Source organism: Sturnira hondurensis, unplaced genomic scaffold (genome assembly GCF_014824575.4).
Source record: "Sturnira hondurensis isolate 20B ecotype Veracruz unplaced genomic scaffold, ASM1482457v3 Scaffold0007865, whole genome shotgun sequence".
Taxonomy (NCBI): Eukaryota; Metazoa; Chordata; class Mammalia; order Chiroptera; family Phyllostomidae; genus Sturnira; species Sturnira hondurensis.
The window spans coordinates 5,761,286-6,037,075 of NW_028080496.1; the positions used below are offsets into that span (position 1 = coordinate 5,761,286).

Genomic DNA, 275,790 nt, shown 5'->3' on the forward strand with positions numbered 1-275,790 from the left:
TCCACGCAGCCCCAGGACAGCCAGCACAGCCATGCCTGTAACTTGACGCTGGGGGCCTGGTAGAAGGAAGCAAGCAACGTAGCTTTTGCTGTTAGGGTCTTCGGGTCGGGGGAGGCGGGGGTATTACATCATGATTTCAAGAGAACACTCAGTTTCTTCCCTAAAGTCTATTACTGAAAGGTAAGAACTCTCAATGACAAAAACACACAAATGTCCTTCAGGCGGCCAGTTTCTTAACTCTCAAGCAGGAAGACATCCCTTGATCAAAGAATGAGGTGGGGTGGGAGAAGGGAAGGAAAGGGACCCCTCCCCCAATCGTGATTTCTTTGGGGCCTTCAAGGCACTTTGACAGACACTGAGGAGTAAGCAGCCGGGGCCACTGTTCCTTCACCGTAGTGATCAGATAGTTGAAACCGTTGGGATAGTACGTTCACCCTTATCACACACACAGACACACACACACACAATAAATAAAACGAATCTACGCTAACAATTTTAAACCAGACCTCTTTCAAATAAACTGAAAGATAAATATCTCCATCTGCAAGACCAGCTTGCAATTCATCAACAAGCACCAAGTTACGGGGTTTTTTTTGTTGTTTTTAAAAAGTATGGTCAAAGACCTAGCTCCTAAGGGGCGAAAGCAGGAATCAAAGGCCACATTTAAAGCAGAGAATTTCCCAGTCTCGCCCCCTGGGAGCCATTAGTGGGGCAGGTGTGTGGGGCCCCGGAAGGAAACGTCACCCAGGAACCGTCCCGCACCTGCCAGCCGGTAACAAGCGGAAGAGAGACACGGATGCCAATGCAGAAGGAAAACAAGGAGAAGGAAAAGGAACATAACACACAGGTGGCATAAAACACAGGTGAGGCATCATCAAGCGTCCGAATATAAGAACCAACAGACCTTTAAATTTAAAAAAAATTTTTTTAAGAAATTAAAATTTTTGCCAAGGCCCCGTGACACAGAATGAGAACCTTCGCAAGCCACACCTGGACCTGCTCTTCTCTCTGTACTGGTGCAAACCGCCACGCAGATGCTGACACCTTCGCTGATCCTCCTCCTCCTCGGCCAGCTGTCCTAGTGCAGGGTGGGGACGAAGCTCCCTGCAGGGGGAGCACGCGGTCCCTACTGGTGGATCGTCGAGGGGACCGCTGTCTCCCACAGGGAGGGTCAGGCAGGAACAAGCCCCCACGAGGTCTCAGGAACACTGCCAGGAGGCCGTGGCCATTTCTGAATGGTCAGTGACAACCAGAAAGTGTCACGCAGCAAGGGCGACGGGGAGGAGGCCTCTGTACTTCATCTGCGCCGGGAATATGTGGCAAACGCCTTGGAAAGCCAATGTAGAATTTCTTCCAGAACTGGCTAATGAAATCGCTAGAGGCTGTGACCGAAACACCCAAACCAAGGTGGTGCAGATCTCGTGGTTCTGAAACACGCCAGGTCTACTCTCACTGGTTTTCCTAAATGTTTGTCATCCCTTCTGAAATGAAATGAGAAACACAGGTCCACGGGGGTGAGAGGTGGGCGGGGGACGACACCGCCTCGCAGGCCTAGCAGGTGAGAGGCCGGGCAGCTCCGAGCCACCTGCGAAGAGTGTCTGGGACAGAAGGTGCCCAGTTCTGCCGTACCCCCGTGTCTGCACAGACGGCTACCATCTCTGCACCTACAGAAAGTCCACACTGTCCACTGTCCGATTTTCAGTTGTGTTCCCCAAAATGAAAGGAAGCCGGCACGCACACCTCAGCTGGAAACATTCTTTCAGCTTTTAGGAATTCCTGACAATTCCTGACATGTCCCAAACCAGCGCCTGGACTTCTGGGGACACTATTCTCAGTGTAACGTCCTCAGGAAGGCCGGTCCCAACCCAAGAGTCGTGGGCAGTGAGCTGGGTGGGTAAGTCTGAGGCCACCTGACACACCCTGACGCTTGTGACCACTAGTTCCTCAAGTCCACGGCCTGGGGCAGCGCACAGCAGTAGACGCTTACAGAGCATGGTGTCGACAGGTGAGAGTGGGCACGCAGGGACACAGGAGGGCGTGGGGCTGGAGACACTGCCGGTGGAGGAGTGGGGTCAGCAGAAGATCTCTTCACCCTCTGTGGGCACCTCTGATGCAGGGCCATCTAGAAATGGGGAAACCAAGAAGAGAAAAGAAAGTCAGGGGAAAAAATGGACCCCCTCTTTCTGTCCCCAAACACAAGTCTTCCGAGATGCAGACAGATGATGGGGGCCTGTGGGCTGCCAACCGCCCGCCCGTGGGTTCCCTAACTGGTTCCGTAAGCGAGGTCCGGCGATGCCTGTCACTCCCCACTGCTCCCTTTAACTCTGAAGAAGCGCTGGATTCCTATTGGTAAACAGGCCAGCCAACAAACTCCTCTCTGACCTCACGTGGAGGGAGTGCGCAATCATTCTGGGGGGGTGAGCCTGGGGATGCCCAGCTGAGCGGTCAGGCACAAGCTCTGGGAGGGCAGGCACATCAGCCACTCTGAGCTTCAGGCTCCAGGCCCAGGTTGGAGTCGGCCCCGCCCGCTCCCCACAGCCCCTTGGAGGAGTCCATGGGACCTCGGAATGCTCGCCGAGTGCGAGTCTCCATCATCAATCACCGCACCAGGTGGATACAGGAGGGGAGGGACTGAAAGTGCTCCCTTTAGGAGGGTCTGCCTTCCTTAATCAGACAGTAAACGCCTGAAAACGAAGCCTGCCCTCTACTCAGAGTAGGCTCCAAGACACTCGCGGAATTCGTGCCTCCCTCCTTCGAGGACAAAGCAAGTGGGTTTGGTGACAAGTAAGGCAGTTGGGCCTTTACACACCTGAACAGCCCTGTCATCAACCTGTCCCACGCCCAGAACGTCCACCCCGCTGCTCAGAATCCAGGACAAGACGGCCACAGGGAGACCGGCGTGCGACTCACCACGGGGCTGCGCGCGGTCCCCCTTGCTCTTCTTCTTCTTGTCCTTCTTGTCCTTCGTCTTTGGTAACCCGAACAGGCGCGTGGTGGAGGAGGAGGTGGGGGCCGGGGTCTGGCTCGGACCCTCCGGGGCCCTGCTGGTCTGGCTGGTGGACGTCAGTATGTGAAAAGGCCCCTTATCTTTCTGTGTCCGAGAAATGCTGTTCCTTTTGGGGGACACTGAGAGATCGGAGTCCAGGGAGCCCGACTTGGCTATCAAAGGTGCGGATGGCAAGGGGGCCTCCTCGGGATCGGGGAGGAAGGACGGGATCTTCAGCAGCTTGGTGTGTCGATGTGAAACCTGCACAGTGCAGAGAAGGCGTTACCGAGAGGGAGGCTGCGGCGCCCGGGGCCCACAGGCGGGTGCTGGCCCAGAGCAGCGGGTGGGTCAGCGCGGTCCGACCCACCTCCCTGATTCCACAGTCCTCAATATAAAAAGACGCAGAACTCCTTTCCTGCCCGCCCCCAAGTAGTATCTATGAAAATGTTAAAAATGCCACCTTGGACACCATTACTATTTTTTACTACACGCACTTACCATCAGCATCATACAGAATTAATAGGACCTTGGATGAGGCAGCTTGAAAAAGAACTCCCACTCCCTGAAGAAACAGGGGAGGTGCTGACCTGAAAACTTACTTCCACAGGGATGTAACCAAGTGAGAGAGAGACAAGCAGCCTACTGCGCACTCTCTCTGGCCTGTGGAGGCCCCGCTGACATGACCGGGGGCGGGTGGAGCCCGTCCTTTGCCGTGAGGAGCAGAGCAGAGGCACTAACCGCTCCCACCATTCAGGTGACAGAGGACCTCTGCAGACGGCAAAACTGCGCCTCCTACAGGACCTGAGTTTAATTTTCTTCCACGGTCCAAGGTCAATCGACCAACCAAAGGCAACATGACGTGAGTACCTAGACAGGAGACCGGTGCGCTCAGGCTTTTCACCTGCCAGGAGTGTCCGTGGCCCAGAACCGCCACCGAGGCTCAGGCAAAGAACAGCGGGAGCCAGTGACTGAGCAAGGAAAAGCCTCCTTCCCATGGGCGTGGCGGCCAAGGGGAAAGGAAGTCCTCACCCGCACGCCCAAGCAGGGGTCTCCCTCCGGGGGTGGGCTCCTCCCCGTAACTGACGCCCCCCTGAACCCACCGCCTGTCCTTCCCGTGACCCATGACCCATCAGAGCCACTCACTGCCCCGCCTGGTGCTCACAGGCCCTGTGTGGCCCCTAGTCCCTGCTGTGCACCCCCTGCCCCACCCCATCCTCTGCAGGTCCCTTCAGGGGGTGAAAATTCTGATTTCTTACGTGGCACAGAGCAGAGGGATGGCCCTGAAATTGTCTCAGACACGCTGTGGAAGTGCCTGTCGGCTCCAAGTCTCTGACAACTTCCTGACCAAATCCCTAGCATCTCCACTCTCCTCATCAGCCTCTCGGAGGTGAAAAAACGAGAAAAAGACCCACTTCCTCATCTGCCCCTTTTAGTGTGAAAGATATTCTACAGAAACAGCCTTCATATCTTGGCTTCCTTCCTTCCGATGCTCAGCACACAGAGGGCTCCTCACTGTATCTGAACAGGCACCGCAACCCCCTTTTACTCGTGGCTCTCTTACCTGACAGGCTTCGCGGTCCACCTGCCTCTGGCTGAGCCGCTCCGTGTCCCGCTTCAGCTGCTCCTGCTCCCTCTCGAGCTGTTTCTGGGCCGAGCGCAGCCTCTCCAGGTCACACTGGTAGGCGCCTTTCTTCTGCTGGATCTCCTCCCGGTCCCTCTCCAGGTCCTGCTGCACCCGCTGCACCTCCTCCTCCCGCTGGGCCAGCCGGGCCTCGCGCTCCTGCAGCGCCCGCTCCCGGGCCTCCCACTCCCGCTCCCGCTTGCGCTTCTCCTCCAGGTGCTGCGCCTGCTGCTTCTGCAGGTTGGCCAGGTCCTGGCGCTGCTTCTCCAGGCTGCGCTGCTTCTCCTGCTCAATGAGCGAGCTGGGGCGGGACAAAGTCCGGGTGAGCGCCCTCTCCGCCAGCAGCAGCTTCTGATCCTCGATGTAGCTGTCCTGTTGCAACACCACCCCCTGGGGGAGACAGCGGGAGGAGACAGATAGACGGATGCCCCTCTGGCCAGGAGGACAGCAAGCTTCCTGCTTCCTGTCCCCCTGACCCAGTCCCTGGGGGCACTAGTCACTAGGCAGAGTACACTGTGCTCTCATTTGAGGCTGGTCTGGGAAAAGCACTCCAGGAGAACTGTGGGCAGTTGGTCATCACACAGGGATGGCCAAAGGGGCAGGAGCTCTGCGTCCCATCAGACTTGGTCGCGTGCTCTCTGCAGGCACCAGCACTGGTGTGGAGTGTGTTTTGCAGGTCGGGGCACACAGGATGGGGTTAGTTAGATCTTAAAGAACGAAAGCAAGCAGAATTGGAAGAGGTTCCCAGGAGGTGTAAGGAATCACTGTTTCGAAAGGGCCCTGCCATTCGAACGGCCCAGAGAGAAATGGGACAGGGAAACTCATACCCTACTGAAGCCTCTCTGGAGTGACGTGGTGGCCCGTCCTGCTGGGGCCTCCTGGGGCAGGGCTGCTACAGAACTGCCACCCACCCGCTGTCCGCCAGCTGCGGTCTGCGAGGGCAGACGGCACCCCGATCGCTGCGTCCTGGGACCCCCTCCTCCTCTCGAGAGCCACTGTCCTCTAGACCGAGGGCCCCAGACACGCCTACGCAGCCTACAAACTCAAAATCCAATGTACCCTCTTTACCGTCTCTGGGAAGAAAGACATGAAGCGGGGAGAGGGAAAGGCACGCACCTGCAGGGTGCTGAGCAGCTCGTGGAGACGGAGGATGCTCTGGACCAGCTGCTGTGGAGGGAACACAGGGACGCATCTGGTCAGGGCTGAGCCGCCTACCCGCCACCCATCACCCATCCGTCAGCTGACCAGGTAACCCCCCCCCACGCACAGCAAGGAGCTTGCCCTGGAACAGAGTACTTTCAAAATGAAAGCACCAAGAGGAAAAGCAGGTCCAGTTAGACAAGAAAACAAAACAAGACCGAACCAACGACTGCGTGTGACGGAGGGACATCGGCACACAGCACTGTAAAGAGAGCTCCAGTCATTTAAAGGGACGGGCACAAAAACGACGTGCACACCCATCGAACAGAACAGAAAGCCCCGAAGCAAATGTAAGAAGGAGCGTTTGTAAATCAACGGGGAATGGTCAATAGATTTTTCTGAGAAAAGTGGCTGAATCACTGTAAAAAACTAAGTGTGAATCCTGCTCACAAAAGAAAAACATTCCAATACATTAAAATGCCAAGTATTAAAAAAGGAACCATACAAGAGCTATCAGAAAATAGGAGAATGTCTTCCTGACCCTGCAACAGGAAACGCAATGGAAGAAACCACACACAGACACAAAAATCTCCAACTTTCACTACGTGAAACAGTCGATTAAAAGGCAAAAGGGACAAACTGACCAGAAAGTCAAACAAAAACTACTTGATTTAAAGAAGCTTTCACAGATCAATAAAAAACGGATACTCTCCTAGGAAGAAAGGCCAGGAATGCAAACCAGCAGTTTGCAGAAGAACTACAAAGAGTCCACTGTACAACGTATGACACATGACTCAGCTTTGCTGGAAATCACATCGATGCCCCATAAAGAGACACCACGTGAACACCGCCAACCAACAGAATGTCAATGGGGCCATGAAAAGCCCTGATGCCAGTGAAGAAAGGCGAGGAGGAGCCCGGGCCCCAGCGGCGGAGCTGCGCTCCGTGAAGCCTCCTTTCCAGGGAGCAGCGCGCACGCAGAGGGGAGGACGCCGGGACAAGGCGCTCCCGGCTGCGTCACGCAGAAAGCAGAGCGGCAGAGGCAGAATCAATCACCCCTGGAGAGGTTACCTAAGTTCCAGGGCACAACCTGACAGCACGCCTCCGCGACTGAGCGTGTCCGAATACATGTGCTCGGGGGAGACGCTTCTCGTGTGCGTCAGAAACAAGCTTCAGGACAGGATGCTCCGAGGAGCAGTGAGTAGTGATACAAGCCGTGTGACACTATTTCTATACCAGTCACACGCACACACACTCAGACACATCAATGAGTGTTACGCGGAAGAAAAGGCTGGAAAGAGAAGCACTGAACGTTTAACCCCAGCTATTTCTCAGTGGTGAGATTCTGTTTCCCTGTTTTATTTTGTGTGCACTGTTGGGCAGTTTTCAAATTTTCTGCCATGATGAATACGTTATTCCTTTTACAGTACTTCAGACACACAGAAAGTCCTTCTCAGGCTTCAGCATACCCGAGTATACTTCTAACCCCTCATTTAAGGTTACTGTTTTGGTTTTTTTTAAACATTCTTGTTACCTCTCTCTTTTTTTTTTTAAGATTTTTTATTTATTTATTTTTAGAGGGGAAGGAGAGAGGGAGAGAAACATCAATGTACGGTTGCCTTTTGTGCATCCCCTGCTGGTAGTTAGCCTGCAAGGAACCGGTTTGCAACCCAGACATGTGCCCTGACTGGGAATCGAACTGCGATCGTCTGGTTCGCAGGCCCGCGCTCAATCCACTGAGCTACGCCAGCCAGGGCTTAAGGTTACTGTTGATCGCAGAGAGGGGGGGTGGCACAGAACAGCTGATGCTGGTTGGGCATCTGCAGCGTGTAGCCCAGGCTGAAATGCCAGGCAACACTGGTCTTGTTCTGTCTCTTACCTGCCCCTTCTCACTAAATGCAGGAGCAGAAGCCGCCCAATGGAAAAGGCAACCAAGAGCTAACTTTCAGACAACCAAGAGCAACAGGCTGTGCGGGAGCAGGGTGGTCCCACCGAAGGGCAGACACAGAAGAGCTTTCCATCAGGGTGCCACAGGGGGTGGGCTTCCACGCCAACAAAGAGACAACAACATCCCTCTGTGCTTTAGAAGAAAAAGGGAACGGTCCCATTAACTTAGAATTTGAAAACAAGGCTTCTCAGGAACTTAGGGTCTAGGTAGAGAACAAGAAGAAACACAAAGAAGGCCCTCCGAAAGGCACGCCCCGCGAAGGTCACTATTGTGTGTGGAGTTGTATGTCAGGCACGCTGACCTACAGAACTGACGTACAGAAACGCACGTACAGAGAAGACGGGGTTCGGAGGGCACGGCGGCCTCGGGGACTCTTCCTGAGAGGGAACCGGGGAGGGGCAGCCAGGGAGAGGGGTGCAGGTACCCTGCAGGGCCGGCAGGCCTCAGCTGGAGGTGGGAAAGATGCAAACCAGAGTCCGATCCCTAATGAGCAGACACCGAGGCCACGTTTAGGGTGACACACGTGTTATGTATAAAGCAGGGCTCAAGGAAGGAAGCTCCCCGCGAGGCCCTGGAGGATAAGAAATGACCGCGCAGAGCTGCCCACAGATTAATCCTCCACATTCCAGATGAGTGGTTCTTGTGGCCCAGGCTTGTGTCGCAGGAAAGGAGGCTTCCCCGCCGGAGGACAGAGAAGCGAGAGTCCTCTCCCGAGCAGAGAAGCAGCGGCCGTGGCAGCAGGCAGCGCTGCGGCGTGGCGCCAAGGCAACACACCCCCCGGGCTGGGGGAAAGCAGGACAGGACACCGCACGGTGAAGCGCGCAGAGCACGGCCAGGAGTTGGCCGGTTTACACCAGCAAAACCAAAATGAGCATTCCTAACCTAGCAATTACAATACAGTCATACTCTTAAATAGCGCATAACGTCCTTACCTCATTGTTTCTTTTAAGTATAAATGCCAGGTTAGCATTTCCACCCTGTAAGACAAAAAAAAAAAAAACATGCATTTTAGAAACAGGAAGATCCTGGGGCAGGAACCGGATGTCAGGTGTGTCCAGCGTGGCCCACATCCATCCTCTTCTACCACAGCCTCCCGCTGCAGGGGGTGAGGGTCTGACGCCGAGCTGGTCCTCACGCCCTGTAAAGAGTCCAGGGTGGCTGGGGCATCTAAACAAACCTCATGAGGAAACCAGTCCCTGCCAGGGCCCTGCTCAGGCGAGGGATGTGCACGTGAAGCTCTACGCCAGAGGGGCCCAGGAGCCAGCAATACGGGGACTCCTAACTGTACTGGGTTTAAAAATGCACTTTCTTTCCTCTTAAAATAAAGTAGGAAATAAACACAGCAAGTCAAGCAAGCAAAACAAGATCAGAGTGGATGAATTTCACAGACTGCGAATTCAGTGGGAAATGCTAAGAAGGTCTTAGTGTATTTTAGAGGCCAAAAAATACCTTTTTCAGACCACTGTCCGATTCTGTTCTCCTAAGATCTTGGCCATCATCTCCCTCTTCCTTATCTCCTCCTAAACAAAGAAGTAAGTTTGTTTTTAAAGGCTGTAAAACAGATTAGCCAAGAAAAGAATACAAGACATACAGCTTACAGATGTGATATTTCTGAATCCTACAAAAGCCAAAGAATGGGAAGCCACTGGGTGGCAGGTGAGTGGTTATTAATTTTTATTCATGAGGAACAACTAGAAGCAACGAGACAAGTATTACTGCTCCTCTGACTGCAGCTCAGCCGAGACCCCAAGAGCATCTTTATCACTCAAAACGAGCGTGGCGCTGACAGAGGTTCTTGAGCGTTTTAGCGGCTAGATACTTAGGAGGGTCTCAGGAAAACATTTATCGACAGATGAGATGGAGCCACTCCAGTGCAGACCATTTTTACTTCTGTGGAGGCGTCGAGGGTTGATTGTAAAAGGACTTCAAAGTCACTCACCTTTTGAAGCGTTCATCTGATGGCTGTCAAAGCCGCCAAAGGTCTCCGCTCTCCGGGGCAAGGACACGGGGCCCACTGTGCCTTCCTGCCCAGCGGGGCTGCCGACGGCCTGCGTGAGCGGGCCTCCCAGGCCCCCGCTCACCAGGTTCTGAAGGATCTCCACTGAGGAAAGAAAACACGAAGCTCTACTCATTAAAAAACCCAGATCTCTCAAAGTTAAATTGTGGGGAAAAGAATGGGATGGGGAGAGCTATAAATTAAATTCCAGCTATCAAAAAACAGGAGCAAGACTGAGCTAGAGTGCCTATGAAGAGGTACTTGGCCACAAAAACGCGAAGAAACGGTACGTGCTTTCTGTAAAAGTCTCAATGTGTGTTCTTTTCTGGAGGGAGGGAGGGAGCTTTGATGGGGGCGGGACATGTGGAAGCGTCAGGGCGTCTGGCCACATGTTATTTCCTGACCTGGGTAATGGCGACAAGATACTACCTGAGAACTCACAAAACTGGTGTTTGTTTTCTGTGCTTGTGCTTCGTTTTACAGTAAAAAGTACTATTCGTGTGTACGCCACATTGGGAAGGGGTGCAGAAGGGGCAACACCGAACAGAAATTACCCTCATTTATTGCACTTTTCATTAAAGGTCCTCCTTTGAGAGCCTCTTCTGTGTTGGCGCGGAAGAGGATCCTAGAGCTCTGAGTTGGGGAGCATTCCTCCGGCAAAGGGGTACTGCACTCGGCCATGTCCCGGAAGATCATCTCCTTTTCTTCCAGTAAGAGTAGGATCTGCTGGTCCTTTTGCTGCAGTTGTTCTGCAGGGTGGATAGAGAAAAGGTCTGGTGATTTGACGGCTATGACCCATGCGCCACCTTGTGGTAATTTGTGGGACAGCACAGAGGATACACGTAGGTTTTTTTCCCTTTATTTTTCATTGTGAAGGCTGTATGAAGTTTTCATTCTGCAATTTCTACCTGGTAGACTATCCTGGGCCTTTCTAGGCAAGCATCAGAATTTCTGACACCACACACTACACTTCTGTTTCCACTCCCCTGCTTCCTGCTAGTTTCTCAACCCCCACGTCTCTGGCTTCTGCCCATCACCACACCCCCTCCTCCCAAGGCCACCCTTCCTCACGGAACCTAAGGAGGTCTTTCGTGGCACCCTTTCCAGCAGGGATGACTCCCCCTCCTCTTTAACCTGGTTCCCTGCCTCCTTTGAGGACATCGTTGGTCCCCTTCCTAAAATCCTCTCTCAGCACAGAACTCTCATCTGCAACGGAACCTCTGGGGTCCCCCTGGCTCCATCTGGGCTGCTGTTTGTCCCCGACACACGTTCCTCTTGGGGATCTCACCCCCTCCCACAGCTTCCATTACTTCACGGGTGCTGACAGCCCACAGAAAGCATCCCAAATCCTACCCTCCTTCTTGGGCATCAGATCCATGTGCCCCACTGTCAAGCAGCGACAGCCACTCAGAAGCCGTGTTCTCAGCACGTCAGACACCTTGTCACTCTCGCCCTCCCACCACCTCCCTGCAGCCTGGGACCTCTTCCTCAGTCCACGCATCTGCGCCCTCTCGCTTACTCGAGCTGGAGTCCTGCGAGGGGGTTCACCTGCTCACTCTCCTGGCCGCCACATGGGTCCTTACCTCTTACTCAGGTCCACCCCCTCCAGCCCATCTCTCACTGGGCCTTTCCCAAGTCTCCCCATCCATCTTTCTATTCCCAGACTCCCTCAAGCAATGGGCTTCAACACTAATTTAAAAATTTAAGTTTAAATTTTGCTAAAAACAGCAAATCATTCCTTGTTGCCTTTCAAGACCTGCTGCCTGAATTTCCCATCCCTTAGCCATGACCCCCACTGACAGTCCTACCCCATCATTCCCTGGAGGGTGTGGGAAGGCCTTTTCCACAGCCGTCTGGCCTGGCCATGCATTTGGTGGCCTGTCACTCACGTGTGCCTCCCTGGTGAGAATGTGGCCTTCCCAACGCAGAAGATTTCTGTGTTTTAGGAATCTTTGCATCCCTACCACCTAGCAGTGTGCCTGGCCAGGTGCTTCTTTCATGTTAAAAGCAGTTTATCCCTGTCGTCCTCACCATGAGCCAACGCATCTGATGTAACTCTGGCTCAGGTTTCAGGCTGGCCATCTCTCCCGGCTCCCACCCCACCCCAAAACAGAACATGATCACTTTGTCCAGCTATCCACATAAAGTCAGTCCTTGGGTGCGTACACTGATTCGACGCCATCCAAAGCACAGTGCTTACTTCAGGACATTAAATAAGCCCCGGCAAATAGATGAGCACCAGCCTCTGCTGTTCAGAGACGGAGCAAAATGCTGGCCCAGCCACCAGCGGTTGGACGGGCCCTGGCCTGCTCGGCCTTTTTGGGCCTCAGCTTCCTCGGCTGCACAACGGGCACGAGAATCCAGGCCTTGCAGGATGCTGACAAGACCACACAAAACAGTGGGGGCTTGCTAAGCAGTGGTCAAGCATCACCACTGGGCACACTCTCCCCAGACCCCCTCCTGACTTACTTGTGAGCGTCCCACACTGTCAACTAGGGTAACTAACACAAACGCAGATGAACTGGAACATTCTTCTCCTCAAGTACCCTCCCTTCCTGTTTTTTGTCTTAGATGTGACATGATTTATGCAAATTCTTCTGCAACAAGGGGTCCGAGAACACTGATACTGAGAAAAGAGAATCAATGTTCCCTCGATCTAGGGTTCAACACATTCTTATAGCTGTCTGGTACCAGGACCGCGTCGGCTCAGACTGGGCTCTTTGTTAAAAGCCCTCCACAGCAGACCGTCCACGGATAAGGGTCTCAGACCCCTTCTAATGGCTTTACCTTTTAATTCCCGGGCTTTGGTGTCCAACATTTTCTTTTCTTCCTCATTCTCACTAGGGATTCCTTCATCTTCATCTCTGTTCCTAAAACAACCAAAATAAAACAGAACGAAACATTCCTAAGACATCCCTGACTCTGGAGGCTGCCGAGTGGACTCCGAAGTCATAGGGGCACGCGGGGGCCGGGCCGTGGGGAGCTTACAGGGTGTTCATCGTGTCCTGGATGATCTGAATCCAGCTGTTCCGCTCCTCTTTGGAGCTGGCGTGGACCTCCACCATCTCCGGGTCTTTCATGCCCATGCTGATCAGGAACAAGCCTTTCTCCTCACGGGCGACTTCCCTCACGATCAGCTTCTTTAAAGAAATCACTGTGGACTTCTGGTCCTGGAAAAGGGCAGAGGGCAGAAGTGAGACACACACACGGCCTCCTCACGCGTGAGGACAACCTCAGCCCCGGGGGACGCCAGACGCCTCCTAAAGGCGTGTGTTCTGAGCAAACGGAGGCTGAAGTAAGATAATGAGAGCTGGCTCACGATTTCACTTACACACGTTATCGAACAGAAAAAGAGTTCCGTAAAGGAAATGACAGTTTATGGCCACAAAGGGTCTAGTCATGTTTTCTACACGATGAACCCTTGCACATTCTCCCTTGCACGTTATCACAGAATCTGGGGGGCAACATTAGCCATTAGCATGATTTATGGAGCATAATGCCCCAGTGGTCACATGCCCAAGACTCTCAAAGGGATTGTAAGGAAACAGAAAATAATTTTGTGGGGGGCCAGGGGCAGACAGAAAATTTTAAGAGTGTACAAAAAATTATTCACAGGAATTTATCTAAACCAGGTAATTTTGAGTGGGCGGGAGACCAAAAATACAGTGTTTCATCATTTATGCTCAATAGTTACCTCTACCTGTCCTGAATACTATTCTTTTTTTTTTATAAAGATTTTTTTTAATCTATCACATTTTTTAAAAAGTGTATTTCTTTATCTTTAGAAGGGAAGGGAAGGGAAGGAGAGAGGGAGAGAAATATCAATGTACGGTTGCTTCTCGCGCGTCCCTTGCTGGGAACTGGCCCCTGCTGGGAACCGGCCTGCAACCCAGGCATGTGTCCTGACTGGGAATCGAACCGCGATCTTTTGGTTCGCAGGCCCGTGCTCAATCCACTGAGCTACACCAGCCAGGGCCTGAATACTATTCTTAATAACAATCAGAGGAGACTTCTAACAGTTGCACTTACCAATGACGCGAAGACGTACTTCTGGTCTTTTTCTTGAAGGAAAACCAGGATGTCAGTCAGCAGAACTGCTTGAACCTCTGTTGTGTCAGGGAAGAGAGAACAGTGACTAGTTAGCCGTTTGGTAGCCCCAGGGCACTTGGACTAGTAATTCAGAGCAGAACGGGTCAGAGACGACCCCCCTCCGAGGCAGCCGTTTTGCATCCGGCCGCCACCCACGCCTGGTCATTAGAGTTTTAGAGGCCCTTTACACTGGGATCTTCACCACCAGTGCCTTGTTGTGGAAAAGGGTAAGTATTTAGTTCTGGGGAGAGAGATCCCACAAGGCAAGACTTCGAGCATAAACTGCCCTGGGAACACAGCTGAGGACTTGAACAGAGGTTACGCAGCAACACAGCCCACCAATGCTCGGGTCACCGTACTCCTCATCTTCCGACTGCAGCGGTGGGAAAGGCGTGGGATGGCAGACAGGGCAGCTGCCAAAAGGTGAGGTCGAAGGATGTCTAAGCGAACGAGAGGTAGGCTTCACATGCCCCAGAGAACAGGAAGGGGCGTGGCGTCCAGCCAACCCCATCCCCTCTGTGCCACAGAAAGAGCCCTCTCCGCTTCTCGCGTGAAATAAAAGGAAACCCAAATGAACGCTTGGAGTTGGACCTAGGAATTGAGAGAATGCCACAAACTCTTGCTCTAATTCTCCAGAAGCACAAAGTGACCTCTCTCTTTATTCCCTTAAAGACAAAGTCTGACACCTCTGCAGCCCAGGCAGCTACTAAGCTCCGAGAAGCAGAACCCTCTAGAAAGGGGAGCCTAGGATTCCCTGGGGGCCAGGCCCCTCCTCTCTTTTCTACCCTTTCTGCCACCACTGGAGGCCCCAGCCCGCAGAGCCCACTGCAAAGCCCTGAAGAAAACAGAAGCAAACAGGTCTGATTTCTCGGCAGGTCGAGTTTTTCAGCCTAGATGAGTAATTTTCCATGCACTACCATTAGTTCCATTCTTTTTGTTGTTGTTGTTAAAGCTTACTTTTAAGTAACTCGGGTGCCTGCCAAAAAAAAAAAAAAAGTTCTAAAACATAAGCATCACCTTCACTGGACCTTGAAGTTGCTAGGGTGGGTGCCGGGGGACCAGAGAAACCCCGTCCCTTCCAAGGGCACCCCACACAGTACTGGCTGTCCTTGGCGTGCGTTCACTGGGTGTGAGAATGACTCGACACCAGCTCCCCTCCCCACTGGCAGCCTTTCAGGTCCCCAAACCGAGCGTTCCACCGTGGGCTTGACCACATTATTCCAACAGCTGGAATCTATTAGTTTTTATTTTGGGAGTGGAGAAATAAAGTGCTTTATAAAGGAAAGGGAACAAAGCTAGCTCCGGGCCCCAGTGGCTCTAGAAAACTTAGCTCCTCAGAGGACAGGGCGAGTGTGGCTGAGCCGCTCCCCGCTCCGGCCCCTCCCGAGGTCTGCTGCGGACAGTCACAGAGGGGCAGCGGGGGAGTGCCCGGAACCAGGCCCTGAGAACATCACAGAGAGCCGGGAGGGCAGCAGTCTCTTCATTCTGTTCCCCGCCTCCACGTGATGGCGGAGCGGGCAGGGTGCTGCCTCATTCACCTTTGAACCCATCTGATGTCTGGACTTCACCGTGTGGTCACAGCATGGGGAGACTCTAGCTGAGGACCCTGGGTCCTCTTTGACTGCAGCGCCTAGAGCATTACTCCCGCCCCAGAGAGGACAAAGGCACACATGCCACCCCCTCAGCCTCGGCCCCGCAGGGCTGGCAGCACAGGGCCCGCCTGCGTCCTCTGTGCAGCGACCGAGGAAGGGGGAACACTCCGGGCCCCTGGGGAAGTCAGAGCTGCCAACAGGCCCAGACAGTGCAAATTCAATGACAAGAATTACTTTTTAAAAAGTCAAATGTACAGATGAACTCACAAACCTCATAACTTCCTTAACTTGGTGTAGCTGATCACTTGAGAACTAAAAATTAAAACCAAATTAAACGCAAATGTGTTTCATGCTCTCTTTTGTTTTAAGATAAAAAGCACAAACACCATGAAGCTTAAGAAATGTAGCTGGTGAGTTAACTACATTTCTCCGAGGTCGCAAGAGCTGAAAGCCCCTCTGACGCCTTTTGACAGCAAGGGATGTGCAGAGTTCTACTCTCACAGCCTCTGAACTGGCTAATGGCACCGACGCTTTGCCAGAACCCCCCATCCCAAACCTGCCACCCTTCCCTGTAGGCAAACACACCGCCTTACCACCCTTGTCTGTGTCCATCTTTCCCCTTGCTTTTTTTCTTTAAGATGTTATTTATTTATCTTTAGAGGGGAAGGGAAGGAGAGAAGGAGAGAAATATCAATGTATGGTTGCCTCTCATGAGTCCCCTGCTGGGAACTGGCCTGCAACCCAGGCATGTGCCCTGACTGGGAATTGAACCGCGATCGTCTGGTTCGCAGGCCCGAGCTCAATCCACTGAGCCATACAAGCCAGGGCTTTCCCCTTGGTTTGTTTCTTAAACTCTCCTTTTCTAATTGACCCGACTGCATTTCCTCGTAAACTTGCCCTACTTTAGGACTTGGTAAGCTACCCTAAAGCAGTCCTCTCTGATACCAGATTAAGAACCATTGGATGATCGGTATTGATGTGCGATGTCTGGGGGTGAGCTCCCTAAGAACCACCGGCTGGGGAGCTTCTGACAGGAATCCCTGGCTTTCGCCTGCCGCCGTCTGGCGCCCGCCTGGCCTGGGAGCAGACACGAGCCTTACCTTTCAGCCTTCCCGCTGCGTTCTTCAGGAACACACTCCCGTCCCGCACCAGCTTCTTCCGCTTCAGGTCCTCCTTGGCAAACATCTGACCGCTCTTCATTCTCATGATCGACTTGCTGTCCATCTTCGTGTAGATCTCATTGAGACGCACCTTCTTTTCGTAACTGGCCACTTTGCTGTCCACGGCTCCGATCACACTTTTCACCAGGCTCAGGGAGTGAGCCAGGTCTTCCTGCTCCACTTCGTTGTCTTAGGAGGAGAGCACATTTCCGTTGCTCAGACGTGAGCGGGAGGAAGGGGCCCCCACCCTCTGCCTTCATGTCCTCACCCTCCTTCCGTGGGCATCTCTCGGCGCTCGGCCCATGTGACAGAGGGCATGCCCCCTGCCCTCGCTCAGACCTCAGTGAAATTCTAAATAAAGTCAGCCAGTTTCAGTGATACAGATAACATGCAACTACGTGCTATGTTCTCAAGTAGTAGGAACCAAACACTTTTTTAAGGACAAGGAGAAGCAACCATTTACTTGTCTTTGTTTTGCTAATCTTTAAATATAGCTGCCTATGAGCAGGATTAGCCAAAAGAGAAACCAGCGAGGACCGAGGAAATGAGAAACAACAGCAGTTCTGGCACTGACGGGGAAACCTGGTGGGAATTCTCTCGGTCTAGTGTCAAGGGAGAAGTTACTCAGGTCCCTGAACTCCTGATGGGATCAGTAAGTGGTTCCTTCCCTTCTTGCTATCATCCGCCCTGAGTCCGCCTACACAATACTTCACGTTTTCATTCACACCAACCGTTTTCCGGTAAAACCCAGGGTCTCTTTTTAGACCCACTGGGGCAGGAAAGAGCTCCTCCGTAGGGCCCCTGGTGCACAGGGGCGAGGGGCACCGGCACGCGGGGCCGAACGAGGGGGCGGCTCACCTTTGGTGCACTGCAGGATCCTCTGGAATAAAACGGGGTACTTGGTGATGCGCTGGGTCACCAGCAGGATGCACTCCGGGATGCCGAGCCTCCTCACCACCGAGCTGCTCATCTTCTTCTGCAAGGTGCAAACGGACAGTCAGGAGCCACCCGAGGACAAAGGCGCCGCTCAGTCTGAGGGCACGCGACGCCCCGGGCAGCAACGGGGATGCTCAGGGTTCCCACCGATACCTTCACGAACGCCTGGAAACGCTTGTCCTTGGTATACAGGTCTTTGAAGTAGTTCACGGACTGGTTGTGCTGCCCACAGAACTTGCCATACGTCTTCTTCAGGCGCTCCGCGTTCTCCCCGGAAAACTGCACAGAGAAGGGAGCAGAAGTTAGGCCTGCAGCACTCGGCTGCTGAACTCGTATTACCGTTTCGTACAGAGGTGCCAGTCTAATCTGTGAAAGCCAAGAGGGCTTCCTCAAAAGTTGCTCCGGAGGATTAAAACGGTGCAGTGGCTTTGGAAAACAGTGTGCAGTCCCTCCAGAAGCTGACTAACCAACCTAACTAACTCCCAGACACAAAATCCTATGTCCACACGAAAACGTATCTACAAATGCCCATTATTCATTATCCATAAGAGCCCCAAAGTGGAAATAACCCAAATGTGCATTCAAGGATACATGCATGGATAAAATGTGGGGTGTGTACACACACACATTTATATGATGGAATATTAGCCACAAAAGGAGAAGAAATACTGATTTCACACATGCTATAATACTGATGAACCTTGAAAGCATTATTCTAAATAAAAAAGCCAATCACAAACCACCACATACTGTTTTACTTTATTTCTATAAAACGTCCAGAATAGGCACATTCACAGAGACAGAAAGCAGAGCGGTGGTTGCCTAAGGCCGTGACACTTGGTGGTGGCGGGGGCATAAAAATGTTCCAAGACTGTCTGTGGTAATGGTTGCACAATCCTGTGAATAGACTAAAAACCACTGAATTGTACACTTTCCAAGGGCGGGTTATATGGCATTTGAATTATGTTTCCTTAAAGCTATCACATATCTTTTTATAACAATGAACACAAACATCTACGTACCATGTGCATAAGAAACACAAAATGTGTTCTGTGTCTTAATCGTAGTAATAGAACAAGGAAAACTCACTAGAAGGTTTTCATGAGATAGTCAGTCTTAAAAATCTCGCCTTGGTCAGTTAGGACACTGGAACAGCCATCATTACCCAGGGATCTGTTTCTCGTGCTGCGCTCAGGAAGCCGCCCTTCAATCACTCCCATACGTGTGCAATCTCAACGCTTCCTCTGAGCACTGGTTCCCTTTGGGGCAAACTGATGACGGGCTACACACTAAGCATCGATTCCCATGGCACTAAAACTCTGTGGGCAACACGGGTTGATCCGGACCGAAAACCCTGCAGGGAACTGCTCCTTTCCCCCCTTCCTACCAGAGAGGCTGGGGCAGCGAGCTCTGAGTGAGTAGCTCCCACCACCAAGTACACGCCTGGCAGGTGATCTGACCCCAGCACCCCATGGGGCAGAGGTGTGAGTCCTGCCATCACAGAGCTTCCCAGAGGACGTGCACAGGGCCAAGGCACTACGGACACCAGGAGTCCAGGGGAGGCGAGGTGCCTGTGCAGGTCTGAGGGCAGAGGGATGTCTGGGGAGGAAAGGCCCTCGCTCACAGAGCTGTCTACTCCCACTTTGAGGGCCTACCTGTGGCAGATACCTGTGCTAAATATTTGGATTTATTGTATAACATGCCCATTTTTACTTCTAGAGCACCTGAGGCAGAGTTCTAAGGCCTATTTAGCTTTGTGGTTCCAAGCAGTACTTAGCTGATGCCCAATAAATACTGGAGAAAAATGACTGAATGACTGAGTGAGGTGGGGGGTCGGACTCCTGAACACGAGGGAAGGACAGAATTTCTACTCCCCAGGCAACTGCTCCAGCAACTAAGCTCCTGCTTCTACACTGAGGCAGAGATGCTCTGGGGAAAAAGAGCTAGTCAGGTGAGGCAGTATGCCCCTCAGCCCATAAAGGTTATAGTAGGAACATTAAAAAAAAAAACTCTTAAAAAGAAACATTAAAAACTCTCCATGACAAACACATATAAAAGTAGCAAAATAATTTTTAGGCAAACTGTTTTGGGAGTAAGACTTGACAAAAATATCAGTACAGTATAATTTATGAAATATTTTACAGACAGTTCCTCACTCAATTTTCTGTGCACAGGTGTCTTCAGGTAAGTGGGGTCCTTTTGATCTGAGGCAGAGGGAAAGCAGACACTTGCAATAAACACTTTTTGGATTTGTTAAGCTACACTGTTTTCTCATGGTACAGACTCTGAGGAAGCAAAACTTTTATTGAGCATCTACTGTGTATGCTAGGTACTGTGCACATTTTATACATATATACGTAAAAAATACATGTATGTCTATGTACATGAAAGGGCATTGGGACAGAAATGCTACTGCGCTCATTTACAGAAAAGGAAGTCGAGGCTGGGAGAGAGAAACACCTCGCCTGAGTGCACAGAGGGAGGAAATGTCACGGCCGAGATGCGCGTGCACGGCGGCTGGGTCCCAGAGCGCCCCGCCTCCGCATGGCTCACCTGATTGACAAGCACATCCCCCATCCTCTTGATGAGAAAGTTCCTGTCGCTTTTCTCCACCAGGGACTCCTTCTTCCGCTCCAGGATCCTCTGAAAGAACTGGCTGTGGATGCTGATCAGCTCATCCAGACACGGGAACAGCTTTTCCACCATCTGCTGCTCGAAGAGCAGGTCCGTCATCATGCCCCGGCTGTACACGTCGCTCATGATCTTGAGCGTGCGGACGTGGTGCAGCTCCGTCTGCATCAGCTCTGCCGGAGGGACAAAAGCTCAGCGGTCAGGAGGGCCCCGCTACCAGGATTCTCCTCCCAAGATCGCCTGCTGCTGTGAAGAGCCTCGTTCAGTCTTACGGCTTCTGAAAGCCCAATTTAGACTTTAAAACTGGGTCAATAGCTATCCTGTCCCTGAAGTGGTCTCATCTTCCTTTTCCTCCATTTTTCAGTGGCCAACCACAGCAATAGTGGATCACATCACTCTCTACTGATTTCCACACTGGTCTTCCCTGGAATTGAAACCTTTCACAATTTCTGTGTTCCTGTTTCCTAGAAATAACTATCTAGTGTCTAGTCCTCAGTGTAGGGGAGGGATTAAACGGTCACAAGAGATTTCTTTGTAGGCCTGCTGCATAAATAAGCACACATAGTAAATAAACTGCTCAATAAAATTAAGGAAAATAATTTTAAATAGAAAAAACAGGATAGAAATAAGATCACGCCTCTATATGTCAAAGAAAATCTCTGAGATGCTATCTACTTGGAAACTGACTGGCCACAACCCAGGTCACCACCAGTTAAAACAGTCCAGACAGTGCAGCCAATGTCAGCAGAGCGAACGCAGCCTCTCACCATAGATCACTTCTTGCCGCTTCACCACGTCCTTCTTCTGCTGTTTCAGAAACTTGCTGTCCACCACCCGGCTCCAGGACTCTGCTTCCAGCTGTTTGGATTCAACCTCCAAGTCTCCCATCAGTTGTCCTTCATTCATATCTGTACCTACTCCTCAAAAATATCAGAAGAATCAGGATCAGGATCATGGTCTGTGACCTCTAAAAAGCCTATGCTGGACTTTCCTTGGTGTGATCATCTCCTAAGACACACACACTCTGGTGAATCCAGGGGAGATATGCACAGAGCCATATTCCAATGTGAGCAAAGAATCATTTCCTGTCTGGGAGTGACACGCTCGACACTCCAGGCTTTGGCTGAGAGTGAGAACCAACACACAAATGAAATGTGATTAAGAAGTGATTCCTGTGGGAAGTAGCCATTGGGAGGGACCTGGGAACTTGACTTGTTTAAGGGAGCAAGCTTTCAGCCGCGCCAGGAGAGCCAGAACTGAGAGTCTGGGGGGAAAAAAGTTCATACTAGCATACAACCACGTTAAAAGCAACGACATCCTTCAGTGGACAACTACCTAACAACTGGGCGGGTATGATCACCAATTTATTAAAAGGCACACGGTGCTTTACAGACCATTTGGAGAATCTTCGCAGCAAGGGAGAGGCAGACACTATTATTCCATCCACACTTGCATTCTCCGTAATGAAATAACACAATCTCTACAGACATCAGAGGCCGTAACCTTCTCTTACCCTCATCCGTAAGTGATTCTGTGGACTCGTTGACCTTGACAATTTTATTTAGTGAGTCTGTGGAATGAGACAGGAATTTCCAGGTGTTCGATATGTTCTCGTCGTTGCCAACTCTGGGGACAAAGAGAAGCACATCAAATACATCCTGAGGAGCTGTGGTCTGACAGCGGGCTGGAGGTGCCGGGGTGAGTGCAGACAGATTACTTAGGTCAGGAACTCGGCAATGAGAACTGACAATGGAAGGCATTCAGCATCCCTGCAACCTTAAACTTTGTGAACCTTGGATTTTTTTCAATGATAGGTGGGAAGGAGCGCTCTGTCCCCCCAGACTATATACACATTACAGAGGAAATTTCTCTTTTGAAACTCACTGTCTAACCACGACACGTCTCCGCCTGTTCTCTAAATAACTATAGACTAAGTATTCTTTTTTCATTTAAAAAATTTATCAGGGTGACATCGGTTATTCTTTTACTCTCTCAACCCCAACGCGTCCGCTAGCGAGGAGGTGCCCAGTGTTTGTGATTGGACATAAAAGCCAGCCAGAGTCACTCGCAACTTTAAATTGCATGGAAAGACCAACTTTACAGTCATAAGGCAAATACTGGCAACAATTCTGAAAAGAAGGCCTTTGGTTGATGATAATACAAAGAGAAAAACTAAAAATACTGGAAACTGTGTTTTTCTTGAGGAGGAGGAGGAAACATCAGCCAGCACAGACGCTTCAGAAAACACAGACTAAAACCGAGTTACCGTTTAGGTAAGAAGTCTGTCTTCTCAGCAAGAGTAAGAGAGACATCAGAGATGTTTTGAGGCCTGCAAGTCAAGTATGTTACCCCGAACAGCCAGTGACACCAGGGTCAGCCCTGGGCTACCACGTGACAGCTGAGGCCTCCACATTCAGGAGGTGAGAGCAACTCCCACAGGGATCACAAATGAACCCAGTGCCACCGAGTGGGTGGGAACCTCACTGTGACAACTGGCTCACTATGCACTCCCATGAAAACAACGTAAGAGGCAAGAGGCAAGGTTGGAAAGCAAATTATAATAGAAACAAATAGATAGGGTTTATCCAACCAATAAAGAAGTATGACACCTAAAATACATACGCAGTTGCAACAATTCAGAATGTAATCATCTCTGCCCCTCCGACTTTTTGTTCTGATTTAGAAATTATCCTTTTTCGAATCAGGGTCTTCAGAAGCAGGCCATGGGGTACAAAACTGCAGGACAACCTAGCACAACAGTGGTGCTGAAAGGGGACCTTTGTCACAAAGCAGTGGCCATAACTGTGCATGAAAATGTAATCCTCACACTCATCAGTATCACTAAGTTGTGCACCTGCCCATTATCTTACACATTTAAGAAAAATAAATAAAGGCAGCATCTTTTTGCCAAATGCTATGATTATTATGCTCCCGTCGCCTGGATGTCGGCTGTGCTCTCTCTCAATGCCCACTTACCCAGCAATGTTCTGTATGGACACGCTTTTGGACAGTGACACACTCTGCTGGGACCGCCTGTGAGGAAACATGGGGGCCGCAGTGGTTTCATCCGCCAGGAGGACCGCGGATCGAGGGCGCTCCTTGGGCTGTGCGGCTGCAAAGGGAGAGAAGGCACCGATGAAGCGCCGCTGGGCCACGCCCACCAGTCCTGATTCGCCTGACAATGCCGGAGGGAAGCAAACTGCGGAAGAACGGATTGGCCCAGGGGGTGTCAAAGGGTCCAGAATCTCTGTGGAGGACAGTGTGGAGATGTCCACTGAAACTGTAAGTGTGTAAACACTTGGATGCAGTAATTCCATTTCAGAACATGTTTGTTCCAAAGACATCCTTGTCTGTGCTTGGACTGACCCATGTCCAAAGTTATTCAATGCAACATTGTTGGTAAAAGCAAAATACTGGCAATGATGCAATGAGTATCAAAAGATCAATTAATAAATTATGGTACACTAGGCAATGGAATAGTATGTAGTTTTAAAAACGATGGACCCCCTACACAAATTGACACAGATCTTAAAGACTATATAGTAAGGGGACACAATAAATCAAGGTGTAGAATAAAATGCAGGACAATCATAATTTTTAAAAGAAAAATTAACCCAATATTAATAAAATAAACATTTTAATAGACAAAACCGAGAAAGATAAGTATAAAACTAAAAAGAGTGATTACCTGTAGGGTGGGATGGAAATCAGTCAACAAGAATTAAGAATTGTGTGAAAACGTTATGCATGCCAACATTTACACTAAACCAAAAGAAAATGAGACTCAGAGACTGGCAGGATGAGAGGACCAGCTGAGACGGCGGAGCGCCTGCCAGGGCTCGGCTGAGGAGCTGGCTGGATGGGCAAAGGGCCATCCCTCCCACCGGCTGGGGGTGGGCCCAGGGAGGTCTACGCACTGTATGAGCTCCCCACGATCCCTCTGCATGCTGTCTGCGAACACAGATGTTGACCGATTCCTTTGATTTACAGATGAGGAAGATGCAAAGCTTGTTTAATGCCACGCAGCTCATGTGTCCTCAAACTGCATGTTTCTCCTGAACATGACCAAAGAGGAACCTGGAGCCTTAATTTTATGCTAAGGTGGTCACATTGGCATTTGCATAGGGAATTATTCTTCCTTGGTAAGCAAGCTCCTGCCCCAGACAGGAACTGCATTATTGGTCCATCCCCAGGAGCTGAAGGAAGTAAGACTGGGGTGGCTGTTATGACTTCACAGTATTATCAGGATGTTTCTGCCTTAATAAAACTCTATAAGACCATTAATTTCCAAGCCCAATCCTATTTGGAAGAAGGTGACACAATAAAACACCGGCAACACACGGCACTGCGACACGACCAGCCCCTGCCTGCAGGAAGCACATCAGGAGGATGAGAAGGGGGCCCGAGCCAACGGAGGCTCCAGGCGGCTCCAAGAAACACAAATGCACTCACGGGCGCAGGAGCCGGGGGCACAGCCTCAGCGCCAGGGCGGAGCGTGCGGACCAGATCTGATGGGGGAAGCAACACTGGACCTTGAAGAAGGTGAGGATGTGGACAGGTCAGAAGGAGAGGGGACACTGTGCTGAGTGAGGAGAGCTGTACGAATGAAGGCAGACGTGATCACGCAGCATTAGAGTATTAAGGTGGGTGGGTAAGTACAGGAGGGAGCAAGTAGGATGTGTGACAGTGATCAGTGAAGGGCTGGAGAAGCAGAATGAGGTTCTGCAGACAAGATCTCACTTGGTTCACTCACGTGTGAGGCATTACAAACAAGCGTAACTGTCAACTCACTCAAGAGGGATTGCAAGACGCGTAGGGGCCAGCTGCTTCAACACACAGGAGCACAGTGCTGTCTTCTAAGCTAATACACTAACCAGAAACCTCTCAAGAGAGTTTCATGATAGAATGTTAAGATTTTGGTCAAAAAACCTGCGGCCTCCTACAACTTACCACAACATGGGTACCCAACTCTTGATGAGTAACAAATGAATACGATACAGGTCTTGAACCGGAGAGTGAAAGAGAACTATGGGAGGGGCTGAGCCACTTACGCTTGTTCCTCATAATGACTGTGGGCAGCGAAGACGTGTCCTGGGCCTGCAGGCTCCCTTTGGGCTGCTGGGAGAAAAGAAAACAAACTCACCAAGACTGCATGTACGATTTCTCTTCCATCAAGTTTCAAGGAGCCTGAGCAGGAAGACAGCCAGGTGCTCCTACCTTCCTGCTCAGTCCCTTGCCAATGGTCCTCAGCACCTTCTGTCCCAGCCAGCTGCCCCCACTGCCTGTCCCCTGGACCTGCCATGCACGCCAATGCCACACATGCCTGGAATCATCTCGCCCTCACAGGCCTGACGGTCTTCTCTCGCACAACCATTTATCTGAGCACCGCCTCTCTGGCAGAGCCGTCCTACTTCCTGCTTCTTGCCCAATACAGTGCCCAGCATCTCACTGGGAGGCTGCACAGCCTCCACTTAGTGTCTTCCTCATCTGTGGCCTGCGTCTGCCTGCCCACCTGCCCCAGCAGCAGGCTGGTCCCCAAACACCTGCTGTGCCTTCTGCGTTCCCTCTCTCCAGTGACTACCGTGTATCGGGTGCTACCTAATTCCTACGTGCAGTGCCATTTACAGTGAGGACTTCTGTCGTAGCACGCAGCAGACTCACTTTGTGTGTGAAACCAGAGACTGCAGCAGCTCATCTGGCCTGACTCCTTGGTGGAAAACAAGTCACTTCCAATGGGAAATGGGACTTCCCTTTCAGGTTCCACTCTCTTATACAGGGGACTGCATGTCAGTACTTTCCTACAGAACCTAGTACACAAGACACCCACAACAGTGATGGGTCTCCTCAGAGACCACACACTCAAACCTGGTTCAAGAGGCAAGATCTCATCGATTCATTAAAGGCCAGGCAGGTAGCAAGTGACAGGCAAGGCGTGAGGGTGGGGAGAGAGGCCATCTGGAAATGTACTTCCCGCCTGCAGGAGGCAGTGGCCACCCGTCTCTCTGACGCTGAAGGACTCACATATCAGGCACCCCACTGGGTGCTTAGGATCCATAGTGGGTCCAAAAAACACTCCTGACTGACTGCTTGGCAAGTTTGCACTTACGTTCTCATGGGGGAAGGGGCAGCCCATAAAAAAATAAATGTAATCAATAAATACAGACTATTAAACACAGACTCTGAGAAGGTGATTAGGGCTTTAGAAAAAAAGGGAAAAAGAGCAAAGCTGAGAATTGGGAATGCTGGGTAAGGGGGAGTAAGATTTAAAATAACTGCATTGACTGAAATAAAAAAATACTTCATGAGCCACGCAGATGTCTATCCACAGGCTACGTAAGGTCCGGGGTACAGAAGTCCACTCTTCCCCTGGTTCACTGCGTCTGCGGTGTGGTCCTCGGACTCGTGGCACCAGCACTGCCCAGGACTCACGAGACATGCAGACCCTGGGCTCCAACCCGGAATCTGAACCTCTGACTGTGGGGCCCAGTGAGCCCGTGTGGGGTGCTCATGGTGGTTCAAGTTTGTACATGTGTGTGGCTACCGATGAGCCTACAGCACCCGAGTGAGCCTTTGTGTAGGTGCGGCTGGAAGCACAGCAACAAAGAGACACTCTGAGGCACCAAAACACAAGCTCCCTGAAAGGTACGCCCCCGAACCCGTCCTCTTTCCTTAAGGGCTGCCTGAGAAGTGGTGCATACCAGGTGCTGCCATGTCCCATCCTGTGTCATCTGATCAGAGCCATCGGCACGACCCCGAGGGAGCGGGGCTGCCAGACAGGCATCTAAGCTAACCCTCCACAGCCCCCCGCCCCCGCTGCTGGCCTCGGGGGCTCCAACGAGGCAGCAGGCATGCAAACTGCTGGCAGAAAGGTCTGCAGATGCAGTGACCAGGGGCACGAAGAGAAGCCCAGAGAAAGGTGCATTTAACGTGGAGAAGTTCTGAATCCATTTCCCAAAAGCCACAAAGTCCTGAGTGGGTTAATTAGAAAGAGAATCAATTACTTAGGAGGAAAAAAAATTTTTTTTGTTAGTCTGGTCTCAAAGTTGGTACCAAATGAGTAAAAAAAAAAACAAAACCTGCCCTGGCTGGTGTAGCTCAGTGGATTGAGCACGAGCCTGTGAAGCAAAGGGTTGCCAGTTTGATTCCCGGTCAGGACACATGCCTGGGTTGTGGGCCAGGTCCCCAGTAGGGGACACATGAGAGGCAACCACACTTTGATGTTTCTCCCTCTCTTTCTCCCTCACTTCCCTTCTAAAAATAAATAAATATTTTAAACAAACAAACAAATAAATAAATAAAACCCACAACCCCAACTCTCCCAGCTCCAAAAATTTCATTGCTTTAGACAGAAACGTCTTACCTTCATCTTGACCTTTGCACATGAGGCCAGACTTTCTCTACAGCCTTTGTGGACAAAAGCACCGCAGTCTACAAGGAAAGCAACAAACCCAAGGTGACATCGCCGAAACACACAGACCCCAGAGTCCGCCACCCTGCCCCAGCAGCCCGCGGACTTCCGAGGGAGCTCACTCCCACACCAGAACGGGACTGAATGGAAGCACAGATTGCAGCCTTCTTCTCGGAAGCAGGCGTGTGATGTCACTCGGAGGAGAAGGAACAAGAGCAGATGCGATTTCTGATTAACAAAGATTAAAAGTCTGGAACTTCTCGGGCAAGAAGCTGCACGGTGACCAAAACTAAAACTGAAAGTGTCTGCATCAAAACGTAAGTCTAAGTCACAAGTAAGTTAATAAATAAAGCCCCTTGACAGGGGCTGTGAACCGTGTGTGACTGGGTCAAAGGTAGAGCACGAATCTGAAAATCTGTTTCTGTCCTTGTGCCTGGGGTCTTACCTACCCTGAGCTTTCTGCAACCTGCCCCGAGTCCACAGCCACAGGAGAAAGGTCATGAGAACGACCCGAAGCACCTCTGGGAGGCCTGACTCAAGAAAAAGCGGGCGACTTCCTGGATGATGAAGCAGAGACCACAATGTGCCAAGGACAATTTTATCTGAACTCTTATTTGTCACTCTCTTGGCCAGACAGGGCCGGTGACGTGGAAACCCAGCTCTGTGTGCCTCAGAAGGGTCAGCATCACACTCACTGCTGCCATGAAGTCAGAACCCAGCGCTGAGCCAGAGGGCCAGAGGTGAAGTAGAAACCAGTCAAGAGTCCGTCTGTGGGGACACACGATGACAGCTGCCTCTCCAGGGAACAGGCTCCCTGAGAAAATCAGCCAGATACCCCTCATCAGGCAGCGCTTCCCACAGACTCCGGAAGCACCGCAGCTCCTGCCTGTGTCGGCTGCTGGCTTCTGTTCTCTCAGCTCATACACATGGGTGGGGTGGGGTGGGGTGGGGTCGGGGTGGGGTCGGGGTGGGGGGCTTGGAGTGATGATGGGGAGGGGACAACACTAGGATGGAAGCTGCCAGAGGGAGCCCCGGACCCCAGAGGCCTTCCCCCATTTCTTCCTCAGCAGTCGCTCCTACTTGGTCCACAGATCTCCCCGCCCCAACAGGATGGCTCATCTGTGCTGCAATTATCCCCGGTGCTCCTGCAGGGCACAGGCCCTTCGCCTCCTGCTGAGTCTTCAGTGCGGCTCTCTGGTGCAGGGCCTGGCTCATGGCACCCATTAAGATGTTTGTTCTCCCCAAAAGCCAACTGCCCTGACATGACCTTGATTACAGTATGCGAAAGAGCAACCACTTTTTCAAAGGAATACAAGCAGAACAGCTGCGAAACTAAGTTTGATTTAGGTCCTGACTCTGCTAATTAGTTCATGGGACCCTATGCAAGGCCCTTCTCTATGGGTCTGTTTCCTCATCTATAAAATGAAAGACCACATTCCCCCAAGTTCCTTCTGTCTGTGATCCTGTAAGACTCTATGCAACATCTCTTGAAGAAAGGGATCATCTCTCCAAGTAGATCCCACTAGACTGCCCCATGAGGTTCACATGCAGGAGGCTTTTCAACCTCTAAGTCATCGGAATTATCGCCAGGAAAGGCCCATCCCTTAGGGCTCTGTAGCTCTGAGTCTCCTTTTGTCAGCCAAGGGGTGGGAGGGGGGGCAGGCGGGGTGAGGGTTTGTTCCGGCCTTTTACTCCCAGGCACAGTGACAGCTCTGATCTAGTGAGTGTCCTCTGGGCCCAGCCCATGTGAAATGCACAGTCTAGTCATTCTCCTGATGTTAACGAGCCAAAAGAGACACCCAAGGTCATCTGGCAGTGACCTCACGGGAGCCCCTCCTCGGGGAGGTTCCCTCAGGAGAGCAACAAGAGGAAGGGCCTGGGAGGTTTTGTCTCGGGCAACACTCTCTTCTCGCTTCAGCTCTTCTCTCCTTCAGGAACAGACTGCCAGGGAGCTATTTGGATTTTCTTACACACACTTCCTTCTTCTTAAAAAAAAAAAAAATCACATTTATGATCACGTCAAACCACTGTCAATTAGGTTTTATTGTCTTATATTCCACTGACAAAAGAGCATTTTCTCTCTCGTTTTAATGAAGATCGATACCATTTTAAGCATCTGTGGGCAACACAGGAAGCGGTGGATTTGCCTGGAAACTTGCCACCAACTCTGCTGTACACAGTGGCCGCCCAGCACACTGTGAGCAGAGCTTGCAGTCACGCTGCATCTGTTTCCTTCCTCCCAGGGAGCCCCACGGTCCCACAGTGAATTAATGCACTGATGACAATTTCTGAGGGAGCGGTGCTAGGCTAGGTACTTTTAAACAGACTCCAGCAACAGTCAAGTTCTCAGGCCCACGTCAGAGACTTGAGACGACTCCAACTGATGAGTCACCAAAGCAGAAAGCATGTCTAAAGTGTGCTCCTAGTACACAACTTTTCACACAAGTTCATTTTGGGGAGACCTGTCCCCAAACCCACAGGACAGATTTTAATACGTTCTAGAATCACAAATCTTTGGGATCAATCCTTCGCATGGACTTCTGCTGAACGTCCTCAAGTACCTACTTGAAAACCACTCAGCTTGTTCCCCAGTCACCCCGGACTTAGCTCACAGCGACGGTTTTAGTGGTGTGTGTCGGGGGGGGGGGGGGGGGGGGGGGGGGGGGGGGAGGGGCGTGATTTGGAAGCTTCGGCCCCACTGACAGCAGCCAACAGCCAAACTCACGAGGCTAGAACCTTACTCTGTTTTGGAAAACAGACCATCACCAAGAACACAAGACTCGGAGACAAATTTACTACATTTTCAAGCTCTCTACCATAGACCATGCCGCGTTGTTAGGGAGGGCAAAGAATTATTTAGCCTCTTATTTATTCTTTGGAAGAAGATTTCCTAATAGCAGTAAACACCTCACCTTCATTCAAAGAGGTCTTGGCACAGAGGTGTATGGGAACAGGGCGACCCCTAATTAGATTTCTCCCAAGTTCAAGAGCAAACAGCCCAGACTTCAATTTATTTTGTCACTATGAGGCGGCAACAAGCAAAGGAGAAGAAAGGAAAGCCCACAGGCCTGGGAGTACCATCCATCTGTTGGGGCTTTTTTCTCTTTAACCTCTGCCATCAACCAGCTCAGAGCTTGGGTGAACTATCATACACTGTGCATGCCTCCTCTTGTGGCAGAAAAAATACAACCACCCTTCTAGAGAGACGAGCTTAAGACAATCAGCCTTGTGCGGGTTCAGGGGAGTGGCCAGGCCAAACCAAGCTGAAATCACAGAAGGGCACGAATCTGCCCACCAAGGGAAGGGTTCCCCCCGAGTTCTACACAGCGGGAGCTCTGAAGGAGGGGGTTTTCCGACACCTCAGTCCACTGATCATCAGGCCACATGCTCAAAAGTTCCGATTCTTCTGCTTACTAGACACAGTTCTGAGCAGCAACGCTGACCTGGGTGAAAATTCTCTGATCCTTCTTAAGGATCCAGGTTACAGAATTACTTTATTCCAGGAAAGATGTGACTTCTTCCGACCCTTCCACCCCTCACCAAGCAAACTGAAACAGCAGAGACAACAGAAACCACTGAGGTATGAGCAATTTAGATATACACGTTCCAAAGTTCTTTTCTGCAATTTCTTGTCACACACATCTTTGGGGCGTGTGGGACATGGCCTGGTCTGGACCAACAGCATTGTTAAATACCGAGGCATGCAAGATTTCTCGGGAACCGGTGTAGTAACCACAATGTTGATACGCAGAGCAAGAGGAAAGCCACAAAAAAGAGCCAAATCATCTTAGCTGAAGCGCTCACATAACAGTATTTTTCAAAAGAACACCGGTAAACAAAAATTAAACAAAATGCTGGTGTGAGATGAAACATGCAGATACACTTATTTTTCCTGTCTTACTGTGGCTCGGGGCCACCATCAGGCGCAGATACTAAGCCTTCAATCTGTATTTTTATATTTGGTATATTTGCAAGAAAATAAAGGCAATTCAGTTAGTTAGCACAAAAAATAAAACTGCCCTCTCTGCTTAAAGAAGAATGGACTTTATTGATTAGGTTCTTCTTTCATCTCCCTTTTCCCTGAACAACAAACTTCTTTGATCAATTACATGTACCTTACCATGTCATATGAAGAGTGCACTTCACGTAGTCAAAAAAACATCTACCGAGAGGGCTGTCTTTCCAGGTAAAAAGCCAAAGCAAAACCCAAACAGCACACATACTTTAAACTCGTATGTTTCCTACTCAGGCTGCAGCTGGTCTACTTGTTTATTTTTTTTAATCAAGGCCACCGGCCATCCACAAAAGTCCTCAGAAGCTGCTAACACAACAGAAAGTGAAGCAACCACCATCTCCCTATCATCTTACATCTGTTTCAAACAAACAGAACCACTGGCCAGATCCCCAAACCCAAACAGGACAGATTCCTGTGACGGACGCCGCCAAGCATTCCAAAGACCACACTATGTGCGGCAGCTGGAAGGGAACAGCCCCCTGCTCAACGGCAGCTTTCCCTAACTGAAGAAAGAGGAACTGGAAGGACACTCCCGTCCTTTCCCCATTCACGTGCCCTGATCCTAAAAGGACCTGCCAGGGTTCTCCTGAATTAAACTACTCAAGGTGGTCCTGAGGAGGAGCTTCTGTCTTTGTATTCACTGTCGTCCCCCATGCCCCCAGGGACAGGCTACAACACCTGTATCGGAGGCTCTGTGACAGGACCGTTTCTATCTCGTACTCGTAAGGGACTCGGCTTTTGACTCCAGCGGAGTCAAGGCTGATTTGCTTTACAACATTCTATCCTATTAAATCTCTTAGTGCTTGCATGCAGGAGGGTCAAGGAAAGTGACTGAAGACATTCGGACGGAGGTGCCACTCAACACCGGCCATCACAACACATCACCATGATGCANTTCTGTCTTTGTATTCAATGTCGCCCCCCATGCCCCCAGGGACAGGCTACAACACCTGTATCGGAGGCTCTGTGACCAGGACCGTTTCTATCTCGTACTCGTAAGGGACTCGGCTTTTGACTCCAGCGGAGTCAAGGCTGATTTGCTTTACAACATTCTATCCTATTAAATCTCTTAGTGCTTGCATGCAGGAGGGTCAAGGAAAGTGACTGAAGACATTCGGACGGAGGTGCCACTCAACACCGGCCATCACAACACATCACCATGATGCAACTCTGTGCCTGATGTTCCTAAACCAGGCGTCAAAACAGGCTGAGCAGCAGCTTGGGGTCTGAGTCTCAGGGGCCAGAAAGCAAAGCTATTAAACCAAAGGGAGGCAAACAACTAACTGGAGGGATGCTGTGTTTGCTGAGACTCCTGGGAAGATCCTGAGCACTACGGGGGATGGAGGGAAGGGAAAAAGATTCTGAGTCCTCCAATTACTCATATTTTCCACTTCCGGCCAAGATAACAGATGGGGCTTCATACACACAAATACTCACTGCAGGCTCTGTTCTTCAGGAAGCGGGAGAGAATCAGCCAATTCCTTTAGTACTTTGGCTTCTTTGGGAAGATGACTATACATTCTTTCTCTCCTCTTAAGCCTTGAATATTTCCCCTCTTCTTTTTGTAAGTGGCAGGCCGAGCGCACTGTCCTACGCACACCTGAATGCCACTCTCCGGCATTACAGCGCGGTTTTGTTGTCTCACAAACCAATCCCATGCCAGCTGCAGGTTTAATTCTGAGTCGTTCATTGGACTAACACCCAATACGGCCAAGGAGGGTAAAATTCAACCATTTTAGCCTAGAAAAACCACATACAGAAAAACCGATGGCCGGTCTAAGGCGAAACACACTAACACAGAAGCTCTTTCCAACCCAAATTTAAATTGAAAAGCTGTCTGGAGCTAGTCATGAGGAGAAGTCGTCCACTCACTCCAACCATACACCAGTGGATTCATAGTTAAATAGTTCACGGTAATGGTTCAGGTGGGCGTACACCCACACACCCACTGCTCTCGACAGCACAAAGAATACCATTCTTTGGGTCTTCCACACAGGTTCTCCACCTCTCTCGTCCCTAAACCTTCTCTGACACATCAGGACCCAGAGTCGGCAGAATCAGCTCCACTGCTTCTTGCTCGGGAGGAGCCGTCAGTGACAGCGACGGCCACACAGCAAACCCTCCTCACCGCTCTGCCAGGCTGACTCCTTTCCAGGGATAATTCTGCTCCTTGTCCACCAAGTTCCAGCGTCAGAGACCAGCAGAAAAACTTCGGAAACTATCAGTGAGCCAAGGCTTGCATTTGATTTTACTCCTACCGACAACATATAAGGACCGTGTCAATTCAAATGACCCAAAAGTATAACATGAAAACTTGGTCTCCTTCCATCTCTGCTCTCCTAATCTCCTTCTTCAAAGTGTTAACAGTTTGGTATACATTACACATCCTTTTAGACGGTCTTGTATATTTACACAAACCAATACTGTTTACTTGTTTTCTACAAAGAGGAATACACACAGTATTGATGGCCTTTCCCACTCACCCACACGTCTAGGACGCCTGTTTGCATCTGCACACCCGACTCCAGTGGCTGGCAGGGTACGGTCTGCGGGCCCCGTCCGGCCCGCCTCCATTTGTGAGCACAGCCACGTTCGCTCCGTGTCTCGCCTGTGGCCGCTCTCCCGCCACGCGCCCAACACTCTGCTGTCAGCTCCTGCACAAGAACGCCTGCTGACCCCTGAGCCATCCTGTGCTCCTCAGAGTCAGCCCAGTATTCCGTCTGACCTAATGAGTAGGTCATACTTTTCCACACTATGAATAATGCTGCAATGAGCAAGTACCAAGGATTATACGTCGAGGCCTCTTTTTTATCAGCCGCTGTGTAAGCAACCTGAGAAAGGAGCCCCTAATTATTCCAACCACTAAAAAGAAAGGATAATCATGGGATGTGAGAGAGGCACTAAACACAGCTGCAGTGGCCATCAGATTACCTCGTGTAAGTGTATCAAATTAATGTGTTGTGTACCTTCAATTTACACAGTGCTATAGGTCACCTACCCTCAAAAAGGTGTGAAAGGTGCCTGCCGTACACTGCTGCTCAGTAACTATTTGCCAACAGACCACTTTTGAACGAATCACAATACCAACCACAGTACCTTGAAGAGTTCAGGAAACCGATCTTTACTGAGTAACTTCATTTACAATAAAAAAACCCTCAAGGGCCTAGATGTTTGATACTTTAATGTAAAAATACAAACCCCGTCTGAAGTCTTCAGGGTTCCCTGGGTTATGCACCCAGCTCTCCCCTCACCAGCCCAAGTGACACAGGAAAAGCCATTTCCTCCTTTTCTATAAGAACATAAATCACAACAACCCACTGATGATGCAGAACACTGAAATACGTGAGAGATCTCCGTGCAGATCCTTCAAGGACTTGCTTTTATTCTTCAAGTTTTATCCAGTTACTGTTTAAATCTACACCTGAGTTGTATGATGCCCTGATTTTTCATTGGGGATTCTATTCATTTTAACCTTTTAATAATTCTCAACATCTTCGCTTGCTTGGGCCCCGCTAACTCTTCTGCATGGTGGTTTACCTCCGTGCGTGTTGCCTATGCAGTTTCTATCATAAGCCCAGCTCCAGCTTTCTAGGGCTCTTTCCCTCCCACGGGAGCCCCCAACACCCTACTTTGCCGAAGTGACCCCGTGGTGCAGTCCTGTGCGTGCTGCAGCTGGGAGCCCTCAGGGTCTCTCCATTCCTGGACCGGGATTCCATGAAACCTCCAGTGAATATTTCTGAGCTTGGGGTTCCGGTGCAAATGGAGGGTATAAGTTTTAACTCTAGATTTCATGTGTGGTGCAGACATCTCACTCAGGGTCCTGTTGCCTTGCGGCTTCTGAATAGCTGGGGGGTGGGGGTGGGGGGCAGGGTTCTTCTAGGCCCTTCAGCATGAATGTGAGCCTTTGAAACTTCTGGTTTATTCAGGGGCTCAGTTCCAGTGCCCACTGTGTGACCCGAAGCCACACATCCTGTCCCCAAGTGAGGGGTGCTCTTTACTGCTATGATTCTGACTTCCCTCAGGTACTTTCCTTTCTGCGGGCTCAGTTTGTTACTAGGTTTTTTAAAAAGAATATGTTTTATCAGACTTTTTTCTGTTTTATAGCAGAATGCAGGTGTTCAGTCTGCTTTACCAATGAAGTCCCTTGACTATCAAGTTCATACCTACTGCCAATCAAGAAACACGATCCCACCCTGTTGTTCTCCTTTCTCTGAGACCAGAGCTCCGCCCACGGAGAACAGGCACTTGGCAGGAGGGATTCACAAAGTGACTCTTTGGAAGAGAGGAGGAAAACTTTCCAGCTCTCATTCATACGGACTGAAAAGGGAAATGGAGTAAATGTAGACACAGGTATGTTGCGGCTTCCCTCAGCCTATATGTCAGGCAGCTTCACTTCACCTGTGACAGGTGAGTTTCTGGAGGGAAGAGGAGACTGATACCAGTCCTGCAAAGAAACTACGACTCTAAGACAGTAAGTACGAATAACAATATTAATAACTAACCAGAGAACAGGAAAATGGCAAATCTGACTTCTCTCGGTCCCAGAATGAGCTCTCTGTCAGTACTGCACAGGGCACCTATGTCATTTTTATGTTAAGTATATAAACCCTGTGTAAGAAGGCTAAACACATGTTAATAGCCGACAAACAAGCAGACAAGTGTTGGCTGAGACTGCGCCAGGCAACCAAGTTCTCCCACCACCGAGAGATGGGCTGTGCCCAGCTGCTCAGAAACTACCCTGGAGACATTCGACGGGTATACTAGGCATGGTCCTATCAGAACCGGGGGCCGCAGGGCCACTGGACAGTGACAGTCTCTTGTTCCCTGGAGGTCACATAAAACTTACTGTGCTGGAGTTCTCAGCTTGCTGGAGAGTTACACGTGAAGGAGGACAAGTGTGCGTGATACCTGCCCACAAGGATGCACAACGATTGAGATAACAGTCACCCAGAGGCTTTGGAAGTAGGACAAAAACTGTCCTTTTTCACTGTCCTTTTTGAAGTAGGACAGTGAAACAAAGAGGGCTGCAGACAACACCTGGGGTATAATACGTCCACAAAAGTCATTCTACAGGAACACGGGTGCCGCGGCCCGTCCTTCAGAAAGTCACGACAGCTGTAGCACAGAGAAGACAGGCTGCGGGCCACGTAGCCGCTGTAACTCCACTCTCGTCTTCCAGACAAGAGAGAGGAGACTGGGAATTATTACTGTAGTAACTTCCAATCTGCTCAAATAAACTTGTCAGAATTTCCAATTCCAAAAAGGGAACTATTTTTAGTAACAAAGCACTGGGATACTCCACAAAGAAGGACCGAGCAGGAGATGACGTCATGACGTCACAGTCTGAGAAGCGCTCCTTGGAGCCTGAACCACACACTAATCAGTATGCGGTGGGTACGGGCATAAGGTGATGCTAATGGCCACAGCCCTGGGGTGACTGAGCACACATCTGACCACAGGAGCCTCCTCCATCTGCCTTGGTGTGTGTGACAAAGACAGTCACTTTCTATCTGTGCAACAAAATTTCTAGATGTGACATCTTGGAACAGGCGTCTACAAATCAGTGCCTGAGGGTCAAAGCTGGCCTGTGCCTATTTCCGTATGGCCCACAAACTACCAGTATTTTTAAATGGTTGAACATATTTTTAAAAATTTAAGAGGCCATGACACCTGGAAATGACATGGAGTGCAAATTTCACTGTCCGCAAGTGCAGTTTCACTGGAACAGTCACGCTTGTCGGCTTACGTCCTGCCTCTGGCTGCTTTCACACGGACCTGGCAGAGTTCAGGCCTGCTGGCCACAAAGGCTAAGACGTCTGCTATCTGGTGGTTGACAGAAACAGTCCGCTGACCTCTGTCTTAGGGTGGCAGCTTATCAAAGCCAGGAACCACGCTCAGCAAACACACTCGGCTTTCAGAGGGTTTCAGCCGGTCAGCGACAGTTCAACGCGGAACACCCCTGTGCACGACAGCACTCGCCCTTGGCGGGCTGCGTGACCTGACCCTGAAGCACACACCAAAGTGCCAGAAAGGAAAGCGAGCGCACGTGACCTGACATGGGCCTACTGGCGGGAGGGGGGGGGGGCGTCAAGGTGTGCGCCCCAGAGATGGTTTTGACATGGACACAGACTTCTGGAACAGGCTTAGGGACAACCAGTGGAATGTCTGAAACGGGGGCTCTCTGGAAAGACACAGGCTCCATGCTCTACATCCAGAATGTTCTTCCTCAATGGTGCCTAAGGAAAGATGGAAAAAAGACTGCTTCTCCCCCAAAACGAGGAAGAGATAAGGGGGCAAGACGGACAGGAAACGAGAAATGAGCTTCCCTGAGCGGAGAGAGGAAGCAGCACGGCTCTTACTTGCACAAGCGTAGGCATCTCTGTTGGTGAAAGGTTTCGAGCACTGGCTGCAGCTGATCGGGCCCACGACAGGCATGGAGCTGAAAGAGTGGCCATTGAGGTTCTTCTTGTCCTTCTCCTTCTCCTTCGAATCTTTCTCCTTCTCCTTCATTTTATCTTTCTCTTTTTCCTTTTCCTGCCGAAGAAAACAACCAACAATTCACTGAGCACCAGCAGGCCTTCCCTTGCCCTGTACCACCCGGGGGGCATGTGAACAGACGTCAGGAAGGCCGCTGCACTAGACATCAGGAGGAGGCCTCTAACGTGAGCGTAGGATGTATTTGGAGCGGCCAAGAATCCTCCTTAGCAAGCCAAAGCCCAGCCCGCAAGGCAATCGGGCAAGGAGTTCAGGGCTGGCTGCAGGCAGGGGCGGGCGAAGGGCCAGCAGCAATTCTGGGAGAGGCCTGAGCAAGAGGAAAGATGATCGAGCAGCAGGAAAAAAAAAAAAAAATACCACATCGTTCATGAATCTCAAGTGAGGGCACGCCTCTGAGGTTTCCTCCCTCACTCTGGCCACAAATGTTAAATGCCCCCCACATACACAAGCTCGGTTGTTACTAACTGGAATTGCAAAGTTCACGGATGTTCACTTTGGCCCAATTTTCCAACTGGGAGGAGAAATTTAAACTCTGAAAACTGAATAAATAGTGCTGAGTGCTAGATCCGAACCAAACATCTAAGGCAGTCGGGGACATTTCAGGGGCGCACTGAAGGAAGGCTGGGATTGTGGGGTGTCACCATGCTTGCCACAAATGGCTCTTTCTAAGCACCGATAGGCAGAGCATTTGGCTGGGTAATCAACATCAATGGAATGACTTCCTTCCAAACCAATGGACCACAAACTACAATTCACAGAACCCATTTAACGTTGTCATAATCATTAACGGTGGGGCACCCATTTTCTAGGGAATATGACACCACTGTGGCACACTCTAAAACCTCCTGGAAAATGAGTGCCCCAGAGTCAGTGATAATGACAACTATTAATTGCCTTACACTCTGAATCAATGCCTTGCACATACACTATTTCACCTGATCCAACAAATCTGAAATAGGTAGGGTGGGCATTAAGCTTCCCATTTTACAACTGAGAAGATGAAAATAATAACAGCTAAATTTTTTGAATAGTCACTATGTGCCAAGCACCGTCATAAGCAACCCCATGAAGTAGTGAGTACTGGTTGTTATCTCTATTTTACATCTGAGCAGTTTGAGGCTTAGAGATGTCTAATACTGCATTCAAGGCCCCACACCAGTAACTGCCTGAGCTGGAATTGAGATCCAGGGCGGGCCAGCTCTACAGCTCGGCTCCCCTTAATGTCCTTCTACTGCCAAGAACTGGAGAGGTTTGTTGACTCACGAAAGGTCAAACAGCAAGTGATGAGCAGATCCTAGCTCTTCTGGCTTCCTACTCAGAACTGAAGCAACAAATGTTTGCTAAATGTTTGCTAAGTCTATGATTCACGTAAAGTTCTTTCTAGCAGAAGGTGCATGAAAATCTAAGCACTGAATTGATACACTTCAGAAGTATAAAAAAGTAACGAGAGGAAGGGAGAAAAACTAATGTACTTCTCTTTACAAAACAGGAAGCTGTTCTCAGTGGAAATTAATAACCGCTGAAGTACCTAAAACTCTAATAAAAATCAGTAACAAAAATTGAGTTTTTCGAGTAACTTCTTCCTCTTAACTAAACTATGCTGAAGGCTTTTCCACCTGTAAGATGTTCAACTGAAAAGCGTCTGCCTTTTTGCTCAAGAAACCTCCTGCACGCTCCCCAGGCAAAAAACCAATCCACAGCAACTCCTTCTCTCAAACCTCGCAACGACCTTCGAGTCTGAACGCACAATAAATGCCATCCTCCCCTGCAACAACCCGGCACAGTCCTCCAGAGAATAAAAACTAAACAAAACAGTAAGCTCCACTGTCTCTCTCCCGGTGTATTACAATTCAGTGCTTTAAAGAAGCCGAGCTCTTACCTCACCATGTTTCGGTCCTATGAATCGTACTGTTATGAAGGGCACTTCATGACACCGACCCCATTTTACCGACATGACTGACCCCCATGCCAGGAAGTGCGCTCTCACAGACGGAGGGGCTCATGCCAGCGGGGCAGAGCCCGGCAGCTTGGCACTGCCATTAGAGAACCCTCAGAGAAGCCGTCGGAGGAAGCCAGAGACTGGTTGAGAAAGGAAAGGAGGGAGGAGGGCTGAGGCTGCTTGTTTCCTCAACACGAGCTCGACTATTCGAATGCTGCCAGTGAGGCCAGCTACCGAGTTGCAGAGGACACAGGAAATGAAACAAAACTAATTCCCCAAAATGTGTGCATGGTGCTGAAGTTGCAAGATGGGAACTCTGGTGAGGACTGAGCCACTTTTTAAACACTGGAAGCGAGGGAACACATCTCACCTATTTTTAAAAAAACACCTACTTTCACAAGAAGCAGTACATTTCCTAAAAAAACTTTTTAGTGAAGTCGCCTGTGGTAAGTCGTGATGGGCTGTTTCCTGAAATTTGACTTTTCCCTGTTTGACAACTGACTAAAAGCTTTCGCCGTGTGCCGGGAAATGGAAGCTAGAAGTGTTTAAAGGGGACGGTGCAGACAACAACTACACCAGGGTACTATAAAGAAGAAAAAATTTTCATCCTTCTAAAATCTACCAATTTAGACAAGCAATTGAAATGTGAAACACACGCAGTGATTATGCAACTGTCATGCTGCAGGATTCAAATCAAAGAAGGAATGACTGAGGTGAAGAACTTGCTAAAATATTTCTAACCATCTCCTAGTGATACGCACAAGGGAGAGCCTAGGAAAAAGGAAAAGAAAATCAGTGTGCCAGCCTGCTTTCAAGCGGCCCCTCCACTCTCCCCACGCAGAAGAACATCGTGCTTATCGCTGTTTGAACTCTGCAGGAAGCAAACTCACTCGGCAGGAAACAGCCCTATCTCGCAAAGGTGCAAAACTCGACAAGCGCAGAAACTGTCAATCTTCCTGTTATACTTCCTGTTTAAGCTCTCCGTTTCAAAAACACACCCAACATATTTATCTATGAACTCATGCCAGTTCTTGGCTAATTCTTAAAAGGACATGTGATGGATCGGTCTCAACTTCTCAAACCCTACACAGACAAACGATTATCCAGGAAGATGAACCATTTGCCACCTTGTGGCTGACTTTGGGCTCCTCTATTATAATGTATTATTGTAAATTAACATGACAATTAACATGCCAATTACATCTCAGTAATAACTACAAATTATTTCATTGTGTGTTACAATACAGCATGCTTAATAGTAAGGAAAGTAGAATTTCCAAACCATTCTGAAAGACTTTAAGAATTAGAGGTGGGGATTTAATATAATCTGCAGGAGATGCTGAAACTTTTCCTTTACAAGAAAAGTAGGAATGGTTACACTGTATAATAAATGAATAAATGCAGATTAGATGAGATCTAATAGCATCTCTTTAAAAAATAATTTAAAAGCCAAAAGTAGATCGTTTTCATAAAATAAGCATTCCCAATTTTTAACATTATCGAGAAGTAACATTCAGTAGCTGTGAAGTCCGCTGAGTTAGTGTGGTCCCATCAAGAAACACACACTCATCTGTGTGCCGTCGTTCAGAGAATGAGGCAGCACCCTGGACGGCACGGCGGCACATAAACACAGGGCATTCACCGTAATTTAAAAACGTGCTAATTCGGTATTTCCTGTATTTCTTACTATCTTTTGGTACATTGGCAGAAGCCAAGCTATTCTGCTGGAGGCTCTAAAACAAAAGGTTATTTAAAGTTAGCTAGTAACAATTATGAAAGGAGACTCTTAAACGTCTTAATATATTTGGTCACCGGGGTACTCCAAACACCTGACAATATGCAACAGATTGCAATCTAGGCTCTGAGGTTTGTCCTTTTTTTGAGTTTCCACTGCTGGAGATAGCGCCAGCCCCCAAAGGTCAAATTATCAAGCCGAGAGGGAAAGAGGAACCATCTCATTGCAAAAGAATGTTGTCGTTCTGATAAGAGGTCAGCCGATACTGCTTTCGCCAGTGATGACAGACTCCCCGCTCACACAAATTACCTTCTTTTCTCCTGCCCTTTCCCTTCACCCTCCCAAGAGCAAAATGACAGTCCTTGGCTTATTAAAAGACTCACAAAGGAAAAGATGCTTTCCATAGCAGATTTTGTTTAAGGGGGCGCGGGGAAGACGATGACCTGCTGGAAGCGAGACCAGGCGAGGCTCTGCCTCAATGCTACCTAGTTCTGTGCCCTGCAGCACGCTGCTCTGTGCTGCAGGTCCTTCAGCAGGAAGGCCAGGATGACTTTTAAAGGTCAGGTTCCAGGACCTAAGTCCACGCTTACACCACCCCACTCATGTCTGTCTGTGTTTCCTCAGCAACGCCATGGCCGGTGAACTCACCGCTACACCTGGGAGTCAGGCTCGCTGCGGAGCTGACAGGGAGGGCAACTTCCACTTAGTTACTGATCTCCCAAGTATCCATTTGTTTGAAGGAGATATTCCAGTTTAAAGACATTTCAAAATCATACGAACAGCTCATACAATTTTTTCGAGGGACTTCGTGTTAGCACCTGGCACAACACTGAGACTACAGAAGTCACTCTAACACTTGGCTGATTTATAGTGACCTTTCCGAGAAGACTTTCTTTGGCTAAGGCCAACCAGCGTCCCAGCCAGCCGTGATAATAATTAAAATACACAGGCTCTGTTTTAAGCCTAGCTGCCCATAGGTGGAATACCACTAAGCATTCTGCCCCCTTTAACTTTATTTTTGACTTATAAAACAAGACTATGAAGTTAATACATATACGTAGTTATTCTAGACACCACTTGCTGGATTCTCTGCATTGTCTTCTAATTTTCTGACCGCCCCATTCCTGCCTGCCCTGCACTTGAACCACAGAAATGAAGAGAGAAACCAACTCTGGTGGCAGGTTGCATGGAAAAACTCCTCTGACTATTGAGCAACCCTAGTGTTTTCTAAAAGAGATCCTATTTGCAAAACCCAGGAAAATACACAGGCTGTATTTTGACCACCCCACCTAATTGTGGGCCTAAGAAGCCCGTGGTTTTGTTTTGGGGGTGGGTGGGAGGGAGAGAGTGTGGGGAGGTGCACATTTACAGCAGGACCCTTGAGCGTTTACTCCCCTACTGCTGAGTGTGTCTGTGTGCACCTGTGTATGTGCACCCCGCCTGGACACACATGACATGCACATAGTAGTTCCTTGGCAGGAGCTCCTTAACTGATTTCCAGTACTTTCCACTTTTTTCTTATTTTGTTGGAGGCTGGCCTGAGGGATAAATACAGGGCCACAGCAGTGGGAGGCTGAAAGTTTTCCCCCAGCACTGGGAATCAATATGTTATCTCCTTTTCTTTCTCTCTCTTCAAAATACAGTTTAAAAGTCGCCCTGGCTGATGTGGCTTAGTGGAGTGAGCACTGGCCTACAAACCAAAGGGTCACTGGTTGGATTCCTAGGCAGGGCACATGCCTGGGTTGCGACTCAAGTTGTACTCCCAGTAGCAGGTGCATGAGAGGCAACCGCACACTGATGTTTCTCTTCCTCTTTTGTCCTTCCCTTCCCCCTTCTCTATAAATAAATAAGTAAATAAATAAATAAATAAGTGAATAAGGAAAAAAAAAAACAGTTTAAAAGCAGATTAAAAGAGCAGTTATCTCAATGTGAGGTTATTACAGGTGATTCTTATTTGCTTATTTTTATGTTTTAATTATTCCTATAATGAGCATGGAAAAAATTAATAACTATAAAAAAAATGTAGCCCTGGCTGGGGTAGCTCAGTAGATTGAGTGTGGGCCTGTGAACCAAAGGGTTGCCATTTCGATTCCCAGTCAGGGCGCATGCCTGGGTTGCAGGCCAGATCCCAGCAGGGGACGCAGGAGAGGCAACCATACACTGATAATCTCTCTCCTTCTCTCCTTCCCTTCCCCTCTAAAGATAAATAAAATCTTTTTAAAAAATGCGTACACATGTTATTTGAACCTCAGGCACTACATAAGATGTGCTGTAGCATGTTCCTAGTTAGGAAGAGATCTAAGAATTCATATTTGTCTTAAAAGTTCTTGTTATTTTCTGTGGGACCATCTTTCTGACCTCTAAACCCAAATGTAACTATTTTCCATCCCCGGATCCTGGCATAGCCCCCTGCAGCTGCACTACAAACCCGACAACCGATTCCGGCACCTGGACCACATTGGGGCCACATGCACACCCAGACCTGTGCCTCAGTCCCACAAAAGCAAGACACGTAAGGTTATGTGTGAAAATTTCTTAGCATGTGGTGAATACTCAAGCTGGCGGTACTGCCTCTCGTTATTTTTCTTCCATTAATACGCTATCTCCCAGTGTTTCTCTGAATTTCCTCCCATGCACCCTCCGCCTGCATTAGTTCTCGGGTGTGGGCAGGCTGTGACAGTGACGGGAGCCTCCGGGCGACGGACTGAGGGGTCACGCAAGGAATGCCCACGACGGTACTCACTTTGCTCTTTTTACTGCTGGACATTTTGTTCTTGATGTAGCTGAAAGTGCGGCTGACTTTCGTGCCGCTCTTCCCTTCAAAATCCTTCTTGGAGGGGCTCTGGGGCAGGAAATTGTAGTTCTCTTCGGTTATACTGCATAAAAACAAAAAGACTGACTTAAAAAAAAACACCACAGGAGTTATTTTTAAAAAATTAAAACGTCTTCCACAAAATTCTGTGTAATCATTTTCGTCACATATTATTTTTCCTACAGGTCAGTCACCTAATAGCCTCACGGAAAATGGGAGGCTGGGAAGAGATGGACAGAGGCTGCTGAATGGATTGTCGTAACATCACCTGAGAACAATATATGCTCTCAGACGCCCATGTTCTGTCGCCAAAGGCACCCACCACAGCAGCACAAAAAGGGGGAGTCCAGTACGTTTTGGAGACTCTGAGAAAGTCCTTATTCATGTAAGTTTCCTTACAATATGTTGTTACAACTACACAATTTTATTACTTATTGTGAATCTCTTAATGTGCACAACTTATAAATTAAACTCTATTATTCATATGTGTAGAAAACATATGGTATGTACAGAGGTCGGTACCGTCCACGGTTTCAGGCACTCACTGAGGGTTTGAGGGCATAGCCCCAGAGGATGGGGGAACTACGGTATACACACACACATCCCCCGAAACAAACTGTTGGTAGACTTATGAATTAAAAACCCCCATAAGCAAAGAGTACAAATGTTCATCAAGTCAAACAGAAGTGTTTCTTACACGAATAAATGCATACAATCACCTCCATCATTCAAAAGAGTAACGACAGGGGAAAAGTACTGAAGACCTTTAGAAAGGGCACGGTGTTCATTACCAACCACTCCTAACCATCATTCCAGGTTTATCCCTCGAGAAGGTGACAATCCAATGAATCCCACAAATGTAGTTTACTTAGTGAAATGTCACCATACATTCTGGACTTCCTTCATTTCCCTTCGAGAAAAACAGTACCCAATAAAGGGCCGGTACCTCTCTGTCAGGTTAGCACTGGTGCTGTGGAAAGGCCGGGAATCTGGAAAACAAAAACAGCAGGGAACTGTTAGAACCAAAGGACGGCACCCGAAGGACAGAGAAAACGTCTGAAATGTTCACGACGACACAGATAAAGCAGCGACAGCATCTGAAAGTCCGTGCATGGGGCCTTCTCCTCCTAAGGATCTAACAGAAGAAAACTCAACCTGAAACCCTCAAATTAGAACTGTGACAGGAAGTGAATTTCCCACTAAAGAAGTTTAATCGGGGATTTGAGTAACCGAACAAACCCCAAGTCAAAACTTTTTCCTAATGTTCAAACTAAGATATCTTTCAATTCTTGTTCTTATCAAATGTTCAGTTCCCATAGGCCATCATTCTGAGATGATGTCACAGGAAGAACACCAAAAGGGAAATTAAATATCATATCCCGTTAATTTCGCTTTCAGGTAGTTCTTTCTACTCTGAAAATCTGGCTAACGCGTACCTGGTATGTTCCTGAACACTCCTGGAAGAGGGTCCAGGAATAGGAAGGAGAGTTCGACCGGCTTAGGCGGTCTAGGGCATGTCACTAAGTCTGGGGTGAGGGTTTCGTCTCCTCTCTGTGAGAGGGGAGGCGGGGGGCACAGGCCCTCTCCAGGTTGGTGTTGGATCACCTGAGCAGCGCAGGTCCATTCTCCCCACTCCCACAACCACCAGGCCCTAAACTGAAGCGGGTCATTAAAACTAAGGCCAAGTCAGACAGCAGGGCAATACTAAGTAGAATGAACAGAAGGAACACCACTCTTTTTAACACTTAAGCTCCCAAATTATTCTAGATCCTGAACAGAAATGCAAAACTGTAGTTATTACTAAGTAAATAGCTAACAGGTGGGAATCATGCATATGAGGCTTAAACTTTAAGTCTTCAAAAAGACTACTTTCTATAAGGTTTGTCTTTTACCTACTTAAGATTCTTCTTCTATTTCACTGATCGTGCACGGTAACAGCCACGGGAGAGGGGCAGATGAGCCCATTAAGAATAAGACCCAGGACCTGCCCCACAGTTTGGCACTGTCTAGGTGTGAAATCATCAGTATGTTAACCTCAGGAGGCCTTAGTTTAAACAAAACAAACCAAAAGCAACAACAAAAAAGCAAACCCAAAGTACGGTTTAGATCAGCGGCTTTAAAACTTTTCCCACCCAATGGAGCCCTGAATGTTACAAGCAGCGTTAAACTCTCTCAGGCCCAGGGACTTTGTTGTACACTTAAGCAATTACCTGGTAAGTTACCCCAGTTGTGATACGAACTGAAAATGAAATTCATTAAAAAAAAAAAAACAAAAAACAACCAACACAGAGCCTGACTAAAGAGGCTTACAGTAAATTTGGGTTGAATAAATTAAAAACTGTAAAAACAGTGCATAACTGAACCCTGGGAGAAGCTATGGCTCCTGTAACAGTTTCCAACTTTGCCATTGCTGGAAATTTTTTATTTCATTTACTATGACCTTTTGGATGTGGCTCTGAAATTCCCGGTGTGGTCAGGTTTTCAGAGCATCTAAGGTGCAGGGAGCACACACAAGGCCCACGGGCTGCAGCCGGCCCGGCACCCTGTTTCTACCCAGTGGCGGCGCCCAGCTCTCCCTTAACCTTTAAGGAGTGGTTATATGGACACGGTCCCAAAATCACACTCAGCCCTTTGAAGGCAGCCTCGAGGCTGATGCGGCCCTCGGTGAAAGCGAGTCTGACACCCCTGAAAGGGAATGGAAGAGCCAATGTGATGTGACTTCCGCGATGAAGTACTCACAGAAGCCAAACAACCTGCCATCGACGCGCACCTGTTCCTAAGTCTGTGAACACAGCGCAGTGGACGCTGCCTCGCAGATTCACAATGTCTATCTCATCATTTGAAAACTGCTCCAACCAGAGTTTCCTAAATTTATGTGGCTGTAAAACCACCTCTTCGGTTTCTTCCTCTGCTCCCTGACCCCAATTCTCACTGGTATTTCTGAGTTTAGGGAACACATTTTGAGGAAGGCGGGATACGATTCGAAGGTTTCTTCTAGCCCCTACACTTAGACGAGCCCACCACGATTTTCTATCAGAGACAGACAGAATCTGCTGGGACCTTTGGTTTTTCCGGCTGCCAGACCTCTTCTCCACGGTGTCATCAATACGCTGAAATGAAGAAAGAGCCTCGAGAATTTCTGAACCCTCCAAGTTGTAAGTGGATTCTCACAACTTCCCTCTTACTGTAACTGGTAAAAAATGATCTCTTAACTGTGTGCCTATTTACCAAATCTCTCTCTTTTAATTGTGAAAAAGTACTGAACATGTAAGGCCTGCACTAACAGGAAATTAACTACACTTGGTGTTTCTGCGTATAAGGCACTTTAAGAAGAATGCAAAAGTGCCACCCTGAGTTTAATAGTGTTTAAATATTAAATGATTCAATAAACACTGCTGAAACTCAGGGTCAGCGAGCAGTCAAGAATTAGGGTGCTCAATCATGTAGATATTATAATTGCATGGGATTCATTAGTTATATAAAAGGAAGGCAATTCATCATTTAACTCTTTATTAGAAATAATTTTCCACTTAAAATAACAGTCCTGGAATGCTGCAGAAATCTTGCACAACTGAAAACAGTTAATTTTCATAAAAGGAGAGATTCAGTTCCTTTCCAAGTTTACTAAAACTGACACCTTGTAAAGTTTTTAAACTAGGTGTCGCCAAGTAAGGACATAGTCATCTGAAACCCACAGTGTAGAAAAAGAACTGAAAAAAAAAAAAGTTGCAAGGGAAAAAAATAGGAGGAAAAGGTGAGAAGAAAAAATACTACCATTAGCGGGTAAACAGTGCAGGTGGGCATCTGGAGATCTGTCCCACGAGACAAAATAAGTGAAACAAGGAACGATGAAGGTTACATCATCAAACGGAAAGTTCTGTGAAATCAGCACTCGGTGTTACGGAAGGCACGAGGTGGGATGGGAACACACCGTTGGTGCCTGGGAAGGCATTTGTGTCCTGGGACGGAAATTCGTGCCCTGGAGTCAGGCTGCCGGATTAATCAGTGTACGCAGTGTACAGAAGACCAAAGCTGTCTTACCAAATTAATTTTCAAAGCCAAGCATGACGAAAACGGTTTAGACACGAGGGCATGCAGGGGGATAAAAGTCCCCGAACAACTTCTCAGTGCCAAGCCGAGAGCATTCTCAGTGCTTGTCAGGTGCAGGAGAGCAGCCCTGGGTCCCAGGGTTGCTTACTTACACTGAAACTCCTCCTCCTCATCACTGGAATGAGAAGAGCCCAGAGAAAAGAGAGTTTTAGACTTAAGGAGGAGCGGAGAGATGCTGATGGAGAAGGAGATCTGCCGGGTGGGCGGCGGCGGCGGTGGCGGCAGGGCTGAGAAGTGGGTTAACGGGGGTCATTAGAACAGGCACAGATTACACCAGGACGACGCAGCAGGCACCTCCAACCCACGTAGGACAGAACAGTGTCACTGGCCCCTATGGTTCCCAGAGAGGCTGTCTAGGCAAACAATGCAACTTACTCACATTTTGATCTTCATTTCTGAACATGTAGGATTCTAACACAGCTTTAAAAAAAATGCATTCAACAAATATGAACTTGTTAGATTATGAAAAAAGAACTAAATTTTTTAAAAAATTTTTATATATTTTATTTTTAGACAGAGGGAAAGCAAGGGAGAAAGAGAGGGAGAGAAACATCAATGTGTGGTTGCCTTTCACATGCTCCCAACTGGGGGCCTGGCCTGCAACCCAGGCATGTGCCCTGACTGGGAATCCAACCAGCGACCCTTTGGTTCACAGGCTGGCACTCAATCCACTGTGCCGCAGCAGCCAGGGCAAGAACTAAATTATTTTTAATGGTTATAATTTATAGCTGGAGTTTCTTCTTTTTTCCTGCAAAGTGAAACTGCATCTGGCCCTCTTTCTCCTCACCCCGAATTCCTCATTCACTCCCACCTCTTAACTGCAGTCTGCACGCAATACATACCGGTGACTCACCCCTTCTGTCTCCAGGCCAGGTCTGTCCTTTGAGCTCCCGGGGGTTCACCTCACTGCTCACCCGGGGGTGGGTACCCCGCAGGCAGCTCAAAGAGAACAAGTAGCTAAGTAAACCTATCTTTCCTCTACACCCACTCCTCTGCCTATAAGCCTTCACTTGGCAGAGTGGTACCTAAATCTAACTCATTTTTCAGAACAGAAATGGGAATCCTTACATCACAGCTCACTCAGTCCTTTGGATTTTGTCTTCTGGAATTTTCTCAACACCAACTTCTCCCTGCTGCTACTATTCCAGGCCCCAGTTGAGGCCACCAAATGCTCCCATCTGAATCCTGCAATAGCTTTGCGATGCTCTGCCTGCCTCTCCTACCCAACACACTCTCCAGGGTGGTCTGTGTGAAGTGTTGCACTCAAGCAATGGATCAATTTAATCAACTGTCCCCAGGTAACAAGGCCAAAGCCCTCAGTCCTGCTTTCCACGTACTAATTCCCTGAGCAAATCCCTTGTTTTCTTTTGGTCTCAATGTTGACATTACTTATCCCCAAATTAAAATGTGTATGTAATGTAACATATGTAATGTATCACATACTTAATAACCACACATATATTCAAGCCTTGCAATTCAACCAAAGGACCAATGGAAAAACTCCATCTGCCTGACTCAGTTTACGCCCTGACATATCTGTCCGTGTCACCTTTTCCAACAAGAAGCACTGTAAGAAAATACGCGTATTCCAATACATTCTCATCCCACTGGCCATGGTTTAAAAAAAGAGAGGAAATTAGCAGAGAAAGTAGAGATAAAATATCCTCATCAGCACTGATGCCTAACTTCCCAGAGGTACACCCTGCTCTTTGGCCCCGTGGATTGTTTATCTTTTCAGACCCGGCGCTTGGCATACACGTAAACGGCACACAGCGGCTCTCCAGATGGACTTCACCACCACAGTCAACTGAAACCTTCCGATCACAGGCCAGTGCTCCCATTGAGGCACACAAAAGGAACCTGGCCAACTCCCACACATGGAGCAAGGGCATACGGCCGACCCCGAGGACAAGTGCCCCTGGGGAACACTCTTCTGTGTGACAACCAGCAAAATGAAGGGGAAAAAGAAATTCATGCTAGAAGCCTGTGAAGGTAAACCATCTCATGGGTACGACTCTCCTTGTAACATTATCCCTGCTAATGTGCCAGGGCGCTTCCAGGGACAGAATCGATCAGGCAGCTTCTCTATGGTTTGCAGGCACCTTCTGGGTGCAAGCAATGACAAGTTCAAAAACTGAACTATCCTGTATGCCAACAATGAACTTGACTCTTTAAATTCTACGTGGAAACCACGTAAGTCTCCTGGCAGGCTGGGAGCCTCCACCCAGTCCTCTCTGATGCAAGGAGGAGGTGTGATGCAAACAGGCCTCAGGGAGCGGATGGAAAGGGTGAGCCCTCCTGGCGTCTTTCCCACACGACACAGGCAGCACCGGGCTACCGTGATTCTCCAGAAGGGACCAGCAAGATGCGCCACCATGTGCCTCCCAGCAAATCCAAGACGCGAGTCAGGAAGTTTTCCCACCCGCTGTGGTCCCTCGGTAAGCTGTCGCCAATCTACCTGACACCCCAGAAAATGACTGAGAAATAGGTTGAGTCACCACCTTTATTCCGTATTTTCCTCCAATGGATGGATTTTTGCAACAGATCCCAGCTTAGAAACAGCACTTAGAAGTTTGTCTGTTTTTCTCATCTAGCAAATGACACAAGACATTCCAGACAGCAGCCCAGTATATTCTCAGAAACGTGTACATGTGAAAGACTGTGGGAGGAGCAGTTCATTTCTTCAAAAGAAAGAGGATGGAGTGCAGGAACAAGCTGGACAGCAGTGAAAAAAGGCTGATTTCAGAAAGCACTTTGCTCCTAGACACGGTGTTCATTAGACACAGCCACTTAAAGAACATGAGGGGCGCCGCCCTCGTTTCTTTCACGCTGCTGAAGCTGGCCACAGAGGAACGGGCCTGGGCTCTGTTTTGGGCAATGGGAACTAACTCACTCCCTCACAATAAGTACTTATTATAAGGCAGGGAACATGCTAAAGACTTTAAATACATTCACATTTAAGCCACATCACATTATTATCGCTGTTTAATAGTCCAAATAATCGAGGCAAAGTGTTTCAGGATCTAGCCCACGGTCCCAAAGGCACTAAGTGGGCTTGCGACAAAACGGGAGTTAAAATACGTGAAGTGTACCGAACACTTTAGGCGTTGGGAACAGTAAATCTCTGCGTGCACAGTAATCGTGGCAGTTTCAGCTAGGAAGACCACGCCCGAAGATGGCTCGTGCGGCACTCAAGTGGTCCAGAATCGGAGAGCTGAGTCTGTGGCAAATCTAGCACTATCTATCCCGTTACGCTGATGCTCAGAAGCACAGCACAGGAAACAGAAGTTTTAGTCTCCTGTTCAACAGCCTGGCTTTTTACACCTGTTTGTAAAGAATGTTTGTACCATGTTTCTGGTACAATTAACTTAATTGTGTAAGGGGAGGGACTCAGGAGAAACGGCGTCATTGGAGGTGACTGCCCTCCAATTAGAGTATGTGCTGACTCAGGGAAGGAGGTGGGGCTAGTCAAGGACTTCCTGACCCCCCCCCAAAAAACCTGCACGCAAGGAACACTGTAAATTAGGATGAGGATGCCCTATTTTAGCAGAAGGACTGAACGCTTACTTAGAGCCCTGCTGTGGCAGCTGTCAGTCTCTCCAAGCGAGCTGAGCACAACCATCCTGGCCACAGGAGGCAAAGCTCGGTGAGCCAGCCCCTCTGGCACTCAAGGACAGTGTTTCTTGGGAGTCAGCCACATTATTTATAGTGTTTGGCTAGCAACTGAAAACACAGTAAAAAACCATCTTGCTTTTTGCGGGGGGAAATAATGAAGTATTTCATGCCCAAGGCCAGAGAACGTGTGTCAAAATATAGGAAAAATATCTCTCTTTGGGACACAGTCTGCTGGTGCCGGGTGTTTGCTGCCATTGGAACAGAGTCTCCACCAGGCCACCACACCGGCTAGTCCTGGAAGGAGGGTATGGAGGGCTGACAGGTCTCACTCAAGGGCTCTTTCTTGTCTGTCTTTGGCACTTTAGGCCCATCAAATCCACTATCAACTATCTTCTTAAAATCACTTCTATTCTATACCAGCAAAACCTCTAAACCAAAGCCCAATCCAAACAAAACCCAAACCCCCCAAAAAGCAGTTAAAGCTATTTGTGTTATGGTTCTGTGAGGTTATGCCTGTGTCTTTGAGAAAAAGTGACGTTAGGCACCTTTACTCAAATAGGCCAGATTTGTATCTGAACTAGTAATCGCATGAAAAGGAGAACAAAGTTAAAAGAATTGGCCAGCAGGTTTTAACTCCACAGTGGGAATTGAATCCAGGAAGTCATGACTGGAGACAGAACATCCCATGAACGCAGGGCAGCTACTTCTGTCCCTAACCTTTTCACAGGGGCTTTGTCAGGGGACACTGAAGAAGCACTGGAAACAGCAGTTTATTTATTCCCTCTGCTTCAGCTGTCTGGATTCTTGCTCTTTTGGCAAAGAATGTAATGCATCATTCTGCCTGTGTTGAGAATTTAAATCTTTATATCAAGACCTCACACTGGCAACGCATTTAAAAAGAAAAATCAGTATTTTAAAAATAATACAAAAGAGGAGGGCTCCCCAAAGAGCAAGCTGCCTTCCTGTGACAAACATTTGCATCCAAATGCAAATATATTTTTGAGCATCTTTCGCTTGCAAAGGCCCTGGTTTATGGCCGTCAGACACCTCTCTATAATCTCCTAGCCAGTGGACCCTGAATTGCATGCAGTGGCATGAATCAGTTCCCGATGCAATCCCCTTGGCATTCACTTAACTAAAACTCTACTTCAGTCTTTCTCTGTCCTTCATACTCTTGACATTTTAAAAGAGCTCAGAAAAAATAACACTGGATAAAATTTGGATAATGGCTCTGTGGTAAAATAAGAGAGCATCGTGAGATGTAGGAGCGTCATGTGTCTTCACATTTGGGGACTCCAGGGGAAGAAGACATGGTAATTCTTTGTATTATTTCTGCAACTAATTTTAAAGTCTAACAGTATTACAAAATAAAGTTTTAAAAAATATGTCAGGTTTAGGCCCCCTGCAAATAATAAATTTATTAATGTGTTAAGGAGATTTTTAGGTAGCAAGAGGAGGAAGACCACAGAGCTGAATTCTATCTTACCTTTTCTATTTAAATGATGAGCCGTTCATTCACAGGAAAAGGCAAGGAAATTTTTGAAGGTAATGCTATAGGGTCTTAAGGTAAGAAAATTGAGAGAAAAAGTATTTAAAGTGTACTTAATTTTTTACAAAAGTAGCATACTTACTGTCCAACCCAGGGTGGCTGATTGTCATTAATGAGATGGATTTTGTCAGTGTAGAAGAAATGGCTGATGTACGGTAGTTAAACCCCTGTGGTTTAGATCCGTGACATGTCTGTAAAGTAAAGAAAAGGAAGAACAGGTTCTAAGTACATGCTCTTCTATTTCTGGATAAGCACAGAACTGTACACTCCAGCCCACGCTGGGAATAAGGCAGCACACAGGCCTAAGGGCTGCGGTCACACAGCCGTGGACCAAAGTCAGCCCCTGCCACAGCTGCTCGACTGTGGACACGTGCTCCGCGTTTCTGAGCCTTAGTTTTCTCCCCTGTAAGCTGAGGGTAACTAGAGCATGCACCCTTTACAGTCGTTTCGTCTCCCTGACAGTACCTCACAACGTTTCAAACTCAGTAAGTGCTTAATTAACATCTGTTGAATGCGTAACCACATAAAAATCATTTCATTTGTGGAAGTACAGTAATAATATTCTCATCTTAAAGAGTTAGAAACAGAGATCTAAGTAAAAATGTTTCGAGACCACAGGCAAAGCAGGCCTGTGTCTGGGGGAAAAAGCCTAAATAAATCTCTTCCATTTCCTCTTCAGGATTAGACTGCCTGCCTCTCTATACAGGAGGGTGACTGCACTTTGATGACTTAACTCCCCAGTAAGCTCACAGTGGCTTCAGGGCCTCGAAATCCAAGCAACCACAGAAGGTCCTGCAATGGCACTTCAGAAACCGTAGCTCCGTGTTTCCCAGCCCGTACCTGCTGTTTCGAGAGCCCATTCTAATCATTAACTAACTTTAATTCTGATAAATCTCTTCCCTTTCTGGTAGCTGAAATCTGCCCCTCTGTGGCTTGCACACACTGAAAGGGAAGCAATGAAAACCCGTTACTAATGTAAACGCCACTGGACAGCACTGAAGACTTCTGATTATTTAGGGCTTGTTTCCTGTGTAACCATGGAGCCTGACGCACAGTTGCTATGTTTCCAATACAACTGTGAGGTCTGAAAAATGACCTCGGGGAGAGGCGGAGGCTTTCAACAGGAAGTTGGCCGCAGGCAACATGTCCAGATCAGAGATACACGCAGCCTGAGCCCCCCACTCTGAGGTGGAACACAAAATAAACAGCTGTAGGTTGACAGAGTTCCTGGAAGGTGAGGCACAAAATCTCTCTCGGCCTTCTATTTAACTTCTTTAAGTATATTTTATTGATTGTGCTATTACAGTTGACCCCTGCACGCCCTCCCTCCAGCCTTCCCCCTCCTCAGTTCCTGTCCATGGGTAAGTTCTCTGGCTTCTCCATTTCCTCAACTTTCCATTAGGCCTTCACAGGACTGTAAGTGATGCGCTCATCACTAAGGGGATCGATCCTCTGGTGCCAAACTTCCATTTGGTCAAGTCACTGCCATGTAGCAGGATGAAATAAAAATGAAATTTCTATGCAAAACCTCAGTCACCTATTGAAAGTACAGGCTGTTCAACATTTTTGTTTCCTCGTTTTATTAGAAATGTTTTGGGGAAGGTGGGCGAGGGTATGGGGTGGGAAACGGTGACAGAGGAATCTTGACTTGGGGTGGTGAGCACACAATACAATATACGGGTACGTTAGTATAGAATTGTATATCTGAAACCTTTACAATTAACCAACGCCACCCCAATCAATTCAATAAAAAAGGAAAAAAAAACGTTTCACTATATTTCTACTTAAAACTCTAGTCACCTATTCAGAGACGCATGTTTAACCTTTTTGTTTGTTTAGCTAGAAATGTTTCATTTGGGTATGTATCCTGGCATCCTCTCAGAAATTAAGCCCAAATCTCCTATGCCCAAGAAAGAGGACTTGGGGTTCTCAACTCAAAAACGCCCGGAGGGACTGTCAGAAGGGGTGAGTGTTCATGCAGCGCTGAGAGGGTGAGAACTCAGCAAAGGTCGCTTGCTTTGCTGGACAAGGAAATCCATGCCCTTCAAGAGAGGATTTCCAAGACAGCGACAGTGGTGGGCATTACGGGGTGAGAAGAAGGTGGCCAGTGTAGACGTTCTCTCAAGAATTCTGGCAGTGACAGGAAGGAGAGAACAACTCGTCCTTTCCTAGACAACATGCTGAGATAAAGAATAAGGAATTTTTTTCCAGGAAGGAGAAACATGTGACATGGTTTTGAAAATGGGGAAATTCAATAATGATATGCAATACACGTCCAGGCTCATTTTACTATTGGGGTGGTAAAAGGAGTCCTCAGAAAAGAAGAAAACACTCAATTCAATACCCTTGGTACTTTCGTAATTTAAAAAGAAGTTGCTTTGATAGAGTGTTTAAATCTAGGCAGATTCACCATATTCTTTAATTAGTATCAAGTGCTAAAAACTTATTTTGCCCTAGACTGAGTGGATTACCAAAATGAGTAAGTAACCATAGTTGCCAGTCTCGTATTAACATGAGGACATATTTAGGGAGATAAAATTAAAGTTTTCCAAATTAGCTCCATGTCCACATTTCAGCCTTACCTGCTGACCAAACATCCTATGTTCTCTCTGGCCTGATTCCAGATCCTCTTCCGAAAGGGACACCAAAGAGTCACCCCGCTCCTCACTGCTGAAAGGGTGCCTGAGCTCCTTGGTGTTCGCAGAGCTGACTTCCAGAGACGAGGACGGTTTGTTCCCGACACCATCTCCTCCTGCCAAGCCTTCTAGGCTGAAACTGAACACAGAGCACGAGAGTTGGTGCCTTCTCTTCCCGAGTCCCAGAAAGAAAGGAGGAGGCAATACCCCTTCCGTGGTGTCTCTCTTGCACGTCTATAATTTCCAGCGCACCCAGCCAGGCTGTCTGCAAAGGCACAGCACAGATGAGCACCACCTGCCTGACGCCTCACAGGTCTTGGGGGAAAACGCTGCACTGAGATTTTCTTAGCTAATTCAATGTGTTCAAATATTGAACCATCTAAGGCCATTTTTTCAGTATATCATATGGACAGACCATATGATCTCATTCATCTTTTACTTGTGTGTTTTCCCCTGACCTTTTGCCAAAATCTAATTCTGCTAACGCCAAATAACTATAGGGCATGGAGAAAATATGAGTGTAAGTAACTTTCAGAAGGCAAACGGGGAGACTCGGACTTGCCCCCAAGGCCATTAAGCGGACCTTTATAGCTTTAGGTTCCAGGACAGGTTAGTTGAACGTTGTAACTTCACAGTGACGCACCCGCCCAGAAAACCCAAGCGCTACCGAGAGCAACACTGTGGTGCACACCTGCCCAGGCAACGCCGGCTCGCCAGGCTTCCTGAGGACTGTTAGTAGCAGACAGGCACGTAGGACCCCTCAAAGACCAAGAGCTGAAAAGCTACTGAGTCTAAGAGTTTTAATTTTTGTCCGGATACTGACAAAGCAGGGCGGGGGGTGGGGTGGGGGGAGGCAATCTTAGGATTCAGTATCCAAAACGGGATCCCTGGAATAAAGAGTTTTGTGGTTTTCTGAGTAAAAATCATTTTTCTATGAGCAGGCGGCTACAGAGAGATGTCAGCGTCTGTTCCTCTGGGGGAATTGCCAGGCAGAATGACTTACATCAGCTACAACTGCGGGGGAGGCTTCTTCAAAACAAGCAAGACCCCAAAATATAGCTATGGCCGACCACACCCCCAGTTACCAACAGCTGAACTGTGTCTGAAGCTGTTTACTTATTTCTGCTCAAACTGTGCAGTTAATTCCTACAAACGATTCACAAATACTAGTCTAAAAGGGCTTGTTTTTTAATTTCACAAATTACTATAAATTAAAACTGTATTAAACAATAGATTTTGGTTTTGTTTTCATTTCAATATGAGAACAGAAATTACCACTAGTTAACAAGTAACGTCTCCATAAAAGTCATTCTAACACCAGGGACAAGAAGACAGGCTAGTGAAGAAGAAATTTCGTTTTCTATTGCGAATGACCTGTAAAACCTAAGAAAACCACTCTATGCTTTCCACAAAACTTAATCCTGCCAATGTTTTGGTAATCAAATCTGGCTGCTTCGTGGAAAAAGAACATGAAATGAAGAGTTTGTGCATCTGTCCTCGAAAGCAATGGGTGGGTGTGGCAGCGTAACAGAAATAAGGGCAGCTAAGGAGCTGCCTGGCTTCTGTCAATGTTTTCCTCAGGACAGGGGAATCCAGAGGACTGGAATCCCGAGGGTCGGAATCCCGAGGACCAGAATCCCGAGGACCGGAATCCCGAGGACCGGAGTGAGGGCAGACTACACAGAGAGAGGCGTGGGCTAGCATACCACTCAGACAAGCGCGCAGAAAACACCCCGTCCACAGCCACCTGAGGCACACAGGATGAGGCGTCAGGGCACACCAGCAGACTGCTACGCTGCACCCCTGCAACTGGATCAGCGCCGCCAACAGCAGAGGCAGTGGGATAGCGCGCTCACACGCAAAGCAGGCCGCCGCGGGCGAGAGAAGCCAGCTCCAAGCCAAAGCCCACATGCCCTATGTCAGGACTTCCCCTTCGGCGGCTGAACACAGAACAATACCGTACCTTCTGTAATTAAAGTCAGCACTCAGGGCAGCAGAGTATTGCACACCAGAGGGACACCAGCTCATACTGGGGATGACATCAACGACAGAAATAGAAATGGAGGGAGAAAAGAGGAAACAGGAATGGGGTTATTGGGTTTAAAAAGAAAAGGTCACAGAGACAGAAGGACTTATATGAACATCAAAAAACTAGAAATGCAACACTGATGTACAAAAAAGGTGAGAATAAATACCACGCAATCTTAAAATTGTTCTACTGATGTCTATCTACACAATGGGTTGGAAACGACTGAGGGAGCTGTTAACAGGGCAGCAAATCTGATCTGAAACCCAGTTTTTTTCTAGAGAGCCCTGCACCGAGAGCCCGCCTACGCATGGCCTCCTCTGCAGGCCCCTCCCGGAGATGTCCGCCCCTGTTACTGGGGATCACCTCTCCATGAATCCCACCACCCCCACACCTCCCACCACTTCCACACACCCCCACCTTCTACAGCGTAACTAAAAGGAACGGAGGGTGACACACCACACTGGTGGCAGGCTCACTGAGTCATCAGCATTTGTCATGCGTTTCCAGGAAGGCTCCATCAACGAGGGACAATCCATCAACCTCCATAAAAATGGTGTCCAGTCAAGACCCACATCCACCCTCAAACCCTACTGTTAAGGCTCTTATGCTGAAGATAAACTACACAACAAAGGTCACATTTCCTCACATTTTAATGATAACAAAGGGATTGAGTTTCTTTCTTTTTTGTTAAAGCAATTCTACCATACTGAGAACTTTGTCTTTTTAATTTTTAAACAAAAATTTAAACATCCATTTGTTCATCTACTTCCCTGACTATCTATCTCAGCACTGATATTTATTCTCAAGCAGCAGGTACAGAAAATCTGGGATTGGAAAGGCCAAGGAAATATAAACCGCCAAAAAATAACTGATTCCAAATACCAGTTACTCTGGAAAGGGAACTGCATCAATAGGTCAGGATTTGGCCCTGGCTGGTGTGGCTCAGTGGACTGAGTGCCGGCCTGTGAACCCAAAGGTGGCCAGTTGGATTCCCAGTCAGGGCACATGCCTGGGTTGCGGGCCAGGTCCCCAGTAGGGGGCGCACGAGAGGCAACCACACATGGATTTTTTTTCCCTTTCTACCTCCTTTCCCTTCTGTTTAAAAATAAAATAAATTTTATAAAAAATCTTTTAAAAAATAGGTCAGGATTTTTGACTACAAAAAGCTCCTCTTTAAAAATACACTGCTACTGTTTGGGTCTTAAAAGTTCTAGGTGACAGGCCCTTGTTTCCAGAAGGGAGACAGCAGTGAAACCACAGCTCCCTGCTGACTCTCAGAACTGGGAGGTCCAGCAGACCTATCTTGAATGCAGTAGTGCTCCCCCTTATCCGTAGTTTTGTTTTCTAAGGTTTCGGTTACCCAAAGTTTAAAAATATTAAATGGAAAATTCCAGGACTAAGTTTTAAAATATGTGTCTGAGTGGTGGCATGACATCTCCCCCGTCACACTCTATCCCATCACACCTGGAGGTGCACCGTGCCTTTGTCCAGCTTCTCCACACTGGGCTCGTTCCCCGCCCATTAGTCCACCACTCAGGAGCTGACTCGGTTACTATTAGATTGATTGTCCAGCCAGTGCAATGCTTGTGTTCGAGCGACCCTGCTCTTACTTAATAATGGCTTCAAGGCCATGCACGTAACTTCTACTGCAGTATGTTGTTATCACTGTTCTATCTTATTGTTGGTTATTGTTAGTCTCTTAATGTGCCTAATTTATAAGTTAAACTTCATCGCAGGTTTGTGTATAAAGGAAAAAAGACAGTGTATATAGGGTTTGGCTCTATCCATGACTTTAGGCATCCACTGGGGATCTCGGAACAGATTCCCCATGGATAACTGAGCACCTCCTTGATACCTGATACATTTTTTTAGTTGACAAATAGGGGTTTTGGAGATGAAGGAAAATGGTGGGAGATTAACTGTAAGAGCTATCCCTGTGACTCTTCTAAAAGTAAATCTTTAGTATCATTTTAAAATACTTTAAACTGTAAAACATTTTAAATCACATTCAATAAATAGCGTAAAGCTCCGAAGTGAAGCAGCGGAAAGCAGAAATACACAACTGAGGCACGGCTCACATCTGCAAAGGGAACCAGACTGACTTCTCAGAAGGAAGCCTTGATACAATTTACAAGCAAGCACACATAAGACTCGCAAATCCATTCGTTAAAATGATTAACTCAGCCCTGGCAGGTGTGGCTCAGTTGGTTGGGTGTCAACCCACAAAGAAAAGGTTGACGGTTCAATTCCCGGTCAGGGCACATGGCTGGGTTGCGGGGCTGGTCCCCGGTTGGGGGGTGCACGCAAAATGGGTGTCTCTCTGTCTCTCTCTCTCTCTTTTTCTTTCTCTCTCTCCCCCACCCCCACTACTTTCCCCTCTCTCTAAATGAATAAAATCTTTAAAAATAAAAAAATGAAATTATTAACTGTAAATCTCCTGTTAATAAAAATGCATATTATACCTAAATATCCAACTTCTCATTAAAAAACAGAACATGGTTAATCAGGAACTGAATACAAACTGTCAAATTTTAAGCTATACCTATAATTTTATGGTTAAAAATCTCCTTCTGATTTAAACGTCCCTTTCCTCTCAAAACTATGGGGGAGATGGGGATGGAATTTCAAGTGAGGAGACTGAAGAGCAGCAGGAAGGCGTGAAGAGGGACCTGCTGCTTTTCAAGGACCCAGGAGGCTGCAGACGGCCCCACAGCAGCCGAAACACTGCCCTTCCTGGCAGAAAACTTCTTCCCCAATTAAGAGCATTTCTGAGAGCACCCTAATGTCCCCAGTTCCTCAGTCAGTGGGTGGGGGCGGGTCACATTTCATGGTTCTTTGGCTTTGTGTTCAAATTTAGGAAATTCTACATTAAAAAAAAAAAAAACACCTATCCTCCTCCACCTTTTAATACTTGCTGGAATGTTTCAATTTTTACTAGCTAGGACTTAATATAAGACGTAAAAGTGTGCCTCTTCTTCTTCCTCCAGAATAGGACTATGGGTGAGACTCTCCGTGACGTGGCTAGGACGGCTGTATCTATACGCTCACGTGGACGGCACCCGGAAGCTCCTCATCTTCCAGAGTCTTTAAGCGCGCGGTTTCCATAAGTTCGTATTGAAAGAGCTTTAATAGAGAGCCAGGCACTTAACTCTGGAATTAAAGGAAGCAGCCACTTAAAGGACACAGTGGAAAAGATCACCTCTTGCCCGCTTCTCAACCAACACCTTCCGCTGACGTTAAAAATACCTCTTTATAATTGTCTCCTCCTAGGAGAGGCTAACCGAAATGTAACCGTCATTTCTGGATTGGTAAACGTTTTTCCAGGCAATGGCAGAAAAGGCCACTGAAGACTTCTGCACAATAAAACAGAACTCAGCCTTTGAAAAATTTAAAGCAAGTCCGTGCTTTCTGAGTAGAAATGATTTTTCAGCTGGAGACCAATTTTCAGTTTCAAAATGTTAGCTAACAAAAAACAGTCGAGGAATCCAACAGTGAGAGGGCCTGAGAGGCCAGCGGGTGTGTCTTGCTGTGATGAGGAGTGACCACACTGCCCAGGGAATGGGGACAGTGGGTGGCCCAGGGACACAAACTTCCACAGAATCATTGAAGAACGCATTGGAAATGTTTGAAGGCCTGTGTGTGCAAGGCGCACATGTATTTCTGCTTCTTCTTCACACTTTTTTTGGGGGGGGAGGGGGGAGGAAGAAAAGGTCCTCCCCAGGGTATTATAGAGGCACAACATAAACATTTCTTCAAATTCTTCTGGAGAAAGTTGGGAAGACCCTGTTAGCAAAACCTCAGATTCCAGAAACCATTTCCTAGGGAACACACAATCAACAATTAAGTACCTATATTCTATTTGCTCGAAGTAGATGTACAATTCTTTCAGAACAGTTGTTTAATCATGGAATAAGCAGAGGAATGAGATGCTTGTTAGTAGATGCTCAGAGGCAACATGGTTAGTCCAAGTTAGTGAACTCTGTACCTTCTCCTATGAATGGGAGGCCTCCTGACAACATCCCCCAGAACACGCATTGAACTGAAAATGAATGATGGGAGAGGTCAGTGTCGCGGTGAAACACGATGGACATGAACGCATGACACATGCAGACATCACCCTGGGAAGAGACACAACCCCCGAAGAGAAGCCGCACAGTCACTCAGAGGACAAGGAGCCGGGTTCACTAAATTATCAAAGTACACGGATAAGGCGAAAGGCAGGCCGTTTGAAACTTTCCAAGCGTTTTCTCAGCACTTGAAGTTCCAGCTTACACCATATGCAGGTAATACTGAAAGAGTTAGTCAAACCAGTTAAAGAGCTGGCCGACTCTCCTCCCATTATCTGCAGAGGCACTGTGGCAGTGGTGTGGGGGAACCCCAAGGCTACGCTCCAACAGGGGGTTCCATGACCGTAGTGTGTGAAAAATAGAAACGACTTAGATGATACGGTTCTAGTCTTGGTGCAATCAAAACAGCATTGTGTAGTGAATCTTGGGCAAACCATTTAATCTGAGCTTCAACATCCTCATCTGAGCAAAATGATCCATAAAATCCCATCTAGCTCTGAAATCCAAGTCATGGCAAAGGGACCCATGGTGGGTTAAAAAGAAAACTGGTTCACGTACAAAATAAACCCATGTTTCTGGACACTGTTATCACCCAAGGCAAGAATGGCCTGCTGTAAGGACCATTCCCTCCATCCTTATATTTCCTATTGGTGTGAATGCTTTAAAGAAAAAAAAAAGCATGAATAAAGCTGAAAATAAAAAGCTTTTAGAAATTACTTTCTTATATAATCTAGGTGGTCAACTGTCAACAAAAACTTCCCAGCAGATAAAGCAAGCCCTGCTTTCTAAGGTAAGCATTCTGAATTTCACCCCAGAATGAGTCATCGACATGGAATCACAGAAAGAGCGCTTGACCTGAAGGCCAGAAAGCAGGGACCTACTGACCTTGGGAAGGTGTGACAAACTACGTGCCCCAGTCCCACCTGCAAAAACGGGGTGAAACGACGTGCATGAGGTAACGATCGATAACGTTCCATGTTATTAAAGGCGTCTGAAAAGAACAGCCACTAGGAAAGTGAAAGGCACTCCTGTGAGCTCCGTGAAAGCAGGGATTCGGTCTCGTGCACCCCCTCTGTGTATCCAGACCAGAGAAATGCCCGGCGTGCGGAACACGCACAGGATAAGCTGGCTGAGTAAAAGAATGAGGGAGTAATATCATCAGATTACATATACTTATCGTTTATAGGATCAGAGCCAAAATACTGTAAAGAGGTCAAAAAAAATTTTATGAAGCAATAATTGCTGAAGTGATACTATCCATGTGAAGTGTTTGAAAACGAGTGTCCGCCTCCCCCACTACCTGCTTCTCTGGGGTAAGCACACCTCTGCACACCCAGCAGGCACTATGGCTCGTGCCCTTCAGAGCTAAAACCATGTGCTTAAATTCACCCAGGCGGCCAACGGTGAGACTCCAAATCCCACCTCTCTCCCACAGACTGCTTCCAAACTGAAGGTCGGGAGGTCTGTGGCTGGGTCACACTCAGGAAAGTCCCCAAAGACTGGACGACCCATGGAAAAGCACAGTAACCTAATGATATTCAGTGATTCTGATGATCTGTGGAGGACACACTCATAATCTTGGCTTTGTCAAAGCTTTCTGCATTACGAAGATATGGCAATTCCTGTGAAGCACTTTAGATGTGCTCAAACCATGCGCTTTCATGTTTTTTAATTTAAAACTGACAAATTACTCTCTCCAATATTTTGTCATCTATGAATTTCATGAACGAACCTAGCCTGAATACACATTACCACTTATTAAACACCTGCTATCTGACAGACATATTTTACTTGTAATATGTATTAGAAATACTCAGGATGGCAGGTGTTTCACAGATGAGAAAATTAAAGCTCAGTGGGGTCAAGTAATTTGCCCAAGGGTATCTACGAAGGAAGGTCTAGAGTTGGAGTCTGAACAGGGGCCTCCCTGATTCCGAGGGCCATTGCGTTCTCCTATACCACAGTGCCTCCTCCAATCTGATACCAACGAAAGCCCCAAATCAGACACTTCTCAAGAACAAGCAGACGGAGGGGGTAAACGTGCCGCCTGGCGTCTCACCTCCGGTGGTTCATTTCACCATCGCTGGCTGCGTTCTTGCCGGGCCCCCAGCTGTGCCTCCGGAAAGGGGACAGGGAGCGCATGGAACTCCTCAGCACTGAGCAGTTCGCGGGCACCTCGGTGATGCTGTCCATCTCCTCCTCTTCCATCTCACCTGAGCCGGCGGGTTCGCTCTCACTCTCTCGGCCCTCGACCCCCACCCCAGGGCTGGAGAAGCCATCGAGAGACTGCTGGTCCCTGGCCCTGTTCACACTCGATATCTGGGAGAGGGACACATCACTGCCGTGAGACGAATGTCGGTCCAGGGAAGCCGTGTCATCCGTGGAAGAACAGGACCCGGTGATGTCACAGACTGACTGCTCCTCCTCGGGCTGTCATGGGGAGAAAGCACAGCTGGTTGGAAAGCAGGACCAAGCGCAGCACCTCCGTTATGCCCGACTGAGCCGACAGCTGGAAGTACATTAATGTTCCTCTCCTTACGGAGGGAAAATACCTAATTCAGGACAGGGCCTCCAGTCAACATCACAAACTGAAATGAAGGGATTATCTTTCGGCCATCTGCTTCAACACTAGACGTGTGTGTGTCTGTACCCACCTGACTCTGGACACACAGCCCAAGGAAATACAGTCACTATCTCGAAGAGACACCTGCACTGCCATGCTCAGAGCATTCCTCACAGAAGCCGAGATATGGGAACACCCTAAATACCCATCTACAGATGACCAGATAAAGAAAATATTAGTCAGCCTTCAAAAGAGAAGGAAATCCTGCCACTGGCAATAACATGGATGGCCCTCAGGGCATCATACCAAGTGAAATGAGCCAGACACGGAAAGACAAATGCACATGATCTTACCTATATGTGGAATCTAAAAATGTCAAACTCATAGCAACAGTGAGCAGAGTGGTGGCTGGAGGGCGGGGGAAGCAGGGCGATGTCAGCCAAAGGGAACAAACTTTCAGTTCTGAGATGATTACGTTCTGGAGACATTAACGCACAGCACGGTGTCTCCAGTTACTGATAACGCTGCAACCCTGGAATCTCCTGACATCAGGTACTCTCACTACACACGGCAAAAGGGTGACCACAGGCTTTATTCTACCTCTGGGGAAAGAGTCAGCACCTACTAGTATTTTCTATGGGCTTCAATTAGCCCTTTGGATAAGAGGGTAGCCCAGGACATGTATTTTACGATCATACTTTCTCACTGCCCAGAGAATCTCAGGATCTCTTTTCGCTTGAAAAACAAAAATCTCAATTTTATGCGCCGAGATCTTAGAAACCAACCAATATCCATAAGGATAAACATGAAGCTCACAGCTCACAACACTCCACAAAACGTCATGGAGTTTACCAGGACAGAGAATGAATGAAAATACCAGCTTAAGGCAAACACTGCAGGCTGTTTTACAGGGACCGCTGTGGAGTCAGTCCCACCAATGGCAGCGGGAAGTGACCCAACACACCGCCCACGCCGCGGTGGCTTTCCTCCACACTGTATTTCAGAGAAGGGACGAGAGGGCTGCAGCCTGGGCGGGAACTCGGGGACGGGCTGATGTGGCAGAGCGCACTTGCGGATGACCAGTGAGCAAGACTTCTAAGGAAGGTGCTGACGGCCCGTCTGCCACTTCTACATAAATCACTGGCTTCTAAAGCAGGTGTTGGGAGACTGAAGGCAAAACCACAGCAAATGACCAGATTTCCTCTATTTCCTCAGGAGCGTCATGACGATAGAAGCACCCACCTTACAGGGTTGCCATGATCATAAATGAGACCACACGTGTCGAAAATTCGGGTCAGTCAGTGCCCAGTATATAGTAACTGCTCTGGAAATAAATATCAGTCTGTCTCTCTCTTTTTCCTTTTGTACGTGAACCCTTGGTTTTGATAATGCCAGAGAAAACACCTATTGCAAAACCTCTACTGGTCACCAACTTTGAGAGAGAAGAACCCGCCAGGTCTCCCTCCGAGAGGCCAGCAGGCATGCTGGTGAGGGCACAACGAGGTCAAAGTGCACCACCGTTTCCAGTTTTCCTGAAGCAGGCTGCTGTGACATGTAGGTAAGACTTAATCTGGGGAGTAAAAAAACTGTATCTAGTCATCCTGAGGGGAAAAAAAACCAAACTGCTAAATCTAGCCCTGGACACTGGTATGAACAATCTTGCGAATGCTTTCAGCAGTCCAAAAAAGCAGGTAAAGTAGAGCAAATTCTGACTCTGCAGAGCTGGGAAAATCATTTCGTTTGGTGGGCAGACACAACCGTCACCCTGCAGAGCGACCACCCAGAGACAAGGCACCACGCACGCATTGGGGAGCAGCCAGCACTTCTTAACGGAGACTTCTCCATTTTTAAAAAGCTTTTTTACTATGAAAATTTTCAAACATACAGAAATGTTTACCAAAACATTACGTAGGTATCCATGACACCGATGACTCAAACTTAAAGCAGGCACTCACAGATAATATCTACCCTATTTATCTCAGACAAAACTGATTTACTTTCAGAGCTGAACCTCGGCAGAATGGCATTTCCCTAGGGGTGGTGGGGGTGCGGGGAGATCTGAGAAGTCTTCACAAACAAAAACCTCAAAATCACAGTGGTAATTACCCAAGTTCTGTTACTTAAAAAAAAAAAAAACCCGATTGCTTTCTCTCTTCCTAATTAACTCCAGAGAAGGACACACCTTTCCGGCATGTGGATTTTTTACTTTACAGAATCCCTTGAGTCAACAGGTCCACAGTCCGTGGTATGTGACGGTGACCGGAATCCTGATGCTCTGCACTCTCTCCAGGGGCCTCCAGAAGGTAACGAGCACAAGGAAGAGGAACAAGGTGGAGAAGGGCTGGGGAAGGCCAAATGGACACACGAGAGCCGCCGAGATGAACAAGTGTTTGAAGGTACATCCGCAGAGACTTAAACAGGTTCTGGAGCAGAACCCAGAACCTTCAGCCTCCACCTTCTACCATGACTTTGCAACACAGCATCCTCACATGGTCCCCGGAAAATGGAATCGTCCACTGAACACGACTGCTCCCCAGCTGCCACAACGCGTCTGCCCCTGCCCCCTCCTACCAAGACGCCCACCTGTGGCGAAGACCTGAGTATTACTCTGACCCTTGGTGGGAAAGCCTTCTAGTTCTCTCAGGAATCAAAGCAGAACTCTCTGCAACTGGGTGCGAACATGAGCACACACACTCCCCCACCCCCCGCCCTGGCCTCTTACAGGGCCTCAAATTATACAAAAAACACAAGGTGATTCATGTGGATGTGCCTGGCCTTTCACTGGAGAGAAAGCTTGGGCTCCCTAGCAGAGATCTAGACTGTTCCAATTAAGCAGCGTGACATCACCAAGCTCAGCAGTGAGCTTCAGGCCTAAACACATGAATCAGAAAGGACTCTGCGGTTAGTTTATACACATGACATCATCTAGTCCGAGGCATGGTCCTTCCTGCCCACTGAAAAGCACTCATTGTCATCTGATTTCATTCATGTCCACTTCTTTAGGCTTCAAAGTGAGTGGCAAAACTTGCATGGAACCAGCCATGATTCTGCAGAAAATAAAGGCCAATGCCTGTGTCTAAGCCCCTCGGAAACCTGGAGCATCCTGCCCCGAAGGGGAGCTTTGACGCTTCTCTCAGATCCGCCGAGAGCCGGAGAGAAGCGCTGTAAGGGTGGAAGGATGACGAGTCCCGGCAGGAGTGGCGGACGTAGCTACCTTGGAGAAGACGATGCTGTCCACCTCTTCCGTGGGTGAGTGGAAGAGGTCAGAATCACTCCCAGACTCTCTTTTAAGTGTGCTGTGCGTGGGGGCACACTCCCTGCCCAGCCCAACATCCAGAAAGTTCTCACATTCTGAAAAAGAAAATGGATGGATTAAAAAAAAAAATCAGTTTCTTTTCATTCCAGCAATCAGCCTTTTAAATCTACTACCCCACCTTCCTCCCGCACCCCTTCTTTACCGGGACGCTGTAAAGGACACAATCAAATGAGCAGCTTTCAACTCTGGAACTCTGATTCTAGGTCGATACCGTTACTACACAACAACCATGAGTCTGTCGCGTAAGAGACAGGTACAAAAAGATAGACTGATTTAGAGCCACAGTTGTATCTATAATTAGGTACTCAAATGGAAATCTTTCCCTCCTGGTAGTTAAGAGGTTTTTATTTCTTGGGGTATCAAAATTGGAAACTATGTGATAGGGTCTGTGGCGAATTTGCTTTGAGTTGTTTCTGGAAACTTGTTACTTTATCAAAATACTGAGATAAAAGAGGGGAAGCATATCTAATAAACATATCAGTGTACTAAACTGTGGGACTGAATGAGTAAGAACAGAAATGTAATTACTTGATTTCTTGTACTGAAAATGATCCGACAGTGGAGAATAATTCGCTGAAAAGCGAAAATGTGTCATCTAGCTTCTGTGTTCAGTTCAGGAACTAGGTCAGGGACTGGAGTGCCAGACGGAGGGGCTCCAACACAAATGCTACAATGGTGCACCCAAGAATTCTGAAGACTTACTATATTAAAATCAGCAAGGTATTTCACCCATTCTCTCCTACGACCTTTGTGAACAAACGGACATGTGGACCTGCCAGGACCAGAGTCGCAATCGCTTGTACATGATGAAACCAAAAACCCAAAGACAGGCAGAAGAGAGCAGGTACCAACCTCCTTCAAGAAGCTTTGAAAAGCAGCCCTGACTGGCGTAGCTCAGTGGATTGAGCGCGGGCCTGCGAACCAGACAATCGAGGTTCGATTCCCAGTCAGGGCACATGCCTGGGTTGCAGGCCGGTTCCTTGCAGGCTAACTACCAGCAGGGGATGCACAAAAGGCAACCATACATTGATGTTTCTCTCCCTCTCTCCTTCCCCTCTAAAGATAAATAAATAAATAAAATCTTAAAAAAAAAAAAAAAAGAAGCTTTGAAAAGCAAAACATCATCTCGTGAGCGTTTTTATGTGCGCTATGGACAGACACACAGGCGCATGTTCATCAAAACTGTCGGTGACGCTGCGTGACGAGGCGCAGGGGAGACCCCCGCCACCCAGCGGACAACGCGAGGTGACGGCAGACACACAACGCTCATCGTTTAGGCTCCGTTAACAGACCCAAACCCAAAACGAGGGAGGGCCTGCCACCGTGGGACGGCTGCACCAATACCCACAGAACTGGGCTCGTTCCTGGCCACTGCTTAAATGTACAACGCAGGCAGAAGTGCGTGCGTGGGAATGAGGTCACAGCAGCGCAAACAGCAAACCCGTTCACCCGCTGCCAGAGGGGCGGGAAGAACACGAGCCTGAGGACGCTGCTGCTGCTGCCGCTCCCAGGCAGAAGAGACCCCGCAGGCCCGGAGGCGCAGGGCCTCCCCGTGACCGGGCTGCCGGGCAAGGGCTTGGGCCTCGTAAAGTCACGAGTGTCGCTGCACCAGACGGTCTGAAGCAAAGGCTGGAGGACCGGGGCGAGAGGTTTCTTTCTGCGGAGAAGGGACATGCGGATCGGACCAGACGCCCCCAGTGTCTCTCTCAATTGTTGGAGGGCACGGGAGGACGATAAGTGCGTGCACACGCCTACGCAAAGGAGAAGAGGAAGTTGTTCTTAGTTAACTAACAGCTGATCATTAGTAAATTAATTTGCTCTGGATCTTAAAGGAAGGATCAAAGAGGCGCCATATTGGGAGAGGTCATGAATCACCTGGCAACAAAATGACCGTTTCTATGAGTTAGGCATTTGACTATGTACCAGGAATGTCCAAAAACGAGGGGTTTAGTCGGGGGGGGGGGTGGGGGGTTACAATCTCGTAGTGGAAATGAACATAGTAAGAGGCGATTTTAACACAGAAATACACAGGGGATGCCATGGGAGGTAAAGTTGGGCTCACAGATTGATCTGAAAATATTTCGGAGAAAGAAAAAAATGACATTAATTCCTTCTAATCTTGGCATCCAAAATGTGTCTGAGTGTGCTATTTCTGTGGGAACAGCCCTGGCTTTTCCGACTGGAAATGGTGGGCATTCTGAGTGTCCTCTCCCACGCGCATTTCAGAGTACGCACTACCTCAGGTGGGGCTGGTGCGTGTGAGCTTTCTACTTCTTCCGCACTCGGAAAAACCAAAAACTCCACTCCGTGGCCGAGGGGAAAATAGGGGGCTAGCCAAGGAAAGAAAAGGCTGTCGCAGCAACTGTGCCGAGCCCCAGCAGGCCAGCTGGCAGGCTGACAGGCCGCATCCAGATTCTGACGGGAAAACACACCAGCTGAAGACATTCGAATGGAAAGTCCACAGGGCAGATCCAGACTCACCCTTGCAGGAATGCCTCACCCAGAAAAGAAGTCCAAGGACCACAGGGTCCACCAACTGAGTGCGGGATAAGGGGCTGCTGCGTGACAGAAAGGTCTCTGTCGGGACCGGGAGGAAGAAGAGATCATGGAAACATGAAGGAAGGGAAAGCGAGGGGCTTTAAACCACTTTGAACCCCCACAAATGGGGGTGGGGGAGGGCAAAGACAAAGCTAACCTACACACACCAGCTCATGTGTGTCAGTAAGTTTTAAAAAGAAATACAATCTTTCCTTTCTTTCCAATGAATAAAAGACAGCAGTACATGAAGGTACAGACAAGGCTGGGCACTAACTAGCCTCAGACTTAATTCTGTCGTGACTTATTAGCAGAAACACCCCCGGGAAGAAGTAATATTTACCCCTCGACGTCTCCATGCCATGTCCATACCTGTGAAATGAGGTGACCAGCACCTCCCTAAAGCAGTCGCAGTGACAGAAATCATCTGTGCAGACGGCACCAGAACCCTGCCCCTCAGCACGGAGCAGGCGTGTGATACACATGCCTAACGATATTAAGGCGTCATTAACCCCTGCCGTGCGCTTCCACCAGCCACCAGTCACCAGTCAGGACGTTACCTTGAGGTGTGCCAGGTGTGCCAGGCCTGTTTTATGACCCATAAATAAATGCCAGGAACTTTTGCGACCTGAGCCATTAGTTTTTTAACAGCCAGCAAAACGTGTCCTTTTAATGATGCTATCTGGTCATTTAGGTATAAAATTACATGTACGCAAACAGATTGTAGTTGGGAAAGGGACAGGAACATACCAGCAGCACTCACTGGCTTCGCTGACTGAACCCTGCTAATCATAATGCAATCTTGTACTTATTTATCCAGAACTTGAAAATATACAAAGTAGTTTTAAAAGACATTCTCATTGGGCCTAACACTATTGCTGTCCTAAGCTGTGTTCAAGAAGGAAACCTGTCTAGAATTCACAAAAAAAACAATGCCTGAAATAAAAAACCTCACATCTGAACTTCAGAAGCATAACCCAGATATTGGGCTTTGTTAAATGGAGGGTCAGAAAGAATCGCTCTAAAACTTCCAAAGGGGATATGTTTGGGGTTGGAGTATGGAGGGGGTCAACACAGCTCAAGGTTATGCCCCGGGGAAAAGCTCAGGGGCTCAAAAGTTGAGTTATTTCATGAGTAAACTAAATGGCACCAAGTGGAGAAACGTCCTATGAGCATTCAAATGGTGAGGCAACCCCGCTCAACCTCACAGAGCAGAGAGTGCCATTGCCTGGGAGGTTAGGAGTAACTAGACTTTTAGAAAAAGCCCCAGCTTAGGGAATAACATGAGTAGATATTTTAACGTAAAAGATTCCAGGGGGCTGCATGGGGGGAGTGTCAGCCAAATCTGGGGGCAGACAGATCCTAATACGTGGAGACCCTAAACACAACCAGCGCACGTTCATGACCTTTAACCACTTCCTCCACGTGCCGCAGAAGCAGAGAAAAGCACGCTCCACATTTGTGTCCGGCACTTCCTACGGCGCACCCTCAGAGAGCTGAGAATCAGCGAGAAACCAACCTGGAGAGAGAGGACCTGACATTTGTCTTTCGATTTCTTGCTACCGCAGCAGAGTCACAGCTAAACTGTGACTGGAAAGACCAGTGAAGACCAGTGAAGGAGGACTCGGTAATTATTTCTAGAGCAGTTAAAATTTGGGGAGGTGAACAGGAGGTGTTTTTGTTGGGGGAAGTGGACGTAAGAGCCCAGAATGCGGACAGAAGGTGTTCCCATGGCAGCTGCAGGGACGGGCAGTGGGACTCACAGTTACTCACCGCGGCACGCTGGCGACACCGCCAGTGAGAAAAGCTTTGGAGATCAGGGACAACAGAGCACAAAGACATGAGAGACCACGTCTTTGTCACAGTGAATTAGTGACTAAACCTCGGAAGCAGCTGGGACACCTAACTCATCATTAGCCACGTGCTGTGTTACTACCAAGCAAGGTATTAAGAGCATTCTACCCTCATCCGTTGTTACTAAGACCTCAGGGGCACTGAGGGAAAGACTCAACTCCTGACCATCCTCCCGAAGCTTGTGGTTCTTAACGGCTGACTGCACAGGGAGGAACCAAAGGAGCCTTTAAAGAGCTTGACACTGGGGCCACACCCCCAGCCTGATTACATCAGGATCTCTGGGGGCAGGACCCAGTCATCAGCGTATCTTAACACTCCCAAGACACGTTTCTTAAAAAAGTTTCATTCTGGAAGGTAAAGCTCTTTTTAATTATATTCGATATAAAATATTATGTTAGTTTCAATGTACAGTGATTTGATATTTATAGACCTTAGGAAGCGATGACCACGAGAAGCCCAGTAACCAGAGTCACTGCAACAGTAGTGACCGTATTCCCTGTGCTGTACACAACATCCCCACGACTGACTTCTGTTACAACTGAGTTTGTACATCTGAATCCCCTTCACCTTTTGGTCCATCCCCCACCCCCCACCCCGCCCAACTCTGCTGAGAAACTTTCAATGTGCAGCCAAAATGGAGAGCCACAGATTAGTCCTTAACAGTATGTATTTACGGTTTTACCAGATTAGGACAATGTTATCGTGTGTACATGCACAGACGCCTTCACAGATGAATTCATAGATCACAAAGTCCCATGTGAGGAATTCCTGCTAAGTTAGGTCATTACATGTGCTCACTGTCCATCATGAGAGAGAGTGCCTACAAACCCCAACCACACACAATCCTTCCCTCTGCTTTACTTACCACATGTCACGCTGAGAAAGGACAGACCCCCAAACCCAACAGTCTGCTACGACAGTGGGGCTTCGGCTCTAGAACAGAGATGTGCTGGACACAGGTGTTTGGGTGAACTGGAAGTGGGCACACCCCACCTACCTGGGCTCTGCGTGGGAGCCAAGAGAGACGGCGCATCGGCACAGGGCTCTATCGTGCACCAGCTTCCTCGGTTTATCTGAGGACAAAGAGAAACAGGCGGTGTCAGACAGACAAGTAATGTGGGATGACTTTCCAGCCACTGCAAGTATATCTACTGTACCATCACTCCATTTTTTTTCTTTAAAATTTTGTTGAAAAGTAGGTAAAATTATTTTAAGAAAAAAATACCTTTTTGCAATTAAATGAAGGTAACTGACAATGCTTTTAGGAGACTCAATAAAAGTTAGGCATATAAAAGTAATTTTTATTGCATTTAATATAATTTTTTAAATTATCATTAGAGATTTTTGATAACCTTCTCTCAGTAACTGATAGAATAGACACAAAATCAGTAACAATACAGAAAACTTGAAAAACATTATCAGCCAATTTGACGCAACAAACACACACGGAACACTCTACCCCAAAAGAGTGGAATAAACTTTCTTTTCAAATACATGTGAAACACAGACCATATTCTATGGCATAAAATGCATCTCAGATTTGAGGATTAAAAGCATACAAAGCATGATCTTTACTTTACACAGTACTAAATTTAGAAATCAAATTAAAAAAAGATATCTAAAAAAAGCCAAATATTTAAAAGTAAAAAAAAATCTAAAAATTCCATGATCAAAGAAGAAATCTTAAGGAAACATTGGATATTAGTTAAATATTAGAAAAATATTTTGGACTGAATAAAAATAAAACACCTATAAAATTTGAGATGCAGCTAAAACAGTGCTTAGAGAAAAATTTATAATATTAAATGCCTATATTAGAAAAAAAATCTCAAATCAGTAATATCAATTACCACATTAAAAAACTAGAACCCTGACCAGTGTGGCTCAGTTGGCTGGGTGTCCTCCTGAAAAGCAAAAAGTCGCTGGTTCAATCCCTGGTCAGGGCACAGGCCTGGGTTGTGGGTTTGACCACCAGTCAGAGCATGTACGAGAGGTAAGCAACTGATGTTTCTTTCCCTCTCTTTCTCACTCCCTTCCCCTCTCTCTAAAACTAAATAAAATCTTAAAAAAAAACTATAAAAGGGAGAATAACCAGTGGCAAATAGGATTTAAGAAAAATACAAAGAGTAGAAATGCAATGGAAAACAGAGAAACAATAAAATCAAAACATAGTTTCCTTGAAAAGATCAATGACATCAGTAAAACTCTAGCTAGGCTGACCAAGAAGAAAAGTTACAAATTATCAGTATCAGAAATTAAAGGGGGGCATTATTATAGATCCCATAGACACTGAAAAGATAACACAGGAATATCATGAACAACGTTACTGCCTATCATTCTAACCCAGACTAGAGACCTTCTCCTTAGATGTTTCTGGGATGGGAAGGGGGACGGGGACGGGGGGGAGGGGCGGGGGGGGGCCGGCAGAGGGTGGGCAATAAACAGCCCAAAGGCGAATAAACTGAGGAAAGAAGAATGGCCCTGAGTAGGGACAAGGTGACACATCTACTCTCAGGTTACTCTCTCTCTTCTCCAAAAAAAAAAAAAAAAAAAAATGACCCCTAAGACTGAGGCATTTACATTAGCAAATAAGGGGGTTCTTTGTACTATCAACATGCTTCTTAGCCAGCTCTGAGACCAGGTTTGGCAAAAGATTCTGATCGCCAAATTAGGATTAAGAGACAAAAGAGGAAGACACAATAGTGTTGAGACTGCTAATAACTTGAGTTTTAAGAGGAAAACGGAGGTGATAATCACGAGCCCCTCTCTCCAGATTTCCCCCTGATAGAGTCTGTTCTAGTCAAATACAGGATCAGCAAGTAACTGAATGGGAAAGGGAGAGACTAGTTCAAGAGGATTCACAAATTTTGTGTAACAAGTAGCTCAAAACGAGGAAAACGGAAACTCTGCCGTTAACTACGCACATCTTTTGGAGGGATACGTTACTAAAACAGACTTTCTGGCTCCGACCACATTCATGAATCTTCAGCCAAAAAACAAAGTTAGTCTTTTGGCCACAGCATCCCTGTGATCTCCGTGACTAAGAGTTCACGGGCACTGCAGGTGCCCACATCCCCAGTGCTGGTGAGGTGCAGTGCGTACGCCACATGGGATGAGAGAAGCTACTTCAGAAGAAATGCCAGTCCCCCCACCCCCGGCCCCGATATCACGTTTCATTCCCTGGGACCCCGTGTGATTACATAAACCACACCCACGCTGTATTCCCATCAGTCTGAAAATAGACTTGTACATACTTCCAGCGCACAGGGAGCTTGCCTTTTGTTTTTGGCAGTGTTTCTGCTCCTGTTTATATTCCAACATCCTAATAATACAGCTCATGGTTACACCCAGCCTTCCCAGCCATTGCCCCGTATTTACTTCCTCTGCAACTGTCTCAGGAGATCCAGCCTGAGTTCCAAAGCTGAACAAAAGGAAGCAAAAACCCACCATCCGGACCTAAAAGCCAACATTTGAGTCAAACTCATTTCAGGGAATCAGATTGTAACTGAGCAGATGGTGTAGCTGTCTTTGGTTCTCAGCCTCCTTATCTTTGGATACAATGTGGAAGTCTTTTAGAGCAAGCAAACTTTTCAAGGATGTATATTTCTCTGGAAAATAACAATGAAGTTAATGGCAAGCTGCTACTCTTGAGCTTTAAGGAATGAGGCCACGTGGCCGGCCCAAACTTCATGAATGGGGCAGGGGGGGTGGGGGTGGTCCTCCTCTACAAATACTTCCCTTTTGTGCACAAGAAACACAGTTGGAAATCTTTTAACCACTTATCTGATACAATGAACTCCTAGCTACAAAGTGTGCTCTCAATACATCATCAGTAACATGCGGAAGCCACTACCCCAAATGATAAAGAAACGGCCCCCTGTGCCGAAATCAGTTTAATCAGCAGTCGGTCCTAGATTCTGACCCTCTTCTTCTTGGCATGCTAGTTTTACCAAACTCCTGGTCCTTGCTACCCTCTTGTGTGAAGAATGGTCTCAGCAATGCTTATCAGGAGTTACCTAGGGAACTGCCAGAGGGGAAAGGTCCTGTCGCTCACCAACTTGGGAGGTCAGTACGAGCTTAGTGAAGGGTGCGGAGGGACACAGGCTAACAAAACCCTTCCATACCCCGTTTGAACGTGGGATCCATCATTACCAGCCACTCACGCTAAGAGCCCAAAGCCATGCATGCATTAGGAGAGAGTAACCAAAGGAATGTTGTGTAGTGAAGAAGAGGAATGACATGTGTGTACTTGGGGGTCTGGAAGGGTGGGCGACAAGGAATATGATCAACTTACTGTGTTACTATTTAGAAAAAAATCCAGAAAGGAGGTAAGATCTGGGGGGTATTGAGGGTTGACGATGGGAAGGAAGCAAGAGCTGACCTGAAGACAGAGATCAATGGAGGAGGAAAATCTGAAGGCCTTAATGCAGAAGAACTATCACGAAACCAGCTATGCAGACCTGGCAACAAAGGGACCAGATCAGAATGCAAAACAAGGCGACAAAAGTGTGGGCACATAACACAGGATGGGAATTTTGAAGCTAATCTCCAGTGGATTATTAGGATGTCAGTGGGAGGGACTGAGTCGTAAGTGTGGAATACCAACGGGACAGGTTCAAAAATCTCAATTCTGTGATTGCGGTCATACTTCAGCTCTGTGACCTTGCACCAGCCTTATCAGTACATCACAGACAGTTTATATAACGTGGTGTGTATGAATGCATACTCACAAATCTTAAAAGATGAACTCATTCAAGTAACAAAGACTCATTGAGTATTTAACATGAATTGGGGACCTTGCTCTGAGTGCTTAGATATACTTGATGAACATGTGAGAAAATTATAAACTCCTTCATATAAAAGCCAACTTCCACCAATAAAAGTGGAGTGAGAACATATACATGAGAATCCAAGTGGCAAACATACCCAACACCATTATTTTTGAAATATTGAATAAAGATACTGATTCAAAATGAAAGGTCCCACTTCTGCCTCCCGCCTTCCCTTCTGCCCCTCATGGACTCAGGATGCTCCCACCATAATGGCTCCGTCGGTCCTTTCCTATCTCAGGGCCTTGCATTTGCTGTTCATTCTTTCTTTCTCTTGGGAGAGCGAGCAGATTCTTATCCTGTAGGCATCAGGATTTCTAAATGTCAGCACCTGAGAAAGATTTTATCTAACATAGGTCTTCCCACTATTTCTCACACAGCTTGCTGCTTATTTCTGTCGAACCACTCACAGTAAATTGTGCTTTATTTACTTCTCCCTTCACTGCCTGTCCTTCAGTGATACGAGGATTTTAAAGAACCGCGTGTCCCTCAGACTCAGCACTACACCTGACATCCAACAGTCACTAACACTCATCCCAGGCTGGAAACAGGTTGTTTTCTGGGCTCCTTGAGTACACTTATTTGTAAAAAAAGAAAAAAAAAGTCTACTGTTGGAGAAGTGAAGTTTTCTCGACGGAAAATGTAGCAGGAACTTTGGTATAAACCAAGATTCATCTAAAAAACTAATGATAGCCTCCGTGAGCTGTGGCCTTGGGAGAAGAATCACATGTATCTTGGTCACTCAAGTTGTTTCCACTCTCCACGGTCCACAGAACCCCTGAGCTCTCCATACGAGAACGGGGGGGGGGGGGGGGGGGGGGGGGGCCCTGGGGTGAATGCACTCNGGCTGCTGGACAGTCCCCGGTGAGGCAATGCCTAAAGAAGTGCTTTGTCACCGCTGAGGAAGAGCCCCTCGGACGGGCTTCCCCACCCAGTCGGAGCACAGGGTTCTGCGTGCCGCGGCATTTTAAAACACATGATATGCCTCACGATACCTGGTCTGAGGTTTTCTAGCTCCCCTCCCTCTCTTCCTGTCTCCCTAGACACATAAAATCACTGTCGGGCACAGAAAGGCCCTAAAAACTTGGCTCTCCTAAGTATATGAGGACAAAACTTTCAGAACAGTGTGACTTCAAAAAGGATATCATGCTTCAGAGAAACTAAAATGAGTAATATGTTGGAACCAGTTCGAAATGCCAAGTTGCCAACAGCTGTCAGTCTAGGCCTGGCAGGTCCAGCCACCATCCGACAGCAAGGGCAGAGGGGTACGGACACCCCCCCCGCCCCCCGCTACCGCCACCAATCACAGATCATTCAAGGTGCTCTTCACTGGCTCCATGGCCTAGTCTTCTGGGCCTCAATGGACCAGTGAAAAAGATCAGGGGGTCTCCAGTAACAAACAGAATTGATAAATCAGTAAAACAGCCCCACTATTTCCTTGACCAGGGCAATGCAGTACCACACTGCCTGCACCTCCCCAGCTCCATACGCTCCCCAGTTCAGGTCCTGAGGTTCTTTTCCGCATCTCTTGGTAGGCTTCCAATTTCCCCTGCTTTTGCCAGAAAACTGCTAAACTTCCAAAAAGCAGTCCTGAAGTCATCCAATATTCCCAGACTCCCATCCTATGACTGGAGGAGTTCTTACTAATTTTAGGCTCAAGGATGCCTCCTTGAGCAATTAGCTGCCCCGCGTCTCCGCCCTCATCCTGCCTGGACACCTAACACTGGGAAAACAAACACAGCTATCTTCCGATTCTGGGCCAGACCCGGCAACCATGCACACCAAGCCGAAAAGGACCACTGTGCCACTTTAATACATAAATTAGTTGGAGAAACTTCCAAAGAAAATAAAGGCTATCTTTCCCAAAAAGAGCTGTGAGGGAAGAAACAACAGAAAAGGCTCAGACAAAAGACGGAGAGGCTAAGAGCCTGGGGCAGCAAGGGAGAAACACACCCAGACAGAAGGGGTTGGGGTGGGAGGGGAGTGGGTGGGGATGACGGGGACAGAGGGACAGACAGAGCAACTTTCAAGATGAATCTCTCCCTCCAAAAGATGAATCTTTCAAGCGTATGAGGTTCTCCCGAGCACACAAAGTCATTTTAAAGAATGCAAAATGACATTTAAACAGTAAGGGGCCCAGTGGCACCTCTCAAGTCCCACTGCCTTTGATCAGATACTCCTTTAAGACATCACGAGCCAACCACCATCCCGCAATGTTCGGGTATACTTCTCAGTACCTCTCCCAGCGCAGGTGGCCAGGGACCCAGCTATCAAATTCAAGAGAAAAGAGCCTGAGAGCTTGGCAATGTGTCGAGTACGCCCCTTACCTTCAGCAGCACCACGTCCACAGCCCTGTCCACCTTGGAGATGTCACAGAGGCTGTACCGTCGCTTGTGCCTTTCATACATTTTGACCAGGCGCAGGCGAGAGGAAACCAACACGGGAGAGGTGCCCACCGGGAACTCAGGGGGCCAGCGTACTCACGCTAGTCCAGAGTTCCAAATCCCTCACGGCGAGCTGGAGGAGACCGGTGCCTTCTAGACTCCTGTCTCTACTGAACTGTCAAGGCGTCCAGAAATGAATTAAAAAGAAACCAAGTATAGGATCCAACTCCTCGACTGGGCGAGAATTTTCTGACAACTTCAGAGCACTGGGATGATGAATTTATAATTCATAATATAAACAGTAAATGCCTCCTGATGCTATACGTGTATGCAGAGCTTGACTGAACGAGAAGCACATGCCACTTCCATCACTGGCGAGAACTCCAGTAGAAAAATAAAGAATGAACTGGCTGAGCATTACGGCCAATGCACACGGGGAGAAAGCCAGCGCAGGCAATAAAACTCCAGGATGGACTTCGTCGGGAAAAAAGGGAAGACAAGTCTATTTCAAAGAAATGACATCTTAAAAAATCCCATTAAATTCTGCTCTTGCATTTAAAAAAAAAAGACAAGAAAAATCAATTTCTTTTTGCTTTACAGGAAAAAAAAAAGCAGCAGCAGCAGCTTAGAGATTCTATCTGAAGTAAAGAGCCTTTCCAGTCTGTCTTGCTCACCAGGCAGTCGGGCTTGGTTCTGATTTAAGTTGAAAGTATGTCCTGACAGCAGAGGAAAAGGAGGAAAAAAAGGCCCCTCCTCCTGCTCGCCTCCCTCCTCCCTCCTTCCCTCCTTGGGCGCTGGCCCTGCCCAACCCCAGCCCCCTCCCCCTTTTCCCCTCACTCTCAAGAACGTCAGGACTTGCCCTTTCAGCTCTGGACCAACAGCAGCCTTGGAGCTTTGAAAACCTAATTGCAGTGGTGGGAACATGATTCACCCACGAAGGAAGAGGAGAAAAACAAGGCTTCCTTTTCCAACCCGCTTCCTCCTCCTTCTCCTCCTCCTCCTCCTCTGCCTCCGCCTCCAACTGCCCCCTATGAAAAAGGCTCTGTCAGGCGTCCGCTGATGCAAAGAGTGCTTTGATGTCAGGGCAGCATGGTAATAAAGGGAGGGGGATGTCACCCTAAACACCACAGGCACATACAACACGCTTATCTGTCCCACCAAGTAGAGAAAACTGAAACTACTCAAGGCACACACCGTGTCTCCTTGCCAAACGCAACACAATGATTTAACATGAGAAAAATGCTAGCCAAGTATTTCAGGATTGTGTCTCTAGGATCCAGAATGTCTACAAAGGTGTCTGACAAGGTCTGAAAATCCTCAGAAGTTCAGCTTTTTTGGGGGGTGGGGGTGGGAGGTGAGTGATGAATGGAAGGAGGAGGCTTGAAAGAAAATTAAAGAGGAAAGGAGTAAAATGAATGGGTACGCGTCAACCCTTTTTGTGACTAAGAAAGTCACCTGGGTGGGACTTTGCCCCCTTCAAAGCTTCCATTCACATGAACTGAGCTCTCTCTATATGTGCCTGTTAACTTCACGTGCCTGCTTTCTGCTATTTCGAGCCCCTACCCTCTGGAACATTCTCAGGTGCCAGGCCTATTCCGGAATTCATTCTCTCACTTCAGACATTCTCTCACTTGGGTTGAAGGAGGAACAGAGGGGGGCAAAGAGGGGAAAGAGTGGGAAAATAAAAAAATAAATAAGATTTTCTCCTAAGAGCATCAGGCTGCTGATTTTCCTCAAGTGGCCAGGAGTCCTGGCCAGACCTGGAGAGTGTGCATGAGGAGCTCAAAGACCACGACAGAGAGGGAGGAGAGAGACAGAACACCCGAATTTATGCCCAGGCTGCAAGCAGAGTCAGAGCGAAGGGTATTCGGGAACCGCATCTACAAGGGGGGTAGAGGGTCTGATGAGTCACCGTTTCCTCGGGGCCAGGCACTCAAGTTGCTAACTGGCTCAAGGGAGAGACGCAGCCAGTCCTGCTCCAATGCCAGCGTTGTCCTCATCTGGCTGTTCACACCACAGCTACAGCGCCAACCCACGCAGGGCCGGTGATCCCCACCCCTCCCCGGTTCACCAGCGTGGACAGCCTCCCCTTCCCCACGGGTCCCCATCGAGCCTTGGTGGGTGACGGTGATGTTACCGTCAACATGTACAGTGAAACAGAGGCTTCCTTTCATTACAGTGACAGCGGAAACCAGGAGAAACAAGAGGACTAGAGAAACACTAAAGAGTCGCAAATAAAACTCTCGCTCAGGCTCACCAAAGGGGTGGGAACCCGGTTAGCAATTTACAAATACTTTGAAACTATGTGGTCTAAGGCACACATCGAAAGACCCTGCAGGCTGTAGTGTATAGAAAAAGTAATAATTTATGATCTTTTCTGTAGGAACTTCCACCAAGCTGTGGTTCTGAGCGCACCCTCCTCCCCACGTGGGCATAAAGCTGCCCCCCCCCATTCTCATATGGTCTCTTCCACTGCCACTCCCTTCGCTCTTAATTAGATTCGAATGTTTCCTTCGTCCAAGGTTCCCAGGCATCTCTCTAGGGATCAGATGCTTTAATCACAGAAAGCCTTTCTATGCCCAACCTCCTGGAACTACGGACTGAAGTGTACACAATCTACATTGACTTTAACAGCTATTTTGTGCCTTGCGGGGCGGGGGGGGGGGCGGCAAACAAAATAACAAGGTCCCTGTCCTCAAGAAGTTTATGGAACTAGAGAGGAATCTGTTTCTTAATAATATAATGACCCGAAATGGCCTAGATTACTGTTTTGAGACACACAGATTAACCTATTTCATCTCTGACTGTCTGCTGGCTTTGTGCTACAGGCTACGAACGCAGACGTCTTGCTTTTTCTGGACCCGTAAACACATTTAAATGATTTAGAACCGTCCTTACGTGTTCTGTTCCTTCTTGGAGAACAAAATGCTCTGGGTGGGGAAACAAGTCTGTTTTTCCTTCCCCTCTGGGTTTGCTCGCCACTCCCCTCCCCGACAGAAGACAGACTCTGTAGTCCTAGCCTTTCGCTGCTGCTGATGTGACAATTCCAAGTTTTTATCAAAAACATCTGGAACCACTGAACAGTGATTCGGTTAGAATTTTAAAACACCACAACCAATCATTTTAAATCCAACTAGAGCTGAGAGTCACAAATTTCCGTTTTGAGAATGTCTCCTCTTTTCCTTAATTTTGGGAACTGAAGCAAAACACATACATATGTGTACATATATGTAATATATGTTATTTACAACCCCTTACAATAGCAGTTATTTAAGAAATTAATTGCATATTCCTTCTCTCTGTGTCCTCCATCCACTCTCCACCCACAAGGGGTCCCAAATTCTAAACAGAAGCAACCAGTGCTTTTTAGTCTGTTCATACCACAGGCCCAACATGTTCTTTTTTTTTTTTTAATATTTTTTATTTATCTTTAGAGGGGAAGGGAAGGAGAGAGGAAGGGAACATCAATGTATGGTTGCTTCTCGTGCATCCCCTGCAGAGAACTGGCCCCTGCCGGAAACTGGCCTGCAACGCAAGCATGTGCCCTGACTGGGAATCGAACCGCAATCGTCTGGTTCGCAGGCCCGTGCTCAATCCACTGAGCTACACCAGCCAGGGCCCCCAACATGTTCTTAAAATTCCAGAAAATGAAGTACACAAATTATGTGTGCATTATAATGGAACTACAGCATTTTTGTTCATGAATTAAATTTATCTGATGACAAGATCTAACACCTGACCAAATAATTTAACATTCTTACAGGTCGCCTCAATTTGGCTCCTGTTGTTCCAGTGAAGGGAGAACCCTGCCCGAAGTCCCGAGGCAAAGTTTCTGAGTTAGGACGCCACCTAGTGGGTATGCTGCAGATCCCGACAGAACACTCAAGGCTGGGAAACAAAACAGCAGCTGTGTGACTGACTGGGCACTGGTTGGTTAAGTGACTCACCACTGATTAATTCAGTCTCTGCAGGGAACACCAGGTAGCAGGGTGAAAATGAGGGATTCTTTCCATTCCTGGGTGTGCCACTATCTCCCTAGTAACCTGGGGATAATTACTTTGACCCTCCAGAGGTAGGTTTCCAAAACTGAAAAATGAGAGGGTATAGACACTGGATCATACCTGAAATTCCTTCTTGATCTGATACCAGCGGTCTATGACTAAGAAATCTTTACCACCTGCCATGCAGCTCATAGGATGCAGGCAGACTCAGGAAAGAAGAAAAAAAAAGGGAATTGAGAATTTGCCCCAAACCTGGTGTAGAAACACGCAGTATAATTCTTGCATCATTACATCTACCCGCTCCACTTTTCACATGAAATGAGAAGGAAAGGCCCTACCACAGATGACAATCTTCCTTAATCTATGATTTCATTTATTGAAGAATTGTGAGTCATCCTGAGTTACACATTTGTTGCCAAATTGACTAGAATATAGGTGAAACGTTAGCTCCCACTTAAGCAACTCCAGTCTGATTAAAATAACAGAATGCACGATGCAGTGAAGAAAAAAAAAAAAAAACCCCTTCACATATGATGCTGGAGTCCTTGAGAGGAGAAAGAAGAAAGTTGTTTACAATGACTGCAAAGGCACTGTTTCCATCAGGGTTTCCTTTTTAATTTCGGCGCAGGTGTTCAAGCACTACTGGTCCTGGCGTTCCGTTGACTCACAGAATTGGAGGTCCCAAGGAGGTTAAAACAGGTGAGAAGGAGAAGAGGAAGACCTGAGGGGTGAGCAACCAGCAGCTCCTGTCAAATCAGCAGTAGACAGCAGCAAGCAACTCCACCGCTTTAACCCTTCATTGCCTTTGCAAGAAGAAACCTTAAGAAAATTTAGCTGGGAGCTAACAATGGAGGGAAAAAAAGATGGAAGAGAAAAAACCAAAAAGCTTTGAAAAGGTCTCGTCCCAAACTTGTGCTCCCTTACAGGAAATAGATCTCATGGAACAAGCCCACAAATGTTAATAAACTTTACTAAAATTACCAACAGCTTGGTGAAATAGTAGGAGGGAGGAGAGAAGAAAGGGAGACAGCAGAATCAGAGTTTCAGTAGAAAAAGACAGTTTAATAATGTCTAGCAAAGGTCTTCTGGGGCAAGATGTATCAAAAACAACATTTGCTGAGTTCTTCCTGTTTGGAAGATGCCCCCACGTGTACAATTTCATTTGCTCCCCACGAACAGCTGTACGGTGACCAGTGCTGTCTGCAAGTGAGGAAAAGGCAGGGGGAACGTCAGCTGCGCAAGGTCACACAACTCAGGAAAGCAGTCTGTCCTACCTTCAGTTTTACAAATCTATCTTCCCACCACACATCTTATTTCGCCACTTGAGAATTCCCCAAACTTAAAAAAAATAAAATAAAATTAGGCTACCATGGAGAAGATGTAAGTTAAAATTTGAGAAAAGAAAACTTAGAATTCATTACTCACACCATCGGTATTCTTATATTTGATTTTACACAAATGTCAAAAGATAGAAAGGGATGTTATTTTTTTCAATACAAATGACCAGGGGTTCTTCCTTTGAGAAAGTATAGATAGAAAGTGTGTCATGTGTCATTCTTTCTATAGATAGAAAGAATCTCCAATCTTCCTTGGAGATTTCAGTTTTTTAACAGCTTCTGTGTCTAGGGACAGTTAACAGCGTGTTGTCCCTCGGTGCTGGGACTCCAAGGAAAGAGACAGGGACATTTCTTTGTTTCTCTCGCAGAGCGCCCCCACACGCCAAGGTGTTTTAGATGACTAGCTAATTACATACTCATTTATAACCAATCATAATCCTGACCAGATATAGTTATTAAACGAGAGANTGAAACACACCCAGCCTCTCTGTCAACATTTCATCACCCGAGATTTCAGTTTTTTAACAGCTTCTGTGTCTAGGGACAGTTAACAGCGTGTTGTCCCTCGGTGCTGGGACTCCAAGGAAAGAGACAGGGACATTTCTTTGTTTCTCTCGCAGAGCGCCCCCACACACCAAGGTGTTTTAGATGACTAGCTAATTACATACTCATTTATAACCAATCATAATCCTGACCAGATATAGTTATTAAACGAGAGAAAATTTTTGTCAGTGTTAACATACACAAAAGGCAAGTCACCTAAAAAGAGTTTCTAAATTTAAAGGCTAGAAGAGGTCCTGGCTAGACATGAAAACGCACTTTCAAAATAACCCTGTCCTAAGGGAAATCCCATATAAAATAGAAATGTATTACTTTAGGAAATTACTTCAGTTATTCTTGTTATTTTTGACCTCATGGCAAAAGGAACAGCTCTAACTCAGTCGGTCAGACAAGCCAAACAATGACTCCATTTCCCATGGACAACCGCCCTCCTCCCCAGGGTTGAACACACACCACCGTACAGTCACGCCTTCCAAGAAACACAGAGGACAAGTTACTCTGTTAATCAGCTGCCTGAAAGACAAGGCAAAGGTACAGAGAAAAACTCTTCAAAACAACAACAAACCCCCCCCCACTTTTTAAAACACTCCCTCCAGTTCAATGTTGGCATTCACACATCCCCCAAAAGCTAAATCTGGTTTTGTTCATTTATTTTTTAAAAGATTTTATTCATTTATTTTTAGAGAGAGGAGAGGAAAGGGAGAAAGAGAGGAAGAGAAATATCATTGCATCATTGCCTCTTATACTCCCCCTACTGGGGACCTGGCCCGCAACCCAGGCATGTGCCCTGCCTGGGAATCGAACCAGCAACCCTTTGGTTCACAGGCCGGTGTTCAATCCACTGAGCCACACCAGCCAGGGCTGGTTTTGTTCATTTAGAGACCACTATTTTGGAACTTGTATTTGATCACGGCACTCAATAATTACTAAATTCAAATTTAATCATTTTATTTAATCATTTTATTCAGCCCCACCAGCCAGGGCTGGTTTTGTTCATTTAGAGACCACTATTTTACTTGATAAAATAGTGGTCTCTAAATGAGAGAATCTCATTTAGTATTTGATCACGGCACTCAAGAATGACTAAATTCAAACTTAATCATTGTATTCAATCTGATACTCTAAAAAAAAATTTAAGGAAGTACAACACAACTGTGTTTACCTCAGGTCAAGTGTCAGAATTTGTTTTGGAAGAGTCGTTACCCCCCAAAATATGTGGAAGACAACGGAGGGGGGAGGAAGAAGTGCCCCTGTCCCAGGGAGATGTCGCCCGCGGGGCATGCCATGTGCAGGAATGGCCGACTGCACGGGGACACTATTTCCTAGCCCGGCAGTAAGAGGAGGGACTTTGGAGCCAGTCTGCCTCAGGCAAGTTACAGAACCTTTCTGTTCCCTCATGTCCTGCCTGGAAGACGGGAACAAAAATACTAGAGGCAAATAGTAAAAGAGTGCTGTTATGAAGAATAAATTGAGTTATTACATGTAAAATATGTTGCATAGAGCCTATGACACTAAGTCCCACAAGTGTGGTTATTCTACTTTCTTATTATCACCATTACATGTCTGCTGTACTTAAAAAAGAGATATTTAAATCAGCCTGTAAGGGTACATGAGATAAAATAAAGTCACTGAAATTCTGACTTTCGTTTGAGCTGAAATAAAACACCTTTGCTTCAAAACCAAACCACTGTGTTCCCTCTGATGTTTCCTATCAGGACGATGATGAGGCAGAAAGAGAGAAGAGTTTTCTTTTCTCTGTAAGTGGAGAAGGTAGGGAGTGTCCCCAGAAGCCAAGACTACAGGAGTTACTGAGCATCCGAGTGCCAAACTGTTCTACGGAGCAGTACTTTATAAAGGTCAGCGTGGGGCTGGGAACACAGACCGAAGGGTCTGCCTTGGGAAACAGAAGAAAAAGGCCTCTCCATCTGAGGCAAAGGGAAAGAAGTAATGTAAGACAGATATATTTATAGATTTTTTTTCCTGGCCAATCCCCAAGTGCCTAATTGGAACCGAACTTCTAGTGTCCTGAACTATCCCCACCCAGAAGGCGGGAATCCCAGTGCGAGGCACTGGGATAAAGAGCATTTATCTGGCTCTCACATGCGTGACTCTGGGAGAGACGCCCAGCCTCCACGACGGCCTCTTCACAGTCTCTTCCCTCACCTCTCCCTCCGTGACTGCTCTACCACAGTCGACACGAGTCGAATTGTTACGTTCAACCTACACTCTACACCTGGCTGCCTCGGCGTCCTTGATCCTGCCGCCCTCAGCACTCCGATGACACGCACAGCATCCACTGATCGCCAGTTATCTGGGTATCTGTTGTACAAGACTCTTGGAGCAAGGCATCTCCTATTTCTTTGGATTTCCTACAGGTCCTTGGCCTTAGCATTCAACAAGTTGCTCCTGTGTGAATACACAGATAGCCATCTCGATCTCGGTCTGAAAAGAATCTTTTCAGATCTTCTCAGGACTAGAACTAACGAGTGCAGGCCATCTAGATTCAGAAGCTCCTTTACTCATAACTTCAAACAACCCACGGGTTTTCCTATGCAGAGATAAGGACTAGAGGAAAAGGGCCTCTACCTACTCAGCTCACTACAAACAAATGACGTGAGGAGTCAGACCTTATCAATAAATAGGAATAGCGGAAATTAACCAACAAGTGGAAGACCTTCTCTGCCTACCCTGAACGCTTTTTTTGAAACATAAATGACAGTTTGTGTTGGTTCTGTAAGGTCATTCCACTGAGAAGATTGTATTTATAACCTCACGCAAAGACTACTCAAGTGTCACAGAAAACTGTCAGCTAACTAAAAATCAGTCTTGTTGAAGTTCTTCCTGTGTGCCTCTGCTTCCAAAATACTCTCCGTGCATCCAACATTGTAAGTGCCCATCACATGTGAGACAGTGTAGCAGGTCCCAGTGCACGAAAACAAGGCATAGGCAGCAGAGTCCCCTGTGTGCAGGACACACAGTTAACACCATGGTGCCACGCTCTGTGCTCCAGTGTCGGGGAGGAGAAGAGCACACAGGAGGCTGAGTGAGTGAAGGGCACAGCACAGGGCGGAGCAGCACACATGCAAAGGGTCTTGAAGAACGAAAGAGCGCCCAGGTAGGCTCCCAGGATGCATTTCAGGCAGAAAGGACCAATGAGCTAGTGCAGCAATGCATCTGAATGGAAACAAGGAATCTGGTGTGGGTGGCGGCTGTACTGGAGACTGGAACGGTGCAGCTGGTGGGGCCATACATGCAGCCTCGGAAGCCGACTGTAAAGTCCATGTACACCACACCACCAAGTTTAAAAACTGAAGAGCTATTTCATTTGCTCTCAGCAAAAATCCGTAACCTGAGATAAAGCAGTCGTTCTCAAGGTACGGTCTGCAGAACCGTGGGGTTCCAGAGACCTTCTCAGGGCATCTGTAGGGGTCACAACTATTTTGACAGTAATGCTAAGATGTTATTGGCCCTTTGTGCTGTTTTGACCTCTGCACTCTCAGGCCTTAGCATGAATCAAGTATTAGCCAAGGGAACTAATAGGCATATTCTTCACTGCCACACACTCACCATTGGAGACAAAAACATCTTCACATAGAATGTCCTTGATGACGCTGTAAAGATGAACTTCATTGTATTTCAACTTTTAGGGAGACATCTTTTTAATACCCTGTGAAAAGGGGGAAGGAGTGACAAAACACTTCTGCACATGAGGTTCCATAGTCACCTTGAGGAGAATCACCTGAGCAAGTGTTTTAGTTGTAAGCTGAGCAGCTGATTTTTCATGGAACACTCTAACTTGAACGGAGGAGTGACCAGCAAACGGTGCTTATTCAGAACTTGGGTAGTTTCTTAAAAAGGAACAAAGTGAACCTGTCTTTTACGATCAACAACTGGCAGTGTTTCTCACTGATGGTAAAATTTAGACTTTCAAGTGAAAATGAGAATTTTGGAAAACCTGTATTTGCCACTGTGAACTTGCTGATTTACCAAAACAATAAAGACATTTCTGACTAGACTGGCGGCGATCTTCACAAATGAGATTTTCTGATATTGCAGGATTTAAAAAATCCAATATTTGGAAGAGCTGCATTACTCAAGACATCAATATTTCCTAAATGACTGACATATGATGTTAGAAAATCAGGCATGGATGAAAGATCCATTCAAAGTACAAGAAAGACCCACGGACTTCCGTGTACCCGAGTATAAAAAGTTCAATGATACGCTTTCCAATTCCACACTGCAAATAACTCTGAAGAGCCTACCATTGGTGGATTCTGATCTAGGACTGAAACATCACAATTATCTGAGAAAACCATTAAAATATTCTTCCTTTTTTCCAAGCATGTATTTGTCTTAGGCTGGATTTTCTTCACATACTTCAGCGAAGACAAATGCAATAGGTTGACTCCATAAGGCCTTAAGAATCTGTTTTCCATTAAGAAAGAAGTTAGAGTAAAACAACGCCACTCTCTAATTTTGTTATGAAAAAGTAATTGTTCACAAAAAATGCTCTTTCTAGTAACAAGCAATGGGTTTATTACTGTTTTTATAGATGAGTTAATGTTTTTTAAATGTCTCAGTTTTCATTTCTACTGGTGGTGCATATTCGTAGATACACTCCACAGAAACAAAAGTTCTCTGGAATTCCTAAAAACTTTAGAAGTATAAAGGGATCTGGGGACCAAACAATTTGAGAACTGCTGGGTTGTTAGGTAGAAAGAGATTACTGATGAGGACACCAATGAATTAAGGGGAGAGAACACAGGGCACGAACCCCTCACATCAGAGTTGAAGGAGGTAAGTTAAATACGACAGGAAAAGGCTGGGGCAGGGAGAAGGGGGCCACTGGATCTGGGACGAAGGCTCTCTCTCGAAGAGGCTGCGGTGATGAAAGCCAGGGCTTTTACTTACAAAGTAAGTAAGTAAAAGTGAGGCCCAAACAATCTCACAATGTTTTGCGTGAGGCTGATGAATGAGGAGTACCTACGGCAGGAATGAAAGCGAAGATAGTTTTCTGAGGGGAGAGGGACTAAAATTCTTTAAGAAAAGACTATTTCCACAATCTCTGTGCAAATGAATGTAGCTGAAAGGCACTTCCTAAGAGACCAGAGGGCTGAATATGTCCCACTCCATTTGTGAGAGGCTGGGGCACACGACCACAGGTAAGCTGACCCAAGGGATTCTTTAACGCAACTTCCCGCACTACTAGCAGGACTGGTGTCCACCGATGCTCATCCCCATCCAAGAGCAGTCAGTGACGGCCACCAGGACGCTTCTCACGCACCCCGTGGAGGAAACAATTTGTTCAGTGCTTAATAAGCCAGCCAAGCGCATAGATATTTTAGAAATGTTCCACAGCACGGATTTCCAAGTCACAGCTCCAACACTTAAGGTTCTACCTTCAACCACCGGAACACTCTGCCCTCCCCCGAGGGTTCGCGTGTTCCAAGGTTCCACGGAGAGAAAATGCTCTAATCTCATTACAAGGTGGTGTCCTCCTGGGGCAGCTAACATGGAGACTCACAGGCCACCGGGAGGGAGGCTGAACAGAGGGCAGAAGACTTCGTACACTCTCTATTTCCCTAGCAGAGTGGAGGTCTCTCTCAGCTCAGCTACTCCTTGTGGTCAGCAGAGTTTATTTGCTTTGGGCAAGGAGGAATAATATGTTTCTTTTACAAGCTTGGCTTGTTAAACTGTAAAAATAAATGGCATGCATTTGTCAGATGTTTTAATTACTGTTTGTTTATTAAAAAAAACCTCCTAAAGGGCCCTTCGTTTTATGAAAATAAATGCAGATATTGAAAGTCCTGTCTTTCACATCAACAATGGTCTAGCAGCGCCCCCGTCTAGCAGTGGCTGTTGAAACTTCCTGAGTGGTCATGTGTATTTCCAAGCAATTGGAAATTGCTTTTTAAAATATCTCAAATGTCTACTTTTTCACATATACAGAGATTTGTATAACTATCTTCCTGTACTGTACTACATTAGTTACGTGATAAAATCCTTTTCACAGGAAGAAGAGTCCACTAGCCCTTTCTCCCTGTATTAAAATCTCATTTTATGAACAGTCTCATCTTCCCCACTCTGTGCTGGGCAGTAAGTTGCAAAAACTTAAACGAACAACGGCTGGAAGCAGAGTCAGACAACTCGGGTCTGTCACAGCTGGGCTTTCTATGCTTTCACAACGTGGTGACTTGCAGATGCCGTGTACAGACTTATTTTTAGGTACCCGCTGCTTCCCTAACCCCACCAACTTCCCTCTTCTCTCTGGTACCTCCCTTCTTCCTGCTCCAAGCTCCCACTACCTAGAGCTTTAAGGAGGAAGAACAGAGGCAACTTTTCACATCATCAGGAAAGCTGCCATGTTTACCCACTAACAAATGGCTGGTATTAGATAACACACAGAGTAAGTCCAGGCTTTAAAGAACATCGGGCTGATTCAGAGATCATATTCTTAAACGGGTATGCATTACTTTGCTTTCTGTTTAACCCACTCCTTGCCAGAGAGCCATGCCAAGGAACAGACAGACACAGGACAATGCAGACACTGCCCCTAACAGGAATAAAACAGAGATAAGAAAACACGGCATTACTGAGCACGGATGAGCTTGCACCCCTTCCTCTCTTCCAGGGACTGTGAGCAGATACCGATGGCTGTGCACTTGTGACACTACGCAGGAGCTGCCAATCGTCTGAACTCACCAAGGACCAGCACCTCCTAGGCTTTTTCGAGGAAGCCTGGGGGATGAGGAGGGCTGGAGAAGGGTGTGTGCCAGGGGGAAAGCGTTTCTCAAAGTCTACAGGACACGGTCTTTTTAACTTAAAAAGCAGACCTGAGAGCACTGTACACCTCATATTATATGCCAATCTTTAAATAGTATTACTTCTCACAGGTTCAGCTGCTCCTTTTAATATGTTTAGCTGCAACAGCAATTGCATTAAAGTTCCATGCCAGGAAAGCCAGAATTTAAGTCCTTTTTCTGAGTCAAGGAGGAAAGAACAGTCTCAGACAAGGGGAAAAACAACCCACGGAGCCTGATGTGAAGCAGACGCGGCACCAGGGTTCGGCGCTGTGAGGGAGCAGGGCCAGAGCTCTGTTCTCCTCCCCCGGACGATCCCCTTAGGGAGCCCTGATGACTCCTAGGAAGGAACACAGCCTACTGTGCTGTGTGTGATGGCGACCGGGCCGGCAACTGCTCCGTAGCAACACACTCATGACACACGCACCAGTTTCTGGAACTGGAATAAAAAGATCAACTTCCTCTTTCAAGGCCAGCAATGCTATCTATCGCCAGGGGCAAATCCCTTGAGTGGAACGTTTAGTAATCCCCCAAGGCCTCACGGTGGGATGCCACCCAAAGTAAACAGCAAAGAGAACACTGGTATCAATAGGCCTAAACAATAGGTCATTGCTCTGAAGATCCCAGGACACAGGTGTCAACTCCCAGCTCAGTTCTTTGTCTCTCTCGACAGGAAGACCTTCCTTAGGGATACACCTTGGTCATTTTGCTTTTCACGGCTTTCCTAGTTTCTATTACAATGTTCGGCACACGAACCAGCATACACCTGAAAAGTAAAGGCTTGGCTTACTTTTGGAAATGCACAACAGTAACTTCCACAGGCAGGGAGTCCATTCTAATAGCCTACTGTGTTTTGGAATCTTTGTTGTACGTGTTTAAAGTAAGGAACTCATGCATAGATGTACATGTGCTCTCTCCCCTGCTGACGAGTCAGTCTGTAGCTCCCATAATCCCTGGCCTCACAGGGTGGGTTAAGAGAAAACACTTCTCAGGCTCTTAGAACTAATGCCCTGATGCCCGCAAAGTGGTTACACACCATACGGAGGGCTGGTGCTTCCTCTCATGCACTCTCTTCCAGATGGGTCCAGGGCCTGGTCCAATCTCAAGGCCTGCAGCAGAGGCACCCTCAGAATAAACAGAAAGGGATGTGGTAGCAACCCTGAGTACCAGTGTGACCTGCCACAAATGGTTAATTTCTTCCCAGAATATTTTAACCATCACCCATCAAAAACCATTCATCCATAGACCCTTGAGAGGGGGCCTCATAATTCTGAGTTAATTTAAAATGAGATCAGAATCACACCTACTGCATATAAAATACCAGGCAGTATACCAAGGCTACTACAAGCATCCTTTGAGGTAGACATCATTATCCCGAATTTATAGATGAGAAAACTGAGCCTCCAAATGAACAGTTCCAAATGGCAGATCAAATGGCAGAACTGAGATTAAAACCTTGGTTTATTGGACTCCATGTTTTTATTACGCCTCATTTCTATCTCTGGCTATCAATATAATGAGATAAGAATGATCAAAAGTTCAATTGCTTAGGGTAAGAATTCACAAAGTGGGTAAAGAGGAAATGCACCTCAACATAATAAAGGCCATATACGATGAGCTTACAGCTAACATCAGACTCAATGATGAAAAGCTCAAAGTTTTTCCTCTAGATGAGGAATAAAGCAAGGATATTAAAACTACTCTTGCCAGTTTTAATGTGGTATTGAAAGTCCTGGCCCGAGCCATTAGGCAACAACAACAAAAAAATCTGTATTAGAAAGGAAGAAGTAAAATAGTCACTGTTTCCAGATGGTATGATATTATACATAGAAAACACGAAAAGATGCTATCAAAAAACCATTCGAATAAACAAATTAAATAGTTACAAGATATAAAACCGATACAGAAATATCTATTGCATTTATATACACTAATAATAAACCATTAGAAAGGAAAATTAAGAAAACAACCCCATTTACAATTGCATCAAAAAGAACAAAATACTTAGGAATAAATTTAATCAAGGAAGTGAAAGCCTTCCATATTGGAAAGTATAAGATATTAATGAAAGAAACTGAAAGCTATTCTGTGGTCCTGAATTGGAAAAAAAATAATGTTCTTTAAAAAGTCCATACTGCCCAAAGCAACATACAGTTTCAATGCAATCTCCATCAAAACACCAACGACATATTTCACAGAAATAGAACCAAAAAAATCCTAAAATTTGTATGGAACAATAAAAGACCTCAAATACCCTAAAAAGCAACCTTAAAGAAAAAAAAAAGAGCAAGTCTGGCTGTATTACACTCCCTGATTTCAAACTACATTACAAAGATATAGTAATTAAAACAGTGTGGTACTGGCATGAAAAATAAACACAGACATGAACAGAATAGAATAGAGAGACCAAAGATAAGCCCATGCATACATGATCAATTAATTAATGGCAAAGGAGCCAAGAACATGCAATGGGGAAAGTGTGGTCTCTTCAAATAAATGGTGTTGGTAAAAGTAAATGGCCACATGCAAAAGAGTTAAACTGTACCACTATTTTACACCATATTCAAAAATTAACTCGAAATTGGTTAAAGACTTCAACATAAAACTCCTAGAAGAAAAAAGAGGCAATACGCTCCCTGGCATGAGCGTTGACAATTTTTATTCTCACACCAAATGCAAAGCAACGAAAGCAAAAAGAAACAAGCGGGACTACATCAAACTAAAAAGCTTCTTTCGCACAGCAAGGAAAACCATCAAGAATGTGAACTGGAGAAAATAACTGCAAAGCAGATCCCCGATACGGGGCTAATATCCAACATGTATAAAGAACTCATAAAACTCAATCACAGCAACAAACAGCCCCAAACAGTCTGAAACAAAAAATAAGCAAAGATGTAAATAAGGGTTGTTCCAAAGAAGACATATAAATGGCCAATAGGTACATGCAAAGATGCTCTATGTCATTATTCATCAGGGAAATGCAAATCAAACCCACAATGAGATTATTACCTTACACCTGTTAGAATGGCTACTGTCAAAAAGACTAGAAAGAACAATTGTTGGTGAGGATATGGACAAAAGGAAACTCTTGTGCACTGTTGGTGGGAATGTAAATTGGTGTGGCCACTGTGGGAAACAGCACAGAGTTTCCTCAAAAAATTAAAAATAGAACGATCATATCACCCAGCAATTCCACTTCTGGGTATTTATCAAAAAAAACAAACAAACAAACAAACAAACCCTGAAACACTAACTCAAAAAGGTAGATGCACCCCCAGGTTCGTTGCAGCCTTATTCACAAGTCAAGATGTGGAAACAACCTAGGTGTCCATCCATGATGTATAGAGATACACAGACATATCTATACACAGGGTGGGGCAAAAGCAGGTTTACAGCTGTCCATATGGAAAATAACACAGTTTTAATAAATACTTTATTAATGCAAAAATAATTCTGTATAGTTTGCACATTCACAACGGTAAACCTACTTTTGGCCGTACCCTACATATCGCAGACAGATACGCACTCGGGAATATTGTGCAGCCACAAAAAAGTATGAGATCTTGCCATTTGCAACAACATGGGTGGACCTCAAGGGCATTATGCTATGTGGAATAAGTCAGACAAAGACAAATACTGTGTATGTGTGTCTCTGTGTTGCACATATATACCAAACTCACAGATACAGAGAACCAGTGGTTGTCACAGGCAGGGGTGAGGGAAAAAATGGCTGAACTGCTTTTTGTTTTGTTTAAATAATTTTTTTAAATGAACAAAGGTGAAATGAGTAGTGTAAAAAAATGGATGGAAAGAGTAACAAGAATCAGATTTGGTTCTTTTGTCCCAAAAGGAGGGAAAAGGGTACCTATATCCTTCCAAAATGAACCTATGACGTACAAGTAAGCAGTTTTTTTTAAGAAAAAAGTAGAGTATTAATAAAATTTATTTTAATACTCCAGAAAAAAAAAACACCTTGGAAGATGTTCATTACAAAGTGATTAGTTAAGAATTTGGCTGTTAAAGAAAGCAGAATTTCAAAAAGTTCCTCCTAATTGTCCTTTTGGTCCAATACATAAAAAATACATCCCAACATTTATGAACTTATTCCAATCAGTTTAGAATCATACACTGATCAAAACTTAAAATCTGTAAGGAACTTTAGAGATTACCTAGCCACTATTGAAGAAAAAATAGAACTAGAGAAATTAAACAGCTCAAGGTCACTTAAAAATACATAGCCAGAAGATTAAATTACACACTTACATACATTACCTACAGACATTTTTACACTAAGGTTACAGTCTTTCTGCTTGTGGCTTTATGGTCTGGTATTCTTCTTCAGACACTCCTATTTTGCAACTATCTCCTCCAGAAGAGTATGTGAAGAAACTTTCTGGAAACTCCATTTCAGAGGAGACATAGAGAAAGAGGATCTCCAAAAAACTGGTATGAAAAAGTTGAGGAGTAAGTTTCCCTGTGGCTGAGTTAGCTCTAGCTTTGGACGCCAAACGGATAATTAGGGACAGTCTTACTGGCAACTCACAGAGAGCTCCATGTGTCTTTTCCTAGGTGACACATACACCCCACAACTATGCACATAAATATGACAGCAGGGACATTTTCAAAAGGACTTTAAAAAAAAAACACCTGAAAACGGTTAAATAAAGGGGTGGGGCATGTGAGCTGTTGTGAACAGCAGTGCTGTGGCTTGTCAGTGAGCTACCAAACGGCGGAGGAGCTGCCATATTTTCCCCCAGCAGCTGAGCTGAAAGAGCGCCCGAAACAAAAGCTTTTATCCAGACTCTTGGTCTAGGGATGAAAATGCAAGCTCGCCCCCTGGAGACAAGAGAAAGGAAACACAGTGTTCCCCTAAAAACAGTAAAAGTGTAGAGAGAATTAAGACGAGGACAACTAGAAACTGTCCAATCCTGCATTTCCTACAACCCTGAAGAGACATATATTAATCTTGTTGTAAAAATAATTAAGAATAGAAGTTCAGTTACTTTGTTTGGCTGAGCAGGATTCTTGATTGACGAGCATGCTTTCTTAAATGAAGAGGAGATTTTCCCAGTAACCTAATACTCACTCAACATATGAGATACTAGGGTTAAGCTTGAACATATTTGCTCCTGCGTATTTGGCGGCTAGGACCATGGGCACCCTGACAAGATAAACTGGCTTGCTGAATCGTCTATAATTGACTATTCCACATGGCTAATAAGCTTATGCAATGAGCATTTGGAAAAGGAATTATTGCAGAGATACCTCAATGAACTGATAACCCAGGGAGGCAAGTTCCCTCCAATGAACTTGGCCACAAACTGAAGAGAAGGTTCACGCAGGGACACGGAGCACGCTGGTCTGTAGCGTGAGGTAGAGAGGCAGGAGTCAGAATCCGTTTCCGCCACCACAGAGCCTACTACTCCCAAGGTGAATGATCCACAGAGGCTTCTCTTCAGGACTAAAGGGTTCAAGGGCATCTCTATACCTAGTCATATCGTTCTTTAAAAAATGAAAAGGCAGATCTAGAAAATCAGTCATTTCTGCACCAAAAACAAACTCTTTAGACAAATACCATCTTGGTGGTATTTCACTGAAGGTAAATAGATCATAATAAAAACACGAGAATTATTTTAAAGTGAATTAGCTTTGGTCAAAATGTCCAACAGAATTTCTCCAACTACCAGTGCATCAGAGGGTAATGTAATGGCTTTCGAATCTTGGTGTGAATAAGCATCAGCCAGGGGTATTTGTTGAAAATGCCGAAACCCACCCAAGTGAACTGGATGCCCCGGAAGTGTAACCTCAGGACAACTGGTCTTAAAACCATCCTATATACAGTGGAAACATCACTGACATAGAAGTGAGGTTCTAGTCTAGTTTTACAGAGTTAAGTTAGGGAAACGAGGCAAGTCATTTAAGCATGCTCCATTCATTTCTCTGCTTTAAAGTAAAGGTGTTGAACTTCAGATAATCTTCTAGGTTCATTGAAATTCTAAACATCTCAGAGGTAAAACAAGCTTCAAGTATACCATCTTAAGTTAAGGTCTGATGCTACTCCTGAAGCTTTTATAATAATGTCAAACAGCCCTGGCTGGTATGGCTCAGTGGATTAAGTGCCAGCCTGCAAACCAAAGGGTTGCTGGTTCGATTCCCAGTCAGGGCACATGCCTGGGTTGCAGGCCAGGTCCCCAGTAGGGGGCACACAACAGGCAACCACACAGTGATGTTTCTGTCTCTCTTTTTCTCCTTCCCTTCTCCTGTCTAAAAATAAATACATGAAATCTTTAAAAAAAACTTTAAAAAGTAATAATGTTCAAGAAGCAGAAATTGAGTCTTGATTGTTTCAGGAACCACCACATGCCACCGATGACTTAAATGACTGGAAAGAATACTGGCATCTGAGTTATGACACTAATTAATAATAATGATGATAAGCTGTACTTACTTCGTGCCAAGCTCTGTTCTAAGTGCTTGACATACACTAACTCACCGAGGGGGTAAAAAGACAGCAGAGGCAATCTGAGAATCTCGAAACCAGTGATAATGTTGAATATAAAATTGTAACTTAATATTAACCCTGTGGCAATACTTAATAACAAACCACAACCATAAAATGCTGACAGAATGACTAATGGGAATGGACCACATTGTGCGTGAACTAAATAACCTGGGCTCCTAAACTGTGAACAACTTTCAACCTAGTGAAGAAATATCAGTTAGGACCATCTATCCCCCATGGAGAAACCTGCAGCAGTTAATGCATAAGTGTGTCTTCTCTGAAAATATAAGCAAGCATGAATCCTGATACTGCCCAACTCCTTCATCCATCACAGTTTTGAGCATTATTAACCTCTAAAGCTAGGGCTTATTTACAGCACAACATGGCAAGTAGTTTAAGGAATAAAAAATCGCTCCTCAGTTCTTGTGACAGATGTTGGACTGCTAAAGAACACAGGAACCCAAATGTGTTTTTCTTTAAATATTTAGGTATGCCACACTCAACAGAGGTCCTTACACACTGCCAATAAATAAATATATTTAGAGAAGGTTAACAAGCAGGAAGACTCCTAAAAGAATATAAGATTCTTTATTTACATCTACTAGAAAACTGTCATAAATGCATCACTGTTTTAAGTGTTCAAGAGAGCAGCAAGGCGGGGAGAGGTACGAATTCTTTCCATTTTACCTTTGAAGAGGATGACTCAGAGAAACAATGATTCAGTGAAGCAACGACTGGCCTATTCCCAAGGCCAACACAGGGACTGGGCATGTGTCAGAAAGATTGGATTAAATAATATTATACAAATGCTGCTCCACCCTCGGTTACAACTGCAAGCTCCAGCAACCCTCTTCCGACCGCACACACAGATTCCAGAGGTCAAAGCCAGAAGATAAATAGAGATGAGGGCACTGAACTTTGGAGAAGCTGAGTTGAAAATCCAGTTTGGAGAGACAGGGAACTGGAACTCTCTGCCTGCTGACTTGCACTTGGTAACTAGAGCCCCCACTGCAAAACCAGCACCACAATTTAGAAACAAGTCTCCTTGCTGCTTCTTTCTTTTCACCCACTGGTGCACGCAGTATCCTCCAGGCCAGGGGCCCACCAATTACGGCCAGGGGCCCACCACCTGTTTTTGTACAGCCCATGAAAACACCTAAAAGTAGATGTTGCATTTTTAAATGACTGGAAAAAAGTTATCCAAAGGAGTATTTCATCACACAGGACGTTCTATGAAATCCAAATTTCAGTGTCTACAAATAAAGTTTTATTGGGACACGATCACATTTATATACAGCCTATGGCTGCATTCACATGGTAACAGCAAAGACGACTACTTGTAACAGAAACTGTATGACTATGCCCCAAAAAGCCTAAAATATTTACGCTCTGCCCCTTACAAAAAGAGTTTGCAGGCCTCTCTCTCCTGACCTAGTGAAAACCTGCACAGTGCATCTGGCGCCTGAAGAGTTACACGGGGAGGAGAGAGAAAGCGGAAAGCAGGAAGAAACTAAAGCATGTGTCCAGGCCTCGTCCTTTCGGCTGGGAGCCAACAGGGCAAGTCTGGGAAAGCAACAGGCAGGGGAGGTAAGTGGTCAGATTTCACACCATTACAACGCTGTGAACACAGAAATCTCCACTATTCAGACCTGGCGATCTCCAAGAACTAAAAATTCCCCCACATACTGCTTTCTCCAATGATACAAAGTGGCAGCAGACACAAAGCTCGAGGCAGGGGTATCCCCCATCGTCGAGTTCCAATGTTCTCACCTACCGCCACCGGCTCAGAGCCCGGGGTGAGAGTCAAGAGGAAATGTGCCCTGTTGTGTAAGTCCTAGGTTAGAAACCAAGCCCTGGGCTCTCACTGTAGCTGGGACTCATCTGGGGCTAGCCCTGTGCCTCTCTGAATGTCTCCTTCTTTTATCTATAAAATGGGGCAGGCTGACCGACCAGGCCAGGAGTACTCTCTCTCTCTCAACGCCTACAACGAGAGGAAAAAAGAGAACAGGGAAGACCCAAGGGACTTTTTATTTTAAAAAAGGTTTTGTTTTCTTCTTTGTAATAGACGAGATGCAGTTATGATAGCAACCTCTCTCCTCGGAAAGCAAAGGGTCCGTGGCTGGGCACCGGCTGTACCCAGTGACACTAACCCCCGCCACATGTAGGCGGAGGGCTGAGAAACAGAGGCACTTGAATTCAAGGATGTGAGTTTGTTCCTTGTCTTTTTTCAGGGGCTTCTGGAAACAAAGACACATGTCCCCATGCAGGGTGTGTTCTCTTTTCTTGCCCTAGCAGCAAAAGCAACATTTGTCTGAATAATGCCTGCTCTCCAAGTAGCCGCCCAGACATTAGTCATGAGCGGCATCTGTAACCAGGAGTGGGTCGCAGCAGGTAGCGCTGCCCTGCCGCTGCGCTCCAATAAAATGGGGCTAGAATCACAGCTCACGTCCGTGAACCAGTTTGGGAGGGTACGGTGCTATTTACCTAGAGGTGTAACTTTAAGAAAATATACCACTCAGCTCTCTGAGGAAAAAAAAACAGTGCACCATCTAGTCTAGACAAGGGAAACTGACTTTTTGAGAGGCAATATGATTTAGTGCAGTAAATTGATTTTCAGCTTCTAAAAAGCTTTTTTTTTAACCAGCGTGAAATCTAAAAAGGAAAACAATGTTTCTCTCTACAAGTTTCCTTGCTTTAAAAGAGAGGTAATTTCAAGAAACTTAAGAAAACCGTTTTTTAAAAACTTACTGAATATATTAAATACAGAACCACCATATGATGTAAGAAATCCACTACTAGGTATATGAAAACGTATTTCCATATAAACTTCTTTACAGGTATTCAAACCAATATTATTCGCAATGGCCAAAAAACAATCCAAATGTACAAAACAATGTGACATATTTAGGCAATGGAATATTAGTTAATGATAATAAGAAATGAAACACTGATCAATGTCCCAACACGGGTAAACCTGGACACATTATGCCGAGAGAAAGAAACCAGTCACCGACAGCCACATACTGTCAAACTCCACTTATGTGCAGTTCCACCGCAGACGAATCCACAGAAACAGACTAGCGACCACCAGGAGCTAGGGGGCAGGAGCAGTGAACTGGAAACAAAGGTGGGGTTTCTTTTGTGGGGTGATGGTGTGTCCTAAAATGAGACAGCAATGACAGCTGCACGACTCCATAAATCTATTAAAAAGTTAACTGGAAGGGTATATTTTATGATATGTGAATTACATCTCAATAAAGCTGTGAGGGGAAAAAACCAACTAAGCATTTTTGCCATCATTAAATAGGACACCCTTCGCCTCGTACACAGATAATGTTGAACTGTAAGTTAAAATCTCATTTGTACTGGTATCAGTTTCTACGGAAAGGGAAAAAAAAGGGTCAGATCCCTCTGGTGGTAATTCTCATTTTGTGACACATTAAATCTGATGACAAACTCAAAGTCTTGTGATCACAGGGAACATCTTTTTCATTACAATCTCCTAAGGCTCCATTCAGAAAGACCCGCTATGGAACTCTGCCCTGTGGTGCACACCCTCTATGAAAGCCTAACCTGAACAACGTGCCCAGGTTTATATGTAATAAAACAAGCAAGAAGGGAAAAACCACTACTGTGAAAAAGAAATCCCCAAAACAAAAAAAAAGCAAGGACGTACATCAGATGCCCCAGACCAGGCTAACCATAGTCGCGCTGGCACAGACTTGAGGCCACTCACCGCCTGGGTCTTCGGGCCTTGCCTGGCCACCGCAGGCGTAGCGGCTGTGTCGCCTACAGCCACCTCTTCAGAAACCGAACTCCCTCTGGTGTCCCTCAGAAAATCCACTTCGTCATCAGCTTTGGCGTCTGGCATTTCTGAAGAGAACACGGGGGTTACAAAGTACAAATGAAGAATTGATCTCTGTGCCTATTTACACAATACGCTCCAGGTTTCGTGTATTCTGTTTGTTTTTGCTTCAGGGCTAAATGGAAAAAATAATGCTTTTGCTTTCAGGAACTGGTGTCATTTCTGACCTTTATCACATAGTTGTGTGGTTTCCCTAGCCTTCCTATGGGTCCTGTAGCTAAGGGAAGGTCCAATGCAATGCCTGCCAAACTGCCAATTTCACGGCTGACTTTTCATGACAAATCTGAACGTGGCGCTGAGTTACATGGAGAAAAGCACAGTCACAAGCTCCCAGGTAACAGAACGACAGCTGAAACTACTAGGTGGTCCATTTTGACCATCATCAAGGAGGCAAGAGATGTCTGCCTTTGTACGGGACGGGAAGGAAAGGACCACTGAGGATGAGATCAAGGCTGTGGGACCAGTCTTTCTTTAAAAAATACTGCATACACTCATTTACACAGAACTGCCAATGGTAAGACTGAATAGTCTAGTAAGTTATTTTTTGTTTCAACTTTTGTTTCTTCCCAAACCAAGACACAACCACAAAGTAGCAGTTCCTTTTTTCAAGAAAAAAAATTTTACATGTCTTCTTTAGAATTATGCTCAACACAGACCAAACAGTAGTGGTTCTTGTTACCTGACCACCATATGGTCAAGCCAATACAGGAAGGAAGTGATAAAGTAATGTCCGAAGCAAATTTAGGCTTTGGCATTTCTTGCAGGGGGACTGGTGACTTATCACTCAAAATTCACCTTGATAATACACTTACAAATGGAACTATTGTCTCAATTCCATGTGGAACCTTTTCTGTTATTAATGCCACTGCTCTGGCGGAGAAAACTGTCACCTACACCAAAAAGCAAAGAGGCAGCTTTCACCAAAGAATAAATTACGTGAAGATTCTGTTCTAAGAGCACATTCTGACATGTGCTCTTAGGTCAACATTAGATTTAGGAAAGTTACATTTCTATCATCAAACATTATCTTTCTTTGCTCTTATATAATCTCACTAGTAGTTTACAAACGGGCAAGAAAACCAAGGAGCCAAAATCTGTCCTAAAAAATGTGATTAAATTTTGAAAGTCTGACCAAGGGATACCCTGACCAAGCAATACCCTTGAAAGTATTCCTTGATGAAGATAATTCAAAGTGAGTCCAAGTATTTTTTTTTCACTGCTTTGACTTTCATTTTGTTTATTTGGGGATGTGACTTCTGGCACAACCTTGCTATCCTACACCCACTGACTGATAATACGTATGTTTGGCAAGCAGCAACCAGTCACAGTGGTCAACAGTGATTACCAAAACCTGATGGGTGCTGGCCACCTCTGCAGCCCGGCCTGCCTCAGACACTGACACCCAGCTGCCCAGGGCACTGCGATCAATGCTCTGATCAATGGGTGAAGGGCCACATGCCCCCTCTCTGACTGCAGGCTGTTTGCCCACTCCAGGGTCTCTCCAGGTTGGTCTACAGCAGTGTATAGAAAGAAGCAGAAGCCAGGGCCACGGGGCTCCTTCCAAACCAGCAATCAGAGTCATGTCTCTTCATTCACAACACAGGATGGTTATTTTATATTTAAAATATATAAAAATATATATATATTTTTGTTTTATATATATCATATATAAAAATATAACTTCCTAGAAAAATACCCTGTTGCTCTGAGATCACACTCAGGTGCTTTTCTCCAGGGCAATGTGCCCAGGGACTTTCCCCAATCCAGGCTACTTTTTGAAGAAAGCACAGATTTTCACCACTGGCTGTGAGACCATGAGCCCTGAGAACACATGACTCCTCTTGGCAGCAGGACGGAGAAGCCCACCCACGCGTTTCAACCAACCCCAAACCCAGAAATACGGCTGAAACGGCGTTCATCTCGTTTCCTTCCTAAAACCTTAAAATTCAAAAAAAACCCCATTTCTTAGCATCTTCACTGCCTTTACGCACTAATAACTATCAAAATCTGACATTCTCCCTAGTGCCTACCTTTGCTCCCAGGGCACTAGAGACACCAAGCTCACCCAGTTCTCACTTGCTCGGGTTAAGTCCTGATTACTAATTCCAGCCCATGTGGCCAGAGACGCAGAGCCCAAGTGAAAGGAACACAGCCAGGCATCAGCTTACAGCCCTTCCCATTCTTCGGAAATGTCAACCTGCCAGGGCCCCCAAAATAGACTTGTTGTTGTGTTTTATTTTAAAAATTAGAGACCTTCTCATTTAAATTCTGAGATAGCAGCCAACAGAGTTCTATCACTCACACTACAAAACGTTAATAAACTGAAATCGCCAAAAAACACTACCACAGGTTTCTTAAATCTCTCAGTTGGGGGGAGGGGGTGATTATATACGGTTAAAAAAAAAGATTAATCAGGGGAAATGGCAAACGTGTTTGCACGGCTCCATTTCCTCAGCAACTTCTTCTCCTGTTCTATTTGTTCAATTGTCTACACAACCCACCCCCACACTCTTAACCTGTACTACACATAAAGGGATTTCCAAAAATTAGCAGAAACACAAGCAAACAACAAAGACAAAACAGGCTAGTTCTTACCTACAAAAGCCCGGGGGCAAGCATGGAGCCAGGTCCTCGGTCTACACCTGGTAACAGGTGGTGGTAGCAGAGTGCGCCGACCTGACCTTGAAAGGCTTCAGGAGTTAAAACCAACCCTGGCTCCTGTTGCCGCTTCGGCCTCTGCCCCCAGCAACAAATTTTACTCAGAGAGCTGACTTCCACCGCGCAGTGGTGCTTTCTCTTTGCTCTGTCTGGACACGGCTACCCACAGATGGGACCGGCTGCTGTGTGAGCGATCAGCTCAGCGCAGCTGCTTCACCAAGATAAGCAGACACCGCGTCGGCCCTGTGACAGCAGCTTGCAGACTGGGCTGGGGCGGAAATCCTGCATCCTATCCCTGCACGGTGCAGGGTCCCGCATTCCCAGACTGCTGCCCCAGAGCAGCAGGCCACGGGATGGGAGGTCTGCTCCTCGAGCAGGAAAAGGAGGGCGTTCCCTTCCCCCAGCCCTCACCAATGACCTCATACCACCATTTGGGATGTCGGGCCACTGGCTTAGAAAGACACTCACAGCTATTCATGAAACCTCTCTGACTCTAAATTTGCTCAGCATGCAGACCAGGATGACACGGAGAAGAAGGAGTTTTGGGCTTGTAAGTAAAACACCCTTTTAGCACTGCTTTTGATGGCTCTAGAGAATAGGACTGAGCCACGAGAACTAAGGCACCTGCTCGATCCCTTCATCATTTCAGAGCCCCAGGGAGCGAGTGGACATGGTGCGGCAGGTCAGGAAGGCTGCAGCTGCTCCGGGGTGACAGAGGGGCTTTAACAGACCTCGGCAATCAAGCCAGGAGTCTGCACCAGGAAGCAAAATCGGTCTGACCCTGAGGGGATGTGCCTCTCCTGACTGTGGTGACAATTATTAACATTGGCAACCTACCCAAGGAACATAAGACCTCTGGACAACAAAGGCACCTGTATTTCTACCAGCATATCACAGAGACTCTGAAGGGAATTTGGCTCTCGAGTTGTGAATTTTGTATTGCGCTTTGCTCACCTGTTGCAGGCTCAGGTCCTTGACCAGGCCAAATTATCTTCTCCGGCTCCTCCCTTCTGGCAATACCATCTGCGGGGTTCGCAGGGGCTTCCTCAAGAAAACTGCCCACGTGTGCAGTCTCCTCAGGCGGGACGGTGATCTCTTTCCCCGTAGAAGCGCTCTCCAGCAGTGCAGTCCCTGGACCTGACTTCGAAGGACTAGACGGTGACAAGTGACTGATCGGCCCCTCTGTGAGCAGGGCGCCCGAGGCCCGGACCCGTTCTATGACGGCGTCCACTAGACGGCTGGCAGCCTCCTCGATCAAGTCTGCTCTCTTAGGCAGATGGCCGGCTTCGGCAGACCCAGCACGAGGCGCAGGGGGAGCCCTCCTGTCCCTGCACGGGGCCTTGTCGTCACTGGCTGACAGCCCTGTCTCTTCAGGGAGCTGTCTGGCAGCGGGCTGCTGTAGGACGTGGAGTGCGTCATCGCTCATCGGCGCACCCTCGGCGTCACCCATGCTACAGCTGAGGCTGGCTCCCTCCCGCTTCCCTTTCTCCCAGCCGGGAGTCTCCACCTCTGGGGGTGCAGCAACTGGGAGGTCAGTCTCACCTTTGTCTGGCCAAGCGACTGGCAAACCCTGGATCCCACTGTTCTCCCGGCTCCACGAGGCTCCTGGGATCGGGAGGTCTTGCGCGTGGCGTGCTAAATCCTTTCTTCTGGCTTCCACAGTTCCTGGTAGAGCATTAACCACAGCAACATCCAAGGCCATATTGCCACTCGCCTCACAAGCAGTGGTCTTCCCCTGGGCTTGAGTGTTTTTCACGCCAATATCCAGGGCAAAAGCTCCATGGCCATGGAGAGCCTCAGAGCTGCCTGGCAACAGGCCTGACAGCAGAGGTGAGCTGCCCTGCCCTGCACCCAAGGCTTCCTGGCTCGAGTCTGCGGCCAGACTTGCTCCCGGTGGCACTGGGCTCTGTGCAGCCCCACCCTCGGTCAGCAGTGAGACTGGTGGGGCCGCTTCCTTGTTATGTTTGGTTTCTGCGTTCAGACAGCCTGAGGGTGTGTCCCGAGAATTACTGTGTTCACGCACTCGGTCCTCAGCACAGGCAGCTGAGCTAGGGTCTCCACGGGCTCCTGGCAACTCCCGTCCAGGAGGGTCTGTTCTATGCTCTTCTTGCAAGGCTCCCAGAGGAAAGGTATCTTCCTTAATGGAGGAACAAATCACTGCTTTGAACTCGTCATCCTGTCCCTGAGCTGCAGAGTGTTCTGGAACCGACAGCTTTCTTCCTTCTTCAGTCAAACCGGAATCAGAGGCCAAAGGGGCCTTACCCCTATGTAGCCCGGAAGAGTCAGTGTCCCCCTCGATGTTCAGAACTTCTGGGGCTGCTGAGAGGCAGGGACCCTCCTGCTCCCCACCAAATCCCACAGGGCTGGTGTTCCCCATGCCGGGCTGAAGATCCAGGGCAGTGGATGTGGGTAGGCCTGCTGCGCTGTCTTCTAGTGACTGCCTATCTAGATCACTCGAATCTCCGCCATCTCTACAGTCTGTAGCGGTGCATGGTTCAGGGGTTGCTGTTCCCTTTTCTTTCTGGGAGGGGACAAGTGCGTCATCTTTGGTTACTGATTCACTGCCTAGACTCCCAGCCAGAGAGAAAGTCCTGCCTGACGACACGGCCGGGTCTAGCACTGATTCTTCCTCTGCTTTGGGGAAAATGGCATGTGGATGCGGAACCACCTCAGGCCTATTTGTTAAAGATGTTTTTAAGTCCAAACCTCCTGCTTGGCCCTCTTTATCTGAAACTTCAAGAGGACTAAAACCCACATCTTCCTGGGTGCCTCTTACAGAGTCAGGGGTGGCTGTGTCAGACTGTGGGACTTCCGAGAAGACAGCAGTGGGCGTGTGCTGTGAGTCGGGTGTGGGCGTGTGCTGTGCACTGGGCGGTCCTGTGGTGGTGCTTCCAGGCTGGGTGACTAAGTCATCACAGTGCTTCGAAGCCAACGCACCCGCAGAAGTCACTGGGTCCTGGGGACGCGCAGAGGCAGCACAAAGTTCATCGTCACCAGTTGCAGAGCAGATGGGTGGCTTGCCATTCTGGCTCGGAACACGAGATGAATTTGCTTCTGATTTCTGGTTTGGCGTAACATCTTTTCGTGGCCCAGGGAAGATTGAATCAGAGAGCGACACTGCCCCGCATGTGTCTGCTAAGGGAGCGTGTGGTTGGACGCCGTCGGAAATCTTGTCATTTGCAGCAGCTGGAACGATGAGCTGGTTCTGATCTGCCGCAGCACCCACGCCCCCTTCGCAACGTCTTGAAGTTTCAGTTTCTGCCGTTTTTTCAGTAGAGGTTTCTCCATTACTCAACGCAAGAAAAGACTCAGCAGGTCTGTCACCACCCAGGGGCCTGGGGGCAGAAACACAGTTTGAAGCAACGGCTTTATCCGCAGGTTTCCTTGTGCCGTTTGCATCGGAGGCTCCAGTGGTGCCGACATTAGAATTCTCAAGTCTCTCCTCTGTACTCTGCCCAACTTCGAGCACCTTCTTCTGGGTGGTAGTGTCTGGGTTCACGAGACCACGTTCTGGGTCCCCTGCCGCCTCAAGGACACTGGCATCTACTGCTGCACTGACGACCACCAGGTCGCCTCCAGGGAAACGCTGGGCCGTGCCTGATTCCATGACCGTGACTCCTGGCAGGACACCCTCTCCACTGCTCCGAGACTCCTGGGCTGCGGCCACTGCAGCAGATTTGGTTCTAGCTTCTTCACGTCTGATTTCACCGGACGGAAGGCCTTCGGTCCCCTTCCCTCCACGATCAGACATGCTCTGAAGGCAGCTGTCAGGATCAGACCCAGTTTCAGAGTCCACAGTAGGTGCTGGCTGCATCTCTGCCTCTTTTCTCTCCATGCCTTCATCTTTCGTCCTATAGGAACAGTCTGTATTCTCTTCCTTAGCCACACTGGGTAAATCGGAGGAACGTTCCACCTGGCCCACAGTGATCCCTGCGCTGCACGGGGAGCTCTCGGCGTCCGCAGGAGAAGAAAGCGGCTGGCTGTCCGTGGGCGTGGCTGCGCAGGGAGCAAGTGAGCCATCTGTGTCTTGGGCAGTGGGCAGACCTGAAGGGTCCTGTGCTGTCACCATTAAGGGCATAAGATTGTCCATCTGCTTGAGGTTTGTTTTCTGAGAGGAAAGGAAAGATCGTTTTTAAAAAACTGCTCATGGGAAGAGATGTCAGTGACACCCACAAACACAACCCTGTTGGACAGAGCTCACTACCTCCCCAGCCCTTCTCAGGTCACACAATAAGCTGGTTTAAATAAATATGAATAACGTTTCTCTGGTTCCTGATACCACCTTCCTCCCTTGTAGCTACGTACCCACTGGAATGATAAAAATGGTCAAGAATATACAAGGCGACTATCTTCTGTGTGACAAACTTACTTCAGAAAGCAGCTTAAAACTGAGCATCAAAAACCTTCTTTTTCAAAGCATGGTGACTATCTTCAAATGAGCAATTGAGAAAGACATTTTTTCTCAGGTCTTTAGAGGTGGCTTCCATCCTGCCTCACATACACGTGGAAGCAAACCCTAACCAGCTGGGTAAACGTTCTGTAGTTACTGGCCCAGGCAGAAGCTCCGGGCCCCAAAATCTTACTGAGGAGATTCACAGTGTCCTTTGAACCCCAGAATGCGATCCAGTCAATCTAGCCCAACAATTTCAGTTCTGTGTCTTAATTTCAAGGACAGTGGCACGGCAGATATCCTTTTATTTTCTGATAATATCACTTCCTCTGTTGTCTAATACTAAAGAAATAGTATCAAACTAATAATACCTAAATCTTGATTATTCTCAGACAGTTCTGCGGCTTCAGAATACTCTATCTAGCTCATGTCAAAGGCAGTTTCTGCAACTTTAAGGAATTTTTAAAAATATAAACAGATATAACCACTCCATGGTAATGGTTAAAATAATCATGGTTGATCAAACTGATGGAAAATGCTATGCCACATATAAATATTAACTATGAAGACCAAAGGGAATCAGAAAAAAAATAATTATAACACGATGTGGAAAAAAATTAAATCCTCGATCTAAGGTTGTAATTAAGCAGAAATCACATACACATGTAGACAAGGCTTAGGGAAAAGGGAGAATAAACCACCACAGATGATCTTTAAAGCAAGTGTGCCTTTATATCACAGTTTCAGGAACTCTTATAATAACCCTGCTTGTTCAGTACATAAAAATTATTTTTAAAGCAGCCGTCTGCTTTTAACTCATTATGTGATGTTTTGCAATAATTTCACACACAGGTACTGTGCAGTGTCCTCTCGTCCATTTCCCCACTCAGGAAATACACCCAGTACTGTCAGCACACCGCCATCGGAACACTATTCCTGCCTACGCACTGGGCCTACGGTAAGAGTTCACACACACAAGTGCAGGATGGGTTATGCTCACTGAAGTCTTTCCGGTGAGACAGGACCGGAAAAACGGTATCTCCTAAACGCCTCTGTGCTATGTATGCTCCTTAGCATATTCAAAATTAGCTTGCTTCCATTCCTGCTGAGAGTGTAACAGTCTCCTAAAAATTCCAAAAGCAGTTCATCCAATTTAATAAAGGGCGAACATTCTAGACCAGAAATTTGGAGGAAAAAATGGTGTTCCTTAAGAAAATGGTAGACGCTCCTAACACATGCGTCGTCTGACGGTGTTCATTTCTCATGATCTCTTGTCCCGTACCTTGCAGGCATCTTTGACACCTGCAGACTGGCATTTTCTACTGGACTGTGATTTTTCTAGTAAGAAAAGCTCTCCAGGAAAACCTGAGTCCCTGGAAGTCAGGCAGAGGCAGCTCCTCGTGCGGCCCCGCCACAAAGCCCGTCGGCCTGGTCCCCTGAACAGTGCCTGCTCCCAGAGAGGCCTCTGGCACTGAGCTGCCCTTGGACGACCTTAAATGAAATCACTGTCAAGCTTTTTCCAAATCAAATCATCCCTGAAATAAACTGGGTGGAAAAATGATCTAAACTTAGCCTTTCAGATGTTGCGGCCAGGGGAGATGCACCCACGTGACGTTTGTATGGCCCATAATAAACACTATCTGGGAGTCTCTAATGTGTTTATGTCTGGCAACAACTTCATCTGGGAGGCTTTGAGTGGATGATAAAATCTTTATTTTTTTTTTAGTGATCTTTTTACCATACGACTATCGATTTAAGTAGAGTAGCATTGTCATCATTTGCTGAGATAGCTGTGAAAAGGCTTTTTCTGAGTCAATCTGGTTCTTGTTCTTCAGCAACCGTATCAGAAGCTACTCTGATAGTTCACTTAGCTTTCTTTATAAAGTTAAACCAGCAAAGTTATAAAATTAAACAGGCCAATCTCCCACCATGTCAGGAAAATTTAGCTCTGGTTCTTACGGATTTCTGTATCTACAAGGTGTCTGGGTATCTCCTTCGGTATTTCAGAAACCCGGCAACGAGCCAATGAAAAGCTCTCTCGGCCCCTATTGCTACAACCGCAATGCGAGTTCTGTATCTGTAAGTGGTCACAGTGACTATTGCTAAAACAGCTTTACTTCCAGGTTTCACAATCTCTGAGGGAAGCATTTTCACTTTAATTATAGCAAGGTTCAATGGGGGAAGGAGTGAGGGCACAGAAACCTGAAAATGGAAATTGTCTTCCTCACCATTAGCTGCTGTTGGATGTTCATAAGTTTAAAAATGTGCTCAGAGCAACTGTCAGCAGGAAATGGGGGTGCAGGATGTGACTGAGACTCTGAGGTTAACGTGTAGACGTCCAGCTCTCGGTGATGCCTCACGGAACAGTCCCCACACGGAATTTCATAGGATAAACTGCTCCAGGAGTCTGGTTCTCCAGCATTCTCCCTGCAAGCAAGCAATCTCCGGTTAATACAGATGCCTCCTGCCTCCCAGGCACAGGTTTAAGCCTCCAAGTCTTACATCAAATTGCCAGCCCCACTGCTCTTTGAGGCTCTGCAGGAGAAGTCGTGTCTGGACAGTTCCCCAGTGATTTCGGGCACACAACTAATTTTTCCATCCTCCTCACAAGAGGCCAGAAGTGGGTTAAATAAAAACTGTTTAACCATCCTCCCTAAGGATTCTGACCAAGATAAAAAGAAGTCTGGGATCTTAAATTAGTTAATATTATGCTAACAACCAAATAATGAGGAAATGTAAGGAGCATGAATAGCTGTAGCCTGGTTTTCAATAGAAGCAAAGCTTATCATTGGGTGTTTCTCTTAAAACGGGTTACATCATACGCTAATTATAGTCCATTCCACCGGGAAGAACCAACACTCCGCCCGTGCAGGGCAGGGGCACGTCAACTTCTGCTCACCTTCAAAATTCTCCAAGTGATCCACATAGAGAAAAATTACCGCAATGTCGAGTCATGTTACACTTGTCAATATAATCATCGAACCCTATTTCAAATGAAGCACTTTGGCTCCAGAACTTCAGGTTACATTCATTTCATTAAAAGACAGATTTCACTCAACTCGTATCAGTACAAACACAACTTCAGTACAAATAAAGCCAACAAAGGCACAGGTATATTAAAAAAAAAATTCTGACACAGGTCTCAAAACATGAAATCGCTTTGTGGTTTTCTCTAAGGAACCAGTAGGTTGATAAAGTATACCAGAGATTCTGGAGAAGGGGGAAGGTTATGTTTGAGATCATGAGCATATTTAAAATGGAAGAAACTAAAGAATTAAGAAATAAACATGGTACCCACTGACAAATATGAGAAACATCCCTCCAACTCTCTTTCCAATAGGTATGATTCTGTCGAGAAAACACTGTCACTGTCGAGAAAACACTTCACCAGAGAATAAGTGGGAGAGGAAGGCTCAAAATCTGCTGGAGCGGAAAAGCCACGGCAAACTGAAGAATCCCGACTTGGCAGAGGGTAACAATTCAGGCAGCCCCCAAAGAAACCGCCAGAGTGTTCGCACCCAAGAGGGACTGCCTCCCCAACAGCGGCTTCCAACGAAGTCAGCACATGATATGCTTACATGTTTTATGTATTTACCGAGCGCTGTACTCTGAATAAAGTGACCTCCACCAGAAAAGTCCCTGTAAAACGTCACGAGTTCAACCGAATGAACTTGTCGACCAGCTCCTCCACGGTGGGGGCGGCAGCTTCTCTGGAAACTCAACTTCGAAGCCTGGTTTGCCAGGGCCACCGACTCTGCTTAAGTCACTGACCAGCATCACTGGCACACCTGCTTACTCAGGCTCACACGTGTAGCCACACTCCAACAAGAAACGGCCTTTGACGGCACAACGTGATTTGCCTACCACGGTTCAGTGTGAGCCAAATTCAAGCTCAGATGGGGCTGCATGTCCAGGCAGAAACAATTAAAAAATGACAGTCCATGCACAGCAAAATTAAGTTTTCTACCAACCTTGCCACGACTAATTCTCAAACCTTTCCCTTTCTAACATCTAAGCCTTGGGAAATTCCCTGTTGTAACAACCTGCTTACCATCCATCTCTCTCTCCCAGACGCTCCCCTCCAGAGGAATGTGCTTCTGTGGCCACAATCACCTCCAAGGGCTAACACCCCTTCAGCAGCCCAAGCCACTGTCCCTGTGGATTCTCGTCGCTTCCTTGGCAGTCTGGAAGCAACAAACTGACTGAAGACTGTTCACTGCAATTGTTCTCCCACTGAGTTCCACGAAGACTGACACGCTTCAGAACCATCTCGTCCACAGGGGTGGGCAAACCCACCGCTCTGCAAATGTTTACATGCCAGGCACTACTCTAGGTGCTGGTGATACACACAAAACCCCCGTCCAGCTGGAGCTATATACCCTTAGCAAGGGAGGGAAGAGCATTCAAGTTAAATAAAATGCCTTGTATTTTGGAAGACAGAGAAAGCTATGCAGAAAAATAAAGCAGATACGAGGGTTGCAGTTTTAAATGTGCTGGGTCCGTGAAGGCCTCACAGAGGCAACATTGGAGCCAACACTGTAAAGCCAATTCTGCTCTGTGTGAAGCACTGTATAAAACTTTTACTGGGACCACTCATAAAACCTGGCAAAGCTCTATGTATAACAATGTCTACTGCAACTTTAAGTATAACAATATTAAAAATTAGAAACTCCCGCCCTGGCTGGTGTAGCTCAGTGGATTGATTGCGGGCCTACAAACCACATGATCGTGGTTCGATTCCCAGTCAGGGCACATGCCTGGGTTGCAGGCCAGTTCCTGGTTTCCGGCAGGGGACACACGAGAGGCAACCATACATTGATATTTCTCTCCTCCCCTCTAAAGATAAAATAAGTAAAATCTTTAAAAAAAATTAGAAACTCCCTACCCAAGCCAGTAATTAGAGGGCCATTTGTTAAACTAAAGGACAGATCTACAAACTATCACGTGGCCATTAAAAATAATTGAAGTAATAAATAGTTCAGTAATATCAAAATCTACAATATTCAATACAATAAGTTAAAAGGGCTTAAAAGGTAGGCAAGTCTAGACAGTAAAATGTACGACTAAACGAACAGTGTCAGGGTGGCTGGGTTACAGGTTTTCTGCTTCCCCAAGGTTTTAGTTAATGTTTTTAATAATTTTTTAAAGTCCCTATTCAGTAAGGCCTCACTGCTGCTCAAGTTTTTACTCACTTCTGTGCTAATTCAGCAATCTTCAACCTTTTTCATTTCATGGCACAAACAGATTATTAAAATTATGTGGCACACCAAAAAATATATTTTTGGTTGATCTGACAAAAAATACAGGTATATATTTTATTCATTCACATCGGATGGCTACTGTAGTGTTGGTTGTTTATTTTATTTTATTTTTGATACTCTAAAGGAAGAGAGGTCAGCGCCCCTGACTACATAGTCAGGTATGACATGTTTGAAAAATTCTCACAGCACACAGGGTAAAAAGCACTGTGTTGATTCATCTCCATCGGGGTTACTTAAATTTTCTGTAATTTCCTCAAAGGCCCAAGTTTTACCCTGCCTCCCTCACTCTCAGGTGACCTTTTCTCCCCTCTTAGTGAGAAGCTTGGGCCATATACTAAAACGATCTAAACAAGAGCTAAAACGATCTTCATATACTAAATGACGCCTCTGCCCATTCCTCCCAAGTTCAAGGACGCCTCTTCCGAATGGTGGGTCTGCTGTGCCTGCTCCTGTCCTCTTCGGGTACCTGCTGCAGTGGTCGCCCCTGATGCCTACAGTCTTCCACCTGCTTCTGGACCGGCTCCTTCCCCATGCACCTGAAGAACGATCAAAACCTCAGCAGTAGATCGGGCAGCGGTAATTTACTGACACGACTTTCCTGAAGGAAATGTAAAATACCGGAAACTAATCATAGGATGGAACTAAAATGATACACTGTAAAGCAGAATCTAGTTTTTCAGTGCGCTTTTCATCACGAACATCATTTCTAATCTTCCAAGTAACAAGGTTGACATTCTATGTATAGGTGGAGAACAAAGTCTAAGCAAACCAGCCAAGGTTTCATTTAAAACAGAAAGTTCTTAATTCACTCTAAGCAATCTATTCCTAAGCAATTTAGCACAGTAAGATTCTATAGATTAATGAGCTTAAAGAAATATGCTACAAGCAAAATGTTTCTTTACATTTTTTTGCAAAGGCACTAAGAGGTACCAAACACTTCTATCTTAACCATTAAAATCATTTTCATGTTAGCACCCATTCCTAAACGGGTGTGCATACACAAAAGATTCCAAAAGACATGTATAGCCTAAGTATACAGAGACTCTTAACTTAGTCGTGTAAGCTTAAAATGCAACTCTACACCCTACGAAATAGAAGGGAACTGTGTCTACATGAGGCAATTACCAAAATACTATTTCTCAGCACACAAAAATGTATCGGGTTCTATACGAATGCTTCCTTTAGAATGTTCACATGGGTATTTTTCTATTATTGATAAAATGTCTCCAAAGGTCATTTAAAAATAAGACTACAGACGGTGAGCCATTGCGTTAAACATTCATTCCACCTGGCATGTGGTCTTCTCTATGTTGTTCTTAAGTTCATACTTCAGGATATCTCAGAATATCCCAATTCCAAAAAATGAATTATCTACGTTATAATCTTAGTCATTCAAACATTCAACAAATACTCATGTAGTTATCTATTGCTCCTAGATGCTAGAAATATGCCAATGAATAAATAAGACAGCCAAGGCACCTACTATGATGGAGCTAATATTATAATATTATAATTATATAGCTTATAATTATTATAAGCTATAATTACAAGTAGAGGCAAGTGCCTTAAAGAAAATAAATCGGGGTGCTTATGTAGAAAATTCCTTAGAGTGGAATGGCTTCTTCACATAGGTGAAAACCTCTGAGGAGATATGACACCCAATCTGAATCCTATGAAAGAGCCAGCATGTGAGCTACTGGGCCAGGATGTGTCTGGAAATGGGTGCAGCAAGTACAAAGGCCCTGAGGTAGCAACCAGTCGGCCAGTGAGGCTGGGCTACTGTAGCTGTACAGAGAAAGCAATGGGAACAAGGAAAACGTAAAACAAAATAGAGGCACTAAAATATTAACTATCAGTATTGCTTGCAAGAACTTTGATGCAGTTGTCAGTGTATTTCCATTTTCACATGAGAAAACTGAGGCTTACAGGACAACCTGCCCAGATGCACAGCTAGTACCTGAAAAGGTGAGAATTGGTACCCAGGCTTTCTGCTTCCATGGCGATAGCTGCCCTGCAACAGTTTCAAACTCTGACCACATTCAAATAATACAAACTGTAATTCTGATATAGTATTCCTGAGAAGCTAGTTAAGTATGTTAAGTAGGTTTCATTATCATAAATTTAATAGGATCAAGAGCAAGTTTTCAACTGTAAAAAACACAAATTAAGAGGCCTTTCCTCAGAGATGGGTTATAGCATCCAAACTGAGTATCCAAAGCTAGCCCCCCAAATCAAGATTTATGTACGTAGTACAACAAAATTAATGAAGCCCAAAGTGACTGTCAACTAATTCCCAGTGTTCCACCTGCTATGCAGCAATCAACAACCAATTCACCTCTGCTTCTTACATTGTCCAGCATGTTGCAATGCACGAGAAAGTTCAGGTTGGATGCTAACACACTGTAAAACCCTGTCAAATCAACTGCAGAGAAAAACATTTTTCCGGTACTAACGACACGAGTCATGTGAGGGCGAGGGAGGAGTTAAAAATACATCTTGTTGAGGTCCAACAAAAAGTCACATCAAATGTCAGAGGATAAACAAGGGAGATCAAGACGACATCACTCTGTACTCACTTACGGCTGCCCAAGCACCATGAATATCGCAAGCCCATCCTACTTGGGTCTGGGCTTCATCCTGCAGCTTCACCAGGTCGGTCCTGCCCGAAGGCGTGTTTTGCTGAATCTGCCCGTGACAGGAAGTGCAGCACCTAGTTCCTTATTTGAGGGCCGCTGCAGTGTCTTCCTGGAAACCGCATCACCGACACAGTGCCAAACATCAAGGACCCTACACACTCAGTCACAACTCCGCCAAAATGGAGCTGGAGAGGCTCAAAGCCGAAGAGGGAGGATCGCTGATCCACCTCAAAATGAAGAGGAGGCTACTCTCTATCTTAGGAGTTTGCAGGGAACTCACTGCTAGACGAGTTATGCATTAATGCACATGCAAATTCACTACACATTTTAGCACTGCTATTCTTAGTTTCTCTCTTCCGTTTTTGGGGGGCAGGCACAATTACTTACATTTCTCTGAAGCTCAATTTCCTCATCTGTAAACTGAGAATGCCAGCTTTGTTGTGAGATCAAATGAACACAAATGCAAAGTGTTGGGAGAGTGTCTGGCTCTCCCAAAGTGCTCAATAAACTGTGCCTACAAGGGGTATGCCATGGGCTGGAGTTCTAGTGAACAAAAAAGAAGGAAGTTTCTGAGAATGAGACAAACCAAAAGGACAGGAACCTTGCTTGTGGGGTAACTGTCAAGCAACTACCCCCCCCACCCCGCATCACCCTACCACTCTTTACACACCCCAAATCTGACAGGAAAATGGGGCTTTCATTCCCTCCTGTTTCAAGGGATAGTGTTACAGTTGTAGGGTGGGCTGAAAAAGTCCATCAGAAAGTGGGCAGTGGGGCAGACATGTCACACTCAATAAGGCTGAGTAATCACCTTATTTCCAAGTGAATCTTCTTTCCTACCTCTCAAAAAAAAGGGACATGCTAACTTTCTGAGAACCTTACAAGCATGTTCTCATTAAATCCTAACAGACCTATGAGGTACTGTCACTTCTCATTTTGTAGATGAGGAAACAGAGGCTCCTAGACGGTAAACAATAGAAATGCACTCGAGTTCAGCTCTGCCCTTTCTAAGGCCGAGTGTTTGAAGCCTTCTGAACTCGTATACGTGATCAATGACCAAGAGACTACAGAGGCTACCATTGTATCAGTGCAGCAATATCACCAATATAAAAAGTATTGTGAGAGTAAGAACTATTCTGTAAACATTCTCTGCAAAATTTAAAGTGCAAATCTCCTTACATGCCTTTTTTTAAGGTTTTATTTATTTATCTTTAGAGGGGAAGGGAAGGAGAGAGGGAGAGAAACATCAATCTGTGGTTGCCTCTTGTGTGTCCTCTGCTGGGAACTGGCCTGCAACCCAGGCATGTGCCCTGACTGGGAATTGAACCGTGATTGTGTGGTCCGCAGGCCCACGCTCAATCCACTGAGCTACAGGCTCCTTACATGCTTTTTATGCAGAAATTCTGCTGGCAAATTAAAGCCTAAATGTGCCCTGGCTGGTGTAGCTCAGTGGATTGAGCGCGGGCCTGCAAACCAGAGAATCGCGGTTCGATTCCCAGTCAGGGCACATGCCTGGGTTGCAGGCTGGTTCCCTGCAGGCCAACTCCCAGCAGGGGACGCACGAAAGGCAACCATACATTGATGTTTCTCTCCTTCCCCTCTAAAGATAAATAAATAAATAAAATCTTAAAAAAAAATTAAAGCACAAATGTATATTTACTATAAGAGCAAAATGCTACAATATTAGTGATTGTGAAAACTGTTAATGCTATTCATGAAAACAAGAGTTTGCAAATGGTTAAATTAATAGAGAAATAGGTTGAGAATTAATGCAAATGAATATTGAGAGTGCATTGGTCCTGTAATTTTCAGAACATTATATCTCTTTTGAGCCAATTAAATGCTTACTAAAATAAATAATAAAAGAATTATAGATATTATATATTGTACAAACTAATTTTGATGAACACTGTTAACTACTATATAAAATAAGTATTGAACAATAATTTTTAAATTTTTATATGTATCATCTCATTTATGCCACGTGTCTTTTCAGAAACATTCTACCTATAAATTACTCAAATCCTATAAGAAAAAAAATTAAAAGAAGAATGTCACCAATGATACCTGCAAATTTTACAAGAAGGAAAAATAGCCAAATTCATGTATAACAACTATGATCACTAATTCTCAATCCAGAATTAAATGTATGAATAAAGGTGTTAGGAATATAATGAGGTACCACAAATACATTTTGTTTTCACTAATTAAATGTCAAAACAACAGACCTCACTAGCCATGGGTGTATATAGACAAAACCTTCTCAAAACGGTTGTTTTAAAATGCTACACAATTTCAACAACCAAACCATTCTTGAGATTCACTAAACCAAGAACCCTGAGTACAAAATTCCTTCTAGAAGAAATGCTCCTGAAATACTCTCCTGACCTAGTTTTCTGTCCCCCAACTAGGTAGAAATATCGCTGCTGTGCAGTGATGCTCAGTGGAAAGTGAGTGCGCTGCTGGATGAATTGAGAGCCGAGCAGAGCTGGGGATGCCCAGAAGCTCTTGTTTGTCCACTATACGGTCCAAGTTCTAAAACAGAACTAATTCACTGTAGAATTAGTTATATCTTTACTTTTTCACATTTATTCTCAACACACGCCACTTCATTCTATGCTGATAATATTCAGATTTGGGCAAATACTGAAATTCTCCAAGTCATTCTTTCTAGTTGTATATACATGTAAGGAAACTTCAAAATCGACCAAATAAAAATAATGTGTAGTGGTTACTAAAGGTTTGCGTTTTTTAGAGGGAGGAAGGCGCCAAGTGTCCTTCATTTGCTTCCATGCAAATATCAACTCCTACACTCTAAGTTCCTAGCTTCTTTCACTAAGATCTATAGTGAAGCCAGACATATTTTCCTTATTTTTCTAAAAGTTAACTTATTTGTTGATTTTAGAAAGAGAGAGGAGGGGAAGGAGGGGGAGAGAAACATCAGTTTGTTGTTCTTCTTATTGATGCATTCATTGGTTGATTCTTGTACATCCCCTGACCTGAGATCAAACCCACATCCTTGGTGTATCAGGGTAGCGCTCCAACCAACTGAGCTATCCGGCAAGCACCGGTCAGAAAAATTTTCAAAACCACGTGTGTTACCATAGGGTATTTGTTACCACAGGCTAAGATGTGTAACTTCGCAACCCTGAAAAAAACTCTAAGACCTAAAACTCACAGACAGGCTGGGGCCATTGGTCTGCATAGAGCAGGGAGGGGAAAGCAGCAGAGAGAAGGAAACACAGTATCTATGGAATCGTGTCATTAGAGCCAACTTCCAACAGCAATTCACGTTCTTACAAAGCTCCAGGCAAAACCAAAAAAACCCCCAAACAAACAACAACAAATAGTATGTGTAAATGGAAGCTAATTTGTACTAGTGGGTTAACTCACTGGACCCACAGATACAGAAATATGACTGTTCTTACTGAAAAACAGCATACAATTAACATTAGACTTAAATAAAACAAACCTAAATTTAAAATACAAAAAAATAAAATACAAAAAAAAAAAAAAAAAAGAAGGGTCCCACCAGTAAAAATTCATGGGCATGGGAGTTACAACCTCATTCCAATTGCTGCACTCCATTACTTACCGGCTATGAGGGTCGCCTGGTGAAGTCAAGATAAAATGCCCACCCGAAAAATGTTGGGGAGAGGATAAAATATACGAGAATTCATGAAAAATGCCTAGCACAAACACAATAAATGGCACCTGGCGTTACAGTTATATAAATACAAATATTTTCCTCTGAGAGTACATTTTGCAATTTTCCAGCAAGTTGCCAGATAGGGAAATTAGATATTACTGTTTGAGTGGTGAAGGAAAAAAACAAACAAAAAAACCCTATGAAACATCAAAATTCTTAAAGTGCTTCAGTGGAAATTTTTCCTACCCCTCCCCCGGAAAAAGTCACGGAAAACCAGATCTATTACGAATCATCATAATCAAATTACTTGGTTAAAAGACTGACAATGTCACCAAACATAACTCCTCATAAAATTCTATCAATAGTTTAAAAACAGGCTTCCGAATAATGGCAAGTGTTGACGACAGGGCCTTGGGTAAGATATTTGGTCTATTTTCTCATCTGCAGAAAAATATAGTACTAACCATACTAATCGGTCACACCTGAGATGTTTGCTGAGAAATTTTACATGAGAACACGTGTAAAGCACCAGTGCAACACATTCAATATTTAATGTGACTGTCCTTCCTCCTCTTTCTAGTTTCCACTCAGTTCTACCACCTTATCTTTACCAAAACACAAAGGCCTGACCACATAGTGAGAAAGGAGGACAGGGACGTGGATGGATGGACGGACGGACAGACAAACGGACAAATGGATGGGGCTTAAGCCAGATGAAGTAACAAAAAATCCTGGCTATTACTCTGAAGATAAGTTTGTGCATTTACTTCACTCTCTCCACTCCTAAGCAAAAGCAAAGGTTCCAAACTTGTTTTGCACCAGATGGGTTACTGAGGACCCACTTGTCAAGTCCTTGAAGAGGACCCGAAAAAGGCAATCGTTATGTTAACTGAACATCTTGCTCAATTGTGCTCAGCTCCATTGCGAAATACGTACACACTTGAGTGGCGACTCTACCCTCTGACCCTGGACCCAGGTTTCAAGTGCAAATATGTCAAAAGAAGGACTTGAGAACCTAGAGACACAAACTCTTTGGAAGGGGCCGACCCCGCCCACCATAATAAACCACGCCTGACAGCTGTGTTTGTCAGCCTGGGTCTGTGCCCTGCATGTGCACATGTGTCATCTCAACCTGGACAGATCGCTGGACACGGAGCCTGAGCCTGGGTCCATTACTCTGTAGCCTAATGACACTGGCAACTCACTTCACCTCTCTGGTCTGTTTCCTCAATTGCAAAACAGGGATACCAACATCTGCCCTACTCTCTCTTTAGGCTGTCACGAGGATGAAATGTAGAACGACAGCACAATGTCGCCAGCAATACTTTGAAACCCATTATCATGGGCAATGGAAACATCAGGGCACTGACAACCCTGTTTCCCTCAGGGAAGAGGAGCCTGGAACTAAATGGAAAGCTGAGAGCCCTTTCCCAAATAAGTGCCAGTCAGCTGTATCCCGGCGGCCTCTTCCTGGGTCCTCCTCCAACTGTCAGATTTTTGCAGAGGGAAGAACACCGGCCTTGGAACCCACGGCAGCTCTGCCAGTCTGCTGCAAAGACGGACCTAGTACTCTCGTTCTCTGAGCCTCCCTACGTCATCGGTAAAACACAGATAATGTCTATTGCAGAAAGACTGTCTTAAGTTGAAGTGGAATATTATTTACAACCTACCAATAATGCGTTGCAAGCCTTCAATAAGGATTTGCTGAACTGATATCAAAAATGAGATAAAGCTACGAGGACAAATACTTTTGTACTCATTTTTTGGGCAAATGAAATATTCCACCACTTTTATGTCAATACTCCACAGATAAAAATCCTTAGAAGAAGTACTCTTCCTGTAAGGGTGGTGGCATTGTATAATTCCTTTACAATTAAAAATTCCCTGTTCCATCAACCAGACACATCAACATCACAGCAAGTGCCAGACAGCCAAACTAATTCTTCTCTTTTTAAAAGATTTTATTTATTTATTTTCAGAAGGAAAAGGGGAAAAAAGAGAGGGAGAAAAACATCAATGTGTGGCTGCCTCTGGAGCGCCCCCAATGGGGACCTGGCCCAAAACCCAGGCATGCACCCTGACTAGGAATCGAACCCGCAACCCTTTGATTCACAGACTGGTGCTCAACCCACTGAGCCACACCATCCAGGGCCAGACTAATTCTTTTAAAGTGTATCTATTACATTTGGGAATAATTTCAAACTCTTGTCAAGTAGGGACATCCAAATGCTGCCTGAAAATATTTCAGGATTTTGGGAAAATTTCCTTAATGGATGAAACAGTGATACAGGCCTAGCAGGAAAGGTACACTCAGTAAAGGCCAATAAGGGGTAATATTTTGGCCAGTCACTGTGCTATGCACCCTCCATGCATTCGTTCATTTATTTAATGAAGCAACCCACCCTTCACACTTGAAATTCTAGCAAAGTCTATTCATATTGCAGTAAGACTCAGAGACTCAATAAAATCACCCTTTACCTTTTTTAAATTGCTAATTATGTATAACCCAGAGCTCTTCCTCTAGGTTACAGAACAATAAACGAAAAGAATAGCCCGCGGAATACAAGTTCAGGGCTGCATCTGCCGGCCCGTGCTCATGCTCTCCTCTTGCAGTCCTCTGCTCGGAGGTTTCTGAAGCTGGCTTTCCCTTCCTTGTTTCCCTTCAAAAGGAGATGAGTGGTTTTCCCACATGTAACAGAGGTGGTACTATGAAGCAAGCCAAAAACTCTTCTCCAAGAACAAATACTCTAGTTTCCTTACAGCTGTGCTGCAACGAGTCTTGTGACATCCTCGCCAAGCATATAAAGAAGCTGTTGTAATCATTTTATTTCCCCATTTGCATGGCAAGCCTTAACCAACTCTGCTTCCCAGCAAAAACTCTGAGCTCTCAGATCGCATTTAGAGGAACTGCATTCGAGCCTTGCGATACTTATACCGAGCTAAGTATTTCAACTTCTGGAACAAGGCCTGTGTTCCGAAGGCCACGAAGAGGACGGCAGAGGGAATCCAATCACCGGCCAGATGGGAAGTACGAAGGAATGGAGCCTATCACTCTCTGGAATACTGTCACAGGAGGGCTCAAGTATCAGAAGCCCGTTTGAGATGCAGAGCGTCCCTCCCACCGTCACTGTATCTGCAGCGCCCATCCCCATGCTTTGTGCAAAGAACCTTCGGTCCGGTCCGGCTGGGAAAATGATAAGCTTGGTAGGTAAAGCAAAATCAAACAAAACACCTGTTGATATAACATAAGTATCATTACATTCTGAGATTTCTTCACCTGGGCAGAGCACTCCACACTCACAGCTAAAAATGATAAAATAGAAACTGCAACTAAATTAAGTCTAATGAGCAAAACATGCAAGATTTTGGGACTAATGACTTACTGTACAAGGGCCCCTTAAGTGCTAAAGAACACACATACAATAAGGTTTATTCTTTAGATTATGTAACGGAAAGACGACAATGATCACAAAACAATAAAAAATATATTAAATAAGAAACACTATACTTGTGAGTTCTGCCTATGTAAATATTCCAATGAAAAATGATGCCTGTTATCAATACATTTATTTCTCTGTTTACAAAAGAAAAAAAAAGATTCTGCAAATGTTTTGCCTAACAGCCTTCCTTCAGAAGACTCTCTAAAGAGTCAGACTGTGTAACAACTGAGCCCACAGACACACAGACAGGACTTCCCTACCGCACATCTCCAGGACGGCTCGGTTGCTTGTTACTGCTACTCAGATGAAGAAACCACTGCTCCTGATTTCATTCACAGAAATTACATTCAAACAAACCTCAGTGGTTCGGTCTATTTTCTGCACGCAATTATTACTCTACGGTATTCATTTCTAATGAAGTCTTTCAAGCCTCTGAGACATACCAGAAAAAAAGGTACGGCCCAGGAAAACCGTTTCCCCTTGTACTGAACTGGGATAAACTGGATACAGGGTAATGGAATGTCACCCCCACAGACAAGACTTATCCTGGGTTTCCAGGAACAGTAAGAGGCAAGGAGCAGTGAAGGCAGGAAGGCAGGGGGAGAGAGAAAACAGTGATGTGACTTACGTATGTCACTCGCAGGCAGGGAAACGGTAAGCAGGAGCAGGCTCACAAGCTTCCAGCAGAAGGCAAGACAGAGAGCTGAGGCTCTAATTCGTGGCAAAGGCACACTGAGATGCCAAGTGGGTGGAACTGTCACGACCCGGGGGTGGGGCTGCTGGTGAGGGCAGGGACAAAGGGAGAAGGAGCACGTACTCGGTCAGAAGCTTGTGCAACTGGTGATAACCCCGCTCCAAGGCCAGGCTCACAGGTGTCACGCCTTCCTGGTTGTGGATGCTGAGAGCTCCGCGGCCGCCCGGCTTCTGCAACAGGAACCACGCCAGTCTCAGCAGTCCCAGCCGCACGGCAAAATGCATCAATGTCTCGCGGGGGCCGCCATCTGTAGATGGAGGAGAGTACAAAAATAAGCAAGAAGAGAATGTGAAAGCACAAAGCAAACCAACAAAAAAAGTTAGTAAACACCACTGCCTTCAAGTACCTAAGACCCGGAAGTGAAGGCCACAACATACAACGTGAACAATTTTATTGTGGCCGAGGAGAAACAGCTCTCAAGTAAAAACAAAGTAAAGCTAGGAAAAAGTATCAGAAGCAACATCTCCAACAGGAGACAGTCCCACAAGAGAATCAAGACATTTCTATATTTTGATTGAATGCATTTGTCCAACAAACTGATACAGGCAGATTCATAAGGGTGACTCGACATATATGTCCTTTTCCTTTAAAAAAAAAAAAAGGAGATGTGGCCTCATAACATGGGGATCCAAAGGGAAGAGTTGTTGGGGCTTAAGGCTTAGGTGGGCGTATCATAAAGACTGTAATTACCTTAAAAAATAACACCCAGATAGGAGTTGGGCAGTTGAACACTGAAAACAGGTTCTGCTTATTAAGGACACACAAGTCTTTTTATTCCCCGATATTAAGGGCAAATGAAATCGCTGCCTCTACCAGCTCTTTTGTTTGTTCGGTTAAGGAAAGAAACGCATCTCCAGGGAGAACAGGAAAGACTAGCTCTAAGATAGCATACTAATAACTTCAGGGAAAAAGCATGTGTTTGGGCTTCTGTCAGTCAAAGGGAAGATTCCTTGTTGGTATGAGCCGTCAGTCTGAAAGCGGTGAGGAGAGAGGACAAATCTGGGCTCAGATTTGGCATTCACCATCTGCAGGGCTGGGCAGAACCCATCTGACCTCTGGGCTCCACCTTCTTTGTCCCCAGAGTCGGATGCCAGCACCTCCTCCCAGGGCTGCAGTAACAAATGGGTGGAGGTAGGTGACATGCCAGTTGTGACAACTGGCTGTAGTAGATGCTCTTTAAATGCCAAGTACTTCCCTTCCCCTGCTCTCTTTTCTGTCCTTCTGGACTTCAGGTTACACTCTAGCAACACCAGCTCCCTTCCTCCCTCCTGCGCACCACCTGGGATGTCAGGTGCTGATGCCACTGCAGGGATGTGGGGTGCATCTCAGGCTGCATCTCCCAGCTCCAGGTGGACCACTCGGGGACTGCAATGGAAAGGGCGCCCTGGAGCCGTGAGAGTCGGCTTTGACAACATCTCCCTTTCTCCACGGCTTCCCTCAGGCCTCAACTTCGGAGCAGTCTCAGACCTCTCGGAATCTACCCAGTCTCCTTGCACTGAAGTCCCCACTGCTTCTCCATATGAACACACAATGAGAACGAAGGCTCCTTTGAATCTGTGATTTACACTGAACTGCACTGTTCTCTAATGTCACGTGTGCATTGGTTTAGTCTCCTTATTGCCGAGGTAAATTTTCTTGGAATCAGAAACTACCGTTCCTATTTTATTTTTCCCTGCGGAACTATGCACACTGACTAATTCAGGATTTACAGGGCTCAGCAGAGGGACGGGGCTGGAAAGAAATCAACCACCAGAAGAAACCACTGAATGCGGAGGCACAAAGTTTGATAATCAACACCTCACAGCAGGTGGCCAGGCAGGCGAAAGGACAGAAAGACCCCTTCAGAAAGGACCAAATACCGCCATCTGACTTGTACCTAAACACGTTCATAAGCACTCTGACGTCCTTGTCAAATACAAAAAAGCTAATGAGGCACCGAAAAAGAACTATGTGATTTTTTTACTGGTTAATTCCAGCCTTACTAGGTGATGCCTCCTTAAAGTAGCTTTTTCTCCATCCCCACCCTCTCTGACCCCTTAGCTGTTCTGAGTCAGCTCAGCATGTAAGAGTAGCATTCTGACCACCACACACCTGCTCAAAGCTGACACCCCAATTCCAGCACCTGTATCCTCCCCAAATCTCAGTCCACATTCCGTAGCAGCAGGCACCAGTCTGCTCTTAGGTCACCCCCTGTTCTGCGGTCAAAGACTACAGGCAAAGTAACACACAGGGAGGGCCTGCTAAGTACCCTTCTGCTGGGCGAAGGGGTTGTACTGGCTTTTCCATTCTCACAACAGCCCTACAATAGACAAGGTCTCACCTCATTCTGCAGCTGAAGATCTGTCTCGAGCCTACAAACCATACCCTCTGCATTGTTCCACCCTGCCTCGGTTGGTAAAAACCAGGATAATGTTGTGGTGTAAAATGCCTCCTGTCATATGTTTTCCTCCAATGACAAATATTTTACCACTGTGGCTTCTATCATTGTTTCTGTTCCTTTGAGTCAGTTTAAACTCCAGAGTGCCCAAAATTTGGACCAATCTTTGTTCTCTCCTCCCTGTATCTCTATACTTTTTCCTCCGATGAGCATTTAGTATTTATCTTCTATCCCAACAGTTACTCAGCTGTGTTTTTCAGATCGCTAACTGCGTTTCCTGTGATGTCAACCGGGTCCTTTGTCCCTGTTTGAATTGGATTAAGCCTTGGATTCTGGCCGTCCATGCATCACTTCAGTCAACTCCCTTCCTCTTTGCCCTCATTGTGATGGCTTTTCTGCAGATGTAATTAAAGCCCCTAATCAGCTGATTTAATAAGGAAGATTATCCCTGATAATCTGGGTGGGCCTGAATCCGCTGAAGGCTTTAAAAGGCAGGGCCTCGGTTTCCCCTGGAGAGAGAGGTCGGCCAGTGGAGGACAGCCTGCGTCTGTGCTGGAACAGTTCATCCCTCTCAGGGTCTCTCCTTCCTGCTCAAAGGGCAGCAGGGCCAGATCACACTGGTGGGTGCAAGCTTGCCCGTGACCGTCTATTCTTGCCCTACAAATTCGGGGCTTGTTTATTAGCCAGCGCTCACAATCGTGCAAGCCATCCCGTGTGATAAATCTTAATACACATTTATTCCTCCTCCTGGTTCTGATTCTCTGGGTAAAACCTGACTGACATGCTCATTAAACCTATTTTCTCCTCTCTGCTTCCTTCTCTAATTTCATTACAGGTCAGCCTTCCTCCATTTTTTAAAGAGGATGAATGGAAAATCTCTTCTAAATTTTTCTTTGGTTTTCTTAAAGACAATTATACTCAGAGAGCCTTCCATCTGAACACTCACGATACTTTTCCATTTCCTTTACGCCGTCACGTTACTCCACAGGCCACATGCTGGCTGGCTGGTTTTCCTGTTTAACCGTGCTCAATTGGAAAGATCCCTACGTGGCCCCAGCTTCTCCCCCCAGAGAAGGTAGCAGGAAATGTCTTAAGCCCCACTCGCTATCTGCTTATAGGCTGGAAGCCCCTCCCACGCACATTCGCCCAGATCTGCAGAGAAAGCTGTGTGCCCAGCGGGCATTCAGCCGTGATGAGATGTTGTATGGCTGCTGCTTCTTCAAACTGTCAGACTTTCTGAGTAAGCGAAACGCTCCAAGTTCTGTGAACAATAGAGTAATCATAAACCCACGTGTACTTTTCTTACCCCATCGATCCACCCAGAGGCCCGGCTCACAGCAATTTTTGAATCTCTAAGATTCCAAAATCACCATCCTTCCTACTCCTCTGCCCCGCCACTCAGGTACACCTGAGGTCCCACATGACGTGGGACCTCTCAAACCCCATGGGGACGGAGAACAAGAGGCCAGTGTGAGAAACGGGCTTCGGAAAAATGACAGGTGTGATCTTGGGACAGAATCAAGGTGTGACAGACCACAAAAGCTTGTGGGGCTCAAGTCCTGCTATTATTACTAGAAACTGCTCGTCTTGGAACGAAGACAGTAATTCTCTGCGAAGGAAAAAAATCCCTTAGCAGTCTTTCTATATTTTATTTTCCTTTTTTATAAGCTATAACAGCCGAAAAATACGCAAACACTAGTGAGTGTAGCTAAGAAAAAATGTCCATGCAAAGCTACGGGACAATTTGGAAGGGGCATGGAAGCTAAAAGGGCAAATTCCTACAGCTGAAGCTCCATTAACCAACATCAGACCCACGGAGCGGAGATGCACGGGCTGTTTTTAGCCTTCTTAAACCTGGCTCATCCTTCTCTCCACCCCAATTTCTTAGGGGGAGAAACCCCACCCCAAAGAGGATCAGATCTCCTTTTCACTTAGTCACACAACACCATGCCTAGGGAAGAACGCGATTCCCCCCGGGACTGTTTCTCCTCCTTGTCTTCTTCGGAGCAAGTCTTCCATGGTCCCAAGCTGTTACCCAAGAGGTATGCTGACGGCCACTGTACCGGGTTCTTTCAGGGGAAAAAACACCTTAATTCATCATTTTCACTAACCCCCAAGGCACTTAAAAGCTAAAATAACTAAGTGAGAGTTGGTAACCGAGAGGGAAGACATCTTTACCCCACTATCAACCCTCCACCCGGATGAACCCTTACTGCATGTAAGGCAGAACCAAGGCAGAAAGTCCAGTGTCAAGGCTGCTTTACATAGCTACAGATGAAAGAACCTTGTCAGAACCAACATGGACAAACCCCCTCTCGCTCATCTTAAAGTGAGGATCAACTTGAGAAGCTAAGTGAAAGCAAAAGAAATACCGTCTCGTTATGCGTCAAGTCAAAGTCCTTCCTTTTTCTGCTGCCCTGTTCCATCCTTTTATAAGACATGTTACTTTCCCTCACCAGACCTCAAAGTTTTGTCTCTACAAGGTTACTGTGTATTGGTCCCGGTGTATTCAGAATGAATAGCTTTGCTAACTGGCACATACTATCCAAATATATTTTCCTCCATTTCATACATGGAAAAATCGAGAAACAAAGAGGTGAGCATTTTGCACAATTTCTTGCACCAAGATATAAACAAACTGACTCCGCTGCCTATGTTCTTTTCATTTTACAATATCAAATCCAAACCAGGAGTTAAGGTCATGTTCACTCCTGCAGCTCAAGGAGGCCATGAATCCCTGAAATTACGCGTACACTTTTGCAGGCCCGTATGTATTTTCTCCATAGGAGAAATTCGAGCTATTTTAAAAAGAGCCACTGGCCTGAGAGGAAAAAAAATTAAAGCGCTCTGCATCCAAACAATTAGTGCGAGGATTAAACATACATCTTACGTGATTCCTTTGTACAAGCATTAGGCTGGAACACCTGTAAACATCCTCACTTTCAACAGCAAGCAGTCCCTGTTACGAAACAAGGTGTCCTATTTACCCACAGTATTATCCCAGGCAACAGCTTACTTCATACCTTTCTCCTTTAAGTACCTTTTAAAAGTATTTGATGTACAATGCAATGGGAGAACAACATTCCTCTAACGTTCACCCCTCAAGAGCAAGCAAGCGCCTCTTACCTGAAGCTGCTCTGCCCTTAAAACACTCAGTGTTTATAGATTCTAACCCACAAACACAGTTCAAACTGTAGAATGAGAAGCTAGCCCTGAAATCAGATTCCACATCCCAGTTGTTGGCTCTAAGGCAAGTATAATCAAGACCCTTCCATGCATTTCACCTTACAAAGTACACATCTAACTTGTTAATTTTTCTTTTGTTCTTTTAATTATTTTTAATTTACGTACAAAATTCGCTTTTGTGGGGTGTACAATCCTATGATTTGGAACACATACATATGTTCTTATAACCACCACCACCACCAAAATGCAAACCCATTCCAACCCCCAGAGAATTCCCCCATCACACCCCTCTCCTGTCAGCCCTTCCTCCACTCCCAGACTTGGGGCAGCTACTGGTCTAGTTTCTGTGCCTGTAATTTTGCCCTTGCCAGAATACCTCATAAGTGAGGTCATATGCTAAATACCCTCTGGAAACTGACTTCTTTTACTTAGCACAATACATTTCAAGTGCATCAAAGTTTTTAGAAATAGATACCCATTGCACATGTCAATCATTTTTAATGCTGGGTAATACTCAACCGTGTTGATGAACCACAGCTTGCCTATACATCCACCCAGGGAGAGAAATCTGGCTTAGTTCCAGGTTTTGGTGACTATAAATCATGCTGCCATAGGCACATAAGTGCAAAGATTTTTTTGAGTTAATATAAGAACCTAGGATTAATATCCGAAAGTAGGATTCCCGGGTCACGTAGTAAACGCACATTTAACCTGACAAGAACCTGCCAGCCTGCCTTCTGGAGTGGCGGTGTCGTTCTGCAGCCCCCACAGCAATACGTGAGATGATCTGCCTCCTTGCCAGCACTCGCTACTTTTAATCTTTGCTTTCCTTGGAGGTGTGTAACGGTACCTTACTGTGGTTTCAATGCATCTCCTTAAGTGTCCAAATTTGATTTGGCCTGTGCTAGCTAGCACTGCTTGGGCAATTTTATACAACAGAAACTTAAGAGGCACATGGAAAGTCCACAAAAATATTAAAGCCGGCCAGTTCCCTATTAAACACAAGGAAGCCAAGACCAGAGAGAGGAAGTGATGTGCCGAAAGTCCCAGACCTGTGCTTTTTCTAACGCAGTTGACCTATGAACAACAGGGGGATTGGGGGCACCAACTGTTCGCACAGCCAGCCTTCTGTGTGTGTGGACTCCCAGCCGTGGACCGAAGGTACGTGTGTAAGTGGATCTCCGCAGTTCAAAGCCGTGCTATTCAACGGCGAACTGCGTTTCTTGTTAACCATGGCAACATAAACAAACCATCCAACTCCTGTACCTTCTTTAAACAAACAAAAATAAAACCCATAAAAGCTCCACCAATAACCAATGCAATCCATTTTGACCACTTATAAATGGCAATCAGAACCACCATTCCCGCACGAACACAGAAACAGTAGGGCCGAGGGAGTGAGCCCCATCCTCAGGTTTCTGGAAAGGTGCTCGTGCCCAGTACAGTGGCAGACACTGCGATCTCTAGGTCTTGGCAGTGTAGAGGGTTGCTGGACACTGTAATAGCAAGAGAACAGAAAAGGGCCAATGCTTTCTTCCCTGATTTTAGAGTCTGTACTTTCTTTTGTAGTCGCCTGGGCAGGAGACTGCTCTGGTCCTGTTAAATTCAGTGGATGTAAGAGAAGCAAAGGTGGCAAATACCCCTTCGCCCATTGCCCATGGGAGGAAGATCATGTTCACTCGATGGGTCTGTCTGTGGGAGCAGGGACGGAGCACGCCCTCTGGGCACTTCTGCTCAGGACCTGCTACCCGCAGAGACGGTGCCTTCTGGTCTGCTCTCCCTAAATACACAGTGAGCAGAGCCGGGTGGAGATGGAAGGGAAGTCCTGTATTGTCCAGCTCTTTAGAAAAGACAGCAAACCTTCATGTAGGAGGCCTAACGTCAGTCTTCCAAGGCAGCTTTCATCAGTAACAGAAAAAACATTTTCATCTCTAACTCCTACATCTTTCAACTGCATCTGAACTCAGGAGGGAAAGAGAATGTATTTATGGACTCCAGGTATACACTGTTTCATTTAAATATGTGTATGCATGTGTATGTATGTATATATATATATAAAAAACCATGACATCCAGTAGATGTCATCTCCCACAAGAAAAATTATGTGGGAAAACCCCTATCTGACTCAGAGGGACATAAATAGATCCCATTACATCAGTGTTTTTAAAAAACGGAGGCCTTCCTTCAGTGACCTCTTATGGAAAGCCGGTAAAATAAGAGTGAAAATAACCTGGTTTGAAAAGTGTCAGCTTAAAAAATAATAATAACAACAACAAAGAAACAAACAAACAAACTACACACACAGAAAAACAATTAAAAAAGAAAACAAACAGAAGTGCCAGGTGTCTCCGAGCTCAGCCTGCTCTCCTTCTCCCCCCACTCTCATTCCTTTCCTCCAGCTTCACGGACTCTGTAGATAACTTCAGAATACCTGTCTTTGATCAATGAATATCAAAAAAGGTATGTATGAAGAGTTATCCACCTGCTCTCCTCATGAAGGATGGGCCCCTTTCCACACTCGAGAAATCAGCCTGAAACCAGACCCACAGAAAGGCCCTCCCTCCGCCGCTCCCTGCAGTGAACAAGAGGGGTCTGGCTACGGCGGCTCCCTCTCGGGTCACTGCCCTGCAGGAGCAGGTTTGGCAGCTCAGCTGCAGAACCCAGGAGAAACGCCATCAAAGCCACTTGGTTACAGTCACTGAGACATGTATTCAGCCCCTGGGGAAGACCTGATGGCAATGACTACATAAAAGCAGCCCCATCCAAAAAACTTAAGTATTCTACACTCAACATATGTTTGTGGGTCTTTTTAAAGTTCTTACCCTGCAAAGTCTGATCTGTCCCCAGGACATTCCACTCTGCGGGCAGTTTCAGGTGCCGGAATGCCAGGGCCACCTTCTCGTCAAGGGAATTCACATCTGTCGATGGGGGTCCTGACCGATCAAGAAAGCGGGTGAAGTTCAGGGCCTGCTGATTCCCAGCACTGGTTGCCAGGAACTGGGCTGCATCATAAGCCTCATCCTGGATGAACTCAAAGTCTTCTTCCGCCACCACGGACACGGGAAGGCCCTCTTTGGAAGCACACAGCTGTACCTTCACGGTCTCACAGCAGTCGTGACCTACGGGAGACACGTGGGACAAAGAAGACAGATTAGAGTCCTCCGAGCAAAAGGGCCCCTTGTGGGCCCTCTCGGCTCTTCTTGTCGGCCGCCCAAGTTCCCCTTCCTAAAAGAAGCCCCTCTTTCTTAGCTCTGACAGCAATCTTCCAAGCTGCTTAAAACTCCATTTCCAGCTCACGGTTTGCAAATACAAAGTAGTTCCCTTAACAAAGAGCCGACAACTTTATGTCTCGGTTGTCACCGTGCATATAGCATACTGTTTGCCATGGAACAGTCTCTGCATATTGCAATGTATCTGAACTACAGCTGTTCAATTTGAGCAAACTAAAAGAATGGAAGCTCAAGGCTCTTGTAAGATTTGTGTACAGTAGGAAGTCTAATACCCACTAACTGAATTTTAGATCAGAAAACACAACAGGGTTGAAGGTCACTCATACTGGCTACATAAGAGGAATTTTAAAGGCTCCTCAGCACTTGCTTTCTAATCACAATACAATCGATCAAATAAAGCACCTTGAAAAGTAGAAAACTACGTGATCTCACTCAACTATTACTAGCAAGCCACGGCCAGGAAAACAAGTTCCGCTCTCAGGTACAGCTTCTTTCCCACAAGGTACTAAGGCATCAATGGAATGTCTGGTTCAGAGGGGCGACACAACGCCGTGGCCAGAAGCCCAGCTGAGGCACGCCAACAACGGTGGCGTCCACGGTACAGGCGGGCAGAGACCTCGTGAACTGCGGCAGGAGGCAGCGACCTGCACGCCACCCCAAAGAGCTCTCTACCTGCGTAGAACCAGGACGCTTTCACAGCACCGTTTCTGTGGGTGAGGCCTTGCTGGGGAATCAGACGTTCCTGTGGATTTTCATCCTCCCCAAATTAAGTGTTTCCAATATGCAGAGCATATTTACTGAAATAGTTTGCTCTCAACTTTCAGACACTGGTCTCAACTAGAACTTCGCGATCGTCGTTCTTCTACCAGAACATATCTTTCTGATGAGAAGAAAATGGAGCTAATGTTTTTGCTGCTTGGCCTGATGAACCGCAGGTACCCGTGTACCACAGCTCCAATGAGTGCGCCCACACGCAGGGGCTTCCAGTCCACGGCAGAGTAAGGCCCTGGGAACGCTCTCCGTGGCCTGTGACGCTGGCTTCCAGTGCTGAGAGCACAGGCCAGCGGAGATTTCAGACTTGGGCAGAACAAACCAAGCTTTCTGCTGTCTTTAAGAGAAAATGGTATTTTTGTTTCCATGTTTCCAATAAGAATAAGAAGTAAACTGATTTTCCACGTGCTTTTTCCCCGGTGGCCTCCACAAGCCCTTTACCCTGTAACAAAAGGAACCTGTCACTGCTGTGTCATTTTAGAGTGGTAGCACGTATTTACTAACCAGTACCTATGACACACCAGGCATTTTCTCTACACAGTAAATTCAGGAGGTAGGTACTGCCCTCACGTAATGGACGAGAGAACTGAGGCCTCACGGTTACACAGGTTAAGAAGCTGGGTCCATTATTCAAGTCTGATGCCAAAGGACAGGGCCTGTTACATTATGACAGAGAGTTCTGTGCCACATTGCTTATAAACAAAAGAGGAAGGCAGAGCTTTGTTCCTGCCTGAAAGGAGCCCAATACTTGGAATGAGAAGCCAGTACGACTATTAGGCAAAAATAACAAAGAATAACAGGTTCATGGACCACCGAGATCGGTCTCCACACAAACACTCAACTCCACCAGATACTCTCACTGCCTTCCAAGCTGAATTATTTCCTTGAAGGCTGTAAGAAACTGAAGCACCCTGTGTGTGTGTGTGTGTGTGTGTGTGCGCGCGCGCGCATTTCAACTCAACACATATTTTGAATTGAGCCCTGACCAGTGTGGCTCAGTTGATGGGGCATCATCCTGAAAAGGTCGTCGGTTCCATTCCCAGTCAGGGCACACGCCTGTGTTGTGGGTTCAGTCCCCAGTCGGACGGTGTGTTAAGGTCCCAGGTCAGGGCGCATATGAGAGGCAAACTCCTGATATTTCTCTCTCACATCAATGTCTCTCACATCGATGTTTCTCTCCCTCTCTCTTTCCCTTCCCTTCATATAAAGGAATGAATGAATGAATGAATGAATGAATATATAAATATTATAGATGGAAATATTTATAGCATGAATTTATATAATATATGCAGTAAAATTAGAAAAAACTCTTAATCTTCCCTGAAAGGCAGCCAGCCAAATTACCTAAGACAACCATGTCCGCAGAAACAAGGTAACTGATCCAGAGAGTCGTGGGCTTGGGTATGCTTCTGGCAGAAAGGAAGTGTTTCTTGACAACTGTTCTGTGAAAGCCAGTTGGGGAACTGACTGGAAGGTAAAGATGGAGACAGGAAGAGTTTCAGCCCTCGGAGGCTGACAGTCCGTAAGGGGAATCAAACAAGCTGCAGAAACTGCAGAGTATGTGAAAGTGGAGCGGGTCTGTAAGAAACACAAACAGTGCTGCTGGTGGGAGAAAAGCAGTGCGTCCCACCTGTGGGCAAAAGTGGGAGGACGTCACAAAGGCCCTCCTGCTCCCAGGGGCACGTCACTGCGACCCTCAGAACGGGGATGCGCAGTCTCCGCCTCACCCAATCTAACACACACACGGTTCTCGCTCTGGGCCCAGCACTATCCTCGGAGCTTTCCAAATAACAGTTCTCTTACTCCTCACTAACAACCCTTCCCCGCAGATACTATCATCTTCCCCACTTGCTAGGTAAGGAAACCAAGGCACAAAAATATTAAGTAATCTACCCAACGTTATGAATCTCTTAAAAGGCGGAATTAGAATTTAGGCCCATTTCCTTGCTCCAGAGTCCCCCTCTGCGCCCAGTATTTACGGTAGAAGAATAGCTCAAAAGGAAATATGGGGAGCGCGGATGAATGAAGAGGGTAAGAATAAAAACACGATATTCCATCCTGGCTAAAAGGCTCGTGAGCTATGTGACCTCAGGCCACCCCTGCTGCCCTGGGCCTCGGCTTCATCATCCCGAGCAGACTGAGCAGCCTCTACAGGCTCCATGGCTCGTCCTGATGTAGATGCCGGTGCGTTTCACCATGCAGAAGATGAGAAGGCAGAAGAAGTTAAGAAGAAATTCCAGGAAAAGGAAAGTTTCAAAAAGAAAAAAAATGGAAGCAGAAGGTAAGTGCAAGGGATGAAATAATTCCCACAACACAGTTTCAGGAAGGTACTAACTTGGCTATGTCCAGATGCTTAGAGGTAGGAAAGACCTGAGTTTAAATCTGTTTTCTTCCTTATTAGCTATGTGGCCTGAGGTGCATGGCGACCTCTCCTCCACTTTTAAAACCGGATCATCTCACAGTCTCCTAAGGGAAGAGCTGTAACTCCGAAGAGTCCTCCAAATTCTTTAAATCTCTTTCCCAGAACAACGTGCATAATAGCCTCATGTGATTTTCAGTTAAATCACATCAGTAGTTGGCTAGATAAATAGTAGGTAGGTGTGTAAGCAGGTAGGTAGGTAGGAGGATAGATAGGTAGACAGTTGTAGCAATATATACTTCAGTCAGAAGAACTAATGTAAGGTAAAAATGTTGTTCTCACTTATGAATCTAAGCAATAACTACAGCATTTTCCCATTTACTCAGGACTAAACTAATTTATAAATTCCTGCCAGTCTGTTGAGGTAGATGTAAGTAAATGTCAATAAAAGCAAAAACCACAGGTTTCTCAATTTGATAGTAGTAATGTGTATAATCTGGGATCCAAACTGAACTGTTTTCAAAACTTAAACTTGAGGGCCTGACACCAGATACTCCACTAACCTAAAGTGATACTGTCTGCTGCCCCTACCCATGTAAAGGGTCCAGGTTCTCCGCCACTAGCCTCCTTCCCCCAAGCTTGTGCAAAGGCGAGAAACCTGAGACCTCAAACCTGAAAGGGAGCCACACTGTCACTACAAGTGAAAACCATTCACTGCACTATCCATCACCTCCTGGATATACACACGGTTCGCACCATATTCCAGTTCTTCAACATCATCAGACAGACACACACACACACACATACACACAGAGCAAAGAGCCATGGTGAAGCAATACAACCTAACTCGAAACTAAAAAGTACAGAAGCAAGGTATCTGCGCAGAAATCTGCCTGGAATCATTGGAACGACTCTTTCCTTGGCCAGCACAGGGTGGGGACCAACCAGGCAGAGAGAAACTGAAGACGACGAGGGTTATTATACGCGTGTACAAGCCCAAGTGTTTAGCAACGTAGGCACACGTACCTCTTTCTGCTGCTTTAGCAGGACTACTTGTTAGAAGGTGGGAGGGCGAATGGGTGAACCATCGCCAGCTGTGTTTTGTGTGAAGTGAAAACAAAACTGTGTGCGAGAAGATGCAGAATGTCAGGGAAGGCCATGAAACAGGGATGCAGGAGAAGCTACCCCATGGTCAGCCCAGTATTTCCCCTTCAGGCATGAACTCACAATCTAAAGGAGAAACTCTGAATCATCCTAAGAGAACGAGGACACAAATCTGGAATCTGTTTGATATGATTATAGGCTTCTTTGTCAAGAGAAAAACTGAGGATGAAAAGAGGAATGGAGGACTGAGGGTCTCTTGGATTAGTCTTTATTCAGCTTAGAGTCATTTGGAACAGTTCCTACTGACCCAGAACGACACACCTCACCCTGCAGCCTGGAAATCAACCACACAAGGTTGCTTTCCTCTCTCACGGTAATGTTTTCTATTAGGCTCAAATGATTAAGATTACTTTTGAATCCTTACAACCTTTCAGATGAAGCATCTAGAGGAGGAAAAAAATCAACGTTTTAAAAACAAGGCTATATAGAATGGACTTAGCGATAGAACTAAAATCACTGCACGGGCACACCTAAGGCCTCTGGCTACCATAAATCAGCTCTAGAGACACGGATACTTGCAGGGGCCGTCAGCCTTATGACTGCCTTTGTGCAGACGAAGTGCAAGGTATTAGCGGTGTCGACATCTATACTGCAAAGACATGAGATGGGGAACTATGTCCAATTCAATACAATCACCACCATTTAACTTCTTTTTTATGTGAAAACAGAAGCTGCAATGGAGAGATAAGCAGTAAGGTTTTCGGCCAATTCCATGGTGTTTTCCTTCCCGCTCAATTTTATGGTAACCAAGGAAAATAAAAATCACAAGTCTTTTTTGAAAAGGGAAGTTCTGAAAAAACTGGCTGAGCTTCTTCTAAAGGAGGTACGCCCAGGGAATTTAGAGAGGGGGGAAAAAGAGAGATAAACTGTTAAAGAAACATACCTGAACTTTAATTCCAATTTTTAAATTGCCTTTGAATTTATCCCATAATCGGGTCCAGTTGATTCAAAACAAATATAAAGCAAATTATGGGGTGAGTGAGATGTGTTCTTAATTGAATGGAGTAGATGTGGAGAGTCCCACAGCATGCTGGCAGGCAGCTGGAGACTCAGAAAACTCTAGGTCTGAATCTCACCCTCCGGTGATGACTGGGGTCTTCCTGGAAAAGTCACACAACCACAAAGCCCATTGGCTTGTGCACGAAAGCACACCACCCCCAGCAGCGGTCCAGATTGTTAGAAAGATTAGAGATGCTAGTACACAAAGCACCTGGCATAACACAGGTATCTAGAACTTTTAGTTGTTACTAGTATTAGCTATTAAATGCTTCTGTTCATCTCACTGGAGGAAAACAGATCCCTAATTTTCTACAAAGAGCTTCCGCAGCACAGCCCAGCATGCCTCTGCACTGCAGATCGGAAAAAAATTAAGGGGAGGGCGACAAATACAGAATAAGCAGAAACACAACAAGGGGCGTGTTGGTGAGAAACAAAAAATTAACTGCTGATGGGTCTCTTCAAAGCGCCTCATCCAAACCTGAGCTCGCAGGTCAGGAGGTGTGTGCTCTGAGGTTGAGATAGCTTTTCCACAGGCTCCTTATCACTCCATGAAGCACCCATTCCCATGGAAACAAAATATTGCTACAGATAAACAAAACTGCTGAAGCATGACCCAAGAATTACTTCATTTCCTATTAGGCTAAAAGTGGCACACATCCTATCCCGGCCTTCTCTTTTGAGGATGAAACAATTGGGACTTTGTCCCCCACCACCACCGTCCCCGCCCCCACCCCCACCCCCAAGAAGGAGCCCTGCAAGTGCCTGCTGGGCCCGCCCAGCCCCGCCCCCCTCGGACCACCTCCAACAGAAAGGCAGCATTAGCAGTTAGTGGCGGAAAATGCAAAAGCAATATATTTCACTACTTCAGTTTGCCACCAAAGTACGGTGTAAGAATCCAGCGTCTTTTTCTTCTCCGGTCTTCAGAGACCCAGACTCTACCAGGGGAGAGGATTGTGTGCAGACGCGTGCACCTACTGCAGGTTTCTGGCGGCTGAAGGACAGATGTGCAGATATTCTGTGTGAGTGAAACGTCTCTGTTCATATGTGAACATTTGGGCAAGGCAGGAGAGCAGGCACAGGAATCGCACTGTGTGCATTTCGGCTAATTAATGCTAAAAGTCGGATTGCTAAGTTCCAGTCTCTACGCTAAGCAGTGTTTCTCAACCTTTTTACTCAAGTGTCATCCTTCCCAAAAAAGAGTTTTTTAGACAACGTTCTCTATTTGCCCCATCCCACAAAATTTTAATGCCACAATCATACCATGTATTTGGAGATGTATATCTCTGCCTCACATATAAAGAGTACATTTTTGCCAGTAACCGAGCTTGGGTCACAAAAACGGAGAGATGCTGAGGTATAACCAGGACCCTTCGTTAAGATGAGGGCGGGGAGCCCTGATTTTTAATTATGCCCCAAAGCACTTCTGATCGTGGTAAATACATTCTTTTCTTTTTTAAATGAAAAACAACTTTACTTATTATCTTCCCTTTGATAGGTGAAAAAGAAAAGAAAAATACAATAGAACTAAGTCAAATTTTGGGTCACTGAGTGTTTGTAGTTTTCCTGCCAAACAGGAGAACCCTTGCTGTGAATTCTAAAAGTATTTAACAGACGTGCTGAAAAAAGACTTCATTTTTCTTCAGGGAGGTAAGTCTGCCCAAAGCCTTGCACAGAAACAATATGCAGCGTCCCCCAAACATCCTGCCTTGTTTTCCATTCTAAATTATCTTCCAAGAATACTCAGGTTTGCTTGCATTACTTCCCAGTCCTGTGTCGGTCTGAAGAGAAAAAAATCTCAGCTTCAGCTATAGAGGAAAATCACTGTCTGGTTAAAATGAGATTCGGAGTTGGATTTGTTTTATTTGTTTTATATGAAAGAAAAAAAATGAGATATTTTCATTTATACCAAGGCAGCACCTTTTGCTTTTAGAGATGTATTTCCATTTCAGGCAATTCATGGATACTTTGAATGTTGATTTAAAAAAAAAATAAAACTTGGTTGTCTTTGTCTAGTGTTAATTAGTACAAAGATAACCTTATTTTCAAAAAAAAAAAAACACTGTTTTTGAACAGTCTCCAAGTCCTTTTACTAAAAATTACTATATATGTTAAAAGTAACATGCTCGCGCCCTGGCTGGTATAGCTCAGTGGATTGAGCATGGGCCTGCGAACCAAAGAACTGTGGTTCGATTCCCAGTCAGGGCACATGCCTGGGTTGCAGGCCAGTTCCCAGCAGGGGACGCATGAGAGGCAACCATACACTGATGTTTCTCTCCTTCCCTTCCCCTCTAAAGATAAATAAATATTTTTAAAAATTAGAAAAAAAAGTAACATGCTCGCTATTAAAGCATTCAAACAATTCAAAGGCAGATAAAGTAGAAAAACAAAGTCTCCACCTAACTGTCCCCTAATAGGTTACTGTCTGAAAACACTGTGTTAAAAGGGGGGAACCATATGTCTTCAGCCTCTCAATGGCAGTAAGTCAAGAAAAGATTACTTTTAAAAGCCTTTACAACTTCTTCATAATTAAACACATACACCGTTATAAGCTTCTCACAACATGCAAAAACAGTGAGAAAATGGAAGAAATAATAACCTCAGTAACTGAAGTCAAAGAAGCATTTTTTTTTAAAGAGATAATTTAGAAACGTGTCATTCTCACCTCCAAACAAAAGGTTACAGACTAACATCAGTAAGTAGCTGCCTTTGGAAGGTCAAGCAATCATCTGGTTTTAGGAAAATCTAAAATATCGCAAAACACATAGAAAAGGCAAACGAAAGCCAGAGTCAGCAGACAAGAACGAGACACAAAGCCGTTTTCCTCCCGGCAGCCGGCCCCAGTGACCAGGAACAGCAGAGCGGTCCCACACGGGAGTGGTGAGGTGGGAGAGACGCCCCTCTCAGCGGAGGCGGCTGCAACAGCAGCTGCAAACAGAATGCGCATCTGTCCGGCAACTGGGATGGACAAAGAAAGTACAGAATTCCCATGAAGGGACTTGGCTGATCTGTCGCTGCCCTCCGCAGACAGGAAACCTGAGGCCATCGATCCAGCTAAATGACACATAGAAATCACCAAAGGGGGCGCTGGAGAGGCCACAGACCCCTGCCCAAGCCAGGAACTCAGTTAACAAAGGCAGAGCCTCCTTCTGCATTTTTTCCAAAGGAAGAGGGCGCATGTATGTGTGCAGACACGTGCAAGTGGACCTGTGTGCCCACACACGCGCACGACCTTTCTAGAAGAACGGCTTCTGAGAACTCGGGATGAATTTGGACCCAGTGGGAAAGCTGCTCCGTCCCACGACAGGGATTCCTGGAACAAGCCTTCTTAGCACACGCCAGTGAGCGACCCAGGCAAACATCCATGCCTGCGTGAAGGTGATACTTCAGTCGAGGCTGATAAGGAACAAGATAAATAAAATATGTAATGTGGTAAAAGTTGGTGAGTGCCTGGAGAAAAACGAAGCGGAAAAAGGGACAGGGAATACGGAGAGCGGGGAGTTGTACATTTACAAGGTGGGCAGGAAAAGGCCTGGTTGAAAAGTGATACCTGAGTAGACCTGAAGGAAGGTAAGGACCAAGTGTAAGATGTCCATAAAAATAGGCTTCTTAAGGCAGCTGAAGTGCAGACTAAGATATTAATTCCACGACATGAACGAGACATTCGCAACTAACTTACCCCCCCCAAGTCCCCCATTCCTACCCTCTCACAAATTACTGCAGCAGGTGTAGCAGCTCAGAGAGACAAGTGAACAGGAAAACCTCGCAGATGAGGAGCAGAGCGAGGGAGTCCACTCAGAAATCGCCTGGGCTTACACAGCTAGCACAGCCGACTCACCAACTAGGGGCCTCAGAGGCACACGTCACCACGCTGCCTTACTCTTCCCCTGGCTTGCCTGTACGAGAGGGTCCTTCAGGGACTCTAACCCTCTGTCGCCTCTGCTGTGATCAGGCATCTCAGAGCAGCAGCCTGACTAAACCTAAGAGGGCAGCTGCATGGCCCAGACAACTAGGGGGGGGGGCCACAGGGGACATGTCGTTGGGCCTGTCGCATGACAGAGAACAGGGGAAGTGGGTAAGATCATAACCAAAGGGGAGAAGAGAGTTGATTATTAGAAAATAAAGGAGAAGGCAGGGGTTATAGTAGGACTTCGGGCCCGAGGCAAATGGGTCAAGAATGATTTCTGAGGATTTGGATCAAATTAGAGGAAAGCGACAGAGTACAATATCCATTCTGGTTGGCTGGGGTCGGCAGGACAAGGGAACAGGGGTCCCCAAGTACAAAAAGGACCCTGAGATATGGGTCATGCTGAAAAAGACCGGGTACTGAGACCTATCAAACAGGTGTTAGAACCAAAGCCAAAGAAGACACAGGAGCCGGAGCTCCAAAAGGCAGGCAGGAGGCAATATATAGGGATCAGGTACAAACCGAGAGTTCTGGGCTGTCATACAAGCACAGTAGGTTTGTAAATCCAAGGAGACTAAGTGCCTGCAGCCGCCCTAACATAAGCATCTTGCCAGCAGTGAAGGAGCTACGGGGGCACGTCCCCTCCACCAAGAGGCTGGCTCTGCTGGTACTTGTGACTGGGGAGCACAGCCAGGGCACATCTGCCCTTTCTCTCACAACTACTTGTATCTGCCTCACAGATGGTATTTTCTTGCTCTCCCCCACCCCTGCCCACACACACTGTCTCTCTCCCTCCCCCCACCCCTAAACTTTAACTGCTAAAGTGTTTATAATTCAGGAAGGAATAATTTTATAAAACCTTCCTCCATTTCCTGGGCTCCTATCAGAGCCCAGATGCCACCTAGCTGAGGAGCTGCCCCTGACCCTCACCCCCACATAATGAATGTTCGGCACGGCAATAGCGCAGGCACCTGCTGGAGAGCAGCCCTCACCTCCGGACCAGCCTTCTGGCATGATCTACATCACCGGAAACAAGAGGACTGCGGCTTTCAGTTACAAAGATGGACACTCGATCCTCTTTAGAAAAGAAATCAGTATCTGTCCTGAAGTCCTTGTTAAATTTCCTATCCCTTAAAATTTGAGGTGGGATAGTCACAGAATTGCCAAGAACCTTTAAATCCTGTACTTTGAAAAAGTATAAGGATAAAGACAGATTTCATCAACTGTCATAATCCCAATTCTCGAAGGTGGCATAATTTCCAGAATTTGGCAGGTATCAGATACGAAGTTAATTTATATAAAATGGCACAGCAAGAAAAACTGGCAATCTGATCCAATACTGACGAGACCAGATACTGAATAATTTTTTATATCATCTATTTCAATAAAGTGCAACCAGTATTATAGAAAAACACTAGTAAAGAAATGTTGCAGCACGGGCCTGTGAACCACACGATCGCGGTTCGATTCCCAGTCAGGGCACATGCCTGGGTTGCAGGCCAGTTCCCAGCAGGGGCCAGTTCCCAGCAGGGGATGCACAAGAAGCAACCATACATTGATGTTTCTCTTCTTCTCTCCTTCCCTTCCCCTCTAAAGATAAATAAATAAAATATTTTTTTAAAAAAAGAAATGTTGCAATAAAAATTAAATCCATTTCATTCTCTAAAGAAAAACAGTTCAACTGTCAACACTTTTTAGAGGTTCCTCCTAAATGGGCCTCTCTTGTATTCTGATGAAAGTCTGTCAAGTGTTAACTGTGAAGCCAGCTCAATTAAGAAGCCCATCTCCAAACACGAATCAGTGCGCCTCAGATGCAGAGGTCAAGAGACAGCCATTACCTCTATCAGCCATTTCTGTGTACAGCAACAATTTAATGACATTGTAAAACCATTTAACAGGGACACAGTTTCCTTCTAACTGTTAAACTTACAACTAACTGCATCAAGGAGTAAGTACACGTTCCACCATGAATTGTAACTTGTTAATTTACGAAAACTTTGGCTTTTCTGGAGACTGTCTTCCCCTCACAGATGCTGAGGGATGTCTCCCCCTGCCGATGCCGCCCTGGTGTGCAGAACTGGACACGCAGCCCCACCACGAAACACAGGAGCGTGCTCGTCTTCCGCCCACACTGCGGTCTTCCCCAAATGTCCACATTAATATTTTTGCTGAGCCCACTGGATCTTTTAACTTCCGGCACCACTTTATTTCATTTATTTCTAGTCGGGCTCAGATTTTTGTGGAACGAGCAAGGTATGAACAAACGACAGTACTTAATTTTAAAATGCATTGAGAAATAAAGATGTGACCATAGTTCTATCACCCTCATTCATTCTTCCCATCACCCCACACTAGTAAACACAAAATAAAAGTGTTCAGTGACTGGTAAAGGTTTGGGAAGGTTCCGCTCACATACTCACCGGGAGTGATGGTCTCCAGCGTATCCGAACTGACCTTCCGAGTACTGGTACAGTGATGGAGGGTAGAACCCGAGAACACCAAGTAAAACACTACATCATCCTCAACTTTGTCCTCTTCAGCGAGCAGGACAGTGACAACACAATCGCCCTGGGGAGGAAAAGGTGGAGCAAGGCTGCGTGAGTCAGGGTCCTCTTGCAAGGCGGCCTTTACTAAACATCCACTTCAAGGGAAAATCAAATGTATCATTAAACTGTGCCACATTCTAGGAGATTTACACAAATATAAACACTGAGCAAGCACATACTGGGAAGTACTCTAGGCACTGAGAATACAAAATGACCCCCAAGTAAGATTTCTGTCCTCTTTAAAGCTTACATTTTATTGCCAGTGGTTCAATAAACAAGCAAACTAACAAGATAGCAGATGGTATATTTACTTGATGAATGGGGGAAAAAGAAGAACTCAGGGAAAACCCAATAAAGAGTCAGAGGATGGGGGAAGTACACTTATGAGTGACAGCCTAGACTCAGAATTTCCTTAACCTGTTTGTTCCAGTTGCAGCAGTAATTCCCTAGATTCTACACTTCACAAAGCCACGCTAATCCACCCCTTCTGCAGCGAGGGGAGGGGGCGCCTCTAACAGAGCTGGCCTGGCAACGGTGCGGTGCAGAGAGCACACGCTGGCGCACACACAGGAAGGTGATGCCCTCTCTTCACAGCTGACGCCGGTGGGGGCAGGGGGACCTACAGTCCTGAGCACACAAACCACAGAGTGCTCGTGTACTGTAGTTATTGATTACTGCGTTAGTTCCCACAGGAACAACAGTAAACTTGTTTCTGTCCACCAATGATAATATCCTTAATCTCTCAGGATGGGAGGGACGCTTTTCTCCCAATTTGCGTTTCCTGACCATCTGGAATCCCACCTCCCCCTCTATCCCCCCCTGCCACTAAACCCTCGGAATCCGGCAAAAATCCTGGGCCAGGAGCTTTGCCCATGGCCCTGAAATTATTTGGAAATATTCTTTTAGTGGTTTTCTATGTTAATTTTTTAATTGGCCATGTTCGATGAAATACAGTCCTAACTACCATTCTCCCAATCATAAACATCATGTGATTCTTGCTGTAACCCAAAACAAAACAGTTTAAAGGAATGAGGTTTAGTACTGTGTAAATCCTAATAATGCACGATGGAGAAACCAATCTAGAGAAAGCCATGCCATTTTCGCAGTGAGTCGGGAGAGAATTCTCATCACTTACAGTGTGCCTTTCCCTGTCCATTCCGGCAGCAAGGGAGCCAGGCCGGTAGGAGAACCATGCCACCCTGTGGCCACCACCTGCTCAGCCCAGATGCATGATCAAGCAGGAGGTAGTGTTTTACCAAACGCTGGAAACAGAACATCTTCCAGTCAAACCCGGGATCAAGCCCCATAACAGAAAAGCTCCAATAGGCTGATTGTGGAAACAGAGTTCAAAACACTTCCCAAAGCCCCATACGCGGGAGGCGCTCACATCCACTGAATGCAGCATGGGTGGAGTCAGGCTGAACGGCACAGAGGCTGTAACTTACTACACACGCTGAACCGGAAAGCTCCAAAGCACCCTCACACGAGGAAGAGCACAGAATTCGGTCACTACAGTTACACTTCAGATTTGTACGGAAGTCCCTTTCTTGAAAACATTTCTGAAAAACTGAAGATGGTAAAAATTTTTACTATCCTTTGACATGAGAAACCATGACCAGTTAGTTACAAGTCTGCAGCACAGGAGAAGAGCCCATTTCTCAAGGTACTGAAATACCCTTACAGCCTGACAAACAGGTGTTATCACAGTTCTAAGGTGTCATCCTGGATCACAGACAGGCTGACCTATATGACCTGTGGGACAAATCCAGCCCTCTGCTTGTTTTCCTATGGCTCACAGCAGGGAAAGGATTTCACAGTTTTGGATGTTTGGGGGAAAAAAACAAAATACAAGTATCTTTAATGTGCTAATATTATGAAACATTCAGATTTCAGTGTTAATAAAGTTTTATTGACAACCACAGTTACAGCCATATGCTCACACAGTGTCTATGGTTAGAATGGGCAGGACAGAGCACAGGTGAGTGGTTGCCACAGAGACTGTCCGGCCTTCAACGTACATTATATACAATGTGGACTTTTAAGAATAGATCTTTCTTTTTTAGATCAAGGATTTCCTCTCTGGGGCCTTCTTTTAATTGGGGGCAGGGGAAATGGCTAATAAGCAAGTGAAATCCTTTTAACAAAGTTCTCAACATCAACCTCTTTTTTCATTCCCAAGACAAAAGTAAGTTTCAAATTGCTTTCATAGCTCTGTTCAATAGTTTTTCTCTCTTTCTCTCTCTCTTTCTTTCTTTTTTTTTACATTAAGTCCCACTACCCAAAGTACAAAGTACAATAGAATGGAACATAGAAGGCCCAATCGCTTTAAAGTCACTTGAGATTTAGATTCCAGAAGCACGTGGAATCAAAGCACCTCTTTTCCCTGGAGTGTACTCTGCCTTACGGTAAGGTCGCTAAGAGCACATAAACAACAAAAATTATTCCCATGCATGACTCTAATTTTACTGCACAAGTGCCAGACACCTAGTATTACTTGAGCTGGCCTTGAAAGATTAAGCATGCAGAGTGGTGATTAAAAAATAAAAATGACAAACAGAGCTAAGTAATAAGTTTTGCTGAGGCAGTTGCACTGATCACACCCTCCTTGCGGATCACCCTCGGTAAATGATTCTGCTGCCCAAAGGAGGGGCCAGCCCAACCCAATACACGGGTAAATCAATCTGCCCAGTTAGAAAGTCTGTCGTGTTTCTAACCACAACAGCTAACCTTACTAACAAGGGCAATTTTCAAGACACTGTTGATTAAAATTTCAGTCTGATCCAACCCCAGAAGAGAATGCATCTACGTCTCTATTTCCCCGATAATCTAACCTCAGGAAACAGCGTGCTATCCTTACAAAGATGACCCATGTTTCCTCACTAATGAGAAATGTATCCTTGAACCTGGCAATTTTGGTCAGGGTCTTGATTAGTTCTGCTTACAGGTGACACAAAACAAACAGAAAAGAAAGTCTACATTAGGCCCCATCTTACAAGTACAGGTGATCGCCCGACAGAACCCTGTAATCCTAAACGCCACCAATTACTTCCCTGCCAGTGAAAACAGAGCTTTAAATGGTAGCCATGGTCTCAGTTTTCCCATCTTTAACTCGTTTATATGACACAATATATATTGTATAAATATACTATAATCACCTTCACATATACTTGTTAATAAATGAAAAGAAATTTTTTCCACTTCTATATCTAACCTAGGAATTCTAGGAATAGGCCTTCCTTTCTTAGAGGGAGGATTTATTCTTGCCAGGAGGCCCAACTCCCCACGGGCAGACCCTCTGTGCCCCAAGATACTAGCTATGTCTGAGGCCTTCCTTCCCTTAGCTGGGGACGGTACTGAGTGAGGGGTACATAAACTGGTGAAGAGAAAGGCATCGAGGGATGGGAGAAAGTGAACCCCACACAGTGCAGGGGTGGGTGGAAAACAGAACGCCTGGGACACAAGATGTTAGATGGAGATGAGGGAAACGAGATGGCACGTTTTGTGAGAGGAAGGCTAACTGAAGGGACAGCACTGATGTCTCAGATGGCAAGACAGTGCCAGCCCTCAGGTGTTGAGGGTGGACCCCCCCCCCATGAGCGGCAGCATAATCGCAGTGGGATGCAGGACCCAGCCTGCACAGGGTGTTGAGAGGTGATCTTTGTGTTCTCAGGGGTTCTGAAAGCCGGTTGGTAAATGCGGCCATCATTTCAAATTAAATTACATAAGCTTACAATTACTGTTGAACACAAAAGTAATAAACACTCGAACTCGTCACTTCCTCATTACTCTAGCCCAGCTGTCGCATCTGCACGGCAGGCATACTATTACAACGGCGTGTTGCTGCACGTCTGCTCCCAGCACGCGTCTCTGCCTTCCGTGACGTGGCATCGGGAGCCTGAAGTCAGCCATCACGGGGGCCTTTCTATCACTCAAATAGGCAAATGTCACAAATAAGAGCCTCCTGACCCCTCTATCACCAGCACTTCATTAGAACAGGTCAGCAGATGGTGGGGTTTGCCACAGCAGGCCCAATCAGCAGGGGCCCCTGCCTACAAGGCACAAAAGTGAGGGCTCGCTGTTGAACTGAAGAGCAAACCCCAGGCAGGTACAAAGTGGCTCAGGTGACAGAAAACAATGCTGCCACAGTTCTGCTCACAGAGGCTCAACGCTATCACCACCTTAAATCGGTCTGTTCTTGACCTCTCCAACGGGGCTTACAACTTGTTCGCGTACCTCAGTGGTTAACAGGAGGGTCTCTGCCTGCATCACGGGGTGGTACATCGCTTTGTAGCCGTTTAACCTGGGCTATGTTAAATTCTCTGTGCCCCAGAAGAAGACACCAATCATACTCACCTCATCGGGTTATTTACGAATTACACGATTGAGAATTTCAGGGGAAAAGGGGAAGAAGGGTTTACAGGAACAAGTATAAAGGACACATGGACAAAAACTAAAGGGGGTGGAAATGAAAGAGAGGTGGGGAGCACGGGGGCAGTGAGTGGGATGGGAGTCAAAGACAGAAAACTATACTTGAACAACAATTAAAATAAATAAATTTTTTCAAAAAGAAGTACATGACCTGGCTGGTGTAGCTCAGTGGATTGAGCGCGGGCCTGCAAACCACATGGCCACGGTTCGATTCCCAGTCAGGGCACATGCCTGGGTTGCAGGCCAGTTCCCAGCAGGGGACTCACGAGAGGCAACCATACATTGATATTTCTCTCTTTCTCCCCTTCCCTTCCTCTCTAAAGATAAATAAATAAAATCTTTTTTAAAAATTTTTAAAAATTTAAAAAAAAAGAAGTACATGATTGATGAAAGTAAAGCACTGGTGGCAGTGCCTGGCACATAATAAATGCTCAACAAATGTGAGTTCTCGTAGATGCAATACGTAATAGATGCAACAGCGCAACTCAGTGACTACAGTTTTAACGGGTTAAGAACACTGTTGCATACTTGAAAGTTGCTAAGAGAGACCTTTAAAACAACTCATCACAAAATAAAATCTTTAAAAAAAAAAAAAGACCTGGCTGGTGTAGCTCAGTGGATTGACTGTGGACTTGTGAACCAAAGGATCACGGTTCGATTCCCAGTCAGGGCACATGCCTGGGTTGCAGGTCAGTTCCCAGCAGGGGACTCACAAGAGGCAACCATACATTGCTATTTCTCTCCCTCTCTCCTTCCCTTCCCCTCTAAAGATAAATAAATAAAATAATTTTTTTAAAAATCTCATCACAATAAAAAAAAGGTTGTAATTAATTGTATGTGGTGATGGACATGTTAACTAAACTTACTATGGTGACCATTTCACTGTATACGTATATACCAAATCATTATGCTGTATACCTAAAACAAATACAAGTTACACATCAATTATATATCAATCAATCAATAAATGATAACTGTTATGATCAGAATGTCAGCCCCACGAGAGCACGTTGTATTCACTGAAATAGCCCCTTTGTCTAGAATGAGTAGCAATCCCTCAAAACACACATTTGGGAAAAAAGAAAAGGAGACACCAACATTATGATAGCACTTATCCCTTGATGGTGGCTGAGTCCAATTTTTAATATACTCCATGCTTTCCTGTTTTCTAATTTTTTTAAATAATAATTCATACTTGAACCCAAGTAGGCAAGAAAAAAGAAGTACAGCTTTGTGTGATATTATATTGGGAGAAAACTGGGGGGAGAGGGGCAGGGTGTGACATGTTAAAAGCAGCAAATACTCTCGGAAGGTTTCTCTCAAAGCAGCATCCTCACAAGGAAACAGAGAGAGAGACAAGGAAACCATTTGGGGAAAACATCACAAAAACCTGGTGTAAGGTAACAAAACTTAAACTGCTATGGTAGCGAGATGATTTAAAAAGAAATAAATGTGAGAGCGGCATTCGGTTGAAAATAATTTGATGAGGTTTGGTGAGCGGATGAGGACTGGACAAAGACAGAACAGGAATAAACACGAGGCAACATTAACAGAGCAGGTGGCTTCTCTCTAAGGGAGATGGATAGGGAATGAGTTGTGAGGAAGAGGACAGTGAGCTTTAAATGTCAATTTCCCTATCCCAGCAGGATGGACGATTGTAGACAGTACATATGCAACAGGCAGTTAGCGGGACAGGCTGTCAGAAAAGGTCTGGGCTGGTGAGGCCCGTGTGCCAGTCAGGCTGCGCTAAGAAGCCTCGAGAGTCCATGGGTTCTCCGTGGTAACAGAAAGGCAAGGACTAGACTGTGGGATTCCCCCAGGGCAGGGCAAGAGGAAGAGACTGATCGGGAGAAGCAGACCAACAGGGCAACGCCAGCCAAGGGAGAGGAGAAATCAGAGAACAGAGGACCAGCGGCACCAGCGGGGCAAGGGTTAAAGGACGGGCAGCACTGAGAGGACTGACTTTTAAGAGGCGATGGAGGAGACAGAAAAGCAGCAAACTCCAGAACCATTTCATTTTCCTCCGGCCTTTATGTGGGTCTTTTCACAACATGCCATTTATCCATCCCAGTGCCTCAACCCCCAGATTATGAGACTGAACCGTATTTCTGTTAAAAACTGGCAGCCTATTGAGGCTTCTGCCACCCCCCAAAATTAATATTTACTTTCTCATTCTGAGTCTTGCACAGAGCTCATTTGCTAAACTAAAATAAATATCACATCCTGGATTCACAATCCAGTTACCTCCCCACCATCGAAAACATTTCAGATTTCTCTTTATTTTAACTATCTTGTTAATACCTTCCGTAACTACAAAAGCCTTACGGGAAAGTACAATCTAAGCAAAGTATAATTGTTAATCTGAACTAATTAGGTAGAAAACTAGACTGGATTAATGAAAGTTAAAGAACTTCAAATGACTTATTGGTACCAAGTATATTTGCAAATAATAATATATTAAACATTAATGTTGATAAGTCAATGAGCCTTAAAATATTTAAAATATTTTATTACTTTAGTCTTGGCTGGTGTGGCTCCGTGGACTGAGCACCAGCCTATGAACCAAAGGGTCGCCGGTTCAATTCCCAGGCAAGACACATGCCTGGATTGCGGGCCAGGTTCCCAGTGTGGGGCACCTGAGAGGCAACCACACACTGATGTTTAACTAAATAAATAAATACAACATTTTATTACTTTAAACATTTTCACTTAGTATTATTTACTCTATTATTTCATTATTTTTACTGGTAGTATAAAACTTTTATTCCAGTCTATCAAGCAGGTTAATTACTGCATTTGTTACCTCCCTTTCTATTCTGTTCCCATTTCCACAACCTGAAGTTGTTCATCCATTCAGGCTAAGCAGGTGTGCAGTGCCTTTGGTTTAATATTGTTTATCTGTGCCATCAACCAGGTACTGGAAGTACTTCCAGCTGCCAACCCTCCCAGAGCCTGGACCGACATGCGCCCAGACAGCGTGCCCAGAGACATGCGCTACAATTGTCATCAACACCAGCACCTCCAGGTGCACAGGAGAGGGATGCTCAAACTTGGCTTTGAAGGGCTGGACCAAGAGAGCCTCTGTGGGAGGAACGACCACACCCAATGTGCTCAAAGCTCAGGACAGATCCCCTCGGGAAGGAACACACATTCTGAAAGTTCGGCCTCTACAGGGAAGCTGGGGAGGAGACCAAACCTCGTTTGGTACTCTCAGCATCTCTTCAAAGGGCCTGATACACACAAGTGCTCAATTAATGTCTGTGAAGTTGGAAAAAAAAACCACATCTCATCCCTTTTACAGCAGAAACCTCAAAATGCTACATATAAGCCAAATATTAAGTCTGTCTTGCTTGTCATTCCCTTCACTTGACTAAGCACTGCCTGAGCAAACTTGGGTGGAGTACTATGGTTGATACTGAGGCTGAGCAGTAAGACAGTTCTTGCCGGCTTGAGGCTCACAGTCATTCAAGGGAGAAAGACACTGGCTAAGCAGTAATTGCAGCTGCATGAAAGGCGAGGATCAAGTACTGTAGGAATGAGAGGAGATGCTGGACAATATTCTGAGCAAAAGTCAGGGGAGGAGGTTTAACACAGCGTCATCTCAAAGACAGGCCATTGGAAGGGGCCAGAAGAACAAGCGTTCTCTCTCACCTGATTCCAAATTCTGTTTGAAACGGATTACAGTCACAGTGAGTAGAGACAGGAATGGTGTTTGGGAAGAGGGAAGAAGAGGCTGCAGACTGAATCCAACATCATTGAGGAAACAGCTGTCAGATCCGAATGGTCTTAAACCCTGGATATAATGGCGCTAGCAAAACCCCATCTAATACTAACAATCCTCAAAGAAGTACCCATCTTCTTGCTTCTCTATCCTTGTGAGCACCCAGAAGGGCCCCTTTCTTGACCTTCTTTACACTGGAATTCATCCCGAAAGGAGAAGATCATAACTCTAATTACCGGAAGACATTTAGTTACATCTGTGCTGCCGAATCTACTGGGGTGTTCTAGAAAAATAAAGGGCAAATTTGTAAGGCACAGTTGTAGCAAAGCAGTATCCTAAGCACTTTTAGGATAAGAGCTGACATAAATATATGATGGCTGTTGCCGTTATGCTAGAAAACAGAAGGCTGACCAGAAGCAAAAAAATAAATCCCAAGCCCCAAATCACTGGACAAGGCTGCTCAGTTCTTTTGTTTTGTTTTTTTAATATCCCTTCTTGTATGAAGTAGCTTGGATGGTTCTCGGAGTACCTTGGTTTTTCTGGCCACTTAACACCATTACAAAGTATGTAAGGGTGGCTATGTGTGCGTGCACACCCCACATACACAGTCATTCGCTGTTACTCAGCACCCACTGTTTCTTAAATGCAGCATGCTACTCACTGATGGAGTATTTGCCACCCCATAGGATAGTGATACAGAAAAAACCATGGGCTCAGAAATAAGATCAGATCAGTCACTTAATAGCTACAGACCTGAAAATAACCACCAATAACTCACTTGGATGGCAAAACAAAATTGTTAATATAGTTCTTACTGATCATCACACATGTGTCAAGCACTGGTAAGAATGAGGTAATAAACATGAAAGAGACCAGGCTCCTGGCCTTCACACAGCTTATCTTTTACCAGGTAAGACAATCAAATTACAAAAAGTAGCACCAAGGGAAAAGTTCTGTTACACAGAATAAGACAGAGTAAAAGGGTTAAAGTGTGTCTGAAGTAGGCGTGGTAGGTTGTTTGAGATAGGGTGGTCTCTCCCTTAATTAGTCAGGAAAAATATTCAGATAATCTTTGCTCCCCTCAATAAAACCAGCTCTCCAGACTGTCTAGCAAAGTCCTTCTCATAAAGCTTTCTTTAAAAGATGCCCCAAAGTAGCTCAGTTAACATGAACAGAAATGCACGAGAAATGTCTTGGTCCTTCGTATAAACTAAATCTATTCCACATACACAGACCAGTTGCTTTCCATGTCAGAAAATAGGTAGTATGTCAAGTTACCTTTTATTTCAATCAGGCTAATCTGCCCGAGACCTGGGACAATAACACCCCTAACCTGCCTTCTTCATTTGTAATCTCCTGTCAATGAGCCAGCCCAAAGCACCACCTTCCCCAATGATAATGCAAAATGATTATTTTAAACACTATCACTAACAATAATCAAAATTTATATTGCCTTCCAGCTTCATCATGCTGTAACATTAAGATATATGCAAATTCTTAAAGATTTCCAAGCACCACCTATTCGGTCCCTTAAAATAAAACCAGCAGATGGCGCTCAGAAATCTGATGAGTTCTATGTGGTTTTAGAGACCATTCTCCCTAATGGGGAAGAATCTTGAAACTTCAGCTGGAAAAGGAATCAAATTACAAAAAGTTTGGAAATCATTTAATTTATTGCGTCCTTAAAGGAAAAGTTCCTTTAAAAAGAAGTTTTTAAAAATCCTAAGAGTCTAAGCTTTTTGACCTTGTCGCTGTATTCTTGTTAAGCAAACTAAATTGGTTGGAGGGTGTTGGCTGGTGGCTTTAAAAAAAAAAAAAAAACAGCCACTCCCTCCCACAAATGTTTCACAACTGTCTGGAACTGCTAGAATAATTAGGTCAACACTTAAAGGGACAGTCTCCCCTTTGCTATCAGGACCAGACCAGATATTTGGTGCAAATGTGGAGAACATATCATTTTTATTTTTTTTAATTTTTATTTTTTTATTGTAGAGAGATTTTATTTTTTATTTTAAAGTTTCAAATGAGAATGCAAGGGAGGGAGTGTAAGAGAGAGTATAAAGGAGAGAGAAACAGAAGGACAGAAATATCAATGTGAGAAAGAAATATGGATTGGCTACCTTACAAATATGCCCCAACTGGAGACCGAACCCGCAACCCAGGCATGTACCCTGACCAGGAATCAAACTGGTGACTTTTCAGTTTGCAGGCTGATGCCCAACCCACTGAGCCATGTTGGCCGGACAATTTTTATTAATTCTTGATAAGAATTTCATGAAAGAATTAGAAGTGATTAAATACATCAATCTCTCTCCCCTCTCTCCCCTCCCAGAGAACAGCTGGTTGAAACGGGGTTCTGTTCTCACTCATTTTGCACTTATTCACCTAGCTTCCTCGGTCAGCTCCCTTGGCTTTCCTCTAAATATCATTCCTGAAATTGGCTCTGCAGGCTTCTAGGTTAGCCGCCCCCTGCGCCCCCCCCCACCCCCACCCCCCCCCACCCCCGCACTAGGAAGCAACAGAAGACTTTCTAAAAAACAATGGAAGTTGCTGCCCTGAACTTCTGGGATGGATGACAGGGCACCATCCTAACTCCTGAGCACGTCCCTTCAATGCGCTGCAAAAACGGCCCTCCACAGCAGAGCCCTTGCTTCTCTCTCCAGCCTCCGCCCCCTTGAGGAGCCTCCTCAGGCCCACACCACTCACTAAGGCAGCACACCACGGCCTAGATGGCTCGGGGATACACCACAGCCTGGATGGCTCGGGGACACACCACGGTGGTTAAGCCTCACTTTTACTACCAGCCTCACTGTGTGGCCACGCTGCTCCCTTCACCTGTCACATCCTCCTCTCACCCGACTGGCGGTGACGACTGGCGGTGACGGTGACGGCAGGACAGGAAAGCATGACACAAGACAATGCCTTCCCTTCCTGAGTGGCCACCTGGCCCCCAATTGGGGGGACCCCCCGGGGGGTTGCCACTGAATCCCTGAACAACCACATAAAAGTACTGGTGTTTTAATAAGGTAGGTCAAGTACCTAGCAAACAACAGGCACAAAATAAATATTCCCATGCATCCCCAGGTAAATTAAAATATCCCACATTTCAGAATTTCCATGTCTTTACTTTCCTTAAAGTCTCTTAAGAGTAAAACGTGTTATTTCTCAAACAAAGCTGAATAAAGTAACACATCTTACTATGTTTTGGTTTCACTTAAATATGCATGAAGAATTTTCACAAGATGGCAAGACTGGCCTTAGGAAACTCTGAAAAGCAGTCATAACAGATGGAAAAAGGGTTAAAAACTGATTAGTTTTTAAGGTTAATTACACAGCTTTCTTAAAGCTGGCTAACCTTTCTAACTAATAGCAAATAGCCACGCTGGCATTAAACAATCCGCAGTACTTAAAAACCCTAAGGGTAAGGAGCAGAACTATAGTTTCGGAGCACAGTAAAATTTTTTTCCATCCAGCACTGCTGATAAAATCGTTCCACATCAAAATCCAGTGTTTTTAAAGTGTTCCCATTAAAGTGTCCATTTTTTAAAAAAAGGAATAAACTAGCTCTATGAAAGTCTTATCTACAGCACATTGCTCACTTCCTAGTCTTCTCCCACAGGGACAGGGAAGGGCAGGGACACGGGGTGACAACCACAGCAGGACCTGGCTGCTGCCAGGTGGGGGAGGGGACACACGAGAGGCTCTTCCCACGTGCCTCTGTGCTTAGTAAGTACTCAACACATGCTAGATGTGGTCGTTTTCGTATCACAGAGGGTCCTCACAAAAAACCTCTACAATAGGTATTATTCCTCTGAATTTTACCGACGGAGGGTCTCGGGCCCCCACAGCTGGCTGGGTGCTAGCTCCAGAAGGCAGCCCCACGTCCACCGGACCCCTGAGTCCCGGCCTCTGCTCTACACAGGGTCTCACGGTGTGGTCCCCGACCTACAGCATCACACCCTGCCCCTGGGGAACTGACTAGGAAATGAACATTTTCAAGCCCATTTTTGGTTCCAGGGGAAGGAGAAAATCCACTTTTAATTCTCAGACTTAACTAAAATATGAACAACCGATAATCATTCTCTGTGTCAAGGATAAAATAAGCCCATTTCAAAGAGATCTGGAAAATGGGAATCTGCGGAGGAAGCTCCTGGCAGGAAAGACACCACAGAAACAGCTTCTTAACATCACGCTGCCGCGATCCTTTCCCTCCCCACAGGCGCTAGGACGAACTAGACAGCGTCAGCCAATCTGAATTAGTTCAGCAGAATTTAAAGATGTGTAAGGTGACCGAGAGGAGACTCATATTCAGAGGGTAGGGTAAGATTGCCCCTGGGCTGTAACCCGTGCGAGACGATGACAGATGACAGGAATGATAGCAAACGAGCCCACCATCAGATTGGTGGGTCCATCCCATGGACCTAAAAAGGAATGTAACATTGCCTGAGTAGTACGATAAAACGCGCATTTCCTTCTGTGGACATAACAAAGGGAGACAGCTGAGAATTCCACCCCGGCTGCCAGATGCTCCGTGTATCACACGGGGTCAGCACTTAATCCGAACACAGAGCTTCATGAAGGGCTCCGAGGATGCGCGAGGGCCATGAGCTCTCTCTCACTTTAAAAAGGAGCGAACAACCCCGCACAACTCTTGAGAGTACGGATGACGTTTTCTGCACTAAGGACAGGGACCTTACACTCCCCACATAAAAGGAAACAAGCAGAAGCTCTGGAGAAGAAATGTGTAGGAATGAGAAAAAGCACTGAAGATGTCCAACACTAGTCCATTAATCAATAAATCAGCGTACCTTTCAGAAAATGTGATTTCTACATATATTCTTCATGTTCTATTTGGATGGAGCCAGTATGGATTTCTGCGTTACAGATTCAGTGGCTGAATTTATGAACCTACTGAACAGTCTCATCTCAAATGACACAGCAAATTCCACAGAAGACAATGAAAATCTTTAGTCTTACAATGAACAGACTAGAACTTTATAAATATTGCTGTTTCAGTTTCCCCATCTAAAGGAAGAAAACAATTCCTACTAATTCATAGAACAATAAAATGAGGTTAATAGAGAAAGAAGCAAACACGGAAAGTTCTAAGTATACAGACCATACACAACTCAGAAGTATTAAACGATCTGGGCTGAAATTCAGTTTTTGTTTTTGTTTTTTACCAAGTATCAGTCCCAAATTTTCCTACAGTCCCCATCTCACAGGTCAAGGCAAAGCAACTTCCGCCACTGGTTCCAGGTCACAAAGCCCCTGTGTGGTTTCCTCCCTTGACTCACGATTTACAGTGGCCTTCCCTTGGGGGTATAAATCTTACCCAAAAGCTCTCATCTTTGGCCAATCAGACACTTATTTATAACCATTCTCGCATGGGCCGTGGGCCTTCCCTCAACAGCAGCTTCAACTCTATTCAATCAAACACACTGAGCACCTGATGTGCTACGATAGAAGGTGAAATGGAAAAGAAAGCCATTAAAACAATTCAAGTATGAAGTCTCTTACCCTCAAGATACACACTGTACAGTCAATGGGAAAAGGCGTGCAAACAAAAGCCCACTCGTGAAGTGTCTGAGGTACTACAGTGAAGGCTGTGCGGACAGCTTGGGGCACGGAGGGAGGAGGGATTCCCCTGGAGGCCAAGGTTCAGGACCGGCTCCTCAGAGACAAGGGACAGAAAATGAATCCTGTAAGACCAACGGTTCTCTCGTTCTCTGTGTGTGTGTGAGCGCGCGCGCGTGCGTGTGTGTGTGTTGGGGCGAGGTTATGGTGTGTCAGAGCGAAGGAGGGAGGGGAAACCTGTCTCACGTGACCGGAGGCTGCTGGCACACATCCCACGCAGAGCCGGAACAAGGTGACCCGAAGCCCCCACTCACTCACCCTGGGGCCCGTGGCGACAGTTTTAACCTCCCAATTGCTGGCTTCAAAATGTTCTTATTTATGCTGGGCAAAAACACATTACAAAAGCCGGTCTGCCTACAACCTCACTCCAAAACCCTAGCGCTCTTATGGGTTCCACCTGCGTCATGGCCTGTGCTAAGTAACTAACTACAGAGCAGGTCTGGATTTAATTACTCCTGATAACTCGAGGAAGAACTCGTGAGAAATCTTAAATGACATAAAAAATAGTGTGAAACATGCAAGAGGCATTAGCTCCCTTCACTGACAATTGCAAATCATGACCACTTCCTAATAGAGAGAGAACCAGGCCTGGGTTCAACTGTACACATCTTGCTACTACCTCTAGTCAATAACCTGGTAATGATTCACTCAGAAGTCCAGCCTTAAAAAAGAAGTCCCAGGCCTGTTCTTTTGAAATAACACCCTAGGTAATGGGTACAATTTCCCACGTATCTCCCCAGTAACCCTCCACTGAAGGGTTGAGAGTCAGCCACGCTGAACGCCCTGTGTCTACCCAACTGCTCCAATTCAACGCACAGGAAAGGGTCTTTCAAAACAATCCCTTTTCTCCATTTGGTTCACGCTTCACCTTTAGGGTGCGTCAGGAATCAGCTGAAGGGATTATTAAAAAAGGGCTGGTTGGGCCCTAACCCCAGGCACTGGTTCAGGGGCCTGAAATTTTTCACCCCTAACAAGTTCCGAGTGATGCTCCTGCTGCTGGTTAGGGGCCACGCTCTGGGAACCAGCATTTCTAGGACGATCCAGTTGGGAGTCAGGTCACCCCACACACCAATTACTGCTGTGAGCATACAATTTTTATGGGATCTATAGTTTTAGGTTTGGAGAAGGAATGGCAAGTGGAGTTCAATGCTGAAGACACCTGCTAAATGTGTGACGTAAGCATCAGGCTTCAAGTTACCAGGTTAAGAGAGGGCGCTGTCAACTCCAGGAACTGACAGTGAAACCATCCTTCCCGCAGAGATTGGAGAGAAACAGCGGGGGCGGGGGGGGGGGGGTGGGTGTTGCAGTCCCAATCGCTGCTTCACCTCTGCTGTTCTGCTCCTTCCTCTACAACACGGGCCGCACAAGGGTGATGAGATAACGCGGGCAAAGTCACCCGATGTGGAAGGTACTCAGTACCCAGCAGTCCCTCTCCTGTTTCTAAGGGAAGGGAACAAGGGAAAGAGCCGTGAACACAAGTGTAACGATATGCAGAAGACAGAAGAGGAAGCCACACAACATGATGTTTATATGCTTTCACACTGTGTCAAAATAAAGGAGACGGATCTCTTTAAAGACACCTGTTAAGTTTCTACCCACCACCTGTGCAATGGGTTTTACCCTTTACCCTTTTACCCTGCTATTACCCTTCCCTGTACGCCCACTACCAGCTCTGAAGTTGCCGTGGAAACGGAATCATTCTCCCCAGGCTTCCCGGGCAGCTCCTTCCTCTACATACTTCCCCCTACTGGCACCACACCCCTCTGCCTCTGTATTAGCACCCTCAGTGGTCACCCCTGAGGCGCTCTGATGCTTCCCGACGTCCCCTCAGACAGAACCCCTGTGCTCTCCCTGTGGGACAGCTTCGTCACTCTCACCTCCCACTCGGCACGCTGGAGCAGTGCGGTAACAGGCCCGCGCACGCGGCAGTCCCTCACTGCGCCTTCTCTACTNATCATTCTCCCCAGGCTTCCTGGGCAGCTCCTTCTCCTACATACTTCCCCCTACTGGCACCACACCCCTCTGCCTCTGTATTAGCACCCTCAGTGGTCACCCCTGAGGCGCTCTGATGCTTCCCGACGTCCCCTCAGACAGAACCCCTGTGCTCTCCCTGTGGGACAGCTTCGTCACTCTCACCTCCCACTCGGCACGCTGGAGCAGTGCGGTAACAGGCCCGCGCACGCGGCAGTCCCTCACTGCGCCTTCTCTACTCTCCACCTCTCCACCAACGTCCTTCGGGTAAGGAGGGCCACCCTTCACTATTCTGCATGGTCAACAGTTCCCCAGTTGCTCTCCACCCTACTGTGTAACACCCCATATTCCCTATATCAGTGTTGGCCAACAGAACTTTCTGCCATGATGAAAACTGTCTATATCTGCACTAAAATTGTAGCCACTAGCCATGTGTGGCAACTAAGCCCATTGCGATAGAGAAACTGAATTTTTACGTGAGTTCATTTTAAGTGATTTAAATACTCACTGTGGCTAGTGACTATTGTCATGACCAGAGCAACTCTCTCTGTATAATCCCATCTCCAAGTATTCTCCAGGGTGAAGTGTCCTTTGCGTCAAGCCAAATCCCTCACCATCCCCGATAACACACACCCCTGCTTTACCTCAAAGGCTGGAATCGCTTCTTTCACTCTACTCTTTGGTCCCTCCACAGCCGGCCTATCCAGGCCAGTAGAGGCTCCGTCTTCCCTGCAGGCTTCCCAGTCTTTTCAACTGATACCTCATTTCTCGCTCTGCTATGGACCTCCGCTGACTATATACATATAGCTCACCTCGCTCTTGAACATGTACTGCGTGTGCTGTCAATGAACATCCCCTGCATCTGAGCCCCTGTGAAAGACAGAACCTAGTCCTTGAAGAACAGATCTTCCATTGGCTTAACAGGTATTTCACAAATGCTTATCGAATGAAGTAACGGCACTAGAGTATTACATTCTGGTCTCCCTGGGATGGTAAAAGACTTCTCTAGGACCAAACGAAGTGGTAACTCCAACTCCGCTTCCCAGAATTTTTCAGATGCTGGAGAAATACCAGGTACTGTAAAAGCATCCTGCAGACAGGCCCCGATCGCTGGATCCTCATCTGCTCTGAAAATACCAAGGAAAGATAAGGGAATGCTACCCGCCGCTGCAAAGCATTTCCTCCAGACACATTTCTGGAGACTGATTAAAAAGTCCAACAAAAAGAAACTGAAGTTCTTGGTTTATAAAATCATCAAAAGCTCAATTGAGGAACACTTGACTTCCTTATTTCTTTTGGCACTAGCGAGCCAGCGTCCTTGTTTAAACATAGTCTGCAGATCTGGCTGGAAAGAGCCACCGGTCTACAAACTGTTGGAGCTCACCCACCAGACAAGTATTGTTAAGGCAATGGCAGGTAATTCATTTAAGAGATCGGCAGGCTGATAAAGCTCTCTTTCGGAGAGCCACGTGTAAGCCTAACAGCCAAGCAGGAGGCCTAGCCAGGTTATTTCAACTCCAGCTACGGAAACGCATTTCTTAAGAAGAATGATAAAACGTAAGGGAAAATGACTTTTGGCTTCCCAGAGCGAGACCTAGAGATGGGTTCAGCGGCCTACAAATCTTGGGGACTCCGAAAACAAATGTACCCCTGAAGAATCTGGAACATGCAACCCAAGTTTTCTCTCTTTCAGCATATTCTTATGGACATCTGAGCAAACCATCAGCAATATAAACCTTCTCAGTGTCAGCCACGGCCACCTGCTCTGGAGTATCATTAGCCACCAAGTGCCCGGTGCCCACGGAACACTCTGAAACCAGGAAAGAACATCCTTCTAATACAGAAAAGCATCTCAGAGCTGCAGCAACTGTGATGTGCAGGAAAAATGCTTTTCTGTTACTGGGCCATGACAGGCATTGTATGTGTCTTATTTTATGGGGTGATGAATTTATGCACAGTGAACAATCTAACATGTGGGGACAGATGTAAAAACAGCTCCCTCTCCCTACACATATACGCATTAGTTACCAAATGCTTAATATAACAAATTGTCCCCAAAACTTAGTGGCTTAAAACAACCAACATTTGACCCAGCGATTCCACTCCTGGGAATATATCCGAAGAAACCGGAAACACAAATTTTAAAAAACTATGCATCGCCCTGGCTGGTGTAGCTCAGTGGATTGAGCACGGGCCTGCAAACCACACGGCCACGGTTCGATTCCCAGTCAGGGCACATGCCTGGGTTGCAGGCCAGTTCCCAGCAGGGGACTCAAGAGAAGCAACCATACATTAATATTTCTCTCCTTCTCCCCTTCTCTTCCTCTCTAAAGATAAATACATAAAATCTTTAAAAAAAGATTTAAAAAAATTAAAAAACTATGCATCCCTATACTCACTGCAGTGTTATTTTCTTTTTTTTAATATTTTATTTATTTATCTTTAGAGGGGAAGGAAAGGAGAAAGGAAGAGAAACATCCATGTATGGTTGTTCTTGTGCATCCCCTGCTGGGAACTGGCCCCTGCAGGGACCTGGCCTGCAACCCAGGCATGTGCCCTGACTGGGAATCGAACCGCAATCATCTGGTTCGCAGGCCCGCGCTCAATCCACTGAGCTACACCAGCCAGGGCTGCAGTGTTATTTTCAATAGCCAAGATTTGGAAGTAGCCCAAGAGCCCATCAGTAGATGAGTGGATAAAAAAGCCATGGTACAAAACCTCACCTTTTGCAACAGCATGGATGGACATGGAGAACATTATGATAAGTGAAATAAGCCAGTCAGAGAAAAACAAGTACCATACAACTTCACTTATATGTGGAAGCTAATGAACAAAATAAACTAACAAACAAAATAGAAACAGACTCATAGATAAAGAAAACAGACTGACAGCTGTCAGAGGGGAGGAGGGTTGGGGGACTGGGTGGAAAAGGTGAAGGGATTAAGCAAAGAAAAAAATTGAAAAACTCACATGCACACACATGCAAAAAACAATATACAATTTATTTTTGACTCCTTTTCCCACAAGACATGGATTGCATTCAACTGTAACTATTCTCCAATGTGTCTACAATCCATAAAGACATTTTACCTGTTGACTATTCTGAAACAGGAGATCACTGTCATCTTTTCAGATGTCCCCTTCTTCTTCCAATCCTCCCTTTGCTACTATCTTCCAGTTACTCACCTCATTTATTGAGTCTCCAAGCCAAGTAACAACCTGCTGCCTGCTAACATTGGCTAAGCTCTTTATTCACAGATTCTGCTACCTGACCAGATCTATCACAACCCCCATGAAACTTTAAGCAAATCCCTCCACACTCTTCACACACCCAGAAGACTGGGCTCAACCACCCGGAAAACACAGGGGTTCCCATGACCCATCAAACTGTTCCCACGCATAGGCCTGACAGTGGGACACTCGGTTGGGCACACCATCACAACTCTTCCTCCAGGACAACGATGACAGGAGAAAGGAAGGGCTGCCTCCGGCATGTGAAGTATGGAATTAATCCAGGTCTCTTTATTCTTGACACGTATTGTACCTTATAGAGCTCCAGGCTGGGGACTCTACGATCTCTTCTAGAATAAGCCTGGAGCCTAACATAAGAGGCATCCAAAGACCCTTTCCTCTTCCTTCCCCACCCCTTCCTTCGGAAGTTTAAAAATCTTGCTTCCTTTTCAGCTGTTCGTCCGGGGGAGGATTTGTTTACTGTTGCTAGTGTCCAGTTGGTAGGTTGCTAGGTCAGTAGAGCTTAGTGTGTGGGTGGTGCAGGGCCTATTTTGTTTGCTTTATAAATAAATACCAACATTTGTTTCATGTGCCTGGCTTTTCCTTTTATCATCCAACAGCAGTCCTCATCCCCTGCCCCTTCGGGGAAAAGTCTGCGCTTTTATCTTGACAGTGAGAAGGGGTACGGAGCCAAAGGGCACACGGACTGTGTTCACAAAAACATACTGGCTGTCACATAAACAAGTGGCTGTGACCGTAAGTCCCATCAGGACTAGAGGCAGTACCTCGGGACTCAAGAGATAACAGGCACTCTTTCTAGTGCGACTTTTCAATCTGCTGATGACGAGGTAAGAGACTGGTTAGCTGAACGGCAGAACTCAATCAGACATGCTGTATGGATTTCCTTACAACTGTAAAGGGGAAGCTTCCCATGCACAACAAAGACATTATTATCACATGTATTTCCTTGTCAGCAACACCTGCAATCACAGAGATGGCACCACTAACTATGCTGGGCCCACACACAGTAATTAATAAAGAAACCTGGGCAACAAACAAGCACCTTTAAGAAAAGCAGCTGTTCTATTAATAAGAAAGAAGGTCAGCTTACTAATATTTTATATAGCCTTGTCTAAACTGTATTTCATTCATTCACTCAACAAATGTTCACTGAGTGACTACTATGTTCCGTGTTATGGCTGCACCCACTTAGTTAAGAATTACATTTGCTCAAAAACCCTGTATGTGCCCACAAGGGCAGAGACAACATTCTGTTCAAACCTCAGGCAACGAATCACTCACAATGTGCTCTCTGCTCACATTGGCCCCTTCGCTTTTATTCAAGGGCACACCTTAGAGAGAAGGACAGTGTCCCATGTTAGGAAAATCCAATGCATGAGAGGTACTTCCAAACCAGAAACGTTACTTGAAATCTGAAGTTTAAGCACAGAAGAGGGGAAGTGAACAATCACAGCATCTCCTTTGAAGGTCCACTGCCTCGGGAACAGATAAATTCAACTGTGCGGAAGCGACACCACAATAACCAATGGATCAATACAGTGCACCAATAAGGGCATCGTTTATGTAGCATTCCTGCCAAAATTAGGAGAAAACATCCTATGAACCGAAACTGCTACAAAGTAACTGGCCAAACAGTTCCCAAACAATATTCCCAAACAGTCAATATGATAAAAGACAGAGAAGCAGAGGAACTACTGAGTAAGAAACTAAACAGACATAAATACAATGTGGAGTCGTGGATTAAATCATGGATTGGGGACAGGGTGAGAGGAGGATGTTATAAAGGACATTATGGGGATAATCACCGAAATTTGGATATGGGCTTACATTATGTAAGAGCATTACTTCAATGTTAGAATTTCTGTTTTTGCTCACTGTGCTGTGGTTATGAAAGAAAAATGTCCTAGTTCTTAGGAAACATATGCTGAAATATTTAAGGGAACAGAGTATGATGTCTGCAACTTTCAAGCAATTCAAAAATATGTAATACAGAAAATGATAACCTAATGTGACTAAATGTTAATAAGAGAGGACAGAGGTGAGTTGTACTCCTGCAACTTTTCTGTAAATCTGAACTTATTCAGAGGAAGACATTTAAAAAGTTTAAAACATGTGAAAAAGAAAATTAAACTTGGGTTACTTATTTTTAAAAAAGATTTTATGCAAGTATCTATCATTAAGTGCTATGAGATTTGTGGGGGCGGTAATATTTCTCAGGATCCAGTTGTTTTTCCTTATTTACTAATAATTGTTCTTGCTGATGATACTCACCCTTAGCAGGTTCAAAATATAAACTGAAAGAAAAACTTCAACACACTCTGTTTTTTTGTGTATTACATTTTTTCTCTAAGAGCAGAGAATTAAACACCTCACCCAATTACTGTCACTTAACAGTTACTTTTCTTCATCAAAACAGCGTAAGTCCCTGTGACTCTCCAGACGTCTGATGATACACCAGCTTTCTCTCAGACTCCTAGAGTCAGTGACAGAGCACCACCTAGCTGCAACACAGGGTAATGCACATAGGCAGGAGGCAGATCGATCACACTACCTTTACAGAAATGCACCGTGAGTAAAAGAAGCCACAAAATGATTTTGCAGAGCAATGCAATTGCTTTACATGTGCATGTCATCACCCTAACTAGTTCATCTCGCAGTCCTGCAGGTATTATATTATTTGTACTCAGCTCAGAACCATGTGCATATTAGTCACAATATTTACTACTCAAATTCAATTTCTGAAGTTTGTTATGCCAATAAATTCATGTGTATGTGGTTAAAAATTCCTCTGATAATAACATGACAGTATCCTGGCATTTATTTTACCAAGTAAACAGGACAGGGAAGTACAAAATGAAAAGAAATTTCATGATTTACTCACATATAGTGGAGCTTGCTGTGGATTAAGTTTCATGACCCAGGACACTGAAAAACAAAAGGGAGAAGAAATAAGTAAGAATAAAATCAAAAGTTACCACCGAAAATATAAAAACCACCTAAAGCCCTAGATGCCAAGCATGGCTGCCTGAGCACGATCAGAAGTCTGAGATCACTGCATACGCAGCCAGCTTCCCTGAGAGGTTTGGTAAGGCACGAAGGTCAAAGGTTGCCAAACTCCTTGTAGCCCAGATTCAATCTTTTCAAGCGGGGAGAAAATTTTTCCAATTGAAAAAATGATAAAGAAAAAACATCTCACTGTTAACAAAGCCGTTCCAACAACCAACAGGATATTAAAAGCAGTTTATCACTGCAGTAAAAACAGTATATGTTCAGTTAGGCTTTTGCATAATCCCTCATGCTCATCACCCAATGTTGCTCCTGGCCCCACCAGGGAGCACGGGGAAAAGAGGGTGGCAAGTGTTATTTAAAAAAAGAAAAAACCTGGTCAGATAGTTCAGTTGGTTAGAGCATCACTCCAATATGCCAAAGTCCTGGGTTCAATCCCTGGTCAAGGCACATACAAGAATCCACCAATGAATATACAGATGAGTGGAACAACAAGTTGATGTTTCTCCCTCTCTCCCTTCCTCTCTCACGCAAATCAATAAATAAAAAAGAAAGAAGAAGAAAGGAACGAGGGTGGCAGCAGACCACTGGGGCTCTCTCCTCCTCTGCTCTGCTCTCAGGACAGGGAAGTTACGGCGGGCTTCCAACGGCTTCAAATTGTTGGCCTCTTTAAAATTAAAATTAATGGCGTCACAGCTTATAATTTAAGTCTTTTATCCACCTCAAATTTATTTTGGTGTATAATGTAAGTTGGTGCTCAAGTTTCATTTTTTTGCATGTAGCTGTCCAGTTCTCCCAACACCATTTGTTGAAGAGGCTATCTTTACCGCATTTTATGTTACTGACCCATTTGTCAAATATTAATTGACTGGAGAGAGTTGGGTTTATTTCTGGGTTCTCTATTCTGTTCCATTGGTCTATGTGCCTGTTTTTATGCCAGTACCAGGCTGTTTTGATACCAGGTATTGTGATCCCTCCTACTTTGTTAGGAAAGCTCTGACTGATCTAAACTTAATGGGGTCTTTCAGAAATGCACTACAGTGGCCCTTAACAGACCTGAGGCAGAGCTGGGAAACTGACAGAATCATCTGCAAAGCACAAGTGGCCATTCCTGGGTATACAGCCCCACAGCCCAACAAAAGCCGTGGTCCGGATAGAAGGGTTCAGAGAAGGGCCTCTGAGGTGCATGGGGCTCTTACCCATTACCAGACAGGGGCAAAAACACTGTGAGAACTCCCCCAAGGTACGCAGAGTCTGAGACAAGGCAAAGGGATGGGCATCGAGAGAATTTCCGGAGGTGAAAAGGCCAGGAACAGAGCTGGGAAACAAGGGACCTCTGCAGCAAACTGGAAAACAGTGTGTGACTGCAAAGCACAGGCAGGTCTCCTACAGCTCAGAAATCGGGTGTTGTGGTTGAAAAAGCCCTGTTCACACTCTCAAAACATGTAAGTCTTAGTGAAGTAAATGCAACAGCAACAACAAAAATAAATAAATTAAATTAAAATTAAGATCTAGATTCCCTATCATTACTTTCACTCACTGAATTCTCACAAAAGTCTTACGAAGAACTCTAAAGTAAACTTCCAAGACTGTATAATACATTCCTGCATATTAAGAATAGCATGATCTTTAAAGTTTGACTTTGTGGCTCATCTAAGCTCAAACATTACGGTCCAGAATCGTGGGCTGCACACGGGCAGGTCCTTGCCAAACACCCTAAACTTGAGAATAAGCTGTTTCCATCTTTATGAGTCAGAAAAGCAGACCCAAGTGATTTCATTATAATTTGATCTAAAGAAATGCCTTACCCATCTGTAAGAGGTAAGTGAATTAAATTAAAGCACATACTAACCAGGAATATAAACAGTACAGAAATGTACAATAATTCATATGTGCAAAAAAAATAGATAAAATCCCGTACTTTGTGTTCTACCAGATCACAAAATAGCACTAACAATTCACTGAAATCCAAACAGAATAAATAGGTTCTCAATGACCAAATGTTTAGAATAAAGGGCAATCCCTTAGGGACAGCGCATAATTCAAAGAATAAAATCCTCTCAATTTTAAAATTTTCACAGGTCTTCAAGTTTAACGGTTAGGATGTTTATGTCCGAGATTAAGACTCACCTAAAAAAGTAGTTAACATACTTAGGAGAAAAAAAAAAAAACAACCATAACCACGGCTCCTATACCACTGACCTCCAATGACAAATGGGCTTCAATGTGAGCAGCCAGACAAAGGCAGGAGGATGCCCCGGCCAGGGGGCTTCCCCCGCCCAGTGACAGACAGACCACCTTCGCGCCCGCCCCAGGTCATTCTCTGGTCCACCCCACACACTGTAACAGACTTCCTGGCTCAGTGCTCTCTTTCCTTCCCGTCTGCCTTCATCTAGTAATTTTGTATCCTTAGTTGTTAAAGTCACCTACAGACATCCACAATGAATGTCAAGCTTAAGAAATGTAGCAATAACCAACTCTTGTAGAAGGAAAATAAGTATTTCCAGTCCATTAGATTCAAGCATAGATTAAAAACAGAGATTGAAGCACTTGAGTACTTTCCCGCTGCATTAAAATCCATTTAATTTGAAATTAAGCTCAGCGAGCACACCGGCCTTTTAATCGGCTTTCTGGGTCCTGTTCAGACTCGCCTGGGACAAAGGATTGAAAAAAAAATCCATAAATTTATGAACCAATTGGCCTGAACTAACTTAAGTATTCTTGTCATCACAAGCAGAAGAAATATTAGTGGAAACTGAAACATGAATTAAAACCTTGGTAATCCCCGTAAGGATTGGAGAAATCTATGGAGACATACTCGTGACTTACTGGTCTTCTGATGTTTCTCCATTTGCCAGGAAAGTTAAGACGACTTTGTGTGTGGGGACCACAAACATCAACTTCTCTGAGTGGCTCCCATTGCATTTGTACAAAAGAGCTGATGAAACTCAAGTGGCCCTAAGGAAAGGTGATGCCACCTGATCGGTTTGGAATAGCAACCCCTGTAAACCCAGGCAAGTTGTTCCAATACCAGGATTAGACAGGAATGACAATGTGCCTGCCCTCCCATACTGGTCAAGGGGACAGGTCATTGTTGTGCTGGCAATGCAAGCTGTTGAAAGAATAAATCTATCACCCTGACTGGTGTGGCTCAGTAGGTCGGGCGTCATCCTGCAAATGGAGAGGTCGCCGGTTTGATTCCCAGTCAGGGCACAAGCCTGGGTTGCAGGCCAGGCCCCCAGTTGAGGGTGTGCAAGGAGTAGCCGATCAATGTTTCTCTCGCACATCGATGTTTCTTTCCCTCTCTTTCCCTCTCTCCTTCTCTCTAAGAATAAATAAATGAAATGTTTTTTTAAATTCTTTTGAAGAATAAATCTGTCATTCAGTAGTAACCAGCTACAGTTCTGAGGAGTCATAAATCTGAGGGATGTGAACCAGTAACAATCACAGTAATTAAGTATTTTTATTCTTCCCGCATTTTCCATTTTTCAAACTGCTGAAAGAAAACAAGTTGAATAGCTTACTGTTGTATAAAAACGACAAATTCACTTGATGTCAAGTCTTTCATCCAATCTTTAAAAAATGTTTCTTCCTTTTCTTTGTTTTTACTCTCACCCAAGTACTTTTTTATCATTATTAATGCTTTTACACAGAGAGGAAAGGAGAGAGAGAAACACTGATGGGAGAGAGAAACATCAATTGGTTGCGTCCATATGCGCCTGGACTGGGGATGGTGCATGCCTGGACCCGGATCGAACCCTCAACCCAGGTATGTGCCCTGACTGGGAATCGAACCTGCAACCTTCCCCATTACAGGATGATGCTCCAACCAACTGACCCACACTGTCCAGAGCAAGACTCACCCAACTTGAATGCAACTATCACGGCCACATAAATCTACATTCCCCCACAACGCCCATGTGTAAGAAGCCTCAGGGTACTGCTGCTTAGAGAAGCAAAGACTGGCTATAATCTCTTCCCATACTTTAATATCAACTATCACTGGCCTATTTTCATAGAGTGCAATGGGCCAGAACCAGCCAGCACTGAGTGTGCAGTGTTTCACAAAGATTAGCAGTAGCAAAGTTTTGGAACTTTTTTATAATTCACACTATCTGCAAAGGACTATGTAGAAATGTATTCACTACACAGCATCACACAAAAACTTAGGGATGAAGTGATAGGGAAGTTTGACTGGTTTGGGAGAAGAAAGCACTTCCAACCACTAAAGCATCTGAAAAAAAATTACACACCTAAATAAAAATTGGTGTCCACAGCAGGGGTCAACAAACATTTTCTGTAAAGAGCCAGAAGGTAATTAATTTCAGGTTTTGCAGGTCAGGTAGTCTTTTGCAATATGTAAATGAATGGGTGTGGCCATGTTCTAATAAAAACTTTATTTACAAAAAGGATATGAGGCTAGATTCAGCCACCGGGTCATGGAATACCAACTTCTGGTCAAAAACTAACAAGCTACCTAGCCCTGACCAATGTGGCTTAGTTGGTTGGGCATCATCCCACAAAGCAAAAGGTTGCCGGTTCTATTCCCAATCAGGGAACATACCTGGGTTGCAGGTTCAGTCTCAGGTCAGGGGTGTAAAAAAGGCAACCAAGCAATGTTTCTCTCTCACATTGATGTTTCTCTCCTTCCCTTCCCTTCTCTCTGAAAACAAATGAATAAAATCTTAAAAAAAAAAAACAAAAGTAAACTACTTAAGTCAAAGAAGCAGTGTGTNAGCTACCTAGCCCTGACCAATGTGGCTTAGTTGGTTGGGCATCATCCCACGAAGCAAAAGGTTGCCGGTTCTATTCCCAATCAGGGAACATACCTGGGTTGCAGGTTCAGTCTCAGGTCAGGGGTGTAAAAAAGGCAACCGAGCAATGTTTCTCTCTCACATTGATGTTTCTCTCCTTCCCTTCCCTTCTCTCTGAAAACAAATGAATAAAATCTTAAAAAAAAAAAACAAAAGTAAACTACTTAAGTCAAAGAAGCAGTGTGTCCTCATTCAACAGGTGTACACATCTCAAAAAAATTTATTTTCCATCAAAAAACACTTCTCAATGCAGGAAAGGCATGAGGTAACACACCATATTCTCTAGACAAGAAATCTATTTAAATGGGTGGGCATCCCAAGTTCCTCACTGATTAACTTTGAGCAAGTCACTTAACTTGCCTGCCTCTTCCTCTTCATGCACATAAAGAGACAGTAACTCCTGCCTATGCTGTGAAGTTGGCGAAAAACTAAGAGATAATCCAAGGGAAATGCTTAAGTGCATGGCCAGGCATGGAGTAGAAACCACAGTTTCTCCCTTGCAGAGCTTCTGGGTCTCAGTGGGGACTATCAAATAAAATACACTGAAAACCATAAATGGTTAAATGAAAGGCCTCAGGCCTTACACCAGAGACGTATTTCTGTCCTAAAATTACCTTGGTGGGTAAAATACAATTCAAATATATAACAAAATAATCACAGACAAGAATCTGAAGGAACAAATACCAAAATGTTAAGCATACATATTTCTGGGAATTACAAGGAATTTTCCATCCCCAAATTATCGGTTTCTTAATCACAACTATTCAAACAATGAACAGATAGGACTTCTGTAATCAGGAAGAAAAGATTATGCACAGCACATCTGTTTTAAGTCCTCAGCCATTCAATGCATCACAACTGAACTAAAAATGAGTAAAAAGACATTTTTTCCCTACATGTGCGAGCCAAATACACAATTAATGGCCTCCAAAGCTAATAAAATAAAGGCCATTAAAACAAAAATGCCTGTCCCAAACTCACCATTCTTTGGCCATACCCACATTTTATACTAGAGAAGACTTCGACAGGAACTCCACAATTAATGGCAAGTCCATGGTTTGGGGCGGAATCACAGGCTCCCAACACTGTACCAGGTAATCATACTGCAAACTGCAAACTCTCTCAACCTGTCAGCTTGGCAATCTCCACCCATGTCCTAAGAACCAGCTGTCCAGGTCTGACAAACTGATCACTTCAGTGGACATGGTGTTTCTCATCCACAACAGGGAAGTTTCCAAATGTGCAAAAAAAAAAAAAAAAAGGTATGCAATCCACCACCCCCCCCCAACCCGAGTCTCAATACAAGGAGTGCAGCTGTTTGGGATCCAGCCAAACATAAGCAGAAAAATTTTACCTACAGGATACCAGCTTGGCAGACTGTGCTCCATCAGATTCCCACGACCGGGGACCCTGCTAGGACCGCACTGCAGTACATCCTTCGAAACCCACAAACACTTGGGGTGCGGGCTGACATGAAAATGACAATGCATATTCTGAATTCTTGTACAACAGTCGGTGTTCGGCAGTTCCTCCAAGGAAATCACAGACTCCTTCATTCCTGAGAGGCCTGGGCTGGTGGCCGTACACATGTTAGGTAGTGGTTGGGGATGGGAGCAGGGAATTCTGAACCACAGAAGAAGAAGCAGGGTCCAAGGGCAAACAGGCTTTCCTGGTCAGGTTCTACAGAAAGGGTGAGACTACATGTACCAAGTACTTCCCAAGTAAGGGACTGAGGAACCGTGCAGAAGCCTCACGAATGTCTGACTCCTTCTGCATTCACGAGGCCTTGCAGACGCAGCCACACCTGAGCTTCCCAGGCCCAACCACCGTAACCCCCATTGTGTCCGACATCATTGCCAAGGGCAGGCCCTTGGGGCACACCTCCTTCAAGCCGTTTGCAGACAAACTTCCAAAGACAACAGAAAACGTGCATGCGTGCTCTGAGCACCGGGGAGAAAAGATTTGGTTATAACGGTTCCTGCTGTCACAGAATTGCTCCAGGACTCACGTACCAGGGTGGTGACTTCACACAGCACACAATGGCACGGGCGGCAAGTCCATCTAAGGGAAGACATTTTGATGATGAGATTTTCACCCTGAAGCGCACGGGGCCCGGCATCTGTCCATGGCAGACACTGTACCCAACACAGCTGCCCAGCCAGTTTTTCGCCCACATTGCCAAGACAAGCAGGGGGTCTTCAGCCAGCTGAAGGATGGCGTGGATGTTGTGACGGCCACAGAGCGCTCTGGGCCCAGGAATGACAGGACCAGCGAGAAAATCACGGCCGTTGACTGCGGACCACCTCAATAAATCTGACCTATGTTCTACCTTAACCACCAGACCATTCCCTGGGTAGCTCAGGAGCACACCCCCTGACCCCCATCTGCCGGGACATTCTATCGTCTTCAGGCTGTCGCCGAAGTTCACTGGGTTCTATCTTTTCCTTGCCTTCTCCAAGTCTAGCTGGATTGCAGGATTAAGTTTATGGTTATGAAATAAAGGTAGAGAACAACGGTCCAAACACTGCATTAGTTAATAACGAAGCATTAGCATGATTCTCAAACCCTGGTGCACCTGCGCATCATCTGGAGCCCCCGTTAAGTAGTGGCGATTCCTCCCCCTCCCCCGCCACGCCTCCGCGTCAGAAGAGCAGACCCGACGATGTTTCTGCTTTGGAACAGGGCCCACGCTCTAGGGAACGAGGGTGCTGAGACCCATGACATGTCTCGTTTCTCTGACGGTACAGTCCTGCTCTGTCTCAGGATTACATGACACGGCACTCACGAATCACCAAGAAAAAAGCAAAGCACTGGTCACAAGTCGGGTAAGACAGGGAGGGGGCCTCCGGCAGGTGGGCAGGACAGGAAGAGAATGAAGAGTCCCGCACAGGACAACACGCACAGTAAAGTGAAGTGAAAAGAACACAACAAAACAACACTAACCATCACATTCACTCTCTATTTTTTATCAGTGCGGGTTACTCAATAGGCAGAACAATCCTAAATTTAGAGCGAACATACACACACAGATAATCAAAATAATTATCGGGGAATAAAAAAATCAGAACTCTTCTCGTGATAATTGAGAGAAAATTTTATTATAATTTAAAAATCAGAAACCTGACGTTCTCACACTCATCTTAGAGCTGACTTTGAAACGGGAGAGAACACAGCCTTTTTTGTGTCCGGGGCCTCTTCCCCTTCACCCATGGGCACAGTATCTGCCTCACACTAGGTAACCTCATGCCTCTGAGCCCCAAGAATATTGTATGGACACGGCTAGTTGCTGAGCTTCAGGGATAAATACTACCTGGCACCTACCAACTTAATAAGGAACACACACATGTAAACGGATAGTTATGTTATAGTGTGATAAATAGAATGATAAAACTTTTACAGGAATCAGGAAGGAGCAATAAACTCTCTGGAAGGCGGAGGCCTGGAGAGAGCTTACTGGAAGAGGCCACCCCCAAGGCAAGTTCCGCCAAGTGGACACAAGAAGAGAAGCACGATGCAGGAGGGACAGCATGCCAGGAGACAGCACAGCACCGTGAGCCATCTGTGTTAAGTTTTTTCATTGGGTTTTTTCCGTTTCCACTTAACCTCTTACGCCCCCTTTCCCCCTGCAAGCACCACACTGTTGTCCATGTCCATGAGTCATTTTTCCTTTATGCTCAATCCCCCCAAGCCTCTAACTGCACCCCCCCCCCCAACTGCCAATTGTTAAGATCTATACAAAAGAATGAGAAGGGCCAGCGGAGACAACGGGAGAGGAGTCGGGAGAGGCACCCCTGTGAATTCACATACCTCAAAGCTGCGTGGCCTTAGAAGGCAAAGGAGGAAGACAGGAGAAAATAGACAAACCACTGTGTACAGATCTACCCTAAAGAAATCTCAGCCAAACAACGGCTAAGGCAATGCTCAACCAATCTCTGCTTTTTCATTTTTTGAAGCTCAGCTCAAATTTTTGTTCACTCCCAAATGCAGGTTCAAAGATTCACGACAGGTTGCACTGGAAGACGTCTGCAATCACGCAGCCTGAACTCAAACCCAGAGAGAGCAATGGGTCTGCTGTGTGTTACAAACAGTAAGGCCAGCGGGGACCCCATTGCAGCTCCCCTGAGGTACTGAGAGGGAAGAATGGCTTCCCAATCAACTTCCACAGGCCCTGGGGTCCGCACCCTACACGCTGACCAGATCCCATCAGCCACCGAACTTTAGAATGAGAAGGGGTCTCAGCGGTGCCCCCAGCACCCTTCTTCCTCAAGCCGGACTCACTGCCAGTCGGCCTGCCTCTGCTTGCAGACTCCAGTGCCAGGGCCTTATCAGCTTGAGAAAATCTGCCCATGCTCCACGGGCACCTCTGACTCAACCTTCCTAAGTGCTGTTTACATTCTGTGGCTCCCCCTCGGCCACCACGGTAGTGAACCACCTTTGAGAGAGGCTCTTTGGGGGATACCAACCTGCTTCCCTGAGGAAGGTCTAGGAGATGGCACTGAGATCTGCCACGAGGCAGGACAGGGAGAGAAAAAGGCTTAAAAATAAAATGTGGTTACAGTGTTGGGGACACATTCACCCATCTTAGTCTTTCTAGAGCTTCCAACCTCCCGAGCTGAACGGAGGAGCCCTGCACCCCGGATGCTCCTACACCCAGAGATGCACATGTGCCTCTTGGAGACTAAGCCTGACGCCTCTCCCCTGTGAAAAATTCAGGATTGCATTTATTTTACACCACTCTCTGCAGGCCACGCTGATGAGTAACGAAGATACCGGAGGAGCAGACGACTGCAGAGTCCTCATGCCGCTTGTCATCCACATAACCTCCAGCATGTACGAATTCCTAACAAGCCTTAGCAGAAAAACGTAAAGATAAAAATGAAAACGGCAATGTAATCCTGAGAAGGACACAGACTTGGATTTCAGTTGCCACCGACTGCATTGCTGGGACAGGTTACTTAAGTGCCAAGCTTTATTCCCACCCGTAAAACAGGTGAGAAAAAGAACAAAAGATGCGTGTAAACCATTGGTAGGCAATAAGAAAATACTCGGTAAGTTCCTGTTCTTATTGCCTGGTAGGAGCACTGACCTTCTATCACATTCCACTGCCCCGTCCCCTGCACCATCCTCGCTGCTGTGCGGCCCCTGATTCTAAAGAAAGGGCACTGATAAGGGAAATGCAGACCCCACCCGCCCAGAGATGGTGCCCTCTCAAATGTGCCCTATAACCCGGGCAAATTCTCAGAAGCCACCCAGGCTCCCCACGCCCCCTCTGCTGTCCGTGCCCAGCGCTCAGGGCATCATCTGTGCAGCACTACTGGCGCGCCGCTCCCTTCCGGCACCTTCCATCCAGCTTCTGCACACGAGCTGCAGGCACTATGCTCAGTCCTGCCCTCACCCCCCAGGTTCATGACAATGCTGTCTGCCCTTGCTGATTCTGGTATTAGGATTACTGCTGACAGCCTAACCCACACAACCCGCAATAAGTCACATAATGTATTACATTTTTTCCTCTTTTTTATTTCTGTGCCTGCCTTTTCTCCTTGTTTATTTTAGTCCACCACGCTGCAGATGTCTCTAAGGGGTGGACCCCACACCCCTGCTGCTCCTGCTGGAGCATCTGAGCACCCAGTAAATTCTGAAGAAATACCTGACTGATATGCACAGCAGACACAAAATAACCAGCACTTTTCTGTCCCATCTGACGGCAAAGGATCCATAGCTATTAAAATCGAAATCAACATGTCTGAGGTCAGTCTAGTACCAGAAGTTTAATCTATCTAGTAGCTTGTTAAAGGCGGTACGGATCCTGCCAAGTGTTAAGAACCCAGCCTGCTCAATGTGCTGAGTGGGCCAGAGAGCTGGAACCGGAACCAGCGTGGGGGACGCAGGGGCACCTGACTGGACAGTCTCCGAGCAGAGGGAAAGGCGGAGAGCTGCTCAGCACCGTGCTCAGGCTCGCCGGCGATGGCTGCTGCCTCTGGGAAGAGGAACCCAGGCACCTGTTATTTCAATTCTCCTTCCACACAGGCTTGTGGTTTCCTGCGAAAATGGTTTCTGCTGCTTTGCAAAGACCTATGCGGAGAAGAAAACTCCAAATGGCGGCTCGTCCACAGGTGAGAATTTTGCCTCCCAGCTGCATCCTGTTATCCAAAGGAAACGGAACTGCAGGCTGCCAGGAGGTGCGACGCGGCAGAGCAAGGCCGTAACTTCAGTGAGTGCTGACACTCTTACCCCTACGGTTATACGAACAAGAGACTTTAAGTTTAGAAAAAGTCACACACAGCTGGGCTTTATGTAAATTAACTTCAGCCGGGGTTAAAATAGATATCCGGTAAAGAGACTGCCAAATTCAAGCCTTTATAGGTCCTTCGTCCTCCAAAAAGCAAGCAGCCCAATGGATTAACCCAAGTAACTACAAATCATGTGGAAAGACTAAATACAGGCAGAAATGTGGACATTCCCAAGCTGGATGACCTCACCTGGACGAAGCCCAGGGCCTGGAGTGGCCACTCTGTTAGGAATTACCGCAGCAACACTCAGCCCCCCCTCTGGACACATTACCGGACAAAGCAGTATCCGATTATCCTCCGAAGTGGCAGGCAGAAGAGGCGTTAGAAACAAAGAAATGTTTCCATGTTTTCAACGGTTAAAATAGTTATTTTGTCACAGGAATTTTGAGACATTATCTTCAATGAAACAGTCCCTTTCTCCACCTCGCCCCAGCTGGTGCTACAGGAGCCCAAACCCGCCCTCCGAAGCGCACACAGAGTAGAGGAAGAGGAGGACGTTCATACGCATTTTGAAAATGGTAAAAAAAAAAAAAGAAAAGAAAATGGTGATTGACAAGAGCTGTGGCTTATTCTACTCGGCTATTAACAAAGACAATTCACGTTCAACTCAGACATAGTGCTTCGCAAAACACACACAATGTGTGACAAGACTAACATAATGGGTAAGATGAGATCACCTGAGTTCAAAATAGACTACTAGATTTTTAAAAATCATGGTCAGCAGTTTCTCCTGCCTTGATTAACTCATTGAAAATGGTTTTGAAAGAATGATTACAAAGGCAGTTTTTCATCAAATTATTAAAAAGTTACTGCCAGTCTACATTTGGCTGGTATTATACCTGTTGTGGAATTTAGAAATAACGGATGCATGAGAAACTTTGGAGATTACTCCCTGAATTTCAAATGCTCGGAATTCCTCTTAAAAGGAAACTCTTAGGGGGCCCTACGTACGTTAACGACTTACCAAACAATGCAGAGATGGAAAATTAACTTCCCCAGTTGAACTAAGTTAAAAAAAATAAAGTTGTCATGAGAAAGACAAACCCGTGGCTTTAAAACATCTGCACACCTCTCACTGTGTGTGAGGAGATAAATGGCACAAACAGACCAGCACGGTGACTGCCGTTTTCAGTAAAAGCAGAAGTGGGCCCTACGACTGNTTCCTCTTAAAAGGAAACTCTTAGGGGGCCACGTACGTTAACGACTTACCAAACAATGCAGAGATGGAAAATTAACTTCCCCAGTTGAACTAAGTTAAAAAAAATAAAGTTGTCATGAGAAAGACAAACCCGTGGCTTTAAAACATCTGCACACCTCTCACTGTGTGTGAGGAGATAAATGGCACAAACAGACCAGCACGGTGACTGCCGTTTTCAGTAAAAGCAGAAGTGGGCCCTACGACTGTGCACGTGAGACACTGAGTATGTAACACGTTTAAAGGAGAAACAGGCCTCTACCACACAGTACCCTTTCCTCTAAGTTATATCACTTCGAAATTCAGAAAAGGTGCTTTTCATAAAATCCATGGTATGGCTGAAAGACCCAAGGGCCATAAAGCGCAGTTCAACTGATTACTTTTCCTGAGACTCTTTACCATGTATATATTTTTTAATTTAGGGAAAAAAGACCGAAGACCTTCAGGCACACTGTCCTAAAAGGAAAGCTGTCCCCTTGCAGGTTTTGCTCCCTGGGAGCGAGGGCAGCTGGGAGAAGCAGGCGCCTGTGCCTTCAAGAGAGCCCGGGCCATCCGGAAAGCAATTCCAAGTGGAAGGGGAGGGCAAGAGGCAGAAAGCCTGCAAACGAGGGATGTATGAAGCAAGGCAATAAAGGGGACTCATCCAACTCAACGAGTACTTGAGTGTGTGCTGCAGACAGAGGCTCTGGACAGAACAACAAACTATAAATAGTCCAAATAAGCTCCCCAGAGAGCTCAGACCTTGGCTGACTCGACGCATAGATGAAACAGGCCCCACAACGGACCGCCCCTCCCACCCCCAAAGCACACAGTTGGCTCAGTGTAGGGCAGTCATTCATGGTTAGAACGACTGCCAAGATGACGGCCAAGATCCAGACTGACCTGGAAGACGGAAGAACCAAGGTTGCTCCAAAAGTCTGTGTCGCACTCTGACCGTCCAGTGCCAACTGACGAAAGGACGGAGTGCCGTGGCCACTGTAGGTCGGCGATGGGGAAGAGGGAACTGCAGTCCAACCCCTCGCTGGCTCTAGCCCCCCTCTCCCCGGTTGGAAACAGAGTTAACCAAGCACCGGCCTCAGAGAACCGCTGTAGGTCAACTCTGCACAGCGCTGCTGGGGTAGAGGGGAGACACCGCGGAGACCTGCTACAGGCTTTGTCTGCCACTGACAGCTGCCCAGCAAACAGGCACACTTCACTCGGGACACCCGACAAGGAAAAGAAAAAAAAACAGCCACGCAAGATGGGAAACCAGGAGATGGAGTCCTTACTCCTTACTGGCCCGGCCACAGGAGAACCCCTAGGAAGTAATAAGATCCCGCTTGAGCAAAGTACCGCTTTGGAAGTTCAAAGTTAAAACCTCAGTAATACCAATTCTCTGTCTAAGAGGAAAAGGGTGTTTTCAGCGATCAAACTTGGGCTCCAAACAGTTGTCTCTGCGGCTGGCTCTCTCCATCAGCAGGAAGCAGAACGGTAAAAACCACAGCCAACCGGGTCTCAGTCCCTACCCCATGAGGTAACAGTTCATAGGTCAACATTTCTCGTAGTGTTAACAAACACATTTCTGATTCCTCTTTCTTTCCCATTGTTCCCCTTCCGAAATGCTGGTAGAACCCAACTAAAGATCACATCCTGAAGCCACCTGCAGAAGCTCTAAACAGAACGCAACTGCTCCGGCACCTACTACAGGAAAGCACTGTGCAAAGCTGAGGGCTACAGCCTGCCTGCTGCCTCTGCCCCAGGTTCTCCTCGCCCCCGGCTCCTCCCTCCCCCGCCTGGCACGTGACATTTCTGGGGCGAGCCCTGGTCACTTTCTATCTCATCTGCGCGTACAGAAATAGGGACACTGTAAATGTTCAGAGAACAGAGTACAAGGGTTAGCGACAAGCTCCAGTTATACCAACTGATCTCACCCACTTGTCACAAGCTGCCTCCTGGCATGTACAATCCATTTCTGAAACTCAAGGGTGTTTTAAAACATGCGCCCCACCCACCACTAACTCTTTCTCAAGCACACACTGGAAACATACCGGGTGGTAAACATATGTACCCACTGGGCTTTCCGAACTCGTATCCCTCGAGAACCACACAATATACACGTAACTAACTGACAGATCCGTTGTAGCCTCTTGTCTCTCTCAACAGGTGGTGTTCTTGTTCATCCAAACAGCGAACACTTAATTCTACAGTTCTGACATCTTACGGCTTATCAACTACAAAGACTTAACGACCAACATCACCTTCATGGGCACTTACTCTGTCCCAGGCACCTGCTAATCCTTGCATTAATCCATTTACAAAAGAAGAGGTCCATGATGAAAGTTACTTTTACACAGTCACGCAACTCGTAAATAGCGGGAGCCAAAATGTGGACCCAGGTCTGACTCAAAAACCCACGCTCTTAACCTCTAACCACGACATTACTGCCTCCGGTTTGCAGCGAGGCTCCTGACCTCCCGTACTGTGACTGGAAGGAGGTGGACTGTACGTAGCTGTGAAGGCTCCTCCTATCTCGAACACGTCGCAATGGCACGTACAGAATACTGGCTACCTCAGTACATAAACAAAGGAGGCAGGGCAACTTCATGCATTGGAGACTGAACACGGTCGAGAAGAAAGAGAAGTTCTTCTCATTCATTTAAATGGAAAGGTCTTGGTGGAGGATGTAGTATTTCACCAATTAAAAGACGGAAGGAAGAGGAGGAAGGCAGAGACATAAGCTTGTTTATGGCCTCTCGGCAAACCGTTCATCTGCTTCATTTCTCCCCAAACTTACCATTGCAAACTAACTTACAGATGTGCCCTATTCTGTTTTTCCAAAGTAGTCGATAATGGCCTGCAGTAAAGTCAGCTGCATAGTTACCCAACAAGGAAAGCAACTCAACACACCAACACATCCCTACCCACATTCAAATGGAAGTGTTTACAAGGCCTAAGAGTCAGCTGGGGATGGACTCCCTTCCACACAAACACAGGTGAATGTCCGCCAGCTGCAGTCTGCTGCCCCCCAAACTGAGTTGCTGTTACATAAGCAACAGGAACTTCTGAGAATGGTTTCCCTCTAACGTGTACAAAAATCCGTAACAATCAAGCTTCAACACCAGTACCCAACGTTAAAGAGAGTGAACACAGAGTCTTTCATGTTCAACAATGCAGTGAAAGGCAATGATACTGTTTTTATCAATACTGTATTAAATTTCACAAACTGTAATAAGGAATTTGTGAAACTCCTAGCCTATCACTGCATGGCATATACTGAAAAGGACATTGAGTTTTCATACAGGAAAATTTCTCTATGCTAATTTCATAAGGAAATTAGCATTATTGAGGTTTGCTACAAAGCTGAAGAGAAAAATCATAAAACAAAGCAATTCCACAAAGCAAGATGGACAGACTAAAGACACATATACCACAAGCTCCCTAATAGACCCTCATCACTATCCCAGGTCAGACCGAGGAGCAAGTAAGGCATGCAGATAAGACAAAAAAGAACACCCCAGAGCTGGGCAATCTAAAGACTCCGTGACGAAGTCTCCAAGGAGACAGTGCTTCATTAACACTCGCATATGGGTGAACAACGGCCTCACCACTTACTAGACGTACAATCTTGGGACCTCTGCGCTTCAGGCTTCACTCTGTAAAGATACATGAATAAGAAACTACCAGTTTCCAACTCCCTCTGCAAAATCCATCCCTTGAAACAGAATGGCACACACCATGTGCAAAATTAGAAATGATCTAAAATTACTGGTTATGATGAAGCCAGAAGGAAATCAAAGGAATAAATAATTATGGAGAAGGCTTATTACTATACAGTTTTTTTTTAAGCTTCAAAATCTCCTGGGAAGTAGCTATTATCCCCGTTCGACAAGAAAATGGACATCGGATTCAAAGACCTTGTATAAGGACACCCTGCTCACGAGTGCCAGACTCAGCAGGCACCTGGACTCCAAAGCTCTTTGTTAACTCTTGACTGTGCTACTTCCCAGACTCTGTAACCGGACCCGACTCCTGGGTAGGACACACCCTGGTGCACACACATGGACGGGCACAGGGACAGGAGGGACAGGAGGGACAGGAGGGACGGGCAAGGGAGAAGTCTGCATATTGATGCTCACTGGTCTGGTGAAGCCTACCACACAGTACTTAACAATCAGCATGCCTCACCAGTGCACACACTAGTTGTGGGTGAGCGTGCAAGCATGCTCATTGCAGAATTGGAGGACTCTGGCCACCATGTTTCACCCAAGGGACATAAACAAGGACTCACTGCCAAGTGACTCCCAGCAGTGCCGCCAACATCGCCAGGGAGAGAAAAGCAGAGACCCAACAAAAGCCTCCCTAGGGGCCGCGCTCTGCCAACGCTGATCCGGGCGTCCATAGAACTCACTGCCTTTGATGTAGCCAGTCCAGCTCAAATGCATCAGTCTCCTTTTTGCCCTTTCTCAGAAACAAGAAGAGGGTCGTGGGGAAGGAAAGCAAAGAAAAAGGGCCCAGGGAAACAGCAGCACTCACAGAAAGGGCCAGTGTGCACTGCAGACCTCCACGAGAAACCAGTCCTGGCACGTCTCAGAACACCACCATATTCTACCATTTTGTGCAATTTAGTCTTGGCTGCAACTTCATCTCCCGATCTCATCCCAGTGCGATCTGTCGGGCCCAGAAAGAAACACTACAGGGGTGGAAATCAGTCAGGCTTGTTAAGACCAGACATCTGGGGGAAAGCAGGCCATTCAAGCCTCACTGCTTCCTAGGTCCCACACTCATCCTTTTCGCTCTGCTCGTTACCAACAACGTCAAACAGTAATGATTTCTGTACTTAACTCTCTCGCTGGATTTAGGAAATGTGTATCCCAGTTCCTTCAAAGATTGTTTTCTGTCCCAGTCACCCTCTCTGCTCCCACTAGACGTTCAATTACATGCACACTGCAGGCCTTTGTAAAAGTGTCCCACAGGTCCCTGGGTTCTGCTCGGTGTTGTTCAATCTCTTCTGATTAGATCATTCTTATTGACCTAAAAAGTTGGTGATTTCTTTTCTTTTCCCTATTATTTCAGTTCTGTTCAGGATAACCTGTAAAAATTTTATTTCAGATAGTTTTTCTTCTTTCACACTTTTATTTCTGTGCCAAAATTGTGTAGCTTTTCATTACAAACAGTTCTTCCTGAGTACAGTAAATACTAGCTGAGTATCATAAATACAAGGATATAGTGAATCTTTATCTGTTCAGGTCAAAGCTTGTTCATCGGGGGATGGATCTCCATTGCGTTAGCTTCACAATGGGTCACGTTTTCCTGTTTCTCCACAATCTGAATAACTGTACACTGTACCCTGGATTTTGGGGCGACTCTGAATTATTCCTTTCCTCCAAAGGCTCTTAATTTTTGCTTGTTTTAGCGGGCAGTTAACTGAACTCACATGGCAAACTTCTGGCTCTTAGATGACAGCCAATCTCCATCTGGACGAAGCCGTAAATTCGCCGTCCCATTCATGTACAGACGGCTTGAAAGTTCAATGATTATTCCTGGAAGGTGCAATTCTGGGTGATTTCTATTTTTCTACTTCAAGCCCTAAAATTCCCATAACGAGTTAATTTCCACATATTTTAGAATTTCCATAATAAGCACAAGTTATTAAAAGCTAGGATAAAGAGAATACTTTGAAGGAATATTTAACAGTTAGTGGGTTTGGGTTTTTTCCCCCCATAACTGCTTGAAACAGATGCCTCACCCCTTGAAGGGACCTACTTCTATCTGGCAAACACTCCAATCTCCTTTCATGACACATCGACTTAGAAAGGTCAAGCAGGGCAGTCATGAAAATGAAGCAATGGAGTGACAACTCAAAGTCATCCTTGACCCAGGGTTACAGTTCTGTATTAAGGGCGGACATAGGAAATGGAAGAGCCTAATATAAAAGCAAATCATTTTGTGTGTTACCACAGAACAAAGGTCTGCCTTGGACAAGCCTGAGGGGAGAACTACGTCCCGGCAAAGGGACGTTCCGATCACAAAGGGGCCAGGGACGACAACGAGACCCCACGGTGCTGGGTCAGATATCGTCCACCCACTGCTACCATAGCCCCGAGTCTGCACACAGATGACCAGCTTCGCCCCACTACTTCCCAAGAGAACGAAAGGCCCTCTCTCCTCATACACTCTCAACGGACTCCCCCTGCTCTGCTTTAAGCCTTTAAAGGTCTAAATGTATTTTCTTTAACTTCCTGTTCTCTAAAGCACCTGGCACAGCACCCCACCACAGCAGTGAGAAAAATCACTCACGTTTGAGGTCCAAGAGACCTAGATTAGACGTCTAGGTGTGTCTCTTACTATTTTAGATAAATTACTGGTGCAGATTGATAAAAATGCTCATATCGATTATTTCTATGAACTCTGAAGCAATTCACTTAACTTGTCTAAGCTTCAGGTTCCTGGTCAGTCAAAAAAAAAAAAAGCAGATCATACTTTCTTACAACACTTTCGGGAGGATTAAGCAGAACATGTAAGTAGAAGCTTAGCTACAGTCAGTGCCTGGCACCCTGTAGATAATAAATCACGGTTATTGTTAGAGGTGGTGACTGGAATGAGAAATACCTCTCCAGAGCCATAACCTTGTGGACCTTCCAGGGAAGGTCCATGAGCTCCGGAAGAGCTCATAGGCAGTAACTTCCCCTGCAATGACTGGACTCACCCTGGCAGCAACAAGCTGCAAACCTGAGCGGGAAGAAAACAGAGAGTGGGGGCAGTACGTTTCCCACGTGCTCTGAGGCACTGCAGTCCTTATTCCTGGGATTCTGATTCATGAGCAAGGAGTGGACAGGATTGGTTTTGACCTCTAACACCTTATTAAGAGTCATCGCCAACCCAAGGTAGAGAGGCCTGTTCAACTTAAAGTGTTCAGTGTATATATCCAAGTGGCTAAACAATTAAACACTTTGGATGTGGAGAACTTAGTTTAGTTAGAATGGAAAGGCAGAAGGGTACGGTTCTTTACTCCAAAAATGACCTGAAAGCTTACAGAAATGTCCCGGACTACAACAAGGACTTTTCTCTTCTCCGAGGTGCGAAGCAAGGCAAACCAAGGAAGATCTAAAGCCCAACGATGAGGCGGTGGTGGACAAAAGAGAGCACATCAAAGAAGTCCTTATCTATTTTATTTCCTCTTTTCCCACCAATGAGAATGCACTGCGGGCTACATGAACTAGAAGAAAGAACAGCAAAGAAAAACTTAACAGCCCAAGACATGACGAAAGTGTCAGTGTCTGACTTAAAGGAGTCTGTCACAGGCCAGAGGGAGATACTTTCTGAGTCCTGAAAGATTATTTAAGATCAAGAGTTGGACGATTAGAGTGCAGTAAAAAGATGAGTTTATCTGAATATCAGACACAAACTGGTGAGCTGTGAGCCCCAGAAAGGGAAGCAAGAATCGAAAACCAGCACACGGTGACAGTGACACACCGGAGTTCCGTTTTCTCTTAGCAGCTTCTTTCATCCACTGGACTGATAGTGTGTCTGACTTTCAACAAACACCTCCCATGATATCCAAATCTCCCATGATAGTCTTGGGAGCAAAAGTGAAGAAATCCGGTGGCCTCAGATACACGATTAAACTTTAGATTTTAGTATGACCACAATTCTCTCCCGCCCAGCACACGCTTCTGTCTGTGCTTCTACAGCCAAAGCAGGTATTGTTCTAGGGAGTCTGGGGAAGCTCTGCAGGAGGAGGAGACTGTGCCCCCACTCCCACCAGGCCTTCCCCGCCCCCGTAATGGTTTCGGCAACATGGTAAAACAAGTAACTGATGAACTCATAGGAAACAAGGTTTCCATCATTAGACAAATGTATCTCTTCCCCATCCCACGTCTATCCAAGACTGAGCAGCACTTTACCGAGGTCTGCAAACATCTAATGACAAAATGACTCAATATATAGACTATCTAAGAGCCATTAAGCATTCTGATATACTGGAAGTTAGACTGAAGATCCAAAATCCCTGAGTGGCTAAAATGAGACACACGAGAGGACAAAGGTGCCAACGTGAAATATGGATACAAACGAATCCAACACTGCTACGTCAAAACACCCAAGTGAACAAAGAGAACAGAGAAGACACCTGTCACATTAGCATACATAGAAGACCTGTGACTTTCGGTAGCCAACAATCTCCCCTCAGTAACAAGATGAATCAAGGGTCTTGGGTCAAAGAAGGGGATAATCTGGCTCCGTTTCTTGATGGCTGCTAAGAGACCAAATGGAAAAAAAAAAAAGTGAATTTGCAATTCAGAGAGCTTAGGTGAGTTATTCAAGATAAAAGTTACCAAATGCTCCAGTCAAGATAATGGCTGGGGTGGAAGGTGTGATGATCAAGTTGTAAAATCAATGTGGTGACTGTTACAGAACTCTGAATACACTAAAAGGCACTGAATTGTGTGCTTAACAGAGCTATTGAAAAGAGAGTCAAGAATCAAACCAAGGTTCATACCCTTTTGCACTTTACTGAAGAGCTCTTTCTTTTTTAATGTATTATTTTAAAAAGCAAAGCAGAGGCTCTGGCATTTTCTGACTACACACCCCTCGTTTTGGCTACCCCTTCCCCCATTCCTTCCTTACAGTTCGGAACGCAGAATCAAGAACATAAAGTCCTGTCAAGTAGCACAACAAAAGCCAATGAAGTCACGGAAACTATGGCTCAAGACTTCCCACACGTTGTTTGATTTGGCCTTGACTTTGCTCCCAAACAACAAGGAACTCTCATTTGCCTGACTTGCATTTCCAAGGGTTTGACTAACTTGCACAGTCTATAATAACAGTATCCAACACATCCAACACACAAGTTCAATGCCATCAGTCCCCACTATTCGGCAACTCCATTTTTCTGTCTTCTTTACAGAATTATGGCTACTTCTATCCAGGTCACACAACTTTGTGCCTTATACATATTAGAGTGGTACTTCTGTGACCTCTAATTACCTAAAGCCCACAGTCATTTAACATATAACCAGAGTCCCTACCACGTGCTAGGCAGCATACCAGGTACAGTGGAGACAATGCTGAGTCCTCTGAAGGTTCACCTGTATTCTCAGAGGGCCTAGAGTCCACTGGGGAACAAACATCAAAGAGTCACCCTAATAAGTACAAAGGTGCAACAATATTACAAGTGGGGGTACCTGGTCTTGTGGAAAGGAGTTTTACCTCTTTGGGGAAGTCAAGGGAAAGCTTCCCTGAGAAAGTGACTGGGCTGCGAGCTAAGAAACAAGCAGCAATCAAAGAGAAGAATCTCCCAGGTACAAAGAACCTAGCAAAGGAGAGTAGGTGGATATGAAGGATTAAAAGAAAATGAATATGGCCAAAACAAAGAGAACAGGAGGGAATACTGTGAAATGAGGCTGGAAAAGAGTGCAGGGGCTAAACCATTTAAGTAAGGCCTACCAGACTCCATCAACCATTTCGGTCCTTATTTTTAAAGTAAGGGTCATGACTACATGTCTATTGCAAAAGAATCGCTTATTTACCTAACGGACAGCATAGGGGACAAGGCAGGAACTGGATACAGGGATTCCAGCTGGAAGGCCGTGGCAATAATTCCAGTAAGGCAGTAGGGATGGCGATGGAAGAAGGGGGCAGACAACAGATAGTAAGGATGTTAAATGCAAAAACTTTTGCTGATAAATGTACAAATAACTATAGGAAGTAGGCAGAAAGGCATACGAAGGATGACTTCTAGACTTCTGCCTTGCACGAACGCCGGCCGGCAGTGGTGCCATTTATTGAGAGTGGAAAAGAGAGCATCGTGGGTTCACGTGTGCCTAACTCTCTTCCCAGCAGGACTTCCGGTTGTACAATGGTCCCACAGTGGGTCCCCAATACCAGTTAAGAGATTTAGTACACACTGGTGAAAGCTCTATCGAAAATGACCTCCCCCTTGAGTCAATTTTCTGAAAAAGTCCAGCTGATCAACAGAAAAACAGTTTTCATAAAAAAACACTCTAAAACTTAGCTCAAGGTGAGTGACTATCCACATTACGGTTTAGAAGGCACACCTCAAACACCCCATGCTCAAATACCAGCTGGAGTCCCCCCAAACACCAGGGGGGGTAATGGGTTACATGCTGGATTTCTGCTTCCCAGTACCATGTCCTTTCCCAAAACCTCTTCTTCCTTGCACTAAATAATCAAGCTATTATAACATTCCCTGATAAAAATGGTAAAACACCAAGTATCTTACTTTAATGTTGTTTTGTGTACTTACTGCTAGGATACACTTAGCTTTGGAGAACTGCTTCTAGGAATGACAGTATCAAAGCTGAAGGGAAATGCTGATAAGACACTTCCCACCCACTTTATCTCACAGAAGAGGCAGTGGGGCCCTAAGAAGTAACTCCGTGCGGACTGGACTGGGGTTCAACTCCTGACTATCCCTCGCACTGCTGCCACGAAAAGTTTTTCCAACGTAAAATATTTTCACTTATTTGACCCTTTCTGAAAATGTCTCATGATTACCTGATGCAATGGATTTTAAACTAAATTCTCTTCCTCAGGGCCCAGAGCTTTAGGAAGGGCTAAATAGAGTGGGGAGGAAGAAAAAGGCACATTTACCTGGCCAGACAGCCTCGGCAGCTGACATTTTTTCACCCCATTCCCTCAGCTCCAACTATCATTACATGCAGATTGCTCTTGACTCGTTGTCCGCCAACCGCATCTTCTACACTCCCAATCCCGGTCCATCTTCATTAAGAGTCTCACTTCAAGCTCTCAGGCAACTGTTTCCTTCTCTTCAACCTCAACAAACCCCGGGTATTTTACCCCTACAGGTCAGTGTCAGTGTCTCCTGACCTGTCCCTGCTACCCAAGTCCTCACCCACTCTCCTAGGCTGCAGCTTCCCTATGGTTCTCCCTGCCTCTGAGCCAAACCTGTCCTCCACATCACCCATCACAAGGTTCTACTCTTGCACAATCTGGGTATGACTCGTGCGGCCATTCTCTGATCGAATCCTTCAAAGGACCCCTTGCGTTTCCACGGTAAGGCCAGACTCTCCAGCCCCGAATTACTGTCTGCCTCGTTACAGCCAGCTGCCACCGCACCTCCAGCAACAGCAGGCTGGCTCACCCACCCTGGCACTTGTACAACTGAGTCTAAATACTCGGGAGGAAACATGTCAGGTGCGGTGGTGGCATTACAATGAGACAGACGCAAATAAGGTTCGGCTTCTCCACAACCCCGGCTTAATTTCATTAACTGGGTGAATTTTATTAATGATCTTTCGCCCCATATCAGCACATAGGTAAGGACTATAGATAATAAAGGTAAGTCACAGTCTGCGGGAGCCTGAAGGAAGATGCAATTAAATGAATTCTCATCATGACAAGCAAATGAAGCAGAATCAGATGATATTTCAGCACAGACTATCCTAAATAAATAACAGATTTCTTCCTTCAATGATCACTAAAAATCCTGAGATGAATCAGTTTACGTTTCTGTCTTCAAAATGAGACCATGTGGGCCAGTTTTCTCTGGGCTGACTCGCAGGGACGTTGTCTCAGCCTACCACTCTCCCTGGGAGCTCTCTCTGTGGCAACGTGCCAAGCGATCCCCACTTTCCTTGGTATCCTACGGGCCTCAAAAGTAAGGCCCACAACTGTGCTGAGTATTCCTTAAAATTATCTACCATCTTTAAAAAAAAAACACAAATAACCCCAAGGCAGTTCATTCCAAAGAACTGTTTGATCAGATAATGGCCCAGTGCATAAAGAGACCAGGGGACAAAGGCTCTGATTGAGTAAACAAATGGAAGATGAGGAAAAAGAAGCCATCTAAAGTCTCCAATATTTCAGGGGAAAAAGTTTAATACTAAAGCCTTAATGTATTTTAGGAGAAGACAAGACATTCAATGGAAAAACAATAGCCATGACCTTGTGCAAATTCTCCCTACCTGCATTCCCTCCGCGGTAAAACGGTTTTCAAAACAGCTCGGATGACTGTACCATATGAAGAGTTAATGTCTTCTGTGGGCTGAAAGAACACGCCAGGGCAAAGCAGCCTGAAGCGAAGCCTCCAGGAAGTAAGACATCCCACAGGGAAAGCACAAGGCCACCTGGAACAGAATCCACTCACCAGGAGGCGTTGCTGGGACCCTGGGGTTAACCTCCATGAGTCTGAACTGAATCGTAATCTATGTGGCCTCGTCTTCTGAAAAAAATTTAAACCTGGTTCAGTAGTCCCCACTCAGATATTCTAAAAGGATTACATTTTGTTGGTTACTTTTTTACTCAACCACTCACAGCTTCTTTCCAATGTTTCTGAACAAGCGAAAAGCAAACATATCAATTCTCCAAGTAAAGATTTTCCTCTATAAACAACTGCTTACTCCTGTGTGGATTTCTTCTACAACCAAGTCAAAGAAAGGTTTGTTGGCACTTATTAGAGTAAAAGAGATGAAAATAACCCACCTCATATGGTTTCTTTTGCATACCTCCTAAACCACTTTTTATCATTCTGCATGCTGATTAACTGGTCCAAATGTGTGAGGCTGATCACTGGAAACTGTGACCTTTGGTTATTTTCTGTTTTGTTTGTTTTTAATGCACTTGGTGAGGCAGTAAGAAGCTCCACTCTAGCCTGAGTTCTAACGCTCAGCAGAAACAAAGCATTCATCGGGAATAAATACAATTTATATAACAAGTAGTTGGCTCGAGTGGAAAGCCCTGAATCACTGAGCAACACAGCTTAGTGATTAACAGAGTAAGTTGGGCTAATGTAAAGAATTCTTCTTCTAACTGTCCAGAGTCCAAACACTCCACCTCCCTCTGCACTCATTCCACCCCCAAGTCTTGGCCTGAATCATCAGGTAAAAAAAAAATTCTGCTGGCAAATGTCAATGAGGTAGAAAAAGAAAATTCGCTTGCCTGTACAAATATATCGGCCACCTTCCTGTTTCAAGACCAGATACTATGGCAACAGCAAAAGCAACAGATCAGAATAAGTCATGTTGCTTGATAAAGCAGGGGCATCAACAGGGAAGCCCTGGCTGTCAAGAAGGACCTCGCTGTCAAACAGCTCCTGGAGGAAGAAGGAAGAAAAGTAGGCACCAGGATCACAAATGTCCTCCTCTCTCTCTCTCTCTCTCTCTCTCGCTCTCTCCCCCCCCCACCTCCACTTCCCCAGAAAAGGCAGACTACACTGATGCTTCATACCCACTAACGCAATGCAAATGACTTCATGATTTAGGGGTACTTAGGAGAAGACAAGGGTTTTTAAACACTGGTCCCTACAGCAGATATGTCTGACCATACCACAGACACTTATTTCATAGTTCCCCTAACACAAGAGATCAGGAGTGCTGGTATGCCCTGGAAGGATCTTTGTGGAGGGCTAGTCCATTTCACAGATGAGGAAACTGCGTGGCTTGCCTACTGATCCACGGCCAGCTACTAGTTGGTGCTCAATACACTAAAATTGCGGATGGAATCAATCCAATCAAAGGACTTTTCCTTGTTAAGACCCCAGCTCTCTCCTTTACCCTTCTGTTCAGCCAACACACACCACAGCCAAAACTAAGGCTCTCAAAGTTGAAAGCACAGCACTGAAAGGAGAAGAGAAACAATCCTTAATTTGAGCAAGACATAAGGGGATCTTGGAACTTCTAATTTTGATAGAGAATAAAAGGGAGGCCAGGCCACATGAGCCAGAAAAGAAATAAAAGGAGAACTACTTGATCCTTTCTTCTTTTAAAGACTTTCAAACCACTAAAAAAAAAAAAAACAGGGTAACCATTTTAACCAAAAGATGCTTAAATTTCCCCCCAGACTTTCAGCTTATCACTCACTAGGATGAGTGACATTTGGGCAAATTATTTCACCCAAGCCTCTGAAAGAGAAGCGGGGAGGTAGGAAGGCTAGAGAGAGGAATAATTTTTAAATAGTGTTTTGATATAATTTTAATACTTCATAGAGCTCTGTGGAGTATGAGGCCTGGCTTAAAATAGATGCTCATCCAATATCAGCACCTAATCTTTTCTCTTCCACACAAGAAAACAGGCCTGAATCCATCAGTAAACCCAAATATTGTTCCCAGGAACTGTGCTCTCCAGAGTCCCGACACCCACCCCACAGAATTCAAAGCGCCGCCCTGCCAAGAGGGCAGGGATGGGGGAAGAACAGCTTTCCTTTACACTTCGGTAATTTCAAGAAGTTTCTCTAATAAGTATCTTTTACTTTTATGGTTAGAAATCACTGTTTGGAAAAAGAAAATGTTTTAAGAAGGGTTTCATCATTCTTGTGTTAGAACTATTTTTAACAAATGTTCAAGTTAGCTTACACTATCCTGGGTTTATATGACCTGAACTGCGCGTTCAAATAAGATTTCACAGTTGCCCTCAAAAAAGAAGATAACAGAGCAATTTCTTCACTAAATCTGAGCTGGCTAAAACTCTACTCATTGTTTATAAGGACTCTGTAGATGTCTTCTTAACAGGATCAGAACCAAACAAAGCAAACTATGGGGCAAGGCCCCTACAGTAAGGCTAAGACCCAAGACCACCCCCTCCCCACGCTCCCCACGCAGAGAAGGCAGGGTGCTGCTCATCGGCGTATGTAAGACTGGCAGGTAGTAGTAGCAGGGCTTAAAGGAAAAGAACAACAAATGGTAGGAGAACAAGTGGTTAAAAAAAGTAAAAATAAAAGTGATTTTTTAAAAACCTCTCAGGAGCCCTGGCTGGTGTAGCTCAGTGGATTGAGCGCGGGCCTGCGACTCAGACGATCGCGGTTCGATTCTCAGTCGGGGCACATGCCTGGGTTGCAGGCCAGTTCCCTGCAGGCCAACTCCCAGCAGGGGATGCACGAAAGGCAACCGTACATTGATGTTTCTCTCCCTCTCTCCTTCCCTTCCCCTCTAAAGATAAATAAATAAAATCTTTAAAAAAAAAAAAAAAAAACCTCTCAGCTCCTACCACACATAAAAAATTAACCCAAACATGGATCACAGACAAACATTAAGAGCTAAAACTGAAGACAGAATTAAGAAAAGGAAAAGATAAGCCGGCGACTAGGAGAAAATGTCTTCGAATCAAGTATCTGATAAAAGATTTGTATCCGGAATTCATAAACGCCCAGAGAGAAGGTGGCAGAGAGCCAACAAAGGCGGAGCCTGGAGAGACGCACCCGCAAGCCGAGGCCAGGGAGGCGCCTCCTTTGCAAGTTTAAGGGGGAGAAGCGGGCCCTCGGACACCTTAGTTCTGTTGCACGTCGGATCCCCAGAGCCATGAGACATGCATTATTGTGGTTCTAACCCACCCAGTTTCGTCAGGTTCTGTCACAGCAACCCCAGGAACCTGATGAAGTCTCTGATACACTTGATTTGAATTTTGGATCATTTGGACAAAATGTGTGATACATTTCAGGTGAAAATTTTTCATTAAATATACTTAAAAAAACTACATATATATATATGGCTCTTATAACTGCTACATGAACTGCTTTAGTGAAATCCAACTAGAGAGTTTAAACCACTCTAGATTTTTCTTCAGTTCCCCCACACTAATCCATCTCCAGATTTACTTCTTGGCCTTTGAATATCTGCAATCACGTTCTTAGAGGCCAGGAAAAGAGACAGCTGAACTTCTTCAAACTGCACACCTGGTAGAACAGAATGACTGTGAGAAGGAGTTTCCTAGGAAAAAGAAAAACATGTGGGAGCTTTGACGCGCAACCCAGGTGACATCTTCGTGACTCATCGCTTGGACTCTCCCCTCCCTTCAGGGTACGGGGCTGGCCTCAGGGTAAGTGGCAGCTGGTTAAAGGAACAACTTACCGTGGCCACACCAGAAAGGACAATTTCTCTCTGTGAATCATAAGCAGTTCTGTTCCCTGCATGACAACTGCCTGTTGATGACTCTGCATCAGCTCTCTCTTCACTCTCAAAGTCAGGTCCCTCCTGTTAGGATCCCTGAGTTTATAATAAGGTCAGTAACAGTAACAGCAACATTTCAGAGCACACAAGTAAATCCCAGAAAAAGAAAAGTTGAGCTTACGAAAATGTTTCACCTGCAAAACAGAAAGGTGGCCAATAAATACGGCGCTAAAGATGCCTAAACAAGTCTGTAACCTGTGAACTAGCCGAGAATCTGCTGGTGATGGTCAAAAGACACAGCCACGGGGAGGAGATGGCCCAGCTGTTTGCTTTGATGCGGGGAAGGCGAGAATGCTCTGGACTGGTTCTTCTGGAGGCACAAACTGGTCCAGCCACAGTAATTGCTACCTATACACAGGATGGGCAGGTAACACCATAAACATGGAAGGCTCTGTTGGGTGTTCTTTCTCCTCCACAGGGAATTTCCAAAGGCTTGCCTAACTATCAACGACAACCTGGTTTTCATAAAAGCCCTCCAGATCTGGTTTAACACAAACATTCATGTATTTAGGAAGCTCAGCTAATATTTATAAAGGATGGTCATGAAGTCCCAGAACTGGGTTCAGACTAAACAAAGGCCAAGGACCTCATGCACTGTCTAGGCAGTTACAGCCTTTCTGAGACAGGTATAATCCCAGTGTAGTTTTCCACCTATAAATCAAGGAAGGGCAGGGAAGTGAAAGCACCCACTGCTGGCAAAGTTGTGGCAAAATACTCCATACTCAGATGATGGGCATAAAGTGGTCATAAGCATTTTTGATAACATTTAACAGATGTAACTTGAAAATGTTCAAACTCTAACCAAATAAGGTTATTATATGCAAATAATAATGGAATTGAGGGGGAAAACTTGTTTTGAAAATAATACTAAATATCTACTAATAGAGAATTGGTTAAAATTGATAGCTCCAAGCAACAGAATTATTCCACCCCTTAAAATAACTTTCAAAAACTGTACAACATGGGAACATTCTTCAATTAAAAAAAAAAAACACAGAAAATTGCACATAAATCTGATCTTCTCAACTGTGTGTGTGTATAAATTTACTTATTTACTTTTAGAGAGAAGTAAAGAGAGAGAGAGGGAAAGAAACATCAATGTGTGTGGTTACCTCTCAGGTGCCCCCAATGGGGACCTACTTGGCCCACAGCCTCGCATGTGTCATAACTGGGAATTGAACCGGCGACCCATTGCTTCACAGGCCTGAGCTCAATCCACTGAGCTTCCTAAATTTATAGCAAACGTCCTTCTAAACAGTACTGTTGTCCTAGGTTGAGTATGAGCCTGTAAACCATCAATTGCATTCCCCAGGTCTCTACTATGTATTTCTTAAACCATATATAAGGGATAAATAGATGGAGTGAAACTAAATTGTTAACTATCTCTAGGTAATGAGATTATAGGTAATTACTTTCTCTTTTATGTATTTGCCAAATTTTATTTATCACCTGTATAACTGGGCAGGGCAGGGGGAGGAGATAACCCCACCCCCAGTACCTTATAAAAATACGGTAGCAGCCCTGGCTGGTGTAGCTCAGTGGATTGAGCGCAGGCCTGCGAACCAAAGGATAGCAGTTCGATTCTGAGTCAGGGCACATGCCTGGGTTGCAGGCCAGTTCCCAGCAGGGGACTCACGAGAGGCAACCATACATTGATACTTCTCTCCCTCTCTCCTTCCCCTCCCCTCTAAAAATAAATAAATAATAATTTTTAAAAATATGGTGGCAAATTCGTTCAGCCATGAGAAACAAAGTCCCCGGAAATCTGCCCAGAGCCCCTCTCAGTCAGTTTCTGCTCTTTCAGAATAATGTGATTCTACATGACAGAGGTCCATCTGTGACAATATTGACAGGTCATAGATCCTCTTTTCCACCTTCTAACAGCTTAATAAAGTCCAATTCCGCAAAGCAAAATGAATAAAAATCTAATCATGTAACGAGGTCTATATTTACCTAGGTCTTTTCCAAATAACAAAGTAAGCTTTTCCTGGTTTCTATACTGAAGCCCAAATTCTTAACAGACTCCTTTCCCGGAATGGTAAAGGCATCAACAGTAATCTCTGTTATCACCAGTAAACTGCTACTGAATGATGGCTTCAAAGAGAATTCAGTCGAAACCTCCCAGATTGTACAAACCACTCCCACATAAAAAATGTTTCAGCTACCCTCAAACTCAGCCAACTTTTTTCCTTTCCTTTTTTTTTTTTTTGGAGGACTGGCAGAGGCATGAACAGAGCTCAAGAGGTTAGGAAAATAATGGGGGGGGAGAAGGTAATCCAAAATAAGTATGCGATAGCTGGCACTTTTTCCCCTCACCAAAGGAAAAATACATTTTTATAACGGATAAAAAGTGGGCAGAATTTTGCGGCCAAAACAAACGATATAAAGTCAGGCAAAGCTAGGAATGAGGTTAGAATGAGTTGAGACAGCTAAAAGAGAAAGCTGTTCTCTATTGTTCTTAGGCTCAAATACACAGTCCACTGAAAAGGAAGAAATAAGAACTAATCTGGTATGCAACACTCAGCATTCACAAAGGCAGGATCCCAGAAAGAGCTGGGGAGGGCCACGCATCTCAAGCGCCTCTCAATGGCGTTCAGAAGTCTTCAGTAAAAGGATTTCTATCCGTTGAACTTTCTAAATGTTTTCTCAAGCGCTCAGCTGTTATTTCAGTCATTATTACAGCACTATCGGACGGGAACCGGGAATCATAAAATCTCAGACCTGGAAAAACTCTTAAAAGTTGTCAGCTCCAGTTTATGCACCGATCCAGATGCAACTAAAGGAGGAGGACATTCCTGGTGTGGTCGTAGAAAGTGCAGGACCAACCTAAGTACAGAAGAACTTAGGATGGGGGTGGTGTGGTGCTTGGTCGCTTTTTGGTGCAGGGAAGGTAATGAACACACCTTCCTGCACAGAAACGTCACCTGCAGGTTTCCAACCCCCTGGGCCTGCACACTGCACTCTGCCCTGCCCTCTGTCTGACCCAACCACAGCAGGTAGCAGAAGCAGGCCGCCCCTCAACAAGGTCCAACAGTCTATGTCTGGGACCTCAAAAAACAAGTAGCAGCAAATTAAATCATTTATTTAGAAGATCCTATAAGAAAGTTTTTGCACAGTTCTGAGCCCGTGTTAAAAAAAAAATGGCTTCCCACCTCCAACGTATGCAGTATATTTTCCTTAATGGCCTTCTCTTGAAAACTTAGGATGAGTTTAAATGTTCCAGAAAAAAATTAAACAACACAGGGTTTGGTTAAATAAATGTTATTTCTGAAAAGTCATTTTAACATTAGAGGCATCTTTTTCGTACACCAACCTCCAGATCTGCAGGATTATACCAAACCTTGCTTCTGAACATAAACTACCACTGGACATCTCTGTTGCCTGCTTCCATACAACCAAACACAACACGCAAGCACACACAACTCCACCTCATGTTTTCAAGTCCCATCTACCCGAAAGCGTGTCTGCCAAGAAAATGTGGTAACCAATTTTCTTACCACCTAATGCACTTTCATATTACCTACAAGCAAGAATATTTTCAAACATACACCACTTTGAAATGCTTAAAAGAGTTTCTGAATTTAGAATTTCTATATTTTTGAAGTACATTTACATTACCCAAAGGCTGGACACAGACCCTGGCGCCACCGACACAGGTCTGCTCAACACCAAGAGGCAAAGTAATGAGCACCCAATCACCTGACCACCTCCACTTGGAGCATCTCTATAAGCTTTAAATTAAATACAGCCATGACTACACTACTGACTCACTACAGTAAGGCCACATGTCAAGCTTACTAAGTAGAGAACACTCTGCTAAGTACCTCACATGGTCTTACTGCACCCTCCTCTCTCTGTGAGGAAGATCCGGCACTATCCCTGTTTGACAGGTGAGAAAACCGAGGACTGGGAAGTCATTTCCCTGAGGCCACAGAGCTGGCAGAGCTACGGGACGAATGTGAACAGCTCCAAGCCTACACTCTTAATCACTGTACTGGCAAAACCAGAGGCATCTTAGATTTTTCTGATACACTGGTTCCTGAATATGTAACAAACGTCCTTCCGAACAATGCTGTTGTCCTGGGCTGAGCATGGGCCTCTACACCGTCAGTGTGAATGTCTAGGAAGTAACACACGCAGGGTTACTCCATTCCCCAGAGTCGCATTCCCCAGTGATCCTAAAAAATGCTGACTGACTAGTCACTGACTGTGACCTTTGCCTCTCCTGTCACCAGGAGAACCTGGTTGAAGCTCTGGCCTGGTCCTGGCAAAGTTCAAGTATGGGTTCTGAAGGCAGACATGGATTTGCATTTGGGCTCTTATATTTGTTAGCTCTAAGACCCAAGGTAAAAATTTAAGCCTAAAAAAAAAACCCTTCCATTTTCCTATATGCAAAATATGGTAACAACAGTACCACTCACATAGGTCTTACTATAAAGACTAAGCTAAGAAGTGTAAAGCCGTCAAGCATGATGCCTGGTACACAGAAATTTACCCCAGGAAGATATACATATAAACGAAGTCTACTTTACTAGGTTCTACAATGAATGCCCAGAAAGACAATTTACTTCCACATTGGAAATTCTGCTTAAGTCAATCATTGATTACATGAGCAGACCTAACTAGACCAAAGGCACTCCCAAGTTCAACTACCGCCCCTTCACAGTAGGCTAGGGAACATGCAAAGGCTTATTCAGAGTATAAAAACAAACCTGCTTCTGAGAACGAATATAAAAGGCTCTCCTTGGTGGCATAAATCCCGGTGCCTGTCAGAATCCCAGATTCCTGCCCCACCCCAGACCTAGCGAATTAGAGGCTCCCCCAGGACACTCTGATCCCGAGCCAGGACTGAGCGCTACCCAGCCTCTTTGTAGTAACTTCATGCACGTTTTCTCCCCTCCTCCTCTAATCAGAGAGTAGTGTGTTTGGTGTGTGTTTGGTTTGGGTTGGTTTGGGTTGGTTTGGGTTGGTCTGGGTTGGTTGGTTGGTCAGAAAATCTACGGCCTTGTGACACGCATCACAATGCCAATGGTGCATACTTTAATTCCCAAACCAACTCCTATATTTCCTGAGAGCCAAAAGAAAGGTTACCTGAGAGGTTATTTTCCTGGGCACCTAGCACCACATCATGTCCGCAAGAGCACTCCAGTAGACGGTCACCCAGTAAAGTGAATTAGCCCAATAAAAACAAAATATTAAGAAACAGCTTAGGGAATAAACCTCCCATGCTTTCCTCTCCCCTGACCTGAAAAACAACTCCCAGATGGACCACTGGTCATGTGAGGGAGAGAGGAAGGGGGAGATCATCTGGGGAAACTCTAGAAGGAGCACATGATGCGACGTTAGAAACTCAAGGAAATGAAGAGCTCGAGAAAATCCCCTAGGGAAAATGAGAACACAGAGATCAAGGGCCTGAGAAGCAGGAAAGTAAATAACTAGGTAGGAAAGAACTGGTGGCTGTTAGACCATGTGAAACAAAAGAAATGCAATCTCTTCTCTGGTCGTAAAATAAATGTCATACAAGATCTTCTGAGCCAAGCCACGACTGAATGCAAATTCCAGTTCCACTAGCTGATAACAATCCTTCATTCATGTGCCATGGTCTCCTCATCCTGCCCTACAGTGAGAACAGGACTGTAAAGCGAGGACACACGAGATAGTTATAAAGCATCGGGCTCATTAGCTGACACATCCTGGGTGTTAAAGAAAAATTAGTTCCCTTCCTCCTCAAGCGCAAACGGGTAAGACAATAAAAACACTGATCGCCTAAGAGAAAAGAGCAACTGGCCGTTCTTGCACCACGGTGGACGGCGTGCTCTCTCAGGTGTTTGCTGGTTTTTCCACTCCGGTGGGTGTGCCGGCCCTTTGTACGACCCTCGAGCTCCCCTCTCTGAGATGCAAGACTGCAGGGAAGCTAAACAGTGATTGTGATGCCCATACATCCTTTAAGTTTCTTTTAGAAACAAGACCTTAATGGCATGGGCACCAACCCACAAATGGCCATTGAAACCAACTTGCCACCCTGGGGGAAAAAAAGGAGAGACATCATCATTACTGAGGCTCAGGGCCCGACTTTGCAAGAGACTGAGACACAACAACGTCTGACCTTCACAGCTTTAAATGAGGGGACCATGCCCTGAGAGCAGGCTTCTAGGAAAGGAAAAAGGTGCTACTGCGATCTTTACGCAGTAGGAAAGGCAAGAGAATCTCGTTAAGGAAAAGCAGTAAAAAGCCAGACTTGCTCACGTGGCCAGGAACAAGGCCTGAAGTCGGCCACGGTGAGCTGGTTCTGCAGAAGCACCTGGGGCCCCCGGCTGGGGCTTCTGGTTTCAAATCGTGCTCAGTGAGTATCAGCTGAACAGTTAGACAAACTCGCTTGTGAATGCGCCTCTGAAAATTGACAATCCAAGACTAAACACATTACACTCCAAGTCTGGTACATTCCCCCTCCCCACCAACCGGCCATCAACGTCCTCTTCTTTTGACATTAAACGTGTACTGCTGCAATTCAAGATCAATCTAGCAATCCTGACACACAAATCGCTCGTGACTAAAATATGCTTATGAAGGTCAACTAAGGCTCTAATTAAACCAAGACTCTGTCAGTGACAAACATACGCGCCTGTCATAGCCTGTGACTAAGTGTCCACTGCCTGAGGGTTATGAGCAGGGCAATGAGAAGGGAAACTGCGTAACTCATTCCCCCGCTGGAGTTGCAAAGAGTGAAGAGGATGGGAGGAAGAAGACACATCCTTCATAGTCTTACGTCGTCTCTAGGTGGCTTAAGAGTGTCTAACTCTTAAAACAATGTTCTTACAGAGCAGTGGTTGCTTCAAGATGCAGTCTGTTGTCACTTTCATTTTTATGAAGATGTGCACAACAGTTTCTTGGAAAAGCTGGCCCATGACTTTGGAAACAAACGATTGTCAGGCCCTTTATCCCAGTCTGTTACCCTTCCCACTTAAAAGACTGGATGCAGATGGGGGGGGGGGGATGGAGGGTGGAAGTGGGTACAGGGCGGGGTAAAGGGTGACGGAAAGAAACTTGACTTGGGTGATGAACACCCAGCACAATACACAGAGGCTGTGTTACAGAACTGTACCCTTGAAACCTACATAATTTCATTAACCAATGTCGCTCCAATACATTCAATTAAAATATGAAGAGGTACAGAGTAATTATCTTTGTATCCAATATGAAGACCACTGCCCAGCTATTTATAAAGCAAGCAGTTGGCCACCCCTTGAGATAAAAAAGACAAATAAATACAAGTTCAAAGTTGAGATCATTAAAACTAATTCCCTAACTGGGATATAGAGGAGGAATACTTTATTTCACCAGAACATAATGCCAGAAAATTTTGCTGAGGGAAAAATGTAGGAACCAGAGATATATTCTGAAGGAGGTAGGAGCTAGCTATGTTATGTAAGAAAAGTTACCCGAAACGTATGCAATCTCAAAGTCCAAAAACCACTGGAAGCTCACCCGGTATATATTACAAAGAAGCTTGGCTCCTACCTAGGATAACTATATTAATATTTCCAATATCAATCTAGATTTTCATATCAATTAGTTAAAGATAAAAAGCAAGAAAAAGTTATTTTTTGTTTCTTAGTTAGCAAACTCAGAAGGAAAACTTTACGCAAAAACCAGTTCAAGTTAAGCGTCAATCTCCTTGTGAGAAGGAACCAAGGGAGATGGTCAAACTGACAGGCGAACAAAATCCCGTATTTCCTACCAACACAGTTCCACAACTCTAACACATCAAACCCCATGACAGACGACAAATGTCAGCTCCGTAAGCATGGAACCCTTTGTGGATGGGACCTCTTTCAGGTCACAATACAATTTTAAGGGAGCATGGGTGTAGGATACCTAAAATTTACTACCTCTTCATGGAGTGGAAAACTGTGGCCTCAGTGAGGGTGGAGTAGAATGAACGTACCAGCATTCAGAAGGGTTCATTTCTGCGGAATGACCTTGACACCATCTCCAACCTTCAAACATACACCAGAAGTCCCATATTCGCCATAGACGTAACTGGACACTTTACCCATCCAGCAAGTTAAAGCAAATTACCCAACTTCTCTCAAATTTCCTTTTCTCCACTAAAAACTAGTTAGCTGAGGAAGAAATTAAGCACCTTGGACATAGTCCTTAACCACTGGAGTCCCCAGAATTACAGTGGCTATCAGTCACACCCACGGGCACTATGGGGGAGAGGCATAAGGTATGACTGTACATTAATGAGATGGATGACTTCCAAGTGGCTGAACAGCAGGGAGGAGGGAAAAAATAAACACGATAAAGAAAAAGGCCCTAGCCTGCCACCGTCTCTGGCTACCCATAGCTGAGTCTCCAACCAACTATTCAAGCTGCTCACAAAGGACACCCCTAAAACTGCTCAGGTGGGACCACATACCTATCTTTCTTCACTCCTTCCCCAAGCACACGGTACAGGGCTAAGCAAAAACTGCACAATGAGTGGGGTTTGTTTAGAATAACTCTTAGGTGTCCACTTAAGTAAACAGGCGGTCCAGCGAACTGTGAGTTTACAGCAGGGTAATCCCATCCCGTTCTTCATGAATGCGTCCAGGGTTTCAGAACGTCCTTCCCTCCGCAATTCATCACGGCAGATACTGTCGCTCTATCTCATCTGTTTCCACCTCACTCTGCCAGGTGTTTTTGTTCAGATCTTTCTACTGACATTCGCCATACAGACAACATTTTTCTGTTTACAAATCTGCCTTGATCCGTGAATTCTAAGCTCACGAAAAGAGTTACTACACACGCTGAACTACCGTGCCGAAACCTCCTGTCACGTCTTAGCCACTAAGAATCAATAGGCGTATGTCTCAATTTAAAAAGTCCCTTCTCTGGGAAATCTCAGCAGACTATAACCAAAGGAACATTAACAAGTTAGAGTAAATCGACTACCAGCTCCGAACCGAAAGTAAAATCTAACAAACAAAACACTCCAACCCGAGAGAATCAAAGAAACCCTCACACAGACCTTCCTGTCACACTCTGAGATTTCGGGGTTTCCCCCAGCACGAGGCTGCCACTTCCCATGACACGAGCGCAGCATTGACTTCAGAAAAGGGAACACTGACCATCCTCTAAGACCATTTTCCTTGCATCCAGTCACATACTTCCCAAACACAATGGCAAGACTGAAAGAAGAAAAAGTCTCCAGCAGAGACGCCAATAGTCTCAGAGTGAAGACATCTTCTCAATTTGCCATTTGCTCAAAGGCAGGCATTGAAAAAAAGCAAGAACAAGTTAATCATTCATCTTGGAAATGCAGCCACACCAAAAGAAGGCATTCTGATGTCACACTTAACAAAGCATGTAGCCCACCAACTTGTTTATCCAATTTTGGAGCTTCCTTTCTATACAAATTGCTCAGTAGAAGAAAACTCTCGCCCTGGCTGGTGTGGCTCAGTGGATTGAGCACAGGCTGCCAACCAAAAGGGTCGCCGGTTCAATTCCCCGTCAGGGCACATGCCTGGGTTGCGGGCCAGGTCCCCACTGGGGGCGTGTGAGAGGCAACCACACATTGATGTTTCTCTCCCTCTCTTTCTCCCTCCCTTCCCCTCTCTCTGAAAGTACATAAATAAAATCTTTAAAAAAGAAAACTCTCTACCTGTAACATTTGTATTAAGCCTACTTCCCAACGTCATTCTGTACATCACCATGTGTATCTCACTGCATTTCTATGTACGTAGGGGTATCTTTTTGGTTAACTACCATTGGAATAAAAGCTACTGACTATTTCAGAGAAAAAAAAAGCAAAATGATCATGTTCCTCTTCTACATTTTTTACTGTGCAACTATTTGTAAGTTCTCATTTTTCATTTCACCCTCATTTTAAAGCTCCTTCACACAATTAGCAGTTCAATTCTACCACAAAATACAGTTTTAGAAAGGAAAGGCACTTGACAATGGTTTAAATGTGCTCCCTGTCAAAGTCTAGTTACATAATACAAATCTGAAAAGCCAGTTCCAATCATACACCAGCCACAGCAGCGCTGAGTGAAAGGAACACTGGTTCTGGCGGCACAATGAACGAGTCAGAGAGAAAGCTGGGAATAAAGCTTAAGGTAATCAAGACCAAGATATAAAAGAATTACACCTCCCTTCCCTGCCTTTGGGGCTACAACAGGTACTCGTATTTCCATTTCTATTGAGGTGGTAAAAATAACGAGAAAATACCAATAGTTTAATGATTATAATAAACCATAATAAAAAATACATACGCTCTTTAGTGAAGAAGTATAATGTGTAACGTAGATCAAGGTATGCATATAATTTCAAAACGAGTTTGCAAAGACCATGTGAAACCATCTCGGCCAGTAGAAGGTCAAGTTGCTTACGCATGTGGGACACTGAAAATACAAAAACACCTGCGAGGTTCTCCGGGTCAGCAAAGCGCCAAGCAGGATGCAATGTGATCCAAGGAAGATCCCCAATGAGAGGGCCTGACGACATGCACTGCTATTCTCACCACCCAGGGATGAACCTGTGGCAACTCATGTTCCTCTGCAAGGTCAAGGGCTGCCCCCTTTCTCAGCCAGTGCTCGCACACTTGCTTTCTTCTCTGTCACCTGACGCACTCAGCAGAATAACCCAAGAGCCTGGATGAGACAGACAGTGCTAGACACCTCCACGTGACTTCAACGCCATTCCCATTTCCTTTTCTCCCAAAGGGAAAATGTCTCTCTGATCCAAAATAATACTTTCAGACGATCTAAGGGTTTTGCATCCCTGAATGAAATCAAGAAGGGTGACTAACACAAGCTAAAACCATCCAAGAAATCTCCCCAACCCTGAGTTGCATTTATGCTACATTACCTACTACTAATTAGTCTATGAGAAATTAAGCCTACCGATCCCAGTGAGGGCCTGTTCTGAAGGTCTGCTCACCTTCAACTCAACAAAAGTACAAACACCACAAACAAAACAGGCAAAGAAGCTGCACAGGAACTCTTCCGAATGGCCAATAAACACATGAAAAGGTGCTCGGTATCACTAAGTATCAGAGAAATGTAAATCAAAATCACAACGAGATACCACCTCGCACCCATTAGGACAACGACTATTTTTAAGAATTATAGCTACTGGAGAGGACGTGGAGAAATTGGGACTCCTATGCACTGCTGACGGGAATGTAAAAGGGTATAGCCGATCTAGAAAACAATATGGTTGTTTCTCAAAAAATTAAAAACAGAATTACTATATGACCCCACAGTCATTGGCTCCTTCAAGACCTTGACCGTATTGTGCTGTTGCAACTGTTTGCTGAACAGAATCCCAAAGAATTGAAAGAAGGGACTTGAAGAGACATTGCAAACCCATGTTCACAGCAGTATCAGTCCCAACAGCTGCCAGGTGAAGTCACTCAAGTCTCCATCCATGGATGAACGAACAAACAACATGTGGTGTACAAGGTCTGCCTGGGAAAAGTCCAGCCATTGTTACTACAACGAGAACAGTTTGCGTGACATCAATGTAACCTGGCAGGCAAGGAGCGTGGGCTGGAATGCACATGCGTGAACAATGAGGACTTCACTGTACTAGTCAGTGGGGATGGCAAATGCCATTGCGTGAGCCGGTGTACTATGTGGCTGTCACATTCAAAATGACTGAGTAGAGCAATGAATTTGCATCAAATTTTGTGTTAAGCTTGAACATTTCTCTGCAGAAACTATTTGAGTGATTCAGAAGGCTGCAGCTATGGGCAACTGGTGATTGGCAGCTTTATCACGGCCCACTCATGCATCACGTCTGCTGCAGAGTTTTTTGGTGAAACGTCAAGTCACCCAGTGACTCAGCCCCACTACAGCCCAGATATGGCACCCTGCAACTTCTGGCTTTTCCCAAAACTAAAATCACCTTTGGAGGGGAAGAGATTTCAGACCATCAATGAAATTCTGGAAAATATGATGGGGCAGCTGATGGTAATTAGGAGAACTGTGTGAGGTCCCAAGGTGCCTACTTTGAAGGGGACTGAGGCATCACTGTCCTATGTACAATGTTTCCTGTATCTTATATCTTCTTCAATAAATGTCTCTGTTTTTCATACTATATGGGTATATACCTTCTGGACAGACCATGCATACATACAGTGAAATACTATTCATCTTAACAGAGAAGGATACTCTGACGCACTGATGAACCTTGAAGACATTATATTAAGTGAAATAAGCCACTCATGAAACACTGCATGATTGCACTTACATAAGGTACCTAGAAGAGCCAGATTCTTAGAGACATAAAGTACTCATAGAAAGGTGGTTTTCAGGGGCTGGGGGCCAGGGGTAGATGTTGTTTAATGGGTACAGAGTTTCAGTTCTGAAGATGGATGACTGTGATAGTTGCATGACAATATGAATGTGCTTAACACCACTGACCTGTCCACTTAAAAATGGTTCAGATGGCTGGTAAATTTCATTATGTGTATTTCACCAAAATTAATTTTTTACTTTAAAAAAATGAAGATTGCTGGCACACAGTACGCAGGTGATGTTTTCTGCATGACGAGATGAACCTAGAACAGACTGGGGGCAAAAACAAGAAATCGCTATAAAGCCTCTATTTCCTTGCCTACCACACAGTTAACTCCAGCTCACTCACAAGACCATCCCAGAATAAGTGCAACAATGTACCTAAAACACTCCAAGGCAGATGCTCCAAAAAAGTGGCAGGTGGTATAAATGTTTTGATAAGCAAAGAATAATCTTTTTTACCTTTATATTAGAAGAAATAAAAAGTGCTTTTATTTCTAATAGTTTAGTTGAGAAACAGCTCATAGGCAGTCGACATCAGGACACACCCATGGAGCCAACCACCACAATTACCCATTGTGCTGCACAGTTACTTTGCAACTGAGTCAGTACTTCCCTAACCCTGAGAGAATTATACCGGAAACAGACCACGGGTGGATATTCATTAACACCAAACCTTAGCATCAAAAGGCAATTTCAAGATGTTTCAGTCTAGATGTTTCCAAACTGATTTCTGGCCATGGGACTTTCTTCAAAGAAAATTACAGGAAACTCACAAAAGTAAAACAGAAAAAAAGTGGAGCTTCTCTGTGGGGGAAGTTGGTTTCTTCCTCAGGCCCTCTCAAACCCCATTTTGCACCCTAATGTCATTCTAATGAACCGTGGGGCTTGAGAATACCTCTGGGGGGCACTAAGCAAAACAAATAAACAAAAGGGGATGCACTTTACTTTTAATGGCAGAATTTGGGGGTGGAGGAGGTCTAAGTGACTTACTTGCCCAAGGTCATTAGCATCAAACTAAGTCTAGAACCCAAACGGACTGAATCCTAACCCCCATGTCTGACCACCAACAATCAACTCTGTCCTAGGCGACAAAATGCTTTTCATCAGAACTTACCCTTATCTCTTTAACATAGTCAGTGAGTCAAACTCTCCAATTCAATCTGGCATCCTTACTTGCTTATTATTCTTATTACTCTCACATTATTCATTCTCTTACTACTTTGCTCCCCATTAGTCTTGTGAAATGTGTCCCAGAACAACTGCAGGGAAACGTTGAACTCCTAACACCAATATACCAAGCCTATTATGCTTATGCCCAGATCCATAAGACAGGAAAGAGAAAGTAATGATAACCGAAGAGAAAAATTCTCTGAAATGTTAGATGCCAAAATCCTACTTCTTGCCTGACTTGCTAAAAATGTTATTACTACGTTTTCTGTATCTTTAAAAGGGCAGTTTCTCAAGAAAATGTTGGGATAAAAATGACTAGCTTCTTTGGCAAATAGATCATAGCTCAAGTTACCAGAGGGAAGAAAGAGTGAGAAGAGTTCAAGTCCAAATAGTGCAGCTATAACAGAAAAAAACTAAATAAAAGAGCTCCCCTGACAACGCCCCCGCCCAAAAAAGAGCTCTCCTGATTTCCAAAACAGAGGTCCTTTGGGCCATTCAGAGAGGATGTCCTCAAACATCCACCCATAGAGGGTTCCTACCTTACCACAGTTAATGTGCCCAGACAAATCAATGAAACCTGAATAGCCCAAGAATCAGGTACACTGTGTAAAAAACTGGGACATTCCAATAGGATCGCAAAGTCCTCTTGCAATTGAATAACCACCTACCTGGTCCAGGACAACATTATTATAGTCACCATACATCATCTCTTCTACTTCTAGTGATACAATTCATGTGCTAAACCAGCTCTTTCTCTAACCAGGAACAAGCTCAAGATCTGCAAGATAATACTCTTAACAACACCCAGCAGAACGGGGACACTACCGTGTAACACCACCTGTCTGACTTACAATTTGCTGTGCAACTGACTCTCCCCACCTACAGTACAGGCAGCCTTGACAAACACAACCCAACTGAAAATCATTGCTACCACAGTTGATACCAACCACCTCATCCCAGGCTCACAGAAAAATGTTTGGCTGTATTCATATTTGTAAGTCAAGAGTTCAGTCCAATGGTTAATTGGCTTAGTCTCTTGATTATGTAAACCCTAATGTCAACACATGACTGGGATCTGGGGAACATATATGGATTATGCATGTTCATAACTAAATTAAATGTGACATTAATTTTTAAAGTTTCTCATATGCAGCTGGATGTGAAGAGAATGGCCACAGATCGTCTTTCATGGAGCAGTCTGTGCAGAAGGAAACCCTCTTGCTATAAATCTCACCTCAAACACTTCACTCTGGAGTGAATGTGGACTGACAAGGAGCAGATCACACACACACATCAGTGATTCTATTTGCAAGTTTCCTCCATGTGCCTTTTAACATTAAGAACGGATCTTAGAATCTACTCTTAGTAGATTAAGAGTAGTGACTTCGGCCCTGGCTTATGTGGCTCAGTGGATTGAGTCCCAGCCTGTGAATCGAAAGGCTGCCAGTTCGATTCCCAGTCAGGCACATGCCTGGGTTATAGGCCAGGGTCCCAGTTGGCAGCATTCAAGAAGCAACAGATTGATGTATTTCTCACAAACTGATGTTTCTTTCCCTCTCCTTCTCCCTCCCCTCCCCTCTGTCTAAAAAAAAAAATCAATCAATAAAATATTTTTTTAAAAAGAGTAGTGACTTCACTTCATGAGTTTCTTCATATTCTTTTAGAAATACCAAATTCTTTCATTTATAATTAATGGCAGTACTCCATCAACTCTACCAGTAATTCCAGTATGGCATTTAAAACTTCCTTTTAAAATGCTCAACTTTTAAAAACTTCTTAAAAGTATGGAGAAATAGTAAACAGGCACTCATATTCCACCAGCGGGAGACTAAAGGATGTAAGCTTTTTGTAGCAACTCGACAGTATCTATTAAAAGCTGCTGAAATGCACAGTCTTTGCCGTAGCAATTCCATTTCTGTGAGAAAGACGTAAACTGGGAAAAAAAGATTATGTGCACAGTTGTTCACAGCAATATTCATTACAACAGAAAGATTCATTACAACAGAAAGAAAAACGGGAAAGAGAGATGTAGGGTGGGAGGGAAAGAAATACAACCTAATATTCAAAAAAAGGAAAAGTAGTGAACTGAAGGTGATTCCAAAACCATAAAATGAAATACGACATAGCTATTAAAATAATTACGTAGGTTACTTGCTAGTATATAAAGGGATAGTCGTGAAATGTTTTATAATCTCATACTCAAAATTATATAGAATATGGCATACATACACACACACATACCCCTCTAAAATGTTCAAATATGAAAATAAAAATCCAAAATTGTACCCCCAAAAGTTTAGGTAGTGTCATTTAGTCTTATGTGAACTTTTTGGGGGGTATATGAGTAATTACTGAATTTCTAGAGGGACTCACTATACATTACTGCTAATAAAAGTATGACCAAAAAAATATCTTTCATGAAAACTACGCGATGACTTCTAGAATAAGAGATCATACAGTAGAAAGTTAACCATAAAAATAAATAAATCTACTGGCAAACTCAAAGTTACATGAAGTTCTGCCAAACAACTCACAATGGATGTCCCTTTACACAGTGATTTATTTCAGCTGTTGCTAGAAATGTTCTTGATGAATGTTAAGAAAAAGAGAGAGCGAGCGAGCTTGGGCCCTAGAATTAGACCCATGTTCAAACCACAGTCCTGCCACATACTGTGGGACCCTGAGTAACTTCGCTAGCCCCACGGGTCCCAGTCTCCTCATTCGTCAGGTGTGGATGACCACAGACCCCCACCCCCCAAGGAGTCTCGTGGGGATTAAACGAAATAGGTGCCTAGAGAGCACACATGTACTAAGCTTGGCACACAGAAAGCAGTCAGTCATTTGATAGCAATTATTCCTATTATTATGGTCACCATTCTATTCATCAAAATCGAAATCCTCAGGGCTTCATTGTGTGACCTCAGTGGTCACACAATGGCAGTGACCATTGTCTTACTTGTGTCCATCCCTGGATCCCTGACACCCACACCCACCAGTGTGCAAGACACACAGCAGGCCTTCACTACATGTTAGCTGGATGAAGTACACCTACATTTAATTCAGCTCCTTGCACCTCAATTTCCTCTTCTGGCAAAATCATAAAAACACCTTGCCGAGGTGAAAAGTGATCAATAGAAGGTGCACAGTCTGACTGAGGTCCCCAGTGAATGAGAGCTTTTGTATCCGTGAACTTGTCCCTGTAGATTTCAACAGGCAACAGATCAGAGCTGAAGGGAGAGAACAGACATAACAATCCCTCTGAATTTCCTTTAGTCTTTGGGTCCTGAGGTATCACTCGGATGAACCATTACTTTTGTTTGGACTCAGAACAGAAAACTCTCCACTTAACGGGCACACGTCCCGGTGAGCTCACTATTAAAGTGCTACTCTTCAGACTGCCACAGGCACTTTTGGCAAAGCAGCCAAAACAGTGCTTTACCACAGAGAGGGTGAAAAAAAGTGTGGTATTTCAGAGAATCCATGAGCTTAGGACCTAATATACACAAGTGGGACCATGAAAAACAATGGGTCGATTGTTCTTGGGGCTTCCCATGAAGGCTTTTAAGATGATGGTCTGAATTAGGAAGCAACATTTTTTACATACATTGCGGAATGAATTAAGGACATACAAAATTTATAAAGGTATCCAATTACCTGAAGGTATTTTCTTCACCAAAGTCAAAATAAATGGGAATGCATTTGAAGAAGAAAAACAGATCTTCAGTGGGAAAAAAGAAATCACTAAATTCTATGGGGGAGGGGAGGAGGGAAGGTGAAAAAAATCTACTGACATGAACCCAAACATAACGTTTTATAAATCATAACATTCTTGTACTAACTAACATTTAAGAGAAAAAGTCATCTGCAAAAAAGAAAAAGCCTAAACTTACAGGAGAACTCAAAAACTGCAGAGATCAGTAATTTGTGCAGCTCTGTTTAATTTTCCATGTCTGATTTGACAGAAACCTCAAATTTCATATAAAAGTGCTTAATATGAGGTTTATGGCCCTATTCCTGTAATGATTCTGTTGAAAGAAAAAAGGACTACTCAGCACTCATTTGCTCTGAGTTACAGTTGTCTGATTTGTACCCTGGAGACGTACCAGGCCATGATTTACAGATATTTCCTGGTTTACAGTATTTTACACTGGAGTAAAAATCCCATGTTAAATTCACTACTGAGAAGATAATAGTTGGTAGTGACTTTCAANACATTCTTGTACTAACATTTAAGAGAAAAAGTCATCTGCAAAAAAGAAAAAGCCTAAACTTACAGGAGAACTCAAAAACTGCAGAGATCAGTAATTTGTGCAGCTCTGTTTAATTTTCCATGTCTGATTTGACAGAAACCTCAAATTTCATATAAAAGTGCTTAATATGAGGTTTATGGCCCTATTCCTGTAATGATTCTGTTGAAAGAAAAAAGGACTACTCAGCACTCATTTGCTCTGAGTTACAGTTGTCTGATTTGTACCCTGGAGATGTACCAGGCCATGATTTACAGATATTTCCTGGTTTACAGTATTTTACACTGGAGTAAAAATCCCATGTTAAATTCACTACTGAGAAGATAATAGTTGGTAGTGACTTTCAAGGCAAGCAGAGTAAATATAGTAAAGTGAAGTAGGAACAGCCCTAGCCGGATAGCTCAGTTAGTTGGAGCTTTGTCTCTAGTATGCCAAGATTGTGGGTTCGATCCCCAGTCACGGCAGTTCAAGTGGGAATTAAAAAAGTGAAACAGGTAAATTTATCATCTTTGGATTACATCTCAATAAAACTACATTTTTAAAAAGTAACTTGCAGAGAATGGCAAAATCTTACTGATTTTCTACAATTTGGGTAATAGATATATAAAGATCAATTCTACTGTTCTATTTTAAGTTTTAAATTATAAACCATTTTTTTTAATTAGATAAGCCACACCTACATTCTGACATTAATCACCCATACATCAGGGATGAAGCTGCTAAACAGGTTAACATGTAAAGTGACAGACACCTACATTAACAAGCACAAAAACCAGCAAAAGCTACAGAGAGATTTCACCACCAGACTTGGTCAACACTTTCATTTAACATGGGAATCTCTTCCCCAGAAGGGATGATTTCACTCACCAGACCCAAACTGCAACTGATTCTAGGAGAAAAAAACCTAAAGTCTGTTTATTCTCAATAGTATTGACTTTATTAAGTCTAATAATATGTGTTTACTATTAATTAGACGTAGTTTTGTCACAAATTCATTCTGCCACACATCAATCCAAGTATTTCCCGAGTAGCAACTAACCTACTACACACAACGCCAGGCACTGGGAACACAGCCACAAAAGCAGATAAAAATCTGCCCTCCGGGAATTTATAACGTAGAACAGCTTTTTCAACCTTTTTCATGGCATGGCACACAAACTCATTAACTAAAATTCTGTGGCACACCAAAAACTGTATTTTTTGCCAATCTGACCAAAAAAAATAGGTATAATTTTGATTCCTTCACACCAGATGGATCGTGTTGGCTGTTGTCATTTTTATTTGACACTCTAAGGGAAAAGAGGTCAGTGCCCCTGACTAAACAGTCAGGTATTGCATATTTTAAACATTCTTGCAGCGCACCAGTTGGCAATCGCTGCTCCAGGAGAAAATACAGACATACAGTATACCTTATCCCCACCTAGTCACTGAGCAAGGTGACAAAGGAATCCCACTGAGTTAGGTGGAAGGGAGGAAATGACAGTGTGGAAAAGACAATACAGAAAAATTAACGAGGCGACCAAGAACAGTACGACCCAAAACACCTAACTTACATAGGAAAAACGATCTTTCATGCTCGTTGCCGGCATAATATCTTTACAGAATCCATTTAAAGGGGATTAAGCAAAAGCAAAACAAAACCCTCATAGGTAGACAGACAAGAGTATGGCCACTAGGGTGATTCCAGAGGGAAATAGGAGGTAGGGGAGGGGCAAGAGACAGGACAGGGGGCATAAATGGTGACGGAGGGAGACATGGCCTGGGGTGGTGAACACACAATACAATGTAGAGATGACGCTTTACAGAATGTACCCCTTAAATCTATATAATTTTATTAACCAATGTAACCACAATAAATTCAATTTAAAAGTCCATTTCTTGCCCTGGCTGGTGTAGCTCAGGGGACTGAGCGCGGGCCTGTGAACTAAGGGATCCAGGTTCAATTCTCAGTCAGGGCACATGCCTGGGTTGCAGGCCAGTTCCCAGAGGGGGACCCATGAGAGGCAACCATACACTGATATTTCTCTCCCTCTCTTCTTCCCTTTCCCTCTAAAGATAAATGAATAAAATCTTTTTAAAAAATAAATAAATAAAATCTCTTTTAAAAATCCATTTATTTCTGTAGCTTATAACTGCCATAAACAACTAGGTGTTTTCAAAAGAAAACTTCTATTGTGTCTAATTTATAGGCATAATTTACCCAGACAAAAAAAAAGTTTTCTTTTTCAAAAGTAAATAAATATTCCCTACAGACAACCTTTAGTACAAAGGGTGGCTTTAAACATTTCAGTAAGTCATGATCCATTATTCATAGTTCACATATAGCATTATTCGAGGTCAGCTGTAAAACAACCCTTCAAGTTACCACAAATCTTGATAGAAAAGGATTAAAAGCTGAATCCTGGGTGTGTTTAATGTTACAAAAAGGTTCAAAAGCCATCTCATCACACTTTTAAGTTTTCAGATTTTCAGAAAGTGAAGGAAAGGGGGGGGAAGAAAGACTCAATAAAGGGAAAAGTTCAGAGCCATTGCTAGCTGGACCCATTAAAAGAGCAGATCCCCATTCATGATAAAGATTTAATTAAATATACATGCCAAGCTCTGAGAATTCTTCTCCCTTCCGCCATCACTTACTAAGATTTCTCTGGCAAGGTCAGTCAGACCGAGATTCACGAGCAGGTTCCTCTGAATGGCAGGGCTACACGCAGTGATAAAAAGGAACCTGCATGTCCTGCCTCAGGAAGTCACCCAGACTCAGTATTTATTACATGGTTCTCTGTGTTAGAAAAAGAAAGATGTTTAAAGTATAGTAATGTGGTTGGCAACCATAGTAAGAAAATAAATCCATTATTCCAAAGCAGGAAGGAAGAAGTCAATGGGACTTTAAGGAATCTTCACTCACGTGAGAACTTCCTCTGTCCCATTTCATGTTCAAGATCAGATTTTCTATCCTCCTACAGCCACGCTTCTGGGACAAAATGCAAAGTAAGTCATTAACACATCATTTCACAGAACAAAAGAATTCAAGGGCAGAGGAGAAGCAGTAACCTGCTCAAGGTCACACAGCTGAACTGGGACCAGTGTCTCCTTCCCAATCCTCGTCCAACTGTGCAACCTTGCCAAGTAAAAGCCATTTCACTGGGGGTGCAGGGGAGAGAGGAGATGGCCTCAGGTGACAAGTGGTAGTGAGGAAACCAGCGCAGGATTCAGTTACCGTTATTGTCTCCTAAACCAGGAGTGAAAAAGAAAAGAATGTTTTCCCAGAAATCGGCATGTGTAACAACCCTGTTCATTTGCCAAAAGTCCGCGCCAATCACTTCCTGACCCTCGAAACCCACACAGGAATTAATAAAGGACAATTCACATCCACGGGGCCACAGGAAAAAAGCTGCATTACAGTTCACTGAATCACCCAGGTCTTTCCCCAGTTACCCTGAACCCAGCTGTCTATCTTTCAGTCCACACAATTCCATCCCCTTTTCCTGAAGCAAATGTACACACCCCGCCCCCTCAAAAAGGCTGGGTATAATAAGCTAGATTGGGCACACAGCTGGAGACTGAAAAAAGATACTTGATGTTGCCTGGTGCGTACCTGCATTTTTCTCACTCCTTATCCCCCTAACACTTCAGGACTGCTAAAATGAACCTAAGAAACTGGTTTTTCAACTCCCAAAATAGGTTAAACATGAACTAATTAACTGTTTGCAAAAACACTTTGAAGATGTGAAAGAGTGTGCAAATGTTAATTATTAATGTTGATCCACAAAGCTCCTCCTGCATGGGGAAATACAATTCTACACTGGCAAGTTCCTGCTACTTTCAAGGGACAAACACAAAAGGCCTGCAGATGTTTTAAGAATTCTAGGAAAACTTTAAGGGCAAACCACAATGATTTTCTATTTAAAACAATAAAAAGTTGGAATTTTAAACTGGCTGTTTCGGATAGAATTATATCAGTGGGGGGAAATGTGACTTAAGGCATATACAATAAAACTAGAGTATGTTGATAGTCACAAAGTCTGGGATGAAAATTACAGTTACCTGACCTGAGAGAAGCAAACTAAAATCTCTGAGCCCCAGTTTTCTCATCAAAAATGGGAGGATATTACTTTTATAGAGTTACTGTAAGGAATTAAGATAATGTAAATGAACATGCAATATGCAGGTGGGCACCCAGCAAGAGTTTCTTCTTCCCGTTTAGTGACTCCACTGTTTGGAAAATACCTTTCAGGAAAGAGCCTGTCTCAAAAGGTCTGTCAGGACTGTGAAAGTCTTTTAAATACACACCATCCTATGCTCTCAGCATACACACAGCCCCATTTTGGCAGGAGGGCCCAGGCAAAAGCTTAGGTCATTCCTGTCCACTGACCCATATACATCCTTAATCCCCAAACAGAGAGAGAACCTCAGTTGGGCCCCAAAGGCCTCATGTGACCAAATACACAGCGAGAACTCTACTTCTCCACTTGTTGCCTCATTTTTTTTTCCTACATAACTCTCAAACTGCAAGGTCACATCCAGAGTTTCTGGGTATTAGTCTGAGCCCGGACACTGTGCACAAAATATCCAAAGAGGTTTAAAAGGTAACAAAGTATTTCCCTACCACTCCACCATCTTCTCCAGACTGGGCTAGCACTGCAAATACCCTGGACTTGTCTCCCTGTTTCCACTCCTGCTCTCTACGTTCCCATTGAAACTTTCAGCATCTAAATTACTCCTTGCTCAAACCCTTCAGTTCTTCCCGTCATACTGAACAGCCTGTTGGACTGGCTTCTGCCTACACACACTACATTATCTCCTTCAGTTCTTCTTTCTCACCGCATCCCAGCCACACCAGCCTCCCTGCTCATACTCCCTCCTGAAGCCCTTGGGACTTGATGTTCCTTCTCAGAACATCAAGGGGTCTTCAGGTGGCTTGCCCCTCCACTTCCTTCAGATTTCTGCTTAATTCTATCTCCTCTGAAACACCTTGTCTGACCGCCCCCCCTTTCAATTCCTGCCAATATTCTTCATAGTCTTCCTAAAATTATCACCACCAGACATCACCGAGACTCTTTGTTCACTCGTTTATTTTCTGCTGCCCTGGCAGGAATGGCAGTTCTTTGAGGGCAACGACCTCTCATTTGTCACTGAACCCCCACCATCTAGGACAGCACCCAATGCACAGAGGGCACCCAAATATATGTGGACTGAAGTAGCGCGCAATCCTACATCTAACAAATGCCATATGCCCATTTTACAAAAGAGAAAACTGAACTGCAGAGGCAGTGAACCTGTCCAAAGCCACAGAGCAAAATGTCACCACATGCATCTGAAAAAGCCAATACTCTGCTCAATGACATTTTGTGCCTTAAAATGGAATTTTACATGTATGCTAAGAAACAAAAATGTTAAAAAATTTCATTTCTCTATGAAAATATTAGACCACACTGATCTTTCTGTTCACCATTCAGACCATTTCATATCTTTGATTAATCATGTGTATGTACTGTGTGAGTACCTCTTCAACTGGAAGATATCTACTTTTTTGGCAATCCCCAGAGAATAAGGGCTGAGCTACAGACAGCAGACATTTAACAAATGTTACTTTGATGTTTATCTCCCAAAGATTTAATGAATCCTGTAACAAGACTTTCAGCACCAGCAGTAAAGTACGCTTTATTGGGACTTCAGTTTCCAACCACGATGAAGTAACTGAACCCAGATTTATCCTGCCACACCCCTCCCTGCAACAACTAGGAAAATGAATAAAATATATGAGGCAACATCTTGAAGACACTGGGCAACCAGCAGAACAGGACTGCAATCCCTAATAGAGGGGAACAGATGACATGAGCCCCAAGATGGCACCAGCTTTCTCAGCCTGGAGGCACACAGGAGACCTCTGTACAATGAGGACCCCATGCGCACAGGGCAGTCTAGTGGAATGGAGAATCAGACAGAAGGGTTCGGGAAGGCAGAGGAATCTAAAAACTGCAGGGTACCAGAAAGTAGAGAGCTGCGTGAAGGAGCTCCAGAAATCAGCACAGAGGCCTCCTTGAGTCAGTGACTAGGAAGCCATGCACGCATACTGTAAAAAATCTCTGAGGGCAGGCAAAGAATGACCCAAGAACTGTAAGCTAAACAATCTCAGAACTCCCGTGGGGCTGGGGGACATTCATATTCTGACCAGTCAGACCAGAGAACATCCAGTCCTTCGATAAAATGAAGGAGGCTTTCATGCCCTTAGTAATGGGGTGAAACAAGCTTAGACTACAAGCTGCTCTAGGCCAATCTGGAAAAGTTTAACACTAAGCCTCAGACCCTGTATGAAATAAACAGCCATATGCGGTTAAAAAGACATTTTTTAAATAGGCCTCAGAAGTATCAAGTGAATAATGGGTCAATACAAAACCCAATACTCTTTAAAGCAGTGGTTCTCATTCACAGCAGGGATGATCCTTCTCCCCCTCTCTCTCCCCCAGGACATCTAGCATTATCTGGAGTCATTTCGGGTGGTCACAACTGTGAGTGGTACTACCGGCACTGACTGCACAGAGGGATGTTGCTAAACATCCTATAGTGCACAGGACAGCGCCCCACCACAGAGTAATCCAGCCCAATACGTCAGTAAGACCAACGATGAGAAACCCTGCCCTGGCTGGGGTAGCTCAGTGGATTGAGCGTGGGCCTTCGCATCAAAGGGTAGCCGGTTCAATTCCCAGTCAGGGCACATGCCAGGGTGGCAGGCCAGGTCCCCAGTAGGGGACACATGAGAGGCAACCATACATTGATGTTTCTCTCCCACTCTTTCTTCTTCCCTTTCCTTCTCTCAAAAAATAAATAAATAAAATATATTTTTAAAAAAGTTGAGAAACCCTGCTTTAAAAGAATTCAAAATCCCACAATGAGCTTAAAAGTCATCATTTCCATAATCCAATGAGAAAGCATCAGACATGCAAAGAAGAAAGAAAACATGACCCATAATGAGAAAAATCATCCATGAAAATAGAAATAATTTTCTATTATTAACAGACAAGGACTTTAACAAACATGATGAGTATTATACATATGATCAATTTTTTAAATGAACCTAAATAGGACATGAATGGAAGAAATAAAAAAGATTCAATAGCAAATTAAATCCAACAATATATAAAGACTATATCATGGCCAACTGAGGATTATCACAAGAAAGGAAGGCTACTTCAGCATCCAAAACTTAGTGTAATTCACCGTATCAACAGAGTAAAAAGAAAAAAACATACAATCATCTCAATAGATGCAGAAAAACCATGGCAACACTGAATAACCATTCATGATGAAAACTCTCAACAAACTAGAAATAGAACAGACTTCCTCAAATTAATACAGGACATCTACAAATACAAGCAAACAAACTATAAATAACATCATATTATTGGTGGAACACTGAATGTTTTTCCCTTAATCAGGAAAAGCTGTCCTCCCTCAAAACTCCTATTCAATATCATAAGGAGGCGCCCAGCCAGTTCAATAAAACAAGGGGAAAAAAAGAAAGAAAGAAAAGGCATACAGACTGCAAAGGAAGAAACCAAACTGCCTGGATCTGTCAAAGACATTATTATTATCTCTGTAGAAAATCCCAAAGAATCTATGAAAAGGCTTTTAGAACTGTTGTAAAAGTGAGTTTAGCAAGGCTGTAAGATACAACGTTGGCATCCAAAACTCAATCTTATTTCTATATGCCAGCAATGAACAATCAGGAAACTGAAATTTTAATAGAATCACAACTACACTATCTTTTTTCATACTCTTCTGAAATATTCTGACATGCTTCGCTGTTTATTGTGGTTTTCACCTGACTTCAAGCCCTGGTGTCCAATGTCAGTTCCTGAGATTTCACAGTGTCTTGGGTGTATCAGCAAGCACTGTGAACTAAAACTTCCCTACAGTTTCTAAAAAACATTTCATGACAAAATATGTTGTAAAAGGAAATATGAGAAGCACCAAAAGTAAAAAGTATCAATTTATCCAAGCAAGAAGGATGGCAATAAAAACTATATAATATTTTAATTTTATAAAGAAAGCCCAATAAAGTTAGCTGGATGTTTTTCCCTTTTAGACTAGGACTTGAATTTTATCCAAACCAGTGTCCAACCAATAAAATTGCAAAACAACATAGTATTTGTATAGTGATTTAGCCCATGTGTTTTTCGCAACAGCAGCACATAGCAGACAAGATTAATATTAAATTCACTTTATTTTATAACTAAGGATAGTTAAGTCTGAGGCAGAGGAAGTGGTTTGTTCAAGGACACAGGGCCAATAAAGTCTGGATCTGAAGTCAGGTACGTGGCTCTGCATCGTGTGCCTTCAGTAGCCATCACCATCACGAATCACCTGGGTCCTGTGGAATTCTTCACACAACCTCTGGGTGTTCTTCCCTAACATGACATCCTTAGTTGTCTAAAAGACAAGTTAACTACAGCGTGACATACTTTAACTCCTAACTGTTCAGGAATAACTGGCCATTGGGGGGTGGGGACGGTCAGAGGCTACTGACAAATAGGGGCATATGATGGGATCCCAAGTCGAAACTGAAAAGGGCTGATTTCTAACAGAAGAGCGTACAGAGTGGAATAAATCGTGAACCCCTCACACCCTTTCCTTCACCACCACCCCATACCCACGTCACACGAACACACTGACACCCACCTTCCCCATCATCTTCTACTTATTATGTCCCAATCGATCTGGACTCCGAGACCATAAATGAGAGGACACAGGAATGAAAACCCTCGTCTCTCCATTCACAGCATTGAGACAGCCTGACAGCGAGTGACTAAGGAGTGTGGCCTCCGAATGGATGCCTGTCCCGACCAGTAATAACCAAGTCTGCTCAAGTGCCTGTGAATGTTAACTTTCAAAAAGGGGATTATCAAAAATCCAAGTCTGTTCATCTGGCTTAATCAAGAATGTTTTCCCCCTCAATCTGTGAGTGTGATCAAATATAATTTTAAAAGGCTTATTATAATCTTTCATAGTTAAAATCCTTATTTTATAAAACTAATAGATAACCTTATATTTTTTAAAAATCCCTATTTATAAGATACAGAGTAAAACATAAAATCCTTATTTTATAAGAAAACTAATGGGCCCTGGTTGATGTAGCTCAGTGGATTGAGTACAGGCTGCGAACCAAAGGGTCGCTGGTTCGACTCCCAGTCAGGGCACAAGCCTGGGTTGCGGGCCAGGTCCCTAGTGGGAGTGTGTGAGAGGCAACCACACACTGATGTTTCTCTCCCTCTTTTTCTCCTTCCCTTCCCCTCTTTCTAAAAATAAATAAGTAAATAAAATCTTAAAGGAAAACTAATGAAAATATGAGATTCAATACACAAAAAATGTCCACTGCAGGTTAGTATTCCTAGAATGTATAGCTTCCATTTGGTTTTCTGAATATTCTCAACTGAGCTGGTGTGACTCATTCAAATCACTGCTTCCTTCCGTAAAAGGTGGCACCTTCGAAAAATGTTACCTTGAAGGGGAAGTGAGTGATTTGTTCATATCTCTGTACTGTACTAACGACACTATTTACCCCTCACTCCAGTTCTATCTTAAGCAAGTTTGAGAAATGCAGTCATAGTCCATATCTATTACTTTTCAAGACTAAGGTAAAATAAAGAAGGAGAGCTGGCACTGTCTAAATAACTGAGATATCCTATTACAAATGTTGAAAACATTCCATTTCCTAAACACTATAAATGCACGGAGTTCTACCCAACCAAACCACTCTGCAAGTCCCACTCAAAAACTAACAAATGACTGAGAAAGCAAAAGTTGAATCTATTAACACTGAGTCCAAGTAACACCTTAAAAAAACTGCATTTAATTAAGACTCAATTCTCAGGATTCCCTATTTGTTAAATAGCTAAACTCCTACGCTCAAAGCATCAGACTTTCAAAAATGCATTTTAAGTCATATAAAATGAATCAAAATTATTATCAAAATTATTACAGCGACCAGGTAACAGACACCTACTTAATGTTAGGCACACAATTCCATTTATTCCTAAAATCACAGTAAAGTAGCTACTACACCTTCCATGACAGAAAAGCCAGGCTCTGAGAAGTTCAATGACCTGCTAAAGGCTACACTACTCAGTGGAAGCCTGGGGATTTGAACTCAAATTTACCTACCTTCAAAGAAAATCTGTGAGGAATACACAGAGTGTGAATAAAGGTGTTCAGCAGTCTTAATCACTTCATCAAAAGACGGGGACAACATTTCTAAATCAGAACCACTTTTTGAAATCCGTAGTGCACTATATAAACCTCCTAGCTCTTTCAGAATTAACAGAGTAAAAAGAAAAGTTAGAAAGAAACCTTTTAAGTAAATTCCATCAAAGATCTGCAAGTGAACTGTCACCTTGGACAAGTCCCCAGAGTTAGTGGTTCTATGTGCACTACCACTAATGAGCACAAAGCACTTCACCCAATCCAAACACATACTGAGCACCTGGCACTAGGTTGAGATTCCTTCCTGGCACAGAGGGTACAGAGTTAAATAGTGAGGCCCATCACAAGCCTCGTGGAATCAGACTAAAGGAGGAGTTCACTTCTACTACGTATTTAGTTACCATTAGTTAGGCAAATAAATGAAGTGTGAGAAACCCTAAAACAAAAGTATGTACAGCATTCTATCACAGTTGAGAGAAGGAAAGCAACTGGCCTATTTGTCACATTCTGTTGTAACAGTGCATGTTTACATTTTGTCCTTCCCTGACAGCTCCTTCCAATCCTGTCAATCTCATGCCCCACAATGCCCCTGCACAAGGTGCACACAACCAAACAGGAAAGCCTTAAAAGCAAGGATTGTGACTCCTACAAATGACCTTGTTGTTCTAGTCCAAAAGTACAATGTTTATTATTTGTTGATATATGCATTAGACTTGATATAAGCATTAAAGAAGAAGGTACAATGTTTATGACATAAGGACATAATTTTCCTTTGGCTTTGTCAGGTGAAGAAAGTTGGCTTTTTAAAAGCAAAATGAGACCAACCAATCAGAAAAACCCAGAACACTTCTCTACATTACTCATTTAACATGAGAAATAAATCAAAGCAAAGCGACACATACATACACACTCACTCTCTCTCTCTCTCTCTCTCAAATTTCTTTTTAAATTAGTAGACAGCAGAGAGATGTAACAACTGATACTAACAATCCTGGCCATTTTGTTCCACTACCAATTTGATCAACATATAAGCCAGTTCCAGTTGGAGTATTCAAACATAATTATTCTCACATGATAAGCTACATAAACCAAATTCAGCAGAATCACGCACTCAAAACTTAACAACAAGGCCTGCAAATCCCAAAGAGACCAGGAAGAACTACAAGAACTGTTAACAGTAATTTATCTCAGCTGATCCTAACTTCTTTACCAACTCGAAAAGAAAATCTTTCAAAAACAGCAGTGTCCTGATCTGGGCAACCCAATGCTTTAGAAAAACAGAGTAAGTTGCTTCTTCTGAAAATAAAGGGACAGGGGAAATTTTTTTAAGGGCACATTGCTTTTTCTTTTAGTTTTATATGCCTGGGGCAATAAGCTCTCAAAATAATTTCACTGAATGCAAAAGCTGAGAATGAAATACAATCCAACTTGTACTGTGAATCCTAAGTTCACAGTAAGGTAAATGCGATGGAACCATTTTGCTCCAAGAATTATTTCCAAAAATAAAAAAAAATTAAATATATTGTTTCTTCTGATGAAAAAACATTTTGATGGTTTTCCCCGCATTGTTTTTAAGCTCTTCACATACCCGCTGACTTTGACAAAGTGTCCGTAAACCATACTGATAAAAAATAAAAGTTTTGGTTGGTCTCAAAATAAGGTTGCCATTTAAGTCGGTATACAGTGGAGCCCGTTGCACGGGTATCACTCCCGCCGCCTGTCTCCGACCCGCAAGGATCCCCGGCCGCGCCCCCCGGATCCGGCTCCGAAAGCGCCCCCCGAAGGCGGGAGCGGCAGGGCGTGTTTACCGTCCGCCCCAGAGAGCTGCTCTCTCTCGTCCCTAGCACTTTTAAGCGGACTGGGTCGAACGAGAAGGACCTACGGAGCAGCCGACGCTCCCTGACCTCTGCGGAGGCGCCGGAGGAAACGCAGGGCTAGGGGTCCAGGTCTGGAAGGATGTGTGAAACGTCCCCGAAGTTAGGCTGCTGGCCCCGCACCGCGCGTGGTGGCGGCGAAGCAGACAATGCGGGAGGTGGGACGCGGCGGGAGGAGGGGGCTGCAGAGCCCGGGGGGTGGGGCGGAGGCGCTCCGCCACCGCCCATTCATCCCAGCCCGCCTGCTCGAGCGCCCCCTCCCCGCCCCCGAGGTCCCCTTTCCCCTCCCCCGCCCCGAGCAGCGGTCGCAGAGGAAGGGCCGGCGCTCCCCGCCCGACCCCTCCTCAAATCACAAAACTTCCCCCAACTCCGCCAACTAAGTTGCACTCTCACCGTGCGGCGCCCGGGGATCCCCCACGGGCCGATTCGGAGCGGCTCCGCACCTTCGCCGCAGAGAAAGACAATAGGCGGCCGATCCTCTTGCGTCGACGGCTTGAGACTGCAGCGGCGGAGACAAGGAGCAAGAACCGCGGTCTCCACGGAGCCCTGGAGCTTGCCCGCAGCTGCCGCTCAGGCTCCGCGCTTCCCCTGCACACAACCCGAGTCCGCCCGCGCATGCGCCATCAGCCACTCTGGGATGGGCGGGCTACCAGGGGAGGGCAGTAACGCCGACAAGCCCTCCCGTGAGTAAGCGCGGAGCCAAGGGTTTAGAGCTGGGATTGCACAGCAGAGCTGCCCGTCAAGCTCCACGAGACCAATAGAGAGGCACTTGGGCGGTGCGCACAGGTTGCTAAGGAAAGCTGAGGTTACTCGCTGCTGCTGTGCGGCTGCAAAGTGATAGCAAAGTGATCGAAATGGGGTGGTAGGCTGGGGCTGCCCGGGAAAATGCCCACCCACCCTCTCGTCCCCGCCCTCCGGAAACAGCCGTTCCTCTGTGTGCTGGTACTTACCTGCACTCTCCGCACATACCTAAATGATTTACTCTTCTGTTTCCCTCCACTTAACATCAAAAGGTGGGGTTTAGTGTCCAGTGCCTAGTAGAGCCATTGCTGGGTGTTCAACAAGTGTTTTACATAGACGGACGGATGGATAGATGAATGGATCTATAACCGCATCGGGATTGTGACAATGTATTCCAAGAACTTCAGGCTACTCAATCACCACAAAATCATACAGTCTTCGAGTTACAAAGGACCTCAGAAATCTGGTGGCATTTGAGAAACAAAATGTGGTCTGTTGGTACAGGAAGAAACTAATTCGTCAAAGAGAAAGTTATTTTTTAAAATGAGTCTACTTAAAGACAAATACCATGGGAAAGTGGAAACACTTAGCGGGTCAAGGACTTGCAAACTGGTAACTATTGAAGTATGTATTTCAATAGTATTGAAGTGTTTAGGGATGAGAAGGGTTACTGACAGGGTAAGTTGCTAGGTGTGTTCTGTATTTTGATGTGAATGATGGATAACAAAAATATAGACGTGAAAATTCATCCAGCTGTACGACTAAGATTAATGTACTTTACATGTACATATACATGTATTTTTATGTCAGTTTTTTAAAAATTGTGGATAGGGTATGGCCCCCAAAATGCAAAGATGCAAATAACTGCCATTTCAGGAACCCTGATCCAGGCAAGCACCCTACCAGTGACTGAAAACTTGAGGGGGAGGGGTATTATGAACACTCACTGTGTATGCCAGACACTTCCATTTTTAAGTAGCTCTAAGCCTCACAGATGATACTAGCCTTGAGCTGAAATTTACTTTTCCATAAGTGGACCTGGTTCCCACAGAGATTTTATTGGTTTATCTTCACAGAATGAAAAACCAATACCAAGGATTTCCAGTGCTTCATGTGAAATTTTCCCAACCACCCCGTGGTGCTGCTCACCCTCCTCCACACTAACCTGTCCTTGTCAATATTTATAAGGTGGCACAGATAGAGAGGACTCCTAGACTCCTAGATTCTCAACTCTGCCACAAAAGAGCTCCTGGAAGAACCTCAGTCTCCTGCAAAATAAGAGAACTCTCCTAGGAAATGGCTTGGACCCCAACGTAGGATAATACTGTGGTCTTAAGCATCTGGCTGGTCTGTTACAGAGACAGCAGCCAATGTTACCTTGTCATTTTCTAATGACTGCCGACAGCTCCATTCTCTGCTTCCAGAATTCTGTGCATTCCAGAATGCACACCTTTCCAGTGGGGTGCAGAAAGGGTGGATAGTCCAGCACTTCTCAGGGTTTACTGAGCCCACAAACCACCTGGGAGGTTCTGCTAAATCTAGATTCTGACTCAGGAGGTCTGGGATGGAATCTGGGAGTCTCCATTCCTATCACCCTCCCAGCTGGTAGCCCTGCTGCTGGTCTGGGACCCCACCTCGAGGAGCAGCTGAGACAGCTGAGCCCTCATCCTCTTTGGGAAAGTTCTGTCTGCATGGTTGGCACTTTCTCATCATTCAGGCATCAGCTCTGATATCCCTTTTCAGAAAAGACATCCCCAGCCAGACTCGCTAAAAAAACCACTCTCACTCAGTACCTCTCATTCTTGTTTTCCAATTTTTTTCATAGCACTTATCCTAATTTGAAAGTATCTTATTTATTTTGTGTTAGTTGACTATCTCCCCCTCTACAATGCAAGCTCCCTGAAGTCTGTTTTGTTTACAGGTTCTCTTTCTCTCTGTATCTACAATAGTGCCTGTAGGAAGAGTAGGAACTCAATTAAGTTTTGCATGAATAAATGTGTACAGAAAGAGCTACTATGAGATGCCCTCAAACTGAGGGCCCCTATATTAAAAATTTGTTCTTCCAAAGTACACCAAATATCTCTACCCAGTGTGCCCCATTTCATCACAAGGAGATGTGGAGTGTAGTAAATTTCACACTTATAGTAAGTTTACAAATTAGGAAAGATGCCAGGACCTTAACAAACAGATTTTGTGTCTCCGAACGATCTCTCTAGTTGACTTATATCTCTCTAACTGATAGACATAGGTTATACTACCTAAAACTATCACAAGGATAAACCCCATTTTACAGAGAGTGCCTGGAAATACCAAAAGAAAGGAAAAACAGAATCATTACCGTTGCGAAAATAAAAATTTCTCTGAAGACCCATGGTTCCTAAACTGTCCACTTTTGTACAAGAAGCAGCATCAGAACAAACTTGTCCCAAGGCTCTTCTTTCACAACAGTGACCGTGTTATTGCTTTTGTGGTACAAACAGTTCCTTAATGTTTCTTTGAAGGAGCTTCTGCTTTTAGCCCCTTGCTTGGGTGAAGTCGAATTTACTGAGACCTCAATTCCAGTTCCATAGCTTTAGCACATGATCACACCTGAGGCAATCAATCAATTCATCTTATCTACAGGCAACAAAGATTAGTTGATTAGTTGGACCTAAGAGTCCAAACAGGGCAATCAGGGTTAACAGAAGTAAATTCTCCTCTCTGTTTGAACTGTCAAAGTAGATGACTTATTTTTAACTGGAACATGCAAGGATACGTTTCTCAGCCATCTTTTTTTTTCATTTTTAGATTGTATTTATTTGTTTTCAGAGAGAGGGGAAGGAAGGGAGAAAGAGAGGGAGAGAGCAATGTGTGGTTGCCTCTTGTGTGCCTTTTCCCTGGGAACCTGGCCTGCAACCCAGGCATATGCTCTGACTGGGGATCGATCTGGTGACCCTATAGTTCTCAGGCAAGCACTCAGTCCACTGAGCCACACTAGCCAGGCCTCAGCCATCTTGTTGCCATGAGGAAAGAACCTCTTCGAATGGAGCCAGCACAGTGGAAAGGTTCAGAGCTAAATAAAAACAATGTTTTGGTGACACCTACTGAACCATTGAATCCAGCAATACCTAGAGCTTCAACAATACATAGACTTTTCAATCAAGGAAGCCAATAAAGCCAGAGTGGAAGTGTCTGTCACTTTCATCCACAAGAGTTCTAACTGACATACAATCCATGACCTAATGATTCCTGGTCAGTCCCCTGACCAGCTTCTCAATTCAATTAGCAAATAGCTTTTGAGAGTTTTCTGTGTCCCAGGCCATAGGGTTGGTCCTGGCATTAGAGACGAAGGGCAAGGTTCCTGCCTTTAAGGAACTCACAGTCACATAAGGGAAACAGTCAGGGAAAGCAGCAAGACATCAGAAATGTAAGTGCCCCTCACAGTGGGAAAGGTAGGGAGTCAGGGGAACGAAGAGGAGGATACCTTCTCAGAGGATGAAAGTTCAAGGGCAGCATCTCAGAGGACATGACAGATAAAGTAGGTCTTAGAAGACAACCCAGTAAAGAACAGTGGAGGAGTGTAGAATCCTTGGGCATATGTGTGCACAAGTAGCAGAGGACCTTTCCAGAAAAAGGAAGAGTAAATGCAAACATCTAGACCATGTTGGAAATGCAACACACACAAGAAACTGGAGAGAAACAGGTAGGAGGTGAAACTGAAGGAAGGAAGGCAAAGCCAGGTTACACTGCCTTGCTGAGGAGTACAGTGTTCATTCCCAAAGGCCAGGAGAAACCCTTGAACGATGTAAGCAGTCTGTTGAGAACAGATTTTCCTCTTAGATCACACTAGCATCATGTACTTAGCCTGGATTTGAGTTGGGGGGGGGGGTGAGGATGAGGGTGAGGGACAGAGGAATCTCTAAGAGATACCTGGCTCCAGGTAGGAGGGTTTGCAGTCGAGAGCAAAGTTTTCCCTTTGTAAATGGCAGAGGGAAACTTTCTTCCTTCCTTAGTATCAAGCCCAATGCTGTCCAGTAGAAATATATGGTGAATCACATATGCGATTTGAATTTTTCTAGTAGCCATATTTAAAAACTAAAAAAAAAAAAGGTAAAATGAATTTCAAGGATATTTTATCTCATGAAATATACATCAAAATTATCTTTTAACATGTAATTCATATAAAATATATTGAGAATATTTTACATTCTTTTTTATCATACTAGTCCTCAAAATAATACAGGGTATATTTGACCCTGACAGAACATCTCAACTCAGAATAGCCATATTCCAAATGCTCAAAAGCCACATGTGGCCAGTGGCTGCCATACAGGTCAGTTCATCTGGTCAATTGCTTCTGATGCAGTCTCTATCTTGGAGTTGCTTTCAAACCACGGCATGTTGCCTGGGGCCGTATTTTCCACACTGTGCCTCCTTCACTTGCATGGACTCATTTTTTTTACAACCCTGGACTGGTGCTATTTATCCCACTTTTTAGAGTAGTTCATTAAGTAACCTGCTGCAAATCACACAGCTACCTGATTGGCACAGCTTACCTTCCAAGGGTTGAAAACTAAGACGCTAAATCCAATTTAGAATTAGCACACTGACTAGGTCTTCCCTCATGGTGGCTCTCCTTCGGCATTCAAAATTTTGAGTGCTCAACCTATCCACAGTAGATGCTCAGTACAGGGCTAAACCAATCCCTTGTTTAGAATATAACCCTGTAATACATTTCAGAAACCCTGCAACACACACAAAACAATGTCGCAGACAAGAACTAGAATTATAAACTGGGCTACAGATCAATGCATAGTAAATGGCATTTATTATCATGATTAGTACCAGATCAGACAATATCAACATGTTTAGGGACCTGGATGTATGTTCATTTCAAACTGTCATCCAGAAAGGTTATGCTGGTTTGTGTCCTCGCTGTTAGGGTCTCAGAGTACCTAACCTCTCTGATTTAAGTTCCTCTGGTACTAGACAGAAAGGCCAGAGCTCTAAAGGCAGCCAGGGCTGGGTTTGGACCCTGGATGCTCAGGTTCACTGTGAAGCAATCACTCCCATCTAATAGCCGTGCAATGACAAATACAGAAAACAACATGTGCATAACCCTTATCACATCGCCTGGCACAATTCCAGTGCTCCACCCACCTTAACCTTCTCCTCTACTTCCCCCTTTACAGACAATAAAAAAAATACAGTCCGGGTGTAGATCTGATTATACAGAAAAGGCGCTATTAGAGAAATGCCAGAAAACATAGACTCTGCCACAACTGTAATAGAGAATTTCCAACAAAAAGCACACGCTGTCACGTATTGTCATGTATTGACTCCCCCAGTGGGTATGGCAGCCCCCTAGCCTCCTGCTCTCAAGGGATTCCCTGGACTTTAATTAATATACGCCAGATGTACCACTTAGTGACGGAACAATTTATTTAATTTCTGAAACCCTCGCTTTTCTCCATGATGGCCTTTTCCAGTAATAGGTTTGCTTTAAGTCTGCTCATGGGATCAAATTAAGCTTCTAAAGTCATTATATTTCCGATGGTAGAAGAATTAGGGGCTGTGGGGTTGAATGAAAGGAAGGGAATCACCAAAGCCTCAGGATTGAGGAAACACCCTGACATCAAAGATAAGTCATTGCCGTATTTCTCAGTTGGCAGTGGAGGGAATTCAATTTTGGGATATGGAAAAGTCCAGCGACTTCCTCCCGATAACTGCAAAAGAAAACCAGTCACTTTTGGGGGTAACATTATTTTTTGATTTGGTCAAGTTGAGCTCGGTGTTTACTTTAAGCGGAAGTTCCAAAGGAGAAGATGGGGGCTGTTACTCCGATTCCGGAGAGATTTATGGGCTGGCTCCAGGACTGCACATTTCATCCGACTGCTTTTCTCTTCATGCCCAGCCTTTTCCAGTTTACTCAGCTGCTCTCGTAATTATCCCCAATTATTTATAATGGTAGGTTTCTGAAGCTGGAGTTAGAGAAACACCATGTTTTTTGAACCCTAAACCCTCTTTAATGGAAATGGACTCCAACAACTCATGTGAGTCCTAAACTTGGGTTTTCTTGGGCAGATTTTTAAAAAATGTTTGTTTTCATCTCTAATACAATATTTTATCCCAAAATTATATGGAGCTTGCAATATTAAAGAACAGAAGTCCTTATAGGCACATAACTGTTACCAATAACTACAGTTTCAGTACAGCTTAAATTAGCTTTTCTTTCTTTTTTTAATCAATGGAATGAATATAGCAATTATTTTGTTCATTTGTTTTACAATATATAAACTCCTAGATATATAAGTACTTCAGGAAAGAGCTGGTCAATCAGAATATAATTGAGTCAGAATCTTATTTTTTTCTACTTTTTATCATCCAATGTACAGTTCGTATGCAAACGTCACCATTTGTCCCAATAAAGATCTTTAGGGCTGTGCTTGTTTTTCTCCTAGAGCATCTTATCAAGGCCCATGCATTGTATTTATTAATAATGTCTCTTTAGATTCCTTCAATTTAGAAAGGTTTTCTTATCATTTTTCCTTTTCTTTTTCTTTTGGTCTCCCATGGCATTGACTTAGTCTAGGTCAATTGTCTTGTAATTTGTTGTATTGTACAACCTGGATTTGTCTGATTGGTCCCTCCCTGGTAGAATCAGGTTAATTTTTTTCTTTTTTTGCAATAATACTATGTAGGTGACATTATATCCTTCACATCACATAATAACAGAAGGGTTTGTTTGTCCGGTATGAAACTAGTTTCTTTTAAGGTGTTTTTCCTGAAACATTAGTTTCTGGAGGTGTTCTTTAGAAAAGCATTATCTGTTTAAGGGAATGTAAAAAATGCCTTTATTCTATATTCCTTCCCTTGCTGTACAAAGTATCATCATATATTAATGCTCTGAGAAGTACTACATTAAAAAAACTGCTTAGTTTTGTCAATTTCATATTTGTCAAACTTGTTTGATCATGAAACCAGTTTCTCTTGGAAAGTGCATTAGTACCTCGTGGAGGAAAACTGAAGTACTGTGGACAGAAACAGGTGGGAGGATGCTGGGAAGGCAAAACCCGCAGATGCTCATCTCAATCACCTTCTCAAATTCATTTCTTTTTTAAAAATTTTTATTTATTTATTTTTTGAGAGAGAGGAAGGGACAAAGAAAGAGGGGAGAGACATCAATGAGTGAGAGATACATCCATTGGTTGCCTCTTTCATGCCCCCAACTAGGGAGCTGGCCCAGAGCCCAGGCATGCGCCCTCACCGGGAATCGAACCTGCGACCTTCCAGTGTGCAGGCCGGCACTCAATCCACTGAGCCACACTAGTCAGGGCCCACATTCATTTCTTTTGCTAATTTCCACCCTTCAGTAAAGGTTACCAGGTGGGCTAAAACCTGTAAGACCTCTGACACCTCCCTCTGAACGGCCCAAGCAACCAGACTGAAGCGAATGCTTTAGATTCTCTAGTTTCACATGGCAAAACATGTCCTCTGGCTTCTTCTCTCCTGCCCCTGATATGCTTACCTGTGCCTAGAATATACCTCCCATTGTGTCTCCTCCGGGCTGATTCCGCAGGGCCGGAAAGCTAGCTCAAGAACATCACAGCCATGAAGGTCCCAGCTTGGGAGGAGTCAGGTTAGTCACCAGCACAGGAAGACAGTTTTGTGTCTCACTTTTAGTGGAGAGCTGCTCTCACAGTCAGATATAGCTCTAAATCAAGACCTTTGAAGCTTAGGAAATCATGAAGGATACAGGCTGAAAGCTGGCCCTGCAGCTCTCTCCTTCCTCCATCTACACATTCACAATTTCTCACACAAAGCAAGTGCCTTGCAAATGCCAAAATTGCCTAAATGCAGAAACCTATTCACCCACAACTTTGGCATCAAGGAATGTTTTTAAGATTTTACACCGGGCCCTGGCCAGGTAGCTCAGTTGGTTAGAGCATCATCCTGATTGTCTGATTGTCCAAAGTTGTGAGTTCGATCCCCAGTCAGGGCACACGTAAGAAAGAACCAGTGAATGCATAGATAAGTGGAACAACAAGTCAATGTTTCTGTCTCTCTTAAATGTTCAAAAATTTCACATCTGCATCTCAGTTTGTGAATCTTCATTGAAGTTTATAAAAGAGCTATTTGGTTTTGTTTTCTTTCCCTTTTCTGGCTTCAATTTGATGGGTCTCTGTCACATTAGCTTGAGGAGCTTCTCTGTTAATGCACTTAAATCTTGACCTGCAGACCCCAGTGGGTGTATAATTCCCAGCTGAGCTACAACTGGAGATCCACGTGGGGAGGCCTTGGCCTCAGCATACATTAAGGACAAAGCTGTGACACAAGACACTCTGTAGCTGGGGTAATTTTAGCTGGTTTCTTGAAGTGGATATCAGGTCTACTTGAAAATCTGCTTTACTTCTTTTCTTCTCTCCAAGGTCTTCGTCTCTCGCTTTTCATTTAAGTATAACACTGCCTCCTGGTTTTCTACTTTAAGTATTCAGTGACAGAAAGACAGCAGCTGTGTAAAACACAGGCACACACACACACTCACACTCACAAGGAGACTGATTTTAAATGTAAGCCCAGGCCTGTCTCACTTTGGCAGGGTTGCCAAGACACAGAGGAGCCTTCAAAATAACTTTTGTGTTGGGACCTTGGCTTGTCTGTGCTGACAGTCACACATTCCAACTTGTCATTTGTCTCTGACTTGCTTTCCCAAATGTTTCCATTGAGTTATGCCACTTATCACCTGCTTAGTATGTGACACTTTATCGGCCAAGACAAATGTCGTATTAGAAAAGCCTTCTGGTGAATGAGGGCAATACAAGATTGCAACATAGAAAGTTTGGGCTTTTTCTTTTAATCCACTTTCGAAGTCAGCTTTCCAGATCTTGCCTGTTGCTGGGCTTAGTGGGGTTTTTATTTATGCGGGCGTGGTGTGTTTAAGTTAGAGACAGAGACTCAGATGAATGGATCCTGATTGGTAGGACAAAGCGCCCTTGAAACTCCAAAACCCCGGCAGTAAATTTGATCAAAAGAAGTGTCAGTGATTAAAAACAAATGTTCACAAATGTTGTGGAGCTACCAAAAAATGAGGTCATCAGATTTTCACAGCACTTCTATAGGCTTTTCACAATCACGATATCTTTTTAATTAAATAAACGAAATGCTTTTGAAAGTGAGAAGCTGGCAGCTTTGGTTAGGGACAGAAATAGAAGGCAAGCACCGGGGTGACTTAACAGCAAGGCTTTATAGTCCTACACTGCTTCTACTAATAAATTTCAGGGCTGGGTTACAGCCCTCATGCTCTCTCATGCCTGAGAGGCCTCTGAGAACCTGTTTGCCAGAATGAAAATCATTGTCCCCAGAACAGGTAAAAATCTCAGAGCTCCAGTGCACGTTACGACAACCACGGGTTTGGTTCTGCGGGTGAAAAGAGAGCCAAACGATTCAATCACGATGTTGGTCCTTCTCTTCAGGTCCCATCCCCCTCACCCCTAACAAAGAAAACCTAAGCCCATCCAGCATGAGGCCGTTGACAATGGTAATTTTTGAAGACGTAACTTTCTTTTTTCTATGGGGGGTGGGGGTAGGGGGTAGGTAGTGTGATGAGTTCAGAAAAACAAGTCCCGTCCGTGGACACAAATTTTCACGGCAATCTTAAAAAGTGAATTTGACCGTGTTACCCTCCCACTTGGATGGCTTCAAAGACTCTGCACATTTCACGTTAAAGCCCAAATTGCATAACTTAGCTCCCTCTGACCTCCAGGCATCTCTCCAGCCTCTGCTTTGATTCCCCCCTTCCCCCACAAGCCCTCTGGTCCTGCGGGTCAGAACCAATGGTGACTGGACACTCTGTGCCTGGACATGTGTTGTTCTGTCCATGGGCAGTGGCGATCTCCACCTTCCCTCCTCACTGGGTCTACTCTTGCTTGCCTTTCAGGCTCTCAACTACCACCACTTCCCTTCACCCTCTAGTCCCCAGCAAAACACGCCCCTTGAGAATTTCCTGTGCATTCCATTCAGATACTCTTTCTGGGATACCCACAGCAGTCTACTTTCGCCCTTATAGATCTCACAACGACAGTCCTCTTTGTCTGTTTCCCTCTCTAAGTTGAGACCCACAACTCATTTACCTATTCCCCAGTTGTTGGTGCAGTCTCTGACACAGAAAACATGCTTATCATTTTCCTTTCATCAGAGAATAAATGGAATTACCCATTCTGTTCCTGGAACACAGTGTATCCCAGAATGCCCTGCATTGCATTTCTGACCAATGAGTTCTATGTCGGGAAGAAGAGAAAGTGCCAGGGCTCTCAAAAGAACTTAGTAGCAGAGAAAGAAGGACAGGTTGGTCCAGGAGATTGGGTGACCCAGATATAATCAACTATGAGTCAAACACTGTCCGGCACACTTTAAACATGCATTTTCTCATTTAATGTTCTCAGCACCTTTCCAGTGTAAGTCTTCGACTTTGTTACAGGTGAATACGCTGCCTAAGGCCCATGCATCCAGGAAGTAGCAGGGCTGGGATTCGTTTATCGATCTTTATGATTCTAACAACAACTTCGTCTTTCTATTGCAGAGTCTGTAAGGTGAATATTTACTAAATTCTGTCTTTGGAAAGAAAGAAGTGCATATTATTGAGACCTACAGGAGTCTAGATCTGTCTGGAGTACAAGGTATTCCTGATACCCTCTTATACACACTCCCACCCAAAATTTACTCACAAAATTCAGATTCAGAAAGAGAAGTGGACATGGAAGATGACAGGTAGACCTGAACAAAGGACAAACTCAAGCAAACCTTTTCCATTTCACGTAAAGTCTCTACAAACCCATAGCCTTGTTTTTAGTATAGAATGCTGTCAATTGTAATGACATTTTATTTTTGGCTAGTTCACATGGCAGATATTGTACAGCAATCTGAATAAACCTGTGCACCCATTTTGGATGGATTAGACACACTTTTACTGAGGGCCTGGTACAGTGAGGAGCAGAACTAAGTTGGCACACTTTTACCTATGTGACTGTAGGAGTGTCTTTTGCCATGGTGGTACCAATAATGTTTAGTCGACTACCGCAGCTCCAGTGACCCGCCCAGGGCATCTCTCTTGGGCCCAGGGGAATTGCCCTTTCTCTCCAGGGCAGTCCATTCCAGTCCTCTGGAGTTGTGAAACCAGCCGTACCTTGGCAAGCCCTGGCCTGGGATTAACTTGGCCCAAGGTTATTCAGAGATTTCTCTGACTCACAACTTTGGGGCCAACTCTGAGCGCCAAGCCCCAGCCTTGCCCTCTCTTGCTTTTTCTCTGTGCTGATTCACACTGGGTTGGGATTTTATTGTCAGTGGTCATAATTGTGCATGGGTAGAACTTGGATTTTAAAGATGACAAGAGGCCAGGAGTAGGGTTCTGCTAACTTTGTTATTTACTGTGTCATTTTTCTTAATTGAAAAGAGGAAGGGAGGAAAGAAGGGAGAAGAGGAGGTAGGGAGAAGGAAGGAAGAAAAAAAAAGAAATATTCCACCAAGCCTCTTTCACCTTGTATATATTTTCTCCAAACCCTTGGAAAGGCTTGTCCTGGATTTGATTCACAAGAGAGGAAGCCAAGTACAGTAGAAAAGTATAGATTTTGAAGTCAGCATGTCTGAATAAGTATGTAATGGTAGTAAAGTTATTTAACCTCTTTGAACCTCTGATTTCTCATCTGTGGACAAGCAATATAATGCTCATCTTGTAGAGATGTCATGATGATTAGGAATATTCTATATTAAATGGCTGGCATGTTAGAAAACATTTCATAAGTGACAAATATACTAGTTAGAGCTATTTGTATTACGTGGCCCCTTGAAGCAGTGAGAATGTAGCTTTACAGAGTAGACCGCACATTTAAATTTCATTCCTGGGAGATTGTGGCAGTTTGTTGGATGTTCCCTTTGAGTGGGGCCCGGGTGTGTGCAATGTCAGGGTGGCGGCACCCCAGAGACTGACTCAAGCTGTGGGAATCCTTAAGCAGTCAGTACAGGGGAGAATCAGGCAACAGAAACCGGGTAAAGAGTTCCGTCTGGCTCCGTGCTTAGCAGCTGCCCCACTAGTTATTGGAATAATCTTGGCCAAGGTGCTTAAATCACTATGACTTGGTTCTCTCATCTGCATTTCTCTCTTTGGGTTGTTTTAGGATTAGAGGAGATCACCCATCTAAAGTGTTTAAAGCAATGAAAGTGGTTAATAAAAAATTATGTTAGATATTAGGAAGAGACAAGTTGAAATTTATAAAGTTCAAGGGAAGGATGGCATAGACTTTGGAGAAACGCCACCTGGTTTCAGTCTGAGTTCTACTAGTGTCTGCCTCCTTTTCTCATCTGTAACATGGGTACAAACATAACTTCCTTACCTGCGCTTATCACATGTTTGTTACAAAAGATAAATGAGTTAATATTACATAAAGCATTCAGAATATTACTTGATATAGGGCCAAATACTGTATAAGTACTTGTTAAATAGATAAATACAGGGGTCAGTAATGAAACAAGAACCTAAGACAAAGCCAGAATGGGAAAAAAAGGTTGGTTGGCCCTGGACCAGAAAGGGGCAAAAAGAAAGAAAAAGTGCCCGGACCAGGTAGTTCCATTGGTTAGAGCTTTGTCCCAATAATCCAAAGTTATGGGTTTGATCCTCAGACGGGGCATGTACAAGAATCAACCAATAAATGCATAAATAAGTGGAACAATAAGTTGATATTTTTCTTTTGCTCACTCTCTCTCCCTTTTTCTCTCTAATATCAATTTTCAAAAACAGAACAAATGAACTAGTGAAGTAAGATCTTATAAGACAACTGTCCTAAGGAAAGCTGAGAGATTCATGTTCAAGACAATTTTTTTCAATATGTGGCCTTTACCACATCTTTAAAATGTCATGAAAAAAGACAGGAATCACCTGGCATCTTGTTGTTTCTATAGCTGAGCAACTTAGGTTTTATTTACCGGCCTGATAAACTGGTCCTTTATCAAAAACATAGGTATCATCCAAAATTTTTCAGATATCCTTGTTTTTAACTGTTGTGGCTTGCTGAATCAAAGCAACTGAACTGGATACAAATTCAACGTCATTTCCTTCAACTAGAAACTCAGCTTTCTGGGCTTGAGATACTGACCTTATCCAAACCCCGTGGATGTATTTTTTGCCCCCATGAAATTCCTGATTTCAACAAGAGGACCATTCTCCTGGATTACAACACTGATGCAGAATGAGCATACACAGCCCTCATCTCATAATGGAAGCCTGTTGTAACCCCCTTCAACACGTTCTGCGCATGACCGAAGATAGTGCCAACCATAGCCAGTTCCTCTGCATTTCTCCACCATGTGTCAACCCGGAGCCTCTTCTTCTTTCTATGGAGAATGACTTCTATATTGATGTGATTGAAGTCCCTCTGCAGGGTGCCACTGGAGCCCTTCACTGTGTGCCCCTTCCAAGTGATGTTGGTATATGTTGGAATGTTGACAGTCTGGTTGCTGATGATGGTCTTCATCCTTGAAGTAGATGCACCAAAACAAAACAAAACAAAACAAAACCCAACTTCTTTGAAAAATTGGCAGCAGTCAGTGACGTGTGAGGGTATGTTTGGCCTTGGGTGGGTGGGAGATCTGGGTGGATACAGTTCTTCCAACTAGCCATGGACTCCAGGAGAATGACACAGTATCACTGTAACAGCAGGTCTTGCTTCCTTAGCTCCCCAAGCCTGGTACCTGAGAAAAGTGACTCTAAACCTTTTCAGGGGGTTGGGCAGGGAGAATGAGGCGGGGGATGGGGAGAGGAGAGGGGTTGGGGAATGGGCTTGCTCAGGGAAAGCCTGTTCCTGAAGGAAGGGCCAGGACCACACTCCAAGGCCAACTTATGAGTTGACAGAAAACTGTGGCCACTTCTGCTGTCTGAACTTCAGTGCACAATAGGACGTAAAATATTTAAATTCCAGTGATAGAGCCAACTGTGCAAATTCCTGACAGGCAAATTGAGTCCCATTATCTGTAATTACAGTTGCCTGAATTCCATACCAGAGAGACCCTGTTTTCCAGCCATCAGTAATCACAGCTGCTGNGTTGGGGAATGGGCTTGCTCAGGGAAAGCCTGCTCCTGAAGGAAGGGCCAGGACCACACTTCAAGGCCAACTTATGAGTTGACAGAAAACTGTGGCCACTTCTGCTGTCTGAACTTCAGTGCACAATAGGACGTAAAATATTTAAATTCCAGTGATAGAGCCAACTGTGCAAATTCCTGACAGGCAAATTGAGTCCCATTATCTGTAATTACAGTTGCCTGAATTCCATACCAGAGAGACCCTGTTTTCCAGCCATCAGTAATCACAGCTGCTGCTCTCGGGCCAAATGCAGGCAGACCAAGTCCCGAGAATGGAGATGAGCAGCCCTAGCAGGGTATTCCTGGCAGCCGCCGTCAAGAAACCCAAATCTTCTCTCCTTACAACCTGCAAATGGCTCCTGTAGCTCTCAGGATAAACGCTTTGGTTAGGCCTGTCAGCACCTGGTCCATCTCTGTCTTGAACTTCTTCTCCCCTTCTCCACTTAAGCCATTCTGAGTAACTTGTTTCTCGTGAACAACCAGGGAAAAATTCAATGTATCTGGAATGCCTTCTTGTCCAAATAGTCACTCACTCACTGAGCCAATATTCACTGAGCTCCTACCACTTGCCAGGCCTTGTGTAGGCAGTGGGGATACAGTGATGAATAAAGCAGACCCCACAAACCCTGCTTTTATGACTTACTTTTCATGGATGGGAGACAGATAATAAACAAAACAAATCAGAATAACTAGTGTATTATACAGTGACAAATGAAAAATATAGCAGAGGAGAAGGACAAGGCTTCTGGGTTGAGAAAAATCACAGTTGAAATGCATTGGTCAGAAAAGACCTTACAGAGGGGCCAGTTAAAGCAAAGACATGAAGAGGTTAGTTTTTTTGGACTGTCATTAACTCTGAGGCAGGTCCCAAAGGCTCGAGGGAGAGTGACTTTTCTCGAAAAGCCATTGTGTCAGGACGATTTCTCTTGCAATTGATACAACAATAGAGACACAAATGGACTCAAGCAGAAGTGGGAACTTATTATATCGGGCGAGGCTGGATTCAGGGGTCAAAAAATGTTATTAGGATACAAACATCTTCATTTTATGTCTGTCTTACTCCATGTGGGCTGCTGTCTAAAAAAGTAGCATAGATGTGGTGGCTTATGAAGCAACCATTTGTTTCTCCAAGTTCCAGAGGCTGGAAGTCCAAGATCAGAGTGCCAGCAGATTAGGTGTCTGATGGGGACTGGTTTCCTCGTTCCTCGCTTGCTGTCTTCTCACTGTGTCCTCACATGGTAGGAGTAGTGAGAGAGCTCTCCGGGGTCTCCTTCACAAAGGCACTAAGTTCTGCTGATGAGAGAGCCACCCTTATGACCTGATCACCTCCCAAAGTCCCTACCAAGTAACACCATCACATTGGGATTCGGATTTCAACATGTGAATTTTGGAGGACACAGATATTCAGTCCAGACCATTCTCTCTGCTTTCCTCTGTGGTGAGTTTACTTTTAAGCTTTACACAGAACATCATGCCAGGCTCAAATGCAGAAGAAAAGACAGTGCCCCTCTACCTACCAGTCCAGGCAAAAGTCTCATCGCATGTCTTTGGGTTGCATGCTCATCTGGACACATTACTGTGATCAGGAAAGGGACATATGGCTCTGATTGGCTGCATCTGGTCACCTAACTCACTCTGGGAATCACAAGGAGAGTCAACGTACCAACAGCAGGGGAGAGTGGGGCTCAAAGGAAATTCAGGGTGTTGCCAGAAGGAAAGAGATGACTGCAGAGTGGAGAAAGAAATGAGTTTCCACAACCACTCAGCTCTAAAAGCTTTTCTTTTGAATCCACTGTGTGCGATGTTGATTCAGGGTGCTCCATTCCCAGAGGATGGTTAAGCACCGGTTTCTCCCTCAGAGATTGTCTACAGAGAGGAAGCTTGTTCCGTGGGGCTGGTGGTTTCTAGGTTCTCCTGTCAGCACGCAGAATGTACGAGCAGCATGTTCATAGGCAGTCAGTCCCTGGAGGATGGCTGGATGTGTAGTTTTGGCCTGTGACCTCCTGTGTTTCCTCCGTGGGCTCCAATGAGCCACATCACAAGTGTCTGACATCACCAATGTCAAAAGTTCATGGCTTTTAGAGTCTTGTTCCATTCATACTGACAAATTACCCAGTGAGCCTGATAACATGTGAAGGCCACAGTCCTCAATTCTGAAAACAGGGTCTACTGCGTTAGTGGAATGCCACTGTTTTTCTAGGAAGTTCCATGCTTGTGTTTTGGTAGTAGACGGTCCCGGGGCTGAATCCTGACCCCACCACTTACTTGCTGTGCAACCGTAAGCAAGTTACATGTCTTTCGGAGCCTCGTTTTTCTCGTTTGCATGATGATACCTTAAGAAGTGTAAATAAATGACCCCGTGAAAGGAAGCTAGCATACGGCCTGGCATAGAGCGGAGGGCTCAGAAAACTTTGTTCATTTTTCCTCTTCCCTTGATCCCTCTGCTCATGAGTTTACTAGCAATCTCCCTTGGAGTCCACATGACACAAATCATAGGTAAAACTTTCATATACAAAGAAAAGGAATGAAAGGGACAGGACGGGGAAATAAACCCTGGGGTGGAACTGCGGGCTGTGCTGCTGAGTGGGAAATCACGGGCTTTGGAATTAGTCTGGGTTTTGAATCCAGAAGGCCTTGGGAAAATGACTTAACATCCTAGAGTCGTTTTTCCCATCTCCACAATGAGAAAAACATGTATTGCTATTTATGGTTGTGAGAATGAATTGAAATAATATATGCAAGGAAGCTGGTCTAGAAGTCTTCAGTGAGTCTTAGTCCTGCTTGTTTTCAAAAGTAATCAATGCCTGAGTGACATCTGATTGACAATCAAGAAACCCACATGGGAATTCCCAGAGAGAATTCTCTATTTTCCAGAAGACAGGCAAATTCAGACCTCTGCCGTATTCTCCTTCCTTTTTGCCTGTGCATGTTCTTCTTTACGTTGGAGGCTGGGCAGAGGAAGTAAAAGTCAGTCAAAAAAGCTATGCGGATGTGCTGTGCATGAAGAGAATGCTATGTGTTATGGGTGGGAAGCCGAATGAGTAAAAGACATAATCCTTGTTCTTGACTTAATGAAGGGAAATAAAACATGCAAAACAGGCCATTTAAAACACTCATGAACAAAATAATAGCCCATTCGCCAAATGCCAAGGTAGACCATGAAGGTATGAGCAGAGATAGGTGTGAAGTCAGGAAGGTTCCTGAAGGCAGAGATTAGCAGGGAGCAGAGGCCTCGGCAGAAGCCCGGAAGTGGAAAGAAAAATCTCCTGCTGTGGGATGGTAGCCTCCCCAACATCTGCACACCAGGAAGGCATTGTGTGGAGGAGATGAGATAAGTCAAGAGACTCTTGGGCAATTGAATGAGGTCAATCGCAAGTTGGTGTTATTACTTGTTACTATTGGCACTGGTAGCAAAAACAAATTCAAACCATCTCTGCAGACTGACCGGTTGGTAGGAGAGTTGAAACTCTCATCCACACAAGGTAGGGACCATCCCTGTTATCATAGTTTCATCTATGTGTGGACTTTCTGGCAATTCCTCTGGAGTGGCAAGGCTACTTTTCTCTGGGTAGGGCTGCACTGCACAAGAACCGGAACTCCCTCGGACTCCCCATGCCAACACAGAACAAGTCATGGTGCCACCTCTTACGGGAGCTTACTTAGATCACTGGGTCTACCACCTCCACAGCTGAGGACAGAGGATGCTGAAGGTGAGGCTCCTGCCTCTGGACAGTGGTCTGCAGTTTCAATCTCCCAAGCCTCTCTTAGCTTCTGAACAGAAAATCTTCTTTTGTGGTATTCTCTACAGCTGGGTCAAGTCCAGTTATGGCAGTTATGGGCATGGATCTGTCTCTTACTTGCTGGATGGAATGTACCCAGCTAAATATAAAGATGATGCTAATAATGGTAATTCTCTCCTATGACTGCTGGGAGGTAATTAATGTAAAAGGTGCACAGTGTCTAGCACATAGCAATCACTCACTAAATAGTAACTTTTTAAAAAACAGATTTTATTTATTTTTAGAGAGAGGGAAAGGGAGGAAGAAAGAGAAACATTGGTGGGAGAGAGAAACATTGATCAGTTGCTTCTTGTACACACCTTGACCAGGGACCCAACCTGGAAGCTAGGCATGTGCCCTGACCAGGGATGGAACTGGGGACCTTTCACTTTTCGGGATGATGCCAAACCAACGGAGACACACTGGTCAGGGCTAAATAGTAACTTTTTGTTGTCATAATCTAGTTTGGATTTTGGTGATATTTGGGACACTATTTTTCTGTACAGTACGAAGGGCAGGTTTATGTGGCCCAGAATGCACTGGAGCTCAAGTTAAATCCAGATGTGATTCTAGCATAGCGGAATGAACAATCTTCTGCCTTTAATTTTATGCTGATTTCAATGATTGAAACTTTCTTCAGTAGAAAGTTTCATGGAAAGACTCAGTAAAACAGAGGCCTGAGTGTGTGCTAACTTTTTTTTTTAACTATGCAAAGTGCATTTACTTTTTCAAGGTATTGTTTAGAAATGAACATTATGTGCATGTCTGTTAGGCATTAAGTAATATATACATATAGTTTATACATATACATAAACTACACATAATCTACAGAATGATGGACCAGGTGGCTCCTAGAAGCAGAATAACACAACAATGGCTCCACCACTTGCTGAATGTGTGATCTGGAGAAAGTGATTTCCTGCCTCAGCTTCCTCATTCGTAGATTATGGATAAAGTTATCTAAATCTGAGGATTAAATGGGACTCCAAATGGAGTGTGCCTGGCACATAGCAGTATCTATCTATCTATCTATTTATTTATTTTCTTCAGATGTTAAATAAAAGTTAAACTGGGCTACAAAACATGGTCAACAAAGTCTTAGCATCTTACCCAGCTCCTTCACGCTCTAGGACAGTTTGGAAAAAATTATGCCCAAGAGAAAGCCCGCTTGGGGAAGGCTTGGTGAGGAAGAGAACTGGATGGGCAAACATATTTGATCCTTGATGCAATTTTAATGAATGTAATGACAACCGGAACTTTCTTCAGACAGTAATGATGTCAGGCAGCCTATCTTGGTAGGAGGTTTCAAAACGATTTGCCTTGGCAGTGGAACTAGGTTGTTTGGATAGCAGATTGCGTTTATGACCTAGATCCACCCTCTCTCTGGACGGCAGTTGATAAGTGGAAGCATCTGGATTCTCAAGGTTGGGAGGCTGAGAGGGTGGAGTTCTGCAGCCCAGAGCTGGGAGGGAAGACACCTGAGTTCTGGTCCCACTCACTGCTCACCCATGGACATATCACTTCATTTCTGGATCTCAGCTTTCGTGAGCTCTCACTGACATTCTCTAAATTCCTTCCAAGTTCTAGTGTTTTATAATTTCACGAATGTGTAACTTGTTTCCTGGCTGAAGAATATGCTCCTAATGGACAAAAGCAAAGCCAAAATAAAATTGCTTCATTCTGTTATGAAATGTCTCTGGCTTTCTAAAAGGGATGGGGGAGAGTTCAGCCAGACTAATAACGACGATGAGAAAATATGTCACTAAATTCAGGAACTGGAGTCTGGCCTTTAATGACTCAGAGGCACCCTCTGCTGCTTCTATCACCCTACCCCCGTGGTTTGATTTCTCCTGGTTGGGAAGAATCTTTTTTACTCTCAGGCCAACACTGTTCTATTGTCTCCTGAGCCGGTTTTCAAGCCCACGTCCTGTCAGAGAGGTTTCCCTCTGCTCAGATCCCGGGCTGGGGCTGCCCACGACTTCCTGGGCCGGTGGATGGATGTGTCAGAGCAAGTCAAGTCATGGGCAAAGCATGAGCTCTTCTGCTGCTTCCCAAACAGGTCCCCCAAGGCTGTTTTCTCTGGACTCCAGCTCAGTGATTTGACAAAGTCTTGAAACAGAGAGCCTCTAAATTCCAGGAGGATTGTCTGTTCCCAGGTGAAGTACTCTGGTTGTGTTCATAAAATTGACAGGCCTCTTCTGGGAGAAGCCACCCACAGAGTGGTGAGAACTGCCATCCAGAATATAACTGGGCATGTTCTAGCACACGTGAATGCCATCTACCATTTTTACATTCTTTTAAAGCTTGACCATTGCTGAAGAAACTTTTTTACAGGCCTTGTATTACCTTAGTGCAGCAAATTTAACTGGCGTGCCACAACGGTTTTTAAATATGCAATACATTTGGTCAGGGGCACTGGCTTCTATTCCCTTAGATAGTCCAACAAAAAAATGTCAACAGCCAATACAATAGATGTCCAGAGTGAATACATCAAAATTAAACCTAATTTTGTCACATTGGCAAAGAATATAACACATTTTTTTGGTACACTGCAGAATTTCAATAATTAGATTATGTGCACCAGGAGATGAAAGAGGCTGAAAATCTCTGTTTTTCTGGCAACCCAACATCACTGTCTGGTGGATATTACTAAACCCACTTAACAGATGACAAAAGTGAAGTTTGGGGAGTCTTGGTTTTGTTCGAATTCACATAACAAATAAAGAGTGAATCTGGGCACCTAAAGCCAAGTCTTCTAATCCTGAGTTCAGTGTTTTCACCATGAATACACCCAAACCAGGAAGCTGATGCAAATCCACATCCCCACTTGAGCAGGAAGAATTCTGTGAACTTTTCTCAGTCACTGATCTCATGACTCACCGGCCCAACTTCTTTGCCAATATCATTTTTATCATAGTTTAGTCATTTTCCTGATACCTATATCTTGTACAGAACGAAATGACGTAGATTAGATAACGGGGGATGCTCATACGAAGGTTACCTCATATTCCAGAGAAACAATTCAAGGGAGAGAATTGTTCCATAAGGCAAGTTAAAGTCATCATTACATTTTTATATTCATCAAGTGTTGATTAAGCATCTAGTGTGTGTCAAGCTCTCTATTAGCAACTGGGAATACAATGATGAATGAAACTAAGTTTCACCCATCAAGTACCTGATGGCTCCAGGAAGGAGATGGAAACATCATCAAGTCATTGCAGGCCTTGGCTGAGTAGCTCGGCTGGTTGGATCGCTGTTCCAATAATCCAAGGCTGTAGGTTTGATCCTGCGTCAGGGCACATACAAGAATCAACCAATGAATGCATGAAATAAGTGGAACAACAAATCTATGTCTCTCTCTCTCTCTCTCTCTCTCTCATCAATAAATACAAATAAAATAAAATAAATTAAAAAACAAGTCATTGCAATAGGCTGTGATAAGATCTCCAGGAGAGGCGTGTGTGTAAAGTTTTGTGGTTACACTGAGTCAGAGAAAGCCCGACAGACGAGGTAACGTTTTAGCCAAACTGTAAAGGATTAACATAATCTTGCCAAATAAATAAGGGGGAAATGATCACTTCAGAAAATTATTGTCATCGTCAGTGCTACCCGGTTACCATATAATTACTTCCTGTATGTCAGACACCGCTCTAAACGTTCTGTAGTCATGAACTCATCTGATCCTCACAACAAACCACAAGGAGGTTTTGTAATGACCCCGTTTTTCAGAGGAGGAAAATGGGCAGAGAGATTAAATGACTTAGCCACAGTCACCCAGCTCGTAAGTGGCAGAGTCAGGATTTGAACCCGGGCCATCCAACTCCGGAGACCATGGGGATGCTTACAACAGAAAGCACAACTGCTATAAAATGAGGCGTGCCTGGGTGTTTGGAGCATAGCCCACAAATTGTTCCGCCTTTGTTGCCCTTCTACTGAATTGTCAATGCCACTTCTCCCATGTTCTCATCATATTTGTCATGTAGTACCATTCTGAATTCATAGCTTTAGTTTTTGAACCATACCAGTGATGCACATTTAGGCTGCTAATATGCAAAAGTGCTGGCCCGTGGTATTAATCTCCTAAACACAGGGTTTCTTTCTTTTCTTTTCTCCTGACTCAGTTTAGCACCAAGACCTGGCTCTAGGCAGTGCCATGGGGATGTTGTGGGAAGGGCAGTTTATTTCTATTTCACACACTTGAAAAAGTGCCTGGGGAAATCCTGGCAATCAGCTGGGTTTGACTTCTGCTCCCCCTTGTCCTGAGACTCCGTCAAAACCACTGGTAAATTTATAAATCAGATAATACAGAGATACAAATGCCTTCAGAGGAAAAGTGTTTTTGATACTCTGCTTACTTCTTGGGTTCTTGCTTTCTTTTAGATTTAAGCCCAGAATTATTATTATTGTTATTATTTCATCAGTTCTTTGATGCTTTTATGAAGATGAAAAGAAAAATTACCCAGTATGCTTAATTATTTTAAGCAGAAGGGTTGGTCCAAATTACCAGCCCTTCAGCTACAGGAAAAAAGTTCCAAGACTCGTCCAACTTTGACAGCAACCCTATGATGTCGGCCCAATTAACCTGATTTTTCCAATGAGGCAAATGTGATTCAGGGAGTTTAATGAACTTGCAAAAGGTCACACAGCTAATAGGTGATGGGGCCAATATTCCAATCCAACTTTCCCTACATTGAGGCCCTCCGTTTCTCCTTCCACATTCTCAGGTTCCCCACCACTAGGTGCCTGACCTCGGGAAAATCAGGTAACCTCTCCGTGTTAAATTTCTTCATTTACACGAAGATCATGAAAGAATCCACATTAAAGGATTGTGCAGATGGAATGAGGTAATACATGGAAAGATTTATGGCTACGTCTTGCGCATAGATAGAACTTAATAAATGTTTGTAGTTATTATTATAATTCTCTAGGAAAATCAGGCTTCTTTAGAAGCTAATGACTTGTTTAGAGCAGAATAATTTTCTCCTGTCTCAGCTAAGCACCAAGACCTGGCTCCCTGTGGTGCCATGGCGATGTTGTGGGAAGGGCACAACATCTCTCAAATTCTCTTGAGTTGTCATTCATTCTCACTCTCACTCTCTCTCTCTCTCTCATTCGCCATTTCACCATCTACAGGCCACCTCCAGCACAGGGCTCTACACAAGCTACATTTAGGCCTTCCCAAGCTTTGGGCCAAGGCCATGGGTGTCTCCCAGCTCTGGGAGTCCAACGTTCCAAAGGGAGGAGTTACTTCCTTTCTGGTGTCCAGGATAAGAGAAGAGGCCTTTCTGAGCAAATGTCCTGTAATGACAGTATTTGTTGATCTTCTTTCCTATTTGCTTCTGTTTCTTTCAGCTTCCAGATAGATAGTGGAAGCCGTCTATCTTCCAAAACAAATTCACTACAGTGAAGCTTCTGCCACCAGGCCTTCTGCCCTCTCAGACTGCAGGAACCCTAAAGCATTAGTTAATTGGCTCCTTTTTTTGCAAGCTTCAGCAACCTCTCCAGAGACTACCAGGCCCTCTCTGGAAGAAGAGAGGCAAAACCCAGCAGAGCCAGAGAATCATCTATGAAGTGAATAGTTGACTAGCCACGAACATCTATCCCATACTTCCCATAAGCAAGGTCTTCTATGTTGGCCTTGCTTAGAGTATGACAGTACCATGATGTACTCCTGTGACAAGGTAAAGAGCACTATAGACCATAAATAATAGTTTTCTTCATTTACAGGAGAAGATTGTCATAAGGCAGTATTTAAATGCAAGCTGAATTGAACAACCACCCGGTCTGAGTGCAGGGGATTCTGAAGGGAAAGAGGGAAGCGTGTGTGTGTGTGTGTGTGTGTGTGTGTGTGGTTACTGNCAGGAACCCTAAAGCATTAGTTAATTGGCTCCTTTTTTTGCAAGCTTCAGCAACCTCTCCAGAGACTACCAGGCCCTCTCTGGAAGAAGAGAGGCAAAACCCAGCAGAGCCAGAGAATCATCTATGAAGTGAATAGTTGACTAGCCACGAACATCTATCCCGTACTTCCCATGAGCAAGGTCTTCTATGTTGGCCTTGCTTAGAGTATGACAGTACCATGATATACTCCTGTGACAAGGTAAAGAGCACTATAGACCACAAATAATAGTTTTCTTCATTTACAGGAGAAGATTGTCATAAGGCAGTATTTAAATGCAAGCTGAATTGAACAACCACCTGGTCTGAGTGCAGGGGATTTTGAAGGGAAAGAGGGAAGCGTGTGTGTGTGTGTGTGTGTGTGTGTGTGTGTGTGTGCGCGTGTTGTTACTGGTGTTAGGGTCCCCATTAGAGGCAACTTCCACCTAGAATCCTTTACTTCCTGCCCCTGAGGATAGGAAAGCGAAAGACTTGCTACTTCGGAGACCTACTAGACCATCAAAGCAAAATGGCCAGATTCTAGTCATTCAAAAGAAATGAAACATACCCTCCTCTGTTTTGGCCCCTGAATCCTGAGTGCAGTCCACTTGTTTCTGCTCTCATACTATTTCCCCCTGTATCCGCACTCCCTTGGATGTGCTCTTGCCCCTGACCTTTGCACCTGCATGAAATGAAGCACAAGAAAGGAGATAAAGAAAGTGGTTAAGAACTAAGACCAAGAAAACTGCCCACTGTAGGTGGTGCCTGGCACATGCTGCAGAAATGGGCATGGCTTCTTTGAAGTGTTCACTGGTTTGGGCCATTAGTGAGTGTAAAACTTCATAAAATAGTATTGATATATTTATCATTTAAAAATTTTATCAAGATGTAGTTTTTGCTTCGATATAAAGGACGTATAAGACTATATTAGTTTCAGGTGTAAAACATAATGACTCAATATTTGCATATATTGAGAAATGATCACCACAATAAGTCAAGTTAATACCTGTTGTCATAGTTACAAGGTTTTTTTCTTGTGATGAGGACTTTTAAGATCTATTTGCTTAGCACTTCAAACATGCAACACAGAGTTGTTGACTATAGTTCCGATACTGTACATGACACCCCTAGGACTTATTTATTTATAACTAGAAGTTTGTACCTTTTGACCTTCCTCACCCATTTCAGACACGCCCACACACTCGCCTCTGACAACCACCAATCTTATCTGTTCTCTGTAGCTATAAAATTGTTTTTTTTTAAATTTAGATTTCATGTATAAATCAATGTTTTCTTTCTCTGTCTCACTTATTTCACTTCACATGATGCCCTCGCATGCTGTCTATCCTTGGAAACAGCAAGAGTTCATTTTTTACAGCTGAACAATATTTATACTTATATATCACATTTTCTTTATCCATTCATCTGTTGACGAACACTTCAATTGTTTCCATATCTTGGCTATTGTAACCAATGCTACAAGGAACATGGGTATGCATATATCTTTTCCAATTAGTGTTTTTGTTTTCTTCAGATAAATACCAAGAAGTGGAATTGCTGGATCATGTGGTACTTTTATTTTACATTTTTTTGAGGAGCCTCCATTTTGTTTCCATAAGTGGCTGCATCGATTTACAGTCCCACCTACAGGGCACAAGGGTTCCCTTTTTTCACATCCTCCCCAACACTTGTTATTTCTATCCAGATGTAATTTTATTGAAGTTTTTAATACTAATACATTCCATCATTCTATTTTATATTTATGTATCAGTTGGTATGAAACACAAATGTTGTTGCATATCTATTGTTGTATATTTCTTAACCTTAATGCCTCCAGTCAAGTGGTTTGATGTATATTCAAGGCACTCCTTTCTTGTGTTACTTTGAGAGAAGGGACAAGGGAACAGAAATAGCAGGATGAGCCATGGAAAAAGAAGGTAGCGGGGTTTCAACCTTGGTCCCCAAGAGGCAGCAAAGGAAAAACCACACAAATGGAATGAGAAATCCAGAAAGTCATTGAAGGGGGGGGGGGGGAACGCCTCAGGAAATGCAAGAGAAAGCGAAGGCGGAGGAGCAGGAAATACACAGAGACTGACAGCCCCAGGCATGGGCACTAGAGGAAGTACGTATTCCCAGTTGGAGATGGAGGCATTTCCCCGAAAGCTGAAAGCCCGTCACTGCTGGAAACAAAAAGGGGGTTGGAAGCAAAGAGTATGGTGTGGTGACCGCTCTGCCGTGGGCCATGATGCCAGCTGAGGTCAAATTGTATAAGTAGGAGCTGTCCCTTCTACATGGGCAGACACAGGCTGCAGAGCCTGGAAATAATCCCAACACTGAAAAAAAAAAAAAAAACTGGAAACCCCCTCCCCCACAAAGTGACATATGGAAGTGGATTTTCAACAATGTACTAGATGTTCAGGATTGAGTTGGGAGTACCTATAGACTCACGTGGAGAAGCCCTCTGACCACGAGGGAGGAGGGTGTGGACGTCTGCTGAGCAGCACAGCCCTACCGTGAAAGGGACGCTGTTATCTCCACTTTACGGGTGAGCAAAGGGATCGGGTATAAAGTGACAATATATTATTCATCTATTCCCAAGGTCACTTGGCTGACAAGTGTGAAGCTGCGATTCAAACCCTAGCCTTTGCATGCCCACACTTCACTGCTTATATCATCCTGAGCATTGTTTCATTTTTGGAAATCTCACCTAGGGCCAAGTTCTTTATGCACTTTCTCTGAGCTATAACAGGATCCAGCCATGTGCTTAAGTGTCGGCATGTCAGCATTTCAAAAACCTGCCACTTCCCATGACCCTCACACCTAGAGCTAAAATTGAACAGGCTCTCAGAGCCCAAGCGTTTCTTTCCTTTTCTGATGATTTCATGGGCATGGGGGTGAGGCAGGAAGCTCTGAGTGGGTACAGTCCACATTAGGAAATATATCCTTAATGAACACTTGGACTCACTCTCATATATTCTTTTCTTATACTCACAGCCTTGTTTAAGAAATATAGACCCCCGAAGAGGACATACAATCCGTAGATTTTCTTTCTGTTCTTTGGAGGAATGATGTGTTATGATTACTTTATACCTCTATTGAAAACACTGTTATGAGGTCTTCTGTCTTAAATTACTTGACAATAGAAGCATTTAAATTAAAAAAAAACGAGTCTCAGAGACATTACAAAAAGAATAGGTGGGCAGCGTCCGGATTTGAACCAAGGACACGGATTCTGGCTTTCAGAGGGAAGTCTGGGGATTAGAAGAGAAAACACCTTGAAGGAGCAGCTTTAAAGAGCTTGATTATTGGAAGATAATCTGTAAACTCACCTTTGAAGAGAGTCCCTCATAAATTTGTTACCCAGCCACATCTGGCACATCAGCTCTTGCTTGGAGACACAAGGTGGCCATTATTCTGGTAACGATGCTGGCGCATTACGTCTTAAGCTTTCCAGTATCTCCGTTCTGGGTGGGGGAGGGCTGGCATGCTGTCATATGAGTTTCCAGAAAACTGTTGACCTGTCCTTTCTTATTTTTTTCATTGATTTTTTTGAGAGAGGGACAGACAGACAGCAGTTTTGTTGTTCCACTTATCGATGCACTCACTGGTTGATCCCTGTAGGTGCCCTGACCCGGGGAACAAACCCGCAACCTCCGACACGTGGGGACAATGCCCTAACAAACCTGAGCCAGCCGGCTGTTTGTCCTTTCACAGTCAACAGCTGGAAGGAAAGATACAGCAATTGTATCAGTTCAGAGTACTGGCGGCAACTTTAAAAAGGCAAACTCAGGTCTTCCTAGTGACGAACAGAAAACAGCCATGGGTCAGAGATAAGAGATGGGAGGGCAGAGGCAGTTGAGAAAGGTTTGCCTGGAGCTCTGTCTGCCTGATATTTCCAAGGTTGGAGAAAAGGATGGGGGTGAGCTTACTACCGAAGACCAATCTAATGAACCTAAGAACAGAGGCATGGCTAATGTTTAAGGACCGTGGAATCAAATTCAATTGTACTTAGTTTTCCTCTTTAAAACGTTCTGCATGTGGGTTACTAGCTCCTTATTCAAGTTTTTGAGTGTTTTAAAAATAAGTTAGCTTTGGTTATAGCACCCTACCCTATTTTCGAGTCCGGGCCTTTGTGCTGCTTTCTCCTTTTGCCTTGTCTGCCTGAGCACCTCCAGGGCTGATTTCAGCATTATTTTCTCCCTAATTCCTCGCTGAACTGACTACCCTACTTCTCTCTTTCCCCACTCTGGGTTGAGTACTCCCTCTCTGAGCTAGAGGAGACCCTGGGCTCACTTCTGTACCTATATTATAGCCTGTATCACTGTGACTTTATCTCTTTCTCTGCCCTGAAACTATTTGGTGTGCGTCTGAATCTCCTTTGGGGCAGGAGCACCTGGGCCTTCTGTCATTCATCAACAGTGACTGGTGTACAGTCAGCGCTCAAGAATGAGGATTTAAACTGAACGGCATCCAAAACAGAGTGAACAAACCTCTAAGCTAACCACGCAGATGGTAGTTGGAATCACATGCTTAAAAAAATTGGCGACTTTCACCCCCCCTACACCGAGTATTCTTTCTAATTGCTGAATCCCGTTTTGAGAAATGACAAGATGTCTTGAAGAGCGAATCCAAACATCTAAGTATAAAAGAGATGGCAAAAATGACCACAGGTGACAAGGATGACAGCTTGAGTGATGCATTTTATCCTTCCCAGAGGGTAGACTTCCCTGCGGCTGCTCGATGTGTTGCCTCCAATCACCTAATGTTACTTTAGGTCAACCACCAGAAATGCAGGTAGATGCTGGCTCCAGCAGACGCAGGCTGCGCTAGCTCATCTTTCTCCAGTTCTGAGCTGGGATCCGAGCCTGGTATAGCTATGATACACTGGCTTTGAGCTTCCCTAGTGTATACATACAAACCTGTGATCCGACTGGTAGCAGAAATTCCATGTCTATGCAGAACAACATCTGCAGATTTTATCGCCAGCACGGCCCAGTTAGAGTCACTCTTGGTATTTAAAGAATGAAGTGAAGCAACCACAGAAAGAGATAAAATGGCAAGTTCGCTCTGTCTGGAGTCTCTGTAGCTGCTTCACATACGAGTAGGCTTCATTACTAGAAAAGGAAAATAGAAAGATTGGGGGGTGAGGGGACGACAGAGATACGGCCATTTATCTATCAGAGCTGACGTATATAACCAGTCCCGTGTTAGCTTTGGAGTAAAGGGAACAAACTATTTAGAGCTAGAAAGACACGGCTCCTGGCTCTGGCATGTACAAAATGATGTAAGTTCAAAGCTATTCACTGTAACATTGTTTATAGTAACAAAAGATTGTAAACAAACCAATATCCAACAATAGAGCACTGGTTAATTAAAGTACCGTATGCCCATATACAATGGAATCCTGGGTAGCTATAAGACTAAAAGAATGAGCAAGCTCTTAATGTGCCGATATGGAACAATCTATAAGATATCTTAGGTGAAAAAACCTTGGCACAGAGCAGTATGTATAGAATGCCCTATTTTTGTGTAAAAATGAAGGAAAAATAAGTACATTCTTCTTAACTGTTAAATGCAAAAAGAAACGCTAAAAGTTTACAACATGGGACAGATGATGGTGGATACCTGGGTCCGTGGCAAAGGAGGTGAGAGATGACGAAAACTGGATATTTGGGGGTCAGTGGGGTCAAGAGACTTTTGAATTGTACACCTTTCTATGCCTTATGATTTTTGAAACACGTGACTCTATTATCTACTCACAAATAAATCAAAGAAAGATGCACCTTAGCTCTGCCACTGTGTTCCCACCTGGCCCTGAAAACTTACTTCACATCTCCCAGTTGCAGTTTCCACACCAGGGACATGGGGATAGTTATACTTGCTCCACTGGCTGGTTAGGTCACTGAACAACAGAACACAGAAAGGACTAAGCGCCTGGGACAGCGTCAGGATCTCCTGCCCTGGGCAGGATTGTGATCCACTGGGTCAGAGTTTCTCAAGAACATTTTAGGAGCATCTTTTTCTCCTGCTTGTCTTGTCAAGACTTTATCTGAATTCGCACTCTGCAGTCAAAAATGTCCAGTGACCTAAAGAGTTCAGCTGCCTCTGAACACTTCTCTTTTAGGGTGGACAGCCTCTGGAAACCTCTGCTTCATTTCCCACCCTGGTTGGTTTCTTCCCAATCAGGTCCTCAGAGAGTCGCAAGCAGAACACGGATGTTAGGAAACAATCCAGTGCTGGGGCTGAATTAAGCCAGCCGCAAACCTCCTCCGGCCCTTCGGTTTCCTCGGTTAGGGGAACAAGCGCGGCCTCTAGCGGGCTCTCCTAAGATCTACTCTTCTGAGTCTTCACGCTTGGGGACTGTTTATCTTATACTAGGCCGCAGCTCCCTAGCCGTGGGAAAGATGCTCAGGACTGCAGGACATTTTCCTCGGAAAACCTTGGCCAGGTAGAGGTGTGGCCGTCCTGTAAGTGTGTGTCTGACTGGACCTGCCCCTTCTCCCCCTCCCCCTCCGTGTGGTTTGGGTTGGGTTTCCTGGTGAGCCCAGCCTCTTAGTCTCTCTCTGCTCCCTCCTCCAGATCCTCAGTCCCTCGCCCCGCCCCCCCTCCCCCCAGCTCTGCCCCCTATCCACCTGAGCTATCAGGAGCTGCCTGCACACTTAATCTCAGGTAGTGGTTTGCAGCCCTGGTTGCTGACTTCCTTGCAGTTATTTGCACAGATTCTGGGGCCTTATATTGATGAATAGATGAAGTCAAGCCAGTTTGGGTAAGTTGAGAGAGGACCTGAAATTGAACCTGACTCATTCACTTTACCCTACGCCCTAGGTTATTTAAAAACACAACATTGACTCGTTTTTTCCCCCTTGTTATAAAATTTCAGTATTGTGAAATGCTGTACTGAAAATACCGGTCAAATTAATTTCTCTGCTTTCACAGGTCAGTATAAGCTCCACCTTTGTTCCCTATTGAAAAAAATGAACAAACACTTGAGCACTCATTGGACACATGAAACTGATTTAGGAGCTAGGCACGACATTTCCGCTTCCCCAAGGTGGGTCCCTTTAGGACAATTGAAAAGGATATAACATGGCATTAGCTTTTTGCACATATCCCTTCAAATTTCTGTTTTCTATATTGCGAGCTACCATCCACAGAGGGTCATAAATCCCCCTGAGAAGTCATCTGTTAGCCCATGTGATTAAGCTTTGCATCTGCTTTGCAGCTGTTCACTTTGCAGCTTTATTTTGCCTTTTGGAAACCCTAGAGCAGGCCGGTCTCAAACATGAATGTGCATACAGATCACTTGGGGATCTTTTTAAAATGCAGGTTTTGAGTCAGGAGGCCGAAGGGAGGTCTGAGACCATACAGTTCTAAGAGACCATGCCAGGTGGTGCCCATTCCACTGCTCTGGACACCATAAGAGTCTTAAGGTTGTTAAAAAGTAGTAAGAAAAGGATTGTGAGCATTTGTGTTGGTGTGCACCCACAGAGAGGCAGTCTGGCCGTGGAGGTGTTTTTGTTGGTGATTCTGGCCTTCTCTTCCCCTTCCTTATTCACTTTCCCCTTTCTTTTAAGTATTCTTTACTATTGCTTTGAACTAAGAGAAACTGCAGGAAAAAAGCCTGGGTTCATGTTTAGCATTTTATGTTTCTTCAGGTTATCTGGGCAGGAAGAAAACAAAAGGGTCCTGTAGCCCGCTGTCAGTGAAACCCACGTGACCTCTGCAATATGTGTGTGAACCAGAGACAGTGGCTTCAGTTCCCTCAACTTTCTTTCACGAACCCGGGAGAAGCAGCAGGCATCTGCGAAGAGCTGAGCTGCCCCCTCCTTACCCTGTGATGTGCGTGACGGCAGGGTTTCTGAACTGTGGCACCACTGCTAATTTGGGCTGGCTAATTGCTTGCTGCAGGTCAGGCTGAGTGTCCTGTGCATTGAAGGATGTTTAGCAGCATCCTTGGATTCTACTCATTAGACACCAGTAGCGTCACCCAGTTGTGACAACGAAAAATGTCTCCAGGCATTCCCAGACACCAACCCGGAAGCCAAAATTGCCGATGGTTGAGAACCACTGGCCGAGGATAAGGTATAATCTGTCAGTCCTACTGATTGACTATCTTCCCCAACATTATCTATCTGCCTTTTCAAATCACATCTTACTTTCCACTTTCTAGGTGGAATGTTTCTAAATGGGATACCACAAAATGAAATTTCCAAATGAGTGAAGCTAAAGCATATGGGATTGTACTCTGTGCCTATTGCAACTGATTGGTTTTGGCTACTAGAGACATTTGGTTGAAGAGGAGTCTGAGGATTCCATATGCAGCAGGAAAGAACATTGTCTGTCTTGTGCATGGATGTGGGGTAAAGGGCCATTATGTTTCTCATGGATTTGTCTTGTCTAAAACTATACCTTGCCTTCTTTTCTTATATCCCAAATATTCAGTTTGTTCTCAATGGGTCAGTAACCATGGTGTAATGGAAAGCATGTTGGCCTTGAGATCTGAAGATTTGAGTAGGAATCCCAGCTATGTCATTTACTAAATATGACCTTGAATGAGTGGGCCATTTAATCTCCTCAGCTTGGAACAGAGGCTATTTATTCCTAGCTCATAAGGTGGGTGTGAGGATTAAGGGAGATATGTGAAAGTTTATGAATAATTCTTGGTTTATGGGGAATGCTGAGTAATACATAAGTGTGTTCATACATTATTTATTCATTCATTAAATAAATAAGCAATACAAATTTAGGGTCAGGGAATATGATCCTATACTGAATGTTTAGAAATTTTTCATTGATGAAAATAGGGTTCTGAAAGGGCTTGTCCAGAAGGAGAAAGAAAAGGGCTGGGAAGATTGGGCCAATGGTCCTCTCGAAGTGAAGGCTTATTTGGAAGCCTTCAAACTGGTCCCCACTCAGAGAGTAATTTGAAAGAAGAAAGAAATGTCTGTATTTGTAGAGATGACTCATCAGGGAAGCTCTAAAGAGTGTCCAAAGTGTGATTCCTGGACCAGCTTTACCTGGGAACTTGTCAGAAATTAAGTAGTAAAGGCCGGACCCTAAAGCTCCTTTGATTCCTAGGTAAGACAATCAGACCCTCACTCACAGTTGTTTTTTTTCTGTCTTGCTTCTTACAAAGTATGAATTTTCTAATTCACACTTGAGTAGAAACAGCGACTTAGAAGAGGTGAAGTTGGAACAATAAAGGCAAAAATAAGGTGGCAACTGAAACTCCCCAAATAATTAGACTGGACTTGGGTTCTTTAATGTAGGGTAAACACCCACATACTCTTCCATATGTCCTGTAGTCATTACTTCACGTTCTAAAAGTAGACACCTACAATGTCGGCCTAGAATCATCAAGAGATATTTATACCATGTTTTATGATATAGTTTTCAGAAGTATTTTAAAGATAAAACATACAGATCAAATACATAAAGTTTCTGTACTTGAAGGAGTTAGCTCTTATTTGGGAATTTCATTGTGTCACCCTTTCTTCCCCAAGAAACTGGTTATGAGGCCTCACTCTAACTTGTTCCAGGTTGACAGCCATGCCCCATACTTTCCCTGCACCTTGAGCACACTATTAGAACTCAATAAATGCATATTGCACTTAGTACAAAACTTCCCTCAAAAGATCCTTCCTTATTTCGTTTAGGCATCAGAGGTGTTTCTACTTGGAGTATGTGTCTTCCCATAAAAACAACATTTAGTGCTCAGAACCAAATGTATCTGAAATATTAATGTTAGCATTATACTCTGGGCATATGATGTGTAAAAATAAGCTTCACAGGCTTTTGTGCGCTGACCTGGGAACTGATTTGTCCATTTGTTTCTTCACTTAGTCATGCCTTTAAAAAGCACAATACAATTTCCCCATAGGGAAATATAGTCCAAATTCCAAAACTGTAATTTTGCTCATGGCTTTTGGGACATGCTCTGTTCACTGGATGTTTCCAGGCACAGATTATATCTTTGATGTAATCCAGATAGTCAAACTCGGAGAGCCTCAAGGGCTTGGAAGCTCCATAAAATGAGTGTCCTTCTTCAATACTAATAAATTGCTTTGTAATTAAGTACAATTCAAAGGACAGCACAGTTGTGACTTGTTTCTCATGCTGACTATGCTAGGCTCAAACAAAGAAGTCAGACATTACAACAAAGCTGGTCTGACTGACGCATAGAGCAAAGTGGATACTGTTGGGCATCTGTTTGAAAATGAAGTTACAATCGTTGACTTCAGAATGAGTTCTCACTGTGCATCCTGTTAACTCAGTTACCACATCATATAGTGGCTTCAGTGTTAGAGTTCAAGGGCAAGAGCTCCAGATTCTTGAAATGAACTGCTCATATTTTTTGCATAACAGCAAGGGCACAAATGATAAGATAAGATCTCCACTTTTGTTCAGGGTCAATAAGTTTTTTCTTACTGGAAACTGCTCTGTGAAAATCTAAGTAGATATGTCCCAAGGTGACTGTTAGTTTATTTAATTTAGGGTGATATAGCGGATAGGTGGTGCTTGGGGGGCAGAATATATGGGGTATAGCACTGGCCTTTCTTGTTGGGTACGATCTGATCTTACAGGGGTGTCCAACCTTTCGGACTAGTTGAAGAATCTGAACTCCAACAGGAAAGCCATGCTGTCCCGCCAGCCATGATTTGCCCTTTATCCACTCTGGCAGGGTTAGTCTCCGAAAGGATAGGACAGGGGGCCTCCGGGTGGGGTACTTCAGACATATTTGTAGGTGTGGGCACTTCTCTATGCCAAAATTGTACCCAAAACAAAGAGATTAAGTGACCACATTGTACTAAATTCAGAAAAAAAGGGACTTTTTGCCCTCTTCCTCTGGTTGGCTCCCAGACCACCTACACCAGGGCAGGAGATCAAAGTCAATAAAACTTATCATATGCTCAGTTTCCAATCAGCATTTCTTCCTTACTGGTTATTATGATTAGATGGCTAAAAAAAGTACTTCACGTACGAGAAAAATGTCTATCATAATAAATTGAGATTTTTTTAAAAAGCAAATAAATAAATAACAGCAACTTTGAACATATAGAGACAAACTAGGGAGACAAAATTAGTAGCATAGAAAATAATAACAACAATGACAAAAACCCACCTGTCATTAAAATTCTCAGAGGGAAAGAGGAACATACCGTGACTATGAGAAACATGCCGTCTTTGAAAAAGAGGCTATAAAAGAGAGAGAAACATTCAGAGGACAAAAATGTGCTTCTGGAAATTACAGATTCAACAGAAGAAAAGGAAATCATCCAGAAAGTAGAATAAGAAATATGGAAATGGAAACTGGAATAAAAATATAAGAAAATTAAAGGATCAGTTCAGGAGATCTAATGGCTAAATAATGTGAGTTTCCAGAATGAGAGAACAAAGAAAACAAATGGGGCAGAAACATCAAAGAAATCATTTAAGAAGATTTCCCTAAATTGAAGAATGTAAATTGCCAGATTGAAAGTTTCTGTTGAATGTAAAGCAAAATGGGTAGAAGTAGACTTACAACAAGGCACATTTTGAGAAATTTCAGAACACTGATAACAAACAGAAATTTCTCCAAGCTTCCCAAGAGGGAAAAAAAGGTAAATAAAAAGAATTGGGAACAAAAATGGGTTTCAACTTTTCAATAGGAACCTTGAAAGCAAGAAGGTAACAGAGCAGTGCCTTCAAACTTCTGAAAGAAAACTATTTCTTTTTTAGAATTCTATACCCGAACTATCATTTAAATTGGAGAGTTGGAAAACTCCACTTGTAGGTGTGTACAGTCTTAAAACCTTCATGTCTTGTGCAACCTTTCTCTGGAAGCTTGTCTCAAGTAAGAGGTACCCCACCCAAAAGGAGGGAACCAACTGAGAGAGACATGGGGCCCAGAAATTAGGAGATCCAGTTAGAAAAGATGAGGAGTTCTATGGAAGATGGAAAAGGAAGATTCCAGAGTGAGAGCTGTGCTTGCACAGTGGGCAACTGCTCAGATTAGAGAAATGAACTTGAGAGACAGGTTGAGTGGGGCCATCAGCAAGTTCCCCCTTGCCGTTTACTTTTCTTTCACCTTAAGAACAGCATGTCTGAGTTTCATACTAGTTTCTCAACATGGCTTACGTTGACCAAGGACTGATGCACTGCTGCTTAGATGTGCTGAGGACACTTCACCCCACAGATTTTCCTGTTTACACTTAACTCCCGAGAGCTAGCAATAAATCACGAGTTTCAAAGCAGAAAAGACTCAATGGTCCATTTAGAACACTGGACATCCTGTGCCTGGCTCACACCACAGCTCTGCCTGGTGTCCCAAATATGGCAAGCTCTGTGTTTCTGAGGTCTCACTCACATGACCTGGCCCTACCATCTTCGCCAGAATGGGTGAAAGTTGAAGGGAGACTGAGACTCAGAGACCCTTCAGCTTTTCTTCTCTGGGAGCCTTCATCTAAAAGGGATGATATTGCTCATTCCTTGCATGGTTAGGGGTGTGTTTATTACTGAAGTTTTAGAAATGAAATAACACATCGTTTAGGGACACATACATTTGTACTACAGCTATTTTTTGAAAAAATGCAAAGGGATGCTGAACATTAAAGTCAGGGTAGTGATTCATTCTCTGAGGCGTGATGGGAAACAAGATGCAATTGGGAGGGGCACACAGTGGACTTTCACATGACAGAACGTTTTTCTTAATGCTGGTAGTGGGTGCGTTGTGGCTTTACCATTATTTCAAAGTATACATAAATATACATTTTATACACTCTTCTCCATGTATTGTACATATTAAAGTAATAATATTTTTGAAATAAAAATGGACCTAAAGTCCAGCAGATGGGGAATTCCTGGAGAGGGTGCTTGAGTTACATTGAGCCCAATGTGAAAGAGCTAAGGCAGAATTATTGACTGATAGAGAGGAGGAAATTGCCAATCACTTAAACATTAAATTCTCCTAGGAAGCTTTCTTCCTGACTTGCAGGGGCCTGTTCCTCAGAAATTGAGTCACTGGAAATATCAAGAAAGACATGGTTACTTCTTTGCCAACTGCTGGGCTATGCTTATGCTCTCTGCCTTAATTCAGATATTACTGGAGGGAAAAGTCCCTAATTATAGTCAGTTACTGACTCATAACCATACTTTGATCATGGTTACTTCCTCTAAGAAGAAGGTATGCGGCATTTTTGCCTAACTTGTGTTACATGACCTTCAGCCATAGGGCGGGCCTTCCTAGGAGCTCTTTAAGTCAGCTCCAGCTGTGTGCAAAGCTGTTGGATTGCTTTGACAGACACTCCCAAGACATGGGTGTGGCTTTGAAACGCACAGCTCTCCTGAGTGTCATTGCACATTACCTGCTGTGGTCAGTAGTAACTGAACAGGATGTGGAAACTGACCTGTTTCTCTGTACTAGTCAGGGCTCTAAGATGCAAGGGGAAGAACCCCCGTCCACAGACTTAAACACAAAAAGATTAATAGGCTCACTTAACTGCATAGCATAGGAGGATATTCAGGTACAGCTGGGTCTAAATGATCTAACAAAAGTATTGGCATCTGTTTCTATCTGCGTTCTTCTATACTAGCTTCCTTTCTGGGCAGGTTGTCCCTAATGTGGTAACCTGGAGCCACTACAGCTTGTAATTCACGTGCTTAGTAAGCCCAGTATAAAAACACCTTGTTCTCAGTAATTCTAGCAAAAGCTTGGGGTTCTTATTGGCCAAGCCACAGCCATGTGACCATCCCTGAAGCAATCACATTGGCTAGGGTGACAGAGTGGCCTCACTGACAGTGCTCACAGGTCCACCCCTTTTCCTGGGGAGGGTCTTAGATTCCCTACATGATGTGGACTAAGAAGAAAGATAGTTTTCAATCTTTTCAGAGATAGTTTTCAAAGATAGTTAACTAATTTGTATATAATAACTACTCTAGTTCGTTATGAATAACTAATTTTTAAATTTAGTTATGTTTGAAATGATACATTGTGGGGCTAACTTATGAACTACCATTATCTTCTGACCTAGTCATAGTTTATGAATATTCTCCATGAATGAAAAACAGATATTTCTAATCAGATGAGTAAAGAAATTATTTCTTAACTAAAGACATTTCATAGCAGTCGAGAACAGAAGAAATCTGCTGTTTCCAAGTGATCTCAGGGCATCATTTAAAAGGGACCTTCCACTGAATTTGATTTATCAGCTTGTGGTCTGGGGTTGGTTCAAGGTCATGTACATTCAGACTTCTTATTGAAGGCATTTCTAACACAGAACCTGGACAAAGAAAGTGCTTTTAGAGCTAAAGTGTTTATTTCAAAGTCTCTTCTTCATGAAAAGGAGACACATTTCTCACTTTCATTTTTTTGCTTTCTCACTGGGGGCTTGTGTTATTCTCTGTCATTGCACAGAGGACAAGATGGACTTTGGGGAGGCACTGGTTGCTTTCAAATCCCTTACTAACTCTGTGACTTTTTCAGTTAGTCACTTTGCTTCTCTGTGCTTCCATTTTTTTATTGGTACAAAGCTCCTACATGGGGTTAGCAACATAAACATCTTAGGGCAGTGCCTGGCACATAGTGAGTCCTTTCTGAATATTTGTTACCACTGTTATTATTTCAAGAAATCTCAAAGCACAAGACCATGGGCCTGTTTTACTTCTGGTTAAATTGGAAGCTGGGAGGGCAGAGGGCAGATGCCTGAAGCTAAGCCACATATTAAAAGTAGAATGGAAATAAATGAGAGGAAACCCAAACCCTTGTCTTTTCAGATAGCTATCAAACCATGCTCTACTGAAGACTCTGGGCTTGGGTATGGCCAGAGGTCAAAGGCTCACTTATGAACAGTGACATTTCAGAGCACAGGGCTTAGTTATAAAACTCTTGAATGGGAGGTTTTGGCACTTGGATTGGCCTGGGATAGAAAGGCAGGGTTTTTATGGGCGATTCGCGGAACTGCTTATGCTTGTGGAAAGTCCAGACTGTTGTGACTCACTTGTCTCTTTATTGCTTTGGACCGAGAACTGTCATTCCTTTTTCAGTCCATCTGTAGGAGCTGAGCTACAGCTGCGGGTCAAGACAACTCCTTCAGAAAGACAGCGCAGTTTCAGTGAGTGTGAGCAGGAAGACCCCTTTGTTGGGCTCTGGCTCAGGCTCACTAGACAAGCAGAATAAGGATTTTCTTTTTACCAGGGATAGAATTTCTTTTGGAAACTGGCAGTGTCAGTTTCTGTGAATGCTTCTTTAACATCACATGGGCTTTTCCTTTGTCTGCCTGCCATTTTTATTTTCTGAAAGCACAGGCGAAACTTGATTATGTGACAATTAGAGGACAGCAGAACAACTTTGGAAAGTAGAGATCAGTGAGTCTGGGTGGAACTATGGATAGAAGATGGGGCCATTTGTACTCTGGTTTTGGGGCCATTTGTACTCTGCTAGGCCTCCTGGGAAAAACTGGAAAGAGAATTTTGGGGCTCATGGGAAGACCCAGTGGTGGGAAGACTTCTAAGATAGCTCCAATGTTCCCCACCTCCTGGTAACTTCCTCCTTTGTGATCTCTCCTCCTCTTGCATTTGGCCTAAAGCTATGACCTGCTTCTCATGAACAGAATATGACAAAAGGTATGGGATGTCACTTCCATGTTTAGGTTGCAAAAGACTGTGATTTCTACCTCGCTAGGACTCTGTCACCTGCTGCCACTTTCTTGTTCTCTCTCTTGCATTCTCGGCCTGCATGCTTTGATGAAACCAGATGCCCTGTTAGAGAAGGACGCTTGGCTAGACACTAAGGGTAGCTTCCGGGCAACATTCTGCAAAGAACTGAGACCTCCAGTCCAATGCCTGCGAGGAACTGCTAACAACCACTGGGTGAGTCGGGAAGTACATCCTGCCCCAGCCAAACCTTGAGTTCAATCCCATGTGTAACCTAATTCCTGTCTTGCGAGAGGCACTGAAACTGAGGACACTAACTAAGTACTACCTGGATTCCTGATCTCTCAAAACCGTGAGGTAATGAATGCGTATTGTTTTAATCTGCAGTTTATCACTTGGGATAATACAAGAAGGTACTGGGAAAGGTAAAATAATAACAATGACCATTTTTTACGTGTATAGGCCTTCTTCGCTGGAGATGAAGAGATTGATTAGGTGAGCTTCTCTATGTCCCTGGCCTGCCGCACCAAAAATTTGTCTTGAGCATGTGTGGCTGGCAACTTCTTGATGAAAAGGGGTTGTGGTTGGCATATACAGAAAGACCTACCTATGCTCCTAAAACCTCACGCCCCTCCGCCAAATCTTATGATACCCTGACGGTATCAATTGTGCTTCTAGATTTATTTATTCATACTCAATTGATTGTGATTGTGTGCTGCCCTGTACCTAGAAGTGTGCCCCCCAATGAGGACAGATTATTGAACAAGAGAGTCCTCATCTTCAAGGAGCTCACAGAAGCCAGGGACAAACATGCAAACCTACTAGAATGAAATATGGCAAATGCTAGGAAGATAGAAGCAGTACTGTGGAGTACCCAGGATTATCCAACCCAATCTTGTGCTGTCAAAGGTAGTTTCTCAAATTAACTAACATCTAATCTGACACCTAAAGGGTAAACACTAGTTAGACAGATTAAGGAAAAGAGCTTGGTCAGAGGGAACCAGTTTTAGTGTTAAGGTATTCTGAGTAGAGTGGAAGACAACTTGGCCAAAGACCATTAAAGGATGAGAAAGCATTTGGGAAGTTGATAAATAATCTCTTGGGTTGATATATCAACGGCAGGGAAGAGGGGGAGAGATGAGGCAGGAGAGGAAAGTAGAGGTCAGCTCACAAAAGATCTTATAAAGAATATCAGGGGATGGGTGTTCTGAGGTCGGTGAAGAGCCATTAAATCTTTATAAGCAGATGTGTATAATACAATCACATTAGCATTTTAGACAGATTACCCTGAGGATGAACTTGAGATAAGTAAGACCAGAGGAAGTTCTTTTGGAGGTTGTTGAACGGGACTTGGGTGGATACAGTCGTGCGGAAGAGACGGGGTCATAGCAAAAAGATGGCATGAAACAGGCAACCTGCAGCTGGCAGCCAGTCAGACTCGTGTGACACTATCATGATAGGACAGCCCCATACAATGTGAGTTGTCACTTCTTGTTTGATTTTAGCTCGACTGTGAACTCTCTAGAATATTTTGTACTCATCTATCTTAAGCATGTTGGAGATGCTCAGTGAATTACTATTTTTGAGTAAGTGAATCTCAGTGCCATAGTATTTTTGGTACAGTGGTTATCTGCCTGACTTTTCAGATCGACTTTGTTAGGGAAGTTCAGTATCCATTGTGAAGTCAATAGCTTGAGCTATTATCAGACTGTTCATTAAGGTGGGACCCCTTCATCCGGGTTCAATGCATATGGAAATGCCCAGGCAATTTTTTTTACTCAGTTTTCTTCTGCCATCTGCTGGGATAAGCATTCATAGCATGCCTAAGCAAGATAGCCAGGGAAGACAAGCCGAAAAGCTTTATAACTTAAGTGGAGAAACAAGTGTTACACCCATACTACCTCCATTTTCAGCTAATCTTCAATATTTTCCAAAAACAAAATACCCCTCTCTATTTTTTGTGTGCAGACTAGCTTAAGTGTCTGTATTTGCCTTTGAGATTTTGCAACCCTATAATAACAATCATTATTATTATTACTCGTCTTCACATGAGGAAACAGAAGCACAGACACTTAAATAAAATGCCGACTTCAAATTGTAAATAAGTGGCCAAGTCAGGTCTGAAGTTTCCTTTACTTCCAGTTCCACACTTTTCTCAGTACACATGTTAAAATAAGGGAAAATCTGAGAGGGACTGAGCTAAACTGCTCGTTGGTGGCACGGACAGGGCAGGTCTAGAATGAAGGTGGAGAAGGCTGAAGGCTCTTTAAGGTTCAGCACTTAAAATTCAGTGTGTTGGGGTGGAGGTGAGGGTGTGGGTGGCACCAGAAACAATCCTCCCACATTATATGTCCCCCAAAGACACATCTAGGTGATGTCCCTGGGGGGGGGAAATTTTTAGAAGTCTATGAAAAGCAACAGAACTTGAACCAAGATAGAACCTAAAACCTTTAGTAGATGTCAAATGAATAGATAGTGTTGGTTTTGGTTAACATACATGGTTAAGACAAAGAATGTAGTGCACCATCCTTTTATCATTTAAACACATGATTCATATATAAATATAGGCTAAGATAAATACATACATATTCTCAGTTTTAAAAAGCTCAAATATCCGTGGAAAACTAAAATTCCTTTTTACTTTCCCTAAAGACCACCGCGGTCAGTGGTATGCTTCTAGATCTTTTTATGTGTTTACACAAACATATGTGCCCCTATGAAAACCTAGAGTATTGTTTCCTGCTTCATCTACCTGCATGAATGATCTCTTGCTGTACTAAACAGCCCTGGGTCTCCAAACAACGGGCCTACACTCCCCTGACTCATAGGATGTGCAGTTTGGTTTGCACAGGGCCCCATCCAGTTCATCCAAACAACAAATGAAAGGGTTGTAACCCCTCTCCACCTTAGTACTGATCTCCAGGAGGAAACAACTCTCTTTCAACTTTAGTTCTCTAAAAAGTTCATGAGTTTTAGTTTGCTTTCCAAATAATGAACTGGGACCACGACATCACTCATCCTGCAGAGTATTATCTATTGGTGTCTGCTTTGGTAGAAGTTAGTTTGTCTCTGACGTCGCCCAATTTTCCGGGCCCCCATTGGTTCCAGTCCTTCATCTTTCTCTATCTCCATGCCCATTGACATGTGGCTTTGCAGATCTTCCCACCTCCACACTTCACGTTTTCACTTTGGGCTCGGCCATGTGAAATCCCTTGGCTGATAGGATGTTTGAAGACATGATACAAACAGGGGTTAGAAAAGTGTTTGTGCAGCAGGCTGTGCCCTCTTATATCTCAGCCATCCCCTGGCCGCTGGTCTCAGGAGAAGGACAAACAATGTGGGTCAAAGCCACCCCAGTTGACTTACAGACTCCCAGAGAGAAGCAGAGCCATCTAGCTAGACCCAGCCCATATCAGCTGAACTCTAGTTCATCTGCATATGGGTGAGTGATAATAAATGATTGTATTAAACTGAGTTTTGAGGTAATTTGTTATGCAGCAAATAGCTAACTAAAAAATTTGGATACTTGCTGGTTTCTAAGTTCATAGAGCCCCATGGGAGAAAACTGAGAAAGGACTATTTTAGAGCAAATCCACAATATCCCCTGAATTAGTTTTCTGTGTTTTTCTTTCTTACAACCAAATGATCCCAGATCAACATACCCCTAATCACGTGAAAGCTCTTGGGGACAAAATGTAAAGATGAGGAGTGTTGATGGTCAGGATGAGATTTCTTTGCATTGAGTTATATTGGGCTATTAGTGAGGACCATAGAAAATAAAATGTTTCCTCAGAGACCACTTTTTCCATCGTCACACACATTTGTGCTTCTAGCAGATGCCTGGGCCACATCAATTTAATATAGCTATTATACTTCATAAAGTTCTATCCTGTGTCACAAAGATAAATTAAGTCAAGTTGTGCCCAGGCAATCAGTGTGGCACATAATAGTAAGAAAAATGCTGCCTATTCATACACTCTAGCAGACACAGTGAGAAGTTGAGGGTGAAAATGTGTTGATATTTTGTAAGGTTTGGACTGGAGATAGTGATGTTAAAAACTGGAATTCTCCACTGGTAGGAAGGCTGTTCTTGGGCTGTGGAACCTCTTAGACCTTCCCCGACCCCCCCACACCCACATGGGTCAGAGAATGAGATGAAGGATTCCTTTCTTTCATCCTGGGGGCATCGGAGCCTTTTATTTCCTCCTCATTGTCTGGAACAGGAAGAGAGCATAGACTTTGGAGTAGAGAGTTTTAGGTATAAACAGTCACTTTATCATATCACGGCAAGTGCAAAATGGGCAAATTCCTTAACTTTTCTGACCTTTCAGTTTCCTCAGATAGTGAAAAATGCCTGCATTATAGGTTTTGATGTGAAGAGTAAATGAGATGATATATGTGAAGTACCTCACACGCCTGACTCATAGAGGATACGTCACAAAAGGTTTCGGCCTTTGTTACTCTTATTATCCAGCAGTCTGAGATGTACATTCATGTTAATATTTAGCTAAGTCAGTCACTCCATTACCCAATACCACTGATAGCGAGAATGTATCTTTCTTTTCCTGTTATCCACTCTCCTGTGATAACAAGAGCCCTTCTCCCACCAGTGGTACTCCGTGATTCTTGCATACTCTTGTCTCCAGCAGAAAAAAACTGGAAAACTGTGGCATCCAGAATTTTTGACTGTTGTTGCTGATTCCGCCACACAGTGTCGCTGTTGAAACAGGCAGCCTTGCCTGTCCATCCTTCCCGTCCAGTGCTCAGTGATCCTAGGGAACAAGACAGGCACCTCTGGTGGAAGGTAGTGATCCAAAAGCAGCTCCTGTATCCCATTCCAGTCTTCTGGAGAGATTACCTCTATTTAAGTACTTCTGGTGTTAGAAGCAAAGGTATGAGTATGCCACATGTATACTCATGGCTCAAATAGATGAGTTTGGATTCTATAAAAGTTCATTGTGTAATCTTGTCACTTTCCAACCAGCAGTGAATTGCAAGAAACAGGTCATTTGGAGTTAACTCAGAAGAAGGTTGAGATTCAGCTCAAGCATACTGGAGCTTCCTGCTTGAACGTACACAAACCATTGATTGACAGACATCGCGCCTCCTTGACAGAGTGCTGATGTAGTAAACAGACCTATATCTATTCGTCATCAAATTCTTTTGAATGGAAAAAATCCTCATGGATTATAGAGAACATCAAATGTAGTGTGTCTTCAAGTGTTATTAGTATAATTAAACACTCATGTGTAAGATGTAGCTGCATTTCTAAAACACTGCTGTTGGAATTTTTAATTGCTTCAGCCATTTTGAGAACATATTGACATAATAAAATTGAAAATACAGGCATCTATGACATATCACCTCCATCAGTACCACCGATAAGGATTTGTTTCCTGGTCAGCAACCCCAGACAACCAAATACTAGTGCAAACGGTGGCATATAAAAGGACTCCCAGCGGTTTCATTTTTCAACAAGAGGACAACTGAAGAGGAGGAAACAAATTGACAAAGTTCTTATGAGAAAGAATCAATGCTTTTTGAATGCTGCTGTCGCTAGCTGAAAATGCACATTGGCAGCATGTTTGTAAATGATGGAGACCATCATGCTGTTTGCCTCACAGACATTTACAGAACAATCCTATTTGAGAGTCAGAATTTGAACAGGTAAAGATAGCTGTGCAAAGAAAAAATCAATGAATTATTATTACTTCAAAGTAGTTCTAACAGGTATATGGGAAAATATATGAGATGGAATCAAATTTCACAGTAACTTTTTTTGTAACCCTCATGTGAGTATACTGTTGATTTTAGAGAGAGAGGGGAAGGGGGAGGGGGAGATAGAAACATGGATCAGTTGCCTCCAGTACGTGCCTGGACTGGGGATGGAACCTGCAGCCTTTTGGTGCACAGGACAAAGCTCCAACCAACATAGTAACCTGGCCAGGGCTACAGTAACATTTTAACTAGTTTAAAAAATTATTAACAGAAATATTGATTCAAGAAGAATGGAAACATTGTAGAATTTATCTGCTGTAGGTAAGTGGAAATTTATAGATAATAATTGGCTTTGCAGATGAACCATTCCAGTAACATGGTAAGAGCATAGGTGACCACCATAGTGGCATATGTAGAAATATTTTTTTTGTTTGGTCAATTATTTGAGGACCTCAGTTCTTCAGAATTTTCTGGAACTATAAATGTAGATAAAATGAAATAGGCCTCTGGGGGGGGGGAAAGTACAGACTTTATGGGCTAAAGCTCACACATTTTACTAATAGTGGTTTTCTCACAGTATCACTCAGAGCTTATTTAATTTTGTGTTTTTGTTTAATATTCCTGGAGGCTGTTTCCTCCTTTAAACAGCACTGTAAAAAGGAACAAATTAGAAGTGTGTGTGTGTGTGTGTGTGTGTGTGTGTGTGTGTGCCTACGAGTATTCACCTAGAACAGTGGTTCCTGACTGGGGGTGATTTTGCCTCTTCTTCCTCCAGTGGGGGACATTTGGCAACGTCCAGAGATGCTTTTGATTGTCATGACTGAGGAAGATGGGGAAGATGTCATTGGCATCTAGAAAATGAGACCAGGGAAGCTGATACATATCCTAAATTATACAGTCCAACTCCTCCATCCAAACAAGAATTATGTGGCCCCAAATGTCAATAGTGTTGCCCTAGAAACAAGCAAAAGAACATCTGCAAAATCTGTACGGTAGTTTACAATCTAAAAGTAAAGTAGGAGGCAGGAAAACAATAAAAACAGACAGAAGAATTTAAAAATTAAATTCACAAAAGCATGCCAGTGTGGGATGGTTTAGGAAGAAGGTAAAGAAGTCTATGCAAGTCAATAACCCTTGAGGCTGTCTCTGTATCAGAACTTTTAATGGTAATGGCTGTTCAAATAATGTTAATGTATTCAGTTTAATAAAATAGGTGGGAGATCTTTTTTACTTTTGGCTAAGGGGAAATGCCGATGGCAGAGACTGACACATGTGATAAACAGATACTTCTGAACTCTGCCTAGAGCTAAGAGACTACTAGCCAGTGTGTTGGGTGCCGACTTGGTGTGGGAAGTACATGTATGTAGGCATTCCAGTTTTGTCATTGTGTGACCTTGAAAAATTTTAAATCTTCTGAGTCTTTATAGGAATTATGTGTATGCCACTCTGAGTGCTATGAAGATTATATAAATAAAAATATTTGTAAAGTGCCTGATACACTAACTATGTATAATGAAACTGGTGATGGTATTTAGAGACTATCTGAATCGTCTAGGGTAATCTCCTTATCTCAAATCACTCAAGCAAAACTTTATCAGGTAAGGTAACACCCTGATTTCCAGGGGTTAGGGTGCCTTCCGTGAGTGCCCCAACCAGGGATTGATATTTTGGAGTGGCCACCCTTCAGACTACTCTAGCAGAATAGTGGGAATTACTGAGGTATGCACATGAAGAGGTGCACAATGATTTTTTTATTCCATTTGTCCCTGAAATTGCATGTTGCAAGAGGAAAGATTTTTAAAATGTAATCAATAATACTTTGTGGGCCATGATGGAGACTTAAGTAGGGTTATTGGGAAAATATTGATGGAGCACCAGCTAATTTACAGCAAGAAAGAACTTTGTCGCATGAATCAAAGAGGTGGCCCTTGAGTGTCAAACCACAAAATACTTTCTCACAAAGAATAATTGGTACTTAACTGTAAGTCTCCTAATCTTCATTTTGCATTGAGGGAAATACTGAAAACTGTGAATAAGGACAAGTTGTGGCCTTGACATGTACATCTTTTCATGCCGATGGGGGAAATACGCAGTTAGGGCAACACTGCTTTTCCACAGTGAATATAGTATTTTGGGTGGGAATGTACATGTTTATCTCTGGAATAAGGGATAAAATTAAAATCAATTTTTATAATGCTGCTTAGGCCCTAATTAATAAATCTCAGTATTTCAAATAGTGTAAAATAGGAGTGTAGGGGCCTAAGCTCTCCAACTAGGGGCAAAGAACTTTTATCATGTACATTTGGGACAAGATATCACGATTTCTTCAGTAGGCTGAACTGTGGTGCAGAGAGTTTGATTGCTGGGAATTTGTTTACCAATAGTTAATAATTATTCTCACTTGTTAGAGAAAGAAATGAAGAAAAACAAGGTACAGTATTATATATGAAAAAAATCGGCCCTGGCTGGTGTAGCTCAGTGGATTGAACGCGGGCCTGCAAACCACACGATCGTGGTTCAATTCCCAGTCAGGGCACATGCCTGGGTTGCAGGCCAGTTCCCAGCAGGGGACTCACGAGAAGCAACTATACATTGATATTTCTCTCCTTCTCTCCTTCCTTTCCCCTCTAAAGATAAATAAATAAAATCTTAAAAAAAAATCCACACCCATATCCAACAGAACATGAAACAAAACTTTCTTAGTTAGACTCATACTCAATGAAAGCATGACAAGGTCTGGATTCAAGGTCATCTTCAAAGCAGAAACATTTACCCTTTGGCCTCAGATATGACTGCTGGTCAATGTCAGGTCCAAAAGGGAAGTGAAAGTAGTATTCAATGAGAAACCACTTCATCTATTTTTAATTAAATTACAATTATTTTTGAAACCATTTCATAGAGATATGATTGACATGTAAAAAGTTCAGTGACTTTGGGGGTAAATATACACCTGTGAAATTATCACCAGCGTCAAGGCCACAAACCTCCCTATCACCTTCCACAGAGAAACCACTTCATTTTCTATTTGATTTCTCAAATTTGTACAAAAGAGACATCAAGCAATTACTGCCATTCCTGGTGACCTGGACTCTGTGCCGGAATTTTTGAATTTAGTAAAAATACAGGGGAGGAAAGTAAACTAGAAGAGGAAGAAAGACATAATACAGAGCCTGACCAATGGCTCAAATGATAGGACACTGAGCCAAATGCGGTGACATTGGTAAAGATTGCAAAGGATATCATTTCTATAGCTAATAAAATGTTTCTATTCAGGTTACTTTAAAATATTTATTTATTGTTAATTAATTAATTTTTGAGAGAGGGGAAAGTTGGAAGAAAGAGAGGGAAACATCAATATGAGAGAGAAATGGTGATCAGTTGCCTTTCAGAGGCACCCCAACCGGGGACCAAACCTGCAACCCAGGCAAGTGTCTTGACCGGGAGTTGAACTGATGGCCTTTTGTTTTGAGGGATGATGTCCAACCAACTGAGTCATATTGGTCAGGGCTAAAATATTAATTTTTATTATTTGAAAATATACTTATTTATAATATAATAATGCTAGTAT

At 44.9% G+C, this 275,790-nt stretch overlaps 1 protein-coding gene and 1 pseudogene across 5 annotated transcripts; both read right to left on the reverse strand.

The window, feature by feature from the left end:
- Nucleotides 1–596: 596 nt before the first annotated feature.
- Nucleotides 597–226,994, reverse strand: AKAP13 (A-kinase anchoring protein 13). Of its 5 annotated transcripts, XM_037053670.1 has the most exons (38): nucleotides 226,767–226,994; nucleotides 168,274–168,317; nucleotides 146,258–146,405; nucleotides 134,233–134,529; nucleotides 125,911–126,094; nucleotides 112,336–112,534; nucleotides 106,672–109,825; nucleotides 102,931–103,067; nucleotides 73,775–73,850; nucleotides 68,287–68,423; nucleotides 64,569–64,939; nucleotides 62,428–62,481; nucleotides 58,377–58,442; nucleotides 56,360–56,552; nucleotides 53,860–53,968; nucleotides 45,450–45,492; nucleotides 44,435–44,567; nucleotides 37,882–38,056; nucleotides 27,460–27,527; nucleotides 25,151–25,217; nucleotides 23,076–23,211; nucleotides 21,613–21,725; nucleotides 20,867–21,019; nucleotides 20,022–20,272; nucleotides 17,622–17,747; nucleotides 17,391–17,508; nucleotides 16,473–16,721; nucleotides 13,721–13,797; nucleotides 12,680–12,861; nucleotides 12,479–12,561; nucleotides 10,246–10,440; nucleotides 9,635–9,796; nucleotides 9,145–9,215; nucleotides 8,628–8,672; nucleotides 5,724–5,774; nucleotides 4,548–4,997; nucleotides 2,911–3,247; nucleotides 597–2,122 (listed from the first exon to the last, which is right to left on the reverse strand). In XM_037053670.1, the coding sequence occupies exons 2-38, from the start codon at nucleotides 168,304–168,306 to the stop codon at nucleotides 2,073–2,075; spliced, it is 8,493 nt and encodes a 2,830-aa protein (XP_036909565.1). In that variant the 5' UTR covers nucleotides 168,307–168,317; nucleotides 226,767–226,994; the 3' UTR covers nucleotides 597–2,072. The 5 variants fall into 5 exon arrangements, with proteins under 5 accessions (XP_036909565.1, XP_036909566.1, XP_036909567.1 ...); XM_037053671.1 differs by lacking the exon at nucleotides 62,428–62,481; XM_037053672.1 differs by lacking the exon at nucleotides 58,377–58,442.
- Nucleotides 226,995–240,060: 13,066 nt separating this feature from the next.
- On the reverse strand, nucleotides 240,061–240,616 carry LOC118992074 (60S ribosomal protein L9-like; annotated as a pseudogene).
- Between the last annotated feature and the right edge of the window lie 35,174 nt (nucleotides 240,617–275,790).

What these genes read in the sequence shown, in the direction of transcription:
- AKAP13 (XM_037053670.1), bottom strand. Translation starts at nt 168,306, where the DNA reads ATGAAACTTAATCCACAGCAAGCTCCACTATAT. An exon ending in GCTGACTTTAATTACAGAAG is followed by an intron (nt 56,553 to 58,376) that starts GTACGGTATTGT and finishes CTCTGTGTTCAG; the next exon opens with TTTCAGCCTAGAAGGCTTGG. An exon ending in AGTCATTATGAGGAACAAGC is followed by an intron (nt 23,212 to 25,150) that starts GTAAGTGGCTCA and finishes CTCCCTTTGCAG; the next exon opens with CCGCACAGCCCAAGGAGCGC.